At 37.5% G+C, this 267,081-nt stretch overlaps 7 protein-coding genes, 2 long non-coding RNA genes and 2 pseudogenes across 22 annotated transcripts; 8 read left to right on the forward strand and 3 right to left on the reverse strand.

Moving 5' to 3' along the window:
- Positions 1 to 2,933: 2,933 nt before the first annotated feature.
- On the reverse strand, positions 2,934 to 14,477 carry lhx4 (LIM homeobox 4). Of its 2 annotated transcripts, none has more exons than XM_043246385.1 (6): positions 14,280 to 14,477; positions 10,964 to 11,135; positions 8,759 to 8,961; positions 6,360 to 6,514; positions 6,101 to 6,272; positions 2,934 to 4,779 (listed from the first exon to the last, which is right to left on the reverse strand). In XM_043246385.1, exons 1-6 carry the CDS (start codon positions 14,362 to 14,364, stop codon positions 4,391 to 4,393), a joined length of 1,176 nt encoding a protein of 391 aa, XP_043102320.1. In that variant the 5' UTR covers positions 14,365 to 14,477; the 3' UTR covers positions 2,934 to 4,390. The 2 variants fall into 2 exon arrangements, with proteins under 2 accessions (XP_043102320.1, XP_043102319.1); XM_043246384.1 differs by having other exon boundaries at positions 2,934 to 4,782; positions 14,280 to 14,476.
- A 9,142-nt stretch (positions 14,478 to 23,619) lies between these two features.
- On the reverse strand, positions 23,620 to 46,980 carry qsox1 (quiescin Q6 sulfhydryl oxidase 1). Its single transcript, XM_043247443.1, has 12 exons — positions 46,647 to 46,980; positions 45,584 to 45,684; positions 44,212 to 44,260; positions 43,165 to 43,267; positions 42,695 to 42,785; positions 42,221 to 42,366; positions 39,214 to 39,348; positions 38,597 to 38,726; positions 33,186 to 33,308; positions 32,068 to 32,206; positions 29,592 to 29,768; positions 23,620 to 25,083 (listed from the first exon to the last, which is right to left on the reverse strand). The coding sequence occupies exons 1-12, from the start codon at positions 46,933 to 46,935 to the stop codon at positions 24,203 to 24,205; spliced, it is 2,364 nt and encodes a 787-aa protein (XP_043103378.1). The 5' UTR covers positions 46,936 to 46,980; the 3' UTR covers positions 23,620 to 24,202.
- Positions 46,981 to 48,545: 1,565 nt separating this feature from the next.
- Positions 48,546 to 80,276, reverse strand: cep350 (centrosomal protein 350). 12 transcript variants are annotated; one of them, XM_043246342.1, is made up of 40 exons: positions 80,155 to 80,276; positions 79,246 to 79,339; positions 77,116 to 77,212; positions 76,987 to 77,030; positions 76,665 to 76,779; positions 75,589 to 75,745; positions 74,879 to 75,438; positions 74,523 to 74,636; positions 72,925 to 73,047; positions 71,301 to 71,417; positions 69,637 to 70,259; positions 69,134 to 69,258; positions 67,792 to 68,684; positions 67,220 to 67,370; positions 66,873 to 67,018; positions 66,458 to 66,629; positions 65,161 to 65,414; positions 64,869 to 65,038; positions 64,664 to 64,774; positions 63,835 to 63,975; positions 63,182 to 63,309; positions 62,677 to 62,784; positions 62,411 to 62,577; positions 62,134 to 62,333; positions 61,741 to 61,928; positions 60,920 to 61,007; positions 60,635 to 60,778; positions 60,389 to 60,546; positions 58,661 to 58,783; positions 56,347 to 56,585; positions 55,672 to 55,862; positions 55,289 to 55,448; positions 54,560 to 54,720; positions 54,263 to 54,399; positions 54,041 to 54,123; positions 51,950 to 53,928; positions 51,146 to 51,619; positions 50,908 to 51,054; positions 50,675 to 50,797; positions 48,546 to 50,557 (listed from the first exon to the last, which is right to left on the reverse strand). In XM_043246342.1, the coding sequence occupies exons 3-40, from the start codon at positions 77,198 to 77,200 to the stop codon at positions 50,396 to 50,398; spliced, it is 9,261 nt and encodes a 3,086-aa protein (XP_043102277.1). In that variant the 5' UTR covers positions 77,201 to 77,212; positions 79,246 to 79,339; positions 80,155 to 80,276; the 3' UTR covers positions 48,546 to 50,395. The 12 variants fall into 12 exon arrangements, with proteins under 12 accessions (XP_043102277.1, XP_043102266.1, XP_043102267.1 ...); XM_043246331.1 differs by having other exon boundaries at positions 62,134 to 62,336; positions 76,987 to 77,033; XM_043246332.1 differs by having other exon boundaries at positions 62,134 to 62,336; positions 76,987 to 77,033; positions 79,246 to 79,334; positions 80,155 to 80,257.
- Positions 80,277 to 83,143: 2,867 nt separating this feature from the next.
- Positions 83,144 to 192,645, forward strand: LOC122350454 (voltage-dependent R-type calcium channel subunit alpha-1E). The gene is given in 51 exon segments (XM_043246929.1): positions 83,144 to 83,390; positions 99,443 to 99,944; positions 121,331 to 121,597; positions 128,847 to 128,952; positions 129,573 to 129,712; positions 146,392 to 146,495; positions 146,834 to 146,992; positions 147,423 to 147,613; positions 149,139 to 149,242; positions 150,425 to 150,540; positions 151,074 to 151,127; positions 152,089 to 152,178; positions 152,375 to 152,584; positions 152,680 to 152,792; positions 153,320 to 153,432; positions 153,566 to 153,697; positions 154,042 to 154,111; positions 154,633 to 154,750; positions 155,129 to 155,196; positions 155,283 to 155,374; positions 160,089 to 160,919; positions 161,841 to 161,887; positions 161,890 to 162,102; positions 162,629 to 162,737; positions 162,837 to 162,966; positions 163,954 to 164,013; positions 165,451 to 165,557; positions 165,899 to 165,910; positions 166,029 to 166,125; positions 167,297 to 167,457; positions 167,654 to 167,788; positions 167,983 to 168,184; positions 168,742 to 168,906; positions 172,234 to 172,344; positions 172,506 to 172,598; positions 172,848 to 172,958; positions 173,675 to 173,740; positions 173,878 to 173,899; positions 173,902 to 173,968; positions 179,796 to 179,964; positions 180,229 to 180,356; positions 182,259 to 182,355; positions 184,360 to 184,465; positions 184,561 to 184,668; positions 184,892 to 184,992; positions 185,254 to 185,360; positions 185,986 to 186,109; positions 187,912 to 188,040; positions 188,836 to 188,977; positions 189,267 to 189,442; positions 190,037 to 192,645. Coding segments are annotated over 50 exon segments (7,341 nt in total). The 5' UTR covers positions 83,144 to 83,390; positions 99,443 to 99,468; the 3' UTR covers positions 190,529 to 192,645.
- Positions 192,646 to 193,208: 563 nt separating this feature from the next.
- On the forward strand, positions 193,209 to 202,732 carry LOC122350673. The gene is made up of 8 exons (XM_043247351.1): positions 193,209 to 193,220; positions 195,320 to 195,416; positions 195,948 to 196,036; positions 198,740 to 198,835; positions 199,870 to 200,932; positions 201,407 to 201,477; positions 202,406 to 202,459; positions 202,613 to 202,732. The coding sequence occupies exons 1-8, from the start codon at positions 193,209 to 193,211 to the stop codon at positions 202,730 to 202,732; spliced, it is 1,602 nt and encodes a 533-aa protein (XP_043103286.1).
- Positions 202,733 to 202,771: 39 nt separating this feature from the next.
- Positions 202,772 to 205,093, forward strand: LOC122350677 (pulmonary surfactant-associated protein D-like). The gene is made up of 7 exons (XM_043247355.1): positions 202,772 to 202,811; positions 202,987 to 203,025; positions 203,117 to 203,170; positions 203,428 to 203,481; positions 204,137 to 204,244; positions 204,374 to 204,427; positions 204,998 to 205,093. The coding sequence occupies exons 3-7, from the start codon at positions 203,141 to 203,143 to the stop codon at positions 205,091 to 205,093; spliced, it is 342 nt and encodes a 113-aa protein (XP_043103290.1). The 5' UTR covers positions 202,772 to 202,811; positions 202,987 to 203,025; positions 203,117 to 203,140.
- Positions 205,094 to 205,598: 505 nt separating this feature from the next.
- LOC122350138 (collagen alpha-1(I) chain-like) lies at positions 205,599 to 212,544 on the forward strand. The gene is made up of 35 exons (XM_043246387.1): positions 205,599 to 205,627; positions 205,726 to 205,779; positions 205,930 to 205,974; positions 206,054 to 206,107; positions 206,421 to 206,465; positions 206,579 to 206,632; positions 206,753 to 206,797; positions 207,251 to 207,304; positions 207,451 to 207,558; positions 207,640 to 207,693; positions 207,785 to 207,838; positions 207,937 to 207,981; positions 208,409 to 208,462; positions 208,657 to 208,701; positions 208,831 to 208,884; positions 208,967 to 209,020; positions 209,107 to 209,160; positions 209,338 to 209,391; positions 209,554 to 209,607; positions 209,826 to 209,870; positions 209,975 to 210,019; positions 210,131 to 210,238; positions 210,328 to 210,381; positions 210,488 to 210,541; positions 210,860 to 210,913; positions 211,024 to 211,131; positions 211,202 to 211,255; positions 211,354 to 211,461; positions 211,538 to 211,591; positions 211,673 to 211,725; positions 211,825 to 211,878; positions 211,973 to 212,026; positions 212,154 to 212,261; positions 212,347 to 212,400; positions 212,518 to 212,544. Exons 2-33 carry the CDS (start codon positions 205,732 to 205,734, stop codon positions 212,194 to 212,196), a joined length of 1,863 nt encoding a protein of 620 aa, XP_043102322.1. The 5' UTR covers positions 205,599 to 205,627; positions 205,726 to 205,731; the 3' UTR covers positions 212,197 to 212,261; positions 212,347 to 212,400; positions 212,518 to 212,544.
- A 1,069-nt stretch (positions 212,545 to 213,613) lies between these two features.
- Positions 213,614 to 213,952, forward strand: LOC122350911. Its single transcript, XR_006251645.1, has 3 exons — positions 213,614 to 213,636; positions 213,786 to 213,839; positions 213,924 to 213,952. It is a non-coding gene; the product is annotated as an uncharacterized LOC122350911 (long non-coding RNA).
- On the forward strand, positions 213,951 to 214,987 carry LOC122350910. 2 transcript variants are annotated; one of them, XR_006251644.1, is made up of 6 exons: positions 213,951 to 213,978; positions 214,062 to 214,115; positions 214,202 to 214,219; positions 214,484 to 214,546; positions 214,686 to 214,763; positions 214,917 to 214,987. It is a non-coding gene; the product is annotated as an uncharacterized LOC122350910 (long non-coding RNA). The 2 variants fall into 2 exon arrangements; XR_006251643.1 differs by having other exon boundaries at positions 214,202 to 214,546.
- A 2,596-nt stretch (positions 214,988 to 217,583) lies between these two features.
- Positions 217,584 to 226,365, forward strand: LOC122350678 (annotated as a pseudogene).
- A 1,980-nt stretch (positions 226,366 to 228,345) lies between these two features.
- On the forward strand, positions 228,346 to 249,064 carry LOC122350679 (annotated as a pseudogene).
- The last annotated feature ends 18,017 nt before the right edge of the window (positions 249,065 to 267,081 follow it).

The following is a 267,081-nucleotide window of genomic DNA, read 5'->3' on the forward strand; positions in this document are numbered from 1 at the left end:
CCATAGATAGGCAGGAATTATGGTATCGGTTTGTTTGTAAAGGCTGTTTGTCCCTTATTCCGGTAATTTCCATAAATCCGCTGGAGTTGGGGGAGGGTCAATGCCGCTGACGGCATCCTCCGTGGGCTTGTCTGCACGACAGTGACACTAAGCCCATTACGTTTCCATTATGTGCCTCAATTTCCCCCTGAGCTCTTCACTTTTGACACAGACTCCTCTAAAATCATGTCCCATATTGCTCAGCTTTCTTTACTTAACGTTTATGCATTTTTACAAGTCGCCTCTCTGGATGCTTCCCTAACACCATTAGTGGCAGATGGTGGAGGTTTGTTACTCTCACTCTTTCTCTCTCGCTGTCTGTCCCTTTCGCTTTCTCTCAATTTGGATGTCTCTTTCTCTATTCAGCCGGTTGTCCGGCTTATAAATGGAAAGGCATGCACTGGGCTACTTTTAATGCAATGCTTTCCTCCTCCCTCGGTTAGAATTTGCCAGCCAGCAAAAAATACAGAAAAATATCCCACTAATATCTTTTTTTTTTTTTTTTTTTTTTTTTTTTTTAAAGGCTGACATATTCTTGTAGATCAACCCAAAAGTTAACATCACCCATCAAAACAATAGGACTGACTTTTGCATTATTGCAGAAAATAAGCTTTAACTAGACAGACATTTAGGATTATTACAAGTTTTGTTCGAGTGTATGCATTTTAAGCCTCAATACAAAGGTAAAAATGTAAACGTAGGTTGTAAACAAATAACACAATGGTTGCATGACTTCAGCACAACCATTACTTTTCAGTCTTTATCTCAAAAACATTTGAAAGTTTGAGTTTGAACAGTTCGCAGGAGCGCAATCATACAGATAGCGAGGCCTAGTGAGTAGATGACTTTTTTTGTTTGGTGTAATTAAGTCTTACTGTCGCAGATGACCTCTAAAGTCCCATTTAGCCACTTGTTAACAATGCTTTCACAAATGTATTATCCAAAAGCCCATTCGAAACACTCATTAATCTCAAGGCAATGGAACCGAAAGTGCTAAAATACAAACAAAACTGGCTTACAAAGATACGTCATCCCTGCAGCACAAAGTGTGTCCCAAATGGCACACTATGCACTTATACACAATCTAGGCTACACCTTAACCATGTAGTGTATGGAATAATAGTGTAAGCATACTGAAATGCAACTAAGCAATGTTGAAAATTATAACATTTCAAAATGCTGGACGGTGCATCCATTAACCCAATCAGAATCAATTATTCCAGAGAACCAGTAATAAACACGAGTTCCAGTCAATCTAAGGCAGAGGTCATGCCGATGCATATAGTAGGCTATCAATTTGAGCCCGGGCTTCTTTATTACATCAAATGCAAATGAGAATACTGCCCACTACACCTCTACAGTAACACCAACACGTGACCGCTTGTCCTTGCAAAACGACCCTTACTTTATTTGTTCGGCTGTTAAATTAAAATGCCAAACAAGATGCCAGTGAACGCCATCATGCCCAGGAGAAAAATACCCCGTCTACGCGGTCCAGATTAAATTTAGGCTGAATAACTATTTGCATGTTAATTTATTCCTTCTCACCCGGGAGGCTGGCGAATCGCCGGCTTCAGGAAGTTCGTAATAAAAGCTCGCAGATCGATGATAATGGCATTTGCGCTTGTGTTTGTCATCTTTGCAAAAGCAACAGTGCAGGAATTTGCTCAGATTTATATGTATACTAGTGCTGTAAGTGGCGTGTAAATTATCCCAACTGTCTTTGTCGCTGTTTATCTTTGTAAGACCGAACTATTAAAGGCCGTACATTAATGGCCGCGGCAGCCCCAATCAATGCCTGAGTGAAATCAGCTCGTTTGTGGAGAACGTTTTGCTGTTGTTTTTTTCCCCTGAGTTTAAATATTGCTATCGTACCACGAAATCCATACGCCTCCCATGTTTTCTACTTAAGCACAGTCGATATAAAACATAACCATATTAATAATATAATGGTATTGTTTTTTAAAACACATTTTGCCGCGTTTAGGCGCTTTAACTAATGGGGTAGTTCAGGCAGTGGTTTTGAGGGGAGTACAAAACGCCAAACGTTTAATCTCACCTCGTGGTGTCTATATAATACACATGGTATATATCCATACGTAAATATGTCCCTGCGTAATCGGAACGCACGTGTCCAGATTGTACTACAGCCGCCTGTTGTATCTTACTCACAGTTGTGTTTTCCGTCCGTTGAGAACGTTTGTCCTCGTTTCACAGTGCAGTTTACAATTAGGTAACATTTAGAGGATTAGGGAAGGTTTGACTAAACAGCAATCTGCTACAGTCTATGGAAGCAGAAGGATGAGCGCGTGGAGGCGAACAGATGTGCGTCTGATGAAACTTCCACGTGTTCGCGCGCGCGGCGGGCTGGGCAGAAATGTTATTCCTTTGTTCCCGTAAATCCAAAACGTATCTACGCATAGATGCATTCGCGGTTAATAACCTTGAATCGAGCGATTGTTCACGTGCACAATACCACCAATTTACAAAACAATAAAAAAAAATCTGTGCTTTTATTGCCTGGGATATGCAAAGTGTTAAGTATTAAAGCCCATCATAAACGCTTAAAATCCCCGCTTGGACTATTTCTTTATACTTTGCTACCAAATGCCAGATTTAATTGAGATGACAGTCATTCATCACAGTGACACCAGTTGTTGAGTTTAATGACTTAAACCAAGTTGCTCAACGCAAAAGCCAGTGTTGTGAGATTATACTTTTCTCATATATTAGGGCATTTTTTCCATAAAATCTGTAATGTAGGCTATTTGATTATTTGAATGGGAATCAAATAATTTACTACAACTATTCTGAAGCTGTTTAACTTTGCATTCAGGATTAATAAAAGCATGTGAAGTAAATAAAAAAGAACATAGCAGTAACCCAAAGACGATTCGGCTTTATTTCTCCATATAGATTTGACTGTACACAATTCATACCATTGGACAGAAGGCATATAGGACTAAATTCAGTGCTCTTTTTTTTCAAAGATCCATAGCAATAAATAGTGCTCATGAAACAAGACTGTCGACACTTTTTGAGACTTTACAAAATTTACAGCCATTAAGACTCAACATAGATTCAACAAAACATCATTTCTGAATGGTAATTTTTCTTTTTTCCATGTTGCTCTTTGTTAGCTTATATGTTCACTCTTTCAGCATAGCGTCATCTTTACTCAGTTTACCATTATGTGGGTCCAAATTTTGCCACAACAAATATTCCTCATGTTTACAATTGTATCACCAGTTTTGTAGTTTTACATCAACCCATCTCCCATGATCCAGCTCTTCATAATACTGACATTGGTACCCATTACAGGAATAAATAACACTAAATCCTCATAGTTGTTGCTTAAATGTGTCAAATAAGAAAAAAAAAATTACAGTGTAAATTTCCCTTTCACATGTTTTGCTTGATAATAATTGGTCAGGCCATTAAGGTGTCTGTATAACAGAAATCCACTTGTCATCTGCTCTGATATCCGTTTTTGCTCATGGAGCAATGAGTAGGAAACAAATGGCAATTGCAAACAAAGGTATTTTGATGGTACTATAAACCATATTAATAACAAATAAACTAAACCGCACCATAAATAAATAGTAAATGTAATTTTAATCTTCTAAAATAATTATCTTGTTTCATTTTGAGCCAATATGTCTGACGTTAACAGAAAAACACTGAATGGACAGGGACCATTGATTTTTATGACAACTCAGAGCAGTGCATGCGGAATCATCCTTATTAAAAATAATTTTTATTCTTCCAACCTAATGTGAAGGGCCATCTCTAGTAGAGCCGTTTAGAAAGTTTCAACCATTAAAATCCCAAACCCTTGTAAGTAGGAAAGATACACTTGTGCCACTTGTTTAAATATCTCCCCTTGTTCGGTGCGCTCCTCTCTTTCCCGTATTCAGCCTGCCGTGTGCAGTCGAGGAGGAACATACAGTAAAGTGCGTCGCCATTTTTGAACATGGACGGTTCTCTTCCTCATTCGGAAACATGCATGGACCCTCTTGTTCTCGAAAACGTGGTGGATGGTGATTGTTTTTCCAGGGTGGTCTGGGGTTTGAACGCCATTCGCAGCTGCACGCCATTTCATGCTGGAAATCGTCCGATCCAGTTTTGAGAACAATGAAAAAATATGAGTTACAAAATTATGACACAGCGCAGACATTCCACGGCGGGTTGCTCGTATCAGCGCGCCATTCAGCAAGGTCAAGTCACCGCGTTAAAGTAGGTGCCGTTTCGGGCCTTGCCGCACAAACGTCACCAGTTCCCGGGAAAGATGTCTATAAAATCTTCAAATTTCTTGTCCGTAGTAGCGCACTTTCTATTACGACCTTTGACCTCAGAACTGGGAGTGGTCCATTTCATCAAGCCACGAGGCAGGGCTGGTGGGGAAGTCTGGGTAGCCCGTGCTGCTTCCTGTGGACAGGTCAGAGGTGGGTCCGCCGGCCATCGCTCTCAGAGCTTGACCTACGTTGGTCTGACCGCCCTGCCCCATGATGCCGTCCATGTTGAAGCCTAAGTTGTTGAGCAGCGGGGTGTGGCCTGGGAGGGAGGTGATGGATGAGGGGGACTGTGGCAGGCCGTAGGGACTTCCTGCCCGCAGGTCATGGTAAGGCTGCCCGCCCCCCTCCAAGGAGAAGCTCCCGTTGAGCATGCTGCCGTTCGTGACGTCACCCACGCTTCCATACAAGCCGTTGGCGTGGCCGAGGTCTGACAGGATCTGGTCTTCTGCTAGAGAGAGCGGGCAAAATCAGTGTCAAGATTGTTTCCAAAAAACACAACTACACTGGAGAAAAAAAAATGTTGTAGATGTAGATTTTTGCAATTGTTTAGAAATAAATGGGAAGTAAGCTTGAAGTAGAGAAAATGCATAGTATTGTCTTGTAAAACTTTGAATATTTTTACAGTGTACATTATTATGATAGTTTGGTTTTAATAAAATAAAAAAAAGTATTCATTTTTATTTTATTTAGCAAGGATGCATTAAATATATCAAAAGTAACTATTTATGTATGCATTTATAATGCTATAAAACCTTATATTCGTCAAAGAATCCTAAAATAGTTTCCATAAAAATATTAAGCTGTTTTCAACAAAAAATAATACTTTTTTTTGAGCATCAAATCAGCATATCAGAATGATTTCTAAAGAATTATGTGTCACTAAAGACTGCGGCAATTGCTGTTGATAATTCGTTGAGTGTCCCTATATCAACATCCTTGTTGATCTTGAAACAACAATACAATCAGCCAATCAGAACTGAGGTACAACTATTCAGGAAATATCTCTTTTAGGCTGATGATCAAGTTTAGGTGTTTTTATACCCATATTAATCATTTCATACTGATTTTAGGAATACATTTTGAGTGTAGTTAGGTTTAGGGGCAGGGATTGGATTAAGTCTATTAAGTGTATAAAAATATATTTAAACTGAAAACAGTTATTTTAAACTGTAATAATATTTGACAATATTAGAATTTTTACTTTATTAATTATTTCACATTAAAAAATCCTAGTTTTGAATGGAGGTGTATAGATGCTCTTACACATAGAAAAAGATTTCCAGTTATTACAAAGACCTCATAAATATCCTTTTTAAAAGAAATTACATGCTTCTGGAAATATCTGAGGCGCGATGAGCATTTGTGATTTACTCTCCGTACGCACAGGAGCGCAACCAGACTGTTCTTTCAACCACAACAAAAGCCCTGTGTGCTTCCTCTCTAATCGACTAAAAGCTTCACCAATTTTATAGAGTTTGTGCATCGCTGCTTTCATTTCTCGTAAACACGGCCTCCCTTTGAAAGCGGCTCTAGACTTTTATGAGTTCTCAAAACGGGCAGACAAAAATGAAATAATCATAAAAAAAAAAAACATAGCAGAACCGAAAACCTCATTTGAATATTCCAAACAATCCACAAAGCGGAATATTTTCAAAAGGCGAAGAAAATTAATGAACGGAGGGAAATAAAAAAAAGGTTTTGAAAAGAGTACAAAGAAGAGAGAGAAAGACAAAGCAGGGCATCGTGGGAGATGTAAATGGACTCACCTCTGAAACTAAGCTCGCTATCGCTGAGTCCTGCATCATCGGCTGAGCTCTCCTTCTCCGTCTTACTGGACCCTCGACTGCGCTTGACGCTTTTGTAAAACTGACCCCAGCGATGTCGACCTGCGTCCTTCTTCAGCCGTTTCTCCTTTGCTCGTCTGTTTTGAAACCACACCTGTGGAGAGACGAGCTTCAGTAAAGACACAGACAGACATTTAATCGTATAATACACTTAAGCTTGAAGTCTGACTTCTAGTCTGACCTGGACTACTCTCATGTCCAGGCCCGTTTCTGAGGAGAGCTGCTCACGAACATGTCTTGCAGGCTTGGGTGAGTTCTTGTAGGCGCTTTTGAGCGTCTCCAGCTGTTTGGCTGTGATGGTGGTTCGTGGACGTTTTGCTCCTGTCTCTGAATCATCTGTAACAGTCAAATTTGAAGAAAGTGAAGCAATTGATTAGTCATTCTGCTGCACTGATTTGTGATTATGGTCTTAAGTAGTGGGTACATTTGTAGCAATAGCCAACAATACATGGGTCAAAAAAAACATTTTAAAGCCCAAAATCATAAGATATTAAGTAAAGATTTTTTGCACCATCAGAGTCCAGCTTTTCAATAGTTGTATCTCTACAACTAAAAAACCCTACATAAATGAAAAGTTTATTTATAAAGCTTTTGGGTGATGTATAAATATCAATTAAAAGAAAGTACCATTTTGTGACCTAGGGTCATATTTATAGACATCTTTGCATATTAGCATAGAGAATTAGTATAGAGAATTGTATATTTTTCTCACCAAAGATTTATTTGATAAATATACAATACAAATGCAATAGTTGGAAATATTATTTAGTGCTGGCAACAATTAACTACATCAAAAAAAAAAAAATAAAATAATATATATATATATATATATATATATATATATATATATATATGTATATATATTACTGTGTGTTTTTATAAAGACACACAAACAGTATACAGAAATATTTATGTTTTTATGTTTATAATATGTATTTACAAACATGTGTGTGTGTATGTTTTTGTGTGTATATAAACATATTATTCTTACATATGTGTATTTATATATGTACATAATATACACAATACACACATATACTATGTACACAAATACATTATATTTTAATAAATAAATATATATTTTGAATATGATTAAATCAAGAAAAAATCATTGCCCAGCACAAATTTTACATTTTTTTGTTTAAATACATTTTAATATGTAATTGATTCTTGCAATGGCAAAGTTTAATTTTCAGCAGCCAATATTCCAGTTTTTAGTGTCACATGATCATTTTAAAACCATTAAAATATGTTGATATAGTGCAAAATGATGTCTTATAAATGTTATGACCATTGAACATGAATAATTTTTGTGGAAACCATGATACATTTAGTTTTAACTATTTAAAATATAAAATCTTTCATATCATAAATCTATTTACTGATCCATTAAGCAATAAAAAGTAAAGTGTGTTCTAAGAAGTACATAATATTTAAAATAACCGACTTCTAAATGAACTGAAATAACCGTCACAAGCCTAGACATAAAGGTGAAAGTATTAAAGTATTAGCAGGACTAAACTGAACTCAAAACAGTAAATACAATTCAACTAAACAGATTCACCGTTGAAGTGAAGCAAATTTCTCAAGCATGAGGCAAAATGTCAGGAGCTCATCTATCGTGAGGCACGAGTAAAAAAAGAGTTTGTGGGATGCTTTGAGTGGAAGTGCTCACACATGGCCAGTCGATACTCTCCTGAAACTGTCACACTGTGGCGGAAGAGGGAATAAATCTCTCCTGAGAATGGCATGCCAGTGCGAGTTATTGGGGCCCTACCGTAAAAGTGCATTGCATCACTTAATATAATCAATCAACAGCCCACAGAAATCTCCATAAATACAGCGTGAGGGGCTTTCAGAGGCAGATCCATGAGAGGTCAGATCACTGAGGGACTTAATATGCCAGACACTGAGACCCCACTAGACTGTAGTTAATGATGATTTTGTCTCCTTACTACCATCCTGTTGCCTCCGCTGATCTCTCAGTGTCTTGGTATGATTGTAAAAGAAGAAGTTAATTACACCATCTCCACTCCTGAACTTTGCTGTCAGAATGATTTCCAATTGGGACAGAAAATCCAGCAAGAGTGCGCTGAGTCTGGCACCATCTATCTATCTATCTATCTATCTATCTATCTATCTATCTATCTATCTGTCTATCTGTCTATCTGTCTGTTTGTCTGTATAAACACATGTAGGCCTATGGATAGATAGAAAGATTAGATTTTGTGTGTGTGTGTGTGTGTGTTGTAATCAATGTTCTATGAATGTTCTAATTGATTAATTTGGTGATTAAATTTTACTTTTTATGCAAAATGCCTTTAAGTAATAAAAATGCAGTTGCTATCATTCTCTATAAACATCATTTCATTGCTCAGTCATGTTTTGTGGTTTAAGTTCATTTTTCTCACCTTAAAACATCTATCAAATATGATAAAACTTGATATAAAACTTGATATAAAATCGGCTGCTCTTAGAAATACTTCCTCAAAAAACACAAACGTGTTACAAAGCTCAATATATATATATATATATATTGCAGAGGGTATGATTTACACTGATCTGAAGACAACAGCTCACCATTTTGTTTGGCTGTTTCGTAGTCCTCCTTGCACACGAGCCTCCCGTCCTCCATGAGGTAGAACTCATCACCGGTGGCCAGCTGCCTGCTGCACATTACACAAGCGAAGCAGTGAAGGTGGTACACAAAGTCCTGAGCTTTCCGGACCACCTGTGTCGGGGGAATCCCCTGCTGGCACGATGCACATTTTGTCCCAAAACGCCTGCAGGTACAAACAGAGATAGTTCAGTTTGTTATAGATTCATATTCAGGTATTATGCCTTGATTACCAGCAAAAGCTTTGACTATTCACATAATGAAGACATTATTTTATGCCTAGTATTTTATTTTAAAACTAGGCATAAACACTGTCCAAACAGTGACAGAAAATTACAGTTTTTTTTTTGTTCATTGACATTAAATAAACTATCTGAACATATTTCCCCTTCCTTTGAAGATATATATATATATATATATATATATATATATATATATATATATATATATATATATATATATAAACATAATATTCTAGCATTCGTTATTGTGATAAGTCCTTTAAAGCCGACACGTATTGTTTGAAAAAGTTTTCTTTTTTGTAAAAAAAATCTGTATAATAAATAATATTAAATTAAAATAATATGTTGAAATTTACATTATTTAATGCTGTAGAACCATTGTTCATTCTTAGTTAATGTTAACTAATGTTGTTAACCAATACTAACCATTAAAACCTTATTGTAAAGTGTTACCCAAACTCTTTTTAGGGTTTAAGCATCATTACATTTAACTATGGCTATTTTCACAAGCAATCTATTTAGAACTGCAAAGGCTGTAATAAGTTAAAAAAGCTCAGAATACTATAGCAGGCATCTTTGTTTGTGTTTGTCATGTCCCTGGAGTTGACAAATGGTCTTGATCAATGTAGCAGAGGCAGAGAGATTCACAGAAGAGAAAGAGAGAGAGAGAGAGAGAGAGAGAGAGAGAGAGAGAGAGAGAGAGAGAGAGAGAGAGAGAGAGACCACTAAATGCACGTACAGAACGCCTCATAAAGCACTGAGTCAGAATAGGCTGTAAATCACAGTGTGAATACTGCTAAATAAACCCTCCTTTTACTTAACCAAGGTGAAGTTTTTGCAACATTAACGGGAAGGCCAACCCCCGCCCCCCCTCGCCCGTGAACCGCCAGCATTTCCTCCTCCATCCCCCTCTCCATCCTCCTCAGCAGCAGCACCACCACGGCCTTAACATTAAAATCCCTCCTTTTGTCCCCACGGGCTTGCTAATAAAGTTAGCCTCCACTCTGAGTCTTGCTAGCGTTTTAGGTCTCATTGAAGCCTGTGACATTAAAACCTCTCAAACATGATTTGGTAAAAGCCACTACTGATCCTGTTTTGGATAAAAGTCAAACTTAATTTCCTTCCTTAAAGCCAAGGGAAAATCCAATCGCAAAAAAAAAAAAAAAAAAAAAGGAGAAAAGAAGAAAGGAAGGAAGGGAAGACGCGGGGAAGAAGAGTAAAATAAATGCAAAGTTGCTTTCTTGAGTTCTTATGTGTAGCACTGGGAATTGAATTTGGGAACATGCGGTCTTTGCGGCTGAGTTCCAGCACACTGTGCTTCCTAACCTGACACGAGAAAAATGAAACTGCACTTTATTAACCATGACAGAGAATCTATGTGCCAGCCTTTACTTGAACATACTCCCACACTGACACACACACACACACACTCACAGACTAGAGCTAAACAGCAGTAAAAAGCACAAGGTATGAGATGTGAAACGCCTCTGGGTGAAGAGATTTGACAAAGCTGCTGTCTGAAACAGCCCGGTTCTCGTAATTCGTTCAGCCAATAGTGACCAAATCAACAGAACAGTAAGTGAATAAAATCACTTATTATATCACGTATATCACGTACCGACATAAATCTACCTCATTTTGCATTCATTAATTGAACAAGCGAAGGTTGTCTGTCTTCAATTAGTTTAGCTATGTGATCTCTATTTGCCATATTCTAAAAAGAATTCGTATTCGTAATCACATCACATTTTGCTTTGCATTCATTAACAACATAACATTCGTAAAATGCATTAAATGAGAATAAAACAGAGAAAGACAGATAGATAGATAGATAGATAGATAGATAGATAGATAGATAGATAGATAGATAGATAGATAGATAGATAGATAGGTAAATGCTAACAGTGCAGGAAATCATGGACTCACTTGAAGAAATCCTCTTTACAGTAGACATTCCCCGCGCGAGAGAAACACTTGTCTGCCAGGAGCGCGTGACAGTCGGCGCACTTGAGACATTTTGAGTGCCAGTGTCGATCCAGCACCTTCAGAATAAACTTATCCAGGATGTGCTGACTGCAGCCTGCGCACTGAGGGATCTCTGGAGAAGCACACAAAGAAATCCGGGTGAAATGCGAGCTTACAGAAATTCTGGACTTCTGGACTTTAACGACGTTTGCTGGCATTTCTCATTTTCGAAGTCAATAACAAATACAGCCGCGTTACGTAGTTCTAGAAAGCCCTATAAGCGTCGCGCATTCGAATAAATAAAAATGTTCTTCGTTTAACTGAACAAGCTGCTGTCTGGGGCGGGCCTATAGAAGCAGCAATGACCATACTATTTAAAGTATTTATATAAAGAAAAAAAAATTAATCGCAAGGTGCTTGACTCGAAATAATACCTTACTTACTTACTCTGCTCGAGTGCATTATTAAGAAAAGTAAGCTGCTACCTTCTGTTAAGATACAATTAAATAAAACTCTAGTGATGGGGAAAATACTGCGGATGCCTGTACTTTTTATAACTGCAATTAACCGTTAATATTTGTAAAAAATAAAAAGGACATCACAAAAAAACGACAAAGAATTATGAGCACTGAAGGCAGGAATAAAAACAAATGCATGTACAGGTTACTACTAATAATACTATCATGTACGTGGAAGTGTTATAATAAGACTGTTGAACGAATACTGTTTAATATTAAAAATGCTAATTATTAGCGCTTAGCACGCGATTAGCGGATTTTATGATTATTGAAAGCAAAGTCGGAGTACCTTCCACGAGACAACCTATAGGACCGGTAAAAGCTGGACAGGTGAGGAAAGATGTCCATTTGTTGGTAAATAATCAATACCTCAGAAGAAAACAGGCGAGGACATGAGGACATTGAGATTAAAATCATATAACATCGATTCTTTAACAGAGACAGTCTGTCACTTCAATTACTGTGACTCACAAACGAGCGCTCGAACAAAACCAACCCAAAAATGACTAATCTAAAGCTAAACAGAGACTAAATGCGACTGATCTTATTTCTTAAAATAGAGGGACTCCGTTTAAGCGTTCGGAGAACAAGAGCATGCTCGATAGCGTTTCGGAATCACAGTTTCGTGACATTTAATATCGATATTTGACCTCTGATCCTCTATTCTCTCTGTCTGCGAGTTCTCACACGTGCTGTTTTAATGGGTTCAACAAAAGACAGAATTCTACCGCGACTCAAGATGACGGTATTTTTTTTTTTTTTAATTATTGAAATGATTTAACACGCGTGATCACGTGAATGCCGTGTAAACGCGGGGCGAGTGCCTCAAAGTTCATCAAAACTGACCTCTGCAGCGACCGCAGCCAATAACATCACAGCGTTACCCACACAACCGCGAAACACCAACAACACTAAAACAATGCGGTAGACATTAAGAAAACACTGCAACGCAACATACATAAATGCATACAACGAATGCAAAAAAAAAATAAAACGTTAAATACGCTAATTGTAAACGTAGCGATGCAAATGATGACGCTCATAAAATAACGTTTTGTTTATTAGTACACAATATTTTGCATTAAAGGCGTTCGTTTGGTTTTATATTTTTCCTTCAGCATAGTATTTTAAAATATAAAATAATGCAGTGTTACTGTATTTAGGGTGAACTCTTTTACGGGTAATGAACTATTTTCACTGTCTGTGCTGATAGTGCTGTGTGTGTGTGTGTGTGTGTGTGTGTGTGTGTGTGTGTGTGTGTGTGGTGCTGAAGGAACAGCGCCCGGCGCAGCTTCACTCACTCAACCCTCTCCAGCTTTTAACGCTCATTTACTCTAAGCCTGTATTTGATTAGCCAGTCAATTAAAAGATGGCTACCACGACAGGCCTTCCTTTGACATCAACTTCTGCATCTGAAACATACCAGTGAACTCCAATTTCGTCGTTTTAAATCTTCGTTTTATCTTTCAACGCATTCTCGTTTACATCTCGCTGTCTTGAAGGCTATTTTCGAATGTTTTCTTTTCTTTTTTTTTGTTAAATAATAATTACCCATATTTTGTTTTAAAAGCATCTTATTTATTTGAGTAATAATATTTAGATCCATACCGCAAGAACAGATTATTCTTAAAATAATCCTCACTTAATCCATCATTTATACGCCGAGGGGGGTTGAGTAGCAATATCTTTTAATCTACTACCATTTAATGAAATTAAGCATTCGCCACTGACAGACCTATATTGCCTACTTAACCTTTTGGCTATCCTTTTTTTTAAAAACGAACGCATGAATGAAGTGGTTAGTTTTCTTTCAAATGACAATATTAGCAGTTTCATTTGTGCTCCGTTAAACCCCTATATTATTACGTATATAGTGACTAAAATTGCAAGAGGTAGAAACCAAGCCTGGTTCAAACGAGATGAGGTCCATCTGTACCTTTCTGAAGCACGACTGTGAATAATTAGGTCAGGAATTTATCCAATTCAAACTCCATCTTGATTGTAAAATCAGATTAAATGGGCCTAACGCAGATTAACTTGCGACTGATAAGGACCAGATGCGAAGATAATAGGCAATGCCATTTTTTAATATTAAATCTTCACGTAGGCCTACTGTATCTAGATGGTCTTGTAATCTCTATTTCATTGTGACAAATAACATGGGATGTACTCCGCTCCGTTTAACCACCGTATTATAGAAAATCGGATTAGTTATTATAATTATTATATTTGTATAGTTCCTAGCACCTGTCATACTGTAGTTCCCAATACAACCAATATAACTTATTAAAAAAGATGCAGTGTAACTATTCTAGCCAGCAGTGCTATCTAACAATAATCTGACTAATGCAATCAGTCTGGCAATATACATATATATTTGTTATTTATATTGTGAGATTATAAAACACTGCACTTACACCAGACACATTTTTTTACGCTGCTATGGCATGAATTTGCCCGCAGATCTCAGATACATCAAAGAGCATTTATCATAATATTTGGGATCTATCCTTATGCATTAAATCTGGATTTCTGAATAACGATGTATATATACAGTTAAAGCTATTCAGATTTAGCTCGTAATAAAGCTCTATGCGTCTGATCTGGTTTTTACCACCCGGATAGTTCACGTATAATTCCCCAGTGGAGTTTAATTAAAAGCTGCATGTTATTCAACAGTGGTGGCCTGCAGACGCCCGGAGGAGGCCTGCCAATATTCTGATTAACTAATCAATATAACCAGAAGAAAAAGCCCTTACGTTGCAGTGGCACTCCGAGGATGTCCGGCAGACCCTTCACCGCGCTCTCGCCGGGCAACACAGCCGCACTTTGCATCATTTTCATCCAGTCCGATAAAAAGCGCACATGCACCCGCTCGCGGAGGTCTGGGAATCTCAGATGTGCGTAAAAATAATTTTTCTCCCCGGATAGTGTCCCTTTTACAGTCCTCGCGCCTGCGGTTATCCTCGTGAAATAGCCGCGCGTGAGTTCGGGCTTGCGCGTTCTTTTGCTGTGTGTCACACAAACCGCTTGATTCATTCACACTGCAGGGGCGGCCCTGACGTCACCCCGCGGGGGGCCAATCGGAGGCGCGGACGGGAGCGCGAGGGGCGGGAACTTCTGCGGCTCGCGCTCTCAGGTGAGTGGAAAAAGCGATAAGGAAGTGATGACGATAAATACAGTGCCGCTACAGAAACCTCAGAAGAGCTGAACTGTTTTTAAACCCTTTTGTGACCTGGCAGGGGTCAGTGGAGAAAGTAGCGTAAATATTAGGCCTGCGTGGATATTTTACACGTAGTTTTATTTCAGCGTTGCTTCTGTAAACTCACTGAAGACGTAGCCTATAGCCTAGCTGGACTGTAAAGATATTAATAACAAAAATAAGTAAAATGCTAAGGTGCCTAAACATACACTGTAAAATAAAAATAATAGCATGTGCTATTATGGATCTACATCTACTAATGGTAATAAAATAAAAAATTAAATTAGGCTTATTTTACTTTAAGAAATTGTTTTTAAAAATAAGAGTAGGTTTATTAATTACAGTTATACAGTTATAAATTATCCTCCACATTTTGAGAAAAAATTAACAAGGCATATATAAGCTAGAGAAAATTTTCTGTTTAAACTGTTTTAAAAATATGGTCTAGTGAATGCCATTCATGCGCCATTACATCAGTTTACTTTTTATTTAAAAGTAGTTGTTTTAATGTAATCTTCTCATTAGCCCACATGTTAGATTACACTTTAAAAGCTCGAGGAAAAAAAAAAAAGAAGCTCTCATAATTTCGTCCTGTTGACCTGAACAGTTCGCAGGACAAACAGACTCAACGGTGCCTGTTTGAAAAGGAAAAAAAAAACTCAAGCGAGCCTTTACGTTGTTTATCAGCAGTCTCGACACAGTCGATCCCGACAGGACTCGTTTCATTCGAGCTTTTCTCCCTCCGGAGAGAGCGGAGTTCAAGCGAGATGAACTCAATCTTCACTTCCAATTCTCTTCATGGACACTATAATGCGGCGCGTGAGCTCGCGAGCTCTGACAGTCACCGCTTCATGAAAACAAGCTTCAGAATGGAGCAGTCAGTCTCATCCTCGTCAGTCTGCCCGCTTTCCCATGTAACCTGTATTACGTATGTGTTTCTTTTCTTACAGGCTACCTCACTCCTCTCATGCTCATTTTTACAAACAGCCTACATAAAAGCATTTTTTTTTTAAATATTAGGCTATACGACATATGTGAGATGTATATAATCAAGATGCAGCCGATGCGCGGAAGATTTGCATGCAGGCTACTGCAACTGCCTGCACATAGAAATAGACATTTTATAAATTGCAAATACTATTTTAAAAATATTTTAAAATTAAGTTAGGCTGCTTCAAATGGCACATGACATTCATGCTTTAAAACTTTATCTATCTAACAATTACAGCCAACACACGACAGATTTTATATCTCTCAGTCTGCTGCTCGGTCTTGTTGAAACAAGTTAATGTCATATTTCAAAACACCAATTAATAGCCTAATAAATGGAAAATAATAATCTAAATTATTTTGCTTAATTGAGAATGGAGACGCACGAAGTAACTTCCAATACAGATGAAAACATCTCGTTTATGCACACATCGTATTTCAGTCCCTGTTAATTTTGCTTGCCTTATGTAAAAAAAATAAAAAGTGTCTAAAATTATAAATCACGGACAGCTAATGTTACAGGGATATGTAAATAAGACGTGGATGTCATCAAAGTCCGATTATCCCAAGTTTTAAACAACGCAACCCCGTCCACAGCCTTGCTTAATGGCTCCAGTGTAATTTAGTTAAATGAAAGTGATCATCAAGCTGATTAAATGGTGGCAAACGCAGCGGCTCACTAGATCCCCTCTGCGTGGGCCAATGGTGGACCTGGGAATTATCCCGGGCCGCGCTTTTGATTTTCATTTTGATTATGGCGAGGAGTTATTATGCAGATTATTCAATTGCGATGATGGTCAAGTGAAAATGTGAACGCGGCCGTGCTCAAACGGAACAGAGGAGCCGGTGCTCTTAATGCTCAACGCTTTAAATGTATTAATCCGCGTATACGGTGGACGCGTTTTCGCGAGCGCGCGGCTCTTCCGCGTCTCGAAGTCGGTTTAAGTCACTATAAAACGCACTAAAGGGCACCTGTCCGAACAATGAGAGACCTGCGCGCTATAATTCAGCGAAAGGGTGCGACTCCCGCTGACCCGAGCACCTTTAATTGCTGCCAGTATTTCACGGTATATCCGCATTCTGACACCACGGGCTGCTGCTCCATCATATCAGTAAAATGCAGGAACGCTATCATTAATAGATCATATTTCAACCCCTTAACCCTTACTCCTGTGAGGCCATCGAGCTTACCGGATGAATTCATGTGGATATTACGACTATATTGAAATTCTGTTAAAAATAAAACTAGGGTCATACCATTATAATCAGGCATCCCGCACGAAATCAGGTTAAATGTTATAAAAATGGGTGAAATAACTGTTGTATATCGCGTATTCCATCAAGGGGTGATAGCAAAACGTTGAAGAATATAGAAAATGTGTAGATTCTTACTTAAAATATGTTTTGCTGTTGTTGTGCCTATAGTTAATAAAGTGATTTAAAATGTTCAATATATTATTCTAAATCATAAATAGAGTTCACTCAAATATTTATAAATCCATATTCAAGCGAAACAAAAGAGAGGAAAAGAAATAAAGTCTAATCAGACGGGGATATTTTCTAAGGTGCTTCTAGCCTTCTTGAGCCACATATATTACTAAAATGTGATAGCGTATGAATCTTGAAATGTAAGTGTGCTGTTTTGACTTAAAATCTTAAAACCAAACTAGATTGATAGAAATAGTGATGACTGGGGATCACATAATTATTCACATTTGAAACGTCCATGTTTACAACCGCTCTCTTTGTACTGATCTGTAATTTACACCGTTTAAGCAGAAGCTGAAGCACTCTGAAAAAATATATATATTTGTTGCACACAAACGCGAGAATGTTGTTATTATTCTGACAGACAGTTACAAACACACTCACTCTCCCACTCTGACCAGTCAGACGCTGTTTGTAGGGATTTCTTCTGTTAATATAAAACATTTGAGACCGTATCCAACGCAAAAAACATCTTCAAAAAAATACGACACGAAGATAAACAACGTTTGCGCGCTAAAAGAAGCACGTCGCGCCTCAGGGAGCGTCATGCGGACCTACCGAGAGTCGCGTGGCGCGTGAACGTCTGCGCTCGCTACGCACGCCGGACAGCGCTCGAGCGCACAGGAAGTCGATAAAGACATTTCGTTCCGCAGATACAAAGAAAGACAGAAACGTTACCTGTCTACATCGGTCTGGCGCTTTCTATCCCTCGAAAAGAGCAAATAAAGGCTGGAACGTCAATGTCAGAAGCCGTTCCCCCGTTTTCTCAACGAAGGAAAGACAGAAAGAGACGAAGAGACCTCGAGAGAGGGCAACAGAGAAAATTAAATTGCACTTGGGGGCAAATTCTATTAGGGAATAGTTATTGTCTCTTGACAGGTCCTGTCCATTTACGTAATTAGTTGAAGTACGAGGTTCGGCATTGTTTAATCAGAATCTGAATTCAGGTTTATTGGCTTAGTGAGTAAAACTTAGGGAGCCTTGGTGGGAAGCTTCAAAATTACAGTTAACGTGCTATATCAGTCAGTTATGCTGGAAACCGTATACTATAATATATACAATGCACAATACAGTATACAATACAATAAAATGCATGTTTAATGGTGTACTGGGTGATTGTGTTATACACCTGACACATGCAAAACTTAAGAAGTATGCAATGACCCTCCAAAGCAATACAACACTGATAGCTGGCCATTGTAGAGCAGGTCAGAGATAATACATTATAATTGTCTAATACATTATAATTGGCTAAGGGGTAGATCCTGCTTAGGTTAGAAATTCAATTAAAGGCGACGGTGCTTCACCTTAAGCTTACCATTAAACAATGAAGGATCCCCTGTAATGTTTTTACTTGCTTCGGCAATCGATACCTTTATTTATGTGTTTTTAAGTGGGCTCTCATGAAGCGTAATGAATCTGATCTTATGCATGATTTTTATTGTGTCATTCAATTGAAGAAAATACTTTGAAGCGCACATCTGATAGTGTAATTAAATATACAATGAATAATACTTATGTAGACCAAGCACTTCTGCGTAGGTCTAAATGTTTTCTGATAACGGGAATTCACATTGTACTCGCTTTGATCACTTAGAGCCTAATATTTGTTACACGACGCTATAATGTTGCACCAAGAGTTGTAGAGAAATGTAGGTTCAAATAATTTGCACACGCATGAATCCTCTGCAGTAAATGGGTACGAATGCTCTATCCATAATATTGCTTCCTCCAGAAAAAAAACAACTTGTTTTGTCTGATTCAGGAGAGGAATATGCGCAGATCAAGCGCTGTTTATAAGCAGTAACAGTTCAAAACTGTTTTCAAAAATACGTTGGTAGATGTTTGATATGGTAGGTCAACAGGAGATGGATTTTTTTCACTAGAGGAAGCATTATTATGGATTATTTTGGCCAGAAGTGATGGTTTAAAGTAAAAAAATGCAGCTTTTCACTTTGCAAATATATGTTAAGCGATGGACTGGAATCATATGGTTTATTTATGCATTATTTTGATGTTTAAACTTCCATTCTGACAGCACCCATTGGCCGAAGAGGATCCATTAGTGATTTAATGGTAAATTTATCCAAATCTATTCCGATGAAGAAACTAATTCGCCCGCATCTTAGATGGTATACATTTCCAGCAGATTTTCATTTTTGGTAGAAACTATTCTTTTAACTTTTATCAAATAATCAACCCCGCTTCTTATTTACAAAATCTCAAACTGAGGTCACTTAAGACAGACTGGGGTAAAAGAAAAGGGCATTTAGCTAGTATCATGCAATTGGTTAAATGACACTGATGAACATCTTTGAAACATCTTCATGGAGATTACATTTCTGGTGTTTGCTGACAAGACTGTTCGTTCTGCTTCATTAACGCATGTTGATGGACATGCACTGGAAGCCATCCAAACTCATCTTATTGACATCTTATTGAGAAGAATGTAAGCTTTCAGGATAGAGGTTAGACTTACGCTGATCTCAGACAACCTTTTCCGCTTTATTCTGCAGTTTGTATATGAAGAGCAGTAACACTGAGCTCAAGTCAGCAAATCCAACGCTGTAAAAAAGTAGTTGTTCATATGGGATCTGATCAAAAGACGATAACGTAATAGACCTGTATCTTTAACGTTCCGGCACCCGAAATCATTTATTGAGTTTGCATTCTCGTCCCAAAGCCTTCGTGTGAGAACAGAATCTGTAACAGTAGTACAGAAAAGACAGACTTACTACTAATACGGCTACGTTTTCATGAAAGAGGACCACAAATCATGCGGCATTTGGGAAATTGACTGGTTCTTGTTAGTTAAAAAAAACAAACCAAAGTACTAAGAGCCCTAAAAAACCTGTCTAAAGACCTAGACAGTGTAATGTAATCTGTTTATGTTTTTTTTTTCCTCTTATTTAACCTTTCAACCAGATTTGGGGGGCTTATATAAAAAATCTCATTAGATGGATTCAGTATGATGACGATGACGGAGTTCAGATTTGTGAATGCACTTTGTAATTCATATGCATACAACATAAACATTATAAATATATAATCATCTGTTTTTATGTTTTTATTTGGGTATATTTTATTAGCCATATTTTATTTAACAATATAATCAAATAAATAAAATTCGAATTCTGAATAATACAATTATTATAATATAATGTAAGGCATTGACTAGTAACTTGTTTGGCGTGTTTTGCGTCCTCTCACCTGTCAGCAGTCCATCTGTCCATTCTGACCGACAGCATTAAAGGCCGAGAATGAGGGCTGCATCTCAAAATATGCATTATGTACAAGGAGAGGGGTGCCGGTAGTAAAATGAGATTAATCCGACCTGTTTGGCTCCCTGCTTTAAGGCTAAATGTAGCATTCAGAGGTCAAAGTATAAATGAGCTACAATAACAGAACCGTATATTAACCCTTTTCCTCTCTTCACGGAATTAATTCACTCTCACTGTGCATACACACTCACACTCCCCCGTGTACACCTAAGGCAGAAGCTTTATTGTATTATTAAAATCAGAGCGGTATGACAGCAGAGGTATCAAACCTGTCCAGGATTTTAATAACAGCATGCGATGGGCCATAAACACGCAAAGTACATGTTGGAGGGCCTCAGCAATAAAACCCAGCATTGTCTAATTTATGGAACACAACACACTGCAACGCAAGGTGATGTTTTACCCTTGCTTTCTGACGCTTTTGGTTGGGGGCTGGGGATGTTGCTTTTGTTCCATTGTTCTCACGGCACACAAACAGGTCCCTCACTCGGGTCCGGCAGGGAATAGGAAGCATATTATGTGTTATAAAGTCTTATTCGTACATAGAAACTGGTGGACAGAGAATTATTGTGAACTAGTGTACGTGCAAAGTTGCTGGGATTTACACAGATCTGCCAATGCTGCCAATTTAAAACAGTTAGATGTAATCTACAGGAAAATCTGCATACAATGATGATAGTAATAATAAAATAAAATGTATAATAATAGAGCTAAATGATCCAATTAAGATTTAGCATGCATTTAAATGTACACGTAGATGTTTGCCAGTGCAATATTTACTACTGCACTATGCCAGGGTGTTGCTTTGTGGTTGCTAAGGTAAGTGTTTTTTTTTTTATAGTGTTGCTTTGCAGTTCCTAAGCCGTTTTGTGTGTTTGCTTACTGATCCAAAAGTCAGAAGAGTCCATCCTCTAGTCTCTATGGTTCTCTGGATATGGCTCAGGTAACTCATTTAAAGTTGTTCCTGATGTTTGAAATCTCCTGTGTGAAAATGATCCCGAAAAGCAGTAGCACAGCTCACTTACATCTTAAAGGGACAGCGTACACCCAATGTATACGTTTACAATAAAAGGCAAAAGGAATCGAATGTTATTTTTTGAAATGATCTTATGTTACACAGATAAAAGCAGGTCATACAAGTTTGGAATGACATGAGGGAGAGTAAATTGTGATTTTTGGGTGAACTGTCCCTTTAAATGCAGAAAATGCCAGGTCTCATGAAAATGTGTATAAATAATATGCCAAATAAAAATGAAAACAGCACAGACACAGATTTTGGCGTATATAACCTATAACATGCCGTTTTCAGATGCATATGATCAACAATTTATATGCATTCATATGTTATATATGAAGTAACGCACCAAAGTCCATTTTTGCATATATATACCATGACTTTTTGTTTTTATTTGTCATATTATTTATACAAACATTCATGAGATCGGGTAGGGTATTGATACACAAAGGGAAAAATTCACTTTTTTGGAGTATATATGACACGCACACGTTTGGCGTGCATATAATAATCAGTTTTATAAGGTTTTAAGCATAATTATAATACGCGTCTACCCCACAACCCTAATCCTACCCATCTCATAGCAGCATATACACGCCAAAGTCCATTTTTATTGGTGTACTAATTATACACATTCATGAGATCGGATAGCAGCATGCATTGTCCTTCGCTAGAAGCCTTGAACTTCAGGGCTTTCCTTCTCAACACAATTTTCAAAACAACCAACACCGTCAACACATAGGTCTACACAGTACATCAAGTGAAAGAAAAAAATGGGACAAGCTGATAGAGATGTGGGACAAATGGGCGGAGCTCCGATTTCCACGAAAACCCTAAAGCTCAAGATCAAGCGATGGTGTCCTTCAGATGAGCCTGTAATCTGGAACACTTCAAACCCTTGTCTTCCAGCGCTCCTCTTCAGATCCTCTCTCCCTGGGGTCACCACCCCCTCTCGGGTACAGCCAACTTCCAAGTGTGTGAGGGAAGAGGCCTTGAAAGCCGATTGCGTTTTAATAAAGTTTATTATCGGTGGGGGCTAATCCCCGTGGTAATCTCCCGCAGACCCAAAGGAAAGCAGGATTACTCACTTGCTATAATCCCAATGAAATTGTTAGGATTTAGCTAGCAAAACAGACCAGATGGCAACAGGCTTGTTCTTCCACCCGTGGGCCCGCTCACCCCTTTTCAGACCACTCCTCACCCCAGACACCCTTAAACACAACACATGAGCTATTCATTAAGACACACTTACACTGCACTGATAGGGTAAGCGATGCTCAGGCTTCAGAAACGATACAATGGAGCAAGATGTTACGGCACATCACGAACACTCACTGTTCATAGTCAGGTTTACCGTGTTTTACAGAGGTTTGAGAAATGGGAAAAATCATCAGGATTGGTGTAAAATGAAACATTAGACATCACACGCTTGCGGACTTTTTATGCGGCTGCAGAGAAAATTGTGACCAATGACTTGATGAAACCAAACGTGACCCTGGACCACAAAACTTTTAAGTCTTGAGCATCTGGGGTATATTTATGGCAATAGCCCAAATACTTTGCAGTCAAAGATATAGGTCAAAATTATAATATATAATTATATAAATATATATAATTATATACATTTCCTTTTATGCCAAAAATCATTGACAACCAGTAAAGATCATGTTCCACTAAAAACTTAATTTGGACAACTTTAAAACCCTTAGCCCTGAATTTTTGCAGCTAGAGTCAATTTCAGACTGCAAAATGGGCCAAAAATGAGCAAAAATGTTGCAGGTACATTCCAGCATGTATGTCTACAATAAGGTTAGTTTGGGCTGCACAACAAATACAGAAACGTAAAAAGTTGTAAATAAAAAACCAAAAAACAACAACAGGCGTTAAAAAAAAAAAAAAAAAAAAAGTATTTTAAAAACAACACCAAAAAGACAATTTTAGAAAAAATAATTTTAATCAGATTTTACCCAGCAAAGCATTCCATTTCAGTACGAATATTTCGTTATGAACCATTAATGAACCATCTAATGAACCATTATGTCTGTGATTCTTATTGTTTCAGGTACCTGTACAGAATTGCTCTGTGGTGCAAATTCACATCTTAAAATGTTTTTGTGAAAAAAAAAAAAAAAAAAAAAAAAAAAAATCAGAAAAAATAAAATATTTTATCATAAAGGCACAGTGAATAGACAAGCAGTAAAATGTGAGATTAAAAATAATTAAACAATTTTGTTCATTACGATAACCACGGTAAGAGTTAATTGTGTTCTAGATTTTACATTTTTCTAATTATTTTATTTTTAAGATGCTATATTGTTGAGATGAAGAAAATTTTAAATTCTGTTTTAAGAAAATTACACTTAAAATGCTTGTTGCTTTTAAACACAATGTCCGCAGAAAGCAATAAAAAGGTATAAGAATTCTTCGATGAGTGGTCATAAAAATTTGTTTTTGCAAGATAAACAAATAAAAAATTACGATTATAATTTTTCCATCACTAGATGCTTCATTAGAAATAAACTCACAAAAGGAGTTGAAAAGTGAACGTTTTATAAAACAACGTTAATTACCATCTAATTAAAAACAGTTCTTTGTAAACTTTCGATCAATACTTTGGTGCTGAAGCTGACGGTTTCTCTAGTAGCCACAGATTGTGAGATTTGGTCATTCCTGCTACAAAGTAAAAGTTCTCACTGGATCGATGCTCTAGGGCAGAGACACTTTAGCACGTCGCAGCTTTATCCTCAGTTTGAAATACAGGTACATAGCGAGCAGACACATGGTGGAGAGGAGGTACAGCAGGACACACAGGCTCACATCCAGCCTGGAGAATCCCAAGCTGAGCAGGGACATCCAGCGCTTGCTTTGGGGTTTGGGGTATGGCTTTATCCCGACCCCAGCACCGAGGTTCTCTTCCTGGCTTCCCAGATCTCGCTTAACCCTCCAGCCTCCCTCAAACTGGAGGTCTTCTGCATCCTCCTTCTTCTTCAGACTCCTCCGTCGCACTATGCCGGACATGGCCGCAGCTCGGAGGGCTTTGGCTTTATAGTGTTGGTTGACAAATAAATCCAGGTCTACTATGTCTTCCTGGGGCTCCCGTAACTTCATTCCCACAATTTTTGGTTTGCGTTGGGACTGTGGTCTCTCCCAAGGTGCCTGATTATCAGCCTTGTCTGCTTCAGCTACCCCCATTCTCTCTAACCCCGCAGGGGACGGCTCACCAGCCTGCTCCTCTAGTGCTGGTTCTTCTTCTTCTTCTTCCTCCTCCTCCTGCTGCTCTTCTTCTTGAGGCTCTTCGGGAGGGTGGTTGTCCAGAACCTCTCGAGCTCTCCTTTCCGCCCCACGTCCGGCTTCTTTCTCCATCCGAGCTGCTGTGAGTCGGTTCCTCTGATAGATGAGTGCCTGGGTCTCGTCCTTCAGGTAGTCTGTTAAAATGTGAGCTGAAGAAAAGTAGTTTCGGAGGAAGGTCAGCACCTCTTCTTGGTTCCAGCTGTGCTCGCTGGTCTTTCTTAAACCATGACAACTAGGACACAAATCCGGAGAAGGCCACTGAATCTTAGGGAAATGGGGGTCCTCGCTGAGTTCTCCTGTATAGGATAAGAAAAACAGCTGTCAGGGGGAGATTCATAATTTTATAAACAGTTAAAAGAGGAGTCCAACCATACATCAAAAGACAAAATCACAACTGTCAGTGAAATCGAGTAATCACGTACATTACATACATACATGCATACATATATACATATATATATACATATACATATACACACATACATATATATACACATATACATATATATACACACATACACGCACACAGACAGATATTAATGTTAGTTATTAAAAATATGTTCATTGATAGTTCATATTAGGTTATGGTGCAACTAGTGATTGCAATAATGCATTAAAAAAATGCTAAAATAAAGTTTAATAAATGCTGTAGAGTTATCGTTCATGGTTTTTTAAATTTACATTTAAATGTGATCTGGACATGTTTTCATGAAATTTACCTGCTTAGGCTTAACACAGTCTTTAACCCATTTTAAAAAGATTAATTATTTAACTTGGCGTTAAGTTAAGTGGGAAAAGACCAAACGACACGTTAATCAATTCTGAACTGACAGCTTAACCTGGTAACCAAGTAACCTGGAGAACAACAGGTTGACTTTTTTCAGAATTTTCCATGATTTTCGCCTAATATACCATATAATCATAGATTCCGATCTTAACATCAGTATTTAGTTTTACAAAAATATCTATAAAGGATATTTTGTAGATTCAAATCTATATGACAAAACGAATTCTGCTTATCAGAAAATAAATGGGAACAACTAAATTAGACTACAGAAAAAAGGGAGTACGTGTTGAATTTCTGCAGCAATTCCTTTTCCTGTCATTCAAAATTCAAAATTTTCCCCAACCTTGAGGTGGACCAAGTGTGTGTGTGTGTGCGTGTGTGACAGGTCTAAAGACATGATCAATAGACCTGTGGGCTCTCCCAGAGGGAGGATCGTGAAGATAATAGATGAGGTTGGGGTGAACAAGACACCCCTCCCCATCCACACACACACACACACACGCTCCGGCCTCTTCTCTTCACACCCCCTATGAACATGCCACCATCTCCAAATTGAATATGAAAGCCAGCACCTCTGGGCTGCAGCTCTCCCTCTAATGAATTACTATTTTTTCCCTTCAGATGTTTTCCTTTCCTCCCTCCCCCCAAACGCCACCCCAGACGGAGGCATCCGCTAATAAATTGCTTGTGGCGGATGTCACGGGGTGGCCGGGACACTACAAGAGGTGGCAGCGGCGTTTAGTTTACATCCCTCCCCCCATCTCTTACGTAGATTAATCTGTTGTATATATGCATGTGTGGACGTACTCTGCATACTGCACTTTACATAAGAGATACATCAATTTTACTATGCGTCTACGGGAACCCAGGGGTCTTTATGCATGGCTCTGTGACAGCACTCATATCTTGGCTGTGATGCAATGCCTATGAAGATCTTACTTTTAATCATGGAGCCCTTCAGCACAAAGGTGACTTCAGCTGTAGCACTGTTAACATTGATACAAAGCTTGCAGAGGCGGTGCATTAATATTCATGCGTGTGAATAGAGAAGGAGCCGTCGTGCGGGACAGTTCTGGTAAATGGGAGTGAATGTGAGTGCCGATGGGTGGGCAGGGCTTCTGCGTTCAGATGACGGGAGGACTGGAGGACTGACAAAAACGAGTGCAAAACAAACACAGTGTTGGGGAATAACTAGTTACATGTAGGAGAAATGTAACCGTTACAGTTACTGAGGAAAAAGGTCAGACTTTATTTTAAGGTGTCCTTGTTTTATAATATTACTCGGTACGTAAATGCAGAATTACACCGAAACAAGGACACCTTAAAATAAATGTAAGCAAATTACAGTGAAAATGGTATTGATTACATCTCGTTCAAGACAACCAGAGGCCAAGACAGAGGAAAAACTGCATTATGTTTACAACTGCGTACTGCCATGCTAATTTTGTAGTATGCAAAACATGCATATAAAAGCAGGGTATACTTTATGAAAAATGTATCCCACAAATGTAAATACCTGACATTTCCACGGTGACAAATGCACAAAAAAACATTAGTATTAAATTGCTACTGTGTATACTTAGCATAGCAATAAGTATTGAAGTGCCCCTATTATGGATTTTTGAAAATGACCTTTCATGCTGTGTGTAATGGAGCGCTAAGTGAGTGAAAACATCCTGCATAGTTTTAAATCTAAAAGTGCAGTGTATAAAGGTATTGTCGCTCAAAAGGAGTTGTCGACTCACAAGTTACTCCCAAGCCACTTCACGTTGATGTCAACATGAAACATTAGCATATTGCCTGCCAACTTGTTGGTCTGAATGAAAATGCACATTTGTTCACTGCCAATATGTGCCGCTTTTGGTATAGTAAAAATAAAGGTTTCCTTGGTAACGCTATACACAAAGCAGCACTACGCTCAAAAACATAATCACGCAGATTATGGCCTTATTATGTGCAATAAAAGTACTAATAAACAGTTAATATGCTAGTAGCAGGCAACTAGTTAACACTGTTCCCAAAACTAAACTGTTACAATCTGGGGTTTTTTTTTTTTTACTTTAGTCTGTAAGCAAGCCAAGAACAACTTAGAAACCACAAAGCAACAAATAAAAAAAACATCTTACCAATTACCAAACATATATTGAAACAACTCAGTAAAACCTCTCTGAACAACCTACCAACACAGATGGGTCAAATAATGTTAAGTCAAAGAAAAATGAAAAAACAAAAACACTTTGTTCTGAGAATACAACACTTGCTAAATTAAACAAGCAATGTTGCAAGGTCACATGCTGCATACTGTTTATCATTTCTTATACCATTAAAAAAATATATAGTCAGTACATCACAGTATGCAATAAGCCAAGACAGTAGAGAGCGAGCAAATAAAGAAGCTCACAAAGGTAAACTTATTTGTCTTCTGTAGACCTCTCCTCCCTTGACAAGTGGCAGGAGTGCTGGGCTGAGTTTGTTGCCTGGGCCTTTATGCCAGTTAAATTAATTGTGCAGCAGTGATACTAATAGGCCACTATTCATGCCTGGTTAGCTGTGTGTGTGCAAGGTGGGAGGGAACTACTAAAGAGGCTCACGATCAGGAGGAGGAGGGTCCCTCTTGGGAACAGAGAGGAATAAAGGGTGTCGGAAGCAAAGGAGGAGGAGGGGAGAGTGCCACCCACCACACACATACACACAGAAACACACACTTTGTGTTAGCTACTTGGGACAGAGATTACAAAGCAGAAGAAGGCTTGATGCTGGCGGCGTGGCGTGTGCCACCTGCTGTCCCGGCCGTCTGGGGAATAGAGGGCCGCATGCCCCAGGCAGGAGACACTGTTGCTGTTTCAATTGTCAAGCGGCTGGAACGACTCTCCCGGGATATAAGAGACAGTGAGACCTAATCAGCAGAAGTGACGGGGGACGAGGGGACACAGAAGAGCCATAGGGGGACACGCATGGGGGACTTTTGTCCAATTATTCATGACTTCATGGCTGGTAAAAAGGGACAGACGCTAAAGAGGCAGGCGACATCAAAAGATGACAAACAAATGAATTAAGCAAGTGTGAAGAGAGGAGACTAACTCCCTTTATGGCCCTTATGGATAACAGCTATGCAAGCTGACAAGTTGTCAGAAAAATACCTAAGATTTTATTTATGAAATGTCAAATATGTTTTCTAGGGAATTATAACTAAAACTGTAAGATTAAAAAAAACCATAATATTCCTAACTGAATAATAAATTAGCATAATTTTCAAAATAAAAAATAAAAAAAATACAAAATATGGGGAGTAACAGAAGGTGTGAAAAATAGAAAAAGGGATGGATGTTACTGGAGAGAGACAAATAGAGAGATAGACGGATAGAAGAGAACAGGACAGCTGGTGTCTGCCCAGAGGATCGCCGAATTAAAGGGATTTAAAGGGAAGAAGCTGCACTGGTGCTCTGGAGAGGGAAAATCCACCACCGCACAAAAAAAAAAAAAAAAAAAAAAAAAAAAAAAAAAAAAAAAAAAAAAATCTAACCAAAAAAAAAAAAAAAAAAAAAAACACTCTCTTTTCTTCTGCTCTATACTATGGACAGGAGTGACATGAATAAATATTATCCTTGGATTATTAAGGCCTCCAGAAATATTTGGACACTAGACAGAGTGCTAGACAGAGTGGCACTTATTGTACAAAAATATAGCTAACCTTTCATGAAAACCGTTTACTAGACTGGTAGGTATACTGTTCAAAATGTAGACAAAAAAATATTGTGGCACTTTCTGGTCCAAAGAACACGTGATGAATAATGTGGTTACTCTGTTAGGATGCCTGTGGTTTTTTATTTTTTGAACTTGACTTCCCCCAACTGTTTAAAAGTAATTGCAAAAATTACCCAAAAAGTACTTTTAGTACAGTAAATTTTAAGTGAAAAAAAAAACACTATTCAAATCATTTTTGAGCCAATGCATATATATTAAGTGCTATTCATATGTGCTTGAGACTTAACATTTATTTACACTGAAAATACTAACCTGCCAGGCGGCTGTTGACACGGTTGTGGCGAGACCAAAGCCAAAGGACAGCGGTGGACAATGTGGTCACATGATCCATGCTCTCTTGGGCCATATTTTCAAAGTGAGTTGCACATGGCCTGCACCCAAAAAAACTGCTGACATAACTTCTCATTGCCTGCAACACTTCCTGAGGGTCTGAAATGAAGAGACAGAAGGAGAAGTAAGTAAAAAAAAACAAAAAAGGAAGTTAAAAAAAACCAAAAAAACCCGAAAAGAACGAAAGTGCCACTGCAAGAAAACAAGTACTGCCAACACTGGGTGCATGATACACACACACACACAGACACACACACACGTATATATTTTATAAAAATGTTATGTTTATACATTAAATATTTATTTTTATCAATTATATGAATATAAATACAGAATATATAGTGCATGTGTGCATTTCTAAATACATATACACAGAACACACACAAACATTATGCAAACAAAAACACTTTTGTATTGTATTTTGTATCATGATCTTTTAACAGCACTAATAATAACAGCTTCATAAAAATTATACTAAAGCACATATTAAATAATAATTAAAAATTTAAAAAACCTTCTGTTCACAAGCAAATGGTTAAATATTGATTAAAATGCACAAAACTTGATACGTAATCAATCCAAAAATGTACCAACCTGTTAATTTACACACACAACTAACCAGCCTCTAGGCCCTACATTAAACTACAGTAATTCTTGTATATCTTTTCTCTTAAACAACACATTCTGAGGACAAGTCACTGCAGTTACCAGGAGGGGTAGACTGGTCAGTTCTGACCCAGAATACTCTTTAAGTTTAGTTTAGTATTGTGGTTGGTACACTTCTTTCCTTTTGTGTTTAGCTGGTGGACATAATCCAGAGCATTGCCAGTGGACAGATGGACACCCCGTCCCTGGCCTTCCATCTGCAGGTTACGTGACCCCCCTCTCCACCCGCTCACACAAACACAAACCCGCATCCACACGCAGATGCCCCCCTCCGCCCCGCTTCTCTTCCGCCCACTGTAAGCTGCTGGATTAAGTGTGAGTGGAGAAGCTGTGTTCACTGGGTCTTATATTAACCCTTCAGATTCCAATAATCTAAACAAATCCCTCTTTCCTACCTACACACAATTACTTTTCCAGCAGCAAAACAAGGCCTAAGAATAACAGACGACACATTGGTTTCCTGAAACGTGACACTCTTGTTTGGATTTGCATTTTTTTTACAAAAAGCACTATAAACATGCTAGAGGAACGCACAGACGGCCACACACAGCCCGGTACAGATGCATGTCGGCCTTCTTTACACAATAGACGGGGCTCATCCATCTCAAAAGGGCCTTGAAGGTTGTGACACAGGGCAGTTCTTGAGGTCAACAACAGGCCAAGATAGCCCACAGAATTTAGCCTATAAAAGGTCTATAGCGGAAACACACACAAAAAAATAAATAAATAAAAAAAAATCAAAGATCAACAAATCAGACTGTGCGACCTGATGTTGCACTGATTTGTTCTTCTCAGCACTTTGCATTTCTGAAAGATGATGTTACTTTTAAAAGCTGAAAATCATTAAAAAGTCATGCAGTCGAAATTGATCTTTTTTTTTTTTTTTTTTACTTTAAAACATTTTCATTTATATTCATGCATTTGGCAGATGCTGTATACATATAATTACATTGTGTTCATGGTATACACTTAATCAGTTTCCTGTGAATCAAACCAACGTTGTTAGTGCGCTATACTGAGCCACAGGAACACGTTTTCTTACCTTATGATAGGATTACACTAGTGTGCTTTTGTTTTGCTTTTGCTATGGTTAAGCCTGCTGGTTACACTACTTTGGCATTTTCAAAATAGACTACATGGAGACTTAAACAAAAATTATTAATGACACAATTTTCATTTTAGGGTGGTGTATGCCTTTTAGTTTGAAAACTCAAGAGGTTGCGTTTCAGTGTAAATGGACCAATACAGAGATTTTTGAAAACGATGGCATAGCTACCTACTGTTACTCACCGTTTCTTTGATGACCGTGCAAACAATAACATCACGCTTCTTGTTTTATCTGCAAAGTATTGTCATGTGACGTGTTTTTGCATGTATAGTGTGGATGGAGTTTCTGAAACGCAGTGAAAACTAGAAGATTGTTTTCATTTTAAACCACCTTTGTAAAATGAAAACACATTAGTGTAACCAAACCTGGTTGTAACCATGAGTGCATATTACTGCAAAGAAAATTCATCAGTGAAGTTCGCAGTAACTGAAAATTGTGGAATAGAACACATTAGGCTCATTGCCAGAAGGTTCTAGGTTTGTGACCCACAACAGAAGTCCATATATCCCTTGTGCACTTGAGCATAACATTTGGAAGGCTACTACCTACTTACAATTTTAGGGAGCATTTACTAAACAACTAACAGTCTAGTTGAGGTCATGTGCATATAGTACTGTATTGTACCTGTGCTGGACATTTCTTTAGCTTGCACTGTGAGCACATGGAAGAGGGTCCAAACAGCACATGGATATCCACGGAAATGGTCTTGAGATCCCTGGCAGCCCACCCACTGTACACCCTCAGGCAACACTGCATCACTCGTCTAAAACACACACACACACATACAAACATGCAGTCTCAATTGACTTGCGTTTCACTTAAACAACAAGAATCAATTGAAGTCAATCAATTTTCCATTCAGTCACTCTTCAAATGAACTGAGGTGGATACTGCAATTGAAGCAGGTATGGCTATTATAAGAAATAAAACCTCTTCAGGGATGATTTTCAATCATATTTCACTTCATGCATAATTAAAAGCCTATATTAAACAGCATTAAACTCTTTGGCCTGTTCTGGAATTAATCCAGATCTCCCATTGGTCAGTGTTCTGTGCAGAGTCACTCAGCAGTTGATTGGTGGGTGTGTCTATAAGAGGCGATGGTCTTGATGACACCAGCCCTTTTTTTTTTCTTTTTTATAGGATGCCTTCCTACTTCCTCATTGATTCATTGACTGGTGGCTAAAAGCTCACTAACTGATGTCACTAACTGTTTGTGTGCGTGTAGGCATGCAAGCTTCAGTATTATGAGTTTCATGAAATCTTGTTCAATCAAAAATTGTCGCAAAAAAAAAAAAATCTTCAAAAGTGTCTTTTGTCCACATAACGAAAGTGTGAATAGTGTCCAATGTGTTTTGACCCCAATGATTTTCACTGTACATTCCTCCAAATATATATTTTTTGCATTTTGCATTGAATGCCATGGCTTGGAATTATGCTTGCAATGGCTTAAATAGTTCAAATATATGTTTTCATAAATTTAAATGAGTGACAGCATCCCAATACACTGACCTCATGACCTAAGTCTAAGTGGAGAAAGGCTTACGTCAAGGTATTGACAAACTCAGTTACCTTTTCAAATAAATGCAGTACTTTGCTATATCAAACGTCTGCTTGTCAAAATTCTCATTTATCATTTCTAATGTCATTAATAGTCATAAAAGAAAAAAAAAAGTATGGGGAAAAAAAAAAGAAAAAAAAGTAAGCTCTGAGATATTCGGCTGAGGTAAGTTTTGTCTGACCTGCACAGTGTTGTCCAGGACTTCTCTAAAATCACTGTATTTGATCTCCGTCCCCTTCTGTTGTTGTAACCAGCTGTTCAATGTGCTCAGTGCACTCTTTACAGATGGACGACCTGGGAAATACTACACAAACAAAACAAGCACATAATCACATACGCAGTCATACGCTAGTGTTTGGGACAAGGCTAGGCTAAAACATCTCATTATTTACATAAGTCCTTTTAAACCTAATAAATGTGACAGCTATTTCTGCAGCACCAGTAGCTGTTGTCAAATGGTGAGATCACTAGATTCGCTAATGTGCTACTAGAAGACGCTAAGTGACAGTGAAAATGCACACTGCAATGCTCTGAAGATTTACAGTCAGTGAAAGCAGCAAGAAAATGCCCCTTTAAAAAAGAATATATATTTATCACAGTTTCAGGAAACACTAACCATTACAAAATGTGGACTGTAATAATAATAATAATAATAATAATAATAATAATAAAAAAAATCACTGCTAGTATAGTGGTCATTATTATCCATTAAACTTTAAACATTAAAATATAATAATATTGTTATTATTATTATTATTGCCACTATTATTTATTAGGCAATCATTCTTGATTATTATTTCTTTAAAATATTCTTTGTTTCTATGGTTTAAAAAGCTTCACAATTTATTAATAATATTCATAATTATCAGTATTATTATTTTATGACACATTAGCTATTAAAAATATTATTCTATGACCAATTAATACATTTTCTATTATGCTAAAAGGCGTTAAAAATAATAATAATAATAATAATAATAATAATAATAATAATAATAATAGTTATTATAATTGCTAAAATGATTTATTAGGAATCCTTCTTTATTATTTCTTGTTAAAATATATTGTTTTCTTTCTTTCTGGTTTAAAACCTGCTTCAAATAATGTATTATTTAATAATGTTCATCATCATTATTATTATTTCACTACATTAACCATATAAAATCTAACTATTCTATGACCAATTAAACAATGAATATTATGGCCTACTAAAATTAGTTAAAACAACAAAAACGAACACAAATAACAACATAGAAATAATTTATCAGTTAAAATACTTTCCTGATTTTTCAATACTAAAAAGCAAGGCAGAATTTGCTGGTAAACACACTTCTTTCTTACACCAGCGCAAATGTAATGGTGTCAAAGAATGTGTGTGTGTGGAAGTCTCCGGAAGCGCAGTGAAGTAATGACCAGCCTGAGCCATGTGGCACGAGGGAATGGACAGATTCAATGGCCCTGGACGGACGCCAGTGCTGACCTTACAATTCTGTGTCTGAGCTGAGGCCACAAAGCCAACTCTAACACTCCGTCATGGCCCCATAAACACAGGCACATTAGTGCAGGCCAAGGCCTGTGTGTGTGTGTGTGTGTGTGTTTGTGGGGAGGCTCCACAGGATCCCAGAGGTGCACCTTTCTTTGATTTGTGCTCTTGCGTCTTTTCAATTTTCCTGTGGCCATCTGTTCAGCATGGTACGGCCTTCTATTCATCACCCTCTAACAGGATCTCTATTAAAACGCAGCTCACTTAAAAAGGCCTCGCAGAGATTTACTTAACCCCAACGCCCCACTCCATTCTGATTTGTTTCCTTAATCTGGGAGATTCAGCCATTGAGAACGCAGCCAAGGCGAAAAGCTAATCAGAGCTGCACAGGTGGGAAAAGGAGAAAGTCTCTAGTCTAGTCCTTCACTGAGTGTGTGTTTGTGTCATTGAATAGGTCTGTGTTCTGGTTTGGCCTCTAACTCGTGTGGAAAGCTCATTAATAGACCTGTGTGTTAAAGAGAGTAATCTGGGATTGCTCGTACAAAAGGCATTGTTCAAAACTAGTGAAAACTCTTCTGAATCTCTGCAAATCAAAACAAAGGCGACGTGAATAACTCTCCGGGGTTCTGGCAGCTAGTGAATGAAAGGCCGTGGAGTCATTCTGTTGTACTGTGAGGTCTCTTTCAGTGGTGCAAAGAAAAAGTAAACGGAAAAGATGATATACTCTACATTTGATCTGGTTAACACTGTAAAGGAGAACAAAAAGTGTGATCTGATGAAAGACAAGTTCCGGTTTCTTTGCTGACTTCTGATTCGACTCGATGTATGATGCAAGTTACATCGAGTCATAGGTCAACCAATAAGCCAGAACTCTGTACTGTACAGTTCACAGTATTCTTGTTTTATTTTTGTTATTGTTCTGCTTCAGAGGACATGTGATAACCCCCCTGAAGGCGGATGGGTAAAGTTTTACGTTGCAGTAATCAGGGATATATGCGATTTATGGAGCTTCAAAATAATGGCTGCTATGCAAGGATAATTTATTTAAAAACTCAGACTCCTAGCTCATATACACCTAGGATGGCTTCAGGGTGACTAAAATATTTAAATAAATTTTAGGGGGAACTATTCCTTTATAAAGTATGTTTTCAACATGGATAATAAGAAATGTTTCTTTAGAAAATCAGCATATTACAATGATTTCTGAAGGGTTATGTGAAACTGAAAACTGGAGTAATAATGCTATAAATTCAGCTTTGCCATCACAGGAATAAATGACATTGAAAATATTACAATTAAATTGTTATTTAAATTGCAATAACATTTTACAATATTACTGTTTTTTTTTTTTTTTTTTTTAATTTTTGATGTATGCTGCTTAAGTGAGCATAAAAAGGTTTAGCAACCACAAGATCTCTAACTGCAGCGTAAAATGCATGCAACAAATATGAACCGAGTAGCATTTATTTCAGAGAAATATCATAAACCAACAACAACAACAACAACAAATCAAAGTTAAAGTAACTCGCAATGGCAATGAACAATGCTCATACTATATTTATTCTTTTGGTAATGTTAAATTGTATATAACAGATAAAGCAAGGTGTATAAATTAAAATGAGTGCTGTCAAATAATTAATCGCGTTTTTTTGATGTTTACGGTTATGCTGTAGATGTTAATCACAATCACTAAAAGTAATGTACATAACATAACTGAATGTGAATACACAATTAAAGAACAGTAAATTTATAAACGTACCTTGAAATACTGTCATAAATACTGTCAAAAGTGTTACTTTGCTATCTAATGCAATGGCACCAAGACTTTTTAAGAGTCTTTTAAAGACATGTGAGTGTCCTACTACTTTTAGTGACTGCTGTAGTGAGAAGACCATGATTTCTCTGACACTCTGTTATTCAGACAGTTTTTCCAGCAGTACACCGTCAATCATGCGGTGTAAGAGTATATATAGCCTCTGCATATTCCATCTACCAAAGCAAGGATATAGATCACTAACCACAAACAGCCCTTTCCAATCACAGTCCTTACTGATTCAGTCCCCCACCCCATGCTCTCCCTTCTTCCTCCCCTTCGGACCATGACAATCCACTTCACCCTAGCAATATGTCATCTCCAATCCGATTAGTATCAGCATTCGAGAAAACCACAGTCTCTCTCTCTCTCTGCAGAGGTTCAAAAGAGAAGGCATCTGTCGACCCAGCCCTGAAGAAGACCCCTGTTTAATCTCACCCTCTGGGACATATATACAAGTGAGCCACGTATAAGCCATCTAAACTGTTTACTTGTTATCACAGCGCTATCTAACAGCAAGTACAAGTAGTCCAACGGGGTCTCTGAAAACGGTTAGAACAGCAAAAGCAGAGTCAGTGATTTAGGACACAGTGGCCTCAAATAAAAGATTGAGTCATGGCTGAATCTGGACCTCAAATTGCCTTCTAATTCCTTGTTTTATTCTCTCCCTCTTGCGCGGCGGGAAGCCTCTTTCAAGAAAGCAGGATAAAGATGGGTAATCCTAAAACCTCTTTGTAATGCTCTCATGTCTCCAAGATCCACTCTTTTAATCCTGAAATACATGTTCTGATTCATACAAATCCGGATTGTGCTGCAAACCCAGATACGTTGAGCAACAGCGTGACCGAGGAAAACACTTTACATCATCATTTGTTCATCTATGCTCATAATTTAAGATTTTAGTTAAAAACAAACATGCATGCACACCCTCCCATGCATGCAAAGTTAATCTGCAGTTGGGTTATTTTGATTAGGTTATAACATTTGGCAATTAAAAATCTAATTAGACAATATGTTAAATAAAAAAGGGAAAAAAAAAAAAAGTATAGTTATTTTAAATCACAATTATTACTGTTTGTACTCTTAAAAAAAAATCCTACTGCCCCAAACTTTTGCATGGGACTGTACATACATGTGAGTCTATTTTTCCTCTGGGCTCCTGTTGCAGGAGAAGGTTTGGGATGAGAGGGCAGGTTGTGACATTCGCAGGATTATCCCATTACATCAGTCTGCCTACATTCTAAGCATCTTAATCTAAAGTACCAAACCTGTAAGCAAACTAACTGTGTTTAGTATTCAAGCCACTGTACAGATCTCCAGCTCAGAACACTGTGTGTGTGTGTGTGTGTGTTTGTTCCTCCGTGCCACCATTAATCTCTCCATGCTTTGCTTTAGTGGGGTTAAACACTTCCTCTTCACAGAGTGTCAATTAATGCAGCCTGCGTGTCTGTTTAACAAGGCAGCTCAAAAGAGCAAGCCAAAAACAGCAAGGACACTCAGAAGAGGCCCAGCTAAGGCTGGAATACCAGAGGGAGCCGGGAATATTGACAAAGCTAACCACACTTAATGGGAGGCCTGCCCAGGGCCCCTGCCACTCCTCCAGGCATCTGCGTAGACCTTCCCCAGAGAGCCCTAAATAATCAGAAAGATTGGCAGAGCTACGCTGGACGGACGCAAAGCCAGCGAAAGGTCATTGTCTCAGACCTCATCAAAGAGATCCATGGCACGCGTCTGATCTAGTAAAGCATGGCTCAGTAGAGAACATACAAGGAAAAGAGAACTAAGTGAATCTTAAAAGAATTAGTCAATAAATGAATTATTTTTTAATATGTAATATAAAATCAATAATTTCAAATTTATAATATAACATAAATCCTTTAAAAAAAAAAAAGAAAAGAAAATTAAAAAGATGTGATTCAACATATCTTGGATGTGTCCTTATGTCAGAAATCAATCTAAACAACATGATACACGCTGCTGTGTAAATATTTTCAACAATATTTCAATTGCTGAACCATGTTTGTCACAAGTACAGATATATATTATCCCTAAAATACCTATGTGACCATATGTTCCACTTTTAAAAACCTGACTGAGCTTATAATGTCATTCAAGAACACAAAACACCGAAAATCTATGTAAGGCTTAAAAAAACACATCTTGGATTGAAATGGTCAGTGTATCTCCCTCTAGTGGTTTGTTTTGAGAAATGGCTGGGCGAATGCAGACATGACTTGGGGTTAGGAATTCAAGAATTCAATTGCATATTAAATGTGTGTGTATTGATGTGACTCACCTTAGCCAGTACATTTATGTACTTTTTGAGTGCAATCAGATCGTCTCCACTAATGCTGATGTGTCCAGACAGCTCTACACGCAGAGAGTAATGCAGGGCTGATTCCAAATCAGACATATAAACACGTGACCTACATGAATGCACACGAAAATATATGTAGGATTATAACTGTGCACCATTTAAATCAGGAGAGAGCCCACATGACGCATTAAACCATTTTGTCAAGAATTCAGCTACAACAGATCATTACTGTATAAAATATCATCAATTTTACAACACATAAAACTTTCATAAGTAAATGTTCAAGTATGGCAACACAAGTGTGTGTTGAGTGAAACAAGACTTATTAAAAATGCTCGCTAAAATGTAATCCTCTAACATTTTACTGCATTTTTCTTATTATCTACATGAGTGTTGCATTAGCATTTATGCATCTTGTAGACACTTATATTTATAGCAACTCACGCTGCATTCAAAGTATTATTTTTATCATTTCATGCATTTCCTGGGAAATTAAACCATGACCTTAGCATTGCTACGCTTAAACGATGCATTAATATGTCAAATAAAACTAAATGTAAAAAGAAAATGAATTATGTCAGTTTGTGTGCACTAACTTGTTAAACGGCCTCCATTCCTGTAGAGTTGAGTTCTTGATAAGATCAGTGATGGGAATCTGGGGTTTGCCTGTCCTCACTACCCCTGGCAACCTCTGGAGGGCGTATGAGTAAAAGATACGAGCCTCGTTGAGCCTGATGGAGGAGAGAAAAGAAAAAAAAGAGGAGTGAGGGCCGCATGACCAAACATAACCTCAAGTATGCGACAACATGTCACAAAAGAATGTAGAGTAGTTGTCATTTCTGCCAGACACCAGAAGAGTCCATGTTTATAGAGCTGCTTGCTTGTTGAGCTTGTTGAATTTGGGGCAGGGATTAAAATAGGAGTAAGGGTTAAGGTTGGGGTCTGAATTAAAGTCGAGTTAGGGTAGAGACGATCAATATATTCCTGCAATATAGTATGCAAAAGCAGTATGCCAGTATTTAATTCTCATTTTGTGTTTCAAGCGAAGCACGAAACACTGAAACATGATTTCCCTTAGCCTACTGATAACGCTGGACGTCACGTTGCTTTTATTCTCCAAAACTGATTTACAGAAGGCAAAACACGGATGGAAATGGCGTTAGTGCGAGGGACCAGTCGACGGAGGAATGCACACATAAATTAAACTCAAAATACTGGACATCCCAGACGGTTAGCAACCCTAACTAGAGCACGCAACCCGGGCTGATAGCATATCAGGACTGCATTCAAATTAGATGCACACGTGCAGAACATAACGGGTCAAAAATATACTCTTTATCAGGTGCCACACTTTGATAATGTGTGATTTTGGACATAGCTTTAAAGTTACAGCCGGAGGTGGAGTTATAGACAGAAAATTATTTGTGACTAGAGAGATCAAACATATTGAACATGTAGATTAGTCAATGGGTATTTGAACATTTAGTTTTTTAGTTCTCATATTTCTCATAATTACAGATAAAAAAGGTAACTTACTTTCGCCAAATAAAATGTTACTTTGCTTGGTGTCCATTAAAAATATATACTAACAGCTGTATAGATGGTTCATATTTTATACTTCATATAAAAGTACATTTCAAGTAGATATTAGTAAAATAAAGAAAAAAAATTGACAAATAATAAGTCGTACACGAGTTGTATACAAATGACAATTTTGCGCTTACGGTATAAAAGTTTTAATCTTTACACAGTTTAATTTTTCTGAAATATTTGAAAAGTCTCTCATGCTTACTAAGGCTTCATTTGTTTTCCAAAAAAAATACTAAAGGTATCTCAAAAATTCTGTGATTTGTAAGGATTATTTTATTCACAGAACATTCAAAAGAGCAAGATTTATTTAAAATTATTTTTTTTTTGTATAGCAAAAGTTTATTGTAAATTTTGCTCAATTTAATGCATTCTTGCTGAAAACGTTTAATTAACTATTATTAGTGGCTTCATATTTGCCATTGAGCCAATACAGTATATCAGAAGTTAAATGCGTTTTTGATAAAAAATTCTATAACATTTTCCCCCCAGAAACATCTAAGAAAGCATTGTGAGCTTACCCCATGTCTCTTTTATCCGGTTTTCCACGATCATCTATTTACCTTTCTTCCTCAGATGAACAGATGGTGGGTGTGGTGTGCTGATGAGATGTCATTACTGATCATTACCCTCTTCACTAACCCTGGCAATCAAACAATAAACAGCACTGTGCATTCCTGTGTCTCCAGCACAGGACGACACACACTCCCTCATCTACCCAAGCTTCAATCAACCCTCAACGGAGAGACAGGGCGAAGCTTGAGGTCCCCAGGGTCTGACGGCACGCTTCTGAGACCACGAGGACCCGAGATGGTGGAGATAGTGTGTGTGTTTATGTTTTTCGAGCATGTTACATGAGATCAATCACGCATTCAGACCTGACGGGACGCCATCTGTTGCTCCGCAGAGCAGGGACTGCTTGGCAGGTGAAACGCAGAAAAGGAGCACTATTGTTTCGGCGTAGAAGATTAAACCTCCCCCCCTCAACTCACCCATGCACACCATCAAGCAGGACGGAAACAACATAAACCAACCATAAATCATTGCTCTTTTGCATTTGTCATCTAAAGGGCCCCACACCCATGCCAAGTTATTTTTCTCAAATAAGCATAACAAAGTGAGCAAACCTCTGATTTATGCTCCTGGTTAAAAATGATTATGAAAGCTCTGTGATCTTGAATAATTGCATGTATTAAAATTCTGTTCTCTCATTAACATGGCCAGATGTTGCGGGATTTTTCCTGCAATGGCTAATGAATATAAAACCGAGAAGACGAGATCAGGCAAACGCTAAATGCTTAATTATAAGAATCTATGAGTAAAATGCCTTGGCTCTAGCTCATGTTAATGCAGTATGAAAGAGAGATTAAAGGCTAACAGTGTAATTTTAGTCCCTCCAAAAAAGTCTGAGATTTTTTTCATCTGCTTTATCAAACAACAGACCTAAGTCTTTCACTTTAAGTAATTTCATATAATAATTTTAAGTATGAGCTTTATTAAAAGCGATACGCCTTAAAGCAGTGGTTTTCAACCTGTGGGCCGCGGCCCCCCAGTGGGCCGCAACGGTATTAAAGCTTATAGTTATTATCAATAGAAATCATAACATCCCAAAAAATTTTTAGTAATAATTAAATATCATAATTAATTTTTAAAAATAATAATAATAAACTGTTACTATCTGGCTATTCCAGGTCGTTGATTGGTTTAAAAACAACCCGCTTGATTTAGGCTATGTAATATAGTTGCTGCATACATTTAAAAAAATTTTTATGAAGGCAATGGAGCACTTAAACATTGTGTTTGGTCTAGAGGGCTGTGAGTTAAAAAGGTTGAGTTGTACTGCCTTAAAGCATTAGTTTTCAAACATCCCAAATTTTTTCTTGTATTATTATTATTTTTTTAATTATCAACGCATCTGGCTTAATTCATGATTTATTGTAAAATATAGTCCTGAAAAAAATCTGTCTGAAGTTTTATATCAGATAGAGGCCCGTATGAAGGAAATGGAGCACTTACACTTTGAGTCTAGAGATATGTCCGGATGAGTTGTACAGGTAACATGAAGGAAAATCAGTCACACCAAACCTGGACACCAAACTCGTCTCGGTGTCCAAAACCCTGCGCACAGCTATGTTTTCATACTGCAACAAATCCAGTGTCACCTTAAAAAAAAGAAAAAAAGAAAAATCAATGTCATGGGGAAAAAACTGACAGAATGTATATCCAAAATGTATATTTTGTACAGATTTACTCAACAAAAGGTATTGTGTATTTTCTCAGTCTTAGCTTAAATCTCTTTGAAGATTAGGAATGCATGGAAACTTTTAAATGCATGAAAAAAAAAAAAAAAGAATAAATTTGTCAGAATCTTGTGTTTTGTTTTGCCTGAAAGGAATTCGGGCTTGGAACAACATGGTGAATAAATTACAACATTTTCATTTTTTTGTGTGAATTATTCCTTGAAATCATCCTTGTGTAAACTGATCTCACCTCTCTCCCTACATAGGAGTCTTTACTCTCAAACACAAGAGCGAGGGACTTCACGTTGTTGGTCTGAAAGAAGTTGTCTATCTCTGCTTCACTGTCAGGAGAAAAAAAAAAAAAGATTACATTCAAATAAGTTGAACTGACTTTAACTGATGCATTGTTATTATTTGACACTTCTGTGCTTTCTCTCTTTTTGGCTCTGAGAAGACTTTTTTTTAAGCACTTCCTGCAAATATTTTACAAATGGCACTAAAAAAAAAAAAAAAAAAAAAAAAAAAAAGTTTATGGCATGTTATTTTCGTTCCCTATTTGAGTGAACTTTTGCACAGCAGTGTTGACTAAAAGCAAACAAAACCAACATGCTCACTGACCGTAACAAGCAAGCATTATTTACATTCAGAGCTGATAAATCTGCAAACAGATAATAAAAGACTTCAAGTGCAAATTTAAAATGGGTTGACAAGTGTTCTAACCTAGCTGTCTCTAATGGTGGACAAGCTGGTGGCCAAGTCTCATTGTGCATCTCCAACTTCCTGATAACGTATTGCCGAAGGCCTCTCACATCCCTCGAGGATCCTATATGAATATTTAAAAACATCCTTATACACAAATCAAAGGGCATCACAAGTAAACATAAAAATCCTTAAGTGGCTAAAAACTGGAAGTGGAATAATCGACCTGAAAAGATTTATGATAAAAAGCAAATTTTTCATTTTTTAATCAGAAAAGGGAGGTTTATGCTAGTGCAAGCTGTTATTAAATCTGCTCCTTAATGTTAAATGACATGTTGCACACAAACCTATGACTCGTTATCATAGGAGCTCTGCGGATTACCTTTATGATACTCTTTTGAGGCTTGACAGTAAAAGCCGTGCTACAAATAATCAACAGCTATCAGCTCAACAAGCTGGGTTTTAAATGCTTTGTCATGCTTTCTTTTAATCGGTCAGTAAAATCTTAACTGTTTGTATTTTTAACGCAAAAAGAGCTTGTTTATCAGCATCTAGACTTATATTTCTATCTATCGCAGCGTGAAAAAGCTGCTGCGATCAACCGATTTAATAAACAATTTTCTGTGAATTATTCGTCCTGACTACATGTGGAATTTGTCATTTATCTCCCAGTCTATTTTGGCTGGAACCGTTTAAAACTATTCTAATCCATATTTCCATCCTCAACTGTAGGAATTCGCAAATCAAACATAGCAGATACTGTACCTTTTATTCATATAACAACAGTGCTTTGATACAATCCGTGTCGATAAAAGCGCTATATAAATAAAAGCGACTGATTGATATAAGATATATAGAATATATATATATATTTTTTTTTAATTTCTGTATTTAACAGCGTCAAAAACTCATTCAACTTTATCTATTTGCATGCCACAGAAGGTAAAAAGTCTAAAAAGTCAGGTTTGGAACAACATTAAGGCGTGTAAACAATAAGAGAAATCTTTTGATTTGGGGGTGAACTATTCCTTTAAGGACACACTGGAATAAATAAAGACACATTTTTACCTCTGAATTCCTGGCCCCTGGACTCACTGCTTGAATAAGCAGGGAAGAACTGAGAAAGACAGAGAGAGATCAGTAACGGTGCTACTTAAGCCCTTCACATCAGTCTCATCGACAGCTTTAGTCAACAGCACTTCCTCTTACTCTCTTAAAGTTCATCAGAGCTTTCGAAGAATTTCAATATGTTCCTTTCATAAGACTTTCATTTACAAAACAAGAACACAAATGCAGACTAACAAAATCCAGGTACAAAAACGCTCAAATAGCAAAGTAACATATGGGGATGAGTTTCGGAACGTTTCCCTGAAGGAACCTGGGGTATAATAACTCAAGGAATGGCAACAGTTAAATGTTTATGTAGAGAAAGGACAAAGAACTGACAGATACAGTTACATCAGTTCGTCCCCCGGCTTCAGGGTAGCCTGTACCCATAGTGCATGACTGAACAAAGAACAGTTATTCACCAATAAAATGGATTCATCTGTGTGGAAAAAAACTCACAAGTCATGCTTTTGTGCTCAGCAGAGGGCCTCATTCACGAAACACAAGCAGAATTAATTTATGTGTAAATCATTTGTCACTGAAGCAACAATTTACATAAGAATGGTTTAATTAAAAATATACAGAAAAAAAAATTTCTCCTAATATTTACAAAAAAGGACCCGCAAATGTAGTGTTGCCTGCACTCAGAAGTTTAAACTTTTCTTAAATGTTTTAATTACAGTTGTATAAAAAAAACATAATAATATACCAAAAAAGGGTAAAATATCAGTGTCTCAGTAAGGTTTGCTAATGTTTTTAAAAATAGATTATTATGCTTGCCAAGGGTGCATTTATTTATTTATTAATTATTTATGCAATTTATTCATGTGACGGTAAACACGAATTTCAATTAGCCATTACTCCAGTTTTTAGTCTTACAAGATTCTTAAGAAATCATTCTAATACGCTGCTCTGGTGCTCAAAAAACATTTCTTATTATTATCATCAAAGTTAAAAACCAGTTGTGCCGCTTAACAGTGCAGTACTCTTTGATAAATAGAAAAATCACATGTAGCATTTATTTCATACAGAAATATTTAGTAAATATATTTAATTTCACTTTTGATCAATTTAATGCATCCTTGGTAAACAAAAAATTTAAGAACCCCACACTTTTGAATGTTATTTTATATAATATTATTACTTAACGGGACATGTCTCCTTTCCATTTTTAAAGCTCAGATTTGTTATTGCAGAATATCTCTTGTGAAACTCTGAGGTTTCTGGTTTGCTATGACTGAGAAATAACAATTCGCGGGTTTGACGTCGACCTATAATTATAAACAACCAAAACAGCAACAATAATTGCGTGCTCTCTTTAATTGCACACTACCTTCAGAGAGGGATATCCGGTGATGCCGAATTTGGTGCACACTTTTCTGTTGCTTTCATCAGCGCAATCAATAGCAGCCAGATCGACAGCAGGCTTCCATTCTGCAACACAGAGTGCAGAGTTTACGAAACTGAATCAATGCACAGAACGGGATCGATAGTGTTTTTGCAAACGAATTTCAGTTGCACGTTGCAAAGTTTGTGTTATGACGGTAAGGAGTCCGTGGTTAAAAACATCAAACATCTGTCTTTGCAAATACAATGTCAACACCGTGTCAAAGAGCATCTGGCACAAGATCAACGCCGAAGATACTGCGTCCTCATTCACAACATACGCTCCATTAACCTTTCACAAAGGGGACTTCCATGTCCTTTTGATGAACAGTGATAACATCAACTTAGATGAGGCAACTCAAAAAACTCAAACTTAGAGCTACAGAAGAGAAAAAAAGTATACTTTAAAATGTTGTCACTCAAAACTAATATGAACTGCCTGAATTTGGGAGTACAGCCAAATTAACTTTAAACGCACTACGATGCCCATAAACACTGTCCAGGTAGACAGCTCACTATTTAGGCTTACTAGCTCATTCACTAGACCCTATGGTGGGCAGCTCAGGTTTTGAGACATTGCTTGTTTATGTCAATAAGAAAGTAGGCAGCTCACTAGACATTGTGAAGGCTAGTTAGCAGCTTTTCTCAGCTGACTCTGTGTTAATAACCAACCACCGTCAACAAACAAAAAACCCATCTGTTAGTAAACGCTTAGCATACTTTAAGTTTTCTGGAAAGTTTGCACAGAATTTAATGTTTTGTGTCAGATTTATACACCTCACAAAAATCCCTATGATACCCAAAACCGCAATAAGTATATTTTAACCCTTTAAACCTTCTAGACGCTTGCTGCCATTGTTGTGGTAAATTACGTTAACACGGCGCTAGTGTAGTAGCGGAGGAAACAGGTTACCATGGTAAATGATAGACCACAAGGAAATCCAGCTGTTTTGCATAAACGCAGCGGGTCGCTAATAGCCGACCATGGTGGAAATACGGATCAAACTAACCTTTAATATCTCTGGCAAGGTTTTTCCAGGTGGGCGAGAACGCGACGCAGTGTCCGCACCAGGTCGCGTAAAACTCCACGAAAAGAGCCGCGCTGGAGTTAAAAAGCACGGAGTCTACGTTCTCCGGTGATAAAATAATAATCTGATCCGACGCTGTGTAGAGCCCGGCTTCGGCGAGCAGTGAACTAAGACTTAAAAAAGAAATGAAAGCACATAAAAAAGAGCTAAAGGGATTTAATTTGGTTTTTGTCGCGTAACAAGACGTGGCACCGCAGCTCCGCCGCGCCATCTTCCCTTATTTCGGCTCAAACTAAACTAACTCTATTAGAAAGTGATAGAAAGTTTACTGCGACTGGTCACACGTTCAACTCCCTCCCACTTAACTCTACACAACTCTCTCTCTCTCTCTTTGAACTCTAATAGCTCAAAGCAGAACACAGCAATATGGATTTTTTTTATTTTGTTTTTTAAACTTCCTAAACTTTTATGTGCCGGTGTTTATTTTATTGAAGCTAAAACTTTGATATTTGGATATTTGTTATATTTATAGTTATATATGGTTATTAAGTTGAGATCAATAGTTGAGATAAATATAAACCACTGTCATTTTATATTTTTTATTTATTATTATTATTTATCATTTTAATTTATATCTATTTGTACAGTCAGTTATTTCCATCGCAAACTTATATAATTTATATAAATGTACAAAATAAAAAAAAAAAAAAAAAAAAGAAAATCAAGGGTTGGTTGTATTATTTACAGACTGAACATAGAGAGATAGATACAGCCTATCGTGTTGTATACTATATTTACTCATTTTCATTGATACTATGTGGTTGCTAAATGTCATATACATTTTTTATTAGTCACGTCATGCAATCACATCTTTCACAAGCCTTTAAAATTCAAACCATATGCTCTAAATCCCAGATATATATATATATTTTTTTTATCATTCTTTTTATCAATATATTTTTGTTGCCAGAAATAAAAAAGATAGCACAACAATATGTTTGTTTCAAACTACAACATACATCTCTGGATTCTATTAGACTTATGTAAGCCAGAGCAGGCTTGGCCATTTCTAGGACTTTTATTGACACCTTGATCCATTCGCTCAGAATAACCCTTTGCTTAAATATTGACATACTGCTTATGTGCCTCTTGTCCAAAGTTTCTGACTGGGCACATTCCATCCAAGGCAGACTTTAAACATTTTACACAAGGCACATGTCCCAATTACTGTACACTTTGCTATTACAATTTATTGTGAGAACAACTGAATGTGTTGAACGAACAAAATTATTAGTGCTTTCAAATTATTATCGTAACCAGTTTTTTACATCATATATGTATACTGTATTTATTATGTATATATAAATAAACACATTAAGGCATGTATTTAAGAAAAATGCTATTGTTACATATGAAATATATGTATAATATAAAATACACACTGTATCTGAGTGTATTTATGTATACATAATATACACAATATATTTTACATAAGAGCAGAGGTCTGTACTTTCTTGACTGTATCCAATAATTAAAATCACACTCCTTTTTTCTCACGTCCTAATCTAGTCCAATAAACCTAAAACTGTACATTACTAATATTGTTGGCTCAATGACAATTTTCTTTGTTAAAATATTTGGATAAAAGCAGCTGCTTAGGGCATTAATGTTACTTGACATGTTAACAACCCTGAAGTGAACATAGCATTAATAATGTCTATTTTGGTGTTTAATTTAATGCTTCATGTCAGAGGATAACAACAAAACTGGGGTTTTAACAGCATTTAGACATTTTACTATTGGTTTAAAAAAAGGCTCTATTTGTACATTCTGTTTATAAAAAGCGATGACCAAAAAAAGTGTAAAGATTTGTACAGCATGTTATGACTGAGAAATGACGAGATCTTTATTTACAATTTCCAAAGGATCAGTTCAGTTAACAAATATATCTATAATATGTACATGGAAGCAAAAGGAACCACGTCCATTTTCACAGCAATCTTCCATGAGTCCACTCACGGGAGATAGGCGTCGACGATATTTACACGGGTAAAACAATTTACAAGTCTTCAAGTGCACCTCTCTCACTCACAGTACATCATTATAAATACACATACACTTAAGGGATGCGAAACATTTCTACAACCTATCAATTTAAAAGTAGAAACTGATTATCAAACCACTTGTGCCACACGTATCCTAATTTCCCGCCCACAGTTAAAAGTTTAAATGCATTAGCCAAAAAGACTATTAGTAGTAGCCTATTCTCAGAACGAGGTAGAGATCTCCGTTACCTATATAATTAGACATGCTATTGGATGAGCGACTGATGCTGGGTATCAGAGACTCTGTTGCTGCATAGATGAAGTTTAACCCACTGACACGGCACAATACTCTAGATCTAACCTCACAATGATGCTGCAGGTCATTATCGGACAGACTGGCTCAGGAAGTACAGCTTTTAGAGAGGCGAGGAAAGGCTGGTTACAGCTAATTATACGCATAAGATGATAATATGTTTCATATGAGACCAGGCTTGTAATGGAGATCGATTTACAAACAAATATGTACATCACAGTATTCATGGATAACAGACGAGATGGATGTGCTGAGCCCTTGAGGAGTTCCTCTGTAAAGTACACGACGAGTAAAGCGCCTTCTTTAAAAGTAAACTAATGTGTCCTTGTGCCAGGGATAGCGTAACATTACCACTGGTCTTTCTTTAAACACAAAAATGATGGGTACACGCACAAAGTAAGGCAGAAATGTACATCTTACAGTATTAGAGGTTTGTCCAGCTATGAAGAACGAAGTTAAGACACGATTAAAGCCAAAAGGGACTGTTTAAAGGAAGGCCGGGAAAAGTCGCTCGTGCGTGAGCAAACGTAACAATGGAGGCACTTAAAATGAATGGGATAAAAGGCAAATGTTAAGGCTAGAACCCAGCATGTCCGTGTTTAACACAGTTCATATTTTTCAATTCAATCTTTTGGCATCCAGTAACTGTAGCAGGTGTTGCCAATACAACACTGTTGTGTATGGACCAAAACAAAACCATTACGAGACGTTTTCCTGTTGCTTTCTAAAAGCAGAGTTAAATATCATTTATATATTTTTGCATTCAACATTATCTTGCATCAAATCCCTTTACACTGTATTGCCATTTCAACATTCAATTTGTACTTATTGTGCTTAGTTCTGCAATTAATCATGTCAATGGTAAAATAATCTAATTTCTTTAAACACTTTCCAATGTTACTTTTAAATTCAAATGTTACTTTTGTCAAAAAATAAATTAATAGAATTAAAGGAAAAAAAAAAACACATTTCTTATGATACAATCTAATTGGAAATAAAAACAAGTCTTTAAGCCTTCAGGTCTGTCCTGATTTGACCCTTGTGTTTTAATAATAAGACTTGAGAATGGCAGAGCCAGTTTTAGCAGCAATGATGAATAGACACAGTATGGGGAATCTGGACCCAAACAGCTGCTACAATTAACACCGGACCATCAAGAGCTGAATTCATCAGACTTCCCGGATGAGAATGTGAACATCTGCATGACAAGTCAGACCTCTGACAAGGTCTAGAATCCTGAATCCACAATTCCCGTAGCCTGCACAAGCAGACTGAAACAGAATTCCTCAATGAATGTCTCTTTATGCCAAATCCTCCGTTTTTTGTTTAACAGAAGGTACCTAAAACATTTCTCTGTATAGATGAGAACACCATCAGATAGTTCTTTTGGACTTTTTCTCTTGGATTTGGGTCAGCACATCAGCTGTGTCTTTTAGCAAGGCATCAAAAATCCCATCAGCAAGCTGCATCTTTACAAATAGTTCATCCTCATCATAGTTCACCCACTGGGATTCCTCCTCATGCAACTCCTGGACCTAGAAGTGGAAGAGTAATTATAGACTTGTGCATTTAAATGTCTAGATAATTTTTTTTTAAAAGAGCACAGTTTTGCAAGACACCAGCATTCTAACTGTAAGGTTAAATACACTCACCAGAATGTGGTCAACTCTGTCTCGCTTTTTCCGTCCAAATTTGATCATTTTCTGCCAGTCTGTTTTCTGGTTCTGCTCTTTCTTTAGTCCACATAACTTTAATACCTCAGTGGTGACAAATTCCTGCATAAATATATACAAAAAATAAACATACTTAAATTGTATATAATAAAATATAGAATTAAAGTGACGAGACACCACTTTCCTTAAAGCACTAATAAGACTTTGCTTACCTGGACTGTTGTGATGTCATTGGGGCATTTCACCCGATGGAAGTAGGAGGAATTAAGGCGACGTGGCTTCATCCATTGTGGCTGATCAACCTTTGGATCTTCTGCATAGATGTCTTGAATGACCTCCCATGATAAATCAAAGACGGCCTATAAATAAATACAACAGCAAAGATTTTTTACTCGGCTTCCTGGAAATCCTTTCAAAATCTCGCCAAAGTTCAAGCATCTCAATCCCTACCAGTTTGTAGCTTTGTTGGCATTGAGCTTCCAGGTCACTGACTATGGAGTCTCCTTCCAGGAAAATATTAGAGGGTTGAGGTTTGGGTACTCCAGTCAGGCTTGGTCTACCATGACCCAGTTTGCAGCTTTTCCAGATCTCCTGAGTAGCAGCGATGACCAGTTTCTCCACCTCCTGGACAGTGTGAGGAACAACCATGGCAGGCTCCTCCGGTTGCTTCATCTGCACAGGAAGTTCAGGCCTGGGAGGTGTTTTGACTTGTTCCCCTGCACCCAAACTCAAGGCGCTAGAAACCCCATCTTGCTGCTGTTGACGTTTTTGCTTCTGCTGCTGTTTTCGTGAGCTGAGACCAAAGTCCTCATCGAACCAGTCCTGCTCGTCACCAAGGACATCGAAGAGCTCACGGCTCAGTTCCAGCTCTGCCAGACGTTTAGCTAGCTCTTCCTGTCCACTCGTACCCAGGACAGGACTCTCCTGTTGAAAAAGCATAGTTGACACTAATCAAGATCACCTCTTACAACTTCCATCATCAAGAGAAGATCTGATTTAGCTTTACATTGTCTTTTTGAACTTTGTAACATACTGCAGGCCTAAAAAGAGGGTTTCAAGGTAACATCCGCCCATTGATGTCTGTCAATACAGCTGGAAATGTAAACTTAAGCATTACACATCAGCAATGTTATCAGCCTGTTGGGTAAATCATTTACTCCATTTCAATAAATAACTTTGAAGACTTAGTTATTTTTAACTGGTTTCTCATTTTATCTATTCGTATATAATATTCAGATAAATAATGACACTTACAGGTCTGTTGCAATGCTCTGGAGATGAAAGTTCCTCCTGATCATCATCAAAGAAGGTGCGGAAATTGTCTGTCTTCGTTTTAGATGAAGACCTGCTCTGAGACTTAAAGTTGTTGCTTCTAAGTCCATCATCTTCATTGATGAAGTCTCTTTTCAACTGATTAGCAGCTGATAACTTCTCCTCTTTGTCTTTCTTGATCTTCTGAAATTGCTTCACCGCATCACTTAAGAAGTTTTCCACAAGTTTATCTGCTAGGGTAGTCAAAGCCCTTTTATTATTCAAGTCTTCTCTATTGTCAAGACTGGCTTCCTCGATTGAAATGTCATTGGATTTCTTATCTCTGGACTTCTTATCTTCATCCAACAGGTCCAAAATGACTGCTGTTGTTTCCTCTTCCTGCTTTTGTTTTTTAGAGGTCTCTTTATCCAAATTATTGAGCAGTGGAACAACATTATCAACAGATGTGTCCTCAAATTCGAGGATGATGTCCCTGTCTCCGCCGTTAGGTACTGTGTGCTGACTTTTGTCACAGTCCTTAATGATATTGCAGTCAATATCATTAAAATCCAGGTTATGCTGAGATTTAAAAAAGGTGCTTTGCCCAGTGGAAAGCTGTTTGATGTTAAGTTCCAATGGCTTTTCATGCTCATCCAAAGGCTCTCTAGTCTCAGGATGCAAATCTAGGTCAGATTTTTCTCCTTTAATTTTGTTTAGCAGATTTCTGTGCTCCAACTGTATCTCAGAACGTTTGTTTTTACTGTTTGGCTGGTCATCACATGATGAATCTTCATCTTCAGTATCTGCACTGGCCTCAAATTTCTCTGGAAGATGGGAGATCTTGTCCGGTGGGGCAAATATACCATGTTTTTCCCTACACTCGAAGTACACCACCCCATCGTAAGTTCCGTTGTTACTTCCCTCAGGGTTGTCCAGTTCAACCCCGGCCCAGAATCCATTGGCAAAGTTAGTTTGTCCCTTAAATCTCAGTGTCCCTGGTTGTATATTACTAACCAGAACCCGGTCTCCAATGCAGAAGCTTGGCAATTCGTCCTTTACTGGCAAAACTGGCATTTGGGGCTGTGGTGAAGTTGAACATATTGAATGACTTATGATGTCTTCTTTAGAGCCTTTACCAATGCTATTGAGGTCTGCATGGCTTTCATTTTGGAAGCTGCCATTAGTACTTCCTGATCTGACACTTAGTTCTTCTTCAATTTCCTCTTCACTGCTGTATATTGGAGACTTGACAGATTTTTCTTTAGGCTCTGGGGCATAGGGTGATGTAGGCTTTGAGTCATGATTATTCTCCTTAAATGACGACCCAAAGGAAGACTCGAAGTCATCATTATAGCCATCACCTGAAGGTGATGGTGTATCTTTCATTTTTGGTGAATCCTCCCTCTTGGACAATGAGAAGTCACGGGTATATGAATGATCTATGGCTGAAGGAGTCTTTTCAGCTGAAGGATAGTCTATATCATTTGATTTCACCACAGGAGAGTCAGTAAATCTCATACTCTGTGCAGCGTCTGCAGAATCTTCAACTGCTGGCTTATCAGCATCTTTCTCAGATAACCTCCCCTCATCAAATCTGGGTTTCATGTCATTCAGCGAGGGAATCTGAAGCCCAAGGTCCAGTTTAAGCAGAGGGTACGAGTGTTGGTCAGATTGGTCATTCTCAGACCCCTCCCACTTTGCATATTCCAGTTCCTCCATAATACCTGACTTGTGACTAGAGACCACACTCTCATCTTCTGAAAGGAGGTCATTGGCCTCTGGCCTACCAAAATATTTTTTGACTGAGGGGGCATCTTCTGATTTCTGGCTTGGATACTCTGGACTACGCAAGCTCCTCAAAACATCCATATGTTCTGGACTTCCCATAATTGGAGTTGGAGTAACTGTAGGAGGATCTTCATCCGAGAAAATGTCATCATGTTCTGATGAATACTTATGAAGTGTTGATGGTGCAACATCATCTGTTAACAAAGACAGGAAACAATTTTAACATTATGTATACATTTTTAATTTTGATCCAAATCAGTATTGTTACTGACAATAATCATGTTTTTAGTCTAAAAGACATTGCACCTTTATCTGCTGATGTCTCTGTGGGCACAATCTCGGATTTCTCAGATTCTGTGACGATCTTCCAGTTCTTGATAGTCTCAGGCCTAAGTAAACATGTAAACATGCGTCAAATGTTATGGGAGGTATACAAAAAAAAGAGGGAAAAAAAAAATCTGAAGGAAGAGTAAAAAAAAAAAAAAAAAAAGAAAAAAAGAAAAAAAAAAGGTAAATTTCAAGGCTGACCTCTGAAGTGGAGGGGGCTTGATCCGAGGCTTTTCAGTGGCTGACGTGGGAGTTTTAATCTGGGGTTTAGTAGCTGGAGTGCTGTCTGGCTCTTTGCTCAACTCAGCCTTGGTCTTCTGTATAAAATCATTATATGACTGCAGAACCATAGGAAGACAAACATTAACAAATACAGCATATTGACATTTTTTATAGCCAATGAAAAAAAACCCCAGCAAAATAATACAGCAAGACAAGTGGTTTCTTTAAGAAACAGCAAACAGAAATAGGTCAATATGAAAGGTTATGATGACTGACCTCCAACTGTTTCAGCAGACTTGCTTCCTGAGCTTTCAGTCGCTCTTTTTGCCTCTTCTTTTGCTCTTTTTTTAGCTGGTACACCACAGATTTGCGCTTACGGAGCTCATCTTTGAGGGCACGAATACGGCTCTCAATATCACTCTGATCAGATGTGGTTTCTGAGGAAAGAAATGACCATTGTCAAAACATTGTCTTTGCTAAAAAAGAGAGCACTACATATTTGTTTATCTCCATAATGTTTAGAAGTGACAAAATACAACATTCAAATAAAAAAGAAGCACAATTTCTTTTAGTACGGTCTCTTTTTAAGACAGGTTATCTGTATAAGGCAGGTAGACTCATCTGGTCTTCTATAACATGACTAAGCCATTTGATCCAGAGAAGTGCAGAAGAGATAAACAGAGCATTATATTTTGCTGTCACAGTGTGTCCTCTTTCTGCATTCGCATATCCAATTTAGAAATTATGTAAAGGATAAACTGTAACAGGCAAAATTAACATACCAGGTATGTTGCACAAAAAAAAGGACCAAGGATACAACTGATTAAAAGAGCAAAATGCTAATGACTACTACAATCAAATTCATTTAAATAAATAAAATATTATAAAATTTGAAACTATTCTATATTTTGCATTCTTCAAAACAAACAAAAACTGTCTAACATTATGGTGACAGAGCAAATTCAGATAACTTTCATAGATTAATGGGGTCAGCAAGGATCTTACCGGATGGAGTGGCTGAATGAGGGTCACTGGTGTGGGCCTCATTGGTCTTGGAGCTGGAGCGCACCTGCATCTTGCTGCTTCCGCTGATGCCAGTTACAGTCCCAGAGCGGTTACTGTCTGAATGTCGGAGAGAGCTGAGGCTGGCTTTCTCTGGAGGAGACTGCAACACATACAGAAAGAGGGATCCAAGGTCAGGACATGTAAATTGCACTCACCAAAGAGAGCTATAAACCAATCTTGTTTAATGTAACAGCACATAAACAACTTTGGACTACTTGAAAGATGCATATCCAGTATGCAATAATTGCTCATAACACACAAACAATTAGATGAGGATAATTTTTTTTTTGCTTTTTATAAAACTCAATAGGTTCAGTTTTCACCTGTTTGCTGTCTGTGGCATTAAACTCAGGTGAATAGAGGGTATCAGGGGCAGGGCTGTTGCCTGTATGAGGAGAATGGAGTTCAGAAACAGGTTGGTCTGAAGAAGAGCTGGCCAGCTGCTCTGGAACTGACAAATCGGTGTGCACGCTGGACACAGATAATGCCGGGGAGTCATCTTCACTGCCTGCTTCTGTGAGAACATGCATACAGATACACAAAATGTAACAGTTCAATTAATAATAATTAGTTTTACGCTCTTGTACTGATATACAAAACTAGTGAGCATTTCCAAGGTATATGTTTTTTTTTGTTTTGGTTTGTTTTTTTAATGTTTTTGAAGTAAGTCTTTCAAAAATGGTGCATTTGTTTGAGCAAAAATACAGCAGGAAAATATTTTCAGCAGCCATTACTATACAGTTTTCAAGGTCCCATGATAAAATCATCTTCATATGCTGATTTAGCTCTCAATAAACATTAATTATTAAACAGCCTAATTCCACGTGATATTTTTGTAGAAACCATGACACATTTTTAGAAATAATTTGTCTTTTGATCAATTTAATGTGTTCTTGCCAAATTCTTATGGAAGATATAGATATATACCAGACATTCTATAGACAAATATTTTCAATATCACTTTCTTGCCATCTCAAAGTCTTTTTCACACTCTTCACCTTGTCCTGTGGGGCTCTCTTCTCCACCGCTGGTTTTACTGCGCTCACTTTCCCGGCTGCGCTGCTGCAATGGTGTTCTATTGCGTGGCTGCTGTTGCTGTTTTTCCCAGACCGCCAGAGCTTGTTTCTCCATGCGGCGCACTTCGGCCTCCTCCGCATCCAACCGCTGTCTCCACTCAAGAAGCTCCTCCGCATGTCTGCGCCTCTGCATCAACTGCTGTTCCCTTTTAGTGAGAAACCTACAGGACAGAGAGCGAGGGAGACAAAGGGAGACAGAAAAGGCAGAGAAAGGAAGAACAAGATTGTGTAAAGCAAAGTGACACAATTTGTAGACAGACCACCACAAAAGCAGGCAAAGCAGAATAATGCCACTCACCCACCTTCTTCAAACACCAGATTAGTCTCTTTTACAAAGTATGTGCACCAACACAAACCCTCATACACACACACACACACACACACACACACACACACACACACACACACACACACACACACACACACACACACACACACACACACACACACACACACACACGCACACACGCACACACACACGCACACACACGCACTCACTCCAAAACATGCACAGCTCCACACAGAGACCTGCATTCATTTTAATGGGGAAAAAACCCTATTTGTATCCTCAACATCCTTATCAGGGTGAAACTCATGCATCTGGTAGAACTCATGGGTGACACACATGAAGACAACCACCTGACAAACTGAAACACGCAGGTTCCTCCCAGGGTTTGACAAACAGTGTTAGGCTTTTGTCTCTGTTAGTGCAATCTTGCAAAGGAATTATTTAATTGTACATTTGTATTAAATATATAAATAGTGCTTTGACAATGCAAATGCATAGTTCTTAGACTAGCTAAAGCACATTTAAAGTGAAATTTTAATAATTAAAACTTTACAAGCTTTCTTTAGCACGCTGTGCCAGGTAAAAACGTGTGCTTCGCTGAAGGCAGATCATTATTTTTTTCAGAAACAAAGTCCTCCATGTATCATGACTTTGGTCTGTTACATCAAACCCGCCTGGCTTTTTCATTGAGGTTTAAGATAATTAAAAACATGTTAGAGAAAAACAGATGGCTTTATCTAAAAGCAATCGTCTTGCCTCGTGAATACAGCGGCCATCTTCATCTAACCATAAATTGTATTATGTTGCCTCAGTCATATATACTCATTAGCTCATCGCGGGCTACACTTATTTAATCAGGGGCTGGAGTTAAGATTTACTGTGGCCATTGGGCAGATGAAGAAGTCCTAAACTAGCATTATTCAGAAGCATACCATATATCAGTCTGCCCGGCCTGTCTGAAAAGAGATATTCCTCCCCGGTCTCCACTCACCACAATACCAAGATCAAAAACTGATTTAACAGAGATGCTTTGTGAGTGGTGCACGGTTGAAGCTCACAAAAAGTTGAGGGAATTATATTTCAAAAGGTATATTTTGCAAAAAGACAATCCCTTTTTAAGATCATCAATATTGTCTGCATTGATTTACATGACAATTAAGTGAGTGAATAATTAAATCACCCTTATTTCTGTAATGCTAAATATATTTTATATTTTAAAAAAATATATTAATATTAAATATATTAAACATTTTTATATTACATAATCATGTAAAAATAATCGATGCATTAGAGAACAAAAAAGATAAAATGGCAAAAATGTTGATGGTCATAAAAACAGGTTTCATGTATGCAAAATAGACTTTTATTTTTCCCTTTCGAATTTAATGTAAAAAGTTGACATGTTTTCGTGAGATTCACCTTAAATTCCGTTTACATATTAATAAAAAACAAACTAGCAACAAGGCAAGGTCCGGATATGACAGGATCACACCACAGAGACAAAAGACATAAGAACCAGAAATCACTCATTTAACTCACCATGATTTAAACAAGTCTGATCTTTGGCTTTGAGATTGACTGTAATCATTTTCAAAACATTTGACTGTATTTGATCAGAAAAATAATTCTCAAAAACCCAATCACAAAGGATTTGGCAAACCATTTAATCATTAGAAATAAAAATAATCTTCCCCAGTCAGATAAATAACTATGCTTAATATTAAACTAGCTTCAGCCAAAGAATCAGATTATTTTAGCATGGTGTAGCCAGTTCATTTTCATCCATCCATTCATCACTGCATTCCTCTCTCTGTTTTTATCACCACCCACCCAGCTGTGGCAGTGGATGAACAAAAGCATGCTCCATGGGAAATAGGTGTTGAGAAAGGGGAGGAGGAAGGGACGGGACAGGACGGGAAGAGAGAGGAGGATTGTGGGTAACTGTACCTGACCAACTGGCTGTAGATAAAGAGCTGGAATTTGGGGTGGAGTTTTGGGAGACAGACAGACAGAGAGGCCCAGTGATGAGCCGTAAAGACAGAGAAGAAATAATGGACAGGAGAACAGTGTCTAAGGAAGAAAGACAGGAAAGGACAGTCAAAAATCAAGAAGTAGTGTTGTAGAAGAGAGAAACAATAAAAGAGAAGAGAGAGAGAGAGAGAGAGAGAGAGAGAGACATAAGAAGCACAGATATGGAGACAGAAAAAGAGATTGAGTGTAAACATGTGTATCCTTATTTTTTGCTAGTTACTGTGCAGCAAAAACACCAACCAGTTATTGAGTTTTAGTGGTTACCTACATGCTTCAATTCCTTAATAAGACACTACCTTTAAGTGTCATACAAAGTCCAAAAAGTTTACGAGTAAGATGAAAGGTCTTGGAATTACAAGCTTTCCTGGAAACATTTATCTGCCCCAAACAGCAGTCTGGAGTCTCACAAAACTATTTGTGAGAAACACCTGTGTCATATTTCAGGCTTCCTAAAATGAAAATAACAAAAAAATCCCCCAAATTTTAAATGCAATAATACTATTTTTGAAGAGAATTATTCACAAGTATGTTTGTCATGAACACCTGTGAATATACATAACGATAGTATGAAGACATTCATGCTAATTACATTTTTTGGGGTAAATATAACTGTTCATGCTATAGATCTATGACCCAGACCTTTCGTTATGAAATTAACAAGCTTTTTCAGTAAATTAACTAAATAAAGCAAAAGACAACAATCCCAATTATCTCTGCTTTTACAAAAAGAGCTTCCCAGACTGGATTACAAATCACTTTGAATGTGGTGCAGGATAAAGTATTTATAATGACGAGTACTGAATAAATACAGCCGAAAGTTATACAAAAGAGATCATCATGCTATTAGTGAGAGCTAGAAAGTGAGCAGAAGTGTGTGAACGATACTACAATCGCAACGCAGCATGTGATTAGTTAAATCAGACAAGCGTGAAATCCCTTTCCCTCTGTGTACCAGTTTTATTCGCATGGCAAAAATAGTTGTGTGTCAGTGCTAGGAAAAGTTTTTGAACAATGGTACGACCCTCACCAGTTGTCAATATATGATTGTAAACAAGAACCTGTTGTCAAGGATTGAGTGGCTGAATATGTGAGAATGAGATCACACACACAATGGACAAAGCGTTTAGAAAACATGTGGAGGTTATGAAACGCATTAGAGAAACCTCATGACCTGCAAATAGTTTCAAAAATCACACTGGCAGAATGTATATCCTGTTTACCAGTGGCTTAAAGAAGCTGTTTTCTATTTCAGATACGAATGATTCCTCCATTCATTAAGGGAGAGGGGTGTTTTCCTACACAGAGCACGCTTATGTTCAAACCAAACACTATGCACACAGAAAAACACTTTAAAATGTCAGCAAGCTGTAGATGAACCTTGAAGAAATGGTTATATGGTTAATATATGGTTAATACTAATACATGTTATCAGTAGCATTAGCTAATATTAAGAAATGGCACATGATTACATTAAACATTCACTGTTTGGCCTTCTTGAAAGAGGTTTACATTAAATAACATATGCATAAGGTCATTAAAGTTTGGTTAATATAAATCACTTTACAAAGCAATGCGTTATTTGAGAGGACAGGAGGAGGAAGAGATGGAAGGATAGAAAAGCAACATGCATAAGGGTTTATTTACTTTTCGTCCATGTGAGAACGCATCTTTTTGAGTTTCTGCATGATGCTGCTGGTTTCACTGCCAGACACGGACATGGGTGAGGGGCTTCGAGTCTCCGTGTCTGTCACAATCATGCTGGGCGGAGCCGACTCCTCCGCCACACCTGAAACAGGTGACTCCTGCAGATGCAAAAAAAAGTGTGAAAAAAAAGATACTTAAAAGATACAAAAAAGGTAGACCAAGAAAACAATCTTTCAGTGGACTGACCAGCTTTGTGTCCGCAGTTTTGAGCCGCTCTTTCAGTTTGAGCGTTGTGTGCCTCATTCGTTCGATCTCCTCTTGCTGTTTGAGGAGCAGCTGTCTCTCCCTCCTCGCTGCTTTATTGGCCTCCTGCAGTCGTTTGATCTCAGCCTGGGGATAAACAACACAGGAACATTTGGCCTTTAAACATGACAACATTTAAGTAATTCAGTTATGACTATTTAATTTATTATTAATTTATTTGCAAGTGTAGCTTAGAGATCATCTTATCAATCCACATGTGATTGTCACCTGTTCCTGCTGTAGCTTCAGTATCAGGCCTCTTTGTTTCTTACGAAGGGGTGGCATCTTATCGTCCTCTCCTTTATCTCTGAGATGCCTAGTGGGAAAGAAAGGAGAAGAGGAACATGTCCCTACAGTTGATCACACCACTGTGACTGGATTCCTATTTCGACATACGACTTTTAAACATATTTAATTTATGAGATGTATACCGCTGTTTAAATGTTTGGGGACAGAGTTTTTTTTTTAATTCAAAATGCACTAAATTGAGTTAAAAAAGATATTAAAATATTTATATTTTTAATAAATTCTGAACTTTACATTCAAATAATTCAAATAAACCATGTACTATGGTTTAGACAACACAAATGATTGTAACAATAATACATATCTTTTGAGCACCAAATATAATATTAGAATAATTTTTGAAAAATAACTTGACACTGAAGACTGATTTTGCTGATGAAAATTCAGCTTTGCCTTTAAAAGGAATAGATTTTTAAATGTATTCCTTTATTTTTAAATTGCAATAATGTTACTGTTCTAATGTCTTTTTGATTAGGTAATTGGAGCCTTATTGAACACTGATTCCTTTTAAAAAACATAAAAAAAAAGTTAATGATGCTTTTAAACAGTGCATTTATGAGTTATGATGCAGAGAATATAGAGTGGAAAATGTAGGGTGAGACAAATTACAAGAGCAGTCATTTCAGAGGCAGTGAATACTAACATAAACCAGAACGATTATTAAGAAAGCAAATCTGGTCAATTTTGATTTCATGTTGTTTTTAATATCTTTTTTCCTCAATAATAATAAATTTTTGTCCTGCCTCTTCTGGTGTTCCAGCCAAGCCAGTTCAGCCTTGGTCTTCTCTCTGAGGGCTTTCTGACGCAGACGCAGCAGAGAACTTTGATGTTGAGCACGAACTTCCTCCTCCTTCATGTACTGACGCACCAAATCCATGGTGAACTTAGAGAAGCTATCCTGGCCACTTGAGAAAGGCATGCTGCCATCCTGCTGTGCATAACATGATACGGTGCAGGGGAAAAACAAGAGTTGACTCACTTATCCATCCCATACAAAGAGCTTCTTAACACACTAGGAAAATACAAACAAACTCCAACTATGACAACCAAATAGAAAAAAACACAACAGATTTGTTTATACTCAACACAACTGGACTCAGAGTTATGCTGCATGAGCAGAGCTGACAGGACATCACCTTTGAGCTTGCTCTGGGGCTGGATCTGTCATGGCTGTGGTCGTCGTCAGATTCTGGATGAGGACTGGGCTTCCTGTCCAGTGATTCGCGGCGGTGGGCCTCAGATGGTAAAAGAGAGCGGAACGATCTTTCCTCAATGTCATCCTCTGTCATAGAGTCATCAAACTTCACAGAGTACTCCGTAGCGATAGAGGCACTGTCTGCTGATTGGAGGAATAGACAGGAAGTGGTCAAAACCACACACATTTTTGCTTGTACTGAAAAATAAGAGCTTCACCTTTCTCTTCAAGGGGGCTGCGCACAGTGTCTGAGCAAAGGGAGTCATCGGCAGCAGTGTGAGCTTGGTCCTCCACTGAACTACTGATCCTGACCTTTCCTGGTGTCTTCCTCTCCTTTTGATCAGAATTAGGTGGACTCAGCGGGGTACTACTGCTGCCGCCACCACTTAAAAAAAACAGAGAAATTAGCATTTACACACTGTACGTTCTATAAATCCATTCATTTGGGCTGTAAAAGTCAACTAAAATGAAAATATACTATTACCTAATAGTGGGTCTCCTGGAATGGATGGACTCTGAGAGGCTGTCCGTTGGAGTCTCTGCCTCTGATTGACTCTTACGTCTTTCAGGAGACAGCTCACTCTTCCAGCTACTGGAGAAGATCCAAAACATCATCATTACTGAAGTACAGATCGCGATCACTAATATGACAAATTTTAAAAAATCTTTCACATTAGAAAATAGAAAAAGTGGAACATGGTTAAAAGGACAGTTCATCCAAAAAACCCATTATGATTTACTCAACTCCATGTTGTTCCAAATCACCTGTCATGGATCTCATTTTTCATATGAACTTTTGCATATTCCAACTTTCAAGATCCAAAATCCAAGGTTTGGAACGACATGAAATAATGACTGGTTTTTGTTTTGCGATGAATAATTATTTTAATGCAGAATATTATCTGGCTTTTATACTTAATGAAGCTAAAGCATGGTACAGGAAGATGAATCAGAATATTGAATGGCTGTGTCTGAGGTGAGTGAGTTACCTGTCAGTGTGGGGGTGTGGCTGCTGCTGTTTCAAACCGTGGTTGTGTTGTTTCTGATACAGGGTTGTAATGGAGGGGCCAGGGACACTTAGCGTTCCTGCAATCTGTGAACGAGCCAGCTCTGTCATCTATAGGGAGAGAGAGACAGTTAAATACACTTTTAATCCTTCAAGCTGACTTTAAAGTAAGGGCTGCAGTGCCTGGAGGGAGGATACTTTACACTCTGAGAAGATAAGCATGTAATCTTGTTTCTAAACATTTGGGGGTTTTCTAGCCTGCAATTAAATACCCAAGAATGTGTGTAATATATATTTTAGTAGGACTGAGAATCCTTAAGCATTTGCTTATTTATTTTCATTGAGTAAATCAAGATTCCAAAAAAATACTGTGTGTGTGTGTGTGTGTATATATATATATATATATATATATATATATATATATATATATATATATATATATATATATATATATATATATATATATATATATATATATATATATATATATATATCTATATTCTATATATTCTAGATTAGTAAAATCTCTAATACTATTTTGAATGTATTCTTATGCATGTCTTCTTGTAATAAACTTTACAGAAACAGATTTTAAGGACTCAATCCAGGTTTATTTGGTGAACAAAAAAAGCTCACCTCTTTAATGTGTAATGCCGTTTCCGCTGTGTGGCGAGCAGCCTCAGCCTGCTGGTTTATCATTTTGCTTGTGGCCTCATGCAAACCTCCTAATGTCTGCTGTTGAGACTGAAGCAAACTCTCTTGCAACTCTGCATGGGCCTTGAATAGAACAATAGCAGCCTTTCATTAAAAACATTCAAATCACTTAAGGCTTCCATTTTTTACTTGATCTGAATCTGATTTCTTGATCTGATTTTGATTTCATCATCCTTCCCTAATAGATCAGATGTGCTCAACGTCAGTCTTGGAGAGTTTTGCTCCAACCTTGACAAAAATCAACATACCTTCTCCCTGATGTAAAAAAGGGCACTGCCATTTGTGTCCTATGGGTATAGCTTCCGTTCTCAACCATGTCCAACTATTTTTAACGGTTTTGCTGTTTGGTAAAATGGGCGTGTCTTATGTTATTTTAATGCATTATCTTAATGATGAACATACTGGTTTGTAGTGCAAATAGTTTTACTGTTTACTGCACGTTGTTATTCTCCTCATTACTAACGTAGCATCTAATGAACCAGAAGCTTTGGCTAGTGTACCCATTAAACCTTGATTAGAGTGTTCAGGTGTGCTTGGTGGAGTTGGAGCAAAACTCTGCAGGCTCTTCATAACCAAAGTTGGCCACCGCTGTTGTAGATTTATTTATACATGTAAACTTTTTCAATACTGTAAAAAAAAAAAAAATGCACCAGAATACCAGTATATCGGAACGCTCCTATAACAGCTTTCAAATTAAAGTACCAAACCAAACTGACAGATCCTAAAATGTTAACAGAGTAATGCAAATTACCCGTGCAGCTTTCTGTCTGCTTTCTTCCAGTTGCCGTTGTGTTTCGAGGGCTTCTTGCTCAGCCTTCATCCTCAGCAAATACAGTTCACGCTCATGTCTCTGTTGCTGAGACTGCAATAAAACAAAGGTTAAAAGTTACTCTCAAATTCGTGGCCACATGACCAGAGCAAGTAAGACAATTGCTTTAGCAGGTGCATAACTTCACCTTGAGAATCTGAGCGAGCGAGACCGTTTCCTGCTGAGCGAGAGACACGCCTCTCACTCGCTCCACATCGCCGAGCTGTCGCACGGACTCCTCCACTGCATCCAGGTAACTGAGCTCAGCAGACAGGCGCTGCTGGAGGACCCCAGGAGCAAACTGGAGCTCCGCTGAACCTGGGGACACATAGAAGAGTACGTAAACCAATTTCATTTGTGAACTCAATTTCTTATTATATTACAGCAGACTTCTTTAGATCTGCAGTTTCTTACAAGTTAAATAAAAACCCAAATGTTACCTGGAGTCCTGTGATCTGTTCTTCCTGGGCTTTGAGTATGGGGTGACGGGTTAGATTTAGCCCTGGCAGCTGATGAAGAGGATGAGGAGGAACTTGGCAGAGCTGCATGAGGGGAACCCGACCCCTTGGCAGACCCTCTGATTGAGATACTTTCACCTGGAGACAACCGGGAAGAACCAGAGCTGGCTGGAGAACCAGCGGCAGGAGTTGTACGAGCGCTTCGTGGAGATTTCTTTCCCTCAGAGCCAAAATGACTAATGAAACAAACCAGGCAAATAAAAATAATTAATAGGAAGAATAAATATTACTAATAATATTAGTAGTTGGATTCAGTAAACTATTTTTGAAAAAATTATAACATCTTAAAAAAGCAACAGATTTTAATAGCTGTAATAATTAGATTTTTTATTAATACACTTTTGTTATGATTATGTTTTTGTTTTAACAAACCAACTTCAAAGATTATTTGACAAGACTTTCTAAATAAAATCCATCTGAAATATGAACTTTGAGCAGAAAATACTAATAAAATAAAAAAAAATAAAAATACAAGCTAACAGGTTAAGAATTAAGATGATGTGACCAACCAAAACTTCCAATAGTCCAAGTATCTCTTAACAATAAAGTCGTTGTGCTTCAGTACGTGGAAATTATGTCCAAGAATTGCTCCAATGATGGGAGTATCCTTTAAACTTATGTTAATCTATTTAAAACTCTCTGCTGTTGTAAAAACCCACCCAGAAACCACATCTCTAGAAGATACAGCTCTCTGAACGCTGAAAACGCAGGTAGGCATGAAGGGAATCTGACTCACAAGCTTCAACAAATGCCACAGGGAGGCTCGAATGTCACACTAGGGGGAAATATCTTATTGGCAATGAGCCTGACCTGCAGCACAGCTAACCTACTGAACAAAAGAGTCAGTGTATACGTGCACATTGCCTCCCGCCTCGTTTCTGAGGGGATACAGCAGGCTGAACACTTATACCCTCCACCTGACATATATCAGTACTAATATTGACACTGGCTCCTCTGGGTTCTAATAATTATGATAAACAGGAACAGCATGGATATTGCGTTTAAAGATATTTCCGGTCTGTGCTCAAAATGTCTGAGTTCATGTCCGGGGGCATGCAGACTAGCAAAATGGTAATGAAAGAGCACTGCACTAGTAAATAAAAACCAAAGCTTTTCTCTTTTTAAAACTATGCCCACATTAATAACAGCATGAAGATACATACAAGAGGCTGTCCAGATGCAGATATCATTGTGAGCTAATGTGTATACCAGACCGTACCTATGGATGGAGTGGACTGAGACACCTCCCAGTGTGCTATCTGTGTCCACGCTTCTGTGAGAGCTGCGACTTGATGCCTTCTCTGAGCCGCTCTTCTTAACACACTCAGAAGGGAGATCTGAGACAGCAGAGGATGTGTTTCGCTGTCCCTCCAGCAAGCTCCTTTCTGAAGCTTTAGGAATATACACAGATAAAATTTAATCAGATAGGAATTTAATCATGATGCAAAAATGTCAGTGTTCAAAACCAACATAAGTGAAATTGAATGAGTATTGCTGATTTTACAAATATACTGGTGTTTTTGTATCAGTACTTCTGATATATCCCTATAGGAATGTACACAGAGCACAGACACAGGTTTCACACTGTACCACACTCAAAATCACATGACGTGGCCCTCTATAACATATCTGACCTCTTTTGCTGCTTGAGCTGGCTGAGTGTGGAGAAGAGAGAGGTGTTAGAGCTGGTGAATATTGAGATCTCTCTCCAGCTCTGTTACTGTATGCAGATCTGCCACTTAGCACCTCCTCTGGAGGACTGAACTGACCGTGGCCATTACTGTGGAGAGAAGGCATCATAGTTTACTAGTAAGTATATGATTAGCATGGGAAATGTGAGGGATGGTATGATTGTAGAGCAACACTGCCCTCTTCAGGCTAAATACTAAACATTTTTTGTTTACTTCAGACTGTTTAACAATTTTACAAACGGATATACAATATAAGTATCTAATGAGCAACAAAAACACTTTAGCTTTACCTGAGTCCATTGGGACTTTTCTTGGATGCTGACTGGCTGCTGGCGTGTGAAGAAACAAAGTCTTCCTCATAGACCATTCCATCCAATGAGCTGGCACCAGACAGAGCAGAGCGGAGAGCTGGAGAACTCTTACCTCCCCTCTCTTCAATGGCTACAAAAAACAAATATGTTCAGCTAAATTATAAACAATTAATCACAAAAGTGTGGGGTCAGCAACATTTGTTTCAAAGATGCATGAAAACAAAGATGTATTAAAAAGTGACTGTAAAGATACGCATTATGTTACAAAAGTAGCCAATTTCATATAAATGCTGTTCAAATGATAAACACTAAACTGTTTCCAGCAAAAAAATTAAATAAAAATACAAAGACCATACATTACAAAATATTTGTATTATTCTAATGATTTTATATATAATTAGATTTTAAAATGGTCTAATATTATATTTAAACATTTAAATATTAATAGTTTTGACTACGTATAGAAAATATTTTTTTTATTATATTTAATTATTTTTTGGCCTTGTTCTAGCACACAAAGTTAAATAACAGGTCATTTTTGAAGTTCTCACCTTTGCTGTAGCTCATGTTCTTTGTAAATATATTAATAACACTGTGTGGGCTTCCCTTAGCCAGTTCTTCCCATGGTCCATTGCTTCCACCTTGTCCAATACTTGACACATTAAAGGGCAGGTGCTTCTCTGCCTCTCTCTGAAAGCGTGAAATTGGGTTCAAACTGTCTCCATTCAGATGTGCACTGTATCCTGTGGTTCCCAGTCTTGATTTGGGCAGCTCTTGCAGGTCTTCGTCAGATATACTGCCCTCACTCAGCAGAGGACCCTCGCTGATAGAACCTCCGCTGGAATCCAGCTCAACTTCCTGAACAACGGGCTTTGGTGGAGAAGGAGTCTTGCGTGCGTTTCTAGAAGTGAGGCCAGGGGACACGAGTGTTTGTTTGTTCCCAGTCTCCATCCTCTCCCTAAAGCTGTGCAGGTTGCCCACACCAGGAAGGGCCTGATCATAGGTGCTCTGACCAGCAGCAAGCAGTTTTTCAATCCTCTCGACAAGGTCATCGGAATCTGTTGGATTCTCTCTGACCGGCGGACTGACGGGTTTGGCCCAGCAATCACTGTTAGGGATTAAAAGACCCGTGCCTGTATCCCTGGCACAACCATAGTTTATTCCGGCACCGGCTAGTTTACGTGCCTCGCTCTCAATGCGGCTGGAGAGAGAGGCAGCTGTGGCCTTGAGAGCCTCAATACGGCTCATTTTGCGGCTTATAGTCGAGGGAAACGCAGCATGCGCAATTAGGGACTCTCTGTTCGGTAGTGAAGGTTCTGGATCAAGTTCTAACAGCTGAGAGAAGATGTGGCCAGAAGGAGGCGCTAGGGAGCTGCTGTCCCTCAGAGCAGGACTACGCTGGTCAGATTGAAGCCAGGGTGACCCTGCAAAACCCAATCCATTCCTACAGAAACAGTGCAAGACAAAAGTTGAGTTACATATGGCATAAATCATGTAATCTCACCAAAATAAGTCAGTTTTAATCCATTTTTAGAAGCATCCAGTGTTCGCTAACTCAATACGCAGAAGACGCCGCCAACTGCTTGCACTTAATAGTGTCCATGGAAACAGACTAGCAACAAACACTTCTCGCCAAGCACTGAGCTGACGGATTAATCTGTTCTTACAGAAGTACTTGAAATAAGAGCATGTCATCTTCGTAAGGGAAAACAAATGACTTCCCATTTAGGGAAAGGGGATATTTTGTTAATCTTTTCAGTGCTTAGAACAGATAAATAACAAAAAAAAGGAAGCTCTTTGGTAGAAATAACGAACAGAAGCAGTTTTTTAAGGTGGAAAACCAAACAGTACATTTAAGATACAGATGATGGAATGGGATTGTGTATGTTTCACCTGGAGAAAGGAGGCTGGCATTGCTCCGTAAGGGACAGATCACTGCTGGAGGTGGCACTTTGAGGTCGATCGTGTCTTTTGTTTTCTTTATCAGACTCTCCAGATGGCTGGTAGACTGGTCTCGGCTGCAATGTAACAACAAAAAAGCTTAAATTAGAGGTCAATCATTATGGATTTTGTCTAGACATCAGGGTGTCCAATAGTTAAGATAATCGTGATATTCAGATATTATATAGCTATAAGATTTGAATAGTTTTTCTTTTTTTTTTTTTTTTTTTTAAGTTAACATTATGAAATATCATCACAATTTACATTAACTGTTTACTACTGAGACACTTTAAAAGAAAATTCAAGCGATCAGCCTTTAATTGACATAGTCATTCATTAAAAAATTACAGATGACAAACTTTTGAAAAGCAGTGTACCTAAAAACTGCCAACTAAATCATTATTGTACTAAAACAAGATGTTTTATTGAAAAAAGGCTGCAAAATAAAGGTTTACCTGCTGGACTATGTTTGTTTCGGCACAACCATTGATCTCTTCTCTGAGCTGAGTCTGTTCCAAAAGAAGTTTGGTGTATGTTTCCTGGAGCCGCTTCTTAATTGGACCTTCAGGTGCGACGGGGCCCTTGGTGGCCCCTGCTCGTTGTCTCCTGTAAAGCTCCTGTAGTCGTTTATTCTTGTTCTCTTCTTCCTCTCGCTGAGCTCTCCTCTCCTCTGCTTGCCGTTTTTTCCTTTCTTCTTGTTTTTGAGCGATGTACAGTCGCACTGCTTCTGCATCATAGTGTCGTTTCTTTGCCATGGGATGCTCAGGAGCATCTGCACTCTTGGTAGTCTTGGCAGGGCTGGCACTACGAGAAACTCTGGTTGAGGAACGCACTTTCGAGCGGGGCGCTTTTGCCCTCCTGCTGCTGTCCTCCTCCAACTGCAGGTCATCTAGTATGCCACGGATGTCTGCTGAAAGAAGGTCTGTGCTGGGGGATTTTCTTCTATCACCCCCAGTTGATCTGGGGGGTCCAGCTGGGTCTTCTGGTGGAATGTGTTTGCAAGGTCTTTCTGCGCTAGTGGGCCTTGAACGCCGGCTGCGCTCAAGACGAGGATCTGAGCTGGAACGAAGAGTGGGGGCTGCAGGAGAAGACAGAGAGAGTGAAATAACATTCATGTTATTTACCTAAAATGTAGTATAATTTGTAAATTTTGTTTTACAAATATTTTAACATGCCAAAAACAAATAAATACGATATCTTTCATATTTAAGTAAATATGGAAGAAATCGTATGAATTCCAACAATGTATACATACTGTTAATGTTCATTAATGTATAGAATAGAAACACACATTTTATTAGCATGCATATACACACACATACACATACATGTATGCACATACATACATGCATATATATGTATTACACACACACACATATAGCAGAAGTTGTGCGCAGGTGAAAAAAATACGCTAAATAATTTTAGATTACTCATTCGTACATCGACATGTTAATACACAACACTGCCCTTTTAGATTAAGTGTATATAGTATTTTTTTTCCATTCAAAGCAAAAGCATAAATCTAGGCTACTTGCTGCCGGTTTCAGAGCAAAATGCAAAACTAGATGAGAACCAGCTAAGCTTCTACTGTGCTCATTTGTAAGTTGCTTCAGCTAAAAGCATCTATTTAAATTGATCATTAAAAGATAAAAATAATAATTTGACAGGCAGCTTTTACGTCACAGGCCTCGTATTTATGTCTGAACTGGAAAAAAACATCCCCTTCAGCAGTTGCTTGCATATAATGTTTAAATCAATACAGCATTGAGCATTTCCGTCTCTGCAGTCCAATAAATCAGTATCAGAGTGGCTGTATAAAGTCTGGGTCCAGCCCTGCGTGATTGGAGGACAGCAGAACAGTGGAAGGAATCAGGGTGACTTGTGCAGTGAGTCAGAAACACCCAGTCGAACACTATTCATTATGGTCACTGGGCAGCGAAGTTTACCAATGCAGGGAGGCTGTCTGAATCTTTATTAATAGACCTGACACTTGGACTACTAGCTTCTGGAACACTAGAGCTATGCAACAAATGTAGTGCTTAACAATCCTTTACAATAAACTAATTCAAAACAACAACATAAAAGGGGTCGAAGCCTGGTAATTATTTCATCCTCTCACCTGTTCTCATCTGTGTCTCCGAGGACTTTGCCTGAGGCTCTCTGTGTAATGTTGGTGGCGGCCCCAGCATCATCTTCACCAGCTTCTGCCCATCTCGCCATGATGACGTACTGATTGCTATGGAGACAGGTTACGCAGATACCTTGAGACTACAGTTGGTCCATAATTAATTTGTACTTTTTTTTTTTTCCCCAACAAGTGTGATTAAGGCAGAAAGGAAAGTATGACAAAAGTAACTAATAATAAAGAGACTGAATAACTGCACTGAATCACATTCACACAGATGTTTAATTAACCCAAACCTCTTGGCAAAAATGATCTTTCTCCAGAGAAAACCCCCCACACGCTTTTAATGATAGCGGAAATGTAAAACTGACTGTATTTAATAAATGATTCTGGTCTACTGTGCATGATATTACAAAAAACTAAAATGTTAGCAAAATCAAATTATAATTCCTTTCTCACACTCAAAACTGATTTACTTTTATGTTGATGTAATCAATGCCACATAGAAGGAGAAAAATATTAACCAATAAAACAATGTCTTAATTTCATGTTCAAAGGCTATAGACACACACACACACATTATATAAATAAAAATAAATATAGAAGTTCAACTGTTCCACTGGCTCAGCAAGATTCACCTAAAAATGCTCTTTCCTACATCATATATTTATTACAGTATTTATGCATCTTTACTAATATTATTTAAAAAAAAAAACGTGTCAGTTGTTGTTAGTTCATGTTAACTCACAGTGCCTTTACTAATGTTAACTTTTTTATTTTAATAATGCATTAGTAAATGCTGAAATTAGCATTAACTAAGCTTAATAAATGCTGTAGATATATTGTTCATTCTTAGTTCATGTTAACTAATGGATTCACACTAATATCTGTATGCAGAAATGTTGGGAATTCAGCAGCTTTCGTATTGCAGTCCAAAACATCTGGAAAGCATAAAACAAAATATAGTTTGTGCAGCTACAAGCATATGCCCTCCCATACAATCCAAGACTATGTTTTACACCTACTCGATTAAGTTAAACTAAGAGAGACACCTCTCAAGTACTATTTCTGAAGTTAGGGGTGACCATGGTGAACTAGTTGAGGGGTAGAAGGAGGAGTCCAATTTCATTTTCCATCCTGTCATGACTAGACTGACACCTCTCCGGCTGTCAGCGAGGCCACAGCGGTTTGAGCTGGGACACATCGAGCATTCCTGCGTCACTGTTGCCGCAGTTATCCTGTTAATCTGCATGCTACACATTCTAGAAATTTCTGTTGGGATAAGAGATTTAGCTTGCGCTTGCAGACGGACATTAACACACGTCTGTTTCCAAGAATGTCTTGCAGAGAACAGGGCACAGTAACACTGGCAGGTCAAGAGAGGCTCACACAGGGCTGCCAGCATGTGTGTGTGTGTGTGTGTGTGTGTGCTCAGCAGAGCATTTGCACATTCTCAGTTTAGATTGTGATCTTCATATGCAAAGCTACAATTAAGGACTGTTATATGTGCATTCAGACATTGAATTTTAATAACATTTGCTTAAATAAGCAACAGCTGTTAGCCTGAGACACACAGAGTATGAAAAAGACAGTATGACAAATGACAAAGAAGTCAGACCTGGTTTAGTATTTGAGTCAGGTGCAGAGGAAGATCTGTGTACTTTCCTAACAGGTTTGGATGCTTTCTTCTCTTTGACCCTTTCTCGTTCTGCAGGCCTCTGCTTTGGTTTTGTGCTCTCTCCTATGAAGGACAGAGAGAAGATTAAATTGGTTGACACTGATTAGGATTATTATCATTAATCAAAACAATTTTTTTAAATATAACTGAAACTAAATGTAAATGCTGGCTAACAAAAATTTGAGTTAAAGTACATGAAAAATAAAACAAATTTTGAAATTAGAAATAGAAATAAAATTTAGTTAAAATTAAATAGTTATATTAGAATAAAATGAAAACACAAAAGCACATGTAACAGCTTGTAAGCATAAAATTAGTATATAAAGTATATAAATAGTATTAAACTTACACTATTGTTTGTTACACTCCACTTCTAACCATGCACAATGACCACACAACTGCCCATATTTACACATTACTATTCAGCATTCATCAAATTTCCCGGCAAAACAGGTAAAACTTCAATAATGCAATGAACATCACAATATGAAATTAAATAGCGTAAATTGTCAAAATTATATAATACATTTGTAATTGCCCTTAAGTGTCCTAAAGACCATCATTAAAATAATTTAACATCTAGTTGGTATGAGCACATTAAGCCCGATGATTGATTCATTCTCATAAATATGCTTAAACTACCCATCTTAATCTGTTGAAGCCTATTCAAAATATGGAATATACATATAGAATATAAATATTTCGAACAACACTGGATTTTTCTGAAAAGCACAAATCCTTACATAATTATAAAACAGCTAAAATTGACTGCTACAAATGTGTACCATACGGCCATAATGACAGCAACTTAAACCTATGGTAGAACAACAGGGAATTGAGCAGCACTGTTATGAATGTTATAAATGAGCTTGTTCCATAGGGCTATTTTAAGGAATGGTTAAGCAAACTGATGCAATCCTTACAAATAACCTTGAGGAAAACTCCTAAGACTGGGCTGACATGAAAACTGGTAACTACGGCTGTGGCAGTACGCCTGGAAACTTTGAGCCAATTAGGAGCATGTAAGTCATCGTCCAAGAGCGGTTTGGATTAAGCATACTTTTTGACCATACTGCAATCTGGGAGAAACACATGAATTCTGTAAGTCGTTTCATCTGCTTTGAGTGGCAGGTAAAACAGTGTTTTTGTCCTATTTCTTGTTCATTACTCATCCTTCCTGACTCAGAGGGCAGTAAAACACATTTGAGCTCCGACACATCAATGAATAAACATTTTAATTCCATATAAATAAAACACCCAAATCACTACACTGCAATTAGGCTGAAATCAAGAGGATGACTCAAATGTAAAACATATTTATAGCATCAGTGCCTTTAAGATGACAACCAGTGAGCTGTGTATGATCAGGATACTGTAACATTTTTGTGAGTACCTTAATTACACCACTCATGTAATGTGTTTCTTATAGCACAGGCTAAATACTGTGTTGTATTGCTGTATTTCTTGCATCGTGTACACAAATATACAACAATTATGTATACCTCAATTATTAAAACATTCTTGAAAACAATGTATACCTGTTAGCTGTTTTGTCAGGTCTTTGTATATTTCCCTGCTCAAGTTGTGGAAGTCCTCCTCTGCCCACACTTTCCCATCAGGTGTGCGAATCTTAGTCTCACTGGTGTTGAAGCCTAGAAAACGAGAACACACAGAAGTGAGCTTCCTTTCATTCGGCAACCTCATAAAACATTTATCTGATGCTTTTATCCTAAGTATTTGAGAGTACAACTATTACTGGGATGGAGCAAACTAAGGTTAAGTGGCTTTTGCGCTCAAGCTCAATGGTGAAAGCCCTTTCGGGGTTTGAATCTGCTACTTTTTTGGTTGACAGTTCAATGCAATGGAGTCGGTTTCCTCTCTCTAGTCAGCTTACCTTTGTAAATGGGCGCTGGAGGGGCTGGAGCCACTTTCCGAACTTTAGCAGTAGGTACTGTAGTACTATTTGCTGCTGCTCCAATACCCACAGGTTGCTCCAAGTATCCCAGCAGCTTGTTTGTTTCTTCTGTCTCCTCCAAATGTTCTCTTTGTCTGCGGATTCTCTCTTTCAGCTTTTCCAGCTTTTCATCAGGCTGCCGGCGTCGCAGGTTCTCCAGCCGCAGAGAAGCTGTGACTGAACCGGTGATGGATGTCAGGGACGTCTGGGATGTCTCGGCCTGTAAATGTGTTCTGGGGTTGACCGTTGACCCTAGCGGGGCTTGGTCGGGTTGGTGAATGGTGTTGAGAGCAGACAGGTCATTGAGGTAGCGTACAGATGTGCTGTCTACAGCTGAGGAGCGTAGGCTGTCCAGGTCTGCAGTCTGCATGTCTCGGGTGTCACGCTGATAGACCAGCTGGCTTAGAGCAAAGTCAGCCTGAGGGACACCCACCTCTGTCGGTAAAGAATGGACTTCTGGTTCAGAGTGAGTGTGTGACACTGGTAGCGGAGATGCTTCCCTGTTAAAAAAAAACAAAACAAAAAAGTAAAAATAATAAATTGTCAGTTTAAAGTGAAGAGTACAAGTGGATTTCCAATTTTTGAAAAAAACAAAAATAAAAAAAAAAACTTTGCAGTTTCTAGTTGCAAATAAATACTTATTAATTAACCTGTATGAAACAAGTGGTTCTCTGAACTCCACTGCACTGAGTTTCCTAGCGTTACTGTCCAGAGTGCTATTCCTCAAGGGACTACGGGAACTTTTGTCTGGACTGCGGCGACTCCGTGTTCTGGACTTGGATCCACTTTCCTCCACATGACGCCCATCTGTAGTAAATACATGGAACAATGGAAGAGGAAGAATGTTGCACTATTGCTAATTTTATACATACATACATATATATATATATATATATATATATATTCTTCTTCGTATGAGAGCAAAAAGAAGTTTAAAAAGGCTGATTGACGGTTTACTGTTTCCTGAACATTCTGACACCCCCGTGCTGCTGGAGGTTAGATTCATGTACACATGACCCGCAGCACTCACACATAGACTATAAGCTCGATAAAAACAGGTTTATACCTCTTAAATATGCTTTGAAAAAAAACAACAACATCAACTTTATAGTGTAATATTGATTTGACATGCATGTATTTGGTACTTGCCACCTTATATCTTTACTCGTTCCTTTCATTCTTTTCATGGCTTAAAATCTGATGTTTCTCTACATCGTTTTTTGCATAACTTCAGGTTGATACATGCTTTGTTGTAATTTCTTTGTAGGAAGTAATTGCATTCAATACGCACACACTGAGACCTGTGGCAGCTCAAAGGTGTCAAAGAAGCCAAAACAAAATTCCCAAAAAGTTCACCTTGGTGAGCTGTTTTAAATTGCTGAAAACAAACTTTGTTTTGGCCTGATTTTGTTCGAAATTTCATCATTTCAGTTTGTTCTTCGATTTCATTTTAAGCATATCGGGGGCTTAATATTTTCTATTCCACATTGCATACCTTTAGAATAATTGGAAACATTAATGTAAACCGCTAAGCCATCTTGATTGGCTTGCTAGAAAACAAACAATTTATGACTCTTAATATTCCATTTGAAATGATTTCACTGTATGTTTCAACGTGACCTGCTACAATGCTATAAGTTGACATTAAAAACACCTAGCCTAGGGATGTACAATATCCTCTAATGGATTGCCTCTATATGTGTTACAGAAGATGTGTCTGTCTCACCTCTGCGGCTTATTTTCCGACCGCCACTCACAGATGCTTTCTTTGTGTCAAGCACTGAGTCCAAAAGCACTCCAGTGCCTGGCGCTGCCTCCAGACGATTCTCAATGTGTCGCAACTGAGACAAGACCACAATTAGCCATTGAGCCAACGAATCTCTGCACTCATGGGGATAATGCCACAAATACTAAACCTACAGAGTATACCGCTGAATCTTACTTTCTGATTTCTTATAATTGGATTTCTTCAGAACTATTATGTATGTAACAGTTATCCGTTTTGGCATCATAAGCAGGCCAGAACATGAAACTTAAGAAATACTCACGGCAGCTTTGGTTTGATTTAGACTATTCCAGGCATAAGATATCTCTGCTGAGAGATAAACATTAACGTAAGTAATCAAGCAAACATGATAATGATGATGTACCAAGTATAAGGTGACAGTTGGACAAACCTCTCCTGTTGTCTTGGCCAGCAAGGGCAGCCTGGGAAGAGACAGAGGCTGGCGGCCCCGCCTCACTTCGCAAGCGACTCCACATCGCTATGCCAACCTGAGAGCAAAGGAGGAAAACAGGCAAACAATGTGAGAGAAGCAATTATCTTCTCAACATCTGCTGTCAAATATTGTTTTCTCTGGCAAAAGCTTGCTTAGATTATGACCCTAAGTAGCTTTAAAGCACAAGACGTCATTCACAGTACTCTTTGCACAAAAGGAGGGTATAAATTTGGCCAAACCATATGTTTAACGAAAAGTTATGAAGACGGACTGTTTAAAGCATCTGACTTATAGATTTAATGTCTCACCCACAGGGCTCTGTTGTTCCATTAATGTGAGGGTTATAGCAATGGTGCACAATTTGTTCGATTGCCTGGAGCCCAGACATATGACATCTCATAGCTTTTCAAGTTATTTGGATCACACTGTCTTCCTCTAAGCACTACCGTTATAACAGAGTCTTTGTAAGTCCCCAGAGCAAACAGATTCAATGGTGTATTCTAGTTTTGTACAGACGTTTAAACCAGTGCGGCAAATGCACAAAGTTTTCCAAAGGGACACTTAAATCACTCCCTGCTCCGAACCTTGAATTATACTAAATTAATAATGCATGCATAAGACATATCTTGCATGCATATTTCATTGTTTTCAGGCCTATGCTGGAAAGCAGAGGTGAAGAATCATTAAACATGTTCTGCTGCTTTTCTAACAGCATTGAATAAGGTAAGAGAGACACCAAATGTGTCTGGAATGAAGAAAAAAAACCCAGCACGAAGTTCACCTTATTTATTTTCAAAATGCTTATTATAAACCTTGATGAACAACTAATTTGTTTATATACATTTGTTTTTTGACTTTGTAGTGTAATCATAACATTACATGGATGTCCAGTGAAAACAACAAACTTCTCTCGTAGTGACGTATGCCAGATAGATATCAGATTTCATTAAGATATTACTGATGAAATCTGAGAGCTTACTGAACGTGCGCAGACAGCAACGGAACTGCCACCTTTGTGCAATACTTCATAAAGAAATTGATCATTATTGTTACATCAGCTTATTTTAAAGATGTTTTTACTACCTTTCTGGGCCTTGAACGTGGCAGTTACATAGCGGTCTATGCAGGGTCAGAAAGCTTTTGGATTTCATGAAAAAATGAATGAATTAAAGAAAAAGTGTGTTTCAAGGACGAACAAACGTCTTACAGGTTTGGAACAACATGAAGGTGAGTAAGCAATGTCAGAATTGTAATTTTTGGGAAAACTCTTTTTAAATCTTTGCATTATAAACTCTACTTTTGTGTTCCAAGGAAGAAGCTTGCCATACAGGTTTTGAACAGCATTGAGAAAACAAGGATATCATCTAATTCTAAAGAATTCAACATGGAGAGAGAAAGAATTTTTAATGACAAAGATTTTGCTCATAACAAATACTCCTTAAAAATTTGTGTTAATGACACAGTCTATTGACGCCTACAAAAGATAAGTTAAGTTAAATATTTTTTCCAATTATAAAGACACATCCTGCACATGTTAGGTTGCCAGGGACTTAGATAAGAAATAATAAGGCCACCTGTGATAATGTGGCCACCTGCTAATAAAAGAGATTTAGAGCTGTAGAAGTACAAACAGCACTTGAACAAAGCGCTTTGGACTGGAGATACTGAGAGAAGCGACAATCCGATCCAATTCTATTTGAACTAATCAACGCTTGTCAAAAAAGAACAAAACAAGCACATGCAAAAGAATCAAAGCTTTACTTGCTTCAAAGTTCAAAATGGCAAAGCAACTGGCAAGAAAAGCACAAAATATCCTTTGATTCACCCATAAAAGACCCACCATCTTCATACACACACGCACTCTCTCTCTCTTCAGCCACTCATCGTATCAATTTCGCATCACATTTTGGGAACCGAAACTTGTTTATACAACACATGTAGTTAACATTCAGTTACTGCTCACTTTTAAACAATGCTAACTGAATGAATAAGGCATTTATATAGTGCTTTACGAATGAGTCACTCAGTTCCATTAGATGGGACACGTTACGCCTTCATGCAAAAATGTATAAATCTAGCAGGACTCACTTTCCAGCAGCTTTATTCAGAGACATGAGTCCACCTTGTCTTCCGGACTGCTGGACACATTGGACAGCTGCTGATTCTGCCACCTCTACCTGCACTAAGACCAAGTGAAAAAGGTGATTTGACAGTGAAAGCCTTGTAAAGTCTTAAACTTCCAGTTCAGAAATACTTACAAATCAACACAGCTAATTTTACAGCGACTGCTCAGCCCACCCAATAACCAATCAGAAGGATTTAATTAAAGGTAAAAGGAAACATGACAGATCAGCAGCATCAGCTGAGAGATCAGCTGACATCACATTTAAATTCAAGACAAAATCTTCAGCGGAGGCTTCTAAAGAGCATGGCTGCATATATACTATGCTATGCCAAAACTAAACAAATAGACATAAAACAGAAAAAAGTAAAACTGAAAATAAACACAAATTACAGCTAAAGAGAAACATACAAAGCATCATACACGTTTTATACGAACACAGAATCAGAACTACAGCACTCTAGCAGACAAGAAAATAAAAATGAGACTTAAGACACTCGTATAATAGGCGAATATATACATATATATAAAAAACAGCTGACGTACAAAACATATAACGTTAAACGTCAATCACACAAAATACAACTTCACATGATCAACCTTATTGAGGAGAAATCCAACAGCGACTTAAATCAACCAAACAACCAACTAGACGTCTATTTTCATCCGACAAATTACGTACCTTATGCACTTTCGCAATATTTAAACGAAATTTGTGGACTACGTTTTTAAATCCTCTGGCGAAAGTTATTGCTAACAGCTGCTGCTAACCGGCTAAACCATATAAGCTCGCTAACAAACTTTTTTTTGCCTTTCTGTGGCCAGGCTGTCTTTCGTTAAGCGTTTACGTCAGAATGTAATTGGTTAGTACCTACCTAAAAGTTCGTTGTACCCGCTACCCGCCTTTCGGTGTGCGTTTCCCGGCTTTAATGATAAGTTAGGACGGCCGTTGGCTAGATTTGACGGTCCGCCATTACCCAAACAACTGTTCCAGGAAGTTCACGTCTGAGAGAAACTCGCGATACTTCCGCGAAGAACGTGTTTTTTCTTTGGCCGTGTTTGACATCTAGTGTTCAATAATGGAATTGCAGCAACTATCATATTCGTTTGTTCCTTGAGACAAAAGAAGGCCCTCGTTTCGAGTTCAAAACGAGGTGAAGCTATAATATAATAATTTATAATAACACAGTCATTCTTGACAAGTGGGGCAAAACAGGGCGCAAAACTGGTGACGAAAACATGAATTTGTAGTCATTTTTTACTGTTAATTACTGTTTTAAAACAAACAACGAGTATTTTATTGTATATAAAGCTATTATTCAGGAGTCACGTTTAAGTATTTCGTTACATCACTGAAACACAAAATCTTATGGTGGTGACATCTGACAGTGTTGATAAATTTTACATTTTTTTTACAAGACAAATAGAGTTCAAGTAGTAGCCATGTAGTTTTTCAGTTGATGCTGCTTCAGGAGAATAAAATGATCTAAATTTGTAAAATTATTTCCTCAGAAATTCGAATGTGGTGTTGATGGGAAATATTAACATTTAAAATATTCTAAAACTACACAACTTAGCAGAGCCTGATGACAGCAATGTACTCTGCAGAGGTTAACTGTGGCAAGGGGGTCCTTTAGAGTGACGGCTGCCCCTGATATTACCTGATTTTGTATTTTAATGAATGTCTGATGTTGTTGACAAAAAGTGGGGACACAAGACCTTATGAAACAAGTAGGCGCCACTGAAAAACAACCTTGCTTTCATATGGGATATTATTAAGTGCTGCTTTTCATAAAACAGTGGACACACTGTTTTAGATGTAGTAAACAGACAATAAGTCTCATAGATTTGGTATAATATTCAGAAAATTACATTGAAGGTGATGATTGAATTAAATACATTCTATTAATCCCTAATAACGTTTAAAATTGAAAATATTTTTATTTTTAAACCTAATAGCAGCTACACTTGCTGGACCTGTTTGGTCCCATGTCGCAAGAATGACTGAACAAATATTTTTATTGTTATTATTGTGTTCATTCACTGCGTATTACAGACAGTATTCAAGAGTCGGGAAAGAACAAGCTTAGTGTTATTCCACCCCTGGTGTTTCCAGACTAGAGTATGTGAGCTGTGTGGAGTGAAAGCTGAGTGAGGAACACAGATGCCTGAAGCAAAAAGCAGGTTTTTTGAAAGAAGGGTCGTCTGTGATTCCTCTTGCTTTAAGTTTGCCCAGAGCAAAGAAGGTGGATTCTTGAATCAAAGGATAGACGGAAATGCTATAGTAACCATAAAAATTGGTTTGTCATTTAGTTTTTTTTTTCCAATAAATCATTAAAGGAATAGTTCACCAAAATTTTAAATGTGCTTACCTGCAGGCCATCCAAGATGTAGATGAGTTTGTTTCTTCATCAGAACGGATTTGCAGAAATTTAGCATTGGCCTATCACTTGCTCATTAACGAAGCCTATGTGTAATCAGAATGAAAGTCCAAACAGCTGATAGAAGATCACAATAATCCACAAATAATCCATACTCCAGCCCATCAGTTAGTGGTTTAGGAAGGGAAAAGCTGCATGTTTGTAAGAGATACAAATCTATAATCAAGCCATTTTAATTTCTTTCTAAAACACCAGTCGATGATACATAACTTTGCTTCCTCTAATGACTCAGAATCTGACATTGCAGAACCGTTTTTATTTAAAAGCAATACTTCATTAATCTTTTCTCTTTTAAGAAGACAAGGCAACTTACTGGAGAATACAATATTATGGATTGAAGACTTGTGTTTTAGCCAGAATTAACTTTATGAAATTAAAAATTTTGCAATGATGAGTTTGTTTGGGTTTTTTTTTCACAAACCCCCAGCTTTGTTATCTGCTGGAGTAGTGTTAGTACTTGCGGATTATTGTGACGTTTTTATAAATTGTTTGGATTATCATTCTGACGGTACCCGTTAAAAAGTATCTGTTGGTGAATGCAATGTAATACATTTCTCCAGATCTGCTCTGATGAAGAAACAAACTGATCTACACCTTGGGTGGACTGAGGGTGAGTTAATGGAGTTAATTTGGTGACCTGATGTTATTCAAAAATAACAGCTGATGTCACAGACATTTCATATGTTCAACTTCTGCCTTAATCAGACACAATGGCGAGAAAGATTTTCCAATTAAAAGCTATAAGTAAGCAAAACTATATAGTTATGTAGCTCTATAGAGGACAATTTTTAACAGAAGGCTATGAAACACGGAACAATCTCAGAGCACCATTAGGCCAGCCTTTATAATTAAATGTCACATGACACATGTCATGACAAAAAAGGATAAAGTGTTAGCTCTACATAATCAGATAACCATTTTAATTGCACATGGAAATGCATAGCCTCTTTTGCACGTTTAAAACCTTAACATGCACAAATAACAGACATTTAGAACAGATGAACGCGGAGGTATTAGGAAAACAACCTGAAAAATATTCCTATGCAATGAAGCATATTCATAAGTCACATTTGAATTTCCATATTGCCATAAGACAAACCTGAACAATAACTCAACCAAGGATAGATTTATAGCCCATCAGTTAATTTGGACTTTCTTTCAGCAATAAAATTTAAAGAAGCCTTGCATTTAAGCGTGAAATTTTTACGCGCCACTTACCCAAAACTAATATCCCCAGATCAGACAGTCCTTTTAATAATAGCCCTGTACGAACCGAGCCGCTGACCCTACTATCGTTGTGTTAGAGCCGTAATGTGACACATTTAATAATTTATGTTTCCTAATTACCGAGACAGTGACTCTCGGCCCCCCTCTGGTGATATAACCTGTCGTACTCAGTTTGAAACTGGGCATTTGTGTTCAGCACCCGCAATCTCTCCCGTGCGTTAACCATTTTAGCGCTGTATCAGAGAGCGCGCGTGAGGGAAAGGCAGGTACTTGCTCGCTTAACAGAAACATATTTTTAGAATACGGGCACGGCAGAAATGGAAAAAACGGCATCCACTCGCAGGTGAATGTGAGGAATACTGAAGGAAACTCTGCGTTCCTGCGCGCTATTGCGGTGATGGAGCTCAGAGCACTTGTAGCTGCGCTCCGTGTATCTGACGCTGGTAAGCTTATGTTTTTATTCAACCTCATTATCGCTCAGATGAATTACATTGATGTCTGTGATGTCTAACGTGGCTATATCGACTCAAACTGCGGCGCTTACAGACGTTTTGGTTACGTTAGATTGTGCTTAACTTCTTTCTTGTGCTGATAAATTAATTGTTGATTCGTTTTTATTCGTTTGTTTGTTTATTCGTAGTAAATCGACGTGATTTGCCGAGTTGAGTCATTCATCAAATCAAAGTGAAATGTAAATTCTCTTGGCTATTGCATTGCGGCTCTCAGTGACTATGCCGGGATGAAATTATGATTTATGAGTGTTATTTCAACATAAATGATAGCCTATTGGAAATATATCTAGTATTGCTACTCGCAGTGTACATGTGTGACTTTTAAAACACAGGGGCGGCAATAGCTATATTAAACAACAATAATAAATAAACAAAATGTGGTAATTTAGTTAGTTAATTTTTTTTTTTTAAAACATCAAACTGAAAAAAGCATCAAACTGCTCAGTGTCACATGTTGTTAACCAGTAAGTTGCCGTACTGATTTAAGTGTTAAGAGCCTTAGCGACTACATATCACAGTTAACAGCCAATCTTAATTCGAAAGGAATAACTTGTGGTGATTCATACGAATCGTTTAAAGAGTCGAATCAATAAGGTTTCTTATTGGTTCTCGAACGGGACTCGCGAGATTCGGTTCACTAAAAGAGAACGGCTCACGTGAGTCATTTGTTGGAGAATCGGACTGGAAGCGTTGCGTGTTGTTGATTCACCAAAAAGAAGCGACTCAGGTGAGTCATTCGCCACGGAATAGAGATCACATTCGAATGGAATATTCTAGATCTTAAGTTAAGTGTGAAACCAGTTTCACACAGTTCACGCTACCATGAAACGTTTTCTTTTGCCAGTTGTACCTTTTGGTAACTAACGCTCTAGCTGAGAGAGCGCATGTTCTTTGCAGTTAAGGCTGTTTTATCTTCATCTTTTCACGTTGTGTAAATCAAAGAATGCCAATAATTATAAACCTAACCCCTTAAATGCAGCTTAAAAGAATAAGAGCTACACCTGTCACTGACCCCAATCATGTTAAAGTTAATTTCAAGATAACAAGAGCAAGGGCCTCTCAGTGCACATTGATTCTTGGTCAGGGAACAAGGTGTTAGTCAATACAGGTTCTCTGTTGCAAAGTAGATAACAGACATCCCCATTTATAGAGTCAGCACCCCAGGCGGTGCTGTCGATATCCAGGTGCATAATGTAGTGCTGCTTGAAAAACTACAGGACTGCCACATCAGTCATTAACTGACTAACAAATGGCTTTCCCCATTCAGTCATCACTGCATTATTTATTACTTAAACAGTTACGGAAAAAAAAAAAAAAAAAAAAAAAAAAAAAAGTTCATTGCAATGCACTTGAATGGGAATTAACGTTTTAATTTGGACAATAAATATGGTTGTAAGCAAGTGGTTTTTAGATTTTCCAGATCCAGCAATGGTTTCTATGGTAAAATGTATAATGAATTTAATTATTAATTACAAGATAACAATTTACATTAATAATATAATATGGTTATTTTATGTTAGACACACACTTACACAATCAAGATTTGATACAAAAACATAACAAAATGAGAAGGACAGTAATTGAATAAAAAAACTTTTTTTTTTTAAACCCTGTGTGAGCAAGTCAGCAGACAGTTTTAGGCCAGTGCGATAAAATTAAGCAGCATTTTCATCTGAAAAAAACTTGATAAAAACTCGATTTGGCTAAAAAAGGTCAAAACCACAATTTGATGAGTATAATAAAAGATATACAAGGCCAGTCATTTTTGACAATGAACATTTAATAATATTGATATTTAAAATCAAGGTATTTCAGCACAGCACTAACAGAGTTAAAATACCATATACCGTTGCTGTAGTATATTTATTATGAACAATATATGTTTTAGTTCTGTACAGTGTATATATATATATATATATATATATATATATATATATATATATATATATATATACATATATATATAATATTACCTACAAAGAACAGTGAATAAAATGTTACCTACAAAGACAGGGTGCCAGCAGTTCCCCATCAGGGTGATTCAATGTCTGGGTTTGTCTCTTTTCCTCTTTGATCTCCATGAAAGCTGCCTGTGAAGTCACCAGATCTCCTCACCGCATGTGCCTGGAACTTGTCGGTCTGAAGTGCCGAGTTAAAGAGGCTTGTACCAGACATGCAAAGGCTTCAGAATGTTTACTGAAGTCCCAGCCCATTTATCCTATTTGCTGTGCACATGTGAATGGGGTCTGAGTGAATACACCACGCTTGTACTTTGATCCAGATTCCCTAGTGCATGAAGCAATGTGAATTTCTCTATCATTAATGTATATATGGCGTGGATTCTTTGTTTGTTGTCATGGAGACAAGGGTTGAAATTCAAGTTCATTCAAGTTTTTTTTTCCCTTTATGCATCATCTGTATGAATCCTCAGAATGTGACTTCTTTATGGGCATGACCTTGTTGACAACTACTTTCATGTGACCTCAGAAATGTTGTTAAGACACGTTGCTAGAATTAATTAATATCCCACAGGGGCGTCTGTTGTTTATTTTGAAAAAGTCAGCCAAAAAAACTCACTCAAGAGGGGTGGTCTTTTAAATGAATCTTGCAGTTGTTGTTTTGAAGAATATATTTTACGATGGGACAGAATATATTTAATTTAGAGAACTGTACTGTACCCATCAAACAGCCATTACAACATTTGCAGAGAGTTCAGCAGCCCTCTTTTCACATTAACTTTAAGTTAAATTTAATTTAAAGTCTTTTATTGTAATGTGGTGGCTGCACTGGAAATTTCTGAGTACTTGAGTGGTAAAATAGGCCTTTCTCTTAAAAAAAGAAAATCACAGATAGTTCTTAGTGTTAGAACATTACAGGTGCACCAATGCATGAGCGAGGCTGGCAAGTCATCGATTAAAGCATCTTTTCAGCATAATTAGCCCCTGATTAGTTTTGAAGCTTGTTCTCCCCGTCTGTTCTGATGTGAGAGTCTTCGCTCTGTCCACAGAGGAAGTTGCATGCACCTTGATTAAATTCAGAGCTGTTTAATTCAAATGCTCCTCAGGTCTTCAGCACAAGCATTTACAGAAACTCGGCGTGACGTATGGAGTCTCATTTTCAAAATGGGCGAAGCCGTCATGGTGACACAGGCCATTTAGCATGCCATTATAGGTTGACTTCTCAGGGCTCTCCAGAATTCAAATACCCCCTGTTTTTCTAGATTTGTAAATGAGATAGCCAGACTATCCTATACTCGCTGTAATTGTGTTTCACCTTTATCATTTCACTGAATGTGATACCTCTTGTCACTTAAACGACTGATCAACTGACTTGTTATTTGTTGAGTTAGACAATAGCAGCTTTTTCATCTCGGTGGCTTTTTCATATGAATCTTGAGAAGGATTTTTTTATTATTTTTAGTGTTTTTAACTTAAAACGTGCCCTTTGTGATATAAGATGTGGATAAAACAATGAGATTCATCGCAAGGGTCAAATACATTAATGTTTTTACTTTAAGCTGTGATGCAAATGAGCCGAATGTGTCCAAATGAGTTTTATACACACTAAGTGCTTTGGTTTGTTTTCTTTGAAGCTCTCACAGGTTGATGCTGAAAGCAGCAGCGCGAGTCTGTATGAATATTGAATCTGACGGTCTGCATAAGAGTAAATCTCATTGCTTTCAGGCCCTTGTCTTTGAACCCGGAACAATGCTAATAAATACCCATGACTTTATGCTCCATAAGAAATGATTGTCAAGGACACTTTGAGCCCTCACCATATTTCCCTACTGCTCTCAGCTGTTTCATCATGCTTTTTGAAGAGGAGTAACGGATGATCATTATGTGTTTAGTCTTGCTTTGTGTCCACAGCAAAGTTGATGATTGTTGTTCGAACAGCTCGGGCTCATTCTATTCACGGTGGTGATAATTAAAATGCATACAGTGCAAATGAGTGTAATTTTCATGGTAGAGTAACAGCAGGGGACAGGGCAGAATTATTAACTTGAACTATTTCCTTAGATTCTTGGTTTACTTCCCCGTCCTTGGTTTAGGATAGCCATGCACATCTAGTACAGCCACTATTACACCAAAAAAAAAAACTAAATGGAGAATCTTGATATATTTTGTTCAGATGATTCTTCAAAGGATCTTTAGGAAATGAAAATAGACAGAAGTTGACATTGTTGACATAGTGGGAGTACAGAGCTCTATAATTAATGTGGCTAGCATAGCTCTGATAATTTGGTACTGGAAGAATTTGATGAAAATTTGTTTTTTTTTGTTTTTTTACTGTTTCAATTTTTCATTATTTATTTCTATTTATACTCTCCGTTCTGCTGCTGGACATAAATATGCCTGCTTGCCAAACACATCTTTTATATTGTGGATATTTCTTTGGCTCCTTCTCCAGAGCACCATAAACATTTTCATCATCTTTGAAGTGATGTATTTGAATTGAACCTCAAAAGCAGTAAAGTGTACAATTGCTAGAGGTCAGGCTGCTTCTGACTGAAGGCTTTTAAGTCCTGTGTTGAGCGGCACTGAAACATTTGTGACTAAGACTGTATTTGTCTGTCAGGTAGCTTTCCAGGAAAGGATACATTTGATATTAAAAAAAAATGACGCCTTCGGTCTTGAAGTTGCTTAAATGGGAGTGAGATTTTCTAACTGTTGTTATAATTGATGTCATATTTTATCAAGCTATTATTCTTGTAACTATCAATTGTCAGCTCACATGAAAGTGTGATAAATCCAACTACCCAATTAGAACATCCAAAAAGCATAAAAAGATGTGACATTCTTGATTTGAAAGCAAAAACTAAAGCAAAAATGAGAAAAAAAGAGTCTTATGTGATTGTTACGAGAAGTTTTAAAACTTAAATAATTGTCATTATTTTGAGCTTAATCTAATTTGTCAGAGATTTCATTGGTGTGAAAATAGATATCTGTCTCAAGAATGTGTCTGTTCCTTTTATTAAGTCCTGAACAATACTGGCAGTATGTATATGCAGGCACCGAAGCTCAGTGAATTTAAGGCCGACCAGAACACTTGTGCAGTCTTCATCACTGCTCATTGAAAAGCCAGCTGTAGCACATTGTGAAGGTTTCAGCAGCTATTCTTATATTCCAACAAAGTGGCCTTCGTTCCAGTTGCACTTCAGTCACACACAATGTTTTTTCTTTACACACAATTAAATTAAGTATTTTATTTATTTATTTTGAAAAGATGCATATTAGTCTTGTCACATGTACTTAGTTGGACTTGATTGAAAAATGTAAAGGCCAGAGATTTCAATTCAAGTGACCTGAGTAACCAGACTGTGCTATCTCTCTATCCATCCATCCATCATTTTTTTCCATCCAAGTTTATTTCTACTTTAACATTGTGATAAAATATTACTACTGCACCGTACAACAGTGGTATATTTTTTTTAGCATACATTAAGAAATGAATTATTGAATTATTTTAATTTAGTAGAGTGTGTAATTAAATCAACTACATTGACGGATAGGGTTTGGTAAAAAACATTTTGTGTCTGAACTGGATCTTGATGAACAGTTTGTATAGTACATATGGTTATGGCAGATAAAATATGTAGTCCATATAGTATTTTTATTTTCATTTTATTTTGTACATTTTAATGAGTCAACCCATAAATTAACATTTTGTAATAATTTACTCACCAACATTCGACCTTTGACCTTTAAACCTTCTTTTTTTCTGTTTTATTTTGTGCACAAGGTTGGTGCTCGTGTAAAAGTTTTAAATCAATGCTTCAGTCCGAATTTACTGTAATGCAAAAGAACTAAAATGTCTAGAATATTAGCCAAAAAAAAAAAACAAAGAATGACAGCAGAGTGATGACAGATATTTATTTTGGGTGAACCTGTAAACTGATTGTGTTTAATGAAATGATGTAAAGTGTGGCAACTTTTCCCAGAATTAGCTCTTTTTAATCGAATCATTTTGAACAAGCAGTGAAGATCCATTTTTACGTGATCCAACTGCTAGTCGAATAAACAAGCCAGCACATTCCTAAGTGCCAATTATAACACATCCGTTTTCTTCTCTGTGGAAGACACGTTTTCTTTGAATCTGTTTTTTTTTAACCCCGAGCTCCTTACTGTCTGCGTCTTTCCTTTCTTGTGTTTTATCTCCCTTTCATTATCGTTTGTTATTTACTTTCCCTTGCGCACAAATATATTCTTTCTCTGGTAAATAAACCGCCTCCTCCAAGCAGCACAGGATGAGCTGTGTTCTGTTCATCATCTGTTTCAGCTTTGCGAGATGCGCGCACACACTCCAGTCACCATACTACAGTAATTAGACACATGCTCACTGCTGTCTCTGTCCCCTGAGATCTGTTGTTTAGGGACCGTCAGGTGCCGTAGCTCGTGGGTCTTTGCCCCTGGCTTATGTGAGAAATGGCCGGACTTTAGGTTAGAGCCTGTTTCTGATGGTCTGCATGTCAAACAGACAGCACTTCATACCGTTTCAGTCTGTCAGCGATGAGTCATGTTCATTGTGAATGTAGCAGAGGGAGAAAAAAACAATAATCCTCTCCATACAAGGTTGTTTAGTCTCTCTCTATTCCTCTTATGGAATACAGAATTGCAAAAGAGTTAAACTTGCATGTGCAGGATTCATAGCAGTTCTAGACTGGCTGAGGGACACCCAATGGCTTTAAAGTGACATGAAACCGTCATGAAACCCTGAAAAACCTTTTTTGAGATGTTTACTTATATGAACAGGTACACATCAGTGAAAACAGCAATAGCACTCATGCCTATTATTAAGTGGTTATTTTATCATTTTTGAGCAATTCAAAAAGAAAAAGAAAAAAAAGAAAAGCTGAACCAACATTACATGATGTATATATGTATATATGTGATGTATATATGTGTCAGTTCAGAGTGGCATCTGGCTGCCGTGGCTGGAGAGTTTGTGTCTATATCACAGTTTTCCAAGTTTTTCTCGATATTATTTATGAGAACGAACTATTATGATCCAGTCACTGAGCTGTATTATGCATGAGGTTGTTTTACAGTGGAGAATTTAAATCTGATAAAAGAGCTTCCTCATTCTCTGTAGACAAGAGGGTAACAATATTTAATATAACAATGCATGGAGCGTGCACAAGATCAACATTGAATGGTGAATTTGATATATTCGCTATTTAATAATAAAGGGATAGATCACCCAAAAATGTTTATTCTGTCATCAATCATTCACCCTCATGTCATTCCAAACCTTCATTTATCTACGGAATACAATATTTCTCTTGTGAACGTGCATCAATGCACAGTTAACCAGCTAATTAGGAACTTAACCAGCTAATTAAGAAATTCAGGATCACTTGTTGTGTTGGATCAAGGTTGGAACTAAACTCTGCAGTTAAGTAGATCTCTAGATGTGGGATTGAACACTTTTAAATGGTATATAAAATGCTAGACTATGAGACCACAGGCACAGACGGTTGTTTTTACCTGTTCTGCATTAATATGTCAGTTTTTTTTAATATGGATCATTTTTTTTAAATTATAATTTTAATAGTGGTTTTATGCAGTGACCACAGGACCCCTGCAGTCACAATATTATTAAATTACACACAATTATTAAAATAAAACTCTTGATCGAAAATGTTCATATTAAACAATGTTCTATTAATGCAGTAGAGGTTATGACAACCATGTGTGGTCTCCCAGTGGTTAATATTATGCATAATGTATCATAATGTAATTCATTTACAAGTAAACAAAAGAAAGCAATGCCTTCACCTCAAAAATATTTTTTTGTTACATAACATAATGAAATTTATCAAGCTCAGTGTCGATTCACATTCAGCTTTTTAATCTTTCGTGAACTGGACTGTGTGCACAGGATTATAAGCAACTGAAGGACGTAAGGCATTCAACTGACGCATCTTTTAAAACAGGCCGAATGAAGGACATGAAATGAAGCCTGCCTACTAAACTGATCCTTCAAACTGAGATGAACTTTGATGCAGCTTTACAACTCATCAGCTTGTTAATAGAGACTACAAGACCTGGGATACGTCTAAAAATTTAACTGTAATGACTCTACAGACAGATTTGAGCACAAAGGTACCTCCCCAAGCTTATTTTAGACTGACGGGTTTTGATGATGAATATGTAAGTGTTTAATTACAACAATCTAATTTCTCACTAGAAAAGACAAGTGTAGAAACGTACATTTATACACAAAATGACCACCATCCACAACTTTCATATCTTTATTGTTGCACAGGTGTCGCTGAATGGAACGCTAGTTATACTGTAAAAATATTTTCAGTAGGCTGTAAGCTGCGCTTTGATATTTGCTATGCAATACAAATGTTTGAGAATATATATGTGTCAAGAGTTCTAGCATAAACCCACCCACACATGTGAGAACAATACATACCAATTTATGCATAAATACAGGTTTCTGATATGTAGTAGCATTATTTACTTTTTTGCGGAAGACCTTGTCTACAACAGAATATAGTGACAGTGAAAATGATGAATGCATAAAGGTTTGCAACTGTTACAATCTATCAAATAGCTTTTTTATAACGATAGACATTATCTCTTATCTCTATACCTGCTCTGTGCGGCTTAGTTCTTCCAGATCTTATTACTGTTTGAGCCAAATAAACTATTTTCAAGTCAAGGTTACGCAGTTCCTAAAGTGATTTGACCTTAGAGCGTGATAAAGTGAATGAATCAATATAGAGTGATTCACAGTTCCAAGTCCTGGTGACGTAATACTGATAACTGTTAACTGTTATGTGAAGCAAGATTTCTGAACGGAAGACATTTCACAGAGAGTGCTGCCTGTACTGTCAGAAAAATACATTAAGCATGTTAAAGTGCTCTGTTGCTAGCTAGTAACAGTAAGACACTGACAAGAGTTATTTTCGCTGTTTCAGTCAGTCGAGTGTCTACACGAGGTATTTAAAAAGGGTTTAATTTTGAGAAAACCCATTTCCAACCGATTTAAGTTTAAGCAAATGAATACGCAGCCTTTACATAGTCTACAGGAAGCTAACTAGTTTGGAACAGAGCTTATAAAGTACATTTATTATTCTATTCTAAAGTGTCTTTTGACATTGGCGGTCTCTCTCTTTCCCTCTTTACTCTGGGATGACGATAATTATAATGAGGATGATGATGTTGATGATGTCAATCATGACCGATAAAGCTATGATTAATCCTTCACACAGTGTAATGTACCATACAAAAAAGGACAAAAACAAACCACAATCCAATGATTCAGCTAAGAATTTGAATGAAAACCTCCTCTTTTCACAGCCATGTCATAGCTGACACAATGCTACCAAAGCCTGTGCCATTTATTGTCTCTAGTTCTTTCAGTGTATATTTTCAGCTTCTGCCATTTGTGGAAACTGCACCAATACTTAACCTAACAATCTGTTTCCTGGTGAATCATGAGAATGCCCTCTTACAACCTCACACTTGTATTAATGTCATATCTTGTAAAAAACACCAGTATTGTGCATAGTGTAATCATATAGGCTGTAGTTTTATGCAGTAATGTCTTTAAAATATTCTTGTTCTGTGATATAAATAGTCTTTTTATGGTGAAATTAATTGCCCACTTGCAGATCAATCCAGAGGAAAACAACATCGCCATGCTTAAGTACCTCAGCTGACACATTTGATTTTGACAGTCATTATTTGGCTGATAGAAATGTGCTTGTGCCATTAACATTGACCATTTTTCTTCACTCTGTGGCTGTGTGAGAAAACTCCTTAATTGTGGTTCAAAACACTGAACTTAGAAAGGAGCTTATGCATTTTGTTAATAAGCATTCAAGCGTGTAGAGAAATAGCAAAGATTTGGTGTTGTTTATGAAGGCTTGTGAAAATTTGAAGACACAATGTACCATTTTTACTTATTTATCATTTTAAACATGTGAAAACCAGCATTGTGCACCAGGTGGATATCTGTCCATATAAATAATAATAAAAAAAAGTGGGAAAGAATTAGTACAGCAGGCCCAGGATTTAACTAAAATGAGGGAATAAAATATGTACAGAAATTAATAACCTGTGGGAACTAATTCTTAATCTGTGACAATATACTTTGGAAATCCATATTGCTACAAAATAAAGTTAATTGTTTTGCATTTTCACATCCATAGCAAGCATTTTGATAGGAAAGGATAAGAAATACAAAAACAAAACTAACAAAAAAATTTGGACGGCTGTGCAAGGACCTTAAGATCTGTTCGCACCATGACAGTAATTATAACTATAACTATATTAGCATCCACACCAATAATAACTTTTTTTCCCTCTTCGCCTTTAAATGCTCAATTCAGATTTTTACATGTTCATGTTTTTATCATTCATCAGCTTAAAAATAATTCTTCTCAATTTAAAAAGATTTTTAAAACAATATTCCTATACCTTTTGGATATAATATCTTGAAATGAATGGTTTTTTAGTGTTCTGTTAGTCTCTTAGTTAGCATAGTGTATTTCAATACAAAATAGTCATATTAAAAAGCCCTTTCAGCTTTTAGCCGTATTTGTGTTCTTTTGCATCAGATGGAAGTTGATCCCGAGAGCTGTGGAGGTTCAGAAGTTCTCATTAATGAGATAGAAATGGTCCACTGCTGATGTTCTCTTCACCTCCCGTGGTAAAGCAATAAAGGGAAATCAATTTCGTCTCCTGTATTTCAGGCTGTCTCTGTTGTCTCGAGCTCTGATAATACTCCTAGACAGGCTTGCTAAGTGTCGGAGGTGATGAAGGAGGGCAGGAAAAGAGGGGGAGGACTTTGCTGGAGATTTTGCTGCCTAAAAGGGATTCAGTCAGGGTAGCAGGTGTTTGCAAAGGTTACACGCTCCCTCGCCCTCACCTTGAATTATCCAGCGCTGAGGGATTCCAGTTCAAATTCCTCTGAAAAGCGTGAGGGCATGTTTCCGCTCTCCCTTTCACGCTAACACATCCGGTCCACTGTTCTAAGCGTTCAAGGCTCTAAAAGGTTCACTTTTGTCCGTTTGGCTTGAAAGAACTCGAGTCAGTTTTGATTATATCTCGTTCCCAACCCACCTGGGCCATTCGAAAACAGGACATTTCTCATTATTCTCTTTCTTTTCAATCTCACTCGAGTAATTCTTTCCTGTGATTGATTCACCCGATGTTCCCCTGCATTCTTCTTTTGCTGATATAATTGTCTGTTTTTCAGAGATGAGGCCTATATATGACAAGAATGTTAAAATAGAAAAAGCATGTTAGATTTCCTAATGGACTGTGACTCATTGAAATGGAGTACTTTTAAAGATGCTGGGTAAACAGACAGTAGGAAGGAAAGATAAACAGTACTGATAAAAAGAATAACCTCCATACCAGCTGAGTTCCTCCTGGTCCAGGTGCAGCTTGTTAGCTGTTTGAGTGGAATAATGGATCTGCGTCATTCGCTGCCATATATGATTATTACTGGAGACGCTCTGCTGCTATGCTCGTATTTCTTGAGATTTACGGCTTGGATGTTTCATTTCTGAGTGTTATGGTAAATAGAGAAACATATTGCTGTAACAATGCAGTGTGTTTGCGCGTGTGTGTATGGGATGCTAACAGTGATACCTTTATGCTATTTACAGTATATGTACTTAAAGCAGCTTTTATACCGTGTAAATACTGTGGAATATGAATATGGTAATAGTTCAGGAAAGAGGGAGACCAGGGATAGTCATACAATCAAACTTATAACCAAAATGATGATTTAATATTTCTTTTGGTGTTATTTTTTTAATTTTGCTGTTATTTTTTTAAATCATAATTTGACGATAAAATTATTTTCTTTTAATTTCTTTCTTTTTTTCTTTAAATTTGACTTAGTCTTACTATTACTTTGATCAGTAGAGTATCACAGTCTTCACAAAAATTAAGCGACACAACTGTTTTCAACATTGATATTTATCATAAAAGTTTTTTTGAGCGTCATAAAAAATGGTTTCTGACGAATCATGTGACACTGAAGAGTGTAATGATGCTGAAAATTCAGATCACTATCACAAAAATTATTAAGATTAAGATGCAAATCAATTCATTTATATGGTAATAACATTTTACAATATTAATGTTTTACTGTATTTTACATTAAGTAAATTTTCACTACTATATGAAACATTACTATAAATTAACCTACATAAAATTAAACTAAACATCGTTTCAACATAAAAAGGCAGCAAATAGTCTACAACAGGTTGTTTAATTGTGCTTGTGACAATGCGCCCCATATAATTTGACAATATAATACACTATTGGTGCGTGTTGTCACAGATGTGTAAATGAATATTATTTTTGTAATTATGTCTAAACACAGTGTTGACTGGAATAAATGGTGTGCCGACTTGCCCTGGTCTCTTTATAAAAGACAAAGTATTATCTGACACAATAGAGCTACAGTACTTTTTATATGTCAGCTTTCTCATAGGATGTCTGAAACCTCAATTGATGTCACAATTAATTTTTTTATATGTACTGACTCATCAGTTTAAAAACTATTTCACAGCGGAATTGTTCAGAAGTGCTCCGGGCTCATTTGATGCGATCACTTAGGACGTTTTTTTCTGATCAGGGTAGGAAATGGACTCATTACGTCCATAATTAACTGACGGTCTGCTACAGAGAACCTTTCCTGGTTTTTGTTTTTGTACAAATATCCGTCTTCCTTTTTCATTTATCAGAGTCTAATTAATGTCCTCTGCTAAAACTTGGCACAGGCAGGTGTATGTTTCTCCCTCACTGTTGGAAGCTCTTATTCGTTATTATGCAGCTGCAATTAATCCCTGTACTTCCGAGTCAATACATGGTCTGTCATTAGCTTGCCATGGGTTACGATACAGCTAGACTCACAACTGGGCAGACATGAAGTGAATGGACTTAGACCACTGGCGTCGAAATAGAGGTGTGGCAAAAATATCTTCTGTAAGTACAATTTTGTCTGTTGTTTAAATAGTGGTAAATAATGATGATGAATTTGAGAAATCTCCATCTGGACCTAGATTAGATTATTTAAGAATCTCTTTAGTAGCTCAGCTGTGTCTTCCAGACAGCAATAAGATAAAATAGAGAGCTAATGGTGCCCTTTTCAAACATCTTCTGCATTTTTCTTATGAGGAAGAATTATTTAAAGTTAGTTTTCATTTATTTATTTATTTGTTGTAAGTTTATAGTTTTTCGCATCTAAAGCATTAAGCAATACAGATCTTATCGGCTTTGAGAATGTTCCTTGAGCACCAAATTGACATAATAGAATGATTTCTGTAGGATCATGTGGCATTGAAGACTGGGGTAATGGCTGCTAAACAATTTCCATAACAGGAATAAACGACTTTTTTGAAAATATTCAAAAATGAAAATGAAATGTACATGAAAGCGCAACATCTGAGATTTAAACATACACATTTACACACACAGCCACGTCGCTGAGATAATGATATCCTATTTTAAACAGGATTTGGTCTTTTTCCCGTTCACCGAAGGCTAGAATCATACTATATTTCACCCCTATTAGTGTTTGAGATGATGTTGGATGTGGGCCACTGTGGTAAATATAGTCTAAACACAAACACCCCTGCATCCTGCCGCAACTGTCAACAGCTGCCCCATTTTCAGCTGGGGTTTAATAAGATGCCACACCGCTTCTGCGTAGATTTGCGTGATGAATCACAGAGCTCGTGGCGCAGGATCAGTTTGTATTTCTCAGTCACATCGTTTTATTTGGCCAGTCTTACTTAATTTATGCCTCGTCAGCTCCGGCTTCATGGTGTCTACATGTTAAAGGGGGCGAATAATTAGAGTTGGACCCTGCAAACAAGGTGCATTGAAAAGAATTGGATACACGCGCAAAAAGACGTCTTTTATTTTAGACTATAAATAGCTGATACCATTCCAACTTGAAGCATCTAGAGATCAAAGCACATCTTTATCAGCTCAGTGGAGTCAGAATCACTTTGTGTAGTGATCGTGTGTTTTTTTTAACATATGGTAATGACCTGGTTCTTTGAGAGCCAGCTAGTGACAAATGAGATTAGTTAACAGAGAATTCACCAGTGTGTCGTGTGAATCATGCTGAGAGCAGACTTTCTATTGGACTAGATGTGTCTGCCTAGATGATCGGGTGCATTAAACCCGTAGTCTAGGGTGTGCTGAGCGTTCCATGGAAAATTTGCTTGGAAAAAAATATATATTATTTTTACACACACTTTTCAGGACTGTCAGATTGAAAGGAATAGTTCACCACAAAAGGATCATTTGCTTCAAATGCACTCTTCATTGGAACGGATTAGGAGAAATGTAGCATTACAACACTTGCTCTCTAATGGATTCTCTGCAGTGAATGGGTGCCGTCAGAATGAGAGTCCGTACAGCTGATAAAAACATCACAATAATACATAAACAAAAACATATAACTCCAGTCCAATTAACATCTTGTGAAGCAAAAAGCTTTGTGTTTGTAAGAAAATAAAATCATCAAGGCATTTTTAACATCAAATCGTTGCTTCCGGTGTCGAATTCACTGTAATATTTTCTTTTCTCCAGGAAAAAAAGATGTTTCATCTGAATCAAGAGAGAAACATGCCCAAACCAAGCACTGTTTACGTGCCGAAACATTTCTAAATAAATATGCTGGCGGCTTTTTATGTGAGAGCACAACAAGGGATGGACTTTCCTTTTAGGAACTTAAAATATTTAATATATAGCGTTATTTAGAAAATGTATTGAATTAGATATTGTTAATGTTTCATACTGCTTCTAAAGACAGGAAATTATAGTAGTTACAGTGATGTTATTTCACTGTGGATTTTAGAATATGTATAGCACATTTCCTTTTCAGGTTTCCATTACATTAATAGTAGACATAATATTGCAGGAAATATATAAAAGCCAGCTATTTAATCACATAGTTATTAAATACATATCATGTTTATAGTAGCATTCTTAATATATACATACATACATACAAATGGATCTTTAGACATTAAATTGCTGCCTATATTGCATGGTTTTACTGTACAAAGACTACAAGTGAATTCTGGTACTGTTGAGATGTTAAATGAAGTCTAGATATGTTTTGTCAGATTAATATGAGAAACTAATATGGAGAGGACATAGACATTCTTGAATGAACTGTTTAATAACATTCTTTTGCATGATTTGTGAGCTTAGCTGGGATTTTATTAGGATTTAATTTGTTTATACACAGCATAACTGATTCCCTCATTAGGTTGATGTGACTCTACTAGAATATTGTCATGATTTTTTTAAGGCTGTCACTGTTCCAAAATTGTTTTAGAGGCAACGCATTAAACAAGCCTTGTAATGACAGCATTCTTTCTACAACAATGAGGGCTTCTTATGAATGATACTTGAGAAAATATGTCATTTAATTAGCGTCACGTTTGACAGTGAATAAGCTAGGGATGGTAAAACTTCTTGATGCTACTGGCATTATATCAGCTCTTTGATTTTTTTATGAATATATTGTTATAATATATTACAGTCAATAGTAAATATTTTTTAAATATCTTTGTTTCATGTTGTTGCCTCTTTGTTGTGTACAGAAAAGTTATTAAATATAGGTTTTGTTATATTACTTTTTATATATCAGTTTACATCTTGACTTTAACTGTTTTACTTAATTTAAAGCCTGTTTTTTTTTAGTAATAATGTGTTTATTTTTTATTTTATTATTTTTTTTATATAGTTTTAGTTATTCTATATTTCAGTTTTAGTTATTTTATTACATCAAGTTAAACTAAATGAAAATGAGTTATGCTGCCCTGAAAACGAGTTTATTTCCGGTGTTTTAATAAACTGTTATAACCCTGCTGTAGGAACTGTGCTGAGCCCCCCACTGATTTACCACACTGTTTTAACTTAAAAATTGATTTCTGAAATGAATTAAATATAACTGTCTCCTTTTCCTATTTCCTCCTCAAACAGAACAATGCTGAGAGTCTGGCCTCAGGATGTTGGAATTGGGCACTTGTTCGGTCAGCGCTCAGACCCTCTCTGACCGCAATGCCCTGGCAGTCCCGTCTTTCAGTCAGGGCGTGTGTGGCGGGAGCCCGCCTTCGCGATGTTTCCTCCTCCAGCCTCAGGACCCAGAGACCTGGCTCAAGCACCGGGGAACCCTGGAGGACGGCTCTCGTTCCTGTTCACTCCTGGAGCCCCAGAGCCTGGCTGACAGTTTTCTGTCCCATGCATCCAGTTTCGACACGCTCTATGTCCCCCACACCCATCCTATGGGTCTGGCGCCTTCCTCTCTGGATCTCGGAGGATCGTGTGAGGGGGCGGCAGCGTTGGGTCTGGACCCCGACATGCCTGTCAGCCCGAATATCATTAAACGGCGCAGGGGGGGACTCATTGAACAACGGGACATCATTAAAGCACACCAGGCACACAAGATCCAGAGTACCCCACAGGCCCGGCGCAAGGAATGGGAGTAAGTGGCACATGCATACACACAGCATGCCATTTAATAAGCTCTACACACATTTTGTAGAAATGTCTTTTTTGTGCCAGGCTTTTATTCGTCAGGCTACTTAAAGGAATACTTCACCCAGAAATGAAAATTCTATCATTTGCTCACCCTCTTGTCATTCAAACCAGTATGAATAATACATTTTTAATAATGTTCTGGTTCACTGCCATTACAATGAAGGGTAATGCTTTCAAACTTCAAAAGGCACCATAAATTTATCATAAAAGTAGTTCAAAAACTTGTGTGCTGTGTTCCAAATCTTCTGAAGTCATATGATGGTTTGGTAAGTGTGCTCATGAGAGAAGCAGCAATGTCTGATATTTGAAAAGTTGTTGTTTTAAAGCTTGAAAGCTAAATTCATTGTAATGGCATGGAAAAGGATAGCAACGAATTGCTAGAAGCTTCTATGGGTTTGAAATAAGATGAGAGTGAATAAAAGATGAGTCTAAAGTTATTCATTTTGAGAAAATTCTCTGAAGACAGCAATGACTAAGATAAGTTTTGGCATTTTAGGGAAACAGTTTACTTCTGTGCACTTATTGATATCTAGTGTTTGAATACAAGAGACGACATGCTTAGAATAGGCCTCCTGTGTTTGAAATATCATTCGAGCTAATGCACTGGCAAACTACATTTTTATTATTTTAGATATGTTAGAATATTAGAATATATAGTAGAATAAAGACTATTTCAATATTGATGCATACACATTAAATGTAATGTTAAATTAAATTTTAAATGCAAAGGTTATTTCACAAATACTTACATTTAAGTAGTTTTACAATATTTTAAAAAACTTTTAAGTGTGTAGCGTATGTGTTAGCAACATATTGCCTGTTTGAGTTATTGAAACCTGTATTGCTTGATCACCAGTTTCACGGATGACCATGTGTTTCCATGGCGATTAGATTCTGTATACTTCAGTTCACAAAGATGAAAGGGAAACATGGGATTTCACATTGTGTTCCATTGATTATGTTTGCATATACCACAGTTGTGTGCTTTTGCGGGCTGGTCTTCATCCACATCCACTTTTTTATTATTAGGGCATGCCGGGGTGGGATTGTCAGTTGTTAAACCAGGAGAGAAGTGGGCAGAAATGAACCGTTTTATACACTATGAGCTTACTTGTTAGCGCTGCCTTATATAGAACATGTCATAACACTGGGAAATTATAGGTGTGTTGCATCAAGCAATATCTTCAGTGCAGTCATTTGAAACATACAGTACTGTATAGAAGAACAAAAGGATTGCTATGGATTACTATGAACTTGTCATTGCAAAGGTAACAGTAATCTTGCAATGACAAGTACATAGTAATCTATACACACTGAAAAAAAAATATATATATATATATATATATATATATATATATATATATTTTTTTTTTTTTTTTGAGGTAAGTGATTGCAGACAATTAATTTTAGCTACATTTAAATATAAAAAATGTTGGAAGTTAATCAACTAAATTAGTTTCTTTAAATGTAGCTAAAATAAATAGTTTGTAACCACTTACCTTGAAAAATGTGTAAATTCAATTCATATTTTTTTTCACTGCATTATTTGTCGTGTCATTCTCTAAATGCATATATACATTTTTTTACGGGGGACATCAAAACCGCCACCTGTCGCAAAAACAATACAAATACTTGTATTTACTTAAGTATACCAAAATATTGAATGTAAATATAATGCAATAGTGAACGTGATATTGGGTAGCTTCTCAGCGAACTGAGCTTTTATCAAAAACATGTTAGTTTATCAAAAACATGTTAGAATAGTAGTTAACAGCAGTCATTATTCACATAATTTTACTTCTACTGAAATTATATTATGGAAAAATGCTTGCATTTGATATATAATTGCATATAAAGGGTATAACCATTTTGACGTAATATCCCGTTTGAATTTATCTTTCTGTCTTGTCAGTTATTTTTTATTATGCTATATAGAAGCAACAAGTAATATTATAGATGTCTTATATACGGAGCAAAAAATAAATAAATAGAAGTAGACTAGAGTACATCACCTCTGTAGCACTTGCATGGGTGTGAATGGCTAAAGAGAGCGTGGAGGAAAAAAAGAGTGAACCGTGTCCCACAGTGCTAGGACATTACACTACTGAAATGATTACCTCTCATTTGGCATTAAACACAGTATGAGGGCCTATAATGACCCTAACACCCCTGAGACACACTCACACATTCTCACAGCCTCCAGATATACTAGATCCCGCCGAGCTGAGCACATACTGCATCAGCTACTGCTTTGTTCCCTGTTTCTTTTACCTAAATGCACCCTAGCGCTGATTCTGATCTACAAAATGTTTAAGCAGTGATGGGAATGTGTCTAAAAGGCATTTTATTAGATAAGGTGATGGAGGTAAGATGAAAAGGTACTCCTGTGTTTGATTTGTGCAAATGAATGAAGGGCTAATGTACTGTTCCTGTGAGACAGAGTGCACGGGTTTATTTAGGTGACCCTGTACTTTGTATATGATATAATTTGGTCTATGAATGGTAGCTTTATTGTATGAAGTGGCTTGACGGAAAAGCACTGCATGTTCTGTCTTTAGAGCTCGGGGAAGGTGTCACTAATGTACAGTATATAATTGTCCAGTGTTATTTTGTCTGCAAGACTGTATATATATATATATATATATATATATATATATATATATATATATATATATATATATATATATATATATATATATATAATTGTGAGAATGGTACAGTGGCCGAGAAGTGCAAAACAAATCACAATTAGTTAATTTTCTTTTTCTTTTATACAATATGGTTAGAGCTTTACTTAAAGTATTTTTTATACAAATGCAAATGCTACCTGAAGCTGTTCACAAGCACAGCGTTTCTCATCCATCTAGCCTCGCTGGATAATTAAGACTTTTCAGCAGTGCGTTTGCTTTGAGGGAGAGAAGAAAATGAATGATCCATTCATTGCGAGGTGGGGGGCTATAAATTATGACCCGGACTTGACTAAAAATGCAGTTGTAGGATAGACTGCTGCTGATAATCATTTTCTGGCCGTGCAGTTTGTATATATTAGAGTGACTTATTAATGCAGTGTTTATGAAGGTATTTCACTTTCAAAAGAAGGGACTAAATTAAAGATAACATACAGTAAATGTATGAATGAATGTATATGATTATATAAAATTTAAATAACTTTAAAGGAATAGTTGACACAAAAATTGTAATTCTATTTGTGTATTCTGTATATTTATTTCTATATATGGACAAATGTCTTGCATACATTGGAGATCCATCACTACTGTTTAAAAGCATCCCAGGATGCTTCTCATGTAGTTTATTGCGAGAATGCCTGGATTTTAAATAAAGAGTTTAGCAAACTGAATTGTATAGTTGTATACGCAAGCTTCCATATAACGTGTTCAAAGCACAAATTCTACAGTTGCATTTTCGTTGTTGTTATTTCATACATTTGATCATTTTGTTGTTATTCTAATTAGATGTAATAGAGTAGTAATAACGAGAATGAATCTAAATTACAGCAACAATGTGTTTTTTATGGTAAACCTTATGCATGATACATGTTTATATTATGTTCAGTGTGTTCACTCATTGTCTGTCAAGATAGTATTTCAACGTGACTACAGTAAGGTTACAAATGAATCACAGCTCTCATAAAACATACGCTTTTGTCTTCTTCCAGTGCATGCTTAAAAGAGCCTGTGCTTTTCTTGTCAGCAAACAACTGTTTCATATCTTTCCTTTATACAGGAAAAGGTTCTGTTTCTTTTTTCTCCACACACTGGAAGGACACATGCTAATTTAGTTCTTAACAGCAGTCTCTGCTCTTAATATTAAGCTGTTGGAAAGCACGTATTCCAGTGGTTTACAAAAGCTGTCTGTAAGTGAAGTAAAAATATTGAGCACTAGCCGGATTTGTGGTCTTTTTTATTTTCATTACACACTAATGCAAAGCAGGTGATAGAAGAAATGGGAAGCACGTAACATCAAATCTGTTATCTTAACCCATTTTCTCTCTTATATTTGGTCCAAATTGTTCAGACAGACATGTAAGTGTACTAAAAAACCATGTTGCATGACTCTGTTGTGTGTGTGCATGTGTGAATACGCTCCGTGACTGCGTGGGAGTCTCTGTTCAGTTGTTAAGTAGCAGACAGGAAAAAGACAAAGCCCGGGAAAAAAAAACTGCTGTCACAAGCGCACAACATCATGTGTCATTTCACACACATGCAGAGACAATTGAGTTTCGCAATATGTCTTGCGCTGGGCTATTATCGCCAATGTCTCTACAGATGCCTAATGGTTTGTTGATGCTCGCCTGGGTTGCGTGATTAAGCACTGTCAGGATAATCCAGTGCATGACGGTAGACAATAGCACCGGTGCAGTCAAGAGTGACACAATGTTTTCATCTCCCATCTGACTTCACTGTATTTAAAGAGACGCAGGTCATAGACATCACCATGGCAACTTAGCAGCTGATTGCGCCAAAATCAAAACTCTCGAAAAGTGGCTGGAGCAGATCCTCGAGTCACCCGTCCCCATTGCCTCCTTTCAAGATCTAATTAAACCTCTCACTCAAACTGAACTTTGACTCATATTCTGTGAAACATGGGCAGTTTTGAACACACTTTACCCAGGCCTTTTTACGCAGGCATATCAGAACACAATGTATATGCTTGATAACTAGAATAATTAAAGAAGCATAATAATATTGTCATTTAATGCCTCTGTATGGTTTTTAAAATATCGTCTATTCTATTCTATTCTATTCCCCAACCCACTTGCCCAAACCACCCTAGATGAATGGCAAGTCCATTACAGATTTTTATTTCATTGTTCTGCTCTGTTCTGTTCTATTTTATTCTATTTTGTTCTGTTCTGTTCTGTTAAATTCTACAAACCACTTGCACAAACCACCTTATATGAAAGGCAAGTCGATTACAGTTAAAAAAAAAAAAAATTATTCTATTCTATTCTTGTCTTGTCTTGTCTTGTCTAGACTAGTCTATTCCATTCCATTCCATTCCATTCTCTGTCTAGTCTAGTCTAGTCTAGTCCACAAACCACTTGCCCAAATCACCCTGGATGAATGTCAAGCCCATCATCTTTTATTTTGTTTTGTTTCTACCCTGTTCTGTTGTGTTCTACAAACTACTTGCACAAATCACCCTGGATGAATGGCAAGTCCACCACAGTGTTTCTATTCTATTCTATTCTATTCTATTCTATTCTATTCTATTCTATTCTATTCTATTCTATTCTATTCCACAAACAACTTGCCCAAACCATCCTGGATGAATGGCAAGTCAGTTACATATTTATTATTTCTTTGTTCTGTTCTATTTTATTCTGTTCCACTTGCCCAAATCACCCTGGATGAATGTCAAGCCCATCATCTTTTATTTTGTTTTGTTTCTACCCTGTTCTGTTGTGTTCTACAAACTACTTGCACAAATCACCCTGGATGAATGGCAAGTCCACCACAGTGTTTCTATTCTATTCTATTCTATTCTATTCTATTCTATTCTATTCTATTCTATTCTATTCTATTCTATTCTATTCTATTCCACAAACCACTTGTCCAAACCACTATGGATGAATGGCAAGCCCATCACAGTTTTTTACATTTAATTTAATATTCTGTTCTATTCTATTCTGTTCTGTTCTGTTCGATTCTACAAACCTTTTGCACAAATAACCCTGGATGAATGGCAAGCCTATCACAGTTATTTAACCATTTTATTGTTCTATTCTATTCTATTCAATTTCACAAACCATTTGCATAAACTTGTTCTGTTATACCATAAAATACATTTATTTCAAATATTCAAGTATATTTATTTTTCACTAGGGCAACACAATTTCTTTACCAAATCATTTATTTTAGGTCAACTCTGTTTTATAAACACGTATATTTATATGTATTTATTACAGTTCCTTATGAGGTTATATTCAAAGTCTATTTTTACCCTAATTTGGCGCTCAATGGGTGTTAATTTTAGACCCTGTGCTCAGGACGTCACTGGAAGGGAGACACATTGTAAGATAATGAGAGAAATAGGGTGGGCAGGAGCTGCTCTAAGAGGAGAACAGTGTAGAACAGAGGCCAGATGACAGACAGGCCTATATTTAGAGTATATTCATAAGTTACTTGCACATGCATTCACGGACCATACAGTACAGTAGCTGCGTCTACAAGCTAAATGTAATCCTTACACAAATCTCAATGCATTTTTAACTTTTCATAAAGACATTTTTAGTAAGTCATTTTCCCAATGTCTGTAGATTTAACTTTTACTGTTGTTGGATATTTGGCGACCCAGATGCAGTCGCAATCATTCATGAAAACACGTATATATGCTTAGTGACATTCATAATGAACACACACTCACAAAAATCACACACACACTTTGACTCTGCATCGCCCATAGCCTTTGTGATCCTCCAACAGGAGTCTGCGTCGTTCATCCAGGTGGAAAACAGAGGTGGTGTTCTCTAGCGTGGACCTGTGGTTGTGACGTGTTGAATGCAGTGGCCTCTGGCGCTATGCTGTCTCCATCATTCACCATCATTCTGTGCTCTGGCCAAGAGCAGAAATGCGGCAGATAGCTTGTGAAGATATTTAGATTTTGTGTCTCAGATGTCCAAAACAATCATTGAAAGTGGTGCATGATAAGACTTTGAATGCGATCGGGTCAGTCAATGTATCAGGAATACTGGGAATGATTGATGTTTATTGTCCTGATACCAGGTGCAGCAGGTCAAAGTCGCACTTACTCATGTTTATACGTTTTTTTTTTAACATATTTTAGCGTGTTTTGATATACCCTATTGTTTAAAGGTTTGAGAAAAAGGAAAAAGAAAGAAAATTAATATTTTTATTCGGCAAGAATGCTTAAATTGTTAAAATAAGTGACAATAAATGCATTTAGAATGTAAAAAAAAAAAAAAATTCAAATAGTTTCAATCAAAAAAACCTGCCTGGAAAGCAACAGTAATGTTAAAAGAGTTCTAATAAATTTTGCCATCACTGAATATAATTAATTCATAATTAATTTCTCATTTATTATGAATAGTTTTTCCCTGTTTCCTAAGAGAAAATCACATATTCCCATAATCTATATAATGAATCTATCAGACAATGCTATACTGTACTGCATGACATTATCTTAAATGGCAAAGTTGAGTTATCTGTGATCAGACATGATCACATATTCAGGATGCCCAGCTATTTAAAGAGCCATGGGTGTTTGTATTGAGAGTCTGTGGGTGTTTTTGTCTTCAGGGAACATTTTAGAAGCATTTGAAAGCATTTTCACCTTAAATTGTTCTCTTCAGCCTATAAATGTTCCACCCTCAACAACCAGCAGAGTTTAAATGTCAGACTTGTTTGTCAAAGCTGAATAATTTATGTTGACATGTTGAAAAGGCCTATTCATCAGCCTGATCTGATGTGTTTGTCAGTCACAAAAGGAGGAGGGACAGAAATGAGTGATGTGTTTGGATGCATGAGCGCGGTCTCTAATTTGTCAGTGCGCTCATAAATTTAACTTAATGCACAGTATCTTGTCAATAATCAATAATGCTAAAAAAGCTGACCCATTTTATTTTACATGCTGTTGCAGAGGTTTTTAGGTAAATTCTAACAACTCTCTCTCTCTCTCTCTCTCTCTCTCTCTCTCTCTCTCTCTCTCATATAGTACTGTCAAACAATTAATTGCATGCAAAATAAACGTTTTTCTTTACATAATAGTGTGTGTACTGTGTATATTATACATATATAAATACAAAGACATGCATGTATATAATTGCATGCACATATATAATATAAAAGTGAAATGTTATGTTTATATATTAAATATATTAAGCATAATATAAAATATAAGAAAAAATAAATATATAAATGCATATATGAAATAATTTTCAATATATATGCTTTATGTGTGTATTTATATATGCATAATAAATATGCACAGTACACACACATATATTATTTAAAGAAACTTATTTTAGATGACAGCACTAATGAATACACACACACACACACATATATATATATATATATTACACACATATAATTCTTATGTACATTATTATTATTATTATTTTATATGTATATAGATGTATGTTGACATATGTATTCAAACTATTCTATTCAAATGTATGTACTCAAAACTATTTAAATGTCTAGTGAGGTAAATAACCTAATCACTGAGCAAAATTTGATTTTCAGCAGCATTGTTGACCTTACCAAGGGCAAACCATGTAAAAAGCACAGTGTCTATTAATGTCAAGTACTTCACTGGAAATAAATTAAAATAAATTAGTCTGAACAAATCATGCTCTGCTAGAAAAGCACTTTAAAGGAATAGTCCAAAAATTAAAATTACGGCATGTTTTACCTACCCCCAAGCCATCCTGTGGCTTTCTTGTTTCAGACGAACACAGTCTTTTAAAATTGATATTAAAAGTTTTTAAATAATTCTTCTGTCTCTTCCAAATGTGATGGATAGCCAAGCTTCTGCTTCATATGCTGTTGCACGTTGAGTCAGAAGTCAGCCAAGAAACCAGAACTCGGCGCTCTCGCAGCGGAAAAATGGATGTCAGTTATTTACGTTATAATTTCAAAATTAGAAATATTTTTGTTACAAAAAACGGTCTGCTTCAGTAAACTACCCCCAAAGGCGTATAGGTTAGTTTTATGCTGCAGTACTTGCGGATATACACATCCGTTCAGCCGAACGAAGAAAGTCATAAACATCTGGGATGGCTTGGGGGTGAGTAAAATATGCCGTAATTTTTGGGCAAACTTTTCCTTTAAGTAATTGTTTGGTCCATCTCTGCTGTAATAATATAACATTCACCAAACCCATAACTAGATCATTAAATGAGAATAGCATGTTGTGCTGGATACAAACAAATATAAAAATAGAAGCACCTATTAGCGATATAAAATCATGTAAATAAAGGGTCATAGAAGTGTTGATGTGACTTTCTGATTAAAGATAACTAAGCAGGTTAGTAATAGTAAATGTGTTAAATGAGACCTTATTTATTGATTTTAACAATGCAGTAGCTTGAAAAGAATAGCTTGTGTTTGACGGCAAGGGACCAGAGCATGTCAGGTTGATGCATTACTTTTGAATGTATTGATCATCTCCATCTGTCTTCAGTTTGGAGAGATTAAAAATGAGACAAACGATTTTTAAAGGATCCTTCTGATGCATACAGGATGTGGTCAGGGATATATTTATGTTTTATTTCACAAACATTTAAACTCGTTACTGTTATGACTATTGTTATGATGCGGCAATTCTAGGTAACTGTAAAAAAAGTGTTACTAAATAATTTAATATAAAGCGATAAATAAACAGTTTCTTGCAACGTACCGTTTGTCTGCTAAAAATCAGTTATATTCACCGCCGATAGACATCGGTATTACTCACAGCCGCTTCTGAAAAGACTATATATATACACGTGGAGTCATAAGGTTTCCGGGACTGGTTTGGGAAATGGTTTCAGTGTAGGGCTCATGTAAGCTGAAGAAAAACCAGGACAAGCTCACAGACTGACCTTCTGGATAGATAACCATTACACTGACAATTTGCCCTTTTTTCCGTCAGACACCTTCAACAAACACCTCCCGCTGACCGCAAGATGAAGGCTGCGTCTCTTAGCTTCAGAGAAAATTGATATTTCTATTTTTTTTTCAAATCTTTTTGTTGTTGATGATTTCAACATTCAATCTTTGTAGCAAGAGCATTTTGAGGTCTTTTTAAGGTCTGCATTTCTCCCCCTTTTTTGCTTTTAAGTCGAAAATAAGTACCTAGACTTATTTTGTATTTTTACCATAATTTACTGCACGTAAAACTAGGTTTGTAGTATGCTCTTCTTTCCTGAAATGATCCCTGAGCCTGAAACAAAACCAAAGCCTGTTGAATTCAGGTTGCATGTTTTTCTCTAATTGTTTTTTTTCCTCTAATATACAATGATATGTAAAATAACCTCGCCAGCTGTGATTTGATGAGTCATTTCAACACCAGGAATGAGCAAACTCATTAAATTATGTTGCTTAGAGATTGTTTATCACCTGTAAAAATAATAATTCAATAATAAAAATAATAATAATCAGCTTTTAAAAAATGCAAAAAACATGAGGAGTTTTATATTACCCATTTCATCCTTGTTACTAAACGTTAAACCCCCAGAAATGTTATTTTACTATTTATGGGGTGATAAACGATCTATCCACACTGTTCCATTTTTAGCATATTTAACATTACGTTTCTGCTGATTTAAGTACATAGAATGAGATCAAGCTATTTTTTTCAGCCGCATATAGGTTGTGGTGAAAGTAACAGCTCGCGGGATTGGCTTCGGTGTTAAGAATAGACTCCACAAATCATTTTCTTTTTAATTTCAATCTCTCTTTCCCCTTTTGTTTGAGATCATTGCCTCTATCAGCTTTCTGTAGTAATGTTGTTGTAGCTTTAATAGACCCAGTCTTAGAGAAACAAAACTATGAAATATGCGCTCACTCTGTTACACACCAACACACAATCTTGTGTGTTTTTAATTATTTATGCCCCAGATTTATCGATTTTATGGAAGCCGCTGCTGGCAAAGTCATGAAATTACATGTCAGCCTCTTTGGTTGATGGAAGCGCTTCATTGTACATTTTTTTGTTTGTCGCTTTGTTTAAAAAAAGAAAAAGACAGGATGAGCTGATTTTTTTTTCCCCTTTGAAAATAATTACAGAAAATAATGATAAAAATTGTTATTATCACAGATGTTCATTTGCCTGTCATTTTCCGTCAGTGGGTGCTAATTATTCAGCGTTCTCATTCTCTTGATTAATTAGTTATCTAGAATCTAAAGATATTTGATATGAATCAAAGGGTCCTCGCAATAAAGGGAGGTCATTGTCTGAGGCTGAATCATTCATATCAGACCACATGAAACAGCTTATGAATTCGTTGTATTATATGCTTCTTTATCCATTAGGACATCATTTGCATTAACAAAAGCAGAATCCTAAAAAGGAGACTCCCACATACTTCCTGTAGTCTAATTAATTAATTTTCTTTCCCCATTAGCAAATTTCATAATTGAGACTAAAAGTTCCACTCACTCCCATTTTCCCATTTTCTCCATTGATGTAGCCCACAAATGAATTCAAAAGGAGTTATTACAGCGGCCTGTACAAAAAGATTGCTGCTGATAAAAACTACATCATGGTCGTGACTGAACTGGATGGTTAACCGTAGTCTTGTAGACTGTATATCCCCCTAATGAGCAAAGCGTTATTGGTTTAGAGCAGGGGTTGATAAAACAATGCTAAATACAAAAATTGCAAAATACTAACAGTGTAGTTTCAACAGTAAATCAGATAGATTTTAAAGAAGCAAAGCCATCAACAGAATTTTTTTATTTCGTAAACAGTGCTTGATCTGTTTATATCTCTCTCCTGAAACTACTTTTTTAATTGAGAGTGGATAGATGACTTTTTTTCTATTGTAGCCTGGAGCAATGGTTTAAAGTTAAAAAGCAGCTATTCACTTTGAATGATAGTCTGGAGTCGTGAGCATTACTTGTGGGTCATTGTGATATTTTCATCAGCTGTTTTGACTCTCATTCTGATGGCACCCATTCACTGCAAAGGATCCATTGGTAATCAGGACTTGCGAACCCAAATTTATCCAAACATTTTCAGATGAAGAAGCTCAGCTACATCTTGGAACGTCTGAGGGTACATTTTGAGTAATTTGTTGTTTACTTTTGTTCATTAATCATTTTATTACATTATGCCTAATGTAAAACCTGCGTCCTGAAGACGAATCTGTTGAGAATCTGGTCTTCAAGGGCCCTTTGGTGCTTTGCAGCTTGTGACGCAGTACAAAGACAAGCGAGGAGCAATTGTGGAGGGATGTGGGTATAATGAGGGTGGGAGCTTTTAGGAGCATCGCTCCATGCTCAAAACATAAAAGTGCTGAGAATACAGCAGGCCAGGTGAATGTCAGATCTTTCCTTTGCTGTGGAATCACTCACATACACGTTCACGCCACATTTAAATATCAAAGGTGGCAACATGTTGGGAAACCCTCAGCATACCAGTCTGTTTTGGGAGAGATCTGACGAAAGAATGGCATTAACCCCATTTTGGTCTTATTTGTGATTATGACAAACAGCTGCGGTGCTGTTCCTTATATTACGAAGTAGGTCTTAATTAATGTGTCTGACCTACCTGTTGTGCACCTGGGATTGCCTGAGAATTGAGTTTGGCCGATGAAAGATTATATGTGTGTGTGGTTGCTTGTTCTCTTTAGATGCTCCATCATCTTGCCTCTCCACACCTCTATTAGGAGCCCACAGTCATAGCTCATGTGTGATGAGTAATGTTTGTTTGGAGAACGTGCTGATAGATGAAGACAGCTAATAGGAGCATTTCATGGATGTATTTCACACCTGCTTCCAGCATTATACAATATCATCATCTCCCCCTTGTGGTGCATCTTTGTACTGCATTAACAATCACATTTTTTTAAATACTCAGTAAGGGAGAACTATCCATTTCAGCAATATCATTCTCAATCTCAAAGGCAAAAGCTTTATATATATATATATATATATATATATATATATATATATATATATATATATATATATATATATATATATATATATATAAAAATGAAAATAAAACACGAATAGATAAAAATTAGTTAGAGGGTAATGTTTTTTGAAACAAGCTGTTAGAATTGAAATAGAATAGAGAATGCAAGTGTTAGAGTGTCTATATATATATATATATATATATATATATATATATATATATATATATATATATATATATATGTAATGTGTGTGTGTGTGTGTGTGTGTGTGTGTGTGTGTGTGTGTGTGATTTATGCATTGCATGGTTGGTTTGGTTCACAGTTTAAACTCTTTTTAAAAGATTTTTTTTAAAAATCCCTTTGAAGAAACTAAATGGGATAAAAAAAATCCACAACCAAGGCCGCTACAAAAAAAGTGGGTGCCTCTGCTGTGTTCTGTTCAATAGACCTTAGTCAGGGTAGCACCATATTTAATTTTTGATGGGAATGAAAGCGAGGATTTCAGGGACAGAAGTACAGTCGATTACACTGTTGATGAACACCATACCGATTTGTAAAGACTTTAAGGTTCTTACAGCCTTATTTTCAGCTGTTAAATTCTATTCTGCTGTTAAACCTAACTAGGGTATATAGAGGGAATAAATCCATTGGTTAAAGGAATAGTTCACACGAAAGGTTTATTTCTGTACATCAGTGGATACTGTCAACTGTTTGGTTGCCTGCATTTTTTAAAATGTTTTCTTTTATGCACAGCATACACAAATACATTCATACAGTTTTGGAAATAAAAAAAAGCCTGAAACCTGTGACATTTATCCTTGATTACTTTGCATGCACTTTTTGCATGCAATGTATTACATTGTCATAATCAAAAATCTCTCTTTGATCACACAGACTGATGCTTCACTTGCAGATACTTACCGTAACTGAACCTTGCTCAAACCAACAGATCACATACTAACATCTCACATACACAGCACTATCTTCCTCCACCTCTTCCTCAGCCCCATCTGTCCCTACCCTGAATCTATACCCCTGACGCCCTTGTCTGAGCCAGCGGGGTGAGAGCCAGGCGTGCCATCCATCCTCCCTGCCATGTGGGTTATAAACCTCCGGCAAATGCTGCCAGGACCCACTCCCGAGGGAAGCTTTTGAATGGCCACTGTACAGGAAGTGTAATTTACAGAGCTGCTCTGATCTCCTCTCCAAATGCCAGTATGAATAATAACATTCATTTTAATATTCAGAGCAGCAAAATGTATTTTACAAAGATGGATTATTTCATCTTAAAATTAGGAGAACTGTTCTATGGCTTTGATTAGGAGGTCTGGAGCACTTGTTAGAGCTTGTGAGAATTGCAGATTTTTATTAGCTGTTTAATTTTTTGCCATATGGTTTCATACTGTGCTGTTTTATGCAGCTGGCTGTTGTTTGAAATAATCCTCATTCATTCATAAGTATTTGTTTGCTTAGTTTACAAACGCTACTTTTTAGACAGCCTAGAAGAGATGGAATTCAGGATTTAAGAGTCTCTGTTTTGTGGATTTTAAATCTTATTAAAAACTAAGTAAATTATTATTTTTACTAAAACATTTTTTAAACTGTGGATACATCATGGTACAGTGAGGATGCTGATGGTAATAGAAAGATACTTTGATATATACTAAGATATATATATATATATATATATATATATATATATATATATATATATATATATATATATATATATATATATATATATATATATATATATATATATATATATTTTTTTTTTTTTTTTTTTTTTTTTAATACTGTATGTACAGTACATGAGTATTCAGTATTCTGTCATTTTGATTATTATTGTTTATTTATTTTAATGGAACATGAAGATAAAACGTATTTGTCGAATTTCCAAATGTCTCTTTTTCTTTTTATTACTCAGTTAGGATGGTAAAGGCGTCAAAGGCGTAAAAGCTCCAATTAAAAAAATAAACAATATTACAGAAATATGCCAAACTAGCCGTATGGGCACGAATTTCCATTTTTGGAGGACTATTCCTTTAAACAGCTGTTACTCTTTACTGTTGTTATTTTTAACCAACAGAAATTATTTAAAAATTGGAAAATGAAGCTGAAATAATAAATGATATGGCAAATTTACACATAAATATGCAAATTAAAAAATGTGATAAATTAGATAAATTCCTGTAAAGTAAAGTCCTGCCATTACTAAAACTAAAACTGCAATGAAGTAATGAATAAAGTAATAAAATATTTAATATATAATAATTATATATATATATATATATATATATATATATATATATATATATATATATATATATATATATATATGAAAATGAGCAAAGCAAAAAAATGACATTATTATTAAACATGACCTAAAATGAAAAGAAAGCTAATTCATGAATATTAATAAATGCTATGTGATTATCTAAACAATAATACTACAAAAACACAGTTATTCTGACTTCTATGGTCACTCAGATATACTTTTACTTGTTGCTAACACTAGATGGAGCCAAGTGTCTGTATACTACAACACTAATGGACATCATTAACACTTCACACACTCTACAAAGAGTAACAGGTGTCTCACAGCTTTTTGAGACTAAACCAAATAAGCTTTCACCTCCACAACAGAGAAAATGCGTTTCAGCTCTTTGATATTTTTTCGTGACAGTTAAAAAGGAAACTATTTATAGATGGTTGCAAAATAAGCAGGGACGCTAGTTAAAGTGTGCTTATACTACATCATCTAAAAAAAAAGACAAGATATTAAATATTCATATTTTTCTCTTGAATAATTCAACATACTTAGTTTGATGTGATATTCTGGTTGTATTAAGTAAACATTTACTTGACTTTGCCATGGTCAACTTACTCAATGTCTGTTATGTTTGTAAATTCGTAGCGCAGTCAGCCTTTGAAATAATTATATGTTTATGAATGATGTAGAGTGATCACGTACACTAATTAATATCCTGTTTCATGTTCTTCGTAGCCTCCCTGTTGCCCCGTGTAATTATGATTTTCTGAATCACTGCATAGGAAGGCGGAAACAGATTCATACAGCATCAACCTCAGGCATCCCGCAAAAAAGACGCAATATATATTTTTGCTGATTTTTCTGCTGCCCGATCAGTTGTCATACACTAAAATAAAACTGAGATTATTTTCTGAATATGCGATTTATATAAGCTTGAGTTATGGTTTCAGCCCAGTCGGATGAAACGAGAAGACGAGGCTGTTGCTAGGTAACAGAGCACAGAAAACACAAGCCAAATCGCTTGATTTAGGGCTCGGTTGAGATACTGCACTGATCCCATAGATGTGCTTTATTTAGTCTGTGTGAATTGTGATCAAGTGCTCTCGTCTGGGCTTTGTGTTGCTGGTGCTTTTGTAGTGACATTTCTAAGGTGATTATTTTAAACTCTACCCTGGCCGAAGTGCGTTTTTTTTCCTGTATTTCTTCGATTTAAATGACATTTTGGAAGATGTTTAATGTTACAGATACCTTATAAATTTTTGTTTGACATCTGAAAGAAACAAGGGGGCTTTAAAAAGCTAATCGGTGACATTTATTGTTGATAAAAAAGACGAAAGGTAATTAAATCAACAAAATACGTTCACCGTTGCGATAAAAATGATAAGAATCAGGATGGACGCTGTAAAAAGCACCAGTAAATAAATTAACAATATCACAGAAATATGCCAAACTAGCCATATGGGCAAATTAATTTCCGTTTTTGGTTGGACTATTCCTTTAAACAGCCAGGGACAGGGATGGTGTTTTTTCCTGCTCAAACTGTTTTTCTCCAATTTAAATGACATTTTGGAAGAAATTCTGAAATTTTAGTTCGACATGTGAAAGAAACAAGGGGACTTGCAAAGAGCTAATTGGTGACATTTATTGTTGATAAAAAAGACGAAAGATAATTTAATCAATAAAACACATGCACTGTGGCAAAATGATAGGAAGGTTCTGCTTCATTGGCAGTCGAGGTGTGTTGCATATTTTTGCAGCTTCTCATTTCAAATCCCATTTTAGTTGAACATTTAAAAGAGCAATAAAATTGAGTTTAACAACTGTGCTTGACGACAGATTTAATGGATTAACTATGGTCTGTTTGTACCATTAAAAGAAACGATGACTCTGCACTACTTATTAGCATTTTCTTTATTATGATAGGGTGTATCAGACCTGATGGGAAGCAAAGTGGAAAAAGAGACGGGGACTGGGATTGGGAAAGTTCCTCAAGTCAGGATTTCCTTATAATTTCTCAACCCTGTGTCATCTAAAAAGTTAACATCTTTCTCTCTTCAGTAAAAGAAAAAATAACCGTGAAGAATCTTTTAAGCACCTTGTGTGTAATTCAGTTGGAGCCAGTGGGTTGAACGTCCAAATCGGTGTTTCAGTGCTGCTTCAAAGTGCTCTACACCAACCCAACTGATCAAATTAGAAGTTTTTTTGTTCGAGAAATTACGCGTCACTTATAGATCCTCTGCTATGAATGGGTGCCTTCAGAATGAGAGTCCGCACAGCTGATAAAAACATGATAATAATACACAAGTAATCCGCACGACTCCAGACCATCAACTAACGTCTTGTGAAATTCTGTGTGTTTGTAAGAAACAAATGAATCAGTAGAACGTTTTAAAGATGTTTATTAACTTCAAATCATTCCTTAAGTTCCTCTATCCATACCATTGCTTTCTCCAGTGACTAAAAAAGTCATCTTGTCTGAATCAAAAGAGAAATATGCACAGATCAAGAACTGTTTAGAAGTGGAAACAAACAGTCCAGAACTGTTCTAAACAAATATGTTAGTGGATTTTGATGTGAACGGACATTATAACTGGAGGAAGATAAATCATTGGCGTAATAATTACAAACATGCAGACTGGATGGTAACTAAACTTCTAGTAAACTTTCCCCTGTAAGAACTTGTGTTTGCTCTGGAAAGATGATTCACATTTTAGATATATTGTCAGTGTAGGTAGATTTCAGTTGAAAGCTTGCAAATCCTGCAGGTTGGACGTCTGGATTGCCTATAGCACATCTACAGCGCGTCTCCGAGCATGACAGTGGAACGTAGGTACAGGATCACGGCTGGGAAAGGTGTCTTTTTGTTAAGCCAACCTTGTGCATCCAACAACAGGAGGGACAAATTAGAAATTCAGCGGTGTACAGTCACCATGGAGACCACTATTAGGATGACAAGGACACTACATTATGTGGGAGCAGAGATGTCTCGCAGGTTCATACCTCTTGGTCAGCTTTTAATTAGTTGGGAATAAAATACAAAACTTAAACAGAGAGCACAGACCAAGCACAGACCCCTTGGACAGAAGTAGGAGGAGGGAAAGAGAAAGACGAACACATAGAGACACAATTAAGAGTTATTTATTTAAATTATTTATAAAATGAAGTGGCTTATGAAAGGCAGTGGGAATTTCTTTTATTGCTCTGTCATTGGAAAAAAGCAACAAACAGCCAGCATTTTTCATTCATTCACTTATTTATTTGTGGCATATTTGACTCATATCTGTTTATTTGTTTATAATGTCTACATCTATGCCTGAACTCATTTCTGTAGTAAGGCTTCACTATGTAGGTAATGCTGAATGAGTAAACAAACAAGCGGTTTCAAACGCAGTATGATGCAAATATCCTCTTATTTTGAAAGGAGAGGCAAAATTCGGATTTTCTTTACTTTCCTCTTATGGAGCTTATATCAAAAAGGAAAAAATGTAATAAAATAATTTTTATTATAAATAAAAAGCAATACAAATAAATGTGAATACATATATATGTGTTATTTGGTTTTTAAAATATTTTAGCGATGTTGAGATTTTATTATATCTTTTTGTTATTATTTTGAATTAATAACAATACATTTGATTATGCGCGAAAACTATGAACAATACATTTGATTCTGCGCAAATTCTGACAAAATAGGGTATCTTAAGAAGCAACGTAATTAAGCAGTCTACCTTGATGACTGTGACTAGCTTTGTAACGGTGCAACAGTTCCTCTGTCAGCAGTCTGGACGACTGCTGTTCTGACCACTCCCATGCTTTCCATAAGCCTTATTCAACAGAATATAATGAAAACGTGTTGACATCTGATGAATGCATATGTTACAGTGCTTCCTCCCTGCTTTTTTCATTCTGCCATTGTCTCTTCTCTCTCTCTTTCTCTCTCTCTCTCTCTTTTTCTGACACATTTTCTCTCATTCTGTCACCCTTGAACACACATATGCTCTTTTTTCCATCGCCCCCATGGAGCACAACTGTACTTTCACATTCTGTGAGTAATTGGCCATTGAGGACGGACACTGGCAGCTCAGTGTGTGTGTGTGTGTGTGTGTGTGTGTGTGTTTGCTGTTATATTTATAGTATACCTCAATATAGGGCACCTGCTTAAATGTACTTCACCTACTCATCTCAGCTGAAATAAGTATACACTACCCAGATAAATTTGTAATTGGGGCAAAAATAACACCCTGGAGGCTATTTAAGGTCCATAAAGTCATCAAAAAAGATTTTTCATTTTTCATTTCTACTCACTTTTGGGGAAGAGAGGGGAGAAACGTCTTTTCATTTGTCTTTCTGCACTGTTTTGCGATAATGACCTCAATCTGGAACGATCTACTGGGTCAATGGACTATTGCATTTTCCATTTTCCAGTTTCCATCATCATTTTTATTAGCCGCATCCATTTTTCTCACCTTTCCTCTGCGTGAGATCTCTCACTTTGCAGCTGACTATTATTAGCAGGTCCTTTCGGGCCCTTAAACTGTTCCGCTCATTAATTTTAAGCAGATTAAGGGACATCACTGAATGCCTTATATTTTGATGGGTGCTGTTATTCGCTATGGACAGTTTTTGATTCGGTTTCCTTTATTCTCTGTGCAGTTCGCAGTTTTTTGTTTTTAGGGGCGCTGTACTTCTTAAAATCTGAATGACTTCCTCTTCTTTATCTTCTTTTCAAATGGCCCAACCGGGAAAGGAAGCGGTAATAACCCGTTATTGCTGTTTTTATCGCCTCTTCAATGAATGTAAAATTCAGTTTTATCTGTTGCGTGGTGTCATTTTGATGGCCAATATGAGACAAAAGGGAAAAATGTTAAAATCTCTGATATGCGTCCGCTAATTCGCTAACCTATGTGGCAAACAAACAAACAAAAAGGACGTTTTTCAAATAATGATGTTTCAGGAGAGTACAAGGTTTAGTTCAGGGTGATTTAGAGACAAGTGCACCCTGCATTACACCTGCAAGAACATCTTTGAACACTGACAGCTTTGTTCCACTGATCCCATCTTGTCTTGTTTCTTTGTGACAATTTGTGTCGTTACCAGGCCAACAAATACATTCTCTCGCGCAAGCCTGTCAGTAGAGCTTGCACACACGCAGGAAGACTGAGTTTTAAACACCAATTATCTCTGAGCTCAAAGTCAACTGAACAAGCTGCTCCCATAATAGAGACGCTGACACGTGGTACAGGTGTCTGTTGTGAGCGGAAAAGATGTCGCGCTGGTTGAAATTGATTTCCTTCAAACATGTTTTTGTTCTTTATTTCATTCAAACAGTTTTTCTTTATTTGACGTGTAAACTGAAACATTGAGGACGGGGCGTTTATTTATATTTTACCGAGGGAGAGAGTTGTGACGTCGGTCGAAAAGAAACGTGTTTCCGAGACCAAGAGAGCTATTGCTTTTTTTATGTTTCTTTCTTTGTATTTAGAAAAAGCGCGAACAAGGCCTTTATTAATAGCAAGTGTGGTTAATACAGAAATAAAAACGTGTTTTTGTTATGCACTTCCTGAAAAACAATTATTCGAAAGCAACGAAAAGTTTAAGTTTAATCCCGCGGCTTGTTTACGCAGCGAACAGTTAGAACTTTGCGAAATGAAATGTTTCGCCTCCCTTTCGTAGTCGCTCGTCGATTGACAAAACTTTAATGTCGGCGCTATATCGTAGCCTACTGTTTAAGAACAACAAAGCAGCCTGTTGGAATCGTATTTGCGTGTCTGCGGGGGTTATTTGTCTCGCTTTCAGATGAATTCGCGCACTGAGTGTCGTTTGGAGAGGCAGCACGCGCTCAGACACATTCGCGCTGTGCATGGTGAGGGGTGGCCAGGCGCGAGAGCCAACCTTAAACAAACCACATCCGCGCCTCACAGCGCACTCAGTGGAGATGGAGCTTGTTGAACGCTGTCGTTGACGCGTGGAAAGATAAAAAAAATACAAAAAAACCCGTTTCAGTTAAGTAAGTGAGATGGAAGAGTGGCGGAGGAGGTGAAAACAGATCCGGAGAGATTTAAAAACGATGGCTTTTTAGTTTTACCACGCTGTACTGAAAATGGGAGCTGATTTCTGCTGTTCTTCAGAAAAGAGTTTGCTCTCCTCCTGTTAAAAAGAACATCTTCATGGGATGTACGACTGGATATTCGGATTATAAACGGTTTTATTCCCCATTTTGCTTTCAGGTAATGTTACTTTAGGTGTTTGGGCGTTTGTGAGGATGTCTGTTGGAGTAAGCTACGTGTTGCGCGTGCTTTGGAGGATTTAACGGTCGTTTGATAACTCGTCGTTTGTCATAATAGGGAAACCCTTGCTTTTCGGATGCTTATTTGGAGTTGACTGTGTGGAAGTAAACGTACTTTTTTTTTGCTCCTGGCTTAGCTTTCTCTGTTTTTACTCCACACAGAATGGCTCGCTTCGGAGACGATGTTCCCGGTCTGCTGGGAGCCGGGGATGGGGGTTCGGAGCGCAGTCGGAACCGGGATGCACCGGCGGTATCCACAGGTGGAGTTTCGCCAGCCTTCAAACAGACCAAAGCGCAACGAGCCCGAACCATGGCCCTGTACAACCCCATCCCGGTCCGACAGAACTGCTTCACCGTCAACAGATCGCTCTTTATCTTTGGAGAGGACAACATCGTTAGGAAGTATGCTAAGAAGATCATAGAATGGCCATATCCTTTTGTCTAAACGGTAAAACACGCCCTGCCCCCTCTAAACAAGCTAGATGTCGACAGCACGCATTTTCAAAAGCGCATGCAACTCCTGTGTTCATTTCTGCTGACCTGAAGCGCAAAATGGCTTAATCATAATCAACTTATTGTTTCAGTTTGCTACAATCTCCTCTCGAAACCTCGACTTTAATTTGAGTTCACTTGCTTTTATATGGTTAATTTAAAGAAACTTTAGGGTCATAGTACATAGAGAGGGAAAATAACTATAATAAAAATGAGTATTAGTTGAGAAAAATCATACAACAGGTGTATTCAAGTTAGTAAAACATGCATATGAAAAATACAATTTAATATCTATTAGGGCTTAAAGTAAAAAAAAAAAAAAAAAAAAAAAAATAATATATATATATATATATATATATATATATATATGTGTGTGTGTGTGTGTGTGTGTGTGTAAATATTGCTTAAAATTAAGCTAAAAAACAAATTAAGCCCTTTTTTTAATTTATTATTTAAAAATTGTTATTATCTGCCAGTCATTAAAACTTTACTGGCATGCATTCAGCTATCTAAATATTACACGATTTTTAAGAATCTGAAGCATGTTTAAATATTTTTTTTAAGGATGTATTTTTTAGTAATCTCTTTTTCGAAACTTGTTTTACACCAAACAGTTCAATCAGGTTTTGTTCAGGACCATGGACAGAGACCGTGGACATGAACGTTCCACTATATTTTCAAACTCAGAAAAAAAGCAATAGCCAACATCAGGAGCAGGGCTTTAAAATTCAATTTTCAGAACAGTATGTTTTAGCATTCTGTGAGTAAGTGTCTTCTATTGATGATGGGGTTTATGTTTTGTTATGAGCTCTGTTTGTAATTAATCCTCTGTCAAGATGGTTCCTGATGATGAAGAGACATAAACAATCATTCATGATTTTGTCAGAAGAGGGAGGAGATATCTACAACATAATCCCCACAGGAGGTGTTTGGCCCATGTCATTGATTACAGACTTCAAAGTGCCACGGTGTGATTAAAAAAGCCTTCTCTATGATGCAAATGAGATGAGTCAGTGACAGGAGATGATAAACCCATCTACCATAGTTGTCACAGGTGCGCACTACTGGAACCATTGTTGGGTTTTCATTTGCCCTTTTTTAATGTCACAGTAGACTGTCCAGACATGACCGTGTGGCTTAGCATTTACTTAAATTAGGCAAAGCTCAGTTACTAACCGTAAAGGATCAGTAAAATCCTTGCTGTAATCCAGTTATTATAAGATTTGCTGGTTTAAAGCAATAGTATTTCAGCTTTAAATTCATTTGAAGGAAAATATTTTCATATGGAACACAGTAGAATTTCCTAATTTATATATTTAAATTAAGATATATTTGCTTGAGGTGCAAAATAAAGATAATAAGACTTGTTTTTCTGAGAAATGTATCACAATTAAGTAAGCTTATGCTTAAAACATGAGTAAATATTTGTCAATGGGGGTATGGAACTCTTTCTTAGTTTAATCATAACTTGATTTAGATTAATTTGACAGAACACGAGAGTCGTTATCTTTATGTAATTTGCGTAAGTAAACGTATCTTTTTAATTTCAAGGCTTTGATTTAGTCTTTCACTGGAAAACAAGAAAAATTACTAAGGAAGAGTATCACTTTTTGCAGTGTGATCAGAAGGTACAGTAAAAGTTATTCCCATATTTTTCAATAACCGTAATGCACCTTAGCACTTTTTGGTGCCACCCATCTGTTGAACCAATTGCCTGTGAGCAGAAATGCAAAAATGAAGAATTTGATCTTTAGTTTTAACAAGAGCTCCGAAGCTATCAAAAGTTCTCTGGTTGACATTCTGATGGACATCAGGGAAACCTTTGGTGAAAAAGAAATGATTATGTAACTTGGAAAAGAAATACATAAAAATTATTTGTTTACATATACCAATTTTTAGCAATACAAAACTGGTTGAAAATTGCCAAAGCTATTCTTTTAACCAAATATATAGCTGTATGGTTATTTGTTTATTTGTATTTGTAAAAGTTCTCTCACAGTGACATTTTATGTCAAATTTGAAATGAGAAAAGCAGCTATTTGCTTACACATCCTAAAACAAACGTCTAAATGCCAAATGCTTATGCGTGCTAAAAAGAGAAACTTCTCACTATGCAGGCGAGGACTGTAAAGTGTGATCCAATCTGAGCCTTACACAGAAGTGTCATTTCTAAAGAAGAGAGACTTTCAATAATTTGTCATTGCATGTGTTCCCTTGCTTTTAGCTGACTCCGAATCCGTGCCTTCTGTTGAATGTCATTCCTGTTGTTTTGAATGTCACGAAGGAGGGATGAAATTAGAGCGGGCACATGCTGCGATCATGTGACAAGAGGTTTGGTTGTTTTTTATGCCTGTTGTAAGACAGTAACTTGCTTCATGTTAAAAGCTGTTCAGCAAACTAATGATGAAAGAAGGAGAGCGATTGAGGCTGGTGATATCATGGAAACGTGCTTGTCTGCGCTGATTGATACGTCTTTGTGCGTTCCCTCTTTCATTTGTGACAGCGTAGCTCAGAATGTACGTGTGTGTGTGCCTGGTAAATTCAATTATAGCATCTATCTGGTCTCGGTTGTCTCATGTACCTAATGGCCCACTTGCGACATAATGCAAGTGTCAGTGTCGGCAATCACTTTAGGCAGATTTTAAGCATATGGTCACACATCCCTCGCTCTTAGACAGAGAGCTTCAGGGGACTGAAGAGATGGAGACTCTGCTAATGGTGCTGTAATGACTTGGCTTTGCCCCAAAATAAATGCAAGAGTCTCTCAGAGAAAGAAGCAAACTGCATCCCTATGGGAGTGATTCCCAAGTGTATTACAAGAAAAGATCAAGAGCATAATTAAATATATATTGTAGACTCATTATGTTTGGGATTTGGAGTCATTAATAGTCAATGGTAACAAGTTGGCAGTTTTTAAGACTGTAGAGCTGTTCACACCTATGTGAGGAATTACCTATAAGAGTTTAGTTCCAAAACAAAGCTAACTGCTTATGGTGGGAACACTTTAAAGCATCATAAGCGTGGCACTGAGACAAAGAGTGCTCTAAAAGGTTGGTGTCATAATTATGCTACCTTCTAAGGTACCTCATTTTGATCAAGGTTACCATCACGTATATACTTCACATAAAAGGCAGTCACATCGCATTGTAAGTAACTCTGTGAAATTCAAGGGTGAGGGAAATGTTGGTTATAAAGATTAGAATCATGTTATCGTCCAACTTTACAGAGATAAAGTGTTTGTTTGTGTGGCATGCAGAGACGTTCCAAATCACTCACTTAAGAACTTTCATGATATTTAAGATGTTGCCTTAGAAGCTCGCAAGGTTTTGCAAACACTGTTCTGGCTTTTTTGTAAGGTTTATTTATTTATTTAGTTTCGTGTGACTGAGCACTGTGCATGAATTTTGCAACATGTATTTTGAAATACAATGTAATGAACACGAATGTGTGAATAGGTTCATAAATCTAACCCACATGTATGCATTTCTGTTGTGTCCTAAATGCATGTTTCTTGTTGCATCATATTGCTCTGTATGACAGCTGTGGCAGACCAGGAAAAGTATTACCTCCTGCCATGTCTCATAATTATAATGCAGCCGAACAATGTAGGGAACAGCTGTTAAATAAGACTTTTCTAGGTGCAATTTGCTGTCAAACAAAGACATTGTGACCTTCCCAAGGGCAAACTAGCTCCCATGCTAGTCTGTCAAGTTCTTTTTGAGTGTTTTTTAGATGCTGATTACATCAATCAAGTTGTCATTAGGATGCTAGTGTTTATGTTGTTATGATTTCCACAAGGTTACACTGAAGCTATTACTTGGTGCTTGCTCTTTTGAGAGAGAAAAAATAAAAATAAAGTTGAATCTCAATGAGTCAAACACACAAAAAAAGCTTGCTCCAATTTAGATGCAAGCATGTCTCCCACACAGTGTTCATTTGTATGGGAGGAACAGTCAGCATTTGCATGTGATAGTATCGGACTCTGCCCAAATTTGCTAATCTTGTTTCTTTCTAATAATGAGCTTTCCTTTTTTAGATTTACTAATGTGATACACCATGGAATAATAGCAGAGCAGCAAGTTTTAATAGACTTGAAATAGTATCTAAAATCATTGTCTTTTTAAAAAGGATTATTGAAGCTTAAGCTTGTCAGCATGGATTTGTGTTATATGATTAGTGGATTTATAATGACGATTTTTAATTAATTAATTAATTAATTTAGCAACCAGTGTGTCTTAACCAGGTGTGACACAGCAAGTTTACATCAACAATTAATTTGTCTCTTCACATCAAAAGCAAAGGTACTGCAGAAGATTGACGTTAACAAACAGTCAGAAGATATTTAATGTTTTATGTACATTTATGAGGAGATTTTGGACCAGTGAGATCAAATTGAGTGGCGTTGCATATCAGGAATAAAAACAAATAACAAAGTTTTCAATTGCCATATGGATTAAAATGAGAGATTTTTACATTTAATGAATGAAAAATATTTTTTAAAATTACATTTTAAATTATATTTGTTGTAAATGAAATCATAATAGATAGCAAATTTGTGAAAAAAAACAAATATGTACACACAAACATGCACACACGTAGCCTGTGGCATAACCAAAGGTCACACCGGTTTGCAAAACAGCATGTTCACGAGCCCTGTGTGGTGCAGCATCGACAACCTGTGTGTGAGAGCGGTAATTTAGGAAGGCTTTGTTTGAAGTGCCGCTCAACGTGTGATTTGAGCTCAAGCTGATGGAGTGCTGGGAGGAGGGACAGAGATGTGTCTGGAGAGAAATCCAGTCATTTGGTGAATTGGAAAACTTACAGATGGAGTCATTAGGGAAGAACATGTTTGTTGGGGTGTGGGTGTGTAGGCAGTGAATGTCGCGGAGGGGTGGAAGCACGTGTTGTTGCCTCTGTTAGTGACGCACATGGAAGGAGATCATCAGGTGATGTCATTATTTGGCATCTCGATTCCTGAAGTGGGCTGGTTTGACCGCAAGGTCAGGTGGATAGGTCGGTTGTGGTGGGTCGATGGCGTCTGTGGGAAGGACAGGGTCTTAATGAAGCGAGTGGGGCGCTTTGCTGCTCGGCCGGTGGGGAAGCCACAGCTGTTCGCCCCTCTGATCCCCACTGTGTGGTTGAGGGAGGAAGTACCCCACCGTGCCTATGCTTACTCAATAATTGATCTTGTCTGTGGGCCCGAGGCCTCCCTCCAGTAAACACGAGAGGGAGAAACAGAGGATCCAGTGGGAGGTGTTAAGGATCTTTTCATTAATCGGGTTTGAAAAATCACCTGATGAATGACAGTTTTGAAGTCAGGTCAAATCAATCCTGTTTGCTTTCCTGAATCATTTTCCTTGTATTATTGTGCATGGTCTTATTATTCTAAAGAAAGTTCATTTTGCTTATAATTTTAAAGAAAGAAACTTAGTAAAATGTCAGCAAATTAGAATGATTTTCAAAGGATCATGTGACACACAGTGAGCTCAGAGTGCCAATGAGAGTTCACTGTGAGCTTCTCAGAATGATGACTCAGAAATGGAAACAGTTTTTCCATGCATTTATTCTCTGTATATCTCCTAATCACTTTCTCTCTCTCATGCTCCAAGCTTTCATTGGATTGAAATGCAATTCATTCTTTTTGCTCATTGAAAAGCACTTTGAACTGTATCACATTCCACTGCCACAACTTTTATTTCTATTTTGAAATATATTCAAGCACAATGTGGATAAAAAAAAAAGAGAGAGAGAGCTTGGAAAAGAGAGAATTTGATGATCGAGTCACTTGGGGTAATGGTGATACCTGACATCCTGTGGCTGGACTATTAAGTATTGCCAAATTTCCTGAACTTTTTTAGAGCTGATTTAAGGAAATATTGAGTATTGTGTGTCGTGGTGAGTACATTGAAAGGATGTTTGTGTAGTCAGTATTGATTGTACAAATGCATTCAGCCGCATGTAGAGAACACTGATGGCTCAGAGACCATATTAACTCTGAGTACTGACTTATGGCAGACAGGAGAGAGCCTGTTGCCACGGATACCGTTCTCTCTCTCTCTCTCTCTCTCTCTCTCTCTCTCTCTCTCTCTCTCTCTCTCTCTCTATTGCACTTTCTCAGATTGCAATGGCTGTAGTCTCTCTTTCTCTCTATATTGCCCTCACACTCTTCTGCTTCTTATAAAAGCTAAAAATAGTTGCCAGCAAGTTTTTAATAGCAAAATTATAACCAAAAACAGCAAAATATAGCAAATTGTAGCATACTGATGTAAAACCCATGGAGCGCATGTGCACAACATACTTTCATTTTGAATATTATACAGTCTTTTTAGAACTCTATTATTTTTGACATGTTCCTCTTTATATGTACCACATTCTTTTATTTAAATATCATAAACTTAAATTTTTGATTTTGCTGTTTATGCCAATGCCAACATATTGCTATTATGCTATAGAACAAGAACTAAGTCTGGGCTTAATTTAATAACACAAACTGAGGGAAAGACACAGAATAGAGACATCCCCAGAGGTCTGTCCTCCAGCTGTCTGTTCTATTTCTACTGAACTCCCTCTATCTTCTCTGTCTTAAGCAGATTTTGGCTCTTTTATTTACAGTTTTTTGTCCCCACGTGCATTGGCAGAAATTGGCAGGTGCCTACATAGCAAAATCCAACATTTTTCTGTACACATGCAAATCAGTGGCCGACAGTGAACTCACAACCACCAGGGGTCCTGAAAACATCTTGTGAACTGCTGCTCTCTTTCATTTAACAGAATAAGGCAATGGACTTCATTCACTTGCTGGCTGTTTGTGTGTGTGTGTGTGTGAGGGAGAAAGAGAACAGATCTTTTACACATGCACACTAAAACATGCCCTAGGAATCCCACCACCATTAAAACTTGGAAACATTAGGAAGTTCTCGTAATATTTTGGATGAGTCATTTGTTCAAGTCATTTTTTATTTAATGAGTAAGTCAAACAGGTTCATAAATCAAATAGGCTGTTTAGTTGGTTTTTATGGTCAAGTAAAACAAGTAATGACAAGTGAAAAGATTTTATGTACTTAAGTATGTGCTGTTTATTTTTACCAGAATGTTATCCTGTGTTAATAATATGCATTCCAATGACCAAACTTCAGTTGCACAATCTGTCTTAATTATGTACTCTTCCTTAACATTCCCTCTCAACTCCGTTTGAGTATATGATCTTGGCCACCATTATCGCCAACTGCATCGTCCTGGCCTTGGAGCAGCACCTGCCTGTAGAGGATAAGACACCCATGTCAAAGAGACTTGTGAGAACACACCTACACTCTTAAATATAGACATATAAAATACACATAAAGCAGTGCTATCCATATTTTTTCATTTCAGAGTTTTTCATTTTTCATTTGTTTATCCAAATAATTTGTTATAAATTAACCAATTTGGCTTAGTTATTTACTTATAGATGAATTTCTAGCAATTTGTGTAATGAGAAAACTCTATACTATTCTGGGTCATGGTCTAGAGACCACAGTTATTCTTTAAATGTAGCACAGCACTTCTCACTTGTGCACTCATATCCTTTCCTTCCTCATATTCTTTGTTCTTGACAGCTTTATTCAGACTGTAGTTTCCCTCATTGAATCAATCACCACAAGCTAATTATTCCCATTGAAAAAGTGATTCGTTACTGTTTTACTTCTGTGACATATTTCAGAGGAGTGATTGTTTAAAACAGAGGCAAGTAGTTGCCTCACAAGTAAAACCCCAATTAAAGCTTAATAAGGATTCAATCTTAATAAAGAATTTGTTGAATGGAACATTCAAAATCTGAGGAGGACCTTTTAGAGCAAGTTTTAGTTGTATTACCCCTTCTTTAATATAGGTAGTTTCTGTTGTCTTACACCCAATCCATTCTCTTTTTTTTCAGGAAAAAACAGAGCCCTACTTTATAGGAATGTTTTGCTTTGAAGCTGGAATAAAAATCATCGCTTTGGGATTTGTATTCCACAAGGGTTCATACCTGAGGAATGGCTGGAATGTCATGGACTTCATTGTTGTCCTAAGTGGGTAAGTTCCAAGTGCTACTATGTTCCGAATGTTGCTGGGTTTGCTGATTACAAACCATCACCGGTCAGTGCAAGGATTTATTCCACATTTGCTAAATTATTGGCTGAATCTTTTGATAGTTTCCTAGCATTTTGCTCTGTAGAATAGGAGTGTTTCCTTGCAGGCATCATTCTGCACAGCCGAATCCAGGTTGTGGATTTGCTGAAATTTGCTGGACTTTTGCTTCATTTTACCTCATTAAACGCTGCTTTATTAAATCAACTGGGGAGAGTGTTAACTTTCAGACCAGACTGAGTGGAAAAATGAACAGCACCTTGAAAACACTCTATCGCAAAGAACAGATATTGCTTTAGCGCTGTCAAAACAAAAGTGTCAAGAAGTGCTCTCCTCAAGGGAAAGGCTGCTGCAGCCTTCATTTGCAGAGTAAACCACAATTTAGAAGCCTGGGTGAAGGGCAGTGGCCATTTTGCTCAAAATGCTTGGTTCCGTGATGTTTTTCAACAGTTTTTTTCAGAGAGGGCAGCTATCTAAAAGAGAAAGAATGAAGAAAAAGAAAGAAAAAAGCAGACGCACACATACACAGTGCAACGTAACGATACATATGAAATATTAATCGCTGTCATAGTGTTAAAGTACAAAGGGAGATGGGCTTCTTAGAGAATTTTACATGATTCCAGCTCACTTTCATTATTGATGAGCCCTGGGTCTTTGTCTGGATTTAGAGAGAAAGAAAATGCGCGAAAGACTTTAACCTCTCAACCCCAATTTCTCATGGGCCCGTAAGATGTATACAGACACCTGACATGCACACACAGCAACAACAACACAAAAACACCCTTGTATATACACCTCTGTGCTTGTAAGTCAGTACAAAGTTGGTTAGACATATCATAAAGGGACGTAATCATCAGCAGCAAGATATAATAATTTTAGAGACAGCACAGTGGCAGCTTTGACTGGATGAAGTGCAATTCATTTGATGACTGAGAGCCTAAAAACCCTTTAACATGACTCATATTAAAAAAATTCCTCAGCATGTTTCCTACACAATTTTGGTTTTCCTCCCAACTCCAAATTGTTAATTCTGTAACTACATTATTGTAAAAAATTTACATTATTATATATCCATATATCAATCAAAAATAGTGGGAATATTATGCAGTAAAAGTTTTTGAATATAAAAATGTTATTTATGTTTTAAAATGGATTTATTCCTGTAATGGTAAAGCTGAAATTTGAATTTCTTCGGCCAAGAATTTTCATTTCATTTTCTCATCATATTCAGGCTACATCACTGCTGAATGGTGGTAAAACATGTAAAAAGTGATTGTACTATTTATTAATTTCTGTAGAATATCTGTTGAGTATAAGGATTTATTTCTTAATGGCTTTGTCATGGTGTTGTACTAATTGTTTCTGTACAGGATCAGTCATCCAGGTTAGATTTATTTGCTGGCAGTATGATATTTCTGGTTGTCTGGTAATTGTCAATGAGGTCAGAGTTAAAAATTATGAAAACTTTAAGTGTCACTTGACCTGTGTGCAAGGTGTTGTCTGCTGTAGCTGGATAATTCCCAGAGTACATAATTGTTCAGATAGAACAAAGGTTTGAAGTCGGTAAGATTTTGCATATGTGTAGATAAAATGTAGGCAGTCAGATCTGCACAAGTTTTCTCTGTTCCTTTTACTTGCACTTATCTTCCTCTGTCTAGATGAAATGGTGAGGCAGTATTTCATCAAAGCCTTGCACCCTCATTAGGAGTTGAGTGAAGATTATAAGATCTGGTGGTATCAGATGAGTCATAGTCACTCATTAGATTTTAATGAAGTCATGTGCATAGAGAACAAGGAGAAAGAACAGAAAATGAATGATAGAGAGAGAAACAGGAAGAGACTTATCAAACATATGACATCATTGTTACAACATAAAAACTGCATTCAAAATTGAAGGTAATTGCTGTTATTATTTTCAGTGTGCTAATTTTAAGTGATTATTAAGTAAACAATTTACTGTTGTACAAGCTTGCAACTGCGGCATGCCATGTAATTGACTACAAATGCACAATGCCTTATGTCTAACTTAATGTATTGTTTTGAGACATTATTTATTAATTGGGAACTGATTGTTTTGTGAAAACATAAAGAAAAAAGACCAAATTATGAAGGCAAACTTTATTTTTAATTGAAATAACATGAACCTGCCTGGTTCATCCAAGAAGCATTAGTTGACACTAAATTCATATGTTCTTGTGTCATTTCCAGTGCCGCTGAATTCAGTTATCGGTGCACGCGGGCGTGTGTTTTGTGCTAGTTATCATTCCTCTGCTCTTGACTGTGTCTTAGCAGCGTTGTGTACAGGAAGTACAGATTAGCGCAGTATGGTGGCATGGTGCAGAAGTCTGATTGTATAGTCGCTGTGAGTAGGTGGATAAATGGGTTGCCAGTCCTTCCTTAAAGCCTATTATCGGCTGGCTCAAGACTCCAGTCATTTAAATGCAAATGGTGTCTTTGCAATCTTGGGTCTGGTTGCAAGTCAACATCCAGCTCCCAGAATCTTCGGGAATGAGAGGACCTCATCCCTAATGGCGTTAATAAGCACTGGTGTCTACTAGTCACCCGCCCCCTCTTTAAGCGGTGGGCATGTGGCATGGTGTACTCCCCTCACACGCTCTTTCTTTCGGCTCTGCCAAACACGTAGAGCTCCCTCAGAGAACCTGATAAACATCCTTCAAATCCACCAACATCAGTCTGTGCTGCCAATTTTATGAAAACGTGCGTGCGTGACAGTAAACATGATTTCTTTGGATGATGAAAATGATGAATTCCTCTAGCGCAAAAGCAAATGGCAGTACTAAAACAGTCATTTTTACTTAAAAACATTTAACTCTCACATGTTTGTGTTGATATTGGTTATATTGTTTTTCCCAATAAACATGTTTTTAGGGAGCCATTATTTTTAAGAAGTGGAGTTTTTAGGCTTATTTTCAAGTATTAATTTTTTTTAATTGACCTCTATAAAAAATCTCCCAGTAAGATAGGCTTTTCCAAATTCACCGATCAACGATAAATGCAGTCAAAACAGTAGTGTATACTGATTTCCTGAATGAGCTCTTTTATGTAAATAAAATTTAAAAATGTTGCTTACCTAGAACCACTGACCAAGACATCATTCAGAAAAATTACATTTATTTGGACTAAGCTTGTAAATAAAATATAAATAGTCAGAGACCATGTTGCATGAATTTGGATTGCTGGACGATTCAAATTATAAATAATTTCCTGCCAGATTTGCTGCTTGGTGCTGTTATATGCCATTTTAATTCAAATGGTCAAAGCATGGCTTGTTAGCTAGTTCACTGTTGACTCTTCAATATTAGCTTTGTATTTTGAATTGCAGAATCTGCTAATTATTACGAATAACTGTAAACATCTGTTATTTAAAATAGCTTATTCAGGCCAGTCCTACATAAAACCCTCTTGTTTTTTCAACTGATATTTTTTGCAAATTCTAAAGACTAGCATTACCTTACTTTTCTGGACTGATCAAAATTCCCACCATCATTGTACTGTTGACCCTATGTTCATTCGTATTCACCAGTTATAATTAGATTAGAAAAGCAAAATCACAGTGTCGGAAAAACACACTAAGCTCCAATTAATGCTAGGTTATCATGCTTGGTGACAGGTAACAAATGTAAACACACATCCTAATGAGATTGTGTGCCTGGCCTGCTTCACATAAGCCCAGCGGTAGCCTAATTATCATAAACAGCTGCTGATTAATTGATTGATCAGTTTAAATCTGCGCTCTCCATCTCCCTGCGGTTGTTTGCTGTAAAGAAACTGTTGCATGAGCCTGAAATAATTTTTACTTTTGGCGAACAGGCAGAGGCATATAGGAGCTCTCCCTCCTGACAGGAGTTATGGGTTCGTCTGCCGGAGCCTGTCGCACCACGGAAGGTGTCCATGTTCTGACAGGACAGACAGCTGTCATCCGTGCACGTCCCCCATTGTTCTAGCAAGGCTTTACACCCACGCTATTTTTAAGAAGCGCTAGGCTCGAAGGGACAATGCTGTAATAGAGGGAGCTGGGTGACGCGAGAGCAGAGAAAAGGAGCTTGCCTTAGTTTCACCACAGCTCACCTGTCACAGGCTTGCTGGAGGAAACCCAGCTGATATATTCATAATGAGGTGCATATAGAAGACAACATCAACTGGACTAGTAGACAACACTAGTTTGCGCAACACTAGAAATACCGGTTGCATGCTTTTTTCTTCACTGGTGATGGGAAGGTACATACTTTTGAATATGTAGCATGGTAATATTGTTAAAATGATTGCATACCATTTTTAGTGCATTAGGGTTTAGGAAGCGTTAATCCAGTTATTGCAATTACAAGACCACCTATGAGAACATACATGTAAGCTAAGCTTTTGGTTTCATGTGCACACGTTTTGTGTGTAAATTATAGTGCCTGTCTGCTAGCAGCTCCTTTACTGAGCCACGTGACTAGCACAATACAGCTTCTTCTGGATAATGCGTTCACACACTCTATCATTACCTCAGCTGCTGATGTAAGAACAGCAGGCTTGAATCTTGACTATGAGACACAGATGCTCCAGTGAACAGGAACAGTGTGAAACTCCATGTCACCATGAACCCTAAACTCTTGTTACTATAAAAGGAATTTGTACAATTTTGTTTTGCACTTGGAGTTTTAAAAAAGTATGACAACCTTACCCTAGACAACCTTTTTTGTATCTTTAGCACTTCCAGATGTAAATGACCCCCAGTTTGATTACCTAACCACATTATATTGACATATTTTGCAGTTGTCCTATAATAGTCTTTTTAATTGGACGGGTCAGTTTTAAGAAAATGTGCACTGTCATATCTTAATGTTTCCTTTGTTATACAAATTTAACAATTTATGACCCATTTGTTGCATTTACATTTGCATAAATGGTCTGGGTGGACTTGAGAGTGTTGAGCTGTGACCATAATATTAAATCCATAAGTCCATAAATCTGCTAAATGCATCACATTTTGCACATTTGGAAATATATTGCGTTTGTATGTTTTGAAACAGTCTTGCAATTGCAATCAGACAGTGACTAAGGTGTATAGATGGTTGATCTTTAAAGACTGCAGACATTCAGTTGTCATTCAAATGCTCTAGACCAATCAGCTGCCAGCTGAGCAAAAGCTCTCACCCCCTGCAGCTTTCTTTTGATGTATTGATAATGTTCCATATGGTGCTCCAGGATCCTATGTGCTATTATACTGTACTCCACTGTATGATCTGATCAGATAAAGTTGTCACAAAAAGGCAGATACATTCATTCACCAAACACTTCTGTCTTTTGCTCGGAGATGTTCAATGGTTCTTCTTTTTATTTATTTTTTTCGAATTCCATTCCATTCCAATTCCAAATTTCATTATATAGACACTGGTCCGGAGCCATTGAGAAACAGAGTTGTGACACTCCCATAGGCTTCCATAGGCGTGTCACGGAGTGGCCAATAATTCCTGCATTGAAGTCCATTTTATGAAACGTGTTATCGTTAATGTTTGTTTTTAGATAATAATTATTCTATATAATTTATAGCATGAGAAACACCTCGATAGTGATCATAACCACATTTGTCTTGCTGCAATCTTTCGCTCCTTGTTGGAAGTTCAATGAGTTTTAGTGAAGAATGCAAATTAAAGGAATACAATAAAGAGTTTACCTGTATGCAGTTGGTGTCCTTGTTTTTTTTTTTTTTTATAATTTCAATAATTTGCCTTTTTAGACTGGAATTTAAAAATATTTTCTCTGTTTTAACCACTTAGTACTACACTAATTGTAAAATAAATTATAAGCATATTAAAAAATAGTAATGCTCTTTATCACTCCCCAGAATAAAATGCGATTGTAAAACATAGTCAGCATAGTTATAAATGCACAGTCAGTGCACTTGATGTGTTAATAATTACTAGAAATTGCTGCAAATATAGTGAAACTACTGTCTATCCTACTTAAATCCAATTAAACATTGACAGATCAAAATCGTGTTGCAACTCTGATTCTCAGTGGCTCTGCACTGATCTAAATGAATGGATTGCTCATAGCATTCTAAAGTGCCAGTTGGTGGTTAAGCCACTGGAAGTGTTTAAGTGACCATATTGCTAGAGGAAGGGAATGGGAAAGGTCCACGAGCTGCACTACATGTTGGTGCGCTGCCCATAAGGCTTTTAATATAAATCGTTTTTATAAAGCAATGAACTGAACAGGGCTAAGGTCAGAAATTTGTTGTTAGAAACCTCACATAACAGGTTTAAATTAGCTTAATCGAATTAGCTTGTGTAGTAAGATGGCACTATGAAAACAGATTTGCTTTCTATCTGGCAAAGTTAGTTTTAATGAAGAAATATAAGAGAAGCAAATCACTTTCAAAATCTTTTCAAATCCACGCTGTGAGTCTATAGGAAAATTAACATGTTGGACGCATTTTTATTTCATAAAAAGAATGAATGTTTTTGAATTGATTTTCAAAAGCTCACAGTCTTTTCAAAGCAAAGTAAACTTGACAGTTCAACATCTCTTCATGATCATTTGCTGGATGATGATCACATGGTCAAGTGTTTGGAGAGTGTGTTGGTGGAGTGTGTGCTTTAGAGAGATGTAGTTGAAGTTGGTCAGTGATATTTTAATAGGCTTGTGTCATCAGTGTTGTCTGAAAAAGTGTGTAGGCTGGTATTTCTCACCAACAGCTGTTATACTACAACTCCAGGATGAATTGTGACATCAAAAAAAGGATTGATTTTAATGAGTAGCTTCTTTTGTAACCAGATACCCATGAATATAAAACATGCAGTACGTAATATGTTGCTTTAAAAAAAAAAAAACATAGACATTTAATACAGGTTGATGAAATATGACATGAAAGGCTTTTATTGTATTATAATTTCACACAAAATGTTTCATTGTAACTGCCACAAATATCCACCACCCTCTGACATTGGCTCCTTAGTCACACACAAGAGCATGATTTTATCATTATATTTAGCAACATTCAGACCCTTTTAGTGGCTTTTTAACATATAAAGTACATACTGACGAACCTAGCGACTTTTGGATAAACTTAAGCAGTCTTTTAGTTGAAAGATTTTGTACTGCCCAGCAAGCACAAAGTTTTTCTGGTGCAGTATCCCCTCTCTCTGCATCCCTTCAGTTCAGTGAATGAAGATCTCATTTATTTGGCTTTTTGAAGCACCTGTTGCTTACTGACAGTTTGGGCTTATAAATATGAATACAGTTTGTCTGTTATTATGCTTATAGACTCAGGCAACACACTGCATGAGACAAATTAATATAGCCTAAACCACTGCATACTGTACAGTTGCTCTTTAGTGTAGAGATATGTTGATTTTATTGGATAATGTTGCAATAATAATTTAGGATTTAAGGAGTATAGTAAGAGTGACTTCTGGTTAACAAAATAGTGTTAATGGGTCGTGTTTAAACATTCATATTTGTTTTATGCATGACAGAAAATATGTAAATGAGAACAGCTTTATTGGGCATTCAGTTGTATTAAAGTATGTAACAGTGAAGAGTAGAAAAGCTACTCAAAACTTTCTGAATGGAAACCCATCTGAATGGAATGGAAATGCTAATAAAAGTGAATAAAAAACAAATCCAGACTTTTATATACTTTTATACTTGTATACACATATATATATATATATATATATATATATATATATATATATATATATATATATATATATATATATATATATATATACATATATTGACCATGGAAGAAATGGAAGAAATTAGGATTTATTATTACAAATATGTACATTTTATGACGTCAGTAGTGGCTTACATATGCAAATTTGACTTGATTGCTTTCACACCAGTTGCTTCTAGTTGGTGTTACATTTATAGGGGAATATATATGTGGCCAAGTCAGCTTGATAGGGTACACAGCATACAGCATGATAGTGACAGTAATCATTTAATATTAACACAAAAGAACATTATGCACTATGGTTTATTGAACTGTCAATTCTTTCTCCTTTCTCTTTTGCTCACGGTCCTACACCTTAGCAGTAAAATGATAAAGAGCAGGTAGGTAGAACAGTAAGTGTCAAAAAGCTATGAAATAGAATTGTGTTAATATGCCCTTTGAGAGTTTTGAAAGTGCTGTTTCCTGTAATATAAGTGTTTGTTGAGACCAGTGGGTGGTCTCTCCTGACTTGACCACAACCTCTCGGTATATTCTTGCTGCAAAGCCTCCCATCTGTCCACCACAGACAGTCAATAAGATAACATGATTTGCTCAGCCAGGGACTTGTCCGTCTATGGTCACAAGCTAAACTGATAGTCTGTTAAGGCCTTTTAAAAACAAACTGAGATCAGCACACTATTGGCAAGTTTGATTTGTTTTAGTGAATCAATTCAATTGGATAGTTACTATACCTGTCAAGGAATCGGAAAGAAAAGTCCCTGTGTCATATGTAACAGTGTTTCATTGTAAGAAATGCATGTTTCGATTTTAAATAGTGCTACTATGTTTTTCATTAAACCATGTATTGTGTTATTTTTTTAGGTCTGGAAAATTATTCAAAATGATAGTAGAAACACAGAGGTGTTACAAATAGATAGCTAATGAAGGAATTAGAAGATAAAATGGAAGAACTTTCCTTTCTTCAGGCTAATCTCTACACTCTATTTTAAGTCATTCGGGTAAACAAGTTCCTTCAGGACGACGACCTGTTCTGGGGCCTGTAATTTCTCCTTCACTTGCTTGGCACACTGACAGGATGGGTAATAACTGGCTGGGACACTCTGTGTCTGTCTAATCATTTTCTCTCTCTGTCTGGTAAAGTGAGCTCCTGTGGAACAGTAATACGGTCAACAAACCTGGAACTACTACTGCATAGCTGTGCAAGTATAAAAATGTAATTAACACCCTTGGAATGTGCCAACCAATTCTGTAGTAAAAATGCATTTATGATACCATTCATAGTACAGCTAGATTCTAATTATAGCAACAATTATACGATCACACCAAAATCTTTAATGATATTCACTATAATCAACAGGAAAGACCATCAGGGGCAGTGCTGATTGGTCTTGGGGTTGCTATGGTGAAAACAAGGCTGTGTCTTATAAGCAGATGGAGGGAGAATTTCCCCTGCTGCTGTGTGAAGCTCCATTTACGGTGAAGAAAAATGTTTGTAAATATTAATATCTGGGGTAAAGCATACATTAATTTATAATTAATCTGAAAAGAAAAAAATCATTTTGGCCCCTCTCTAAAGGAGCTATTTCAAATCTATGAGATATTTGCCTTTAACAGCGATAAGCTTTGTTATGACACTGTATTTTACAAAATACTATAAATATGACATTCCCAAAAAAGACATTAAAATATAAAGATAACATACATAATAACCTGGTTGCATTAAATCGTATGTTTATAAAGAGATTTATATTACACCATAAGACAGTTTGTGAAACCCAGGTTTGTCACAGTAACATGCTCAGAGGGAACAGTTTACATTATATTAATTTATCACATAGTTTTAAATAAAGTCTGGGATACATCCAACAATGTTCAGATCTAACAGCTTTTGTAACACTATACATAAAGTATTTTTTTAGCATCATGTCCTTACTTAAAAAAGCAAGGATTTTCGCACCCTTTGTCAACACTAGTGTAATGGTAGATCAGATGCTTTTTAGCAACTGAAATGTAGGACTGAAACATAGAAATACTATATAATTAAATATATATTCTGTACATCTACTTTGACAAAAACAAACTCATAATTATGTCAGTTGTGCATCTTTATCTTCAGTGTACTCTAAAAAGGGCTTGAATAGTAGTATGCTGTAGTTTAAAAGTAGACTACACTGATTGCTTTATAAAGTAAAATAAATCAAGCATTTTAGGTCAAGAGTAAAACACTCTGATCACGCGTCATTAACACTCGTTTTCTAATTTATGACAGTTTCAGATGTCTGCTCTGCTCTTTTGCTTTCTCTGTCACTCTCTCTCTTTGTCTATTTCTCCCTGCATGTTTGACAATTAGTTAAGTGTTTGCTCTTTACCCATGATGAATAATTGATCTACTGGTGTCTTAATGATTCATATGCCATCTGTCACAATGTAACGGTTGCATGTGTGAGTCAGGGGCCCATCAAAGAGCCATGTTTCTGCAGCGGGCAGAGAGGGATAATTAACGGCAGTGTCTGGCTAAGTGACAGAAGACAGGAAATACCTCAATATCTACAGAGTGAGGGAAGCATATATGATATGATCAGAGAAATCTTGAGAGATTTACACATATTGACATTTGGTTGGCAAAACAAATTAGATGTTATTTTAAATGGCACAGAGCTCTTACATGTAAAATTTAGGTTGGGATCTGCAAAAGATTATGTTTGCTAACAGAGATTATACCACCCACAGGTGTTGTATGCCATTTTGTTTATTGAATAGGCAGTCTTTTCTAAGGCAAGCATAAATATTTCTGTTGCTCTTACTAAGGGGTATAAACAAGTATTTGCTGTGGACATTAAATGATTTGCATACCAATCAGCATACCACCTAAAACATAATCTTCTGCCTCTCGCAATAAGTCATGACGACAGATTTTGGTGAGATTTGACGAATTTTGGATACGTTTGTTCAAAGGAGGCGTATGTGTGTATCTTTACAAAAGCAGCACGGAGAGATACCTGTGTGAGCGTGGCTGGAATAAACAAAAGCATCGTCTAGAGTTTGCAGTCAACTTCAATAGCCATATCATGTGCAATGTAAACTGTCTTAGCATCGATGGCAAGGAAAGCCCTTATACTCCAGAGCAACCACATATTAAGTGTTTCTTGGAGGTTACAGTACATTGAAGAGGATCATATGCTTTTTGTGATCTGTAGATGCGAAAAAACCTGTTTCCATTGCAGTTTTGCAAATTATTCCTTTTTTCGAATTGCCTGAAAAAACCACCTCATGCGAGTGTATAAAATCTTTTGAGATATTTGGATGTTTTCTCGAGAATTGGCAATTTGCAATTTTTATTTGTGTAATATGAAGAATAATGGAAATGTGGCTAATTACTCTCAAAAGAATAGAACAAATCCTTTACAACAAACTTGAAACCATTTTAATGAAAGTTTTGAAGTCTCCCTTCTGAAAAAAGGAAATAAATGTAATTTCATTAAAAAATATTTACATATACATTTACAAACGAATAAAGCTATAAGAGAATCTATATCACACTTTAACAATTTAATTAATATTTTCAAATGTTATACTAAATTAAATCAGAAACAACCCATGATATTCCTTAAAAATAATGTTTAAATAAATTATTATAAATAATATTGTTGTTATTATCATAACTTTCATGTACATTGTACCATGCAAATATATTTGTCTCATAATTTCAAATTAAATCAAACTTTTATTTTGATGGTCCTTTGAGTTTCAGAGTGTGTTTATCAATGTTTTTTTTTTTTTTTTTTTTTTATTAATTAGGAAATGTTTAAGTTTTCTTTCAGAGCAGCTCTGGAGATGGTCATGTTTATGTAGATGCTGAAAACACCTTTAGACGTGTTAATAATCAGAGATATGCAGAATCATGCAGATCATTTTATAGCAGCCTCTTTGTGCTTTAATATTCACAGGCAGATATAATATCTACTTTCCATCAGATTGCATGTTTTACCTGACAGCACCAGGTTTTCCTCAAGGACAACACTGCATTTTTTCCCCATAAATAAATAAATAAATAAATATAACTGTAGATATGCAAATGTTAACAGTTTGTTAACCGAACATGTTCAAATTGTGATAGCACTTTGCAGGCATCACCTGCAAAACAATCCTGACTTATTTTGAAGGAGGGGCTGCATTCTAAAAACTTTTTGTCTCAAGTCAAGATTAGTGGTTGTACCTACAAAGTATTAGACATTTTCTGGAAATTATTTTCTGTTTGACCAATATGTGGCTGATGCAGGACAGACCTGAGCGGAGTTCTCATTCTCTGTTTCAGATGTTTTTAATTAGTTGAACAAATTGTTAGGCAGAACTGTTTAACAATATTGGAAAATGTATTATTAGAATATTATTATTTGAATGATAATAGAAAGGCAAACGCTATAATACTGTTTCATCTACTGTCAACGTATACAGGTTTTTTAATTTTCCGATGCTGATATCAGTGGCCAATAAAATTTAATTCATTTGAATTAATATAAAACAATTTTGGCCTTTAATTTTGATAGGACAAAGCAAAGCAGTAAAGAGAGAGAGGGAAGATTGAGAAAGGTCTGTAAGCTGGGACTTGAACTCGTGACCCCCAAAGCACAACAGTGCTAAATGTCGATACAGTGCCCACGAGTCTATCGGCACCTGCAATATTTAAGAAATTTAAAATCATTTGACCATGGATAAAAAAAATAAATAAACGCGTATATAATAAACATAGTTTAGAAGACAATTTTTTAAAATAAATAAACTCAGTACTCAGTACTCTGGGAGGTTTGTGTGAATTGGGAATCACATTATTTTTTAAATAAAGCCAAGGTAACACTCATTTTTGAAAATTACATGAATATGAAAGCGGGAAAATGCATAAAGCTCAGCTTATTTTGAAATCTTGAGTTTTAAGTTTGTGGATCGAACATCTCCAGTCAAGCTGAACTCTCCTCTGACTGTCCCACAGCTCACACACGATCATGCAAGATACAAATGCACACTTAATAAGATCTCAACTAGATTTGACTAAGTCTGCAATGTTTGTGAAATGAATCGCTCATTATTCATTCAATGATTTGTTTAAATTATATAAATGTTTATTTGCAGAGTGCTGACTGCAAATGAGAATGTATTATAATCTTTGACTTTCTGTTACTAATTGTAACAGCAATTGTTATAATACTTTTTTTATTGTATACATTTTAATCTCTTTGTTGAGTTCTAATTATTAGATATACTTTATTAATATTAGGCCCCCAAAAAAACAATCCCCAGTGCGCATGATTTACCTGATCCCTTTCTGCACTGCTGGTTATAGGGCTTACTTCCATTTATTCACATTTTTTACAATTTCTTTATTAGTGAAAAATACTACAGTGTTATTTCTATATATTTGCAATGCTTAATCATTAGTATGAACTTTGGCTATACAGCAGGCTTACATGAATCACAGGAAGCGTTCTGTGCTATATTTATGGTCCTTTGGTCTTTTGTTAGTGGTAACATGTCATGCTGTTCATTCAGTGCCAGGGAATTGTCTTCACACCAGCTTTGTGTTCCTGACCCGCCTACACACAATATTGTTTTCAGTGAAAACAGTCAAGATCTCTCTCCTTCCTCTCAACCTCCTCTTGAAGTGAGGAATGAAGCTTTCCTCACATGCAATTAGTGTTTTTTTTTCTGTGCATATACATAAGAATGCATCTTGGCATTAGGTTTAGAGATTGTTTGTTTCTAGGCAGTGATGGTTTGTAAATGTTAACGTTACAAACACAAGCTGTTATGAATTATGTAAGCATAACTGAACATGTGCTAATGTTGCACATTTTGTACTGATGGATCTCATCTTTATAAACTTTTCACAACAGATTTCATGGTGACAAGAATCATTTTGCCACTTAATAAATGCAACGCATAATATTGTCAGAAGTCTCAGAGTTTAACAGTCATCATAACATTTTTCATTGAATTTAATATCTATTTTATGATTTTGTAAGATCTTTTTCTGATTGCACCATTTGTGGCCTTTCCATTTAAAGACTCCTAGAAGCCGTAGGAGCAATTTTCTCTCTTTCTTTCTTTAGCAGTCTTTTAGTGAAGTCTTTCATCTCGTTCCTGTGCTGCTATTTTAATTCTTTCTCAGGTCCTAATTAGAATCGCTGACATCCTGCTACCTTGACACCCCGGATGTGACTAATATGCAGGAAAATCTTGGATTAATATTCCGCTCTTGTAAAGCCCTGCTGAAAATAAAGTGAAAGTATCGAGTAGGAAATATTCTGTGGTTTGTACTGTGCACTTATTACTTTCACTATGGGTGGACTACAGGAGCTGATTAAGGCTGTATTGAAGTCTTATTTTATCTCTGATGCATAGTTTCATGCAGGTCTACATTAACGCTCATAATACTTCATGGCTATAGGAAGTTCTGCAGAATAGTGTAGCCTTGTGTGCACTTATAGCAAGTAAAACCATGCATTTTGTCAAAAAACTTTCTTTTTTGAACTTATGATAAAGTTCAAATGCAAATGGCTGACTTATTTGCACATTTAATTAAAGATTTTACAGTTTTGTATTTGTAGATACTTCTGAACAAGTTAATATTAGATAAAGCGTTTGCCTTTTTCATGAATTTCATTAAATTAATTAATAAAACTGTATTTTTATATTTTTCAAATAAGATTCTGCACAAGAGGACTGTATAAATTGTCACATTCTGCTACTTACTATGTATTTAACTTAATGTATTTTGCATAATTTATTTTCATGACTTTAAACATCTGTTGAATTTAAAAAAAAAAGAGTTAGAAACCAGTTTAGCTGCTTCAGGTAAATCCTGTGCATAAAGTCGCCCTCATCCGATTGTCTCTATGTATCTTCTTCTTTTTTATATCAGTCCCGTGTTCATACACCTTTCTTTGGCAGTCTTTTTAATCTCAGTGGGGCGGAAGGGGGTGAAGTTTAATTAGCCAACAACAGGAGTGCCAGGTGACTTAGGATATGAGAGAATCCAGAATTGCAGCTTTGGTAGAGATGTTGGAAAGGAAGATTCATCCCAGGTTACACACATGGCATCCAGTGGGTAGCTGTCGGAAAGCGAATGCTGCCAACAAAAGCTTCTCTCACACACACTAATGCTCCTCTTATTTCTCTCCAAGTGTTGCATGCAGCATCACTGACAAGTTGTTGTTTCCTCTTAAGTGGCGCAGCAAATAAGGGATAACATTAGCATTTTATAATGAGCCATCTACTTGATGGGTTGCATTTGAGAGATGAGGGATGCTATTCATTCTAATCAGAACTACAATAAACATATCATATTATTGCAGGGTCCTACTGACTGAAGAGTGTTGGTAAGGATGGTTGTGATTACTTAAATTCTTCAACAGCAATGATCAATCATACAAATGCACTGATTGCATTCAAATATGGTGTGTTTATATACTGTCGGCATTTACAATGCTTTTTTCCTCATAGCAGTGACTAAACCCTCCAGTTAAGTCCAGTTTTTTTTTTCATAGTCACAGTGCCCTTGACTAATATTGGCACCCTTAGTAAATCTGAGAAATTACTTGTTATCCTTTAACGAAAACGTGTTCTTTAATGCATTTTGGCTACTCCTGGGAAATAAATAATAGGTTTCAATAAACTAAAGATGTTAAAATAACTACAGAAAACCTAAAAAAAAGAAAAATCAAACATCCTCTAAATCATCCTCAAAAGTCTACCATATTTAGTTGTTAAACAATACTAGAACTTCAAATGACACTGGCTTCTATGGTCAGATAAACCAAAATATAGCTTATTGCCAGCAAACCACCAGATGGGTTTAGTACATAAAAGGTATAAAATGTACCTTCACGGTTAAATATACTGCTGGATCTTTAATGTTGTTGGCCTGTTGATCCTGGACATCTCGTTCAGATGCATGGCATCATGGATTCTTTCAAATACCAACAGTTAAAAAATCTAAAGCTGACTTTTAGAAATCTTATAATGGGCCATGGTTGGATGGAAAAGGATTTCATTTTTTAATTTATTTGCTCAGATTTACCAAGAGTGCCAATATTAGTGGAGGGCAGTGTATGTAAAGGAGGACATACCATATAACTTTTTTAGTTTTTATATAAAGCTAATTATAAAGGCTACAGACTCATCCAAACCATACCCCTAAAAGAAAATATATGTTATACAGCATATACAAAAATCATTCTAAGTATAGTTTGTACAGTGTTTTATAAGATAGTACAGACGTCTCCCATGTTCCTCAAGAAATTTTTTGGGGGTTTTTTTTGTGTTTCCATAACTAGCTAACTCTGTGGAAAATAAGCATATGAACTCATCCACATATACAAGGTACAGATACGTAAAGACACATCTAGAATCAGTAGAAATATAAGTTGGAAACAAAGGGTGAATAATAGATGACAGGATTTTAATATTTGGGCGAACTGTCCCTTTAAACCCATATGAGCGTCACATCTGGTTCCTACTGGCATCTTATTATTGTCACTCAGATATGAAAAATAAGGTTTCTCCGTATATTAAAGTTGTGTGGAATGAAAGACAGTGATGAATCATTGGTTGTGCCTGATGAATATCACCTGTGCTTAGAAGGAAGCTTTGAATCAGAAGTGACCCTTATTTAAAAGTGTGCTGGCTGTCATTCAGTGAGAGGGATTACTTTATTAAAGACCAGACACATTTAGCACCACTGCTCTAATTACTCCCCTTTACCTACAGTATCACCATGAGTCATCACTACCGCGCTGATTACCATGTCACTAATGATGGAGATTGCACAGTTAACAAAATATCATTATTAACATATTTGTGAAATTTTCATATATCCTGCCTAATTTCTGTTGATTTAGGTTCTTTGCCTAATCTATGTTTGTTTTTATTTTGTTAACAGGATTCTGGCCACAGCAGGAGCCCACATGAATATTTCATTAGACCTGCGCACGCTCAGGGCTGTGAGGGTATTACGGCCCCTTAAACTGGTTTCCGGCATTCCTAGTATGTTCAGGATTTTATATGAAGTTCTTAATCAAGCATTGTGTTGATTCATTTGAAATAAGGAGTATTTCACTGCATCCTTATCAGGTGCAAAGTTTTTTTCTTTGTTGGTTGCTAAGTGTGAAATTATTTTTGTAGCGGCACAAAAAAATCTCACTGATTCAGACATTCAGTCCATGTGTCTGAACAACATGTATAGTTGTTCTTTTACATGTGAATGCTGTAGTGTTAAAGTTTATTCACATGTGAAGAAGTGAGTAGTACAGTTTGATATTTTTGTTTAGATTATGTGTGTAATAAGTTTTATTGATATCTATATATTCCTATTTTTTTTAAAGGTCTGCAAATAGTTCTTAAATCCATAATGAAGGCGATGGTGCCACTGCTACAGATTGGGCTGCTGCTGTTTTTTGCCATTCTCATGTTTGCTATTATCGGATTAGAGTTCTACAGTGGAAAACTCCACAAAAGATGTGTTGCTTTTTCAAACATTACAGGTAAGGAGGATCACACTCTGACACACACACAAGAAAAAGAACATGCACACACCCACACATTCACTTATATATATATATATACAGACAGAGTACATCAATATATATATGTGTGTGTGTGCTTTTCAGATGCTGGAATCCAAACTAAGTATTTAAATCTTTAGAATATAAATAACTCCATGTTCTTAAAGGGATAGTTCACCCAAAAATGTAAACTGTGTCATCAGTTACTCCCCCCTTTAAGAGATTCCACATCTGAACTCATTTCTGTGGAACACTAACGAAGATATTGTGAATGTTGGTATCCAAAGTATTTTATTGCCCATACAGTAAAAGTCAGTAGAACCCAAAACCATTTGGTTACTAACATTCATATATATGGATTTACAGTCAGTATGCAATTCATGGAAAACATCTTTCTCATCTCATGCAGACTCTGAGAGAGCAGACTCATCTGAACTTGACTTCCCGTGTGGGGCCAAGCCTTGTCCTGAAAATTATAACTGCATTGGTCACTGGCAAGGACCCAACGATGGCATCACTCAGTTTGATAACATCTTATTTTCCATACTCACTGTCTTCCAGTGCATCACCATGGAAGGCTGGACAGCTGTACTCTATAATGTGAGTTTCTCTATCAGATGAATGATATGTAGCAAGTCTGTTTCTCTTTCAATAGCTTCTTTGTAGTATTTCATAGATTTTAATGACTGGATGTAAAGTAAACTGGTCGAGGTTTTGGTTAAATGAGTATGTCTTTGCTTTTTGTTGATGCTGTAGCTTTGGGAGACATTGATCTGTTGTGTTCATGCAGGTAGCTTACATTTACATTGTTCCCTAATACTGTTCCTTCTGTTTTCCCCAAAATAAGAAGATAAATCACTCAAGTTTTGAATGATGAAATTGCATTTATGGTTGGTCCATTTTAGTTGAATTAGTTGTGATTTATGTTTGAAGAACTTCCTCTTTCTGGATTCTATCTGGCTGTGATAGTATTTGTACACTGATTGTACATACTGTACAACACTGTGTAGCTTTCCCCTGACTTCTGATCTTCTTTCAAGCTGATTCAAGCACAGTAACAACTTCCTTTTTATAACAAGTCACAGAAAGGGTTTGTCAAAGTGTTTTTTTTCTATAAACAGTACCAAGTGCTTGAAAATGAGAGGTGTTAGATTACAGTCTTTAGTCTGCATTAGATCATTTGAGCTTTTGGTGGAATTAGCTTGACTGCTAGCATTCCAGTACCATTTATATGCTGAGTTAGCTCTGTTCTTCTTTGTTCTTCGTACAGTAGTGCTGGTATCTGAGCATGGAATTAATTTTTTTGTTTTAATATGTAATGTTTGTGGAAGAAGACTTAATTTGTATTTAATATGCATTATACTTAATATGCATTTAGTTTAATATAAAATCTTCATACAACTAAAGAAAAGCTTAGCCAACTTGATTGAAGAATTGGAAAAAATTTGAAGAATTGGAAAGATTAGAGTTACTGTTTGCGCCTATGTTGTTTATTCATGATTTTGCAAAAAAAAAAGAAAAATCCTGCTTTTAACACTGCTACATTCCATTAAAACATAGGAAATATTATATTTAAAAACATAAAAAATTAATTAAAGCAAATTTAAGGTGACTTTAAACATATAATTTATAAAATCTTAAAATGGAATTTCGAAAGTAATTTTTTTATATTTGCACCTTTAAAATATTCAATATGGTGAAAATGATCCTTTGTGGCTCCGATTACTTAATAATGATATTTAAAAGTCATAATCTCATAATTCTGAATGTCTGAAGGATCCATAGCGTTTTTAATCAGTCACATGGTGTCATGCATTGACGTGAGTCATGCAGCCACAGTTAGAGGTGTTTTTCACACTCATAACTGAGCTGATGCAGCTGCGTCAGGATGCGGGGATAACCCTCTCAGCTCAGCTGGGCAACAATGCCACCTGCCCACGCACTGATCACACCCTTTACACTGCAGAACAGAGCCCTACTGAATCGTCACTGTTACAAAGGAAGGGTGTATTGTTTTGTGACCATACTAACCCTGACACTTGGTAGATTTAGTAGCTACTGCAGATTGAAACTATAATGAATTATTTTCATTGGTTTGATCACGTCCTATTTTGTGTTTGCACAGACCAACGATGCCTTAGGCTCTACTTGGAATTGGCTCTACTTCATTCCTCTAATAATAATTGGCTCCTTCTTTGTGTTGAATCTGGTTTTAGGAGTCCTGTCAGGGTAAGTATTGTTTTCTTCAATGGACTCTAAGACAAACTGACACTACATCTAACCTGATGTCTGAGCAGGCACAGGGGTAATGAGTTTTATCAGAGGTTAATGTGAAATGTATTAACTTAATCTCTAGAGACAAGAGGTAAAATTAAGTTACTACACATACCCACTGTATGTGTAGTAACTTAATTTTACCTCTGTTTCTCTGTTTCTCTTTCTACACATTTCTCACACATTTCTACACATTTCTCATTTTACTTTATTCACAAACAATACCAGTTTTTTGAGTATTTTTGAATAAAGTCTTGTGTGCTTATCAAGGCTGCTGATTTCATGAAAAATACAGTTAAAACCAAAATAGTGTGAAATATTATCATATAAAATTGTTTTATACTATATGTACTTTACTATTATGATGGCAAAGCTGAATTTTAGCAGCCAGTTATCCTTCTAAGAGCATTTAAATTTGCTAAAAAACCTTAATTATTTAAAATTGTTTAGTTCCAGTGCAACCTAAATGTGCACACTTCTCTTGTGACATAAAAGTGTATACATTTGAGTTTGATGAAAGAATAAAACAATAGTGAGACATAAAGGAAATTTAATAAAATTTGTCATGTACTACAATGTGTGCGTTACCTTAAAATGTATTAATATATGTTATGCCCAAAACTGTTTCTTCATTAAAAATAATGTTTAAGGGGCCATGCATTGCACATGCACATTATTTTTCACAAATTGTACATTATTGCAGCTCCTGTATGCCCAGTCCTTCTACAAAACCTTTTCCTCTAAAATGTTCAGTGTGCTAATTGGCCATCTGAACGCCGAGTGCTTTGTTAATATCTTTACACAATCACAATCATGTGTCAGAAATGTAACTGTAAACCACAAGCTTCAATCTTGGTGTGAATTTGCATGAATGTATCAGAATGGAGCATGACTCTGCCTAAAAAAAAAAGGAATACATAAAAACGCATCATATGACCTCTTTAGCAGTGATAATGTAATAGATGCCACAAGTTGGTGTGATTTCAACTTTTTTTTAAAAATTATGCAAATTGGGATGCAGCGTCGCTCTCTGCCTTTCATTCCTTCACTCTGCAGGTGAAACACTTGGATAAATTAAGTGTGTCGTCCCTGTGGTTCTTCTCTGTGTGAGTAATTGTATGCTGTTGGATCATGTAGGGAGTTTGCTAAAGAGCGAGAGCGGGTAGAGAACCGAAGAGCCTTCATGAAGCTCAGGAGACAGCAACAGATCGAGAGGGAGCTGAACGGATATCGGGCCTGGATCGACCGTGCAGGTACTTTTACATACTGAGCTGGCAAATGCACCATGCAAAACAAATAAATCAAATCTGTCAAAACACACTGTGCTACAGAATCGCCCCATTCTACAGCAGATGCTCAGTGCCATAAAAAACAAGAAACACTTGTAAAAGAAAATACTTCTATTTTGCAAATTTTTTCATAGCAAATTACATTTGCTATATATCAGTGTAACAATTCAAGTGAAACATAAACTGGAAATATATACATTTCAAAATGATTTAACTGGCAGCAGTTAAATTCCCAAAACATAATTATCATGTTCTTCAGCATGTTTTAAAAATGATCCAGAATGCATTTTATGCTAGAAGTATGAAAACCAGAACACAAAATTGGTGCACATGATCGGTCACAAATTTGCTTGCTCATTTAGTGTTCTATAAATAGTTTAAATCTGAAATATCTGTTGAAGTTTTCCAAAATCCTATATTAATAAATTTCATTTTAAAATGCCAGTTTTTTAGTGAATTGTACGTGAATTGTATTTAAATACATTTTTATTTTGCAGAGGAGGTGATGCTTGCAGAAGAGAACAAGAATTCAGGACCTTCTGCTTTGGATGGTGAGATGTTTGACCTCTGCTGTTTTTCTTTCATTTTCCCACGTAGATTGTGGGATGCGGTTTTTTAATTATTTGTCAGGGTTAGGGTCATATGAATATTTTGAACATACTAGTAAATACACATTCTCTCTGTCCCAGATTACGTCATTTATTCAATAGCCTGTTCTGGCAAATAAAGCCTGTTCTGGTCCCATAATACAGCATAGGGATTATATATACAATAGAGTGATGTCACAATAAAAAAAAATTTGCTCATGGTGCACATCTGTGAGGCGAAGACCCACCACATGACATCCAAACCCTATACAAGTCGACAGGTTTTCCCCAGAATCAAACAAGTTTTTTTCTTTTTATTAAATGTTGATTGACAGCTTCCCAGAGGCTGTGTGAATGGAAAACAGGCAGTTACCATGGTGAACCATTATTTCGATGTCCCTGCTTTTCTGATGTAAACGTCCCATCATACCATTTAACATGATTGTCTTAAAAAACAACTCTGTGGAACAACTATATGGAAAACAATTTTTAGGGTGTCAGGAGAGACTGAGACCTGTTTTGGGCATTGTATATGAGGGTTGATAGTAAATTATTACAATGGGGCGATAGTTTCTCTTTAGGCATTTAAAGCATACACTTTGAACTTGCTTTAGGTGCAGTTTTTCTACCTACCCTAGGGCTACAGATGGAAATCCACCTAGACATACTTTACATTGATTTTATGCATTATCTAAGTTCATTATTTAAGTTATATTTATGTATTTATATTTGGATTCCTGTAATACAATAAGTTATGGCATGACATGGGCAGGGCATGACCAAAAAGTAAACTATGTCAATGTTTTATAACCTGTATATTATTTTATTTTTTACAGTTTTGGTTTATTAATATGTTACTCATTTAGTTTGACATAAAATAAATGAGATAAGATAATGAGATAAATTATTTGGTTTGTGTTCTCAGTTCTAAAGAGAGCCACCACAATAAAGAGAAGAGGGGTGGATGATGTTCGGAGAGCTCCAGAAGAACAGTATGCTGACATATCGTCTGTAGGTGAGTGGTTTCCTCGAACAGGTCTCCTTCATTTCTTGTCTACATGATGCTAAATATTTACCCATATATCCTTATATGCACATTTTTAAAATACTGTATCATTCACACACAGCTGAAATAATCTCCTTATTCAAACAAGTATATAAAAAGTGGATCAAGTTTGGTTTGGTCGTTCAGAAATATTTTTGTTTTTCAGGGATGCCATTGAACAGAGCCAGCATACGCAGTGCTAAAAGAGGGCCAACATCCTATTTCCGTCGGAAAGAACGCATGCTACGGATCTCCGTTCGCCGTATGGTGAAGACTCACACCTTCTACTGGATCGTTCTGAGTCTGGTGGCTCTCAACACTTTCTGTGTTGCCATCGTACACCACAAGCAGCCTCACTGGTTGTCAAGTCTCCTTTGTAAGACCACAAACAAAATGAGTATTTTCTCTCAATGGATATGCTGTCATACATGATCAATAGTCTTAACTTGAAAGGATTTCTTTCTATTGCAGACTATGCAGAGTTCCTGTTTCTGGGCCTGTTTCTTACAGAGATGTTTCTCAAGATGTATGGACTCGGACCCAGACTCTATTTCCACTCCTCCTTCAACTGCTTTGATTTTGGGGTAAGTGTATTTCTGTCATCTATCTCGTAATCTTCTTTGAAATGAAGATAGCACAACAGTGCAAGTGTCAAAAAGGATCAAGGTGGTGATTCCAAATATGAGTGTTCATATTTTTTTTCCAAGAAAGATAAAAGCAGTGCAAGAAATAAGAGCAGATGAAAACATAGTAACATTCATAACTTTTTGAGATTATACTTCTCCTCTCTGAGCACTATGAACATGTCTCTGATTTTAATGTAAATTTTAGGACCCATCACTGAATATCAATATGTAGCTTTATTTAATTAATAAGTTAAATGAAAAGTAGATGGTTTTAAACACATCAAATATCTGTATCCCGCTTAGAAATGTGATTTTTGCCTACATCAGATGTCTTAAATTATTGGTCATGTTGTGAAATTATTAAATTGATGTTGAATTTATTGTACAACAATTTATTATATGTATATATCACAAATGCATATCACTGATGTACATTCGACAGCAGTGGCATATTTAAAAAGGTAAAATTCCTGAAATGCTTCCAGGTGATAGTGGGCAGCATTTTTGAGGTGCTCTGGGGGTTCTTCAGACCTGGCACATCCTTTGGGATCAGCGTTCTGCGTGCCTTGCGATTACTGAGAATTTTCAAGATTACAAAGTAAGTGCAAGCTTGCCTGGAACAGCCTCTTGGGCTTGTTTGCTTCTTGCAGAGACAATGAACTATTTATTGGCATGTGATGTTTTTGCTCAGTTTTCTGTGAACTCAGAGATGCTGTATTTATGTTGTTCAGGTACTGGGCATCCCTGAGGAACCTGGTTGTATCTCTGATGAACTCCATGAAGTCTATTATCAGTTTGCTCTTCCTGCTTTTCCTCTTCATTGTGGTCTTTGCACTTCTGGGCATGCAACTCTTTGGTGGAAGGTAATATCTTATCAGTCTAAGCAGAGACAGCACCCATGGACAGTTTTAAATTAAGATTTTTCACTGAAAATTTCTGGATGCTACACCTGTAGTTATGAGCTGCTCTTAATGTAATTTGCAAAAACAATGTTAAGTCTTCAGCTTGCTTTAATCCTGACTATACCCATATCAAACATGGCATTAAATTTAATGCACAAAAAAAGTTTAAAGTGGAACTATAACTTTATGTAACAGCTGTAGCAACACAATAGAAAATAGATAAGATAATCTATTATTCATTAACCTGGCCAGATACATTTTAAATGAAATGGCTTGCAAAGAGTTTTTTTTTTTTTTTTTTTTAGGTTCATCTTTGAAGACTACACGCCCACTAATTTTGACACTTTTCCAGCAGCCATCATGACAGTGTTTCAAGTAAGATTTCACTCAGTTGTAATCTGAGTATAATGCAAAAGATGTTTCTTAGTGAAGAGTGGTTTAGAATGAAGGCTAATTAATTAGACCAAAACTTAACACACAGATAACACTGTATCGCATAACACACAGTGTTAACTGCACAGATACAGAGGAAATAAGGTCAAGGCACAGAACAAAAACATACTTAGTTACAAAACATAAACTATCTTCCCTTTATAAAGATGAAAAACAAACAACAACAAAAAAATACTTTTATGCCCAAACAAAATTTGTAGATTTTGTTTGTGTTTAAAAATTGTGTGAAAATGGTTACAAAACTGTGGAATAGAATTTGGTAAAATAAATTTGGTATTCCTTCTGTTGGTAATAGATTAGCTAAGCATTATCAGATTAGCTAAAATATTTAATAGACATACATGCAAGGGGAGGCATCTGCCAAATTATTCTTCAGAAATATTGGAAGCTCTGTGTTACGTTAGATTACATGTGGACCTGTAATAAGTTCACTACATTTATAGATTCTCACTGGCGAGGACTGGAATGAAGTCATGTACAATGGCATCAGGTCTCAAGGTGGCGTGAAGTCAGGGATGTGGTCATCTGTCTACTTCATTGTTCTGACTCTGTTTGGAAATTGTATCCTACATCGATTTTTCCTGTTTAGTGTCTAGTGTGTGTTTGTGATATGCTTCAGGTTTTCACTAAATGCCTTCATTCATTTTTAAGTCAACATGAAATCAAAATTGACCTTTTTTCCTTCTTAATACCCATTTCTTTTTTTCTTTATGTTTATGATTCTTTACTACAGTTTTCTCTGTGGTCTTTCAGTAAAATGAAACTAGCTTTTTTCATTTGCCTGACATTTTTAAGCTTATAAGATTAGTGCATGTTTGCTTGAAACTCTGTGCTTATTGCATAATGCTTTATGTTGGGTTAAATCTTCCCTTCTTAGTTTTGGTGGTTATTGCTGTATGGCTCATTGTTTTGAGCCAAAATCCTTGACAAAATGGTCAGATACACTGCTCAACGTCTTCTTGGCTATCGCTGTTGACAATTTGGCCAATGCCCAGGAGCTCACAAAGGTATATCCAGCAAGGTTCTTTTAGCTTTATATGCTGAAGGATTTGTAAGGCAATTGTATAACCAAAAACGCCTTGCTGTTCCAAAGGATGAAGAGGAGGAGGAAGAGGCGTTTAATCAGAAACATGCCCTGCAGAAAGCCAAGGAGGTTGGGCCCATGTCCTCTTTCATGTCCTCAGAGTAAGTGAAACAAGTACACCCTTGCCTGCTTGTTCGCCCTCTCACAAGAGATGCTAACATACCAACTAACACTACTAACACCAGTCTTATGTCTGAGATATTTTAGTCTGGTTTCATAGACATCTAAATTGGCATGTCTGTAAAGTATACCTGTAGGACTTTGCAGCTTCAGTACCTGGCCAAATTGACCTAGATGCACAAGCTAGCTTGAGTCTACAGGGATATTGCTGTATGGTTGCCAGGGTATATAAACAGTTGAAGTCTTTGCTTTTACAGATATGTCTTTCATGCTACACCATTGAAATAAAACGCTACATAGTTATAGAAACAGTAAAGAAAAAGTATTACAACTTTGATGCTTATGCTTTTCCAGCTAGTTTGCGAGAGGCAGTTACTTGGGACCAACAAAATTATTTACCATTGTTGAAGGTTGTACACAATGTTCTTTCAGTTGATTGCGTAGGGATTTTTGGGCCTCTTTATTCTCGAAGCACAATAATTTGCTTCAAAATCAACAGCAAGTTGTCATAGCAACCGGCAAGCTTCCCAGTCTTTGCAGGGATGAGTCTATTATGTTGTCATAGAGATGACTTTGTTCCCATCAAAAAGAGAATTACAGAGTTTGAATGCCTTTACACTGGCCAGTTTGTATATGTAGTCATATGTTATATCCTTTGCAAGAACAGAAGAGACTAAGAGAAAACAAGGCTTACCCACAGATAAAGTTTATATAAATAAAGTTTATACACACATGCATCTTTCTGTGATTTTGGGAATTTAACACTGCATGGATATGTTATGTCAGACTCTGAAATTGAGCATGTGCAAGTTGGGATGACCGTTCATACTGTGTCCTCAACGTTACAATCACCTTTACATCTCTTGATTGATTATAGATGCTTTAGAAGCTTCTTTTTTCATTGATAGCACAGTACATTTAGTGACTTGAGTGAGTTTGGATGCTGAATTAAGAGTGGTTATATATCATGAAAGTCCCCATAAGCATGGATTCACCTCTGATAACATGCTATTAAATGCTGGAGGTGAGAAATAGGGTGCTTCCTTAACCCATTGTGTACTGTGACTAAAAGGGGAAAATGTTTGAAGATTTCAGTCAAGAAATGTAAAAGCAGGGTCCAAAATAACATTTTGCTACATTTTTTTGCCAATGGCAAGTGATATGAGAGAAATGTTATATGAATGTACGACAGTTAGGAATGTAACAATTCATCTAACTTACAATGGGATATGATTCACGATAAAGATTTAACAATACAATTTTCTGAAGAGATGAAAACATTTTTTTTTAACAAAATGTAATTTAAGACAAATTATAAGATGTCCTTTTATTATTTCTCAGACAAAATGCTGTACAAATCCAAAATCATATAAACAAATAATACAAACCAAAAAAAATCTTCATATTAACACACTAAGCCACTGCAATTTTGTCAGGCAACTTTTTTCAGCAATGATGCTTGGGCATTTTTAATTTGAGAATATGTAACAAATTTATATCTGGATAATTTAAATCAGTCTTGGGCCCTGTGTCTCACCTGGTTGAACGTTTACAGCAACATTTCCTAAAGTTGCCTGGCAACATTGCTCAAAAAGTTGTCCAGTGTATCATCAGCCTAAGGGTTTGCTTGTGCTGGTTACATTTAAAATTAGAGGCAACTACTGAATTTTAATCACAGTCCAAGCGAAGATCCTGTATACATGCTCCATGAGGACGTTTTCATTTTAGAATTTGAAATTGAACTTTAGGTTTGTGAAAGTATACTACATAAAACATACCTGAACAAAACAAAAACGGGTTTTGACAGCAGGTGGCTGTTATGGAACAGCCGCAATATAGCATTTCTTTGCTATAAAAAAAGCAGCATGGCGCTTCTAAACACAACCTTAATAGGCATTATACTGAGGTAAGATGAAAAGAAAATACAATTTAAACTTTTCTGAAGATAGTTCCCACCAGACATACATTCATATAATCCCCACCCAAGAAAGTCTCTGCATTCGTTTATCATTTCGACCGACTTAAATTATAGCTTATTTTTATTGACTTGGCTTGTTCCATGCATTGTTACATCCCTAATGTCGATTGATTTATTTAGCTGTTTACCTTGCCTATTAGTGGCAAATAGGAAAAACAGCATTATTTATAGTATCATGTACAAGATGAGTCAGTATTCATCTTGCACCTGTCATGAATATGTTAAGCTATGTCGTGATGTTTTTTCTGTCATATTTATTTGGGAGCCTAATGAGAGAAATATTGTGTTGCCACATGGAGTGAAGAAAAAAAATCATCCCAGCCTCCTAGATAAACTTCTAATGGTATGTTTCCCACTGTGATAATTTTTTTTAGGATACATGAGTTGTGTCAGATGTTTATATCTTCCTAATAATTTGAAGACATTCTTTTACATGTCTAACATCTTTCTTACAGTTTATGTTGAAATGTAACATAATACATAATTTCTTATAGTTGCTGGTCATTGGCAAATTTGATTACCTTAAATCCAGCCTTTATTCTAATTTGGTGTTTAGCAAATGTTATATTTGGACCCTGTGAAAACATTTGTTGTAATATATATCCTTTTTTGGGCATGCTCCTAATTTGAAATAACTAATAACCAATGTTTGTGATGATTGTTGTTGTATAGAAAAGAGGCTTTACTATCATTATTGAATAATGAGAGGATAATTTAATACGTTTGCTGGACAATTACTGAAAACAAAACCAAACAACAAGATTCTGTATGAGGCAATGGAGGCCATGCCTTTGTCAGAATACATTGGTATGATGTGAATACCACAGGGTCTCTTCTCTACTGCATTTTGGGAGATAATGTGAGAGCTGGTTGTCAGTGAACTCAGACTGGAAATTGTGGCCTGTGGCATTTGGATCTTGCATGTTTACTTCAAAGTTTAAAAAAAGGCTGTTGCAGCATGTCGGAAACTGCTTGACGAGAACTGGGAAATGAATGCATGTCTTCAGTTAGCATGACAACTATGGAAGTCATCCCCGGGAAATGCATATGAATGACCAGTTGACTACTAAAGAAATGAATCAGGGTGCTATCTCTTTCTGATATTGTGTGCTTATGCATATGAATCCCATTTATATATGTCTTATATCTGTGTCATGTTTCTTACTGTCTCAGCATTTCAAAATGTTCCAGAATACTGTATTTGTTGCTTCTTATCTAATATAATTACCATCATGTTGTCATGTGACGCTTTGCTGCCCTGCTACGCAGCCCAACACTTTTTTTATGTTTAAAAGACTCAATTTATAATCACAAATTGTATAAACAAATGTAAAAAAGAGTTATAAAACATAAATGAATTGGCTTTAGTAATGCATTAAAATGTAACTGAAACCAGCTTTAGTCAATAATATTTTTGGGCTGTGATGCTTGGCTTGTTTTGTCCTTGTTCTCGAAAGCACTAATGTCTTGTTTTCAACCAATCGCTCATTGATTACACGGACCTCACAAGAGTACAAGTACCAGTAAGTAATAGTCTGTTTTATTTCAATTTTAACATTCAGCACCGCCTAATTTATCTATCTGGGTGAAGCTTTCTGTTCCACCATCTCTATCAAATGTCTGATTTCACATTTTCAAGTCTGATCTTTGGTTGGAATTTGATTTGTCAGTTTCCTGCAGCGATATCTCCTGCACTTTTTTTCTCTCCCCATTCTGAATCAACTCTATTTCCAGTTTTGCTGTTTCGTTTTTCACTTTAATATTGCAACTCTATCCAGTTTTCCATCTCTGCTGGGCCATGAAACCATGAGCTGGATCATGAATTCCAGTCACACAAAAATACAAAGTCATGAAAACAAATTTAATGGACCCTTTCTACCACATGTTGCAGAGTACCTGTTAACAGCAGTATGTTAAATATTTTACCCACAGATACTTCAATTCTCATATTCAGCTACCCAGCTGACCTGAGCAGTACACTTGTTCACCGTGATGTTGTTTTTTGATGCTGGTGCTCTACATATTTCTTAACTAGTAAAATGTTTTTGGTGAACCAGCTGTCAACTGAATTTTCTAAGCCAGTGGTTCTTGACTGGTGGGTCACAGGTTTTCTAAGGTAAACACTAAATGTCAATATATATTGGCTCTTGAGAATCTTATCAACATTTAATAGATAGGAAATATTTTTTGTCGTCTGTGAAAAATATAAATCTATTTGGGTGCAAATTCATCTGTCACTTGGTAAAAGTGTATTCCAGTGTGGACAGGTGTGTTTTGTACAAATAATTATTGGCCACTAAGTGTGAAAAAAATTATGTGCAATTATTCAAACTGTGTGATATTAAACTAATAGTAAATTGTAAATTTTAATGGATTAAAATAGCTCACTGTTGGAATAATAAATGTCAATGTTACATTTTTATAATTTGTAAAGCTTCTAATGAACAATAAATCGTAAAATAGATTTTATGTATTTATTTATTTATTTTTGATGTTGTAAAGTTTTTTTTTACATTGTAAAAAATTGTTAACATTGTAACATAAGTCCTGAAGCAAAACCAACTGAGAACCACTGGACAAAGTTGGGCTTTTCAGAAGGGTAGAAAGGGTTTTGTTCTGCTCAGTGATAATTTAATGTAAACAATTGTTGTGGCATGGATGTTGAAATATTTAGTTTGGCTTCCAGTCTTATTTTGTGTCCTCTCTCTTTTCCTCAGGAGGAGAAGGAGGCCCTACCTGTACAGGAAACGTGCAATTCACCGGAGCCGTGCAGCCTACTCCTTTGAGGATTCAGAGAGTCTGGCTGATGCTCGTCCACTCAATGCCTCTAACTCTTTCATGTCCAGGAGAGAGAGAAGGAGGAGATTGACCATGTCAGTTTGGGAGCAGAGGACCAGTCAGTTGCGCCGACATAGACAGATGTCCAGCCGCGAGATCCTTTTCAGCAGCCCGAGTGAGGAGCACGATGGACCACCTGGCTGCCATCACCACAGGAAGCCTGGATTATCTCCATCTAACAGCAAGCGTAGAGCCATTGAGACCACAACAACCACCAGCATGCCAGAGGCTACCTTAGAGCCACCTATTCCTATGGACATGCCTGTGGATGAGCAAGCTTTGCCCATTTCTATTCCTGAACCCCCTTTAGCTATTCCAATACCAGAGCCACCAATGCCTGTGGACATATCCCTCCCTGAACCCCCAGTGACTCTGAACCTACCCCTGACAGAGCCATCTGAATCAAAGACCTCACCAGAGGGCACTCTGGACATCAACAACCATTGCCCCAGACTGAATGGAAACAGGCGGCAGCGGGCGGTCCGTAAGTACAGGCCTCCTGCGCAGGGGGACATGCTGACTCCAGATATGGGGCCCAGGCCCCGACGCCCACGCCACCGTGAACCTCACACAGAAGCCAGGGGTAAAGAGACACAACTAGGAGATGGTGGTGTTGACAGTAGAGAACAAAGGCCTGGGAATGAGGGAGATGAAAACGATTCAAAGAATGATGGAGAAATCAGTCCAGATGGCAGAGTGCTTGAACAGAGGTAGTTTGTTTAATTATTTCTTTTGATCTATATAATTTTAGCAATTTATATACACAACTCTTCAAATCTTTGGGACAGTATTTTTTACTTTTATTTAGCAAGGGCAAGTTAATTGATCAAAAGATATTTCCAAAAAAGACTTCACTTCTTATTTATCATTAAATTCTGAAAAATGATGTATCATTGTGATGTAAGCAGCACAGCTGACATCAACATTGATAATGATAAGAAAAATGTTCCTTGAGCACCAAATCACCATATCAGAATAATTTCTGAAAGATTATGTGACACTATAGACTGGACTGATGACTGGTAAAAATCCAGCTTTACAATGTAAAACAAGTGTGAGTGTCATATTAAGAGCAGTCTTTACCCAAAAATTACAATTCTGTAATTAATTACTCACCATCATGTCAACCTGAACCCATAAGATTTAAGTTTAAGTTTATCTTTGCAACACAAATTAAGATATTTTTTATATCTAAATTAAGATTTTGTTCTGTGCTTGTGTTTATTTTATTGATGTCCTTTCTAGGTTTCTGTCTGCAGGGTCAAAAAGCTCTTAGATTTCATCAATAATATCTTAATTTGTGTTCCCAAGATGAATGAAGGTCTTAAGGGGTTAAATCAACATCAGGGTGAGCAATTAAAGACAGAACGTCCATTTCTGGGTGAACTATTCCTTTAACCACAGACCTTATTTAACTCATAAATCAAACGCTGCTGTTTCAAAAACCCATTAGAACTTTGTGAAGAAACTTTCAGGTTGATCTACAAATTGACTTCATGACTGAGCAGCTCTGTTCACATAACTTCATGGTGACAGGTTACATAAATCTCTATTTTTCATAGCCAACTAGACAGTATTCTTTGTTTGAAGCCTGGAGAGAGATTCTGCTGTTGACTTTTCCTCTTTCACAGGCAGAACAAACCAGACAACTCTGAATTATCAGAAACCAAACCAGCCAATTCCCTCGCAAAAACCCACCTCAGGACTCAGAACCTGCAACTCTGCAGCTCACTGACAACACGCTCCAGCAGTCCCCACAGGCAACTTTGAGCTCCAGCGAGACCGATAATAACAACCATGGATGCTTGAATCAGGATAAGTCCTCCCTCAACAGCAGCATCGTGATAGAGGTCACAGACACTCAGCCATCCATGGAGCTGACCTCCATTACGGGTTTGAGCATCCTTGCACCTCTGATAACCCTACTGATAAGACCAGCTAGACTGATTGTTGTTGGTTAGTGCTGGTCTAACTAGAGGAAGACAGGAGAACCAAGCTGTACACTAGTTGTACACTAGCTGTACACATGCTTATATTTGACTTGTGACATTGACTCCAATGTATTTCTAATGCTTCAAAATGGCAGTCTCATATTTTATTGTAGATGAGTAATTTGCCTTTGTATATTCCAATACATTCTATAGAGGATCTATAGATAGTCTCTAGTTAATGAGTTACCCTGAGTTGAAATAAACATAAAAATAACACTAAAAATAAAACAAATAATACATTAGATGTATTTTTATTATATATAAAATCTACAAGGTCTTGAATATTTGATATTATATAATATTGTTTTAATAATAGTATTTTTTTACATATATCTGTAATATCTACTTTTTGTGCAACAAACTCCCAGTTGTTATAAAATCCATCATGTAAAAGCTCCCAATTTCTAATATTTACCTGGATTTTACAGGTAATAGTAAAGAAATGGAAGCCTCAAAGACAGAGAAAGAAGAGGAAACACCAGATGCACCAAAAGCCCCTCCTCCTGTCAGCATGTTCATCTTCAAACCCAACAACCCGTAAGGCTGAATGTTTATAGAACCACAGCTGTATTCCATATTTTAAAAATATTTTCTCATTTCATCTCTTACTCTTTCTATTTTATATTTTTTTCACAGGGTCCGCAAGGCCTGCCACTATATTGTCAATCTTCGTTATTTCGAGATGTCAATCCTTCTTGTGATCGCCGCCAGCAGCATCGCCTTGGCTGCTGAAGACCCTGTCAACACTAATTCAGACAGGAACAAAGTAAGAATTCCCCTCCACCGCATGTCTTTCAATAATTTTGTATACAGCAACCATATGTAAATAGTTCTGTTACAGTTCAGTGGTTTAAATTGACATTGCATTTGTACTTCTAAGCTTAACTTACATAATTAACAAATTACCCATCATTAGATAATACAAATATTTTGGATGGATCATGTATATGTTCTTCAGTATGACAGGCTATATTTAAAGCTACTATACTATACTACTACGCTTTTACAATGCAATCCAAAAATTAATTACTCATTTTAAAAAACACTTACTTATATCTTATCACGCCACTTATAATAATGCATGCATGTGCATGTAAATTTAATCTAAAATGTTGAATAAAAAGAAAGGTTACAGCTACCCTATGTCATTACAAATGCAACATCTGCCTGTTACTTTGAACAAATAAAAAAGGGAATTTATTTCCAAATAAAATATTTCATTTTTGACAATATAAATAAATACACAGTAGATAGATGTTTGGGCTTCTCTGGTCTTCATGATATTATTCCCTGGTGGTCATGGAGTGTTTGGCATTGTTTGCAAGCTAATAGAAATGAGATTTTTTGTTGCAGGTTTTAAATTTCCCTAGTGACAGCGCACCAGCTGTATAAAACCATAGCTAATTACATGCTAAGACTCTTCCAGTAATGGTTGATGAGATCTTGTGTATATGTAAACTAATTACATAAGCTATTTCGTCGATGTTGAAAACTGAAAGACAGAAAAAGAGAAGCTGAATAAGTTACCTCTTTTCCTTTCAGAAATACACAAACTTAAATCTATACAGTGAGGGTAATGTCAGTGGTGTGACGTTGGCTGCTGATCCCTCATGAAAATAGCAACATTCTGGCTTGTTCAAATTTAGCAGTCAGTGGCAGACAATGCCAATGTCTCATAAGTCTCATGTCTTTGCATGTTTGCTAATGCTGACAATTCTAATCCTTTTTGGATTACTGTCTTCATGTGTGATAGGTGCTGCGCTATTTTGATTATGTATTCACTGGTGTCTTCACATTTGAAATGATAATCAAGGTAAGCTCGTGGATTGTTATGGTTTTCATTTGCTGTATGTTTCTCAGTATAGTGTATTACATAAATATACTGCCTAGTTTCTAATCCAGTTTTAACTTAGAAAATACGTAAAATCTTTGCAGAATTTGCTGTCTTACGCCTGTTTCCATCCAACTGGCCTTTTACAGATAAAATGGTGTGCGTGATGATGTCATCCTAAAAAAATGGATTGTCACATAAGTTTTGGTGTATCGCCAAAAAAAATTGCCCTTAAACAAATACATCTATTTTCAAATTGATGTTCTCCATCTATTTGAAACAAATAAAAACAAAAACTATAGGCTGTTATTAAATTGTAGGCCTGCATAAACATATTTTTAACAAGTTTCAGGAGTTTTCATGTTTTGTACTTTGTTATAGACTTCATCATCAAGCAGTAAGCTATTCATAAGCAGGTGCAGTTCTATTATTATTATTATTATTATTATTATTATTATTTGACTGCATTGGAAATAGGAATGTTAATTTAGGGTATTTTATTTCTCCTAACCGACAACCGATGGTTCATTAAGCCATTATTAACTGACACGATTATGTTAAATTGCAATTACATTAAATTTGAATTGATATTTGGCTGTGAACCATTAAAAACAGCTACATTTGTTTTTAAGGATTACTTTTGTAATGTACCTTTGTAAGTAAAAAGCAATATGGACATCAGAAGGATTAACATGGTCACATCACACACAGAGTTTGTGCACACAGAAAAAAAAATGAAGCTATATATAAAAGAAATAAATTTCATAAGTTTCATGTGCAAAATATTTTTTTCTAAATAAGTAATAAATTAACAAAACAAAGAAGCAGCAACAAGAAGCAGCCTTGCATCTAATTTCATTTCAGTTCATTTCAATGATGCGGTCTTTAAAAGGTGGCATCCAATTAGTTTCCTTTATTTACAAACACACAACTGTTTTTATTGTGATTGTACAAAAATAAAATAAATATTTACAATTGTTTCCAACAGTGCCTTATTCTTGAATGAGTATTAGTATAAGCTGTTTCCACTTTTATAAGGGGAAAAACATCAAGTGATCCTGCCAGCCCCTAAATTAACTTTATTAACAACTTTTATGTTCAGAACAAATTTAATGCATCTTAAATTTCAACATATTCAAGCAGCATTAAATTAAGAGGTGACAATTTTACCATATATAAAATTTTACATACAATATCTTAAATATGATTTATGTGCCTTGAACTAGTCTACAGAAAAACCACGAACACGGGCTTCTGTCATGTGACACAACATTAATTTGTGCTAAAACCCCTTTTCTCGACAAAAAAGGTGCTTCCAAACATTTTGGCAACACTAGAATTTATGCACGCTGTATATTTTTTCGTAAAAATAAACCTTGGATGGAAACCTGATTTATGTTGTTATCATGTCTTTCTAAGATGATTGAGCAGGGTTTGATCTTACATGATGGCTCCTATTTCCGTGACCTGTGGAACATTCTGGACTTCATAGTTGTGGTGGGAGCTCTGGTGGCCTTTGCTCTCACGTGAGTCAAATGAATCCAAGCATGAGATATAAGAAGTGTAAATTAGCATTCTGCTGGTAAATCTGAAACATGTTGATGAAAGTTTTTAGCTGCATTGATCAAATCTTTTGTTATTCATATTCTAATACCATTAATGCTGTGTGACTACACGAGTTATGTGAGGAAAAACATTCAGACATTTCAAATTCTGAACACATATTGATGTTAGTTGATGCTCTCTTTCATGTGTTGTAAGTGTAAAGCATTTCTTTGTTCATTGAGAAGCTGGTTCAGAATGCCTGTCTGTTTCTCATTTTTTTCTGTTGGTCTTCTTGTGGATTGTGGCTCACGGCATTTGGCAGGAATGTGATGGGGTAAACACATTCTCTTGTGATTTTGTGCCATATAATAATGTGTGTGTGTGTTTGTATTTGTACATGAGAATGAGGACAGTTTTTTATTGTTTGTTATGTATGTTTTCATGCTATACAGGAGTAACACAGGAAGAGACATTAAAACCATCAAATCACTACGTGTTCTCAGAGTGCTGAGGCCTCTTAAGACTATTAAAAGACTTCCCAAACTCAAGGTATGCAAACATGAAAGGAATACATAACCGTTCAAAAGTCAGGGTCAAAAGATTTGTTTGTTTAAAAACATTTTTTATTTTTTATGAATGCATTAATATTCAATTCTGGTTCTTAACATTCTACTCATCAAAGGATTCTTAAAAAAGAAAATGGTTTCCTAAAAGTATTTGAAGCACAACTGTTTTTAGCATTGCTAATAATGAGAGATTCTTCATTAGCATATTAGCATGATTTCTGAAGGATCACGTGTTTTCACTGTAGTTTTGATCAAATAAATTTAGCTTTCGTGAGCATTAGAGGGTTCATTCAAAAATAAAGATTTTTTTTTAAATGTTTGTGAAGGTACAAATCTTTGTTGAATTGCAAGACATTATTGGATTAGACAATTAGTTGAACAGTGTATGTGTGCGCATTGCTCATTTTGAATCGCTTGAGGTTGATTATTTGACAAATGTGGTCAGCAAAGCAGCAGAACAAGATCAAATAAGAGGGAAAGTGATGAAACTCTCTTGCCATGTGTGAAAAGACTGCATAAGTATTTTCAGTTCCCAGTCCTCACACATGGGAACTCTCTCCAGTCTGACAGAGCTCTCAGTGTGTATGTGTGTGTTTGTGTATCTTGGGTTTGTGTATGTAAGAATGAGAGAGACATGGTGTAAGAGGTGGAAAAAGAGCCAGCAATGTGTAGAAAAAACAGGCAAAGTGATAAAGTGTGAGAGAAAGATTTAAGAGACAGAAGGACAACTGCTTTTCTAAAGTGATCAAATTTTGTTAGAGACTTAAGGATTGCAAAAAAATATTGTTTTTTTTTTTCAATCTGCTTTCATTTTGTACTGACTATTAAAAGAACATTTTAGCACAACAATCAACTGAAATATTTATAATATGACCAAAGAATGGTCAAATAACTCCATTCTACTTGCACAGATTCAGTCAGTCCATATTTTTATACATGCATAATTTAGAAAGCTTAAATAAAATTAAAAATGAATATTACAACAACAACAAAAAGAAAGAAAAGAAATATAGAATTATTTCCTTGGCATTTTAACTGAAATAATATGTAAGTACTACAATTACCAAAATAAAAACTGAAATAACAATAAGGTTAAAAGAATAAATAAATTGTCATTATCTCAAATTGTTCTTTTTCCCTTTTTTGATTTGCAGGCCGTGTTTGACTGTGTGGTCACATCACTAAAAAATGTCTTCAACATCCTCATCGTCTACAAGCTCTTTATGTTCATATTTGCAGTCATTGCAGTGCAGCTTTTTAAAGGGAAATTTTACTACTGCACCGACAGTTCAAAGGACACAGAAGATGAGTGCAAGTGGGTGCCCATTACATCTGCAGTATAAATTCTAAATATAATTCGAAAATTAATTTTAAAGCTGCTCAGATATTATTCAAAGCTCCAAAGACTTTACAAAATGTCAATGCTGCTATGAATAGAAGAATGACATTTTAAGAGCACAAAATCTTTCCTGCAAATGATGTGAAACATGTTTTTTCATAATTCTTTATAGGGGTTACTACATTGACTATGACAAAGACAAGAAAAAGGAGAAACGAGAGTGGAAGAGACGTGATTTTCATTATGATAACATCATCTGGGCTTTGTTGACTCTCTTCACTGTATCCACTGGAGAAGGGTGGCCGCAGTAAGAGCCAACTTTTGTATACATGTTTTCACACTGTATCATTTTGACAAACGTGTTAACACCTTAGCATTCTACTTAACCCCTTTCTATTCACATGCTCCACTAATGTTTGGCAGCCATAAAGTGTCCAAATGTTATATAACATAGATAAACGTATACGGTTTAGTCTGTAATTTGACTCTTTGGCTTTTTAGAGTTTTGCAGCACTCTGTGGATGTGACCGAGGAGGACCGGGGTCCCAGTCAGGGAAACAGAATGGAGATGTCCATCTTCTATGTAATTTATTTTGTGGTGTTCCCCTTCTTCTTCGTCAACATATTTGTGGCCCTCATCATCATCACCTTCCAAGAGCAGGGTGACAAAATGATGGAGGAGTGCAGTCTGGAGAAAAACGAGGTGACTGCTCCCGTTTTTATGTTTGTATTGCAAATCCAGTGCATGTGTGTAGTAATGCACATAGAAGCAATTGTACATACTTGAGACAACATAAAGAAAAAACTGTTGAATTTTATCAGAGCGCTGGCTCTTGTACACACGACAGGAGTGCTTTTTATAGAGGTATTAATTTTCTTCACTTCAGTATTCTCAAAGGACCTTTTGAATGAAAAGTGCTCCAGATTCCAAATATTTGTGCATGTATATATTTTCAACCCTCTGTCTTTATTCAAAAACAGCACCACCAGAAAAAGGTCTCTTCGGTGTTTATGGGCAAAAGGGCATGTGCTCTGAACAGCTTGAGCCCTACCAGTGCACATGCCTGTTTGGGTCCCATTTATTTCCATACCATTTGGCAGTGAAACCTAAAACCATTATTGGGTACACTATCCCTTTAACCATCAGTAATGTTATATTAGATTTTTGTGTCTCAGACATTGTGATCTGAATCCTGCCCAAAAGTGCAAGCTTATGTAATCTTTTGCAAGGTGTTCTTATTCTATTTATTTCTCTATTAGAGGGCTTGTATCGACTTTGCCATCAGCGCCAAACCTTTGACTCGCTACATGCCCCAGAACAGACAGACCTTACAGTACAGGCTGTGGCATTTTGTGGTGTCTCCTGTGTTTGAATACACTATACTGACGATGATCGCCCTTAACACCATCGTTCTCATGATGAAGGTAAGGAGGACGTTCTTTACATTGCTTTACTGTGGTCTTTCTTTTACACTGCAATAAAAATAATTTTAAATTACTCTTTACTTCATTTATTTGTTCATTTATTTGACAAGTAGCCATGCAAAGAAAATACCTTCACCCTGTTTTGCACTGAGTTATGCTAAAGCTGAAAGGGTTTGTTTGCAGTAACTATACATTTTCCCTTAAATATAATGACAGAAATGTAAGGATTATTATTCTTTTAAATGCTTTTGTTATTAAAATGAAATAGAAACTTATTTAAAGCCTGTGAGTATTCCTGGGACAATACTTTTTTCTTTGTGGGTGTATTTGTCAAAATAAATTGGGTTGATTTAGCTGTTTTTCAGCCCCTGCTGGTGACCTCTGGTCTGCACTACTGGTAGAAAACCAGACAGTCATGAGTCACAGCTTATTAAATATTGATCTGAAGCACCGGCTACTATTTAACTTCTCCTCATTAGCTTTAGCATGACATCTCCGTGACTAATTTCACCTGGAGTTAGAGGTCGGCCTCTGCTAGTCATCATGTCTGCGTCACTCTGCCTAACACTGAAGCACAGAGAGAGTAATAGAGCACAGATATTTTTAGCTATTGTAAGTCTGAACAGCTTCCTTTCTCTATGTCTGTCTTATTCATTTAGTTTTCAGTTTCAATTTTAAAGTGCTTTATTGGCATATTAGCATCCATCCCGGTTTTAATTGGATGTTGAAAGGTGGGTGTCCATATAAGAATGGCTCCAGAGCTGAATATGTGTAAAATGATGCTTACTGTAAATAGCTTTGGCTATTGCTTAACATTATTTGTAAGCCTGCACAGCACAGGTAACATTAATAGAAAAAAACTAATTAGTCTAAGGTCTTAAGTTGAAAAACTTGGACAGTTTTTTTTTAAATTAAGTTGGCTCTCAGTGCTTTGTATATATGTATTACTAAGCTGTTGCCATACTCAGTAGTTGTCAAGACATTGTTAGGCAGAAATGTATGATCGTGATTTGTGTAGTATGGTGACCATGAGGGGTCGTCTTTGGTCTACTTAGTTTTGATGTGGCCATGACATAATAAGTCATGGGAGCGTGATAATATAACGTGGCTACGCGATATTAATTAGTGGGAATGTCATATTAACTTGTGGGAACTTAATATTATGTCTTGGCCACTAGATAGGTTTGTCGAGGTAACGACATCCTTATGTCATGGCCACAAGATGCTATGCTGAGGAAAATCCAGTTCTTATGTTGAGGAAACGACAGATTTTCCTCGTGGCCACAAGTTTATTGTGTAAACAAACCTGCATGAGCATAGCAATCTGGGGTTATCAGAGACAGATAAAAAAAATGTATTAACACTAAACATTTAATTTAATGAAAATATATGAATGATTCATTCTTCAATAAAACACTAGGTACTAAGCTATATTAATAATTGTTAAATAGCAGAAATAAATGTATGTGTTAAATTCAAATTTAAACTGCATTTCCAGTTGACCCTTCCTGTCGGCATAATCAAAGCTTTATTGGCTTGTTGAATTTTACATTGTAACTTTATAAAAAGAATGAAATGAAGGGAAAATACAAATATAATAATAGGCTAATAATAATGATGATGTTGATGATGTTACTGATATAATAATAATAATATAGCAATATTACAGAAAATGGTGATCAGTTAATGGACACACACAGCTGGCAAGACTGTGAGATAAATCCTTATTGAAGGCCTATTTTATTTCCTTTTTGCAACATTTATTCATGAAAAACTTAATATGAATTCTGTTCACATCACATGCAATAGCCAACAGTCCAGTAGTCCATGCTAAATAAATACTGGTCAGTGGTCAATATAATAATTTCTATTATAAAACAATAAAGGAAATTCTTAAATAATTTCTATAATATTTAATATAATAGTTTTGTAATTCAAAATAAAATTATAATGAATCCTCTCTGACAACTCCAGGTTGCTATGGCCATGCAGGTTACACAATAAACTTGTGGCCACAAGAAAAATATGCCGTTCTCTCAACATAAGAAGTTGTGGCCATGAGAGATGGATGATGTTTTCTCAGCATAGCATCTCGAGGCCACGACATAAGGATGTTGTTACTTCGACAAAACAATCTCATTTTATTATCACATTCCTATGACTTAATATGTCGTGGTCACGGCAAAACACCGAAGACAAACCCTCCCGGTCACTGTAGTGTAGACAACAAAAATGTATGGCAAAAAATTGGAAAAGATAAAGTAAGACAGACAGAACTGCAATTTTTGGTCATCGGTATCCAATTCATGCATTAATTTATAACAATATTCTAGATATCTAATATTTAAAACATTTTAAGTTCCCATGTCTAAAGATCATTTTGTTATTTTTTCAAGTCATGTGCATTTTAACTAATCTCATGAGTCTTGGTTTCTGAGGGTCTAATTGATCTTAATTGCATGTTATTGCAAGTAATTGAAATATAAGATTAAATGAAATAGTTATGCTGTAATGTTTTCAATTCTTATGCACCCTTCATCTATTAATTTATAGCTATATTCATAATATATCAAAAGTTTAAATAATTTAAGACATTGTTTTACAAATTTAATTTTATTTTATGCATTGACTTTCACTGTTCACTTATTTATCGCAGTGTATTTATTGATACATTTCTATCAATGCAAATAGCATGTTGTCCCTATAAATCTGTTATCAGATGTGACTGTTAAATATGGCTGTAAAGACTACAACAACCACAAAAAAGTGAAGTACTCATACTTGGGTGTATGCGCTTTTCCACTAAGTTCACACCAATAAAAAGTTCAAAAGTTTGTCTCAAATTACAAAATGATAAATGTAACTGCTTTAAGAAAACTGATTTTACAATAAAAGTAGTAGTACAGTACTGAATTAGTTAATTCAGTAGACTGTCCCAGACAATGGTCTCTTCAGTTCAGCTTCAGTTCCAAGAACTATCCAGAGGCCCCATGATTCACCATTGCCATAAAAAAAAAACCCAAAATGGTACATTGTAGTGACACAGCTCTTTCTCCCAATGGCCCTGCTTTTCTAGGTGGTTGCTGAGGTGTTGCTCATTTGTTGTTTTGGTGCTTTTCTGGTTGCTAAGTTATTTTGGGTAGCAGTTGCAAGCCTGTTGCTGCTTGGATGTTATGTTGCTAGAAAGTTGCTAAGACATTATGAGTTGTTAAGACATTATCAAATAATTATTAAGGTGTTTTGAATGTGTGCTAGGATGTGGTTGTTAGATTAAACCAATTAAATATAAAACCTTTCTGTTTCTCTCTTTTTTTTGCTTTCTATCAGCATCATGACCCTATTGAAGGCTATGACAATGTGCTAAAATACCTCAACACTGTGTTCACTGTTATTTTCACTGTGGAATGTGTTCTCAAGATCCTGGCTTTTGGTATTATGGTAAGCACACACTGGGAACTCTGTCTCTCTCTCTCTCTCTCTCTCTCTCTCTCTCTCTTTCTTTCTTTCTTTCTTTCTTTCTCCCCCTTTCCCCCTCTCTCATACATACATATATATAAAATAAAATGCATTTCTAGTATTAATTATTTTATATCTTTCAGAATTATTTCAGAGACACGTGGAATATATTTGACTTCATAACAGTTCTAGGAAGCATCACTGAAATTGTGGTTGACAAAGTCCACTCAGCAAAAGTGAGAAATCAAACAGCCTCATATACAGTATGTGTTTGCTGTTCGTAGTAATTTGCATGAGCAATTACGTCCCTATTCTAATGGCTTTTTAGCCAGTATTTATATTGCATGAGCAAGTTCCTTTGTGATTGCTATGTTCTCAACACTCAAGCTGTATTTCAAGAAGCAGTGACCTTTGTATTTAGATTTGTTTGTGTCCGGTATTTATTTGCATACGCAATAACCCTTTGTGTTCTGATTGGTTTGCAGAGTTTTAATATGGGCTTTCTGAAGTTATTCCGGGCTGCTCGGTTGATAAAACTTCTGCGTCAGGGCTACACCATCCGTATTCTGCTTTGGACTTTTGTTCAGTCTTTCAAGGTCAGACCTGGCTTTTACTACAGTAGCACCACAATAAAAGGCCCCAATCAGACAGAATGTGTTTTTGAAGTGACAGGCACCTTTTTGAGTTGAAAAAGCATCTCTGAGTAGAAAAGCAAACTGTAGTTTGATTTTTTTTTCGATTTTTGAATGGAAAGACAGGGCTTCAATTGTGGTGGCGAAAGTTGCTTGGAAAATCCAGAGATTGCAATGATGGAGGAGAAACTTGTGGTGGCTGTCATAGGGCTGAACTTTTAAGTTTCTTATAATATGACAACTTACTTAAAAGCATACCAAAGATTTTTTAAGTGCTCGTCATTAGACTGACAGCTGATTCGGTAGGCAACATAAAAAATTCTAAATGAACAAAAAGTCAACCAAAAAGGCAGTGTGGTTAAACATATTTTCAAACTTGAAAAACACATTCTGTGTGATCGAGCCACATTCTTCTATTGTGATCGGGGCCTCATACTTATATATTCTTCTACTGTAACATGTTACAGTACTTACTCATTAAACCTTAGTTTTAAAGATAATTTCAACTTAAATGTGCTGTCTATTATTGTAAGCTTTGTACTTTGTATTCAATAGCAAGCAGTTATGTAATTGTAATATTTGCCCATTACTGATAACATCTGGGTTACATATCAGGAAATGAAAAAATTATTTACTATATATTTTTGACTTTAATGTTTAACATGAGATTTGTCTTGCAGGCTCTTCCATATGTCTGTCTGCTAATTGCAATGCTGTTTTTCATCTATGCCATCATTGGCATGCAGGTAAAGGTTGTGTTTGTTCCCAGAATGTCCCATCTTTATATTCTTCTCTCTGTCTCTTCATTTGACTCACTTCATATCAACTGTACTCATTAATACCTGAAAATGACACCTTTTATGTATTTGTAATCTCACTAAAGGTATTTGGCAACATCAAGCTAAATCCAAAAGCCATATCAACGAACACAACAACTTTAAGACATTTTTTGGTGCACTCATGCTGTTGTTTAGGTAAGATTAACTTCGTTTTCGATGTAAAAAACAGGTGCTACATTTATTTTACTAGGAAGCTCATACAATCAAGCAGTCCATCCTATGGGGGTAAATAAATGTGACTTATGGCACTTTTCCACTGCATAATATGGCATAGTACAGTTCACTTTTGGGGGGTTTTCCACTGGGACATGGTACTTTTTTGGTATTGTGGCGAGGCAGAGGAAGCACAAGAGAAACAGGTGCAGTGAAACCCCGGAGGTGTGTTTTATTAGATAATACACAGAAGGTGCGCGGTGAGTTCGAGGCGTGCGGGAATGCAGCGGTGCGTCCGGGGAAGTGTAGCGGTGAGTCCGGTGAGTGCAGCGGAGCGTTGTCTTCAGTGCTTTCCAGTGCTCGGAGTGGTGAGGAGTCCACGGTGAGGCAATCGGGGAATTAGCTCAGGTAGGCTCGTCACGGTGAGGCTTCTGGGAGATAAAGAGAAAGACAACAAGTTAGTGTGCAACCCGGAGTCTCGTGGCTCACTGAAGCCGTCGCCTGGCCGGGCTTATCTGGCCCGCGGCTGATGAGCTCCAGGTGTGGCGAATCCTTCGTTGAGTGGCTGGTGAAGGTGTTCCTGGTTTGTTCCCAGGGCAACGCTGATCCGCTCCTCGGGGCCTGCGTCACACTCCCCCCCAGCGCTGTCCTGGTCCTGGTGGATAAAGCAGAACGTAGTAACGGGAAATTTGGGGTGGGTGGGGAGTGACCCTGACAGACCTGCAAAAGCCGACCACATCCGTGATAGGCCGTCGGCGTTGGCGTTGGCTGTCCCAGCGGTGTTGCACGTCAAAGTGGAAGTCCTGGAGCGCGAGGAACCAGCGGGTCACCCTGGCGTTCGTGTCCTTAGCCCTGGCCATCCACTGTAGGGGTGCGTGGTCGGTAAGTAGGGTGAACCGCCCCCAGGAGGTAGTACCGCAGTTCCAGGACTGCCCACTTGACGGCTAGGGCCTCCTTCTCTACCGCGGCGTAGTTCTTCTCGGCGGGGTCAGCTTCCTACTGATATATAGGACCGGATGCTCCTCACCCTCCTGGATCTGGGACAGTACGGCTCCCAGACCCACATCAGAAGCATCCGTCTGTAGCAGGAAGGGGCAGCCAAGTCCGGGGCTCTCAGGACAGGGTCCGAGGTGAGTGCGGCCTTAATCCTCCCGGACGCCTCCTCTGCGTCAGGGTTCCACAGAACCCGTTCAGGCTGCCCCTTCCTGGTCAGGTCTGTCAGAGGGGCGGCTATGGAGGAGAAGTCGGGGATGAAACAACGGTAATACCCTGCCAACCCCAAGAAGGCGCGTACCTGGGTTTTGTTGGTGGGCCTCGGGGTCTCCTGGACATGGCGATTTTGCTCTCCTGTGGCGGATCAGTCCTCTCCCAACTCGGTAACCCAGGTACTTCGCTTCGAAGAGCGCCAGGTGACATTTCTTGGGGTTGGCGGTGAGTCCAGCCCGTCGAAGATCGCGAAGCACCCTCCGCAGGCGCTCCAGATGGTCCTCCCAGGTCTCCGAGTGGATCACAAGGTCGTCAAGATAGGCTGCGGCGTACTGTTGGTGGGGTCGTAGTAAGACGTCCATTAGTCGCTGGAAGGTGGCTGGTGCCCCGTGTAGACCGAAGGGAAGGGACCGGTATTGCCAGTGGCCGCCGGGGGTGGAGAAAGCCGTTTTTGGCTTGGCTTCCTCTGACAGCGGGACCTGCCAGTATCCTTTGGTGAGATCGAGGGTGGAGATATACCGGGCCCTTCCAAGACGTTCCAGCAGTTCGTCTACACGGGGCATGGGATATCCGTCAAACTCGGAGACCTGGTTGAGTCGCCGGTAGTCATTGCAGAAGCGGAGGGTGCCGTCAGGTTTTGGAACCAGGACGATGGGGCTGGACCACGGGCTCGTCGATGGTTCAATCACCCCAACTTCAGCATCTGATTTACCTCCTCCTCAATAGCTCTCCGACGAGCCTCAGGGATCCGGTAGGGCCGCTGCGGACGATGACGCCGGGAGGGGTCCGGATCTCGTGCTGGAGGAGGTTAGTCTGCCCGGGCGTGGACGAGAACACATCCGAGAACTGACCGACCAGATGTTGGAGTTCCGTCTTCTGTGCGGGAGCGAGCAGGGCATTGGTGTCGACGACCGGGCCCTCCTGAACGGTGAGTGCGGATAGGTGTTCCCTAGTCCCCACCCACTTCTTCAACAAGTTAATGTGATATATTTGCTCTGTGCGTCGACGGTCTGGTTGGCGGACTCGGTAGGTAACCGGGCGATCTTTTCCAGGACGGTATATGGGCCCTGCCAGGTGGCCAGGAATTTGCATGCATTGGTGGGGACCAGTACCATGACCCGGTCGCCGACCTGGAATTCCCGGGGTTGTGCAGGGCGGTTATAGTGCCGTTGTTGTTGCTGCTGGGCCTGCGTCATGTGCTCCCGCACGAGGGGCATCACCCGTTCAATCCGGTCCCGCATGGCTTGAACATGTTCCACGACCGACCTCTGGGCATCCGGCTGCTGCTGCTGCTCCCAGGCCTCTTTTGCCACGTCCAGCAGGCCTCGCGGCTGTCGACCAACAGCAACTCGAATGGGGTAAAGCCGGTGGAGGCCTGGGGCACCTCACGCGCCCGAAGAGGGCGTGAGGGGAGCATCTGGTCCCAGTCGCGTTTGTCCTCGGAACAACCCTTCTCAACATTTGCTTCAGTGTCTGGTTGAACCGCTCCACAAGTCCGTCCGTCTGGGGTGGTACACTGAGGTGCGCAGCTGCTGGATCCGTAGCAACCGGCAGAGGTCGGCCATCACCGGGACATGAACGGGTGCCTTGGTCGGTCAGTATCTCCCGGGTATCCCCACTCTGGTGGACAGGGTGAAGAGCTCCTGGGCGATCGCCTTGGCGGTGGCTTTGCGGAGTGGGATGGCTTCGGGGTACCGGGTGGCGAGTCCACGATCACCAGGATGTGTTCGTGGCCGCGGGCAGACCTCGGCAGCGGGCCCACCAGATCCATCCCGATGCGCTCGAAGGGCACCTCGATTATGGGCAGCGGGATAAGTGGACTAGGGGGAGGTGGCCGGGGCGAGGTCTTCTGGCACTCTGGGCAGGCCTGGCAGAAAGTTTCACGTCTCCGTCGAGCCCCGGCCAGTGGAAACGGTCCCGGATCCTCTTGATAGTGTTGGCGGCCCCGAGGTGTCCGGCCAGCGGGTGGGCGTGGGCGAGCTCCAAAATGGTGTCCACTTTCCCTCGGGGCACCACCAGGAGCCGTTTCTCCTCCCCCCTCCGCCGGGCGACACAATAGAGCAGGCCGTTCTCCACAATAAAGTGGGGAAGAGGATGGGGGCCGGGCCGCGTCTCCTCTCCATCCATGAAATGTACCTGGTTCCAGCAATTCTTGAGCCGGTCATCCTCCCGCTGAGCCCGCCGAACGAGCCCCCTCCGACTACCTGTTGGAACACATCAAAGAAAACATTAGTTGTAGGAGGAGGGGACTCACCATCTCTTCCGCTGTCCGATGCTAGGAGAACGGCAGGGCGGCGGTTTCCTCTCCCTTCTCGCCTCTTCCGGCGAGGGTTTCGGGGGCTGACAGGCTGTGTCGCGGTGTGTAGCGCCTCCTCGAAGCCCGGCCAGTCCCGCCAAGGATGATTGGTACCGGCAGATCCCGTGACGAGACCCACCTCCAGGGGCCAGCTTCCTCCGCCGTCGTCACGGTGATGAGGCGGGTGGAAACTTTCCTGGTGTCCCGTGGGCGCAGGTCAGTGGCAGCTGTTTCCGTGGTTCCATGCGCGGGGTAGGAGGCGGGACTGAACCAGGCTAATGGTACTGCCAGAGTCAAGGAGGGCGCTGAACTTCTGTCCATTCAGGCCGATGGGGATTTTCGGTGCGGCGTGGGAAGCTCCCGGTGGAGGCTGCAGCCTGCCAGCCACGCTCTAGGGGGGTTTGAGGCCTCTTCGGTTGGCATTGGCTCATCTCTCGCGGTCGGGACCGCCGCCTCTCCATCGGTCGCCGGTGCCCTCCGCGCGCGTCGCTCCTGGGACACCCTCCGGGGAAAAGATGGCGCCCGCTCCCCGGCCTCTCGACGCTGGGCGGCTTCCGCCAGCTCGACCGCCTCCACCAACTCCGCAACGTTCTTGGGGTTTCTCATACCGACCGCCTGGCGATAATTTCGGGGAAGAGCCCGCAGGAGCCGGTCTATCACCACTCTTTCCACAATGATGGCGGGGGTTGGTGTCCCGTCCAGGAGCCAGTGTTGCGCCAGCCGAGTAAGTTCGGCGGCCTGGGTCCTTGCCGGCTGGCGAGACTGGAAGACCCACTCTTGGAAGGCTTGGGCTGCGCAGACCGGTGACAGACCGACCCTGCCCAAGATTTCCTTCTTCAGGTTATCATATCCATTCGCCAGGTCGGCCGGCATGCTGAAGTAGGCGCGCTGGGGCTCTCCTGACAGCAGCGGGGCCAACGCGCGTGCCCAATCCCGCCGGTCCCATCCCTCAGTGGTTGCGACGCTCTCGAACATCTCAAGATAGATTTCGGGGTCGTCGCTGGCGGACATCTTGGGTATCAGCTGTGTGGCTTGCATCCGGGGATCAGGCACGGCGGGGCGTGGTCGAGTGGCGGCGCGGAGGGCAGCGAGCTCCTGCTCGGTCTCATTCTGGCGGGTGGCCAAATGCTCGACGATCTGTTGCTGGCGAATAGAAACCTCTGAGAGGCGTTGGAGGAACTCCTCCATCTTCGCCGGAAGCGGCGCTTTCCTGGGAAAAGCAAAGAGAGAAGTTGATGTTGTGGGGGACCTTTAATAAAGGCGGCGACAGCGTTCTTCCTTTTTCTCTTTGTTTTCTCTGTTCTCTTGCGCTTTAAAACTGCGCGCATTCTCCACCACTTGTGGCGAGGCAGAGGAAGCACAAGAGAAACAGGTGCAGTGAAACCCCCGGAGGGTGTATTTATTAGATAATACACAGAAGGTGCGCGGTGAGTTCGAGGCGTGCGGGAATGCAGCGGTGCGTCCGGGGAAGTGTAGCGGTGAGTCCGGTGAGTGCAGCGGAGCGTTGTCTTCAGTGCTTTCCAGTGCTCGGAGTGGTGAGGGAGTCCACGGTGAGGCAATCGGGAATTAGCTCAGGTAGGCTCGCACACGGTGAGGCTTCTGGGAGATAAAGAGAAAGACAACAAGTTAGTGTGCAACCCGAGTCTCGTGGCTCACTGAAGCCGTCGCCTGGCCGGGCTTATCTGGCCCGCGGCTGATGAGCTCCAGGTGTGGCGAATCCTTCGTTGAGTGGCTGGTGAAGGTGTTCCTGGTTTGTTCCCAGGGCAGCGCTGATCCGTCCTCGGGGCGCTCGTCACAGTATATATATATGGTACGAGCACCACCTCGGCTGAGGTTCTAAGCGTACAGTACCATTACCAAAATGTGACGAGTACACTCTGCTAAACACTTGGCTGGAGAGAATCAGCACTACCTGCATCATTGAACTTGTGTGAAACACACATAGGCGTGCAAGATTTAAATCAGCATAGCCAGCGAAAGAAACGAACACAACTGTTTTAAACGAGCGCACCTTCTTTTAACAACCAAAAATGTTTTGTGGTCTATTCGAAGTACAGACATTCTATTCTTTTATTGCTAAGGAGGATAATCCTTCCCAAACCGTGCCGAGCCATACCACGCAGTGGAAAGGACCATTAATGTTTGATGTACATGTGTATATGTATATGTATATGTATGTATATATATATATATATATATATATATATATATATATATGTGTGTGTGTGTGTGTGTGTGTGTGTATATATATATATATATATATATATATTTATATTTATATTTATTTGTGTGTGTGTGTGTATTTAGGAGTGCAACAGGTGAGTCATGGCAGGAAATCATGTTATCCTGTTTAGGAGAGAAGGAATGTGAAAAAGATGAGTCTTTCAACAACTCAACAACAACTCAGAAAAAAGATTGTGGTACAGACTTTGCATACTTCTACTTTGTCTCCTTCATCTTCTTCAGTTCTTTTCTGGTAAGACACTATTTATTTTAATGATACAAATACTCAGCATTGCAAAACTTCACACTAAAACCTATTCACAAAAAAACATATGGCAAGTTTTAACACATTAAAAAAACCCCATGAAATAAAATAAATTAATTTAAATGAAACTAGTATCATTAAAAAACATAACAATCTGCCCCTGTTTGACACTCTGAAGCTCACTCTGAATACCTTTTTACTTTTCTGTCTATTTAGCTGTCTTTATTTTCATTTTGTCTAACTCTCTTATAGATGCTAAATTTGTTTGTGGCTGTGATTATGGATAATTTTGAGTACCTGACACGTGACTCATCCATTCTGGGTCCTCATCACTTGGATGAGTTTGTACGGATCTGGGGAGAGTATGACCGTGCAGCATGGTGAGAGATACCTTCCACTCCTTTCAGTCGATCACACGTAACACAGATGTCAAAAAAATGTTCTCATTCTGCAACATAGTATTTAATTCATTATAAGGTATTTATAAATACACACAATTTTTAAACATATCCCTAATGAAAGTCTTATTTTAAAAAAATGTACAATGTAAATTTACTTTGTAATTGTCACTAATGTTTCTGTTTCTTTCTTTACACTAATTTGTAACCCTGCAGGATTATTTAAAGGGGTCATATCATGATAATTTTTTTGTCTTTTGAGACCAGAGCTTTTACATTAAGCAAATTCTTCTGAATTCGGACATCATTTAATGCAGTGGTTCCCAACCTTTTCTTGTTTGAGGCACCCTTGAAAGCCTTTCAAAAGTTCCCGGCACCCTTATAAGGAAATAGATATTTAAAATCTCCGTAGCTTTTTCTTATTATTTATTTATTTGTTTCATTTCGAGAGTTTGCATGCAACAACACCTTATACCTAGTCCTAGATGATATGAGAATACTGTTTACACTGATTCTGCCTTAATAAAAAAAAAAATAGTATTCTGATACAAATATGCAAGGAAAAATCACAGAGGCTTAAATTAGTTTCTGATAGTTAAGTAGAGAGCGACAAACACAGTTTTAGCTTATCACAAGAATTGCACTCGATCACAAATTTACGTGCACTCGTGCACGTGCTGCTTAATACAATATCTTCTGCCTCCTTTGAGTCACCAATCAGTACTGAGGCATGCTGGCGAGTGGCGACTCGATGTGCGCCCTGTGCTGTACGTGTGTTATACGCGTCAATCCACAACCCTCACTGAGGAACGGGTGGGGTGGAGAAGGACTCTCCGCTAGAGACCTGCGCGGGACAGATTTTTCATTCCCGCTCCCGCAAGGTTCTGTCCCGCTCCCGCAACAATATAGATTATTTTTGTCCCGCTCCCGCCCGCAATATTCAAGTTTTGTCCCGCTCCCGCCCGCATGTAAACATTAAAACTGTGCACACATGACGCTTCAGACCTGAAGTTCCAGACTTGTGGCTGCTGTATGCGAGTATTTTGCTGCATTTGTCGCAGCTCGCAAAGGGAAGGTGCTTTCCATACCGTCTTTGTAGTTCTGTATGTTCCTTTCTTTAATAATGAACTAATATCTGTAGCACTAAGCGCTCCACCTGTGTCATGCTCTTCAGACATTTTGCCTCGGTGTGGGTCTATGGTCTTTTTTTCCTCGAATTTACGTTATTTTGAGTTGTTCGTGTTGCTTTTGTGCAGCAGATAAATAATATTTTATTTCTTTTTAACTATTTAATTTTAAGATATTTCCATTTTGCGGAGTCCCGCAAATAATTTTTATTCTCCCGCAACCCGCACACACGAGGACCTTACCGCCCGCACCCGCGTTCACATATCAAACCTCGTCCCGCGCCGCACTGGGTTGCGTCGGGTCCCGCGAGACCCGTGGTACTCCCGCGGGATTGCAGGTCTCTACTCTCCGCTATCTCGGTAGTCCTCTCCCTCCCTCCCCTCTCCGCCAAGAGAGAATGACGTTAGTGCAATTTTTTCCCGAAATTTTGGCGGCACCCTCAAAAGATCTCACGGCACCCCTTAGTGCCGCGGCACACCGGTTGGGAACCACTGATTTAATGAGACTAACCTGCAATATATCTCTCAATATCTGTCTTTGAAAATTACAGCTGCAAAATTACAGCAGTTTGATTCCATAATTCAGAGAAAGGCTGTGAAATCTTGATGATTTTTGGTGCAAAAAAAACCTTAAACTTAATATATGGTATGACCCCTTTAAAATGTACATAAAACATATCATGAAAAAAAACACTCCAACTACATTTATCTTGAAGTTGTCTAATTTACTGTTAACGGCCAGTATTTCCTTCTCCAGTGGAAAACTACACTATAAGGAGATGTACAAAGTAGTACGCACAATATCACCTCCACTGGGCTTTGGAAAGAATTGTCCCTACAGGGTGGCATGCAAGGTTTGGTTCACCCACAAAAAAACTACCCCTCTGCCTCTCTCTCCTTCTCTCCTTTTATCATTCCCCACTCCTTCACTAGATAACACCCCTCACCCCCTTCTCGTTTCCGTGATCTACTCTAGTGCTACTTTCCACCGGGTCAAAGACTGGCAGAGACAAGAGCTCAGCGCACAGAGAGACAGCTCATCCCTTTGGCCCGTGGCCCGCTCCTGAAGTGTGAATAACTGCTGCAGTTAATGACACTGAGAGCCATCCATCAGTGAACTCCATTAGATAATATCTAACACTGCCAATGGATGTCAGTAGGGATTTAGTCTCTCTGTGTCTGAATTGGATTTGGGGCTTTCATAGAACATTATTGTATAAATGTGGGTTTTAGGTTAGAGGAGGGCAGACTCCTCAGCTTCGCCATTGCCTCACCTGTTTGTAAATCAACAGAACATTAAGCTCATCTCTCCCCTGACCTACATTAATTTAACTTCATAAATTAACTTTATATTTATAAAGGGGGAATAATTGCTATTTGGCAGTTTTTACCTATTGAGGGCATTTAAAAAAAAATATGAAGGTTACTATTTTATATTCAGAATTAAATCATTTTTATATTTAATCTAACACATTATATAAAACAGTTTGTTCATATATTATATTTGATCACACTTATATGGTATTCATTTTGTTTATACATGACTATATTTTTATGATTATATTTTTATGCATGTATTATATTTAATAAATATTATTTTTGCACATATACCTATAAAAATGTATTTGTTTATTTTATTTTATTATTTTTTTTGCTACGATCTTTAACCAGAGCCCTTGTTAATTTCTGACTTCAAGCACATTGCTGCTTGTGGGTTAATGTATTATAATAGCAGTGCTCCCTTTTTAATACAACCAGTCAAATCCTCAGATCCACCTGCTTGACTCATCAGATCTTTGGCTGTTTTAATATTTTCTCTCCTTTAGCCTCTTCTATGCCGGCATTGCATAGAAAGACCTTCACCTGACCTCACTTCTATGTTTAATCAGTTTCCCTTTTTGACAGTTTTTCTTTTCTTAAGTATCAAACACATTAATATGACCTTCCCTTTCCTGTTTCTTCCTTCTCCCTCTATCTTTTCTGTTGTTTTCTTTTTCCTCTACGCCAATTCCTCTCTTCCCTCGTTCCTTGGGAATGCCCAATTCTTCTTCCTCCTCCTCTTCTTCATCACATTGCCCCCGGTGACTGCCCCCTCCTAGTGGCCGTATTCATTACACTGATATGTACGAGATGCTGACCTGCATGTCGCCACCGCTTGGCCTGGGCAAGAAATGCCCCTCCAAAGTGGCGTATAAGGTAGTCTGCAGTATTACAATTTGAATGAAGTCTGCTTGGTTTCAAGAGGCTCGAGCTCAGGGCTGTAATAACAGTGTCCCCAATATTTCTCTTAAGCTAAAAGAATATGAATTCTGTATATTTGCAGTACCAAGTGAAAATGATTTGTGAAACACAAGCTAGCTAAACATATTTTTTTGTAATGCAGTGACAACTCAAGTGTTGTAGGGTCACTGTATGTCAAATAATTTCAATACATATAGCTATAATATAATTTGGCGAAGATCAATGATGTTATTCTTTGTCATTGTCTTTTAATCATTCTACCGTGAAGTCCCTGTACATCCACCAAATGATACTTTATTTGAATATGTGAAGTCTTCAACACTGTCATAACCCTGACATTTATTCCAGTGTTAAAGACATATTGCAAAGGGCATATTCATAAAGTGTGATCCTTTTCCAATTTCAATGCATAAATCTCTAATCTGTCTCTATCCAGTATATGTGTTTCAACTGTGTGCATGAATGTGTGATGTTGTGACATTCTGTTAGTGTTAACTGTAGAAGTTAAAAAAACACTAAACCTATATGTCTGTTAGTTCACTATTTTAAAAGCATGCTCACGCACAAGTACTTGTGTTTCGATTGTTTTCTGTCCTTACCATGACTTTTTTTCTCAGAGGTTGGTTCTGATGAACATGCCAGTGGATGAAGACATGTCTGTCCACTTCACCTCCACTCTTATGGCTCTGATACGCACTGCGCTGGATATTAAAATTGCTCGAGGTTGCCACTACTGCTAATTTTAGGTTCAAGATCAAACAACCTGATTTGTTATTTGTTTCAAGAGTAATATTAGTTAAACGGTCTTTGTGTTACAGGGGGTGAGGACAGGGGTCAGATGGACATAGAATTGCAGAAGGAAATCAGTGTTATCTGGCCACACCTCTCCCAGAAATCTCTTGATCTGCTTGTACCCATCCACAAAGGTGAGCGATCTTAACGAGACTTTCTTTATTTTTTTGTAATTTCTTTTTTAATTTAACAACATGTTATTTACATTTTTGGTATAATTCACCTACAACTTGACAGTTTAGCTTGTGGTACCATGATAGGCCACTAGGCCCCCTGACTCCCCTGAAAGTTAAAGTAATTTGCAGTCTGCATTTAAAACTTAGCTTTCTACAACAAACGCCAAAATCTTTCTTCCAGCCAGTGACATGACCATTGGGAAGATTTATGCAGCCATGATGATCATGGACTACTACAAGCAGAACAAAGCTAAGAAGCTCCGGCAACAGCTTGAGGAACAGGTAAAGATGTCTTTTACTTTCTACAGAACTAGAAATTCAGAGCTAAATACTTTTAATGCCTATTCAATTAGGTTGCGACATTGACAATGCAATTGCCATGTATATAACTGTATAGAATGCTGTTAATTTCACTAAAAAAAATCTCAATTATATAAATTTAAAGTGTAAACTTCCTAAAGTTTGAAAAAGATGTACTGATTTTTGTACTGGATTACTGTGTTGCTGGAAAGATTGTGCTAACCATCTAATGTTGTCTTGCAGAAACACGCACCAATGTTCCAACGCATGGATGCATCTTCATTGCCACAGGATATTCTCTGCAGTGCCAAAGCTCTGCCATTCCTGTCCCACAGTGCAGGATCTGCCCTGTAATTGTACATGTTGTGTGTGTGTGTGTGTATGCTTACAGTATAATCGTCCTGTGTCTGCCTGATCCCCTTATTTTAGTATAATTGATATACTAATATTGTTAAGATTTTAAGTTAGATTTTATTTTTATATTTCAGTTTTCATTTTAATTTAAGCTAAGTATCTTTCTGTTGTGGTTTTGTAATTTGTATTACTTTTTTATGTCTATATAGTTTTAGTTTATTTTAATTTGTTACATTTGAATTACATTCAAATGAGAAATGTTGCCTTGGCAACTAGCTGAAATATATTTCAGTTAATGTATTATATATTAACTGCTAATTTTAAGTAGTGTAAATGTTTTGTCACAGTTTTAGTTACTTTTACATAATGTACAATTTATCTATCTGTTACATGTTAATACTATATGATAAAAAATATATAGTTTTTTTGTATTAAATTTTTATATCCCTTTTCTTAAAATAATCATCATTTTGATAAGCATGGGACAAGGTCTTAGTCTTTTTTATTGTACTCACTTACAATGTTGCAACCATCTGAAATAAATGGTGCTAAAAATTTCTGATTGGCAAAAACAATGTTTGGACCCTCAGTTTGAAAACTACTATTTCTCTATTTTCTCAGAAGTAGAGGTGGGTTTGTGGCACTGAGTCCCATCTCTCCTCAAGATCTCTTTATGCAGCCCATGGCCCAAGACAGCATGGAGGAGAGGGATGAATACCAACACCAGTATCACCTTCAGAGTATGGTAGGAGAAACTAAATATACAAAGAAATACATCTAATTTTTACATGTCTTACATGATGTGTTTTATTCATTGTTTTATACATGTGCATGAAATACCTGATAGCTACTTTATATTTTTTATAACAAGATTCAAATTCACAATCTAATTGAAATTCCCAAATTGTATGTGAATTCAGGCTCATTCTCAGTTAATTGATGAATTCATGAATAATTCTGTTTGGAAAACTGACAAATGCTAACAGGGTCTGAATACAACACAGCCAGTAACTGATCTATTTGTAAAGGTTTTAGAGATAGAAAAGTAAAACTAATTTTTTTAAAAACAACTGATTTGCAAAGCACGGACTGTAATTGGCATTGATCTTCAGTCTGTCAGAAAGTCATCTGCATGGACATCACCTCTCTGATTCACAATCCTGCATGATGCTTCTACTCATATTTTTTCATATTTGCAGCTTTATTGTCATTCCTTTATTATTTGCCTTCTGGCCTTGTAAAGGGAGAGATTTTAGAGAGCTGTTTTTTTAAGGTTTGGAAGGGTGTATTGATGTGGTTTCTCAAGGTTAGACTGCCAGGTCCAGATAACTTCCAGCACTTATATAACCAGTGAGCAGTTATACACAAGCTTAGATGTCTTTCTGTACTCTTATCCGTACTCTTATTTTATACCCCTCCTGGTAGCTTTTTCTTTGCCTCTCTGCCATGAACTGTGATATAACACTAAATATCTTATGGGATTTAGGTTGGTTTATGTTTGGAACACTTTTGTGTTAGAGCGCTTGTGTGTATGCCCAATATGTGTGGCTTCTGCTTGAAAGTTTCTACACCCCCTTTGAGTTGCTTATATGTATTGGCTCTATGTTGTGCTTATGGTGCTTCCCTCTTGCCACTTTACTTTTCCTCTATGACATTTTGTGTATAAACTTGTCTTTAAATAAATACTTGCTTCTAAAAAGGAGTATAAGATTAGCCAGGTTATTTTGACTTCAGTACATAACCTTGCATTTCTATTCTATGTCCACTCCTAACAGTTACACACTTGGTGCAACAATATTTGAGGCCTGCTCACACCAAGAATCACAAGTTCTAAAAATTATATTAAATATGAGCGAATAAAAGTTCACACCACAACTATAAAGATATAGAAAAAACAATATTGTTGGAATCAGTTTCAGTTTTTTAAAGCTGATGAACGATAAAACATTCACATCCTTTCTTTTTAATTTATAGAGCTTGCACATTAAAATACCAAAATACATCACGAAGTTCTACAGAGTAAACATGAAAACTACCTCACGTATACAGCACTAGTTTCTACAACATAGTCTTGCCTTCTTTAGAGTTGTACTGAAAAAGGCGGTAGTTTTTATTCTACTACATTGGCTGCATTAGCTAAATTCGATGTTAAATCAGATAGATTACACTAGTTAGATTGACTGATATGCTCAAAATATTGCATGTTGAAGACATCTGCTGGTAAAAGCAGTGTAAATGCAACAGCATAAACCGACTCTTCAAACGCGAAACTCTGTTAGCAGAGTCTCTCTTTTATCTTTATCTAATGTAGGATAGTCGTTTCTCTTTTGGTATCTAGCATAAAGCAGCAGCAAGTCAGTTGCATTGTTGCAAGTTCATTTTAAAACTGAATGTGTAAAAAAAACCAAATACTGCTGTAAACACAAATATAATTATCGTTATAGCTATTGTTAAGGCTCTTGGTGTGAATGGGGCTTTAGAGCTCCTAAGTGTTGTGGGCTGAATGTCTTTACCTCCTCCCCATTTTTTCTCTTTCTAACTGCGTAGGTGCCAGAGCACAAAGAATTTAGCAGTGTGCTGTGCCCCACTAGCATGCAGACCGATCCTCTGCAAGTGCCAGGGAGAGGTGTCTCTATCCGAGCCTCTTCCATGCCTCGCCTGGCGATAGAGCCACAGGTACTACCTGTGTTCGCTTAGCCTAGCGATAACTAGCTGCTCTGTGTAAATCTGCTCTATGGTTAGCGTCAGCGTTGCTGTTGATCCCAAAGGGAATGGAAACAGCATGTAGAAAGGTGTCGTTTGTGATTTGGTGGGAATGTAATGTCTAACCCTGCTGGAAAAACTAAAACCAGCTTCAGATTTAGGTTTGGTAACATGTTTTTACCTCTTGAGAATGTTAATATGGAATCATAGTGTTTAAAATATAAATTCTGAAAATATTCTAGCTATATAAATATATATCATTATTTTAAAATTTGTTTTGATCATTTATATAGATATAAAAGTAATGTAAATATGTATATATCATTAATGTATAATATAATATTATATACCATTTATCTGGGGTAAAAAGTTTTAGATGTTGATTAACTGGTATGCCCAAGGTCAACCTGTTTAAAACTGGTGGAGCACCTTGTTTAAGTTAGTAGGGAGCAGTGGCGTAAGCAGCTACCAGAAACAAACCATCTTAACCAGCTTGACCAACCAGTTTTTTCCAGCGGGGACTGTAGGTGGTGGTGGTTAACTTTGTTAAGAGCTCAGTTCGGAAACTTTTTTTTGTATAGGAACTCATTTCATTTACATTGTTTAGTGTAATATCACTGTGCGGTTTCAAAGAGAGCATGTGTAAATTTTCCAGCATAATATGTATTTGTTTCATTTTTGTCTTTTTTGTTCTGATTGTTGATGCATGTGTGCCCTTGGGGTTTGCGTGCGTGTTTTGTGTTTTTGTATTTTGTGCATGTACAGCAGGTGTCTTCAGAGAGCAAACTGATGAAGCGCTCGTTCTCCACGATTGGTGATCAGTGTGTGAATGGTGACTGGCAGGAAGAGTTCTCGCTGGAGAGGGTGAGCCCAGACCGACTGGAAAGACCCAGACAAAGAAGCTTCAGAGGTCAGTTTGCAGTAGGGATGTCAAAAGAACCAGTATTTTAGTACCAAGTCAATACTAAGATAATTCAGTCCCGGTCTTTATTTAACACACCTGCTTCAGCTCATCAGTTGAGGGCTAAATAAATTGTGTGTGTCAGATAAGATTAAGACATACAAAATATGCAGATTGCTGGGTACCCAGAACCAGTACACATGTATGTGATTTATGAAGGTGCCCAGGCTATGGCCATATTTATGTGTGTTTCTCTGTCTGCCCTTGCCTTAACGTGCTTATGCTTGTGCATGTGCAGCTGTCAGGTCAAACCTGCGGGAGCCAGTGGACAAAGAGAGAGGACGGTCTAAAGAGAGAAGACACCTGCTGTCTCCAGATGTGTCTCGCTGCAACTCAGAAGAAAGGAGTCAGTCCCAGGAGAGACGCCCCTCTCGTTCCCCCAGTGAGGGCAGGAAACACACGACCCTCAGACAGGTGAGAACAAAAACATGTGACCTGGCAGAATATTTAGTGTTTGCTATGGAAAGTGCTAAGAATTTTGAAGAATTGTAATTTCAATTAAATGATTATGGCAATAAAAACATGTAAAGATATTTATTTAAAAGAACACAGTTTACAGATTTTATAAGAGAATGCTGAATCCAGAAATGCATCACACTTTCTATAAAAAAATATTAAGAAGCACAACTTTTTTTAACATTGATTAGAATAAGATTTGCTCTTTGAGCATCGGCAAATTTAAAAGATTTTAGATGGATAATGTGACACTGAAGACTGGAGAAATGGCTGGTGAAAAGTCAACTTTACCATTAAATAAACAAATAGTATTTTAATATATATTAAATTATAATAACATTTCACAATATCACTACTATATTTTTGATTTAAAAAAATTTTGGTGAGCATAAGAAACCTTTGTCCAAAGCTTTTCAAAATTTTACAGACACCAAACTTTGTGTCTGCAATGTACATAATTATGCATTTATTTCATCATGTCATTGCTTTCTCTCTGTCTCTCTCAATTTATTTACCCAAAATCATTTACCCCATATCTTCTTATCCCTATAGGGCAATAGTTCAAGCAGCCCAATTCCCTCTACTTCTGATTCAGGGACACCTCGAGGGCGCCGTCAACTCCCACAGACACCTTCTCGGCCTCGGCCTCACATATCCTACTCTCCGTTAGTCTGCCGTGCTCATCCCACACAAGGAGAGGCTCGGTCAAGGGCCCAACCCACAGAGGAAGGTGAGGAACCAACCGGGACGGGACCAGGCACCGCCATGGCCCACTCCACCCCTCACCGATACATCTCGGAGCCGTATCTGCCACTGCAGGAGGACGTTAACAGTCCGGACTCAAGTGGTGTAGAGGAGACTCTCACTTTTGAGGCTGCCATGGCAACCAGCCTGGGCCGCTCCAACACCATCAGCTCCGCTCCACAACTACGTCACACCTGGCAGGTGCCTAACGGACATTTCCGTAAACGACTAGCACAAGCCACGTCAGGGACGTCAGGCTGTGAGCTTCTCAGTGACACTGATGAGGATGACCGGTGTTAGATTGACGCCTCTAAGCTTTGTGCCTGGATCTAAGGAAAAAATATGCCTGTGTGTGTTTATTTGTGTGTCTGTGAATGTGGAGTCTGATCAGAGATGTGTGATCATCTCAGAAGAACCATACTAAAGAACTGATTGTGGTAAAAGGACAGCAACGAACATGCTGAAATGATCAACAGTCCAAGCATGAGCACACTGAGGTTGAAGATGAGGTTTGTGCCCTTATTCCTTTTCTGAACCCACCCATAAATGAAGCACTGGCTAATGCAGATGTATCTAAACGTATCTTCAGGATTTGGGTCTTGCCTGAACACGCTCAGCTCTCCAAATCTGCCTCCACATATTGAGATGCCCCATCAGCAGAACTTCTGTACTCTGCCAATAAGAACAGCGTGTTCAGACACAGCGTTTACACGGTCCTTTCCTGGCATGCCACTTCTTTATGATTTTCAGAAGCTGATGGACAGATGACAGGTGCATAATGGAGGCTTTGGCATCCTGATTGTTCTGCTACCTGTGTCAGAGGTTTATTTAAGAGGTACACACAAGCATACATCTAATACACACGCTCAGAATACAGGCAGTGATGTTCAGTCTGTCCATGACGAGAGTAAATACCCCTTTAACTACATATCGTAATAATGACTGACATTCCGTGAAGGTAACAAGGATGTGAAGGGCCTGATAAATAGTGCATGACATTAATGCAAGTGGATCCAGGTGACATCCTGGCCTTTAACAGTGGAGTCTATATGGAGGACTCATGTATCGTATGTAAATATTATAAATCCAGTATATGTACTGAGAAGTTTCCAAGCCATGTTTTCTGTAAAGAATCTAATTTGTCTTAAAGATGTTATCTTTTGTGACGCAATGACTAATCTCTGTCCTTTCTATTTGTAATGCAATCTATTTGAAATGGTTCAGATGCACCATGTTATGTTTGATTAGACTTATCATCTCATTCTTTTCTAGCTGATAATTTTTGACCCTTAAGAAAATTTCTTAAATTAAAATTACTCTTGGGGTGAATCTCACAAAGACTGTCTGGGTCATAATTTCAGCATAAAGCCAAAAGGAAAAATAAGCTATTGTGTTTTGCAGAAAAAGAAAATGAAGCATCCAATATGCAAGCAACCATTATAATTTTTTGCATTGCTACATAGAATGTTTACTTGTGCAGTAAATATAATACAAAAGTGCAATGGGTTTGTGAACATTATATCAAAATGAAAAAATTATATTTATTGTAGTTGTGAAGTATGCATAGAAGAGAGTCTTAGAATCTTGTGAGAATAAAAAAAGTCTGGATGCATTGCAAGCATGAGAATTTAGGAAAAAAATCTTGCTAAAATAATGTCACAATGCAACTAATATTAATGGTACACAAATAGGCATCCTTGCTTCCTATGCAAATTATAATTTCAAAGTAACAACAACAAAAGGGTATGAAATGACCTGTACATGTTTTACTGTGATTCACCCCTCTAGCTCTATTAAAATAATGGGAAAGCAATTACAGTTAGTGTTTGTTGCCTTCGGGTTCATTTGTAATGTTTATTGTGAATTTCTGTTTATAGTTTGGCATAGAAACTGTAGTTTAAATTAATGAGAAGCATCACCTCCTTCTTACGTGCTAGGTCTAGCAGAAAAGCTGCTTTTGCAAATGCGTTTGCAAAATTCAAAATGTATGTTAAGCCTGAATATGGTGAGCTGGGACTGAGAAGTAGCTGTAGGAAATGGGCGTGACGTAAAATTTGTCTTTTGAGTATTGTAGCAGAAGTATGGAACCAGCGTTATTGGTCACCCAACATGCCTCCTCAGACTGGTTTCCTCTCTCGATTAAATGATACAAAGAAACAAACAAAACAAAGATATTTACATACCATTTTGAATTAATAAAGATCTTTGGTTAGTTTCTGTATATTCCAGCATCTTATTATAAGCATTTTAAAATCAGTTGCCCCTCATGAGAATTTCTGTATCATGTGTTGTGTTGTAATTTGTTTTCTTGACATGTTCCTGAATGTGAATAGAGAGTATTTGGTACTTGTTCTTCATGGCCTGCTGGGGGTCGCTGCCTTGTGAAATATATAAAATAAAAAAAGATTCCCATTGCAGCTGTCTCTGCTTAATCTTACTGTTGTTGTTCTGTGTGATTTGTTTTACAGTTTATACTTGATGCAATGCCATGTGTGAGTGGTTAGAGTGGATTCTCTGATCTGGCGTACTGTTTTCAGTCAGCTCTGAGGGTGTTGAAAACTATTTCTTCTCTCCTATATGGCTCTATTGGCAGTATTGTGGTTATTTATAAAATCTATTTCAAACTGTGAGATTCTCTATAGCGCTTCAGCAGCGTGTTGTTGATGATGATTTACTGCTGCTGTCTATATTTGTCCTGTCCCACTTTCCTGAAAGCCCAACCATCTGTTTTTCTATAAAAACAAAAGTGAGAATGCCCACAGAATGTGCGAAGCGTGCAGCATTAGACTGTAAGGATCATTTTAGAAGCCTTTCTGAGGAAAAAGATCTTCTGTGATCATCCCACAAGAGATTGATAGCCAGTTAAATGGATGAATGGATAGACATATAGATGCTTATGCATAGACGGATAGATAGATATAGGTAAGCACATGGTAAGAAATATGGGTAGACATGGATAGATAATAGATATATGGGTTACATGGGTATACAGGTAAACATTAGATAGAAATGGGTAGATGAGCAGGTATAATGACTGACATTCCTTGAAGGTAACAAGGATGTGAAGGGCCTGATAAATAGTGCATGACATTAATGCAAGTGGATCCAGGTGACATCCTGGCCTTTAACAGTGGAGTCTATATGGAGGACTCATGTATCGTATGTAGATATTATAAATCCAGTATATGTACCGAGAAGTTTCCAAGCCATGTTTTCTGTAAATTGTCTTAAAGATGTTTTTTTTGACACAATGACCAATCTCTGTCCTTTCTATTTGTAATGCAATCTATTTGAAATGGTTAGAGACTAAACTGTTACTGACTTAACCGGCCTCCCCTGCTCGTGGTGATCAGATCAGAAAATATTGTGCCAGGGTTTGAGAAGAGTCCATACAGACATACCACACTGACAGGTGAAGTGTTCTGTATTTCATGCTCATGTATGAGTGAAGCTAAGTACGCCATATAGAGCTGAACCTGTTCCAGGTGCTGCCAATCTGGCTGTTACATCAGGTCAGCATATGTGAGGGAGCTGAGGCGAGACAGACCATCTGCCGTTGCTCTGAACGAATACATCCATCAGTCAAACATTTGTATACAAGAGCTGTCACATTTTAAAATGGGACAACATCATGCTCAACATGTTTCTTTATGTCACAACAAACACCTTAAAATGTTGACAATGACACCAGGGTACTTCAGTACTTCATAGTCTCTTTGTGTCATCAGTCTATTCCTTGATATATCGTCAGTCTATTCCTATATATATATATATATATATATATATATATATATATATATATATATTGATTCTTGATTACGGAGGAAAATTGTATTTGTTTGGTTTTGACATTAAAGTGAGACTTTTCCTTCTGACACTATCTTTTACTGAATGTACTTGTCAGGTCTATGGTAAACCTAACATTAGTCTGTGAGATGACACTAGGTGGGGAAAACATCACTCTTTTGTAGCATGTGTACAGCATGACAACTTCATGATTCATCTCAGATTTGAAATAATTTTCTGTTCTCTGTACTGATGAAGTGTATCTGCTATATTTAGTGAGAGATTTAGTGAGAGTTATGCGCACTAATCAATTGCTCAAAGCAGCAGTATTTATGTTTTTCTGTCTGAATGTGCTTGAGTATGTGCATTGTGATATTTGTGGGTGCGTGAGCCAATTCGAGTGTGTGTGTGTGTGTGTGTGTGTGTGTGTGCGTGTGCGTGTGTGTGTGTGTGTGTGTATGTGTGTGTTTTCCAGGTTCTCTGATGAGGTAACAGCTTATCTATGCAGAGGGGTTTGAGCAGTGCAGGTGCAGATCACTTTCATCACCACCTGGATCTGCTGATATGTATGATGAGACACAAAGACACACTAACACATAAAGTGCACCCTTGTTTTAGCTCAATTATTGTTCATTGTCATCCCAGACAAGAATTCTGTATCCCTTAATTAGTAACACTAATTCATATGTACCATTGTAATGGGCATGTATGTAAAGGACAGATAAAGATTAATTTTATTTAATTTTATTTTATTTTGCTACTTTTGTCAAACCGAAAGGACAGATAATGATGGCTATAATTTAATTAGGTTTTATTTATTTAATTATTTTTTTTAAATGATGGCTTTTTTTAAATGAAACAGCTTAGACTTATATGTTAGTCTAGGACTAGTTTTAAACCTTGTCTGTAAAACCGAGGGATAATAATGATAAGATCATAAAAAAAAAGGTATTTTATTTATTTGTAAGTTTACAAATGCTGTAACCATAACAGCACCAGTTTGGCACAAAATAACATGGACATGCACACAGATATTTAATTTTTTATTTGTTTCATTTCATTTTGCTCTGCTTTTTCTACTGAAAATCACATTTGCATTAGAGTTCATTAAAAGGAAATTTCCACTGAAAACCCCTCTCAGTGAGGAGTTAATTTGATGTGACATTTGCAACAGCTATATTAACTAGAATGTGTAATGATACTAACTGAAATTCGGGTCAACGTTCAAACACTCCACTTACCCAACATTTCCCTAGAGATATTAAAATTGCTTTTAAAAGCTCATAATTGTGTTCATATTTTCAGTGGTGTGGCATCAGAACGGGACTGAATGTCTTCCAGTCTTCCAGTAGACCCTTATACCTCTGGGAGGAGCAGACAGCGTTGCCTCACACCTTTTACCGTAAGTTAGACACTCCTCTAAACATTTTGTCACATTCCTCACTGGAGCCATATGTGAACAGAACACACACACACACATATGCTTAAGAAAAAAGGGCTTTCTAGATCAATGCTTTCGGTGAATATGACTCGCTGCCCACAGCAGTTTAAATATTTGGTTGTCCCATGAGCTCATGCTTTAGATCTAACAAAACCAAACAGTAAGTCACTAAGAATCACTAGTTATCCTAATAAAGCACCTGCCGTCCAGTGCACTTCAATGTAGCATTTGATCTTATTCATTTGCTGTAAAGTACACTATAAAATAGCGCGTCAGAACCCAGATATTACTTTGTCTAAAATATAGCGCTTTCATTCTTTTGGTTTCTCTGGGAAGTGTCCAAATGGCCCTTCTTCATCAGGGCCACAGTGAGGCTCTCTATCATTTCCCCTGGGCTCTACGCTGTTTATGCACTAAGCTGTGTTATAGAGAGAGTGTGTGTGTATGGCACAGCCCATCTCTGGCGGCTCTCCAGGTGCCTTTCTGTTTTAGTGGCCTTCAGAGTTCAAAGACTGACCATACCTCCTTCTGAAAGCGCCATGCAGGACTCTGAGACTCTGCTCAAACTTCTCTGCTGTGTAGTAAGTGTCTCCTTTCATACGCAACGAATGCTCGAAAGTAAATTGACTTTTGTTTGTTTGTCTGCAGACCTTGTTTTTATAGTTTGTAGCAATAATTGCTTTATTCTGAGCGCGATTCCAGCATTCAAACGTTAATATAAAGCTCTATGTGCTTCTGTCTCAGCTGGCATCAGTGAATGAATCTGAATCTGTGTTTTGATGTGATTTGAGCACGGTGTGTATTTCGAGTGTTTGATTGCCCCAGGCCAGGCCTGAGGCCTTTGTCATGAGCATGACGAGGACAGGAACAGGAAAAAATCCAACTTCTGAAAAGTTTTTCAAAATACACTGAACAAACTATTTTTAGTAGGAGATCTCATAAAAATACTCTAAACAATTCAATTATTAATACTCTAAATCACTATCAAAAGTTGTCTTGTTTACCTTAACTAGTTGAGTATTTGTTTAAGACATATCCCAAACTTTCAAGTTCCCAGCATGCACTGGATGTTGAATATACTGTATGTTGATTATTATGAAAAAAATATAATTGTTTTACATTTTAGTGGTTTATTTTATATTTGGCTGTTGTCATTGTTAGTTAGCTATCCTGTGGATCAGACTTCATATTTTTAATAGATTTAAAATTTGTTGATCAGTAAAATGATTTTTAGACATTCATTATTTTAATCAAGTTTTTAAGTTGTCAATTCTAGTTGAGTTAACTTACGTTGATTGCAATAGTTGGCCTTATTTTGTTGAGTTTTTTCATAAACCAGAGCTAAACTTCAGAAATACAAGAAAATCTCACACTTCCTTTTTAAATCTGAATTGAATTCATGTAGTTATACACAAAAACAACTTCACTGATAGGTCCAAAATAGGGTACATTTTAAAATACATTTAAAAAACTTATTCATACACCACTCTTCAAGACATTGGGTCTGGAAGATTTATTTATTTATTTACTTATTTAAATAAATTTTTAATGTCACAAAGACTTTGAGAAAATTATTAGATTGTAATCATGTTTAACATTAATAAACATTGCTGCTTTTTTATCAAAACAATTGCAGTCCTGGTAAGCATAAAAGTCATTTAAAAACAGATCAACAGTAAGTGCCAAAAATGCCAATGTCATATTCATATAGCTGCTGAGTAAACAAGTGAACACAACAAAACCACTACATCATTTTTTACTAACATTTTTAAACTGGGGTAAATGGCAGCTTTACTGCCATTCAAAATCATTTTTATTTTTAAAAAAAATTGCTCATGAAGGCCGTAAAATTTTAAAAAATACTGATAAAAATAACGGCAAATTAAAAATAGAAATCTAGTATGTCTTCACTCTCATTTGTTCACACTCCTTGCTAAATAAAACAATTTCTTTAAATTCAAAAAAATTACACTGATCCTAAAATGACCTGTTATTAATTATTAAATCTTTAATATCTCTTAATTAATTATTAACAATTAGTTATGGTTATTTTATTCTCAAATAACTTAATATAAAAATAATAATAAGAAAAACAGCTTTAAAAAAAAAATCCAAATTAAGGCCTAATATAATGAATTTCCTTTTTTAACGTAATGTATATTAGTTAATGGATAAGATGTAAGATGTGTCCTATATCCTTTATAGTTTGTGAGCACATTGATGCTCTCTTGTGTAACTGTTGCCCCTGACAGCCACCGTTGCCATAATCACAGCCCAAGTTCAATGTCGGCTGGAACGTTGCCACAAACAGCTAATTCTCTTTGCAATGCAAACTAGCCGGTCCCTGCAAACACCACAGGCTGGATGAAATGAAAGTGAAGTTCACAGAGCTCTGGAGCCCATGTGAGAAAAGCAAACACAAGCTGTTATGCAGTCAAAGGATTGCCTTCAGCTCAGCGGCTGCTTGAGAGAAACCTTTCTAACACTGGCACGATTGGGGCTTTACTTATGTTATTATGAAGCTGAGATTGCAGACAATTCCCAAACTGCTTGTCACATTTAAACCTACGTACAGTAAATCTCCCTCTTCTGGACTGGAGAATCAATGCTACAGCAGCTAATTAAACTTAATGTTTCCACACCAAATTGCGTGGTTTCAGCCTTGTGTTGACTTGTGCCGTTAAATAATGCAAACGGCATGTCAGTAAAGGAAAACAGCGGATGATTGCAGTCTGACATGATGTTAAGGAGGATGATAAAAAAAAAAAAAAATGATTTTCACATCTGGTCCTTTCATAACCATGGCATGAGACATTGTCATAGCAACTGTGGACATGTCTCATGTACTGGATATTTTTGCTGATAAATCAATGAAAGATTAGTGACAAATAATAGATGTCTATTTTTGAGCTGTACATGATTACATGTATATTGCTCCTTGATTTATACACTTTATTGGGTAGTTTGTTTTATGGCCGGTATTGTAATAATCATCATCTCCATTTGAACTCTATTGATGCTTGAGCTCATCCATTAATATAAACTCTTTTATTTTCATTATCTGCCATTGATTTGGTTTCATATAATCAAGCGTGAACGTCAGGGAGGTGTATTATTGCAGCTAATGTAATTGCTTTGAGTATTACATGCTTTATTGTGCTCATCAAACACATTTTCCGTCTGTATGGATCTTGGAAATCTATTGTTTTCTAGATGTCTGTTGTTTGCTTTAATCAGTGAAAAGTCATTATCTGTAAACTGGAGATGGTTGTTATGCTTTACAGGGTATCATGCAGCAAATGACCTTAGTAATGAGTGACCTGACTGGAGATGACCCTGACTGTCCTGATCACAAATCCCACTGTATCCAGAAGTCACAGGTAAAATCTTTATTTATTTTTTTTTGGAACAATGCCAAAGTATTCATGCAATCAGCACAACTAGCCCAGTTCATGTGGATGCAACTTGATGAATGAAAACCAAATAGTAGATACTAATTGAAAAAGGTTTATTGTGCAAAAGATTGGGAGCGCTAGATTTTTTGATGTTTTTGAATGAAGACTCACCTCACCAATTAATTCTTTACTATGCAAGTTTTGGAGCGTTTAAAGCTCTAAAGCACTGCTTTAAATGAAATCGTCCAATCTTTAGAGGTGTTTGGAAAAAATTCACCGTTAAACAAATTGTTTGGGAGTGGTTGAACAAATAAGGTTAAAATAAATACATATTATAAGAAAATTAAAAGTGTTTTTGACTTTGCATGTTTGTCAACCTGTTCTTTGAGACTCCTAAAACCAGAATATGAACCATTTATATATAAAAGGGACACTTTAAAATTCAAAAGGGGCACTTTTAAAGTTCAAAAACTTTTTTTTGTGACTGTAATGCATTTTTAAGGATTCTTTAGTGATTAGAACATCAAAAGGACAGCATTTATTTGAAATACAAACATTTTATAACATTGCCTTTACTGTCACTTTTGATCAATCGAAAGCATCCTTGCTAAATAAAAGTATCGAGTGGTGTGATTTCTTTTAGATGTCCTTATCAAATAATTGTCATGAATTATCTGTGTACTTGATATGCAAATCTTTGGATAAAAGAAGATATTGAATTTATCACCGCTGTATAACTGCTTGATGTTAGGTTGAAAATGTGGCTGTAGATTGTGTGTTTTTCCATTATGGAGATCTAGAGGGCCATGAATCAGTCAACTTCAGTGTACTAACTTTACGAGCGGATAAAACTCAGTTTACTTTGCTCACAAACATGTCACTCAAGAGACACTCTGTGTCTGATCACTGCTGTCTGGAAATCTCTTAGTCATTTTAGAGTTTATGTACATGTATATTGTGAACCTATATGAGCTATGTGAACTATATTAAAGTATGTATCTGTTCAAACTTATTACAAGGAAGAAGACAAGTCTGTTGCGACAACGGATGTAGAAGATAAAAATAAAACAGTGAAGATTGACACAGAAAGAAGCATTCATCAGTGCCCACATATGATGTCATTTCCTTTATCACCTGTAGATTTAAGCAGGCCACATTCACAGACACCAGCAAATGGATCTTTGGAAAGACTATCTAAATTAAAGATGGCAACATCGAGCTGCCGAGCTGATTCTACATATGAAATGAAATCTGAATGGGCCAAAGCCTCTAGTTATAAACAAGAGGAGGCAGGTGCGGGTGGAATATACAAAAAAGAAACTTTCATTTCCTCTCTCCCCGTCCAGCCCACCAAAACAACTCAATCATTTCATTTTCCAGAGAACAGGAGCGTGTTTGACACTGAACCTCGAATTTTAAGACAAAATATCAGTTCTACAGCAGGTAGTTCCATTTCACAATCTAAAGATTCTATCAAAATAAGCACTGAAGACAAATCAGAGGTCAAAGGTCAGACTAATAAGGAGCTCTTGCAGACACTACAGCCATCTGTCTCAGTTCTGAAGAACAGTACAGAGCTTGCCGTTTCAATGAACACAAACCCAGTGGAAATTTCTAGAACAGCAACAAATATCCATCCGATTGAAATTTTAGATTCAGCCAATAATGCGTCGTGGACAAAGTCTGTTAAGGATTCAATCACAGCGCCAAGTGGTTCACTTCAAAACCTGACCCGCGCAGCCATGGAAACCAGCACCGGCAGCGCCTCAGTCAATAAAGTAAAGTCACTGGAGAAGAATGAAGAAATCAGAGTGACTAGTCGACCCACGACGCCGATGCAAACTCAACCTGTAGCAATCACTCAGCTAATGCCTTTTCATCAAACTGGGAGTCCCAGTGCTGAAAGACAGGAAGCTAGTACTGCACCGAGAGAGAGAGAAGATGCAGATGAGACTCCACAGATTAGACAGGAGGAGCAACAAGCCCCTGTGACTGAAGAATTAGAGACTGATGATTGTTATACCGGTGATACTGCTGCCTGTTCAGAACATCCAAATACACCAAATACAACAACAGCCCAGCGTAAGTAAAAAAAAAAAAGAAATATATATATATATATATATATATATATATATATATATATATATATATATATATATATATATATATAACATAATTAGTGTTGAAATATATAAGTTGAAGTGTATACATTTTAATTTCTGTAACATTTTATCCTACCTGAAATTAATTTGTATGTAATCCATTTGCATAAATTTAATTAAGTTAAGTTAAGTTAAGTTAAGTTGAGTTGAGTTGAGTTGAGTTGAGTTGAGTTAAATTAAATTAAATTAAATCAAATCAAATTAAATATTGTTTTAAAGAAATTATTGTTTTAAATGTATTATAATTTATTTGTTTTGCATTTTGCTTATTTGGTGTGGAAATCATTACTTACAGGGGAAGGTGAAAACATACAAGGCTTCTCTCTTAAGCCGCAATAAATGCAGATGTAAAATATGAAAATAATGTCTAATTTGGCTTTTTGTGTTTACTCAGCCAATCAGATGCACAGAAACATAAACAGAGAAGGAGGTCTAATACGCACATCAGGTTTCAGAGGCCTAAGTGTAAGAAACCCATTAATATTCCATTATTTTTGCATTGATGTTTGTCAGTCGAATGAAAGGCTTTAATATCCACTGATAATGCTGTAAGGTTTACATACTACTTTCAGTTAATACTGTTCTTAATGAGTCTCTGCTAGATATACTAATACACTGACACCTTCACATATCTGTTCCACTTTTAAATGAAAGAAATGTAGAAAGTTAAAGAAAATTATTACAGCCTTACAGATATGAAGGATTCTATTTTACGTTCTCCTTAAATACAGTATATCGTTATAGCTAGATGATTGTTTTGAAGAAAAGTCCTCTTCTCTTTTTTCTAATACTGTGATTCTCACCCACATGGTCATCTCAGGCCCATCACTAGCCTTTATAGGAAATTGAGTTTGCAGAGGCATTATTCAATTAAGTGTGGAGAAGAGGAGAAGGAGGGTCATTTACCTCCAGTGAATGGAGCTTATGAACAAGAACTGACTCTTTGTATGACACTGAGAGAGAAATATTATCCTGAAAAGAGGAACAGGATTAGAGAAATTATTTAATAATACCAGAGCCGAGAGAAAGAAAGAGGGAACAGTACTGACACTATGTAGGCCTTCCGTTTTTAACCATTTTAGTGTATTTACTGCACTACTTGTGCATTAAACTGTTAATCCGTCGGTCTCATTTTGCATTTGTTATGTAAATTGTGAACTGCATAAGTAGTGGTATTATCACTTTACTGTGGAAAGAGAGATATGTAGTGGCAGTGAAGCAAAATTAACTGAGCACTTGCGCCTCCCGGTGGTTGCAGGTTTCTGTACAGAATTGTTGTTAGATAGATAGATAGATAGATAGATAGATAGATAGATAGATAGATAGATAGATAGATAGATAGATAGATAGATTGATTGATTGATTGATTGATTGATTGATTCTATTCTTACAGGGGTATCCAGGCCCACCTGGCTTACCAGGTCCTCCAGGTGAAAAAGGAGACAAAGTTTGTATTAAGCATTAATTAAGCTTACATTTATTTAAATCAACTTTTTAAAATAAATCTTTTTGTAAGATATTTTCAGCTAAATCTTGTCATATAAATTTTTTAGTCAAACGATTGAATGCTTTTATGAGTGTTTGTTCGGGTGTCACACAGGGGTATGCAGGAGTGATGGGTGATGGGCCAGACAGGAGTACAGAGGACCAATCGGACCGCCAGACAGCTATTGTAGTCTGGTACACATCAGAAGAATGGCAAGCTTTTAAAGGTGCATAATCGGACCGCTAATTTAGCATGCCTTAGCTACCATATTGTAGTCTGGTACACATCAGAAGAAGAATGGCAAGCTTTTAAGGTGCATAACAATATCTTCACTAATTTAGCTCATTTTAAATTAGGATTTCGCTACCATTCATTTTGAAAACATAAATGTTATATAACTGATTCTGTGAAATGCAAACGATGCGGACATGCTTACGGTCCTTGAAAACACTGTGCAGTTCTTCTTATACTTTTCGCTTTGCTTCCAGAAAAAGAAATTCTACAAAAAACTAGTGTCACTGTGGCCGGTGAGTTAATGAGAGCATTATTTGAGCTGCATCGGTGCACTGCAGATACACTGCAATTTGTTTCACTCTTTTTTTCTTCTACTTCCTTCAGAGAGTGAAGGGATTACCAGGACCTATGGGACCACATGGACAGCCTGGACCACTCGTACGTATAAATATATTCTTTGATGCTGACATATAATCTTCATTTCTTTGTCCAGATAATTCCACAAACTTTTGGTGCCAGTAACAATGGAACAAAATTCCTATATATATATATATATATATATATATTTTTTTTTTTTTATATATATATATATATATATATATATATATATATATATATATATATATATATATATATATATATATATATATATTTTTTTATTTTTTTTTTTTAATAGTTTATTTATTTATTTTTAGGGCCCTCCTGGAGTTCCAGGGATACAGGGGAGAAAGGGAGAGCGAGGGAAACTCGTAGGTATCACTGTCTCCTCTCTTCATCATGCAATCATGGTGCAAACATGGTGTTTAGTTTCATAAACGTGTGATCAAACCATGTGGACACTTGAGATGGGTTGAAAAGAATTTGATAAGCTCAGTGGGTCAACAAGCATCAACAAGTATGAAGTCAACGAGCCACGTTGTTCAGATTTCAGCTGATTCAAAAGCAAAGAGATGCTGTGTTTGACTCACTCAGGCTCGTTGCCATTCAAATCATAAGAGCAGTTAAATCTTTGGCATCAAGGGAGAAGTGTGATCAAGATGACATTCATCCGAACTTCTGTTGGCTGCCTCTTCATTTACAAGCTTTTATGCTTTTGTAAATGAAAGAATTATTTAACCGGTTTTATAAAACCGTACTCATCCCATACAGTAATACTGCCTGCCATTGATTACAACCAGCAAATCGTAGAAAAGTAGAATCAAAGGGCAAGTGAAGTTTTACTATTACTATTAATTTAACCCAGTCAATGAATGTGGTTTGTGATTGCTTTTAGAGTTGGGCTACATGGCAGTAATTCATTTAAAAAAAGAAATTATCTGCTATTTAGATTCTATGTAGATCTATGTTGATAAGTAGACTGAACCATATGCTATACTAACTGTATCTTTTTTCATCATGTACTAGGGAAGAATAGGACCAGTAGGAATTCCAGGGTCGCTTGGGAGACCAGGATCAGAGGGCGCTGCTGGGAAGGATGGGGAGACAGGCCCTAAAGGACCACCTGGGGAGGATGTAAGACTTATGGGAATCTAAAAACTCCATATGCATCCTTACAAAGTGATTTAACTTTTAGTAGTATTAAATATGCTGTATATTCTGCCTATAATTGCATATATTTGCCTATGTGTTTTATTTCTGTAGGGTCCAAAAGGTTATGTTGCAGAGAAGGGCAGCAAAGGGGAGCTGGGTGAGTGGGTAAGAATGACCAGGGTTTTTCTATGGTTAATGCAATATTTCAAATTCAAATTCAAATTTTATTTGTCACATACACATACATACATGGTACGACATGCAGTGAAATGTTCTTTACAACCGTCCAAAATTTAAATGTATATATAAATATAAAATATAAGAAATATGTATAAAAAAAGAAGTGTGCAAAGTAGAATATAAAAAATAAAATAAAATAGAATATAAATATAAAGTATAAGATATAAAGTGTAAAGTGTATAAGTGTAAGTGTAAAGTACTAAGCCTTAATGGATTCTGTGCTTACAGAAATCTTCTATCATGCAATCAGTTCTATAATAAACTTTTGTGCCAACTATTTTGACTATTTACATTTTGTAATATTTAAATACATTCTGCAAATTCCATTTGTGCCTAGCCGTAACATAAGATAATCTAAATATACAAGACCTAAACAGGAGTCCACTACTGTCCGCACAGCGTGCATGTTTGACATCTCAGCCATAAATTAATTGATTATATCGCACTCCATATTCCATAATGCATATTTAAAGAAACGGTATCTGGTGTGTTTAGGGTGATCTTGGCGAGCAGGGACCTCATGGAATCAAAGGAACAAAAGGAGAGAAGGTAAAATGTTGCTTCTGCTCACCAAACTTTAGATATGTATGATAATATAATATTGACCAAATTCTGTTTCTTTAGGGAAAAAAGGACAGAAGGGCCTAGCAGGGGTAGTAGGATATATTGTGAGTAACTTCATATTTCTGATTGTGTGTCATTTCTTTATGAAACCGATATCCTGTCTGTCTCTACAGCTTTTGAGACTGATATCTCGAACTGATGTTGATATTGAGACTTTTAACTATTTTTGAAAGACGTCTCACTAAGGCTGCATTTATGATCAAATATACAGTAAAACGTATGTGTACAATTTAAAATAGCTGCTTTCCATTAGATGAAGATATTGCAAAGCAATAACAACTTCTTTAACAAACAATATTTTTTCCATACAAAGGGGCCACCTGGACCAAGAGGACCTCGGGGATTTATGGGGCCACCTGGTCAACCTGTATATGCTAAATTATCATTTTTATTGTCCATATAAAATATACAAAAAAGGTGAGCAATCTGATTGTTTTAGTAATAATCTGTGTCACAGGGACAGATAGGGAGCCTGGGTTCACTGGATCACCAGGACCACCAGTATGTTACAAAATCGCATTTATTTTTTATTAATTATTATTCAGTATCAACTTTCAATTCTTTGATGTTTAGAACTTGACCTTTAAGCTTTCTTTAAGGGTCTTATGGGTCCAGCGGGGTTGAAGGGAGTTCCAGGCGTCAACGGACCCCCTGTAAGAAGCACTCTAGTTTTTATGCTTCAATCCAGTAATTTTGACAGTCCTTGAACATCATCATTCCAGTAATCACAAATGATTAAGAAAGTCGTAAAGATTCGTTAGTCAGATCAGTCGCTAATGCATACTATTAATTCTCTTTTATAGGGACAGCTTGGTGAGATGGGGCCAAGGGGACCACTTGGCAAACCAGTAAGTCAATCTTTTATTTACAAAGACTTTATAAAAACCAAAAAAAGAGAAAAAAGTCATATGCCATTATATATTTCAGGGAGAGGAAGGGTCTGATGGTATTATCGGTATTCCTGGTGTTCCTGGACCCCAGGTGCTGTAAACTATGTATTTTATCTTTCTTATTTACATTATGTATTTGTGTGCTCTTGGTCTCCATGATTACACACACAGTATTTTACAGATAGGATCCATATTATGGTTAAGGCATATTCTTAAAGGAAGTTACAGTAATAGTCTTATATAACTGGATTTTGTAACCCATATTGTAATATTGTAGTCATGCTGGAAAATGTAGAATATGACCCAATTCTTATATCAATCTAGCTATGTATTTGCTTGCCTCTTTCCTCTCCTCTATCAAACTACTATGTCTAACTACCGTCATTATCTAACAAACTATTCAGGGAAAACTAGGGGGTGATGGACCACCAGGTCAGAAAGGAGACTCTGTATGTGCATTTCATGTCTTTTTATAAAAGCTTTGAAATTACAGTCACATCTGAAATCGCATTTTTGGTTTTCCTGCATTTACTTGAGGCACACGTATTTCTTATTCAAACAGGGAGATGTGGGAATCGAAGGAGACATTGGGAGTCCAGGACCACCGGGTCTAAAAGTAAGCCTGTGGTTCACTCTTCATGAATAATTATTTACGGTCTCTTCAGATATCTCTCATATTCTTTTGATACAGCAGTGCGCTTCTATGGTAATGCAGCAATATGCTTTCTTGTTTCAGGGTGCCAGTGGAAAACCAGGAAAACACGGACCCTCAGGTGATCCAGTAAGATTATTTCAAACATTAATATTTTAAATGTCTTGTTGTTGTGAGACACTTTTGATATGTTTTAGAGTTTTCTTTTGTAGAAGCTGCTGGTAAAGCAATATATTCATTTCGGTATGTAGTTAGTGAGGCTATACTATTATTAATTAATTAATAATTTAATTAATAATTAAGTATTAACTTCAATTTAAATAATTAGAATATACATTTAGCACTTTCAGTGTGTTGTGAAGGGGGATTTTTAAAAATTTATTTTAATGCTGTGTTTGTTCTTCTTTGTATTTCTGACATACAAGCAGCATGATATAGATGTAAAATGAGATGTAAAATGTTTTCATAAAACAGGTCAAATCGCAGTATAATGGTATTGATAATTCGTATGACTCTAGAGAAAATAATATCATGATTTTGGGATAACTATATTTGTTGTCTTTGTCTGTCTGTGAACTTCAGGGCTTGAAAGCACAGCATGGAAAGAAAGGAGATTCTGGCCAAAAGGGAGATCTAGTGAGTTCACTAAAATATTTACAAAAGCTCTGGCTTTTGTAAACACTTTTTTATTGAGAGCCAGATGTACACTGTTCTCAGATCCCAAAGAACTAGAAATCATTGGATTAAATGTTGAAAGAACTAATCTATCTTCTTTTTGTAAGGGTCCTCCGGGGATGCCAGGGAAACAGGGATTCAGAGGCAGAGGAGGGCAGTCTGGTGTACAGGGAGAGATTGGCCCTTCTGGACCTGCTGGTTCACCAGGGCCCACGGTGAGCGGTGGCTACTAGTAACTAATTCAAAACTGACTAACTAAAACCAGCCGGTTAGTCATTGCATTGCTTTTACTTCAGGGATATGATGGATCTGTTGGAGATCTGGGGAGACAGGGAAATGATGGATCTAAGGTACAGCAGTGTAATTCTCTATTTATCAAAGAAATCTAATATAATGTGTTACTGCATAAAAACAGTTACCTTTTTTAAATGCTATCTTTAGGGAGAGAGAGGCCACCCTGGTATCCAAGGTGCTTCTGGACTGAGAGGAGACAAGGTGATTGATCATTTCTCTCAACGTGTCTTTGGCAAAAATCATACATTAGATTTCACATACTTAATCGATTTCAATAAAACATTATTTTACTTCAAAAGGGTCAGACTGGCCAAGGGGGATTCGTTGGTTTTCCAGGACCTTTGGTAAGTATGATTTCTTAAATAAAACTGCAAGTCATAATTGTGAAGGCAAGGACGCTAATCATTTTGAGTAGATTTGTTTTATCGTAGCTCCCCCTAGTGGTTATTTTAGAAATGTACAAAATCTATCCATAGGTATACATAAATCACACACACACACACACACACACACACACACACACACACACACACACACACACACACACACACACACACACTCATATGACCAGTAGTTGGCACTGGAATTTTTTTACATGGTATTCAGAGACCACTGTGGAATTAATACACCTCATCAAAGATTCATTCATTCGTTCATTCATTACACCAATTCCATGGCCTATTGGTTTAGGAAATATAATAAATCTGAAAACAGATGCCTATATACAGTGGACTAAAGAGAGACACTATATCCAAATGTTTTGTTTTACAGGGGGAGATGGGAAAATCTGGAGAACCAGGGCCTGAAGGAGAGCCCGGTATTAAGGTTCCCTTGTACACCAAATCATTACCTTTTAAATATAAAACAACTCATGCAATTACTTACATGATTTAGTAAAGTTTGATCACAGTTTTCTTTGTTCCTTTGGTCATAATTATTTCAGTTACAACAGAAAATATCATGGCCTAATTAACCATATATATCAGATTACTTACACTTTATATTTTTTAATGGGACAGGGCCGACCAGGAGTCCCTGGAGGAACCGGGTTTAAAGGTCACAAGGTAAACTGAGTTTCCTAATGATTGGTATAATTCTATAACACAAACTTAGCATAGCAGTGATTAACTACTGCATAGGCTATAGTGGATTAGCATCCATTTTAGCAAAGTCATGATTATGACATGATTTAGGGACATCAGGGTGTTTCAGGGAGCAGAGGACAGGACGGCATTCACGGTGCATCTGTAAGAGCCACACATACACAATTTCATACAGAATGCCCCGTTAGTTTGCTTCATTAGCCACTAAAAGTGATTTGTGTTACAGGGATCGATTGGACCATCAGGATCAGATGGAGATAAAGGACCTCAGGGTCCCCAAGTAATTCCTCCTCTTATTTTTTTCATGATTTGTTAGACAATGTTTATACTGACATGTACAAAACAACTGATTAAACGTCTGAATAGGGTTTACAGGGAAGGCCTGGTGCACCAGGAGTCCAAGGTCCCGTTGGAAAAAGCGTGAGTTTTATTTTCCTTTCCTGATTGACAGCATTTCCAAACCCTTCAGTCTCTTAGTTATGTAACTCTCCATCTTGTGGTATATTTAGCTGTTAAAAATGTAATAGTTTGCCAATTCTGACATTACTGTCTAAGAATATGACCTACAGCACAATGCTATTAAAAACTTTTTAAAAGGGGGAACCAGGGAGCCTGGGCCTCACTGGCAAACCCGGAAAGCCTGGAATCAGAGTAAGTAATAATTGTTTTTTTCGATTTCATGACACCTAGCTCTTTAGATCAGACTTTATCCAAATTTGAATATTCGTTTTTTTTTTTTCTGTGCTCTTTTTTATAGCAACTGGCAATGAATTTTATGTGGCTAGTTCAGTCTTGATAGTTTTTTTCCCTCAGGGTGTTAAAGGCAGAGAGGGTTCAGTAGGGCTTTACGGCAGTCCTGGAGAGAAGGTTGGTGGTTTGTAAATGTACCAGTCACGTCATGTGACACACCATATGATGACAAAATGTAATGCAATAAAAAGCTGAAAACATTATTAGCTGTATTAAACAGTAATCGGCTGCAGAAGCAAAAGTTTTAAATCAAGCCTCCTTCATTCACAAGCCATATGTTCTGCTCTTTTAATGTATAGACAAGCACATTTTACAAACATTACATTTGATATTAGGGGAAAAGTGGTGCTGAGGGGCCCAAAGGAAATCCCGGTCAGCAAGTAAGTGCCTTATAGGTTGTATATATATTTTACATTTTTCCTCGTTCATTAACATTGAACTGTATGTTTGAAAACTCTATCAATCTATGAATTTTTCTGTCTAGGGTCTTCGAGGCCTACCAGGAGAGAAGGGCTACAGAGGACCTGCTGTAAAGCATACATTTAACACACATTTGCAATCTTTTTGTCATGATGCAATAGTATCATGTGTTTCTTCACTTAATAATGATGAAACATTATGTAAATGTAATCTTCTAAAGGGCCCACAGGGAAACATAGGGCAGTGGGGTGAAACAGGTCTGCGGGGGCCTGTAGGAAATCAAGGGCCAAGAGGGCCACCGGGGCCACATGGAGTGGCTGGGTACCCAGTATGTTTTTTTGTTTTTTTGGTTTATGTGGTTTATTGTTGTGAGGACTGAGGGAAAGTTTTATCTCTATATTGTATTCTGTCTTTCAGGGTAAAGATGGACCACCTGGACCCATTGGACCTCCAGCAGATAAAGGTGACAAGGTGGGCTTTATTTAAGTTCTATCTTCATTATAATTATGTAAAATGTACTGGTTCTTTCACTGTGGCCTTGTATGAGACGTTTTATTTCTAAATGTCTTGGACGAAGGGACTGAGAGGAGCCAGTGGACTGAAGGGAGCTGCTGGTATCGATGGTGAGGAGGTAGATTGCTTATAAATCTTGGTTTTGTTATTAATAAGAAATTCTCTAAATAATTGATTTGAGTATCATCCATATGTACACTACTTTTTAAAGTTTGAATCAATAATTTAACAATACAATACAACATACAATAAACTGATAACTGTTTTCTACATTGTTACTATTAAAAACATTTATTGAGCACAAGATTAGGATTTTAGAATGTTTTCTGAAGGTCATATGACATTAAAGACCCATATAACCCCATAAGAGGCTTCTTTCAAAAATATTTCAGATTTGGTAATTGGTAATTGGTAAAAATGGTAATAATTTTTTTAGGGCTCAATGGGTGAAACTGGGCCAGTCGGACCAGCAGGAAGCAAAGGCTTGTCTGTGAGTACAAATTCTTTGATGCTGTATTTTTGCCAACTCCATTTTATACATGTACGTTGTGTTATGGTGTTTTATGTAAATGATACACAGGACAGAACTGTCGGTTGTAGGGTGAGAAGGGTATCGAAGGATCTTTGGGTGATCGTGGCTCAAAAGGAATCCAAGGAGAGAGCGGAAATCGAGGACCTGCTGGATTGAAAGGACAACAAGGACAAGAAGTAAGAATACTGCTGATTTTTTTTTTTATTTCTGAAGTACAAAATATCATAAGTTATTTTTTTTTGTCAGGGGTTGGGTGGTTCTCTAGGGCAGAAGGGAGATCCTGGATCCCCTGGTGAAAAAGTGAGTTTTTTAATAAAGTTTGCGGAGGTGTTTAAGTGAAATATTAGTCAAATACTTTTAGTGTTGAGATGTTTTCTGTTTGTTTTTGTTTTTCTCAGGGTCAGACAGGTGTGAGAGCTCACTCTGGGTTTGTAGGAACGTATGGTCCTGGAGGGAACATGGGAAAATCTGGTGAAAAAGGCGACAAAGGTCTACGTGGGCTTGTTGTGGGTACTACTTCCTCTTTTACAGCTAATGCATCCTATGAAGAAGTATATTAATTTTGTTATATGGGTATCATAGGGTGAGGCAGGACCAAATGGGCTGCCAGGTCCAAATGGTGCTATTGGGTTACCGGTAAGTTAGGTTTGATGTATTTGATTTATTGTATATTTTGGGATATACATTTTAACATTAATTTATTCCATTCAAATTTAGGGTTTGCATGGAAAAAAGGGTTTGTCGGACAAAGTGGAAAACTTGGACCAAAAGTATGTTTTTATTTCCACTTTGTATGGTATTTCCAAGTTTGGTATGCTCTGTTACATCGTCATATGAGTAAGTGCATCTGTTGTTTTTGTCCCCTGCAGGGAGAGCCTGGAGATAAAGGGAATCCAGGCAGCCCTGGGAAGATTGGATCAATTGTAAGTTTTTACCTTTGAAGATGCATGCATTATTTAGAAAATGTTATGCGGTCTTACTAACCCAAATTGATGGAATTTTACATGTTGTCTACAGGGTGTTTCAGGCCCAAGTGGGAAGAAAGGAGAGCTTGGAACAGGAGGCGAAATGGTGAGCTAACACTTTACAACCAGATTGGTTTCCAATCTAAAGAATAGAATATGGAGCATTTCACACTGACATACAGTATGCTCAAATGGAAAGCGTTAACATTTAAATGATCTACGCTCCTGTCAAGGGGCCCGTGGGTCAGCCAGGAGCTGTGGGTCATCGTGGACTAAAGGGAAAACTAGGACCTTCAGGACCTTCAGGGGGAAAAGGATTCAAGGGTCAACCAGGGCCAAAAGTCAGTGGTGCAATATTTTTAGATGTATCATTTAATCAGGTCATTTAATGTCTTCACCAGTTGTTTTTGTGATTCTTTCACACAGGGAATGAGCGGTTCTCATGGAAGGAGAGGAAGTAAAGGTGTTGCAGGAAAGCCAGTGGGTTCATGCATTTTTTAGGCTTTTATTGACTTGACAAGCAGCTTTACTAGTATTATTTCATATTTGCCTACACAAACAAATCAAAGTTTGTACGTATATTGTATTATTGTCTAGGGACCTCATGGACCAAAAGGGAAACATGGTAATCCTGGTCTACCTGGAAAACCAGCAAGTATCCCTAACACAAATATGTGAACCTTCTGACTATTTTATGATTGTGCCAAACATGATTGACTTTTACACTAATGATATTTAAGGGATGCAGTGGTACAGATGGACTGCTGGGAGTTATAGGCAATGAGGGTGACCCAGTGAGTAGCTTCCTTTTATTTACATTTTATATAGTGCTTACCAATGCAAACCTCAACACTAGTCTTACGTGTTACTGTCTTGTTTGGACTTTTATGTCATTTCCTGTGCATTTTAAAGTCATTTTGTAGTTTGGTTGTTTTTAAGCTTGTCACCCCTTGTTCATTTATACCCTTGTGTTCCCTCTGTTCACTGTCTGGTGTTGTTCTACATGGATGAATTGTGTGTTTAAGTTCTCTTTTCCTTGCCCTTTATGTTTATGTTCTGAATCAGCCATGTTACAGCTAAGGTGTTGTGTTATTATGCAATTGTTAAGGTGTTCTGAATATTTGCTATGTAGTTACTGGTGTGATCTGGGCCATTGTCCTGAGTTCTGAGCTGGCCCAAGTAGATTAGAATAAAGATTAAACATAAACATGAGCATTTACTACCTTACTGTACTATTTACAGGGTGACATTGGTTTCCGAGGATCTACTGGGAGACCAGGTGCTCCAGGTAGTGCTGTAAGTAAGATGGCTTTATATAATTTGTTGTAAAGAATGTGGTCATGGCTTATATAAAAGTGGTCATGTTTTGTATTATGTCATGGCTTGTGGCATGGATTTAAAAACAAATTCAAAGGGGGCCCATAGGAACACCAGGTTTGCAAGGAATCAAGGACTACCTGGACCAAAGGTAATTTCCTCTCTGTCTCTTAAATAATGACTCCTACTACACCCAATTTACCATCCTTTTCATCACAGGGCTCTGTAGGACCCAAAGGATTACCAGGACCCACCAGGCTAATAGGACCAAGGTTATCAAATCAAAGACATTGTTTTTGCTTCTACAATCTGTGTGGATTTTTTTATTATTCTTTGTTAAAACTTAGGGATTCCGGGACTTCAAGGTGAAAAGGAGATGTTGGACAAAAAGGACCAAAGGTATCACTGTATCCATTAACTATAGACAATTGCTTCTGACATGTGAAATAATAATAAGAATAATCACCCCAGTTTTGTTCAGAGGTCCAAACTGAGAAAACATGAGTAATTTGTTGCAGTAGCTCAGTGCTCATTAATGCAATTTACAGGGTCATGTTGGCATTAGAGGATTGCAAGGACCCGTTGGACCACCAGGAGAAAAGGTAAGTTCGAACGGAACCGAAAATGCATCAAAAACAATCAGTTGCTTTTTTCAATAGTTGTGAATCTTTTCCTTCATCTCACAGGGAAAGCAAGGTGCCCCAGGGTACAAGGGGACGACATGGGCCTAAAGGCGTACATGTAAATAACTACCTTCAAGATACTGTGCACATATTTACTGTGATGTTTTTATTCCTTATTCATAAATATGTTCTTTATTGCAGGGCGACGCTGGTGCTCGTGGGCGTCCTGGTGACAAAGGATTCCCTGGTTTACCTGTATGTCTCTTTGTAAACTCTTTGAACAGTTTTATCTGCTAAAGAACAATAGCATAGATGACACGGTTTCTTGTTTTGCTCTACAGGGTCCAACTGGAAGGAAGGTGTGTACTGAAGGTGTGATCGTAATTTATACAGCTCTGCTTATCTTTGCCCTGTACATGATCCAGGTAGGTACAGTATAGATACAAATCTTATTAGAGTCACACTGACCTGCAGTACCCTGATGTGCAGTATTCAAACAGCAAAGTACAGTAGGGTCATGCTGAAGCATTGACAATATGGGATTTAAAATATGATTTAGACCTCAAGTACATTAAGCTTATTAGAGTTAAATGTGCTTTCTTAAGCGCTGCTCCTATCAACAGGGTATGAAAGGAATTCAGGGAATATCAGGACTGAAAGGTGTGAAAGGTCGGAGAGGACCTCCTGTAAGTGGAATAGGTTTTTGCATGTGACTTTAATTTCACACTTTAACTTTAATTTCACTTTAATGTCATATTGATTTGATTGCTTTTTAAGATATTGTCTTAATCTTATATTCTGGCTCACTCTCACCATCTCACCAAGGGAAAACCAGGTATTCCTGTTCAGCAGATACCAGGACATCGTACTTCACCTCATGCTCAGAGAAGAGGATCACAAAATGTTGGTACAAACTCAAGCAGTTAATCTTGGTTTGTTGAGCACCAAAACACATTTGTATTGTAAAAATATAGAGGAAAGTTGGGGTCCGGTAGCAAAAGGCCTGAGATGAAGATTTTAATATATTGATTGTAAGTCTTTGCACGCTATTTTCAGAAAGCAAGGTCATTATCCAGAAAGTCTCGATTTGACAAGCCTGAAGATGAGTTTGAGGAAAATAGCTTCTCATAAGGCACTAAAGACAACCCAGCAACTACCTGCAGAGAGCTGAGTCTCATCCAGCCTCACCTCAGAGATGGTGAGCAGACTTCAGGCCCAAAAATGTGACTGACATCATAAAGTGGACATTTAATTTACTGTTGTCCTGTTTGTAGGGCACTACTATGTTGATCCAAACCATGGATGTCCATTTGATGCTCTCCGTGTGTTCTGCAATTTCACTGCTGGTGGTCTAACTTGTGTGTCTCCGTCCGGTCTAAAGTAAGATCAGTATCCTTCAGTGATTCTAAGATGTGAACTGATGTTTTGAACGAAAGTTGGATTTAAAAACTGTAAGATATTATAGAATCAAAATCTCAAAGACATTCACAGTATTGCCCATTACTATTACTCCAAAAAGGGATTTAATGTAATGCCCCATAAGAACCACTATTGGCTTCCCAGAGAACGTTTAAATAAAAGATCTGATGTGAAAGACATTTTAATAATCTGAAAAAACCTTTTTAATATAAATAATCTTCTGCAAAAAGAAAAGCTTTGTTGTATGTTTAAGGTTCTTTGTGGAACCATATCACAATAAAATGTAAATATTTGCAAGAAAACTGCCAGTATGATACACAGAATAACACACAGAATATGTTTATATACTGTTATAATGAATATTATAGTATATTTGTGTTTTAATTGACGGTGATTTGTCAGATTTCAGGGATGTGGGCATCAGAGGACAGATCTAAAAAGTGGTTTAATGAGCTGCACAGAGGCTTCAAGGTAATAACTGCTGAATTTCATAAGATGATGTAATTTCTTGTTAATTTACTAACATGGTGTATTTTTGTTTCTATGGAAACAGTACTGTGAATATCATCATTTGTATTAAGAATAGCAGGTGTCTTAATGAATGTAATTTTCCGATTATTGCTCTGCACAGTTTAAGTATAGAGATCTCGATGTTGTCCAGCTGCGATTCCTACGGTTACACAGTACCTCTGCCACACAAATCATCAGCCTGACATGTCCAGAAAAACACAGCCCCACTGCTAAACACCAGGATACCACCAAGAGGGTGTTACGCTTATGGGGAGACTCCGATGAAGAAATCCATCCGTCTCATGTCCTCATATCACAACATGATTGTGAGGTAAGAAGCAATCAGTGTAGGACACTTGACAACAGCTTTTCTAAATGAGAAGTTTAAAAAAAATAGAACGCATCCAAACCATGTCACATAAAGTATTTCCCCTCTTTATCTTCGCAGGTAAAAGCACAGGTGAGGGTTCTTGGGAATTCGGAGCTTCACAGAGGAGACATACGACTCCTTCCCATAAGAGATGTTCTTTTGCAGGGTGGAGGAGAAACCTGGGAAGGAGATACAAGCATCGCCCTTGGACATTTGTGCTTTTTATAGCGTCTTTCCAAAAATAAATTCTGTTCACAGAGCACCTGGGATGAGTGCATTGTTTCCAGGACATACGCTACAGTTCGGCTTTGAATGCTGTATAATAATGTAACGTAGATTATAATTAGTGAATTTGTTCTACAGGTTTATATTATTCATATTTCTGGTAGACTGAAAGTGGTGCAAAAAGTGTGTGTGTGCGAGTGTGTGAGAGACTTATGTAGACTTATGTGTCAGTGGGTTGTGAGTATTTATGTACTGATTTATTTATGTAAGATTGTAAGAATTTGTTCTGAAGGAAATGTTCATATATTGAACCTTTACACAGTGTCATATATATATATATATATATATATATATATATATATATATATATATATGACACTGTGTAAAGGTTATATATATATGTCCTATATATATAAATATATATAATATATATATAAATAAATCAGTACATATATATATATACATATATATATATATATATATATATATATATATATATATATATATATATATATATATATATATATATATATATATATAATGTAATGGCTATATACTTTATATACTTTATATATTGTCAAAAAATATTTCCTTTATGAGAAATATGCCATGAAATTCTCTGTATTTTTGTCATCTTCTTTAAAGATACAATAAACAACCCCAAGATAAATAATACTATTTTTCTTCTTTTTATTGCAATTAAAACTAGGAGTCATTTCACATAAATTCGTGAATGTGAATGTGTTTAATAAATTAGTGAACAAAAGTGACAAGGTCGGATCTAACCACATGTCTTCATTCTCCACAAGTTGATAGTACAATGTACTTTCCGTCCTTTCACGGTTACATATTGTCACTTTACTTCAGTATCATATATGTAATCTTCACAAAGATAATCTATTTTTTTATCATTTAACATGAAACACATATTTAAAACTAAACAAAGCTATAACCACATCATTTGAAATATTTGCATTTGGGGTGAAATATGACATAGGCGTATATTCTTGAAGGGTTTTGAGATTCATATATTTATTCCACAACTTGCATCTTTGCGAAGAGAGTGAGATAACCAGTTATTACATAAACCATGCAACCCTGTAAGGCATTGATACTATTACTGTACATTTACGGACGAAGCCACGCTCGTCCAATCAGATGTGGTTTCGAGGCAGACTCTCCCCGGTAGAGAACGAGCGCCTGTTGTTTCAGATGATTTCAACAGGCCTGATGCTGCTGTCACGCTGATCTCCTTCAATCCTACGGAGTCGCCAGCCTCAACGTTCACAGAGTTTGTCTTCAGAAAGCTAAATTGATTATCGCAGACGCGTGTATTGAGGAAGAAGCACGAGTAAGTGATCTAAACGTTGTTTTTTTGTCTTTCCTCATCGTATGGTGTAAAACAGACACTATTTTGTCGGAAACATTTCCCGGCAAATGAATATATTTGGTGTAAGTTAGAATAAGCGCGCGGAGTATCGTGCGCATTTAGTGTCGTCTAAAGCTAGTTTTAAATACAGACGAATAGTTAACCCCCCTGACAGCCCGGCATCAATACAGTTAGCTACTTTAATGTAACGTTAACGTAAAACTACGTTTTAGGGTTAAAGCTTGAGTCATTTACCTTTGTGTGGTACGCCATTTCAACGTTTATTCTATCAACTGACTAGAATTATTTTATATCAGTAGTATACTAATGCTTATTTCCAGGAAGTAATTAAATATTAACTAGTATTCGTTAAGTTTGTCACTTACAGTACTTTCCCCCTTTGCTAGTAACTGCCATAATAGTGAATATGAATCGGGTATCATTTTTGTTTATAGATTTTTTTATGGCATTTTTTTGGTTATTGCTCACTTCGTCTGCTGACCAGTACTGTATGCACGTTATTTAGACACCATAACTGTTCCTCTAGCTTATTTCGTACTTGCTAACTAATCTCGCTATTAAATTTTTTTCTTCTTTGTCATATTCAATGCCTAACCAGAAAGGTTTTCTAGTAAGACTTCCTAGTTAGATTTAAAATGACTCAATTCAAATCTTACTAGGAAGATTAAAATGATCGAATTGATACAATCAAGATTAGCATTCTTAGAATTGTGTAATTAAATGGTGATTGATTAGATTATGTATGTATGAAGAAGGATCGCATTTTTGGTGTTGGTCTTCCAGAGGCAGGATGGTGAATGAGGGTGCTGGCGCCCCGCGCAGTCGCTGGGGGTCTCATAAGGTTGTTCCTTCATCAGACCAAGATGGCATAGGAGCAGAAAGAGCCACAGGAGAGGTGCCCTTCCCCAGCAATGGTAAGACTGAATCACTAAACAAAAACCTGATCCTCCAAATGCAAAGCATTCACATTAGGCAGAGGCAAAACGGCCACGTAAGATTCTAATGAAGAGAGTTTTAACTTTGTTAGGTCTAGTGTAGGTTAGTCAACTCTGACCCAATGGAATCAGTTGAGACATGTTTCACTTACTATTTACGTTGCGTGTACAAGTTGTACAACGCATGATTTACAAGGCTCTGTCGTATAAAAGAGTACACACCTTTGCTATTATTCATTTGCAGGCTCAACAAGAATCTCTTTGCCCAGCCTGTTATAATAGAATAGATTTGTATGTAGTGGTAAATAGGTATATTATTAATTATTCATGTAAAAAGATTTTAATTTGCATTAATAACCTTGCTTGAGGTCTCAACTGAGCTGTGTAATTGTATATGCATTAAAGAAGAATGAGGAAACAATGGCCACGATACATTCATGTTACGTTAGTGAAACCATTAAGGTTAATTCTGGGATGAACAGACTGCCATGTGATTTGCCGTGTGACCTGATTGAGAAATTGCCATGTCCTGCCCAGCACTGTTATCAATGATGCAGTCATTTCCGTTAACTCTGACATGATGACACTGACAATTCTAGGGTAGTGTTTCATTGTGCAACCTGAATGCTTCACAGCGCGGCTTTTGATTTAGTATTAGTGGTTTCTAAGGCTATGTCATGTAACTTTATTGCATACACTGTAGTGCTTTTTGTCAAAAGTCATCAAGTCCTATGTTTACCATTAATTCGTTACCTCTTAGAATAATCTCCTATAGATTAAATGAAGACATTCTATTCCTTACAGTCTTTTTACTGCATTTTAAAGCAATTGCAGTATATTTGAAATCTAGTCTATTCATGGCCACTAGCTTTAATATATATAGCCATCTATGCTAACGTGAAGATGCTCTTTTTTTTAGTCTTTAATAATATAGCAATTTGTATTAATAATAAATATTGTATCTTTTTAGGTTAAAACCTGCAGCCTACATGAAATTATGAATTTCTTTGATGGCGCTCGTTGTGCATTTTATCTTGATAAAATTCGTTTTCAGGTCTTTTCAGAGCATTTCTGTCCTTATTGTTATTAAATTAATGCATAGTCTTTTTAAAAGCGTTGTATGAATCGCTGTCGTCTTCTGTTTGCACTGTAACGGATGCAGTTATTCTGTTTGCTATGCTAGATTAGTTAAAGATTAGTGGTGTGGTTACCAGGATACGTGTCCAGTATGACCTGCTCCATCTGTGTATGGAACTGTACCGATGTCTCATTTCAGGAACTGTGGAAGTGGAGCGCATCATCAGCGCAAAACTACAGCTGAAGAAGAAAGCTGAGGTAGGATGGCTCAGAGGCTTTCAGTACTTCTTTGTTGTCTTAAAGGAAATCAAATATCAGGACAACCGATGCAACAGAGTGCTAAATGTCGCATGTGCGCAACTCTCGTTCTTTATCGCTGTATTGTAACGGATTATCAGTATTATCACAGATTATCTGTATTATCACATATTATGTCACAGATTAACAGATCCCAAACGTTCAAGTGCGACCTTTGGTTTGACTGAATCCTTTCAGTGTTAAAAAAAATGCAATGCTTATTCTTGGGATTTTGAACTGTGTAAAACTGATAAAGCTTTGTTTTGTTTAGCATCTCTAAATGTTTGCTCTTGTTCTTTGAGATGCTCTTTATGCAGGCAGAATGTAATAAAAAAAAAAGATTTTCCGTTAGTGGGTTAGTTCGGCAACCTTGCAATATTACAATGTAATACCACATTTTCACTTGTTATCACATTTTTAATCGTATATGCTATTGTAGTCTTACTATTGTAAGATTAGTTAAAAAAAGACTACAAATATTTTTAAATGGATTCATTTATAATATGTTAGTTTATTAATATAAGATTCAAATATTAACTTTTTTTTTTTTGTTTTGGTTTTAGGATCGATGTAAGTGCTTGTAATTACGATTAAGAAGGAAGTGTAGACCGAAAAGGGAAGGATGTGGTTGTCAAACAGGGACAGTGAGGTTTGGGAAAATATAATGTCCTTGTTTGCAACACGTAGATCTTCTGAAGACTTCCTTAAAAAAGACATCTCGTCGAATAGATTGAACTTTAGAATTGATTTGAAGTACAGACCTTTGACTTATTGCGTCATCAGTTCAGTTTCAGTTCAGTCCGTGACCGAATATAGTATCCGTAAAAGTTAGTTGGTCTCCTGAAGAGCCGCTGCGGTCAAAAGGACATGACCGCGACAGCTTGATTTATCACATAAGACCTGACTCTCTGACAGACTTACTCTTATCTTGCGGATATGATGTGTTGAGCTTCATTGACGCCTTTGATAAACTAAACACATCTTCACGCATGTAACATGCTCATAGTTGTGCGTTTTAGCTGCTGTAAGGACAAAGTTATGAAATAAAATGGCACGTTGAAGAAATCGGGGATTTTACCAGACCAAAATAGAATATTTATTTCTTAACTGTTAAAATGGTTTTATGTTTAGTTTTTTTAGTTTTTAGTTAAAACATATTTTTCTTTAATGATGTGTTGCGCTTCATCACGCCCTTTTTGCAAACCTTCTGTTCTTGTTCGTAAGTTAAAGCTTTTCTTTCTTTTTTCAGCACTTGAAGGCGGACCTGATGAGGCAGTTCGACACTCAAGTCAATGAATTCATGGACAGCCTGATAGAGGAGTCTGCCAGTCTGGATTCATCCCGCGTGAGCACAGCCTTCCTCTCCCGGATAAGGAGAAAAGCAAACTCAGGTGCTGAAAATATGCACAAACCGGACTGCAATGAGCGCCACAGCTGCCTAGTACACTCTTTTGCAAATCTGCTTGAATTCACTGTATTTGTGATGTATTTTTAATTGTTTGATTTTATCATGCATGCCAGTCCATCAGCTTATTGTTTTGATCTCGTATTCCTTTAGCCTTTTTCTTTTTCTTCTGCTGTCTAACCCTTTTTATCTTCTTCCCGCCGCGCAGGGCATACACAACCTTCCCAAGGCCAAAGCAAGCAGTTTGTGATCCGCCGATCCCTTTAGAGTAAGTCATGGATAAAATCGGACTGACTGACCTTAAAAAACTGTTTATTATAGCGCAGCTTATGAAATGTTTTTTGAAATGCAGGAAGGAGAAACAAATGGTTATACTGCTTGTATTTACATCCGTGAGTGTAATAGTGCTTATTGCATGATTTTTCTGCAGCGATCTGTTTGAGGTGAACCACATTCGCACCATCTATCACATGTTCATCGCCCTCCTCATCCTCTTCATCTTCAGCACGCTCGTCGTGGACTTCATCGATGAGGGCAGGTTAGAGCATTCGCAGTTCATGAACAAATCGGTTTTGCTTCAGTAGTTTAAGCTGCAACCTCGCTTTTAAATATTGAAGCTGTGACCTTGCCGACTGTGTGGTTTCATAAATGCATAATGGTTTTGCTTTTGTCAAAATATGAGGAGGTGTATTTTGCCTTCGCAAGCACAATGTTTGCAAGGTCCTGTAAATGAATGAAAAGGAGATTAAAGACTATTTAATTCATAATTCTTCTGGCTCTTGTTAAAAGTACGCTTTCTGATATGTGCTCGAATTTGGAATCGTTTTAGTGCCTTAAAGTACTAATAAATCCAAGGCACTCGTGAAAAATGAAAAAAAGCCTTTATTCACATGTCTTTAAAATTTAAAGGAACACTCCACTGTTTTGAAAATAGTTTCATTCTTCAACTCCACCGGAGTTCATTTGCTAAACCGTTGAATTTTACCGTTTTAATGCATTCAGTTGATCTCAGGTCTGGCGATGGTACTTTTAGCATAGCTCAGCGTAGATCATTAAATCTGATTAGACCAGAAGCATCTCGCTTGAAAATGAGCAAAGAGGTACAATATTTTATTGTCTCTTCCAGAGTTAAATTGTGTTCTAAGCCTGATGGAAAATGAAAGGTTTTCTAGGCTGATATGACTAGGAACGTGCTCCTGCTGCAGCATTGTTAAGGCCGTAAAGGTCCTTGATTACTACACAGGAATGAGAGTATAGTTCCTAGTCATATCAGCCTAGACAACCGCGATTTTTAATTTTCCGTCTGGCTTGGTACACAATATAACTACTCAAGAGTCAAGTTTTAAATAGGAAAAATTTGGTCATTTTAAACGAGATGCTTCTGGACTAATCAGACTCAACGATCTGTGCAAACTATGCTACAAAGTGCTATCACCAGACCAGAGCTCAGCTGAACGGATTCAAAACGATCTTTTTTAACTCTGGGAGTTAGAGAATGAGCCTATTTTCAAAAAAAGCGGAGTGTTTCTTTAAAAACTGCACATTTGTGTTGCACCGACGATGTTACGTGCTAACTGGCCCTTCATCAGGATGTTCCTGAATGAATCCATGTGAGTACAGGCTTTTTCATTTTTCCCACACGCTTTCGAGTGCCTTGGATTTATGAGTGCTTTGATGAACTATAAACATCTTCACGCCACAGTAACATGCTTATAGTTGGGTGTTTTAGCTGTAAGGATCAAATTTGTGCTTATGTGAAGAAAAGATTAAACAAATCAGGAATTTTACCAGATTTTGAGAATTGAGAAATTATTATGCTCTTAATTTGAATCGTTAAAATGCTTTTATATGTTTCATTTTTAATAATCATTTGATGTTAAACGTTGCAATTTCTTATTTAATGTCATTGAACAGCCTAGGGAAATTGTTTAGCAATATCAGCACAAGCTGATTAATGATTAATGTCTTTTTCATATGGTGACATTAAAAGTGTTTCCACGTTAGTTTATCATGTACCTTCAGTGTTTCTGGAGTAAAGTAAGACAATAAATTTTACTAAACTGTTAAAGCTTTACTTAATCTTCTTGCCCTCCTCTAGACTGGTGCTTGAGTTTGATCTGCTGGTGTACGCGTTTGGCCAGTTCCCCTAGTGGTTTGTCACGTGGATGTGTATGTTCCTGTCCACGCTTGTAGTTTCCATATGTATTGCTCAGTGTCTGAGCTAGCGTTGACCTGCGTCAAACCATCGGGCCTTATGGACGGTGCTGGCCGGTTCTCTTTGCTGCTGTACCAGGGACTGTGTTTGGGTTTCTTGCCCACATACGTGGTGCTGAAGAACAGCCTTCCCCTGCTTCATGCTTCCATACTTATTCTAGAACAGGTACTGGTAACCATAGCAACAGGATTTTTTTTTTTTTATATCACTCTGATGATCGTTGGATGCCTCTGTTTTCTGCTTTGTGTTTATCTGAATTGATACTAGTTAGAAATCTAATAATATTCAAAGGTGTTGTTTTATTGCCCAATCTAGTTGCTATTGTTTGTTTTTAAACAGGTGCGGTTGATAATGAAGGCTCACTCTTTCATCCAGGAAAATGTGCCAAGAAGTGCGATCCTTAGAACGAAACAAAGCAAGTAAGATCCTTACTTTGATGTTAGTAACTTGACTGAAAAAATAAACTTACAAAAACTTTAAATTATATACATCTTTTCTATTTTCCAGATTCTTTTAGCTGTACCCTCAGTTCACCCAGTACATTTATACTTTTCTATTTGCACCCACCCTGATATACAGAGATAATTATCCACATTGTAAGAAAATATACTTTATATATATATATATATATATATATATATATATATATATATATATATATATATATATATATATATATATACATATACATACATACATACATACATACATACATACATTACATATATATAGTTGTATGTATATATATATATATATACACTTATACATATATATGTATGTATATATATATACATACATACTTTATTTATAATTTTTTTTTTATTCAGTTTTGTTTTTTTATGTCACTTTTTCCTTGTAGAAATCCATGTATTCGGTGGGGTTACGTGGCTACAAAGCCTGTGAGTGGGCTCTTTAATAGAATACATGCTTAAGTTGTGATTTTTATAAATATTCATGCAAGAGTTGGTAAATGTTATGTTGAAATCTTGAATATATTTTTTCCCAGTGTCTCAGGTTCTGGGCTCTTTGTTTTATGCGTATCTACATATTTGTGCTGGCTGTGTATCCTCAGTTCCGTGAGCATCAGCATGCAGCTCTTTGATCTGAGGGCCATGGTGTTGTGTGTCTTCAACTCTATACCTGCCAGGTGAGAATGTCTGACAGGACAGACTTTTCAAGCATCTTCAGATACTTTTATACTGATAAAATGTCCTACATGCCGAAGATATATTAAAAAGTAATGATATTGTCTTATATCCGTAGGAGTGGTTGGTGCTTTTTTTGGCATTTTTTGCCTTTCTTCATTGCTGGCTTAATGCATTTGCTGAAATGCTAAGGTTTGGAGACAGAATGTTTTATAAGGTAACAGACAGCAGCGAAATAGTGCCTCAAGTACTTAATTTAACAAATATAGACCCTTTGATCTTAAAGACCATACTGCAGTGTTATTTTTCATATTCCACATGATCAAATTTGTTTTATTAGCTCAATTATGTCGCGTTATACAATTGTTTGTACAAATATTCATTGAAAACAATTGTTCATTGAATGTTCTTTTTCTAGGACTGGTGGAACTCTACTTCATTTGCCAACTATTACGTGCACATGGAATGTTGTAGTACATGATTGGCTTTATTACTATGTCTACAGGGACTTTCTGTGGGTAAGTCATTAGGTGAAAATGTCGGAAAGGAGCACAGAATATAAAGATAAATGATTCTATTTATACTTTATTTATCGATTGAGTAATTATTTAATTTCATATAATTGCTAGAATTTATTTTTTAATAATTTTATCCAGTTTATTTAGTGCTCTTGAAACAATTATTCATGATTAATTGCATCAAAGTAAAGTTCTCGCCATACATAAAATGTGTACTGTGTATGGCTTTGAGTGCAATCATCCAGAAATGCTCCTCAAAGCTAAAAGGAGCATTATTCTCATCAGCGTCATTACAGATGACACAGAAGCGATTCATGCAGCGTCGCATGTTGATCGCTTTTTACTGTGTCTGCTGTGGTGCTGCGAGCACGTTCCTGGCCATCTGCTTTGGCTTCTTTCTATCCCGTCTTGTTCTGCATCTTCATGTGCTTTGGAGTAAGAATCTCGATTATTACAAGAGCGTGACCCTGCTGAAAAAAACTGATAGTCTGATAGCTGGCAGCTAAAGCTGGTTTCACAGCTGACCAAGCTGGTGTTTAGCTGGTCAGAAGTCGTCTACACAAAAACCATCCAAACAGACCGATTTAACCAGCTTGCGGCAGACTGGGATGCCGGATAACCACGTCAGACGCTTGGTTTAAGCTTCGGTTAAAATGACTCAGTTTTATATGAAAGTCTCTAATGCACTCCATGTTTCTCTTAGTGGTGTTTAACTTCGTTCTTCATATGACCGAGAGAAAGGGCCGATCTGGAACGTGATCATGTGGACTGCGCTGTTCTTGGGGTCAGGGCGTTCTCATCTGTCTCTACTCTCAGGAGGTGGTATAGCAGCGCTCTGCCCCATTCAAAGAGGTAAACAAAGTGCTATGGGAATCGATGGGTAGTAGGAATCGATTCATGTATATTCACGGTTTCTTTTTGTTTTCTCAGCCTTCTTTCCTAGACTTGCTGAAGCCTCGATCTTGGACTTGTACGCCACAGACTAACACCAAGCCGTGACGTGTGCCACTGAAGACCACAATACCAGCCTCAGACGAATCATGATTTGTCCTAATGTATTCTGAAACTTTTTTAGTATTCTATAGGTATTGCACTCTGACCAAACAAACTGAAAAAGTGACAATCGATACTTTATAATCCACGAGGACAATGTTTCACGAAAGAGGCCTTAGATATTTAATATTTATTATGACATCCACATTAGAATGCAGAACGGTTTATAATGTGCATTAGGATTATTTCTTTGTTTCTTTTCAAAAAGTTTTGGCAGTCTATTTTAGGTTATGTCTGATCTGGCTAAAGAGATTCTATTTTTAGAAGCCTCTGTGATGTTGAGGGGAGTTGACTTGAGAACGGATTATACAGTAAATGTGTTTTGTTTACTGCCTCTTCTTAGATAGTGTTTGATATTGTGGTAAATCCAGCACTGGAGAGGCCATGCTTATACATGTGGGTGCATTTTAACCAGTATGGCAGGACTACTCAAATGCTTGAATATTTACAAGTTGTGCTGTGGAATTTAAAACTCCAGTGGACTGATGTGCCATACTGCTGTGAAAAACAAAAATAGTTTAAAATAGTTTTACTTCTTACAATTTATTCCTAGAGTTTTAATTAAAATGACTTTGATTTGGGGGGGAAATTGTTCTTTCTGCCAGTTTATTTGGCTTTAGTTACTGTTCGAAGAGTTGACTGATAGGTCTGGACTTTGAAATTTGGGATTTATGTTTTTTTTTCTTTCCAGGGTTAAACTAATTAGATGCTAATTTAAAGGAAAGTTATGCTGTAGGGAATTCATTTACTGCAAAAACAGGGTATTGAATTTTGGAGCTGTAGCTTTTGCAGCTAGCTGCACTCGTGATCGTATACTAATGGTTTCAAAGCACAATCCCTTTGTTAGTCATACATTGTATGTGCACTGCCATGCAGGGGGTTATTTTAAAATAGTAATAGTGAAGTCTTAGGAAATTTTGAATGGCATTTATTAGTGCAAATGTTTTTTTTTATTTTTGACTGAATTCTCTCTTTGATCCACAAGATTGTATTACGTTTTAAAACATACTTGCAATAACAGTGTTGACCAGCAGGTGGTGATGGAAGTTGAACGTTAGGACTGCTGTATATCTGCACACAGCATTTAAAATTTGATTTCTTTATGGCTCTTGGCCATAAAGTTCTGTTAATCATTTCTAGAATAGCCGATGGCTGTAATTTTTATCACAAAAAAAGTGATCCAATATTTTGGAATATAATCTAAACTGATGCCATATTTTTAAACTACTAACATCTTGTAGAGCGTTCAGTCGTAGCCTGTACCAACATGCTCTGTAATGGACAAATAAACAGTTTAACTGACTGTAGTAGTTTGCTTGTATGCATTATGTACCATGTTGTGTATTGTTGATATATACGTGTATAAAATTTCGACTAATATGTTATTATTAATTATTACAAGTCAGCATTTAAAATGATAAATATTATTTCTTTCAAGTTAAATTACATGAGTTATTATATTAATATTAAGACTATTAGTTTATTTTGCTGTTGGTAGAGCTAAACAATAATTAAATTACATTTTTGAAATAGATTTCATAGACTTCATATGGTATTATTAATATTTTTAATTTACATTTTCAGTTGGAAGCTGTATTCTTTCCCATATATATATGTATATCGCACACACACATAGGCTGTACGTTTCATTTATATGTTTTATTTTAAGTAAATATTTAACTATCACTCTATTTATTAAAACATTATTAAATATGTTTATTTTTATCATGATTTACATTACTCCAGTTGCTGGCCTTGGATATCATTCACTATACTCTATAAATGAACAATTCTCTTAATTCTGCTTATGTTAATATTCATATATAATAAAGAGAGAGGAGTCTGTGGCATCCTGCGCGATGATGGTGTGCTGGGCGCTCTCCGTCATTGGCTCGTGCAGCGCGCGCCACTGATTCTGCGGTAAAGATGGCGGCGGCGGAGGGCAGCGCCTGGAGCAGAACGGAACGACCCCAAACGGGTCCGCTTTGAAGAAACAGCGCTGAGGGCAGGCGTATCGTACATTCCCGTTCAACAGAACCGCTCATCCGGTGCCGTTTGGTAGGTGTAATTAAATTGTGCGTTGTTACAGCTGTTAGGTGGTGGGTGGGTTCTCTCGCTCTCTCATACACACACACACACACACACACATATACAGATTGCTAAGCTAAGCTAACGGAGCTCAGTCGGTCAGTAGAGGAGGAGGAAGGAGGAGTGACCAAAGAAGGGGCTATCATCCGAGCAGAACAGGCCGTCGTCCGCGGGTCGTTTTTGGGGGATGTGAGCAGTTCCAAACGGACGGCAGGTCTTTCCACGGATCTGCATGTTATTTTCACCAGAACACTCGCAGGATGGGGACAACAGGTAGGCCGCGTGGGAGAAGGGGCTTCCGCGGGATCAGACCCCACCGCAGGGCAACAGCAGCAGGGCAGATCGACCGGGCGCTTGGCTCCGGGAGAGACCCCGAGACAGCGGCGGAGGCAGCGGCAGCAGCATCACCGGGACTCCACCAGGCAGAACTGCCGCCGCTACCGCTGCGAACATCATGCTGGATCAGGAATCAACGTTTTCACCCACTGCATTCAGGTATGAGCCTATTCAGGTCTTTATTGTGCATGTTTTATTAGTTTTTTTTTGCTTTGAGTCACTGCCAGCATTCTTATCGCAGTCGTTAAGTGTGGAGCTGCTCTCGGGTTTAGATGGATCCGTCCAGGAACGGCGGAAATACTCTATGACTCTCAGGCTGTGTTGCAAAATCTGAGGCTGCCTATGCCAGACAGTGCTGTTTGGCATGTCACGAATCGGACCAAACGCCTATTTAATCCTTAAACGTACTCTCTGGTAGACAGCTTACTGTGTTTTCTGACACAAACACCGAAATGTAGCGGGATTAAAGAGTCAGGTCAGCCAATTTGAATAGCTAGTTCTACAGCACTTTGATGTCATGGTGACTTGGTGAAAGCAAAACCGTAACGCTATGCTTTGAACACTGAGGCGAACCAACACATGGTGAAGCACTGCCACACAGACCATCCTAAAAGCTATTAAACTTGTTTCATCCTAAAAACACACAACATCAAGACAATAGCTGATTTTTGGGGTGAATGGCCGAGTGAGCTGTTCACGGCTCTGGTAGAAGCAGTTTGTGAATTTAACATAAGCTTTTGTAAGTGGTCAAGCGCGGTCCAGTTTCTGGTCACCCTTCTGCTGGGATTTTCTTTGTAGTATAATGACGTGTTGCTCCTAGTGTAGTTTCGACCCAGCATAGCAACATTGTACACATTTTAGTATTCGCTGTCACTGAAATTAGTGCATTGTGAAACTCTTGATTAGTTAAAAGCATTATCAAAATAACACAAGTGTACTGTTACTAAAAAAGCAATCCACAATATGCTTCTGAGATGCATCAATAAGTACTGACACGGTTTACATCACCTTCCCTTTAAGAACTTCTTGCTAAATCTATAGAATGATTTTTAATATATTTATATTATTTGAAAGTGCAAATTTTGCCACTTGAACTTGCCATTTGATGCAGACATTTCGGAGTTGTTTAAGAGGCAGTAGCTAAACTGAGAAGGGGAAGTTCAGACACAATGCTTTATGTTAACTGTTGAAACGCTATCTGATGGCTGTTATTTGATAGGGACTGGCATTTATTGTCTCTTATGAAGCTCTTGCTGGTGGGGAAAGCTGCTGGGGAAGCATGGCTTTCTGGTTAGCCTGTGAGTGATTTCACGGACTCATTTCTTTCAGGTAGTTACACAAAACTACATATTTGATAAGTAATACGCTTGTCACAGCGTGTGTCGCACAGATCTATCTCACAAATCTCATATCCCAGGTGTTATTATTGTGACCGGATGGGATTAGATTAAAGCTAATAGAACATAATCTTTGATGCTTTTAGATGAACTGGGCATATCTGTTGACCGTTGCAGGAGCTCCTCTTGAAGGTTGTGCCCAGTATTAGTCTCTTCTGCTCGGGTTTGGGTTGATCGGTGCAAGAAGCTTATCACATCTTGACAAGCGAAACCAGCGCCGGCTGGAAACACTGACATGAGTGCTGCAGATGAGTTATTTTTATTCATCGCTTATAGGCAGATGTATAGCTGCGGCTGAAAGTCTTCTGAATAATCGAGATAATAGTGTAGGGTTACAGGCCTGGCTGCTGCGATTGTCTTCATCGGAGCCTCTTATATCTGAGCTGAAGTCGTTTAAATGGAGACTAGGACATCTTTTAATGTCTGTCAGAGGAGAGATCTGATCTTGAGTGATTTTCCTCATGCAAACTGTTGGAATAAACACTGATATTTTTTTTTTCTGTAGCACTGTTAGTTGGAGTAGCTGGCTTAAAGATTTTAGAGATGAAGCAATTATTGCCATTTGTCACATTTGTTGCTGTAAAATTATATAATATTGCATGTTAGAGCCTCATCTGTGAGTTTAAAAGTAAAATGTTGTTACTCAAGTCAGATTTTTTAACATTAGTTAAGCATTTTAGTTAACATGAACTAATAGATTCCAACTTCATTTAATAATCTTTATTTTCATTTTATTTTTATTTATTTCATTTTTATTATTTCCTATTAAAACAGAAGTTGTATGTTGTCATTAATCCGCTTTAAGCAAACCTAAACAAACCATGAGCGATTAGCTCACGCTAACAAACGTTAATATGCTATGAAAATGCATTGTCATTTTCTTGTTGGCTAATGCATGAACTAATATTGTAACAAACGCTGCAAAGTGTTTGCACAAAATAGTCGTCATACATAGTAAGCGTCCTATATATTAATAAGATGGGCTATTGTTTGATAATTGGCATTTTTAAATGATAGCATCATCTGATATTTTTTTGCTGAGGTTTCAGAATCACTGCTTAGCACTCTCATTAACATTCTCTTATTACTTCATCAGCAGGAAGTTTCCTCACTGTTGATTTTGAAACTCTGCATTATGGTCATCACTTATAGTCTGATGAGTACGGAGATGTAGGGAGGCGGACTACTCGATTTTCCAAAATCCTTTCGGCCCAATGGGGCGTTCAGGACCGCAGACGGATGACTCGTTCAAGCTCTGACGGTCCGTCAGATCAGGAGAATATTCATCTCTTTTCTAACTAGTGGAATTTCTTGGGCGACTGTAGTAGTTCATGTCGACCTGCGTGGTCAGGCGGAGGGATGAATGAATAAATGAGAGGAGTCCTATCTGTATCTCCCATCCCCTGCGAACTGTGATGCAGATCAGCCTGCTGCGTTCTGAGTCCACAAGGTGCTCCACATTCTTTTGTTATTTATCATCGCTGTCCTGTACCCAGCAGGCTTTATTATTATTTCCAGGAGGGTGGTGCAAAGTGTTTCCCTGAACCTTAATGTAGTCAAGTACCCAAAACTATTGATTTTTAGAGAGCTCAGAACAGTGGACTTTCCAATTTGCCACATTTTGAAAGGCAATATATAGCCCGAATTTATCTAAAGCTGTTGCATCATTTTTACGTATACGCATTGACAGCATTGTTTGTCACTGTTAGGCCTTGCGCTAACATTATTGATATTTTGCAGTGGCTTCAAATGAGACTTATCCGATGAAATTTAGTCCAGACTAACTAAAGAGATCTGCGTGAAGTTACATGCCGGTGTGCTTTGGGCTGTATCATCATTTTGTTTCTGATAAGCGGGCATAGTGCTGCTGTGGTGTATTACATAAATCTCCGTTTTATCTTCTATCTTTGGGCGGACAGCACTATGTACGTGTGAAATTCCAGGATGTAAGATGATGAATTAGGCTTTAAATTACATTAAACAATCCATTTTTTTGATGCAGGGAGAGAGAGGTAAGAAGCAAAAACAGCTGAGGACAAGTTTTATGAAGTAGTCTCAGGCGTCTTTCGGCTAATTGTGGAGATCTGATGGGACTCTCTTGGCCTGCGGTTCGATTAGGTTGTTGTAGCACCACTGGGAGTCATTGAACACTTTTTTTGGCGACAGGCTCAAACGAGCATCAAATGTTCATTTCACAGTTTTTTTAAGCGTGCCTGGTTGATGTTGCAGTTATCGGTGATTTGATTTGAAAGTGGGTATCTGTGCTTTCCTAGCCTCCGCTAATCCTGCTTCATTTTACCAGCCTTATCTGGTTCTATCCCTGCTTGCATCCTTATTAAGTCTGGATTAGATGACATGCTGGGCAGATTCTTGTATGTTGAGGCAGGGATAGAGATAAAGGCAGCTTCAATTCAGTGTCTTTTCTCCTTTGCTTGCAGATCAAGCGGTTTTCAGATGGAGTCATAGTTGGTTAGCCATTTTCCAGCTCTTTTTGGCCTTGATTGGAGTGTGCGATGATGAATCCCACTGAATCAGCGATTTGAAAGAATTGGTTAAATGCAAACAAAATAAATTAAAACCATTTTTCTGCCTCCACTGTGAAGAAAAATACATTTGGACTTTTTCTAAATCCGGGCACTGAAAACAGTCATCTATCCAGAACAAATGTTATTTGTTTTTGTGTGTGCGTTTTTAATATTTATTATTTTAAATGTTAGTACATATCACATCATATCCAAAAAAACGTTTCTGACCCAATAAAACCCTGTTTAAGTTCTTATTAGCATACACATCAAAGTAGTTCTAATGAATCCCAGTTGAATCCCATCACCCAAGCGTCTGTAGACTGTCTGAGTGCTATGATATGTCTTGGAACATCAGTGAGTAATCCCACAATTCAGTAGTGAAATCCAAAGGGACAGAGAGGGAGATTAGGAGTTAAAGCCAGGAGACCCGGCATCACCAGAGTGGGGGCGATGCCCTATGCTTAGTTCAAGTGTCTTTGCCATTCCTTTTTCCCAGCGCTGTGCGTTTTTATGTTGCGAATGTTATTTTGTTGCCTTTTTCATGCGTCATGTTCACGGGATGTATCTGAAAGCGGGCGTTCCATTTCACTAATAACCAGATTCTCTGTTACATCGCAGTTTATCCTCCCCTCAAGCTGTAGTACAGCTCATTTGGTATTGAAAATGGGCGTTGAATATAGCGCGTTATGATCTGTGAATGCGACATAATTAAATCCGCTGGGAAGTTTGTCAACGCCCAGCAACCGTAGTAGTTAAATGGGCCAGCGCCTCGCCCAGCGCACCAGTCGCGATCGTGTTCAGACCGGACCTTCACAACCTGCCAGCACTTCTGATTGCAAGACCACTTGGCGATTCAATCAAATCCAAGTCTCCATTTGCTCTCCATAAAGCCATAATGGGGTTTAGCCCACCAGGCTCCGTAAATACGAGGCTTAAGCTGTCTTATCACAGCGAGACAGAGTTAATCTGCAGTCACCCTCACCTGGTGGCGTGGTTAAAATAACCACCGCGGTTTAATTTCCTTTGAGAATACCTGGGTATTTTAAAGCTTTCGTCTTTAGAAATGCACTCACATCCTATGCGAGCCCTGTAGGTGTTGCTTGGGTGTCAGTGTTATGCTTGTGTTCATAGAGATTTGTGCAGCACTAATAAATAATTTAAAATGATTATATGAGGCTTGGAGCATACTATCAAAGATTTTGTTGCCTGTAAATTTTTATTTTTTGTTTTACAAATATACTCCCCAAGTATTCATTTATTTAGAAACAAGTATTATTTGTGAAATATTACTACTACTTAAAATAGCTAATTCCTCACTTTAAAGCGTTTTAAAATGTGATTTTTTATTTCTGTTATATCAAAGCTGAATTTTGAGCAGCCATTACTCCAGTCTTCACAATCCTTAAAAAGTCATTTCTAATATATATTCTTATTAATGTTGAAATAATGTTTATGCACAATTTGTAGTTTTAGTTTATTAAGTTTATTCAATATAATGCATCAGTACTTATAAATATAACTGTTAATTTCTTTAAACAAATCCTTCGACTCTAAATAAATAGTTTATAAATAACAAACATTTTCATTATGTAATTCAATTTTCATAAGTTCCTATGCGGAATGAAAATGAGCTGTTATGAATAAATTAATTTCATCAGATATGGAGGATATGAGCATTCTGGCGCATTCTGTGCTACCCACTCTGTTGGCAGCTAGATCATCGGTAAGCTGAGGTGGATGTTATTCAGGATCAACTTGCGAATCTGGATATCACGCACAAAAAAATGACTCAAGCAAGGCTGAGAGATAGATGGAGATTAAGGATTGGCTGATTAAGTGTGTGTAAATATATGTAAGTGATTGTAAGTCTTTTTCATTGATGTTACATTGCATTATCTAACACTTTTGCCGTTGTTGCTATTATTGTGCAGCAGGAAAAAAAGATGATCTGAGGAAATTATGCAAATATCACATTGCTCTAGTGAAAGAACATAGAATTTCTTCCTCGTGGGGCTTATAAGTGTCTTGAGGTGGTGTTCTGTTACATAGCTCTTTATAAGTGCCTTGAAGCTGTAGGCGTGTGGTGATTTTTAATTTTTTGTTCATGCTTGTACATGCTTGTAGATAAAGATCCCACCATAGCAAACTTTAGCGTATATTCCATCAAACTTTTCAAAAAGAAGTAAGAGCGTTTAAGGAGCTTATGTCAAGTCAATAAAGACAAACGCTGACACCACAGGTCAAAATATTGATCGTAATGTCAAAACGAAGTGTTTCTTCAGAAAGCCTCACTCTTTTGAGTCATTATGTTTGGGCTGGCCGGTCAAGTTTGGTGTTCTGATTCAGCATAAAGGAAAAGAGGTTCTCGGAGAGCATTAACATTCCCACAGTGCTTTGCAGGTGTGGGTGTGCTGTTCAGGCCACGTGCCTCGGTGGACCAGGTAAATTACAGTAGCTGGGCTTTCTGACGCTGTGGAAGATGTAGGCCTGAGTGGAATGACACCGGGCAATTTCCCATAATCCCAAGTCTGCGACCTGTCAGATTGATGGCCACAGGAATCAAGGTTAATTGAGAGTTCCTCAGCACAAGTAGACATATCTGGATCATTTCTCCAGAATCACGGTTGAGATTTTCTCAAGTTTCAGTAACATAAAGGTTTGAGAAAGAAATACTTTAACAGGATGCATTAAACTAATAAAATGACTGTAAGCTAAATTATAATAATACAAGATAAAAAGTAAATACGAATCTTTTGAACTTTCTGTTGATTAAAAAGTCAGCACAGTAAATTGTATTATAGCGCCAAAATCAACCAACACTCCTGTTTTCAAAATTAATAATAAGCTATATTTAAAATCAGCATATCAGAATGGCTTCTGAAGGCTATTGTGACACTAAACACTGAAGTATTGGCTGTTAAAAATGTAAACTTTGCCTCAGGAATAAATTACATTTTACATGCAGTATTGTTGTATTTTGCATAAGACAATTCTTTTAGAATATAACAAAATCCTACCAACCTCAAACTTTTAAACATTATTGTTCTTGAGTCTGTAAAGAGTTTAAACAGATAGTGCTGCATAACTGAGTCAATAAGATTTACAATAAGATTTAGCTTGAAATTGTTGTGTTAAGTGAGGATGTAAATAATGTAACACTGCTGTCCTTCACACAGCCTCTCAGCAAACTCCCTTCGATAACTTGCATTGTAAATTTGTAGATGTAAACTTTTTTTTTTTTCTCACATTTAGCGTTTATTTAAATTTGAAATCTGATTTGTATCACATATAGATCGTTAAATACAAATAACTTTAGTTTTTGCTTTTATTAAAATATTATCCAATAGCACTTTATATAAATACATGTGAAACAAAAGAAAAGTTTATTTTTTTGTAGTTTGCTAAATATTAAATATGATAATGTTATGTTTATTTTATTGTCCTGAGTAATATATATTGCATTGTATATTAATTGCCATTCAGGCCATCTGTAATAGTAAAAGCTATTAAAGTCAGCGTAAACAAATGTGTTATTAATTGATTATCATTTGCCATTAAAGTGCATTCTTTTCCCAGATATTTCTCAAAGGATCTAAAAGAATAATTTATTGGCTGGAATTAACTAGAATGGGAATCGTTAAATTCATTACTAATCCTGTTTGTTAGCCGGATTTGTTAATTGCATGTGGTAATTTCACAGAGTTCTCTTTGTGTTGTAGTCTATCTTCATCAGATTGCCTGTTGGCCGCACTAGTCTTTTCAGCTGAAGGGCCATTTTACTGGAAAAGAGGAGGGCTGAGCGAGGAGGGGAGACAACTGTGCAATTGTTGTTGCTAATTACTTATGTTGGATCCTCATTGTTGTGAATGAACAGGATCTGTCCTTCTGTTATTTATGTGGGCCCATTGTTTGAGAATCATTGTTGAGGTGGTTCCTCTGTACGCGTACTTCATGTAATTATTCTGGGGGTATTTACTGGCCAGATAGTTTCATTTTGCGCTGGATCAAAAATAGAGGCCTCGTCCTGCACCGCATGGCCCGGCTGGGATGTGCTGTGGCTTTCCAGATAAACAGGTGAGCATGTGCTGTGTTCCTGGTGCAACACTTCTGTAGCACTCTGGGTGTAATGGGGTTATCGCCTCACACCTCTGAAAGCTGAAGTGTGCTACATTCAGTTTGAAATACTTTCTGCACAAGTGTCCGGCGTATCTGTTTGCCAGTTAATCGGCACGATAGTTAATTGCTGGAACTATTATCCATGTTAATAGTTCTTCTGGGTTATGTGCGTTGCTGGAGCAAGCGTCTGCTGTTCAAGGAAAGCGACCTCATGTTGTTGTTTTGACACATGACACAGTACTGCGGTGCGACACTTCAAATGCAGATTTAGATGCAACCGACAGAAAACCCTGCCACGCCACAGGGCCACAAGACTATCGGGCGCCAGCCAGAAGTAAACTAACATCCTTTTGGTGATTACATACGTTTTAGACCGTATTGCCGTGTTTGTGTTCATGCGGCGCTGTGCTTTTGCAGTGTGCGAGCTAGCACATCTTGTTATTTTGCTTAGATCAGATTAAGTCTAATCATCAAGTTTCTAAAGCGGGAAGCAGATAAAGTGTATTCATTACCGTGCAATATCAGTATATCGCGTATAATTCAGCGCTATGGCCGTCTTGCAGATATTAAAGATGGCCAACTTTAAACATGAATATTGAAATGGAATGGTAGCACTTTAAAAAGAGCCCGTGCGTAGCGTTAGATTAATCCATGAATTCTCTTTTTAGGAATGTTAATTTCGACATTTACTATCCCACTAATACATTTTGAAATTTATGTCAACGTTAAATTATGAACTAACTTTGTTGATCAATATAATGAATAATATGTATTCATTTTTATGAAGTATAGTAGTAGTCAAAGCGCTGCGCCCGTTTTTGCTCAGTATCCATTTTAAAAAATGTCGGTTGATTAAATAGGTATCAGCCAGTGTAGACCAACCTAGATGTCGGTGATGGTGAAATCTATCTACTTTTCTATCCCAGTTGATGGAGTAATAAATATCGCCATGAAATATCAAGTTTGTATATTCATTTGATTTATTGTCATTAGAAGAGTTTAAAAACGGTCTTGTGGTGCTAATGTTTTCCCATCAATAGAACCGTTTGGAATGGGAGAAAGTGAGAGTTTAGTAAAATCTTTTGCATTATTTCTTCTTTTTGAGTAAATCGTTCATTCGTTTCTCGAGAATGGCTGTCGGTCTATCCATATTCAGGTTATGAATTCATTATGCTCAGTCTCTTCTGACACGAAAAGTTCAGTAAAGTTCAATAAACAGAGCCATAATAAGCTCCTGTAGTTTAAGGGAAAGTGTTTGTCTTTGAGCAGAGCTTTCTCTGGTAAGCTGCTATTTGCATGAGAATGTTTGCTTCGTAATTTCCTGCACTTAGCGGATGTAATGTCGTCTCATTCAGCAAATATTTAGGGAGTTTTGTTCTGTACCTTTGGAAACATAGAGGCTGGTGGCGGCAGGTGAGGTGTCTGGTTTATTGGATTTAGGGGAGGAGTTGAGACTGTCGGCCCAACCTGTTCTCCTCCCCTCCTCCCTGTTTAGATTCCCCTTACTCGAACAGACTTTACAAAACATCCTGTGAATAGTAATTTTTATGAAATAGGTTGTATAATTATTCTTGAGGAATTCAGGAAAAATGTAATGCAAAGTATTTTTTCCTGGAATTAGATTTTTACTTAGATTTTTTTACATGTAATATAACAGCTGATTGAGCGTTTTGGATTTTGGGTCACTTTTTTTGTTGAACTGGAAAAACTGAGGTGACGATTGATCGTGGATTCCATTATGGGGTTCTGATCGCTTGGAAGGAATGGATATTTAATGACTTTTCAGATCAGGATGTTCTCTTCATAAATCCCGTCAGTTGAGAGGAGCCCCAGAGTACGGGGTGCTGGTGCGGCTGCGTAAGCCTGGCCTAAGCCCAGCACAACAGCTGCGCTAGGCTCACGTCAGTTAAAGGCATTTAGGTCCAGTCCGTTCAGTATAGTCATTCACACGCGCACAGTTCTCCCTCCCAGCTGTCTACTTAGCGAGGCTCCCTTACCTAAGGCGCGCACGGCCACCTGCGCGGAACAAACCCATGCGTGCGCGACCTTAGCGCTGCTCAACTGCTACATCAGTCAGGCGTTGCATGAGAAAAAAGTGAGCTGGAGCGAACTTCACGTTGTGATCTACTGATCTGTCCTTCTATTTGTCTGGAAATCTGTCTTTTGTTCTGTGTCTCTCTCTCTGTCATTCCTCAATCTATTTCTCTGTTTGTCAGAGAATTGAGACTTGAATCTCTTTTCTTTTTTGCCATGTTCGCAGAGAAGCTTTTTATTTAGTGTCATCTAGTCTGAGGTCTCGTGTGCTGATGTCAGTTAGCTGTCTTAATGTTGAGAGGTTTTGGGTGTAACTGAATAGCTGAGCATCCCATCCTAATACATTTTACATGTTGCTCTGAGACTCAGGGTATGTTTAATGGCACAGGCATTTGCGCTAGAGTTTCCACACCTCCACGCTTTCCAGCCTCTCCCAGGAGGATGTTGATGAAGCAGCACACATGGTGTAGAAATGGAACCATCTGCTCGTTCCTACATGTAAACCAGCAGACCCCTACGCCTCCTCACAAGACATCCAATAAAGCCCCCTGAACTCTTCCCATATCTCACACAAGCACATGTGGACATTTCTTACTCAGGGCAGTTGGCATGGAGGACCACAATCAAGTCGCCTGGCATTCCGGCTGCGATTGAAACTCTGAGCTCTGAGCTGCAGCGGAGACATAAGAAATGATTCAACCAAGATTTTTAGGCGATTGTTTCAGTGTAGATTAAACCCGTAGTCAGGATTGGGGACTAGAGTGGTTTCCCATTAGCTCTTTACTGGAACTGGGATCATGTACTGGGAGCTGTGGATCAGTCATCTGACAGGATAGGAGCCTGCATGTTTGTCAGGAATAAAGGTAGGAGCTGTATGTATCTGTGCGTGTGTATGTTTGTGGCGCAGTCAGGTTTGCCACAGGCAACTGTCATCAGCTGCCTGTTCATGCAGTTTAATAAGTTATGTAAGACCAGTCATTGTTTTGTCTTGTGATGTTGTCTTTATTCATAATAATTGTTTTGTGTTAAATTTATGAGGACATTTTTAGCTCCAAATCCAGCTATATTTGTTTCTATGAGTAATGTACATGTCAACACTAGGAGTTGTGTGTGTGTGTTTCTTATTTAACAACAGGTATACTGTAGGTTTGTACAATTTAGACAAATTAGTTATTACAATTGTCTTTGTTATTGTTAATACTCTAATAAATCAGTAACATTTTTGTTTTATGGTAATATAATAATGAATATAATAACAATTAATGATATTATATAATATAATGTTATTATAATAATCAGCTATAATGGTGTGACTTTTAGCATTTTACACTACTATTATTATTATTTTTATTCTTTTACATTTTAGTCTTTACTGATCATCGGTATCACACATGATCGTTAAAGGAGTATTTTAGTATGCTGTTTCATCTAATTGTGACTAGTTGATAATGTTTTAATCTTGTAGTAATTGTGTCATAATGGACTTTTTGTTTGCTGTTGATTTTGTGGGTTTTGATGTTGGGGATAAGCCATTTAGTTGTTTTGTTCTTGCCATGCATTCAGCAGTTGAAGAAGTTATGTAAATTCAGCGATGTTATGTTTTAATGTACCTTGTGATGAGAATGCGTTACTCATGTCAATTCATGGTACTACTATTTGATTCCAGCTCCTCTTATAGTACGTCACAGTAGATTTTGCTTAGCCCTATAATGGCCTAATCTCAAGGCCAGAATTCAGTTTCATAATGCTCAGTAAAGGAAGTTACGCAATTACTCTTCCTTTCTAACTCATCCAACGTTTTTGTCCTACCACACTTTTTTTGAGGAAAGGCAGCTGCCCAGTTTATGCTTGCTGTGTGTTTGGCAACGTTGGTAGCTGAGAAGACCAGCAGGCGCAGGCATGCTCAAAGGCGTGGGGACTCCACCTCATTTTCCGACCTCAAAGCTGTTTCATGCTCCTCCTCTCCTTAGAAGTTCTTTAAAGTCAAGCCTTCTCAGAGGCGAAGCAGAACCCTCAAGACTTCAGGTCTGTGTTTTGTACATGTAGAGATCCAGAGAGTAAATCTAGCGCTAGTTATGCCATTAGAAACCCTGCCATCCTTGTAGCAGTTTTGAGAAGAAGAGGTCAGGTTGACCAACCTGTCAACCCACAGGATGTGGACCACTATTGCTTAAGGTAAAGACAGCGCTGTAACAGTGCACTGGCGGCAGTGATTTATTTCTTTTTTTTTTTTTTTTTTTTTAAGGATTTATAGCTTGAGGATGTGTATTTGTTATTTCTTGTTTTTTTTTTTGCGTGTATGGTCAATGTAGAGCTGATTATTTGGTGAAATGGTTTGCTCTTGAGGTCTTTCCAGTGGTCATCTGCTTTTCCTAAAATGAGAAGATCAATTCTAACAAATGTTTATGTATGTAGTTGTGATGAATAGTCAGATACATCCCCTCTGCTTTTATTAGTATTTAAAAAGTATTTAAAACATTTTAGTCTGCTTTAATTTTAGCATTTATATTATATTTTGTAGTGTTATTTTTTTAAATATTTTAAAATTATAATAATTTATTTAATAATTATTGTAGATTACTTCAAAAGTATTTCAGTAACTATTGACAAAATAAACATTAAATTAATTTTTATTAGACATTATGTAATTAAATGAATTGAATGTCAGTTGATTATATCCAGTATTGCATCAAATTGCAGTACTTTTTGTATTGATTTATTACAGTTTTGTTTTCAAAGAAGAGATTATTATTGTCGTGAGGTATGACATAAAGACAGCGTTTTATTTTCTGCATAAAATGTTTGGAAGTTTCTCGTCTTATTCCCTACTTTGGCGTTATACCTTCCTCTCATACACTGACTCTTCCAGAAGCCTAGTCTCATTTGGAAATATCATGTACTCCATCAACAGCTATTCTCCATATAACATATTTGTCTCGTTTTCCTGACAGGCCTGCAGGCCGTTTGGACTGGACTCGGCGTCGCTGTGGAGCGGTGCGTGGGCTCGAAGGAGGATCTGCTGGGTGCTGCGGAGTGGCCCCAACCTCTTCGTCGCTTCGACCGTGGCGATGGTGACAACACGCTGAGCATCACGAAAATCACGATCATCGAAAAGGAGATGGCGGTTCTTGGCATATCACGTAGCTTGGTTTCACTGAACACTCTGACAGTTTGATCTCCCTCTGCACAGATGTCAAACCACATTGCACATTGATAGTGTAAGCTCCGATAGACAATAATAATACCTAAAAACTATGCTGTTTTTTTATTATTTTTTGTACAACTGTGTATGGATAGCTTCCTCTTTCTTTATAACAAAAAGACAGCATGCATCTTTCTTTTCCACTCCTTCCTCTTTGCTATACTTCGTAACTGTGTTCCTCTTCCCGGCAGCAGTTTGTAGGATCAAAGGCCAAATGACGGATGTAAAATTTGAGTTTTGAAACTCAGCGAGCATAAGAAACACACCAGGCTGCCACCCAGGCCATATGTGCTACTTTAGCTCTTTCCATAGACTGAGCTTGAGTCAGACGGGTCTGTGCTCAGATGCTCCATGCTGAACGGCTACCACTAACTCTATCCACCCATTTTTGAAGTGTAATCCATCAGCTGGGTGAAAAGCGGGTGGGTAAAACACAGACTATTGAAGAAGAGAGTTCATAGAGAGGAGTTAGCGGTGCCGCTCCCTCTGAAGTACCGCTAATGGCCAGTAATGTAATGTCGTCTGGATTTGCTTCCGATGAGAAACCTCTCCTTGTCTTGTCTTGTTAGAGGCTTTGTTGCTGTAGTCATCGTTTAGGATTGGTAAAAGCACTTGGTGTCTGAAAGCTAAGCAGGCCTGAACTGTTCACTTGCTTGGGAGGAGAGCGCCCTGCTGGACTTGTTTAATCCAAGCAAGACGAAGGAAAGGCAGAAATTAAAGCAAAAAATGTAATCAAACTACCAGCTTTTTATTAAATATAAAATAAGATTTTTAATTAAACTATTTGATGAGCATATGCGCGAATACAAATAATTTTACATTTTATACTTCTTTTCGATTAAAAATTCAGCAAAGAAATGCAAATACTTGCCAGGGTGAATTTGTTTGAATTTACAGTAATTGGTTTCATCGTTTTTGACAGTGCTGGAATTTAACACTCTGCAGACGGTTTTAGCTTTCTTTTTCCAGAAGCTTGATGGAGCACAGCAATAGGAGACAGAACACAGGAGCTCTTAGGATGTTTTTCAAAAAGTGCTTTTTGGAGACATATCTTGTGTAAAAAAAATAAAATAATAAAAAAATAAAACTACAACTATTTTTAACTTCCATGGCGTTTAAAATGTCATGGTCATGACGTGATGAAACTGCCCAGAGATTTCCGTCCAGCACATGTATTTGCAAAAAATTTAAAAGGCACCAAATATAGTTGATTATATTTGAATGTGTGATTGTCACTTTTGATATTCCGCTCTCAGGGGCCTTTGGTATTTGTTCCAGATCTCAGACACTTACATAAGACTAGCTTTCTCTTTTCAGTCTGAGCTTCAAGTTCAAGCTGATCTCATTTCTGAATAAATGCTGCTTAGTTACTGACATAAACACGCGCCTTTTCCGTTGTAGAAAGACCTGATCTGCTTTCATAAGCGACGATGGACTTGTTGTAGCTGCATGTCTAATCTCTCTTTCCATTCCATTCCACGGAGATGCGTGGTATGAATAACAAAGTTGTGTTACTGAATCATTAGGATAGCATTACGCACGAAAATATGAAGTAACAAGTGATTGCTGTGTACAATGTACTGTTCTTTTTGTTCAGGAGAGGAGGCTGCAGTGTTGGGGTACAACCAGAATGGCGGAGTGGAGTGAAGTCCGTTCGAAGAATGGCCAGGGTTGGGTACCAAGTAACTACATCACCCCGTGAACAGTCTGGAAAAGCGCAGCTGGTATCACGGGCCGTATGCCGCATGTGACTGAGTACCTGCTCAGTAGCCTGATCAGCGGCAGCTTCTAGTGAGGAGGCGAGAGCAGCCTGGCCAGCTCTCATCTCAGCTTACGCTATGAGGCGGGTCTATCGTGCGGATCAACACGCCTCTGGCGGAAGGTTGGGCTGCTTTCACTTTGCTTTGAAGTAGCTCCTTTCCTTTCATTTAAAGCGTTAGTCTCCTTTCTCTTCGTCAGGTCGTAACAGCTGAAAATCCGTTTCAGCACGTGCTTCAAGCTGGTTCATCATCATTCCACAGTGGCGGATGGTCTGGTAACCACATTACACTATCCGCTCAAATGCAACAAGCCAACCCGTCCTGCAATCTCCCCATCCACACGACAAATTGGGAGATGGGCGCACTGACATCACCATGAAGCACAAGTTAGGTGGAGGCCAGTGCGAGTGAGTGTACGTGGGAGTTTGGAAGAGTACAGACCTCACGTAGCTGTAAAAACACTAAAGGTTAGTCTTTTTGTGCATGTGCTCCTATTTCAGTATTTTCCCCCTCTTTCATTGGCTGTTATCGCATTTAAATGTTTATGTGGCATCGTGTGCCCGCAAATTAACTAGCCATTATACTGCATATGCTAGTTCCTGTTATGTATTATTTCATATTCCATCCATCTTTTATTTCAAAGGGGACACCATGGAGGTTGAGAGTTTCTGAAGGAAGCTGCAGTAATGAAGGAGGTGAAACATCCCGAATTTGGTACAATTTAGTAGGTAGTATACTAGTTGAAGGTAGTTAGCGTCACCTGGAAGAGCTATATGTGCTTTGTTTGTCTTTTAGTCTAGTGAAAGCCCCACTAGAGAGTGTTCTTGTCTGGAAAACTTGTTGACTATATTAATCAACCATTGATGTCGTTACTTTCATGAATCCAGGCTTTTGTTCACATAATAAGCGATTATTTGTTTTGACAAGTTACGTTATTAGATATAAATTGGTCATTTGTTTTGGTACAACTTTTAGGTGTGTGTGTGGAGACCTCCATTCTACATAGTGACTGAGTACATGCATGCGGGAACCTGCTGGACTACCTGCGTGATTGTGACGGGGAGCAGGTGAGCTGTGGTGCTGCTCTACATGGCCACTCCAGATCTCCTCTGCCATGGAGTATCTGGAGAAGAAGAACTTCATCCACAGGTGAGCGTAGAGCTTTAAATGTCAGTAGACTTGAGGAGTTGTCACAGGTCTTATATTCCATTGAGAGATCTCACTCCAGCTTCTCAATGTCTTTCTAAAGGGACCTGGCAGCTCGTGGTGTCTGGTCGGAGAGAATCACGTGGTCAAGGTGGCTGATTCGGACTGAGCGTGATGGCGACACTTACGCTCATGCTGGGGCCAAATTCCCCATCAAATGGGCGGCACGAGTCTGGCATATAACACCTTCTCCATTCAATCAGATGTGTAGGGTCAGTTAGTAATTAGAATTTTACTAAGTTCTGATACTCCATAAAGAGTTTTATTACAGACAAAATAGTCGATTTGCTTATAAATAAGTGACTTGCTTATTTTCCCCAATTTTCAGCATTTGGAGTTTTGCTTTGGGAGATTCCTACCTATGGTATGTCTCCATACCAGGGAATCGACCTGTCTCAGGTCTTATGATCTGCTGGAGAAGGGCTACCGCATGGGAGCAGCCTGAGGCTGTCCTCCTAAAGTCTATATGAGCTCATGAGAGCCTGTGAGTACAAACAGTGGCTTTAAAAACACTTCTTAATAACATGAAGTATAATCTCATTAGTGTAATAAAGAAATGTCAGATGTCGTTCCTTATATATACTCTATAAGCATTATGCAGATATTATGTAATATAATTTTTTTATTTTGGTATATTTAAAATGTAATTTTATATATGTGTAATAAATGTCATTTATAAATTTTTTGAAGAACAGGATTTGTTTGAAATAAAAATCTTTTGTAAAATTAATTTTGTAGCACATTGTCACTTTGAAGTTTTACTGCTTCTCTACAAAAAATCTTACATGGCACTAAACTTTTAATCAAGAATAGGTTTAGAGTAAAGCCACATTTTGTTTGTGTGTTGGTAGGTTGTGATGGAGTCCACTGGATAGACCCTCATTTGCTGAGATTCACCAGGCGAGACCATGTTCCATGGCTTCAGGCATCTCAGAAGGTATTACTCAATCATCTGTTTGATGAAGTTGAAGATATGACAGTATTTGGATGTAAACATAGGTAACATGTGCCTTCTTTCTGCTAACTGTTCTCCAGAGGTAGCCGAAGGCTTTGTAAAACAGCATCTGGTGGGCAAGGTGGGCACACATTTTGGCCACGATATGCCCTCTTGCCCTCAAAGAGTCTAGAGTGGCCAAAGAAACTAACTCTGAGAACAAAGAGAATATGGAGGCAGGACACGGCCTGCAGGTATACAGGCGCAACTCGGCTCAGAATCAGCTCAGACAGAAGCGCCAAAGAGAATGGGAGTGGTGTTCATTATCGATTAATAGATCTACATAGTATATACCCCTACGCAATCATATATATATTGGAGTGTATTATATGAATCCCTCTCTTCTGTTCTCCATTTGTTTAAAATGTATCATGTTCAGAAAACATCAATGTTCATAACAGATATTCTCTTTCATTCTTTTTGTAAATGCATCCAAATTCTGTTTCTCCCATTTGCTGCATGTCCCTTTAAACCCCAAGTATGCACACAAGCACTTCACCCAACTCCATGTGTATCTATATTATGATTAAAATTTGTTTAAGCATTGTTCATGCTCGATATGCAATATTATTTTCTACTTAAACTGTTTATATGCTGTTATTGAATTTACAAATTTTATATAAAAGGAAATAAACTTTTAGGAGAATGTTTATATTTTTGGTTGAGATGAGTCTTTTTGTCATGTTTTGATTTTTATGTTTGTATTCCCCATATCTTTATTTATTGTCCTGTCATTGATTGTGCTTACAATCTTACTTTTCACTCAAGATAAAATGATTCTCTCTATGTAATAAAAATATCTAGACATCCTGTTTGTCAGCCCTGTAAACTAATATATATATATATATATATATATATATATATATATATATATATATATATATATATATATATATATATATATATATATTTTTTTTTTTTTTTGTCACTCATTAAAAAGTCTCATAAATTAATGAGATAGCTGTGGCCTAGTAAGCATGGCTTATAGAGACTACCTCCTGTGTGAAAAGCATATTCCAGGCTATTTCTTATAAATTATAGTCAGGGTTATCAATACCTCCCCATAGCTTGCATTTACACCCAGATTTTACCATGCTATATACTGCATTTTTATATTTATTTGCAAAATGCTTATATTGCATATTCTCTCAAAATGACTAAATGTAATGTATTTGAAAGATCTCTGCTTGAGACATAACTTCATGGCAACAATACATTAAATATTATTTTATAGTCAAACAATCACAGTCTTACAATATACTATTTGTGCAATTAATGATGTGAAGTGTTCCAGCAGTTTAAATTTGAGAGTGCTGAAGCAATGAATTTGCATGTCCATTGCTACTACTTATTTGCTTTTTTTCTGACTTTTGGTTCTGTTGTCCTATTGTGTTTAGGTCTTGCTGCATCCCTTTTTTGTAGGAGATGGGCGGCTCCAGTAGTTCTCCTGCTCTACACGTAAACAGGGGATAAGTCTCCCTCTAGCCTCTTCGGAGGACTCCCGGACACTACCTTTACCCGTGACATGAGGCTGGCTTCTTCCAGTTCTTTCATGAAGAAGAAGTCCATGCTCGTCGTCTTCTTCATCCTCACCTCAGCAGCAACAAAATCTCCCTATGCCTCCCAAAGGAGCAGCTCCTTCGGAGATGGAGGCCAGCCCCATAAAAAGTGCAGGCCCACAGCTGGGTGCAGGTCCTCCTCCTCCTTCTACCTAGGCAGTGGGTTGAATTTTCTCCATCTCATGGAGGAACCTGTGCAGTCCAGCTGTTGTGGGGCCACGTTTGGACAGAAAACCTCAAGTTCCAAACTCTGGAGGAACTTCTGGTCAAGTGGGAAGCAGCCCAGTAGTTGGGAAGCCTTGCAGGCTTCTTCACCTCGCCTTATCAAAAGACCCTGGGATTGCGGACTGGTAAGCCTTCTGCAAGGTGCCCCTGAACCGCCGTTTCCAATTCAACCTCTTCAATGTCTGCCGGGTTGCGGACTTAGCGCATGGGCGCTGGCGTTACCAAACGAAGCAAACCCCATTAGAGCGTACCTTCCACCTCCTCACAGCCAGAGAATGAGGCAGCACGACCTTCAGGTACAATCCTGAGAAGCAGCTGAAGGTACTGCTCCAGATACGAGATCGTCCCAAAGCCAAACTCTTGCCACGGTGCCAGGTGGGTTAGGGCACCAGGTGTAGGGGAGGGGCAGATTCAGACTCCAGCTCACGAGGAAAAGATGGGCAGGGATGACCCAGGCAAGGCTGGTCGTCTCCATCCGAAAACCTCCCACTCTTGGTTCAGTTAATCTGCACAACCACAGAAATGCCAGTGCTGATCTCCCCGACCCTAAAGCACAGCTCGGCTGATGCACATCTGGTTGGTGTGGACTCTCAGAACCTTCAAACTGCTGTCGACAGTGGAGATCGTGACCGACCTCGACTGAGTGAAGCCCAAATGTACACCTCCTCCCACCTCCCATGCCACGCTCTCTCAGCACGCCTGCAGTGCCGATGCGAGTAGGCCCTCAGTGGAAACATAGAGGTCAATGGAGATGGCGTCAAAGGTCAGGAAGAGAGAAGCCAGAGAGGCACGTCCATCAATACCACCACCACAAGTGCCTCCAGCCCCCATAATCCCCTCTAGTAACAACATCTCCCAAACTAAGATGTAGGTGCCAGTGGCGGACCTGGCCCTACTTCCATAAAACCCACCTAAGAGCCGGACTGGCAGCAGACAGAGCAGGATCACTGGAAAGATCAGCAAGGAGGCTCTTTTGGAATGTGCGAAGATGGCAGTAGTGCTCTCCAGAATAGCGCTGAGCTTTCTTCCAGCAGCCAGGTCTGGATGGCCCAGGACATCAACTTTGAGTACTGCTGGGGTATGTGGATTGCATCCCCAGACACGTAATAAATTTGCCTTTACGTGAGGCAGTAGAGGAAACTGGAGTTGAGTCTACAGGAGCTCTTGGCTTCCTCTACAGGTGGGGGAGAAGCTGGGACCTAGGACCACCCGGCTCTTGACAACTTGCACACATGCGACAAAGTCAGTGATGTTGTGCAAAGGCCTTCACCTACAAAACTCCTCCTCCTGCACACTTGAGACTTTTTGCATCAGAATCAATTTAGTTTTATTTAAGTGTTGGGGACAGAGAATATTCTCACAAGTACCTCAGAAAATTACTGCAAAGCGTTCTCTCTAACTTTTGTGTTTACAGGTGACTTTCTATTTAGAGTACTTGATTGGGAACAGAGTTCTTTGTATATAAGCTTTTGTCACTGCCAAAATACAGTTTTGCTTTTGACAAGTCTGTCACATTACACTTTTATCTTGGTATGCCAGAATCAGATTTTCACAAATAAACAGGGTTGCACAGGTTAATGTGAGCCAACTACAAATGAACTGGTCACTTATTGAATTTTGTTTTAAGTTACGATTTCCATTAGCTCTTTTGATATTTCATTAGCATTGTTTCACGTAGTAACTGGATATTGCATCAGAATGTCGAATGCAAACATAAAATGCCCAACATTTATGGCATAAATTGAGCAAAAACAATATTGCTTATTTAGTATGAGTTTGAATGGATTGAAGCAAGCTTTGCTCAGTCTCATATTACACACTAAAAAGTGCTTCTGTCTGCATCCATGCACTGTCATTTTATTACTGTTGATACATCTGTTAAACAATACAGCATTCGATGACCATTCATAATTTGGTAAATCTTTTAAGTAATTAGTCTTTATTTTGACACAGTGTTTGCTCTGGCATAGTTGAATGGTTGTTGGGTCTATCACCACATGGATCATATTTGGCCTTTACCCATATCCGTGGCCTTTAAATGTGCCCCATCAGCCAGATGGCACAAGTCTACAGTCTGACTCCTAGAGTTCTCAACACTTAATAATCTAAACATGTTTCTAGATGTCATTGATTTGCTATAGGAGAATTATGTTATGTGTGGAGAGTATGAATTTATTTTATGACGTCGTGGTGCCAACACAGAAGCAGCAACACTAGAGATACAAGTATTGCCAAGTCTTTAAACACAAACTGCATTTTCCTTAGCACATTGATTTGTAACTATTTTGATTTCACTTTAGAATGCGCCATTTGTAAACTTGAATTTTAAATTATTTTGATTAAAAGCACAGGGCGTTTTATGATACTGTAGATGTGCATATTATTTTATACACAAACAGGCGTTGAAGGTCATGCTCCTCGTGTCCTTGTGGTGAGATTTTAGTGTGAGGTCCCCATCTGTGCATCTACATTATGAATGTATTCATTTGTTGAAAACAGGAATGTTATTTTTTTGTGTTTTTTTTTGTGGTTGCGTGTATATGTTTTTCCACTTAGTCTCACAAAGTTTAAACTTTATCAAAAGCATTTAAAGAAACATTTTCTTCAGGACACAAACATTTACAAATGTTGTATTCATAAAATGATAGATTTCTATTAAATTTGCATAAATGAATTTTTGTGGGTAACCTGCAATGTCATAATTAAAATGTAATGAAGATTTGTACGATTACATAAGGGCACATTTTAAGCATAAATGTTAATTGCCTTGCCTTAATTCACTATTTTGGGGTATGTAGTATGAACATTTTGGAAGGAGATGTTTTGCCATGCATCTCCACGGCATTTCAATTCCACTGCAAGAAAATCATACATGTCGTTTTGTTCAACCATTTTTTTGTACTCTAGATCATTTCATAATTTGCCTACACTAACTTAACCATTTTGCCATTTTTTCTTTCTGCCATGGGCAGTGTTTTCCTGAAATTACATGGTGCCTTTTGGCAGAGATTTAATGTTTTGTGCTGCAAGGTCATATTTAAAGATCTGTTTTGTATAAATATGTTTGCCTTCAAAATATTCATTATTGATTTTAAGGTGGCAAATGGGATTTTCAAGCCCAGCTATTATCATTCAAGCTGCCTGTTTCAGACATCTTGGGTATGAGGTGTCCAGCTTGAATAGGGAAAGAGTGCAATGATCTGTCGCCTACTTAGAAAAGACAGTGCTTGAAGTCTGGTCTCCTTTTACTGAAAGAGCTCAGCAGGAATTTGTTTTGCTTTGTCAGAATACCTCTCTTGTAATCACGTTAACAGAAAAAACTATTTTCATGTGTAATTTAGCAGTTGTTCTTTCAAACACATGCAGGTCATCTATTCCATTTATTGTATGTATAAAAATGTTTCATTACCAATAGCTGAGGAAAAAAGGTTATTTGGCTCATTTTGTGTCAGTTTATGATTGTCGAAGTGTTTTGCCTTTTTAATCTTTTATCTAAACAGTAAGTGTCTTTTTTTTCTTTTATTGCACTTATCACATGAATTTGCATTTTTTTTTTTGTTTGAATTAAAAATCAGTTTTTTTATTTTAGTAAACCTCCTCTGAAAGTTTGTGCATTAATGTTATTTTATTGTATCATGTATAGAGGAACAATTGGAAGAACAGTCTTGTTTCGTTTATTCTCATACATGATACCCAATAAATAATATTTAATGCAAGCTTTCGGAAGGACTACTAAAATAAAAAAAGCAAATTTTAAACAAAAAATGCGTGCGGTAATAATGGCAATAAAGAAAAGACACTTTACTGTTTACTAAAGATTAAAAAAATCTGACTGTCATGTAAAACTGACATACAAACGATCGGCAACTTCTTTTTTCCCCTAAACTATTTAATGATAATATTTATATAATATCAGTGGAAGGCGACGACACTGCTGTATTTGAAAGAAACAAACTAAGTACAATCGTTTTCTCTGTAACATGTTACAGAGAGGTATTCCTGACAAGCAAAACAAGCCATGAGCTCTTTTCAGCAAAAGAGACCGAACTCAGCTTGCTGTCTTTCTAAGTGAGACGAATGTTCTTTCTATTCAGATTGGACACCTCACATACCCAGATGTCTGAACGAGAGCAGCAATTGTAATGAGGCTTGAAAAATCCCATTTATCAGTAATGGTATTTTTAGCGCAAACATATTTACATAAACAGATCTTTAACATGACGCTTGCGATGCACAAATAAATCTACTCGCAAAAAACGCCATGTAATTTCGAAAACACTGCCCATGGCGAAAAGAAAAATGCTAAATAACGAAATTAAATCGCAAACGAGAACCATGAAATGATCTGGAAATGCAAAAAGCGATTTTAATTTAAACATTTGTGTATATTTTCTGTTGCGATGAATTAATCGTAGATGCATGGCAAAACAATATCTCCTTCCGAAATATGTTCATCACTACATACCTGAAATAGTGAGTTAGGCAAAGACAGTGTATTTATGCTTTAAAAATATTAACCAGTAATATTCTGAAATCTTCATTACATACAGTATGACATTACCACAAAAAATCTCATTTATCTGAAATTAATAGAAATCTGTCATTTTATGAATACAAACATTTAACAACTGTTTGTGTCCTGAAAAATATTTCTTTAAATCTTTTTGATAAGTTTAAACTGTGAACTATGAAATAATACAAAAAAAAAACGCAAAAAAAAAACGGCATTCTGTTTCAAATAGTGCATTCATAATGTAGATGCACGAATGAGACCTCACTGAAATATTCACCGCAGGCTGCAGTGACATGACCTCAGCCTGTTTAATGGTATAAATAATATGCAATATCTACGGTAATATAAGCATACAACTTTGTCAAAAAATAATTTAAATTCAGAAGTTTACAAATGGCGACATTCACAAAGTAATCAAAATAAGTTACAAATCAATATGTAAAAATGTTTCAGACGGCATCTTTGTCTGGTGTTGTATATCACTGTTGGCTGCGGTGATCATAAAATAAATTCATGCCTGCCTCCACATAACATATTCTCCATGGCAAATCAAACTAAATCTAAGTATATTTAGATGTTAGTGATGAAACTCAAAGTCAGGCTTTGCTGAACTGTGCATCTGGCGATGAGGCGATGTTTAAAGGAGCCGCGAATATAAAGGCGAAATAACGATCAGGCAACAGCTGCATTTCAACACTGTGCCGAAACGAAACACTTTGTCAAAGACAATTGCAAGATTTGCCCAGAGAACATGATGATAAATAGAATGCTGTATTTAACGAATGTGATCAAACAAAAAATGACGGCATGAAGTTCTTGAACAAGCTTGCACAGTGTGTAATATGAGACTTTGAGCGAAAACGTGTTTCTGGCTGATAAACTCATACTAAACAATATTGTTTTTAACTCAATTACTAAATGTTGGGCATTTTATGTTTGCATTGACATTCTGATAATATCGATTACTGGAAACATGTAATGAAAATATCAAGAATGAAATCTGTAACTTAAAACAAAATTCATAATAGTGGACCAAGTTCATTTATCAGACCCAATACATTAACTATTTATTGTGAAAGTAATTCTGTATACCAAGATAAAGATAATAACGTAATTTTGTCAAAAGCAAAACTATGTTTTATTGTGACAAAAAACTTGCTGTAAGACTGTTCCCAACTGCTATGAAAGTCACTGCAGGCGCAATAAAGATTAGAAGCGTTGTAGTAATTTTTCTGAATTGCCTAACAGAAAATTCTCTGTCTACTATAAATAAACTAAATTGGTCGATGCAAAAAAAAAGTCGAGGTATAAGGAGAAATTTGTGGTAACTACAACTGCACAACATCACTGATCTCTTTGTGCATATTAGTATCAAGCGAGGGTAATCCCAGGTCGCTCCCCCACCTGTGAAGAAAGCGTGCGGCTCTAACGAGCACAACCGATTTCCCCACTGCTCATGGCTGGTATGCGTGTGCGGATACCTGATCCACGCACTTTATCAAAAGTTGATGTCCCCGCATCCGGTTTAACAACTGGAAGCTTCGTTGCACATGAGCACTACGTCGGCACATTCAAGGCGCCGCTTGCTGATCTTTCGGGGATCGTTCGTGCGCTGCGGTATCTTGAAGTGAGTTTTTCGAAGTAGGCAGGTCTGCTAAGTACCGTTGGCTCCATCTGAACTGAGAATGTTGACCAGAGAGATTACTCGAGGGCTGGAAAGGCGCGGCTGACGGTATTGTTGATGGGCGCGTGCTCTCTGGCTATTCTGACGCACAACGCCGTACTCGACCGACTCTGCTGTTTCGAGGCTTCATCGCTGCATCGCACTGGCGTGTTGAGCGGCGTAAGGTGGAGGAGAGAATATTTGAAGCACCGCCAGTAAGTGATCGCGATCCGCGTCGGCAGCGCGAACTGGCGATTTGCCTAGTCCCGCACCGGCTGAATGTGCATCGGCGACTGTGCTGGGAGCCAGGAAAATTTCGGCACTGTTACTTTATGGTGTCGCAATTAACTGAACAAGTGAAGGTTTTGATGAGCGACCGCACCCTTATCATCTTGCCATCGCGAGTTGAGTCTGTTTCACCCTCTTTCACACACCTGATACTTTAACTCACCTGTTCCTAACAAGTTGGCACGAACGTCTGCGTATCTGAAACATTGCCTTACGTCGAAGCTCATAGTTATCGGCGTGCTTACCATTCTCTGGCTGTGTGAAGCTATGCGTAGTGGTTTTGTAAACAGCGTCCGTATCTTGGCTCTAATATCGACGGCCAATGCAGACGTGAAGAAGGTTGGTGGGCGAGAGGAAACTGTTTCCACTCTCATCTATTCAGAAGACTTGCAGTCGCAATCCCGGGTCTTTTGATAGGCGAAGGGAGTGAGAAACATAAAGCTCCCCCAGCTACGCTTCCCACTTGACGAAGTTCCTCGGAAGTTTGAACTTGGTTTCTTAATCGGCGTGACCCCGCAGCAACGGACACGCATCCCCTCACGTAGGATGGAAGAAATTCGGCCCGTCGATTTGAGGTGAAGGAGGAGGACCTGCGAAGCCCAGCTGTGAAGAAGCTTCAGCACTGTGAGATGCTCCATCTCCTGGGGAAACTGCTCCTTTTGAAGGCATGAGAAGACCGCTGCTGGTGAGGATGAAGAAAACGGCGACGACTTCAACTGTTTCATGAAAGAACTGAAAGCCGACTTGCTAGCAGATCGCGGGCTGTGATCAGTCGCAGAAGACAGCTCCTCATTCGATGATAAGAGGCACAGGCGTCATCTTTCCCACAAGGATGCCTTTTTTTAAGACACAAACACAATAAGTTAACGAAGACAAAAGTCAAGAAAACAAAATAAGCATATTGGCAAATGAACATGCAAGTACTGCTTCCTTACTCTCAAGTTTAAACTGCTGGAGTACTCGCCATCATTAATTACACAAATATGTGTGTGAACTGTGATTATTTGACTATAATATTATTTGTGCTGTTATTTATAATTATGTCTCAAGCGAAGATCTTTAAGCTACATTTACATTTAGTCATTTTGCGAATGAAATATGCAATATACATTTGCAAATAATATAAAAAATGCATTATACTAACATGGCCAAGCTCTGGTGTAATCTGGCTTATGGGGAAGGTGATGTATAACCTGACTATAATTTATGAAATAGCCTGAGAATATCTTTTTCTACACGGGAGAAACAGTCTCTATAAGCTATTTAACTACTAGTGCAGCTATCTCATTAATTTATGAGACTTTTAATGAAGTGGGACAAAAAAAAAAAGAAAACTAACTCGCATATATGCTTAACATAATATATATATATATGTATATATATATGTATATATATATATATATATATATATATATATATTAGTTTACAGGAGCTGTGACAAACAAATGTTTAGATATTTTATTGCATAAGAGAGAAGAATCATTTTGCTTGATGGCTAGATTGTAGCTTTAATCACGACAAACAATAAATAAAGGTATGAAGAAAATACATAAATAATCAAAATCAAAAAACATGACAAAACTCATCTGACAAAAAAATAATATAACATTCCTCCCTAAAGATTTATTTTATATAAAGCTAGCAAATTCAATAAATAACATATCTTAGTTTAGTAGAAGAATAATGTTGCACAATGCATGAACGATAACTTAAACAAATTTTTAATCATAATAGACTGCACGTAATTGGTGAGAATAACATTAAACCGCATACTGAGTTTTAGTGACATGTAAATGAGAGAAACAGTGGCTTGTATTTACAAAAGAATGAAGAAGAATATCTTGTTATGACAATGATGTTTTCTGAACATGTTACATTTTAAACAAACGAACGAAAGAGAGGATTCATATAATACACTCAGTCATATATGTGGGGTTATGTGAAGTATACTATGTGAATCTATTAATGGTACCACTCCCATGCTGGCTGCCAACCCGAGCAGGATGCCTATACCTGCAGGGCACGTGGTCCTGCTCCTCATATTCTCTTGTTCTCGGAAATTGTTTCTTTGGCAAGCGTTTGAAGAAAGTGGCATGTAAATGGCCAAATATTGTGCTTACCTTGCCCATAGTCTTTATTTAAAGCTCTTAAAACTACCTCTGTTCAATTGAAAAAGGCTTTTGTATTAATACCGTATTTTTATCCAAATACTGTCATCTTCAACTTCTTCAAGCAGGCTGTTGATAATACCTTTGAATGCTGTCATGAAATTTATGTCTCAAACAGTAGTAAACAGTGCATCCAGTGAACTCCACTGCCAACTACCAACACACAGCAAATGTGTGCTTACGGCCTATTCTTTAATTAAAAATTTAGTGCCATGTATTTTTGTGAAAACGTAAAGCTTCAAATGAACAATAAAAGTTACAAAGTAATTTTACAAAAAATTAACTAAACAAATCCCGTTAATCAAAAAATTTATAAATGACATTTATTACATATATAAAGTACATTTTAAATATGCCAAAATAAAGAATATATTATTAACTAATCTTATGTAATGCTTATAGAGTATATATATGTTGACATCTGTATTTCTTTTATTACACTAATGAATTATACTTCATGTTATTAAGAAGTGTTTTTTAAAGTGCTGTTTGCACGAGCTCTCATGGCTCATGAGCAAGACGACCTCAGGCTGCTCCGTGCGACCTTCGAATCGCCACCTGGTGATGTCCTGAACAATGGTATGCCATAGGTAACGGCTCCCAACAAACTCAAATCGAAAATTGGAGAAAATAACGAAGTCACTTATTTATAAGCAAATGCGACTATTTTGTCTGTAATACTCTTTATGGAAGTATCGAGCTTAGTAAGAACTAACAACGACCCCGCAATACTGTTTAATGGAGAAGGTGTTCCATATGCCCGAACTCTCGTCGACTGATAAAGGTGGCATGGCTGATCAGTGTCGCCGTCATCGGCTGTCTAATCGTATTGCGTGAACCTCGACCGAACGATGCGGCGCCAGGCTCTGAAGACATTGGCTGAGTGAATATCGTGAGAATATGAACTGTGACAACTCCTCCATCTACGACATTTAAAAAACTCTGCAACTCTATGGATGAGGATATTTGCTCCGAATACTCCATGGCTTGAAGAAAGATCTGGTGGCCGTATGAAACGGCACCACAGCGTTCTGCTGCTCTGTCTAATCGCGCGGAGTAATCCAGCAACGTCCATATCTCGGTCACTATCAATGTACGCACTACAAAAAGTTTATAAATCAACAAATGACAATTTATAATCTAATAACGTAACTGATGTCAAATAATCGTTTATTATGTGAACAAAGCCTGAATCATGAAAGCAGCATAATGGTGATTAATATAGTCGGCAATTTTTTCAACGAAACAGTGAGGTCAGTGTTCAAAGGTGGGAGTAAGCGCACATATAACTTTTCTTCGGTGGCGTCAGCTTGCGGCTGGCTAATGCTCTTTCATAGCTGCAGTGTGCCAAACAGATGTTTCACCTCCTTCATTGCAGCTTCCTTCAGCTCTCAGCCTCATGAATATCCTCTTTGAAATAAAGATGAATGAAACCGAAATAGCCATAATAAGGCCCAACGTAAGTGTGGCCAGCCACTGTGGCTGCGATCTTTATATTTGTTAAAATAAGCCAGCAGCTTTCCAATGAAGTACGAAATGAGCACATGCCTGAACGCTAGTCTTTTGCAGCTGCGTGAAGGTTGTACTTTCCAAACTCCTAAATGCACCTCTCGTGCTGGCTTTCCACTGGCAGTAGCTACATGTGATAATGGCTCCATCTCCCATAAGTGAATGAAGAAGTTTGCCGTGAGCATTGACTTGTTACCATTTTGAAGCGGGAATAATGCGTGTGGTGCGAACCATCGCCGCTGTGGGAATGATGATGAACCGAGCTCGGCACTAATGACGGCGGACTTTCGCTGTTGCGTAGACCTGGCAGAGAGACCAACGTTTAAATGAAAGGAGGGCTTTACTTTCGTGAAGCAAAGCAGCGGCGCCTTTCGTCGGGGCGTGTTGATCGTGATGGCTAGACCCGTCCTCATAGCGGCGAGATGAAACTGGCGGGCTGTAAGCTCTCCCTCACTAAAGGCGCGCGATGGTCAGGCACTGAGCGAACTTCAGCTTACGGCGCTGTATTACGGCCGCCGATACCAGCTGTCTTTCCAACATTCGCGGTGATGTGATTGCTGATGCCCAACCTGGCCATTCAGCTGAAGCGAACACTCACTCGCCATTCGTTGTACTGCTGCGCTCTCTGAAGCGCCAGAAACAGTACGTGTACGCAGCAATGCTGTTACTGCTGTTACTGCGATGTGTACTATCCTGGCTGATTCGGCCAACACTTTATTATTCTTCACCATTGCATCTCGTCAATGAATGAAAGAAGATTAGGCGTAAGCATCGTTCGGCACGAATCGAGATTTCACAGCGAAGAAGTGCGATAATTTATATCGTAGCTACAATTAGTGAAAACGAGTGTATGTAGTGTTCTGAATGAACATTCTGCTGGCGGTGACGATAAAGTGACAATCATAACATTCAATAAATCGGCTATGTATTTGAATAACCTTTAGAACACGCAAATATGTCCTTTAGGCAGAAATCTCTGTGAATGTTCATGACATTTTTAAGCACCATGAAGATAAAATAGTTGTGTTATTTTTTATTATTTTATTTTTACACAGATATGTCTCAAAAAGCACTATCCCAAACCCATGATTGTTCCATTAAGTAATGTATCAACTTCTGAAAAGAAAGCCAAAACAGTCTGCAGAAATGTTAAATACGTACTTGCGATCAAAAAAGCGATGAAGTAATTATAGAGTAAACAATTCATACCAACAAAGTATTTAACATTTCTTTGCTGGGTACAATAGAAAAAAAAGAACAGCAAAATAATGAATTATTTGTATTCGCGTGCTGTGCTTTAAATAAGTAGTTTGAGCAAAAAATCTATTTTTATATTTTAATAAAAAGCTGTTGAATTTGATACATTTTGCTTGACTCTGTCGCTCGTCTTCTTAGATAACAGTCGGCGAAACGCTCTGCCAGTGAGCTGATTCGAGCATAACAGCTTTCGAACGCCAAATCTTTCAATCACAAATGTTGCTGTGTCAGCTATCAACTGAACAAGACGAGGAGAGGTTTCCTCAATTATAACCGAGCGACGATACGTACTGGCCATTGTGATACTCCAGAGAGGTATGAACGCTAACTCCTATGCATGTTTCTATTTGCTCTTCAGGCCCCCAGTCTGTGTTTACCCGCATATACGCCCAGCTGATGGTTACTTCAAATGGTATTAAGTTAGTGGTAACTGTGGCATGCAGCCCGTCTGACTCGAAATCTTCCGGTCTGAAAGAAGCTATTGGCGTGCTGTATAGCTCGGAATTGGCTGCCATGTGTTTTATGCTCGTTGATTTCAAACTCAAGTACAGCATCGCTTTTCATTGCTCTTTGATCACAAACTGCTGCGTGGCGACAACAGTGTAATGAGAAGAAGGAAAAGTGAAAAGAAGATGCATGTATCTTTATTTATAAAGAAGAGGAAGCTATCCTACAGCCAGCTTGCAAACAGCAAAAAAAAAACGGCATGAATTTCTGGGCTATTAATATTGAGTTTCGACTGATTTACACTATCAATGCAATGTGTTTATTTTATCTCTTGTGAAAGATGGAAGATCAAGCTGTCGAAGTGTTCAGTGAGCTGGCGCTTTTTATAAATGCTGTATATCACCGACTCAAATCGTACCTTTCGTGACCTCAATGTGTTGTGCAAAATCAAATAGCGACGAGAGAAGGTTGGTCACTCGCGGCACTAGCCAGATCTCCTTCATTTCAGCACACCGCCCTCACGTCAGCGACGTCAGCGAGAAAAGCGAATATAACATGCTATATATTAACGATTGTTGATGGAGTACATGATATTTCAAATGAACTGAAGCTTGCAGGAAGAGCGAAGTGGTCGTGAGGAAGGAAGGCGTATTGCTCGAAAGTAAGAACAGAGCAGAGGAAAAACTTCAAACATTTTTCTTAAAAATAAGATAAACACGCTCACTGTAATGTACCTCTTAATGGCAATATCTCTTCTTTTTTATTAATGAAGCAAAACTAATAAATCATTATACTTTTTGCAAAGGACATAATCAACTGACATTCAATTCATTTAATTACATAATGTCTCACGAAATGTTTACATGTTTATTTTGTCAATAGTACTAAATACTTGCAATCTACAAATGAGTATTAAGCAATTATTACTAATTTTAAAAATTATAAAATAATATTCTACAAAATATAATATAAATGCTAAGTCATTGAAACTAAATGTTTAAATAACTTTTAAACACTAATAAAAAGCTTGAGATAATATCTGACATTCATCACGACTTACATACATAAACATTTGGGGTGATCTTCTCATTTGAAAACAGATGACCACTGGCTTGAGGCAAACAAGCATTTCTTAAATAACTGCTTCCTGACCACACGCGCCAAAAAAAAACGAAATAACAAATACACACATCCTCGAAACCGTCATGAAAAAAAAAAAAAGTCGTCACTGCGCTCAGTGCACTATTGGCGTTGTCTACCTGCGACAATGGTAGTCACATCTGTGGAGTTGAACAGTTGGTAACCTGACCCTTTGCTCTCAAAGAACACCTTTCTTCAATGGCATAATCTAGCGGCTGGGTACTGCTCTGATCTCATATGTAATAAGCAGACCTGATCTTGAGGATTCTGCTGCGCCTGAAGAACGACAACAAACTGGCAAGGAGGGCGCATGGTAACTTTGAACGGAAAATGGTGAGAGGAAATCCCCCGCGCCTGAGCATGCCTGCGTCTGCTGATCTTCACGATGTCAACCAACCTGGCTACACAGCTGCTTCTCTGGAAACGCTATTCGCAAAAAAGTGATAGGGTAAAACGTTGGATGATTGAAAGGAGAGAACATCATTCTCCGCACACTGACGTTATGAGCGAATTCTGACTGAATTGAACTGCGATGGGGTACCATGCTGTGAGCGTACTGGGCTTCGAATCAAATGTGAGCCGCATGGGAACCGACATGAATAGCATCACAGGTACATTAAAACAACAACGTCATTGAGTACATAACTTCTTCAACTGCTGGATACATGTCAGAGGTAACAACTAAATTATTTGTCCCCAACATCAAGAGCAAATCAACGGCGCAACAAAAAGGTCCATTATGTTTTGCAATTACACGAATGAAGCATCAGTCAACTAGTCAACTAGATAAACATCTTTAAAATGAACCTAACCCAGCGATCGTATGCGACACTGATGACACAGAGCAAGACAAAATGCAAAAAATAAAATATTATCATAAAGTAGTGTAAATAACTACAAAATGCACCATTATAACTGATTATTACTAATGTGTTATAATATGTAATATCGTGTGTAATATATCATTATTATATTGCCGTAAAACAAGAAAATGTTACTGATGACAGAAATTGCAACAATAACAAAGACATTGTAATAACCAATTGTCTAAATGCTGCAAACCATAATGCCTTTTATTGTTAAATAAGAAACACACACAAACCCCGACATGTACATTACTCATGAAAAAAACAACATGGCAGATTTAAAGACTGAAAATGTCCTATAAGCAGCTTGCAAAACAGTATTATGAATAAAGACAACATGCTGAAATCTATAATGACTGGTCTTTATGGCACTTATTAACCTGCAGAGTTTGCTGAGACAGTCAGACACCAACCAACAAACCTAACCCGTAACCTGTTGCTACTGCCTTACTGAACGCTCAGCCCTACCTTTACGACAAGCTATGCAGTCTTCCATTCGCGTCGAAATGACTGATCCCGGCTCAGTACGCTGATCACGGTTCCAGTAAAAGAGCTGATGAAGCGCTCTGATCCCCAATCTGACTGCGGGTTTATTACACTGGCTGTCGACCGCGTGCTGGTTGAATATGTTTCATGGTCCGCTGCTCGGAAAACTCGGGATTTCCAACCCGCGGCGAATGCCAGTCTTTGTTTTATGATTAATGATCCTCTGTGTGAAATATAATCACATGTTAACGTGAATATGGGAAAATTCGAAATTTTATTGAATGTCTGTGAGAGGCGTAATGAAGACGTTGGTAGAAGAACAGGAAGCGAGCAGTAATTCCATTTCTTACACCATGTGTCTTTGCTTTGCAACATCCTCTGGGAGGCTGGGCGTGGAAGTGAAGGCAGAATCTGCGTTATGCAGCATGCCCTGAGTCTCCAGGCAACATGTAAAATAGTGTTGAGATAGGATGCTCAGCTTATTAAATTGCACCCAAAACCTACTCGGCATTGGAAAATAATCGAACGTGTTGCAGTTACCGAACTGGAAGCGACGCGAAGGTAAAAGAAGCTGCGAGCATGAAGAAGTTCAGTCTCGTTTCGACAAACGCAGAAAGATTGGTGAATGTTTTGAAGAAGACACGAATAAAAGACGAATTTCAGACAAATAGAGAAGGAACGAATCGTGAACTCACAGCGTGTAACTCGCACTATATGCGCGCTTTCTGACTGGCAGTTGAGCTGGCGTTGAGCTGTCGGCGATATTTTGTCCTGCGTGTTGCTTTGCGTGGAAATGGCGATCTTTGTGTCTTGAACCTAAGCTTGCCCGGTGCAGCTGGCTGGCGTGACCATGCTGAGCGGACTGACCTGCGCGACTGACGGAGTCTAAGCGCGCTGTTGTGCGGGCTTGAAACCCATGCAGCAACTTCCTGGCTGCCTCTGCTCTGAGATCTCCACTGGCGTATTTCTGAAAGAAAACGATGCAACCATTATCACATTCGCTTCTGACCGACCGAAACTGTAGAACTTTGCGGCATCAATGATTCACCTCCAGCAGTTCAACAAAAAGTGGACAAATCTGGCGGCTCGTCAGCTGTTATACATGTGGTATAATTCCAGGAAAAATATCTTTGCGACCATTTACAACTCCTCGAAGTGATTATGCAGCCTTGACCTAAATGCAAAAATCGCAGGATGTTTTGTGGCTGTCTGAAAGGGAACTAGCTGGGAGGAGGAGGAGGAGTATGGTGGTGGAACAGTCAACCGAAAGTCAATAAACCGAACGCCTCACCTGCGATCACCAACTCTATCTCAGTACAAACACAGATGCTGGCTGGAAGTGAACGTTACATCCGTCATGAAATCACGACAAACATTCTCTTATGCGGCAGCAACACCAGAGAAAGCTGCTCAAAAGGTAAACGCCTTCCTTAAGCTACGGGAAGTTTATTATCAACTCTGTTGTGAGAACTTTTACTGAACTTTCGTGTCGAAAGAAGACTGGCATGTGAATTCGCCAGCTTACGAATATGGCGACAATACTCTGAAAGCGATGAGCGCATTTCATGAAGAAATAATGCAAGGTACCAAGCTACTCTTTCTCCGATCAAGCGATTCTGTGATGGGAAAACATTAACGCCACGGGCTGGTTTAACGTAATATAGGCTCGAAGATATGCAAACTTGATAAAATGGTATTTAATGCTCACTAGCAGAATGAAAAGTAGATAGTGAATTTCACCACTACGTATCACAGAACCAGTCTGCGATACCATTGTTGGCGATATTTTGAAATGAATGCTGAAAACGCAAGTAGCGCTTGACTACTACTCTACTTCGTAAATGAATAAAATATTGATATTCGTGTGATCAATAAGACAGTTCATAATTTGCTGGATGTTATAAGAAAATTTGAAAAATGTAATAGTGATAGTAAATGTCGCAAATTAACATTTTCTAAAAAGAGAATTCATGGATTAATCTTAACTGCTACTTAATGGGCTCTTTTTGTAAAGTGCTACCATTCCATTTCAATATTCATACTTAAAAGTTGGCCATCTTTTAATATCTGCAAGACGGCCATAGCGCTTGAATTACACGATATACTGATATTGTACGTACGTAATGCATCACACTTTATCTGCTTCCGCTTTAGAAAACTTTGATGATTAGATCTAATTCGATCTAAGTAAAATAACAAGATGTGTTAGTCGCACACTGGGTAAAAGCACAGTGCGCTGCGTGAACACAAACACGTAACATGGTCTAAAACGATGTATAATCACCAAAAGGATGTTAGTTTACTTCTGGTTGGCGCCGATAGTCTTGTGGCCCTGTGGCGTGGCAGGGTTTTCTGTCGGTTGCATCTAAATCTGCATTTGAAGTGTCGCACCGCGCAGCACGCTGTGTCATGTGTCAAACAAACAACATGAGGTCGCTTCTGAACAGCAGACGCTGCCCAGCAACGCGACATAACCTGTAAAGAACTATTAACATGGATAACAGTTCCAGCAATTAACTATCGTGCCGTATTAACTGGCAAAACAGATACGCCGGACTTCCACCTCTTCAGCAGAAAGTATTTCAAAACCGAATGTAGCACTTCAGCTTTCAGAGGTGTGGAGGGCTTATAACCCCATTACACCAGAGTGCTGGTGAAGTGTTGCACCAGGGAATGACAGCGCATGCTCACCTGTTTATCTGAAAGCGCACAGCACATCCCAGCCGGGCCATGCGGTGCAGGACGCAGGCCTATTTTTAGATCCAGCGCGAAACAAAAACTATCTGGCCATAAATACCCCAGAATAATTACATGAAGTACGTGCACAGAGGAACCAATCTAACAATGATTCCTCAAACAATGGGCCTACTATAAACAGAAGGACAGATCCTGTTCATTCACAACAATGAGGATCCAACATAAGTACTCCAGCAACAACAATTGCACAGTTGTCTCCTCCTGCTCAGTCCCTTCCTCTTTTCCAGTAAATGGCTCTTTCAGTTGAAAAGACTAGTGGGCCAACAGGCAATCTGATGAAGATAGACTACAACACAAAGAGAGAACTTGTGAAATTACCACATGCAATTAACTAAATCCATTCAACAACAGGGATTAGTAATGAATTTAACGATTCCCATTCTAGTTAATTCCAGCCAATAAATTATTCTTTTTAGATCCTTTGAGAAATATCTGGGAAAAGAATGCAATTTTAATGGCAAATGATAATCAATTAATAAATACATTTGTTTACGCTGACTTTTTAATAGCTTTTTACTATTACAGATGGCCTGAATGGCAATTAATATACAATGCAATATATATTAATTAGACAATAAAATAAATACATAACATTATCATATTTAATATTTAGCAAACTACAAAAAAATAAACTTTTCTTTGTTTCATGTATTTATATAAAGTGCTATTGACAATACTTTAATAAAAGCAAAAACTAAAGTTATTTGTATTTAACGATTTCCATATGTGACAAATCAGATTTCAAATTAAACAAACGCCAAATGTGAGAAAAAAAAAAAAAAAGTTTACATCTACATTTACAATGCCAAGTTATCGTAAGGAGTTTGCTGAGAGGCTGAAGAAGACAGTAGTGTTACATTATTTATATCCTCACTTAACACAACAATTTCGGTTTAAATCTTATTGTAAATCTTATTGACTTTGTGTTATGCAGCACTATCTTGTTTAAACCTTACAGACTCAAGAACAATAATGTTTAAAAGTTTGAGGTTGGTAGGATTTTTATATTCTTAAAAGAATTGTCTTATGCAAAATACAACAATACTGCATGTAAAATGTAATTTATTCTGATGGCAAAGCGACATTTTTAACAGCCAATACTTCAGTGTTTAGTGTCACAATAGCCTTCTGGAAGCCATTCTGATATGCTGATTTTAAATATAGCTTATTATTAATTTTGAAAACAGGAGTGTTGGTTGATTTTTATGCTATAATACAATTTAATAAAGGATTCTTTAATCAACAGAAAGTTCAAAAGATCTGTATTTATTTTTATCTTGTATTATTATAATTTAGTTTACAGTCATTTTATTAGTTTAATGCATCCTTGTTAAAGTATTTCTTTCCCAAACCTTTTGAAGTGTTACTGAAACTTTGAGAAAATCTCAACCGCATCTCTGAGAAATGATCCAGATATGTCTTTATACTTGTGCTGAGTGAACCTCTCAATTAACCTTGATTCCTGTGGCCATCAATCTGACAGGCCGCAAGACTTGGGATTATGGGAAATTGCCCGGTGTCATTCACTCAGGCCTACATCTTCCACAGCGGTCAGAAAGCCCAGCTACTGTAATTTACCTGTCCACTGGAGGTGTTAATGTGGCTCTTGAACAGCACACCCACACCTGCAAAGCACTGTGGGAATGTTAATGCTCTCCCGAGGAACCTCTTTTCCTTTATGCTGAATCAGAACACCAAACTTGACCGGTCAGCCCAAACATAATGACCTAAAAGAGTGAGGTTTTCTGAAGAAACACTGTTTTGACACATGATCAATATTTTGACCCTGTGGTGTCAGCGTTGTCTTTATTGACTTGACATAAGCTCCCCTTAAACGCGCTCTTACTCTTTTGAAAAAAGTTTGATGGAACATACGCTAAAGTTTACAGTGGTGGGGATCTTTATCTACAAGCATGTACAAGCATGAACAAAAAAATCTAAAAATCACACACGCCCTACAGCTTCAAGGCACTTATAAAGAGCTTATGTAACAGAACACCACCTCAAGACACTTACAAGCCCCACGAGGAAGAAATTCTATGTTCTTTTCACTAGAGCAATGTGATATTTGCATAATTTCGTATCATCTTTTTTTCTGCTGCGGTCAACAATAATAGCAACAACGG

This window comes from Puntigrus tetrazona, chromosome 8 (genome assembly GCF_018831695.1).
Source record: "Puntigrus tetrazona isolate hp1 chromosome 8, ASM1883169v1, whole genome shotgun sequence".
NCBI lineage: Eukaryota > Metazoa > Chordata > Actinopteri > Cypriniformes > Cyprinidae > Puntigrus > Puntigrus tetrazona.

Excerpts from the sequence above, each read along its gene's own strand:
- qsox1 (XM_043247443.1), bottom strand. The coding sequence starts at position 46,935 with ATGGCGCGGCGGAGCTGCGGTGCCACGTCTTGTTACGCGACAAAAACC. Across the intron at positions 39,349-42,220 it reads CATATCTCTAGACTCAAAGT|GCTCAACGAGGCTCGTATCT; the intron begins GTAAGTGCTCCA and ends CTCCTCCATCAG. Across the intron at positions 33,309-38,596 it reads ACATAAATGTACTGGCTAAG|TATTTCCCAGGTCGTCCATC; the intron begins GTGAGTCACATC and ends TTGTTTGTGTAG.
- cep350 (XM_043246331.1), bottom strand. The coding sequence starts at position 77,200 with ATGTGGAGTCGCTTGCGAAGTGAGGCGGGGCCGCCAGCCTCTGTCTCT. Across the intron at positions 75,746-76,664 it reads TCGGAAAATAAGCCGCAGAG|ATGGGCGTCATGTGGAGGAA; the intron begins GTGAGACAGACA and ends TATTTACTACAG. Across the intron at positions 54,721-55,288 it reads TCATTCAGCCACTCCATCCG|AAACCACATCTGATCAGAGT; the intron begins GTAAGATCCTTG and ends TTCTTTCCTCAG.
- lhx4 (XM_043246384.1), bottom strand. The coding sequence starts at position 14,364 with ATGAAAATGATGCAAAGTGCGGCTGTGTTGCCCGGCGAGAGCGCGGTG. Across the intron at positions 11,136-14,279 it reads CCTCGGAGTGCCACTGCAAC|AGATCCCTCAGTGCGCAGGC; the intron begins GTAAGGGCTTTT and ends GTGCTTCTCCAG. Across the intron at positions 6,273-6,359 it reads TGGACATGAGAGTAGTCCAG|GTGTGGTTTCAAAACAGACG; the intron begins GTCAGACTAGAA and ends GTCTCTCCACAG.
- LOC122350138 (XM_043246387.1), top strand. The coding sequence starts at position 205,732 with ATGGGTCCAGCGGGGTTGAAGGGAGTTCCAGGCGTCAACGGACCCCCT. Across the intron at positions 209,871-209,974 it reads AAGGAAATCCCGGTCAGCAA|GGTCTTCGAGGCCTACCAGG; the intron begins GTAAGTGCCTTA and ends TTTTCTGTCTAG. Across the intron at positions 211,726-211,824 it reads GTGGAAAACTTGGACCAAAA|GGAGAGCCTGGAGATAAAGG; the intron begins GTATGTTTTTAT and ends TGTCCCCTGCAG.
- LOC122350673 (XM_043247351.1), top strand. Across the intron at positions 201,478-202,405 it reads CAGGTTTCAGAGGCCTAAGT|GGGTATCCAGGCCCACCTGG; the intron begins GTAAGAAACCCA and ends CTATTCTTACAG. Across the intron at positions 202,460-202,612 it reads CAGGTGAAAAAGGAGACAAA|GGGTATGCAGGAGTGATGGG; the intron begins GTTTGTATTAAG and ends GGTGTCACACAG.
- LOC122350677 (XM_043247355.1), top strand. The coding sequence starts at position 203,141 with ATGGGACCACATGGACAGCCTGGACCACTC. Across the intron at positions 203,171-203,427 it reads ATGGACAGCCTGGACCACTC|GGCCCTCCTGGAGTTCCAGG; the intron begins GTACGTATAAAT and ends ATTTATTTTTAG. Across the intron at positions 204,245-204,373 it reads AAGGACCACCTGGGGAGGAT|GGTCCAAAAGGTTATGTTGC; the intron begins GTAAGACTTATG and ends TTATTTCTGTAG.